General features: G+C 36.5%; 7 protein-coding genes and 1 long non-coding RNA gene across 12 annotated transcripts in view; 3 read left to right on the top strand and 5 right to left on the bottom strand.

Moving 5' to 3' along the window:
- LOC139135710 (coiled-coil domain-containing protein 82-like) overlaps positions 1-19,143 on the top strand; it is a 23,478-nt gene extending 4,335 nt beyond the window's left edge. Inside the window, exons 3-15 of the mRNA XM_070703347.1 lie at positions 588-752; positions 2,582-2,680; positions 2,983-3,154; positions 4,560-4,712; positions 5,028-5,151; positions 5,674-5,778; positions 7,319-7,413; positions 8,285-8,359; positions 9,556-9,666; positions 11,186-11,281; positions 12,089-12,166; positions 16,782-17,264; positions 18,229-19,143. Of these exons, the coding sequence (XP_070559448.1) occupies positions 588-752; positions 2,582-2,680; positions 2,983-3,154; positions 4,560-4,712; positions 5,028-5,151; positions 5,674-5,778; positions 7,319-7,413; positions 8,285-8,359; positions 9,556-9,666; positions 11,186-11,281; positions 12,089-12,166; positions 16,782-16,889 (1,381 nt within the window). The 3' untranslated portion in view covers positions 16,890-17,264; positions 18,229-19,143. The remainder of the gene's footprint in view (positions 1-587; positions 753-2,581; positions 2,681-2,982; positions 3,155-4,559; positions 4,713-5,027; positions 5,152-5,673; positions 5,779-7,318; positions 7,414-8,284; positions 8,360-9,555; positions 9,667-11,185; positions 11,282-12,088; positions 12,167-16,781; positions 17,265-18,228) is intronic.
- Positions 19,144-48,637: 29,494 nt separating this feature from the next.
- On the top strand, positions 48,638-50,527 carry LOC139137838 (uncharacterized). The gene is made up of 3 exons (XR_011553471.1): positions 48,638-48,690; positions 49,476-49,627; positions 50,078-50,527. It is a non-coding gene; the product is annotated as an uncharacterized lncRNA (long non-coding RNA).
- Positions 50,528-55,927: 5,400 nt separating this feature from the next.
- On the top strand, positions 55,928-72,534 carry LOC139135650 (CD151 antigen-like). Of its 4 annotated transcripts, none has more exons than XM_070703175.1 (8): positions 55,928-56,133; positions 58,211-58,292; positions 61,575-61,766; positions 63,210-63,284; positions 67,645-67,743; positions 69,502-69,675; positions 70,082-70,165; positions 70,576-72,534. In XM_070703175.1, exons 2-8 carry the CDS (start codon positions 58,233-58,235, stop codon positions 70,639-70,641), a joined length of 750 nt encoding a protein of 249 aa, XP_070559276.1. In that variant the 5' UTR covers positions 55,928-56,133; positions 58,211-58,232; the 3' UTR covers positions 70,642-72,534. The 4 variants fall into 4 exon arrangements, with proteins under 4 accessions (XP_070559276.1, XP_070559266.1, XP_070559293.1 ...); XM_070703165.1 differs by lacking the exon at positions 67,645-67,743 and adding an exon at positions 67,470-67,568 and having other exon boundaries at positions 55,967-56,133; XM_070703192.1 differs by lacking the exon at positions 55,928-56,133 and adding an exon at positions 56,886-57,014.
- A 7,028-nt stretch (positions 72,535-79,562) lies between these two features.
- LOC139135643 (protein arginine N-methyltransferase 1-like) lies at positions 79,563-101,540 on the bottom strand. The gene is made up of 10 exons (XM_070703150.1): positions 101,387-101,540; positions 95,037-95,204; positions 94,409-94,564; positions 93,661-93,724; positions 92,676-92,818; positions 91,334-91,421; positions 89,490-89,605; positions 85,522-85,672; positions 84,622-84,743; positions 79,563-81,456 (listed from the first exon to the last, which is right to left on the bottom strand). The coding sequence occupies exons 1-10, from the start codon at positions 101,423-101,425 to the stop codon at positions 81,373-81,375; spliced, it is 1,131 nt and encodes a 376-aa protein (XP_070559251.1). The 5' UTR covers positions 101,426-101,540; the 3' UTR covers positions 79,563-81,372.
- Positions 101,541-103,358: 1,818 nt separating this feature from the next.
- Positions 103,359-182,176, bottom strand: LOC139135633 (CD151 antigen-like). 2 transcript variants are annotated; one of them, XM_070703139.1, is made up of 9 exons: positions 182,079-182,111; positions 139,196-139,358; positions 121,764-121,901; positions 114,321-114,512; positions 112,969-113,043; positions 112,059-112,163; positions 110,653-110,853; positions 109,356-109,439; positions 103,359-108,149 (listed from the first exon to the last, which is right to left on the bottom strand). In XM_070703139.1, exons 3-9 carry the CDS (start codon positions 121,857-121,859, stop codon positions 108,105-108,107), a joined length of 798 nt encoding a protein of 265 aa, XP_070559240.1. In that variant the 5' UTR covers positions 121,860-121,901; positions 139,196-139,358; positions 182,079-182,111; the 3' UTR covers positions 103,359-108,104. The 2 variants fall into 2 exon arrangements, with proteins under 2 accessions (XP_070559240.1, XP_070559231.1); XM_070703130.1 differs by lacking the exon at positions 139,196-139,358 and having other exon boundaries at positions 182,079-182,176.
- A 1,779-nt stretch (positions 182,177-183,955) lies between these two features.
- On the bottom strand, positions 183,956-205,896 carry LOC139135625 (CD151 antigen-like). Its single transcript, XM_070703118.1, has 7 exons — positions 205,450-205,896; positions 194,070-194,162; positions 191,667-191,858; positions 190,298-190,471; positions 188,397-188,594; positions 187,357-187,440; positions 183,956-185,896 (listed from the first exon to the last, which is right to left on the bottom strand). Exons 2-7 carry the CDS (start codon positions 194,133-194,135, stop codon positions 185,840-185,842), a joined length of 771 nt encoding a protein of 256 aa, XP_070559219.1. The 5' UTR covers positions 194,136-194,162; positions 205,450-205,896; the 3' UTR covers positions 183,956-185,839.
- Positions 205,897-208,491: 2,595 nt separating this feature from the next.
- On the bottom strand, positions 208,492-223,377 carry LOC139135617 (tetraspanin-18B-like). Its single transcript, XM_070703106.1, has 7 exons — positions 223,131-223,377; positions 214,352-214,439; positions 213,240-213,431; positions 211,586-211,759; positions 210,830-210,994; positions 210,243-210,326; positions 208,492-209,529 (listed from the first exon to the last, which is right to left on the bottom strand). The coding sequence occupies exons 2-7, from the start codon at positions 214,409-214,411 to the stop codon at positions 209,317-209,319; spliced, it is 888 nt and encodes a 295-aa protein (XP_070559207.1). The 5' UTR covers positions 214,412-214,439; positions 223,131-223,377; the 3' UTR covers positions 208,492-209,316.
- A 6,755-nt stretch (positions 223,378-230,132) lies between these two features.
- LOC139135702 (serine/threonine-protein kinase PAK mbt-like) lies at positions 230,133-251,238 on the bottom strand. The gene is made up of 13 exons (XM_070703335.1): positions 250,752-251,238; positions 247,120-248,349; positions 246,659-247,008; positions 244,563-244,681; positions 242,675-242,840; positions 241,964-242,155; positions 240,529-240,643; positions 240,268-240,350; positions 239,406-239,617; positions 238,915-238,992; positions 237,693-237,759; positions 232,888-237,287; positions 230,133-230,914 (listed from the first exon to the last, which is right to left on the bottom strand). The coding sequence occupies exons 2-12, from the start codon at positions 247,772-247,774 to the stop codon at positions 237,144-237,146; spliced, it is 2,181 nt and encodes a 726-aa protein (XP_070559436.1). The 5' UTR covers positions 247,775-248,349; positions 250,752-251,238; the 3' UTR covers positions 230,133-230,914; positions 232,888-237,143.
- Positions 251,239-288,358: the final 37,120 nt, after the last annotated feature.

Here is a 288,358-nt window from a genome sequence, read left to right as displayed (position 1 = left end):
AAAATCTAACGACTCGTTCCACCATCTAGCTGTTCGGACAAAAGACCTGGGCAAGGACAGATGCCAAGTAACCACATACAAAATATAATTATCCCAATAGCGTTCGACAGAACGCCATGGCAAGACTGTGCTAAATTCTTTACAAACACGATAGAAATATAAGCAACAAAGAATCACAGTTGAACTAGTACTATTTCGGAAAAGGACTGAAGCATGTAGGAACTGGCATGATCGCGATGGAAAGAAATGAGAGATAACACTGAAGTCTAGATATGTCAAAACTTTCAGAAATGTAATTTTCTCTCTTTGATAAAAATTTACAGCAGCTTTGTCATAGCAATCTTCTTAAAATATTTCGTGCTGAAAGATGTTTCTCGAATTCTCTAGCCAGCGTGCGAAGTAGTATACAGCTTGCAGACGATCGGTTTATTTATGAACTACTATAGTTGTTTACAAACAAAAGAAGTCTGAGTTACGAGTGCTCCAGGCGTTTAGTTCGTGAAAGTTCAGTGTTCAGCTTTTGAGACTTTTTAGAGAACAATATTGCCAGTGTTTGAGATTACGTTGTATATTTTGTCATATTTTAGAAAGAGAGATGGATCCTGGAGTTCTCTTTTTGAACACGTTAATCTACCAACTACAAGACTGAGAAGTGCAATCGACAGCGGTGGGGATGATGTTGTTAGTGTAAAAAGGCCAAGAAAACGACCATCAATCCTAACGTATAGTGAAGATGAAGATGAAAGCGGAAGGTAAGTTGTCGAGGAAGGAATGGTTTCAAGTGTACCTGAGAGAAATAAACGGTCTGATGATATAAGCCGACACAGACAATTAGATATTGACATGACACTTGAGAAAAAAAGGATATTTTCCTGACATTAGTTATACTCAGAGATCATTGTTTTCTGAAAGTCATTTAAAGCCATCATCGAACGCCGCATTCTTATATTTAAACTACTGTGTTATGCAGTTTATCGTTTTTTTATGCAACATTTTCCTAAAATCGGATTTCCTATGGAAAACATGAAAATTTCAAATTTTTACATCCAAAAGTTGTCAAGTTGACAATAGGTCCGGTTCACTTTCAGTCCAATGATGACTATGCGGCCCGCGACGTCATCGACGAGTTACCATTGAATCCTATGGAGCGCGCGACGTTCGATATACGAGGCATGTAATAAAGAATAGAATGTAGCCATAGCTTAGCTGCAAGGGTCTAAGGGACTGGTCAGTTTCTTCGGCCTGGGGAGCCGGTGGATTATTTTTTGCCGACGTCAAAAAGTGGCTGACCCGCCCTATTCCAACTTTCGAAAACAGGCTGCCCCCCCCTATTCCAGCTTTCGAAAACAGGGTGACCCCCCGCGCGACTGAGTTTTTCGGTTTTCGCTCCGGATATAGACGGAATATATTCACACCATTACATGTTGGTCAAGGTTATGTAACGAGCTATGATTGTTTGAGGTTTGAGGTAGATTTGTTTTAATTGCTTGTTTTTTAACCACGAGGGCTATCGTTAGAAAACTCCCCGAAGATTTATGCCTGGATGTTCACTGCAATGTGTAAATACTGTCAGCATTATCATCATTTTATGTGCTTGGTTGATGCTATGACGTGATTGTTTGTGGACAAACATACCGTATATATGGAGTCACCGCTGTTTGTGCTCGTCTTACATTTTATCGAGAAGTTGCTCTTGCTCTATTTGGAGGAAGGCAGGATGTGACTGCTGGTGCACTCGCTATCGTAGACAGTCATTTCATAGGTTGGTTTTGGCACTAAACCCTAATGAATTTTATTTTGTCCCTATTATATGAAATGTTTGTCAGAACGGAGAATTTTTTCCTAGCGGGGAATTTTTTAACAGTACGGAGAATGATCGTTTTCATCCACTATGTAAAACAAATGAAGATCAAATATGACAGCCCTTACTATCTGCGGAGTGCACTATTATAAGAGACATGTATGCTATATGCGTATAGTATGCGTGCGTGCATCAATGTCTGGATAATGTATGTATGTATGTATGTATGTATGTATGTATGTATGTATGTATGTATGTATGTATGTATGTATGTATGTATGTATGTATGTATGTATGTATGTATGTATGTATGTATGTATGTATGTATGTATGTATGTATGTATGTATGTATGTATGTATGTATGTATGTATGTATGTATGTATGTATGTATGTATGTATGTATGTATGTATGCATGCATGCATGCATGCATGCATGCATGCATGCATGTATGTAGCTAGGTAGCTAGGTTTTGGGATGTGTAGGTATGTGTGCACATATGTACGTGTGCGTCTGTGTATGTGTACAGACTTTATGTGCAAGGAAACACAATTTCACGATAAAATTGGTTTTATCATGTTTTAACAGTCATCTGTTTTTTTCATAAAAACTCAAAAACTTCGAATTACGATAATTAGAAAGTAAGAGGAGCTGATGACAGTTGTGCGTTCGGTTTTTAATGAAAGGAGATACTTAAATTCTTGACATTTTATGTTGATATCTCCCTCCTGCTGTAATAACTCGCTTTTTGTTTCTACTGACACATATTGCTGCCGTGCAGTAATATCGACAGCGATGGAACTGATGAACTTAGTTTGAAAAAGTCAAGACGACAACTGCCACCCCTGAAGTATAGTGAAGATGAAGATGACAGTGCAAGGTAAATTTAACTGGAGAATGGAAACATTGGGTTTTGGATTGCCTGAGATAAATGAACGGATGGGTTAAACACAGAGACACACAGCAATCAGAGGCTAGAGAAAGAAGGATATTTTCCTGATTTTCACCACAAGTTTACAATACTGAGAAATCGCGGTTAAACGTGATTCTAAAAGGCAGTTCTCCCATTTCGTTTCTTTGATTTGATGTTCTTAGCCTACGATATTTCAGTAGGATAAACTCCATTTTCTTGTTCCGGAATTTAAAGTGACATCCCCCTTCCCCATTTTCATGTTTACACAGTGACACTGAAAATTCTGAAGATGCAAAAAGTAAATCAGACAATTGGTCCGAATGCGACACTGATTATTGGAGTAGTGATGGCGACACGACAGATGACGATAAAGAAACACAAATTCGAAAATCAAAGAGCGGGAAGAGGGGAAGACAAAAAACTGGAAATAAGAAAGGAGAGGTAAGGTTACATACATACATACATACATACATACATACATACATACATACATACATACATACATACATACATACATACATACATACATACATACATACATACATACATACCTAACGTACTATAGTCTATCGTTGACAATCAATCTATCCACCTCCTAATCGTCATATTCCCTAAATCGAATCGTAGTTTTGGGATACAAAGGGATGTCATAGCCCTGCATACAGTCGTTTGACATGACTCTGCTCATGGCAGCAGCCATGAGAAGAAACATTTCCACCATTAGTTCCACTAACAACAGTGAGGTAGAAAAGTTCAAATGTTGGCGATGGAGGGATGTTTGCGGTGCATCATTGTTATCTTGGTATGGGACATCTTCCAACATAGTCCATTTAGTGAAGCGAACGTTATAAAGTGTATTAGGAACGGCTCTGCGTTAATTTCTAAATTGTGGCCAATAATTCAGTGCTGTCACAGCACCGAATTAAAGTGATAACCTCGCACTTTCGAATGATTGTGACGATGTCATTAAAAAATTGCACATTCTCAGGTATTAGATCTGGCACGAAAATTAGATGAGATAACCTTAAGTGCTCTGATTGGAAAATTATCATTGTATTGCATATTTTATGAATGGATTGTCACCTTTCCGATGTGAACAGTACACTGTAAATGTTATACGGGAGCACTGACTTCTCGGCCATTCTTAGTAAATGAAAACAAAGGTATACTGATATACTTTCTAACATTTACTTTAAATGCACTGCGTTAAAAAGAGAGTAAAAATGCAGTATAAAATTCTTACCGTCCCCAAACCTTGACTACTTCACTGCCATATTGATAGCGTCAACTGTCGTCCAGTTTTCTTCAAATGTCTTGATATTCCTAAATCGACGCTTCTTTTCCCAACGGCTACCTTGGTCCACGATCAAAACTATTGCCTCTGAATATCAAACCCGCAGTGTTTCAGATACCCTTGATATCGACAAAATTAAAACGTAACAAGAAAAAACTATGAAAACTGGGATTTCATACATCTTTTGTAGCGCACGAATGTATTTAAAATGTTTGTGCAAACTTCAGACTATCATGATGATGATTATCATGATGATGATTATGTTAATGAAGATGATGACAATGACAATGATGATGATGATGATGATGGTGGTAGTCGTGGCAGTTGTGATGATGGCGACGACAAAGATGATGATTAACACGATTTGAACTAATTTGGGATAATTGGATGGTGAAGTAATGTATTTTAAATCCGCAAATGTGATCTCATCTGCTTTTCTTTTTCCGTTAGACACTTGTTTTCATGAGTAATTTGTAATATTGCAACATTCTGGTATAGTGTGAGCAATTACCAGAAATCAGAAGTTCCTATGTAATTCTATATTACTTGCAGCCTACAGTTCTGGTGGAGAAGAGCATGATATCACATGGGAAACAAACAGCGCATATCTGGGTTCCATATGGCAAGAAAATCCGCAAATATATACGTGAGCAGCATGAAAATCCTGACGGTGATCAACGACTAATTTACAAACAGACAGATAAGGTATGGTAATCTATGGTCTATTAATGTATTTATGCTCTGAAAGAAAAAAAAATGAATCAGCACTCATGACTCTTCTGTCTGTCTGTCTGTCTCTATCCCCAATTAATGCTCTTGAAAGAAAGAGAAATAAGCACTCGTAACTCTCTCTCTCTCTCTCTCTCTCTCTCTCTCTCTCTCTCTCTCTCTCTCTCTCTCTCTCTCTCATGAGTATAACCTTTATTTATTAATGAGTTCCCCGTCAATTTCAACCTTTCGACATTCCGTTTTTCTCAGTAAATAATGTTTCACTCTCATTTCCATGTTTTTTTTATATAGACTAAACGATATAGCCGAAAAAATGAAGCACATTACCAAGCTATCCCCTACAGGGAACCATGTGATAACCATATAAATCACCCACCAGAGGTCATCGAAGTAACATCATGGAATGTATTCGGTGGTATGCATTAAATTAGAGACTGGTCACCTCGAAAGAGACAGCAGTCTTCAACGGATAAATAGGATTCTTGACTGACATGAATGACACTCAACATAATTATCTGATATTCAAACGAAGTTTAGAAATGCTTAAAAAGGCTTTATCCAAAACTAAAACATATCGACCAGTTTAAAAGTATTTTCTATTGTTTTACGGTTAATTTAGTAGTGTCATAAATTTATTGCTTGCAAATTTGCTCACAGCAACAACCAGAAGCTGGGCCCTGGCGTACGATGAAGCAATCACAAGAGTCATGGGATTGCTATGGCGGCGACCATACCATTGAGAATATTATTCCTTTCTACTTGAAATCTACTTACTTATCTACGCACGGGTATCTGTGATCCGATTGCAATCGCCTTTGGCAGCCCGAGCTATTATTAACGGTATTAACAGACAGCTAGCATATTTCAGTCGCCGAGCAAGGAACGAAAATTATCACCTTGTTATATATCGAAATAACAAATCCTTTTTACAACACAGAACACCAAATCGGTTTTGAGGATTTTAAAACATGTCTGGAAATTCTGATTAAAACTTTGTTCGATGAAGACTTCCTCGCAAACGTACGCAACAATAAAAACGAAAGTAAGTAATGATAACGTTAAGCACATTTCAATATCATATAGGCAAATTTAGGAGTATTTTGATTGAAGATTTACAAATATAAGTGAGTGGCACACTAGCAAATACTGACACTCAGTTGTCGAAAATATGAACAAATAATTACAACATGAGTTATTAAAAGTATTAAACGACCTTGGACGAGTCTTTAGAGCTCAACGAATTGTATATGAGGATGGGTGGAACTCCCTCGAAAGCAAGACCAATGATATTATCGTGGCCCTGATTATAAATCTTGTTCGAAATACAATAGAGTGTAAAAAGTAGACGTGGTACAAGATATTAGTTTGAATGTGATTGCCATTACCTGTACACACACACACGCACACACACCTTATATTATATATATATATATATATATATATATATATATATATATATATATATATATATATATATATATATATATAAACAAATTACTTCAAGCACAATGTAATGGAATCTATTACTTAAGGTTCATGCATCCTGCAATTTTTATCTGAGGATTGCCGGATGTATGAAATTTAAGTAATAGATTTCGTTATGTATATATATATATATATATATATATATATATATATTATATATATATATATATACTGTATGTTATTATGTCTGTATGTATGTTGGTGTGTATATATGTGTAAGGTGTATATATGTGATATGATCTATAATTTATATCTATATATATATATATATATATATATATGTATGTATGTATGTATGTATGTATGTGTGTGTGTGTATGTGTATGTGTATATATGTGTATGTATATATATGTATATATATATATATATATATATATATATATATATATATATATATATATATATATATATATTCTGCAATTTCCAAGATGATTGCCACATTTTGTTTTACAAGATTGAATGTTCTGTTTCTACTGAGAACATTCTCCCCATCAAAAAAGACGCAACCATCTACTGAAAAAACATAACTAATTCATACAAGGATTCTCAGTCAAGTTTTGTTTCGGAAAGAGTACTTAAACACAATTTTATATTAGGTGAACTGATTGTTTGGCGAGTATACCTTTGTAACATACACTTCGTGTGTCTTACAGAACTGAAAGTGCATGGTTGCGTTTATCGTGTTGCATAAGGGAGCCCATATAGATTTGTTTTGAGTGTCACGTTATTATTCTTTTAACTAAACTTTCTCTCTTTTCAAGACCTATTACGGATTAGTGAATTTAGATTTTTCGTTTTCGAATTGAGTGTCTTTTCTGTCTGATGTATCACATTATCATAATCGTTTTGAAGTTGCTAACTCATATCACGTCTTTCACTATCAGAGATGTTTACATCGCAGAAAGTATTTTGATTTGTTTTACATATTCTTTCAGCAACTTTTCCTATTGGGTTCCAGTTTTACTTCACTAATCACCATCAATGCACATGTATCTTCGTTCAGATGTTAAATGCACGCCTTCAAGTTTTGTAGAGGCTAGAGAATTACATTAATTAATACATTTCATAAGTGTCATTTTCTCTCTTACATCGGTTAGATGAGAAATTCATGGAAGCATTAAACAAAATGATTTCGCTGTTGGACATGGTCAAGGAGAAAGTTCGCAGTAATGCTTGGAAACCTGATTGCACGGTAAGTTTAAAATATCCAATGTAATCACATAATTCTATGTTTGTGATTTTGAGAGAACGAATGGGCTGTGGAGTGTGAGCCTTTCCATCTCAGTCCATTGGCGTGTATGTAGGATTATAGGATTTAATTATAGGATTTATTTGCAGTCATCATATGTGTACTGTATCACCCTTGTCGTCAATGATTTATTTTCCTTCGAAAAGTAAAATCCACGATCATTCACATCATAGTCTGTACGAAACACATCTGTACTGATGAACGATTACTTCTAACGGCTGTGAAATCATAGAGTATTAATAATTTGACGATGTATTTTGCAAAATTACCAACTGACATCGTGATTTAGAGTGTCTTCATTTGTTTTCCAACGACATGGGAAAAACACGACAACACAATGAATTGTGTTTTCTGCCAGGCTATAGTACCGTTTTATAACACGCGGCAGTTCATTCGTCAACTAATACGCGCAGGTTCGGCGGTAGGTCCGCAAATGACTAATGAGTATTCGCCAAACAAAAATACATTTCGCTCGCGCCATAATACAAGGGTATGCGAACAAATGGATCTCACACTGGTGTTCTCACACTCATAGGGTACTAAGGACGTGAGATAAGAGTTTCTCTGCCTTTAACGAGTCAAATTAAAGGATGGACAAGCAAGCAAAAGATGAATCTGGTTGAAGTATATCATAACGCCACAATAATTGCTTTTAACCATATTATTTTGTTAAGGAAGTGAATGAAATTTGCCTCTTCGGTCAGTATAATGTTTTTCCAATATTTTTATACTCATTGTCCGACGGGCAAACAACCAATAGTGTACATTTAAATGCCTTGCTATCACCCAGTAATTGCATTGAAATTTCATTTAGGCCATCATGGAAACATATCCCGTGAAGACATGCGTCGGTACAGTCAACACAAAGTTGTGTCAGAAGGTTTGTGAGGTAAGATGTTCTAGGTAATGTTACCCACATTTTAACGTTTTCTTATATTTCCCACTTTGATTGATGAGAAGATCAACCCCTTTTCCATGTGGGAGATAGAAGTTTCGTTATTTTGTCAACATATATGTTTTTCAATGCCGTATACAATATTAAATGTACCATTCATCAGCAGTCACCATTTCCATACACTGTGAAGGAACTCCAATCTCTCAGCAACACGACAAACGTTTCCGTTTGTCGTTGGATTTTAATCGTCCCTTCGCATTTCGATAATCTTTCCTAAAGGTACAGGATCGTTTCGCTGACTATCGTTCAGACATAGCTACAAGTCACTCCATAAATCTGTCGTCTCATTCCCATTATTTTCTTGGTTGTGACTTTGTATTAATTTTATGTATCCGATTGTACTTCGCATATGTATCAATATATTCTCGCTCGTTCATTTGCTATGAGTGTTTGTGTAATCAAAAAATAATATATATGAGGTTGCCGTATCGTTTGGTCATTTTAATTTTTTCATTGAATTTCTGTGTTCAACGTCACATCGAAAAACAATCTACTGGGTGTCTCTATCATCAGGACATGAGGCGAAAGCCACGATTTCTCTCTTGAAAATAACCACCAAGTCTTTACATTTCAAATTGCGTTTAATCCGTCATTGACAGACCTGGAAGAAATGTGCAGTTCAGTTAAAAGTAAACAGCTCCGTGGGATTTATGAGATAGGATTATTTACGATATTAATTGATACATCGAACAGCAGCACTGTGATTGCCAATGCAGCTTTGAATGTATGTTCGAATTGTATACATAAGTTGATGAAACCACCTACGTATTGAAGAACAAAATACCTTTTGACGTTTATGACCAAAACACAGGAACGAGCATATCATTCGCTGATTATTGCACTTCATATATTTCTGTCACCATGCAAGTAGAGGAGAGTGTTGTTCAAATTATCATGATTTTATATCCCTCTGTCACGAAGTCAATGTCTATCTGTTACATTTTTATCTGTTCATTACTATGAAGAATTTTACAACTTGCAAATTTATAATCAATACGTACGTCAGTAAATAGTGCAGTCAATTTATTCAAAAGTAATGAGCCTTCGAAAGTGTATTAAACGTTAAGAAAGTCAGATGAAGCATATTCATATGGATCATTCATACGGATCATTTCGATATGTAATTGCAGATATGTAAGAGAAAGAAATCTATTGCCAAGGACATCATAGAATTTAAGGGTCCAAATTACGACAGTTTGACACTGAGAGAACTCAGCTCAGGAGAGGAAGAAAACAGAACGGTAAACAATATCATGGTTGAGTGGAAATTAAAAAGATATATTTACAATCATCTTCACCTCGAATTTCAAAGGGAGTCACTTCGCTTGTATTTCCAATACTTTCTTTAAAGTGGCACTCCCACTTGGTAACATTTAAAAAAAACCCAACATTTTTTTTAATACCAACGGTCGATATTTGACGTGGCAACTGCGCACGGATCGCGAGATATCGATAAAAACATGTCCTCAAAAAAGTAAAAGTTTGAATTCCGGTGGCCCACCTAAATTCAGCTTCCGAACATCGAACGTTCGGCACTGGGGCCATTGTCAACTAAGCTATGGAGTACGAGTCTACGCTGACGTTGCTGTCTGTACGCCACAGTACCCCTCGCGTCGGTGATCGGTCATGTCCCGTGGGAGAAAGCCGAGTCTCACTGACTCGGCAAAAAACCGAAAAACAAAGTTTGCTGATTCCACCAGAATTCGCATAGGTGACCAGCACAGTTACATTTGGTTGATACATAGCGGCCGTCGCGTGGTATGCAGACGCATACCACGTGGCAGCCGCTATGTATCGAACCACGCGTAACTGTGTGGCAGACGACAAAATGTAGTCATCACAGGCGGCTAATACTTTACACGTAAAACTGATATCTATGTGGTATTGGTTAAAAATCTAATACAGCTTATTGAGAATAATGAAAACGACAAAAACTAAGGTGAAGTTTTAAAAAACATAACTGAGGTAAGACATAATGATGTAAGCTTAAGCTTAGGCCTTTATAAAGTCTTCACAGTGAGAGTTTTTGGACTCCCTAGAATATCGTCCATCAGCACAACAACAAACCTTCGGGGATTTCGGGTCATAATCAGGAACTTCGGGATGTGAAAAATACGCCTCGAGAAATGACATGTTTCTATCGTATCTTGCGATCCGCGCGCAGTTGCCACGTCAAATATCGACCGTTGGCATTAAAAAAATGCGTTTTTAAAAATGTTACCAAGTGAGAGTGCCTCTTAAACTTGTACCAAACATGTAATAATGTTTTATTCGATTGTGAATAATCTAGACATGTTACTGCTGTTGCTTTAGTCAATGTATCGATGGCAAACGACCGGTTATGAGGGTTGTAACCGACCATGTGCCGTTAAGAAACAGTTTGCTGTCATTTCTTGTTGTCACGACTGTCAAGAATTTGTATTGATTGGTTATTCTTAGCAACTGCCAAAATACAGCGGCTGTAAATGCTCTGTCCCTGGCAATGTAGGTTGCAATAAGAAAAACTATGAAATATAGAAACCTCACTTTGACTCAGAGCAAATAGTATCGTTATTGTTTATGCTCAACGTACAGAGGTAGTGGCTTTCAAAAACTTTGTCGGAAAACGACATGAACCGACATTCACTTCACGCGTATGTTATTTTCGTCCAAATCACAGCCAATCAGACGTGTCTTTATAGCGTACAATACTTTTCATAGTCTTTGTAGAAGCTATTTGCTGTAGAAGAAAAACGATTCTTTCGACCTTTTTCCTTACAGAAATTTAAAATCGGCCGTGAATGTTTTGAGAGAACTGATATATATCATAACCTTCATCATTATCTGTATTATCTTCTCAAAGCCTGCGAGAAAAAGGTGAGAGGTTATTTCTTGTTTGCATGATTGTATTGATAATCTTTTACATTCAACATTCATTCATCTGTTTTGTGTCGAATACGACTTGAGCAACCTTCCCATGTTTGTCATGTAGCAAATAGATCAATTCTGCAGGGAGAGGTTACTTACACAATGTTTACATAACACAATCGCATGTTCGGCAAACTACTTAAGGATTTTTTTTCAGAGCCATCGGCAATTCACAAAACAATTGAAGGATTGTAGGTTTCTTGAACAGGAAGCATTAGCATAAAGACTTCTCACAAGTTAATTACAGATATGGAAAAGTATACTATATATTTCTTCAGACTTTCCTCAGTCGCTCGAGCCAGATCTCGAATCTTCCATGCTATGAAGTTTCCGCACGTTTCCATCATTGAAAATGATCAAAGCTTTGGATTTGTTTATCAAACTACTTGTGACAGTCTGCCAATCAATGGCACTTTGCAGCACTGGTATTCTGTCAGTCTATCTCAGGTAACACTGCTCGATCTTATTTATGTCTGTATCACCTCTGTGACTGTGTCAATATCCAGCAGGCACTCTCTCTCTCTCTCTCTCTCTCTCTCTCTCTCTCTCTCTCTCTCTCTCTCTCTCTCTCTTCTCTCTCTCTCTCTCTCTCTCTCTCTCTGATATTAAAGATTCACTGGCCAGTACATTTAAACAAAAATACTATATTGCCAATGATATTGTAAAGCCGACCACCTTTAGTTCGTGATATAAAATGTATTTCTTGAGTAGAGTATTGCACAAATGAACTTTATTAATTTGATTGTTCCTATTTAGGTGGAAGGACGTTTGGGAGATAATGCAGACGATGTAGTGTTCGAGATATTCACTTCGGAAGATCGTTGGGTGAAAGAGGTATGTATATTGCGGTGGCAATTTAAACGTTCTTAGCGGTAACCCGAGTTTTACAATCGTTGTGCTTCTTGCACACTTTTATGAAGTTCTGTGTTGACGATAGAAGTTCTTGTGGTTTATATTTACCGGATTCGTCATGATTTGCTGAGAAAGGGTTATTTTCATCATGGTCTCCATAATACCACAAGTTGGTTACCGAATTCTACCAGAAACTTACTCTTAATTGATACTTCTACTAAACGATGACTCAGAGTATCGTTTTTGAAATGCGAATTCAACATACTTGATATTTTAGAAATTTGATGCTATGATCATCCTCTAAACGTTTGTTTGCATGATGGCATGGCTTAAAATCCTGGATCGCCATACAAATCGTCCATATTGTCCATTAATTTTATATTATTAGGAAAAAGAATTTACAAGATTTGACAATATTTATTCAATAAACTACCCGTAACGATAAAACGTAATTCTTGACTTTCTTGCTAACGAGTAAACTTTTCACCTTTTTATTCATAAAATCATTTATCAGAAAGTAGAGACAAAAGTTTTCGTTTTCCGTGAAAATGTCCATAAATTTGTTATTTTCTAAGACATAATGGAAGAAAAAATGACATCGGACTATGTTTGTATTGAAAAATGCTTGGGATAATTATAATTACCTTCATATCAGAAGCATACTCTTCTCAGAACTCTAACAACAGCATCACGTACAAATTTTACCTCATTTCAATTAACTTCTTATTATTATTGTACTTGGGCCTCAGCCCAAGTACATTTGTTTTCATTCCGTGGGAAAAAAACTGGCTGAGACCAGGGAGGGCAAAATGTCTTGGCTTCATCTTTCTTGGCATAATAAATGGCGTAATGATGTTAACTGAATGGAAGTGCTGCTCTCAGCCAGTCTTGAATAAGTGAGATTGAATATTAATGCTTCTCTATCTGAGTTTTTGCCACAAAATCTTCTGAATATAATCAAAATGTGCATCGAAATGCAACAATTAATGCACCCTCCGTTTCCCAGGCGATAGCACGACCCTTGCTACACCCACTGGACGAGCCAAAGTGGGAGGGGTAATTTCAGTTTGGTCGAACAAGAGGGCTCGAGACCAGAATTTAACATTTAAACTTGAAACATGTTTAATCGCTGACAAGATGTGGACTAGTGTTAATCAAAGTAAAAGTGTGAAAAGGAAAGGTTTTATATCCCAGACACAATGAAAAACATTACGACTGGAAACTGTACCCCCAGTTGAGAATAGTAATGCCCACAGCGATGGAGAACACTTATCCTTGAGCTGAGAAAACCAGACCATCATTTCAAAATAAAGCTGCAGATTCGAGAAGCTCGTTCAAATTAGCTAGGTACACCCCATAAAGGGGTGGTTTCGAGTTTTGAGGGCAAATTTCGCCTCCTTCATATAGAAATCGTACGTTTGTTTTTCCAGGAGAACACACCATTTGACACAAAATTTGCATGTAAAGGGGTCGCCAGTAAGCACGTGTCAAATCTGGCATAAGAAACAATATGAAATGTTGGGTAAAGCCAGTCTAAAATAAACTGATTTGAACTTTTGTGTTTTGTAATTTATACCACTGCAGTAACATTACCTTTTTTTGACAACATCACACAATGTAATACGTTTTGAAACTGAATACTCCGACGTATTCTGTGTCTCCTTTGCTAAAAAATACGGTATGCCGATTACCATGTAAGGAGATGATGACGTCAAGACAGATTTGTAGTGCGTTTGGTCCTGGATGGTGCACGAAGTTTTGTCAAGGTAGCTTGTGTATTTATATCCTAAATGGGAGAGATTAGGGTCGATCTAAACGAAGGCCGAAGAATGTTATGATACTCTAAGCGAGCTGAACTCTAACGCGAATGGTTGGATAATTTGGAGGATGTCTAGAATGATCTCGTCTCATTAAGATTATTTGGCGGTCAGTATTGAATTTCAACTGCGTCACAAGTTTGCGAAATGAGTATTCCGTCGAACGGTCAACAAACGATATTTTAGAAATCTGGAGACATGGCACATCGCATTTTTATTTTAGTATTTTATATTTTACAAAAGATTTAAGAAGCAATGATTTCAAATGTCGAAAATTCTGAAAAAAATATAGGAAGATTTGATCGCGAACACATTTTCACTTGGGGTCAACTAGCCGTGCGTACGATGCTGTGTGTTCCGCTACAGCTAATCGCCCCGCTCACCACAGCCCTGCAAAGACCCGTACGTAGGGTCGGTGACTTCAAATCCATTTTGGGACTTGACGTAAAAAGCCAAATTACTGCCGAAATTCAGCGTTCTTTGGACCCAAGTCGTATCCCAGCCTACCTCAGCTACTCGATCGCTTCCAAAAATGACAGTCTTTTATTCACTTCTCGTAAATAACCGTCGATGTCGGCAACTCTCTCGCTAGCCCTGCGTACGATGCTGTGTGTTAGCTGTAACACATAGCATCGTACGCAGGGCTAGGGGTCAACATGGGGTCGCAGCCATGTTGCCTCAAAACTTATTTCTGTCTGCACTCAAAACTCAAAAATGTCGGATATGAGCCTGAAAAATCGATGTAATTTTGTCAAACTTCGGCGAAATTTCAGCCTATAGACAAAATTTCATCTAGGTAAGGTAAATTTACTGAAATTTGATCGACAAATAATCCTGAGCTTGAACGTGACAGCTTCCTTCTCCGGGAAGTCAAGTATTCAGCTGCCCATACACAGTTGCCCATATGGCCAGGTTGATGAGATTGTTTTCAAGCGACGGCGGCAGACCGTACGGGGCTCTGGATATGAACCTACCGCCGGTGTAGCTGTAATAACTTTTGTGTTGTTTTTAGTGCCAACGGACGAAGTCCTGGGGGAGTTATAGGTTTGGTCATGTCAGTCCGTCCGCCCGTCCGTTCACGCAGATATCTCAGACATGGCCCGGTCAATTTCTTTCAATCTTTGCACAAGAATAGTACCCAACCCTATACAGATGCACGTCGATTTGTTTCACAATGCGATCGAATTTGGCCGTGTTAGAGGACTTTTTAGTTTACACCTCCATAGACTCCCATGTATAAGGCAGTTCTCCATAGACTCCCATGTATAATGCCAAGAAAAATAAAAATTTAGTTTCTCATCGTATTCATATTGCCTAAAGGATGCAGTGACACAGTTTTTTGTCCCCACGGATAAAGTCCAGGGGGCTTATAGATTGGGTCATATCCGTCTGTGAGTCCATCAGTGAGTCCATCGGTTCAAGCAGATATCTCAGACATTTTGACAAAATATCATGTGACCTTGGTGACCTTTGACCTCAATATACATTATTGTCCATAACTCAGTAACCACAAGTGCTAAACCTTTCATATTTGGTATGATGGGACACCTTATGACGCCACATATTGTACATAATTATGCGCATATCTAATTTTGAGCGAGCCAATAGAGCTAGAGGTCTGATTTTTGGTATATAGGGATAAGTTAACAATATAATTTGTTTGACAAAACATCACGTGACCTCAATGACCTTTGACCTCAAATATACATATTTGTCCACAACTCAGTAACCACAAGTGCTACATCCTTCATATTTGGTATGATAGGACACATTATGACACCATATATTGTACCTCATTAATTATGCGCATATCTTATTTTGAGCGAGCCAATAGAGCTAGAGGTCTGATTTTTGGTATATAGGAATAACTTAGCAATACAATTATTATGACAAAATGTGACGTGACCTCAATGACCTTTGACCTCAAATATATATATTTGTCCACAACTCAGTAACCACAAGTGCTACATCCTTGATATTTGGTATGATAAGACACCTTATGACACCACATATTGTACCTCATTAATTATGCGCATATCTAATTTTGAGCGAGCCAATAGAGCTAGAGGTCTAATTTTTGGTATATAGGAATAACTTAGCAATACAATTATTTTGACAAAATGTCACGTGACCTCAATGACCTTTGACCTCAAATATATATATTTGTCCACAACTCAGTAACCACAAGTGCTACACCCTTCATATTTGGTATGATGGGACACCTTATGACACCACATATTGTACCTCATTAATTATGCTCATATCTAATTCTGAGCAAGCCAATAGAGCTGGATGTCCGATTTTTGGTATATAGGGATAACTATAGGGTAGAAATCTAAATATGCCCATCTAAATATTAGACATTTACCATCGAGAACAAAGAAATTGCTGTAATTTAAATATTTAAGGAGTTTAAGCAATTTCCACTATAAATAAAGACCCCTGCCTCAAACTCAACAAAAGTTGCTAGACATATTTTGCCGTTGTCATACCATTGCTTCGTTTAATAACCAGTTAATCCTTAATTGACAGGAGGAAATTCAAGACCATATTTGAATAGTAGTATATATTGTCCTCAAAATTACTCTATCGCGGCCCAAGTACTCATTGCCTTCAGCAATACTGTCTTGTTATCATTATTATTATTATTTATAAAACAATGAGGTTTTTAGTGATGGTTTCTCCAGATGAAGTCATGACAATGATCAATTTAATTTCAAAGAATTGTGACTAATATCAAAATATGTTGGCTACGTACATCAATTTGTTTGTTTCTGTAGGAGCACCACGACTTCAATAAATTTCTAAAGCGATCGGCTGAGCGCTTTGACCGGTACGAGCGAAGAAGAAGAAAGAAGTATAAAGTTGGACAGTGTTACACCGTGTAAACTTTCACTGGATTACAACTGGATTTTTATTTAATAATATATTTAAAAATGCATTTCTTGATTTATTTATTTCTTATTCTGTACCAATCTCACACTTTGTTATATCTGGCTTATTAAGCATCTGCAAATCGAATTGTCTGAGAAGACTATTTGCAGATTTAGTGGATAAAGTAGACAATGGGTATGCAAGTACTCATCGCTAGTTCTCGGAGCAGTAGATGCTTACTTTGACAATTTACCTGTTGTACGGTTCTGTTTTGAAAGTAGTGTCTGCATAGTCAGCTTCTAGTTTATTAACCATCAGACCCTGTAATGGTGTTCTACTCTATTATGTCTTGCCACTTGTAACGTCTTCAAAAACGTTGCAGAGTGTCAGTATTAGGGCCTATAGGGTTATTCACAAAATACGGCCCTATGTGGACTAGGGCTCAGTGAGTGACGTATTGGACGAGCCGAAGTCACTCACTGAGCCCGAGTCCATACAGGGCCGTATTTTGTGTATAACCCTATTATTATACACCTCCCTCCATTAATCGTCCGTATAAACTAATTCTATGGTAAATTTTGAGGGATGCAGCACGCGCGATATGAGTGGAACGTGCGCGATTGTTGCGTTGGCACGAAGCCAATTAATTTTCAGTGCAGTACAAGCAAACTTCGCTGAATGTTTTCAATTTAATTAGTTTTTTAAAATAAAAATCAATTGCATTTAGACTCAGTTTTGTGTTTAGCGTGTTTTAAACCTTATACTACGAATACATTTTGGTGGAAGTTGTTATTATGTCTATAACTCACCGTAAAATAGTTTGTTTACATCCGATAATCGCTAGATCAAAGGTCAAACAGGCGCGTCGCGCGTCTCCCGTATTCGGGACTCCGCGTACTATACAAAATACGGAAAGTTTTTATACACCTCCCTCCATTAATCGTCCGTATAAAACTAATTCTATGGTAAATTTTGAGGGATGCAGCACGCGCGATATGAGTGGAACGTGCGCGATTGTTGCGTTGGCACGAAGCCAATTAATTTTCAGTGCAGTACAAGACTAAAAGCAAACTTCGCTGAATGTTTTCAATTCAATTAGTTTTTAAAAATAAAAATCAATTGCATTTAGACTCAGTTTTGTGTTTAGCGTGTTTTAAAACTTTTACTACGAATAAATTTTGGTGGAAGTTGTTATTATGTCTGTAACTCACCGTAAAATAGTTTGTTTAATCCGATAATCGCTAGGTCAAGGTCAAACAGGTGCGGCGCGCGTCTCCCGTATTCGGGACTCCGCGTACTATACAAATACGGAAAGTTATTGGACGGTCAAACTCCCATAGGTTACGGCAGTAGGTGTATAATAAATAGTATTATTTTTATTTTTCGGAGAGAACGTGTTTTAGGTGAGATGTTTGATATCTTAAAGTAGTTCGCGCCTCGAAATGAAAGACAAAGTTTTTGCTCAAACCTTTCTCAAGCAAAGTTTCAACCGTTTATTTTTTAAATCAAGAATAAAGTTGAGAGGGTCAGCGTACACATTTTGCCACTAGAGAAGCATATTGCCCAATATTTACCGATATTTGATGCCTTTGTAATATATAGGGGAAAACAACATTCCAAATTTTCATAAAATTAAGCCAGAAAAAACTTTGTTTACTAAATGACCTTAAAAAATGAGATTCCCTCAAGTGGTAGGACAAAAGAATATTTTAAAAGTTTGAGCGTCTGAATATCCGTCCCAGAGGCTCATTCTACTGAAAGTGTGTGTGCTTTACTGATGTTACGTTGAGTCACATGCTTTAGGAATGTTAATCGAATGTATGCTAATTACTGTACGTAGGGATGGAAAACTTCTCTAAGTATAATATATCTTTAATCCTTTTTGCAGAGATGTGATCTAAATATGTTTATCTTATCTTGGACTTTTGTCTGGTACCGTATACTTTTATGTTCACCTATTCTAGTCGTGTTTATCGTTTGTCAATAAAATTATGTTTAAGTGCAAAGGGACTATTAATTGATTTAGGCAAGATAGCAGAGGACTTAATTTATTTTCCCTCTGAATCGCATCTAGATTTATCACTTAATGTTCTGATTTCTGATTTTAATGTTCAATTACTTTAAGAAATGCGAATGTAATCACAATGCAATATTATTTCTGGTGTTATTCATCGGATTGGTTCGTTCAATCTTTTTACCGTTTGAAGTTTGCAGTTAATACCGATGACATTAATAAATGAGACTAAAAATGTCTTCAACAAATTGTGACATCCTGGGTATTGGTCTTTCTTCGAAACAAGACCCCTCCAGTCAGTCTGGCAGGGGTCACAGTTTATACTGAAAGCGACGCGAAACAGATGAGTGTGCTAGATACTAGTGTGTAAGATAGGTAGATGGGTGGCTGGGTAGTTGCGTGGGTTGGTTTAAGGGTAGGTAGGTAGGTAGGTAGGTAGGTAGGTAGGTAGGTAGGTAGATAGGTAGGTAGGTAGGTAGGTAGGTAGGTAGGTAGGTAGGTAGGTAGGTAGATGGGTTGATGGGTGGGTGGATGGGAGGGTGGGTTGGAGGATGGGTGGGTGGGTAGTTAGGTAGGTAGGAAGGTGGGTGGTGGGGTTAGGGAGGTAAGAAGGTGGGTGGGTGGATGGCAGGTAGGTAGGTAGGTGGTTGGTAGGTGGGTAGTTCGAAAGTTAGGTAAGTAGACAGGTGGGTACCGCAGGGAGGATAGGGTAGAGTGTGTAAATGGGTGGTGAGCTTAGATGTTAGAATTGCAGGGAGGCAGGCAGGCGGGAAGGAGGGAGGTATAAGTGGTGTATCAATGCAGAAGAGGCTCTCCATAGACTTGGTTGCAGCTGCTTGTACTTCAAGATGCTCTGTGGTGGAACCAAATAAGCCTCACAAGTATTGTTTCTTAATGGCATATCGTGTGCATTACATGATTAGAAATTTTCACTGGTCGACTAGGATCACGCGGCAAACAAGTAATAGGTTATCGCTATACGGGACGTTTCATGCCTGTGACCAAGTGTAATAATAATTAAACAAATATTGACACACCTTTTAAATCATAATTGAACTCCTTATATTGCATTCATTTAGTCTTCTGCACAGATGCCATATCTTACTCGCCACAGTAATCATGATAAGAACAAAGTATCTTCACCATTGTTCTGTACATAATATTTAATATTTTGACTATGGGGCCATCTTGATCAATTTTGACGATCTTGAGAGGAGTGGTAGTCGATTTGTAGAACCACGAGTCAGAATCATGTACTTTTTGTACAAAATAATTCATTCACATTATGATGCTCCAGATATTCTAAATCAAATCTGCTTTTATGCCCCCAGTAGAAATTTACGCAGGAAACCCCTTTTTAAACCAGACTTGTGTTCTGTTAATTGCAGAAAATTCTCGACAGTGCCCAGATGCATGTCTGTTTTTTAATGATATCTCTTTTAAATGTAATATAGATATTTTTTTCTACGCTGTGTAGTTTTAAAACTATTTTATCCAGTCATTTTAACAGTTCTCCTTTTTGATTCGTGTATGTTTTTTTCAATTTAATGTATCGTGCTACTTTTATGGTTGTCTTGTACATTTGTCTTGTGATTGTGTGACTTTTTTGTTTCGCAGATCTGTTAGTGGGTTTGCCCGTTGATCTGTGTATCAAATAAAATAAAATAAAATAAAATAAAATAAAATAAATCATTCTGGCAAACGCTGTGAACGAATACGCCCGTCCTCGTGCTCATATATTTGTCTTTTGCTTGTCGAATTTCCAGGGAAAATTTGTCTCTCCTATATAAAATTTCCTTAAACAATTGGTATTTTCTTTTATGTTGTGGGTTAAAATGCTCTAACCAGAGAGTCAACGGGCATAAGTCCTTTGGCTAGAAGGGGTCTACGTGCACCCTCCACAGGATAACAAACCTGTGTTTTGCAGAAACCTTAGGATCCCTAGAATACGAAATGGAATTTTAGCAGAAAAAATATAGGGATGCAATAGCTGTTACGATCATGTTTTGAAGGGCACTGCAAAATCACGATTTTGCGACCCACATGCATTTTCGTCAAATCTGTCTTCTTGTAATTCATCTGCTGAGCTTGTTTTTTAATATAACCTCACTTGTTAGGTAGCATTAGAAAGGCAATTTATCCCTTTTTAAGATGAAATATTGTACTATGCAATATCCTATTCAGTTTTCATGAAATATGACTGAAACTTATCCCGTACCCTAAAGTTAACATCGCAAATTACAGTTAATCTCAAATTCTACCATATTTTTGCGTTTAATTGTTTGTTGGGTTGACAAAGTTTCTTTGACACTTCATCTATGAAAAGCTCAAATTTCCTATCTCCTGTTGGATGCTGATTTCTGGTAATAAAATAGCGACATCAATTATTTGTACCTTTAGTATTGGAAATGCATATATTTTCATGAATTCTTTATTTGTCAAAATAACATGCACGAGCTTTTAGTATTAAACCACCGAAATTAACTTTTAAAACACGGTTGTGTTTCTATATGCGCAGGACTACTGAACACCAATATCTCACTATAGTTTCCATCATCTGCCATTTACATTTGCCTCTGGATGACGCCTTTGACTCAGCAAACGCTCCATTGTTTGAAGTTCGTCTCACCAGTAAGCTAATGTTGGGTATACCGCTAGAGCGAGTATCACGCTTGCCACGTTTTGCACGTATTCGTGTCGCCATTACCGTTGTTTATATGTATGCATGTCATAGCATATATTAATGCGACAGCAAAACAAAGATGACAATGGAATTTGAAACAAGTCAGGGTAAAACTGCCAGTGATTAATTAGTTTCGTAAGCTATTAGAGACAGTATTTTTAATATTTATCAAAACATTGCGTTGACACCATGATAACGAAGAGGGTATGGTTTGAGAGGAAAAACGATAGCGACTGGGATCCGGGACTGGGAGGCACTCGTTCTCGACTTATTACCATGAATGTTGGTTTACCGTTAACATTAAGCTTAAAACCCCAGTGCTGCTAACTTTTGATGGTTTTTTCATTATTTTTTGTTTTATAAATCAATTGCAACTTCTTATTCTACTCAAAAAGAATGTTGAAACACCCACTATTTAGCTTGTCAACTTAGAGTCTATATGCGTAAAATGCATGGTTATTGTTCGCATTTGAATTCTAGTCCAGACCAGAAGTCAGTTTTCAACAATAACAATGCAGTTTACAACCATATAATACGGGCTGAGTTGACAAGCTGGATACTGTGCATATCAACATTCTTTGGGGTGAAGTACAAGGAATTATGGTTCACATTCAAAATAAAAATGGTGAAATTATCATCAAAAGTTAGCAACACTGGGGCTTTAATGGAGCTGCATGCTGCCAACACAGTTTTTTTCAAAGGAATATTTCTCATTTAAGATGACAGGGAAACCCCCTAACACTATATATTTTCTGAAAGCAGAGAATATAACGTTTAGTATGGTAGCAATAGTTTACTTGAAGGATGAAAGGGCTTTATGTTTGGGGTAAAAATCCTCGATTTTGGTATTAATGATAAAAATTAATTTAAGTCAAAAACTTGACACTTTTTCTGAAATGTAATATTTCCCTTAAAAGAAGAGTAAGCTTATATGTAGAAAAAATGACTATTTTATTTTGCATTATCTATCCTCATTCTAATATGGCAAGGGTTAAAAGACTGACACCCAAAAAACAGATTAAAACATGATTAGCAAAATCGAAATGCCTCTTATTCAAAATTAATAACTTTATTGCCAAACAAAAAGTCGGTTTATTATTATGTATTTAACAAACATAATGTAAAATTTTCAGAAAATTTGACCCTGCCAAAGTGGAGTTAAATTCTTTGGAAATCTGGAATTTGGAAGAAAAAGAAGCCAGGAAATCAGATGATTTGCATACATTTGTATAAATTAACTTCTTAATCACGCAATTTACGACTGCTTGACAAGCTAAAAGGTGAACCAAACCAATATTTTAATCTTGGGTTTAGAAATTAATTACAATTGAATGAATATTTGCAAAGGAGTGATTTTTGAGCAAAATAAACTATTGGGTTCAGCGCCCCCTTAAGGTGAGGTGTGAGATAAGTTCTTAGTAAGTTCCTTCTAAGTTCCTTGTATACCTTACACCCTATTAAGATTTTTGTGACGTGTCACAGCCACTTTGGACCATTCCATACCCACCACCACAATTTGAAACACGCGAAAGTCACCAATCGTACAGTCAGCAGAATTCAATCATATACTATTACTTGGCCGTCATTATACTAGGTAAGTATATTCGAAAGTGGAAGCAACTGGTATTGAAATACCTTCGAAGGTACAAGTCACTCTCTTTTGGCATTACTTTGTCGCATTCGATATATTTAAGAAGTGACTATATGTTGATTGGTTGATTGCAAAATTGTAAAGAAATTGAAATGATTAACAAAACATGAATTAAGCTACCTTTACACAAAATACAGACAGTGGCAAGCCAATGATATCATTATAGATATATATATAATATCTAACTGTTTACGCTTATTAGCTAATAGTCATTATATCAAATCACAAACTGGGTGTAATACACAATCTTAGATAGTATTTGGCCATAAATGCATAGTCAATTTATCAGTTCGTTAATCCGCATGTAATACCGGTATGTATCAATACAGTCTGTATGTATTTTCATAACTTTTTCATTTTCTTTGCAAATGCTGCCAACAAAGGACACATGTCGCGGGTACATATAATTGCTTATTTTCAAGCAGTACTTAAAATAATGAATTTTCCAAACCAGATACCGCCAAAAATACCAGGAAAAGGTCATGCAGTGTCCATAAAATAATCCATTATAAAGTGACCAGTTTTTATTTTCTTCTTCGCTATTATCATTTGAATTACATATAATTGATCCTGCCCTTTCCAGATTTTGACTTGTATTAACAAACGTACAAGCTAATACACCTCACAGACATTATTTCGCCTGCACATTTTTAAGGTGTCTCCTGCATTGTTGGGAAACGTGGTTGTTAATTTGAAGCAGACGATTATATTCATCATGAAGCACGCCCTGATATTAAATGTTGTTATGGCGACCCTTGTCTGGATTTTTACCGTACCAGCTGGTTGTTACGAAAGTACACAGTCTCGGGACGGGATTTCCGTAAAGGAAGGTCGGTTTAATTACTTTATGCGTGACTCAGCAAATAGCCGCGTTTGATGTTTTCGATTCATCTAAAATATTAATAGCAACGCACACAGTAGTTGTTGAATAACGGTGATGATTTGCACAGCTGGTAACGTGTCAGATGAAACTGTATTGTATTACGTTTCATATCACTTATAATATTTGCAGATGTAGAATGTTGTAAGGAGATGGGAAACGTACAAAACTTCCAATAATCTTATGACTTGCAAAATAAAATGCAAATCATAAATTCATTGAGAGATTAACTAACGGAGACACGACTCTAAAACACAAGTAGATATTTTTAACCATACCTTCTATAAATGAAATGAACACGTTTAAAATTTAAAGCGGTAACTATTTAACAGTATGTTCGTCGTTGGAGAGAGACAGAGATTTATGGATAATACGCATCCAGAGGGTAAATAGTAAATGTGTTGAAAAGATATATCCTTCGCCCTAGAGCGAAAGATGATTTGGCCAATATTTCATTTTATTTTCAACAGTCAAACAATCTGCCGATAATGAGTGTCTTAAAACAGGCGTACAATCGGATCCAAACATCGAGGGACATGGAGTTGCAGAAAATGGTGGACATAACAGTAGAGATGTGTATCCGTCCGCCAATTTGGATGACGAACAGAATATTGATGTTACGGCGTTTAAACTACTTGCAATTGCTTTAATCTTGATAATTGTTACTATTATTTGCCACTTTTGCTGTGCATGGAAGCGTAGACATACGTGAGTCAAGAGACATGTCATTGGAATTTTAACACACACATATATATGTGTGTATGTATATATATATATATATATATATATATATATATATATATATATATATATATATATATATATATATATATATATATATATATATATATTAAGACTAATAACTTCAAGTACGAAGTAAAAATATTTTATACTGGAGGTCATTTGTGTGATTATTGAATTACCATTTATAATGCTCTGCTTTGAGTATCGAGCTCTGTAATTTGACAAGAGGACATCTGTATACAGCGATATTATTTATGGGATGACTTAATACTGGCTTGATTTACATTTCTAGGTTTCAGGTGGGTAACTTCAAAACTGTTAATCGCAACAGAGGGACTCTGATAATTTGGGCTAACTGTTGGGATGGGAATGGGCTGTTAGATGATATTGACGAAAGATTTTCCCATTTGCCCCTACCTGTAATATGCCCGCCTGCCTGCCTGCCTACCTACCTACCTACTTACACGCACGCATACACGCATACATGCATACATACATACATACATACATACATACATACATACATACATACATACATACATACATACATACATACATACATACATACATACATACATACATACATACATACATACATACATACATACATACATACATACATACATACATACATACATACATACATACATACATACATACATACATACATACATACATACATACATACAAAAGCATAGATGTGCGCTTATATCATCTGATACTTTTTTAAGGTGCAATTACGTTACTCCGTGATTAGAAGTAACCCCAATTACCCCAAGATGTAATTCATACCATTAGTGTAGAATATTTAATGAATCTAAGTTAATACTTTCATGTGTATTTTGCAAATATGTTCCTCATTTTATTAAAAACGTCCCACTATCGAGTATTTATGGTCAAACACCTTGCCCAAATTGACCTACAAATGTCCTCAGCCTGTTGACGCGTATAGCGTGGTTCCCCTGTAAATTTTATTGTGTGTGTTGGTGTCGTTAAGTGGTAATACAACATATTTGAAGGACCCCACCACATAACAGTGGAATTTCAAAGAGCGTCGGCACAATCCTTCTGAATAATAGCTGTTAGTTCCTCTTGGTGGGATACGGTTCTTAAGGTTTACACAAACATCAGTCTACAGCAAGGAAGAGGGGAGTATACTGTATATTCGGGAGCTTCATTATCAAGAGAAGACAGTTTATTACAGTATATGCTGTAATAGGGGCTTTTGTCCCTCGTACTCCTGCTATTAGCACAGTTGACTTTTGACTACAGGTGAGATGAATTGCCCACTAGAATTGTGCTACACACACTGACTTTTCAACACCATCAACAACTAAATACTATAGCTGAAACCTATCACTGTGTGTAAACATCACAATCGCGAGCTTGTTGACTGCAATGTTGTGACAAGATTCGATTTCCACTTGGTAGTTGACACTAATGACAAGAGCAAACAGGGGCAAAGACCGTTAGATTACGAACCTCACGAAATACGCCTACAAGGGGACAAAGTCTCTCCAGCTCTCTGCGTGAGCGAAATGTGTGGTTTTTGGGTATTTTTAGAGAAACATTCATATTTTTCGCATTTTGTAATATACAGTAATTGTGGTCGACAAGCTTATCTTCGTCAGTGCATAGAGACAGAAATGTGAGGTAATATGTGTTTTGCATTACCAACCAGAAAAATGTGCTAATGAGCAGAATGTGTGTTTTACCAAACTGTTGTCACATTTTACATTGAGTATATCAAGACGTGATCTGTTTTATGAATTCGTGATTTCTAGGTTTATATCAGTTTTCCTGTCATGAAAAACAGTGCTAACAAGTACGATTTTGATTCTTTCAACAAGCTTTTAGAGCGCCAGAAAATACTACGACGTCAACTTGAGGTTATAGAATTTTATATCACAAAGCGCAAAGTCCTTTATGTAAAAATGAATTATGTCAGTTAGTGAACCCTTGTAACGTTTAGGATAGTGGCAGTTCCGGAATCAATTTTTGCTTCGGAATTTGAGAAAGAGGTAAATGCAAACGACCGAAGTAAATACGAGGACTTCAGATGCTAAGAATGTGATTATTTCCAGGTAAATCCTACCAAGTGTTAGGAAACGAGATGGACAGATGATAGAAGTTTATGTCAGCATTTAAAGATATTTTTCACTGGTATGTACAACACTGCAGACACTCATAAGGCCAGAGTAAGTAAATTTATATTTTTACGTCCACCCAAAGCTCCAAAACACAGACTTGTAAGAGATTAAATCACGCCATTTCTGACCCTTTTCTCATGCAGCCTGCTCATGTAGACTATATACTTCCAGATGATACAATGTTACTTCAATGCCTTTTTCAATGGTTTTAATACGGTTGCTGTGAAAAAGTATTTGTTGCTATTTAAAAGTCATGGCTTTGGTATGCGATAGAATATCGCCAACGATTGAAAATGCTACCAAAAAATCCTTAATAGTTTTTTTTCTGAAAACCTCTGGAAAGCTACGTGCTCGTTAAGGCAAAACAAATATTTTACTTACTCTGGCCAAAACGAACAATCAGTCTCACATAGGGTAGTTATCTTGGTAGGCACGTAGCCAAGCGTCATTAAATTAGGTGTTTGAACGTTTAGATGCAGAGATAAATTCTATTTCTTTCAAAAATGAGGTTCCTAGTTAATTTAAAGCAAATGAGAAGATGCATTTAAAATATTATTTGTTTACAAATAATGATACAAATACATTTATCCCGCGAAGATATATCATTTGCATTACTCTTTGGTTTTGAAATAGATACAAAATCATCAAAGTTATAGACATTGAAACGTTGAACTATTATTCATTATCTTTCTCATTACTTCGCATCCTTATCACCGGTAATTAATCACATGGTGGCCATTTATGGGTCAAGTGTATTTTTAAAATGTCATTATGTTGTAGCAGAGTCATACTTGACTGCCCTCGCCAAAACTATGTTGACTAAACCGGATGAACACACGAACTGCCAGGAATAAGTTTGATCCTCTCTCTACAAAAACACCTATGTCATCCTGTGTTCGTTTGATGTATGAAAATTATGGATACGTATTTCATATATTATAGGCTCCTAAAGGAATTGTGGAAAAACCTGGGATTTCCACAAGAAACAATATCGCCTAGATTGGATGAGGATGATAATGTGTATCAGAATGAAAGTCTCCATATTCCATGTACTGATGACTGGTTTCCTCTGGATTCTTGCCATGTCGACTGATTGTCGTGGCAGCACATCCAAGATCGGTGGTAGGTTGCACTCTTGTGGGACAAAAGAGTTTAATGTTTTTGAACCGTTTAGAATATCTACAGTCAGCGACATGGACCAATGAATGTTTGGATGAACATGATTGTATTCATCTGTGACGCATCATTGCACTATTGTAACTCAAATTGATTTAGATTTTACAGGAGACTGCTTTTAAAGTTAACCGCCCGAAGGGCAATAAAGGACATTTAAAGACATTTTATCAGGTTATAACACACTTTTGATAAACCGTAATATTTCCTTTTGGCTTATACAGAGAAACGACAAATCGAAAAGAAATATCAACAACCAGATGTACAACCAGGTGGAAACATGCGAGGTCATGAAGAGGAGGGCAATTGTAGACTTAACAGCAAAAAGTGTATCCATTCGCCTGTGTGAATGAAGATCAGATTATTGACATCACGGCGTTTAAAGTCCTTGCAGTTGTTATGATGGTGACAATGGCTTCCTTCCTTTACCACTCTTGCAATGCATGGAGGAATAGATAGAGGAACTGCCCCTTCCCAGCATGCACATTTTATACTCTAGTCAAGAGAACTGTTTTGAAATAATTTCTGCGTTCAACGATTAACTAATTTATATCGCTATTTTTGAAATGCTTTGCTCGTACACCATATATTTTATTTTTGTGACTTCAAATTGTTCTTGTTTGTCAATGCTATTTTATCAAGAAAATTCACTGTGTGGAGATTTAGGTCACAAAGGCTGAATTAAATGCATTAAAATAGGTCTCACAGGTATCTTTTTTACGAATTGTACGATTTCATCTTGGCGTTGAAAGGAAACAGAATGTATAAAACCAAGATGTATACTGAATGTGCTCACGTGGTTTACAACAGGTTCATTACATAGTAGTACGCTTAACAGAACAATCACATATCTGTCTTATCAACTTTTCATCAACTTTCGTACAGTACTTTATGAGTGAAATCATTAATTACAAAACTTCATTTAACATGCAAATGAGCGTTTATTGTAGTTAGTGATTTAAACTACGAGAGTACTATGCGAACGTTGATAAAACCTGCTACATACAATAATCTGACAGATATCTGATTGTTCTGTGAAGCTATACTACTATTTAATTTACCTGTTGTTAATCACGTGAGCACATTCAGTCCACATCTGGTTAAATATGTTTCAAAGTAACTATAAATTCTCCTCTAACAGCTTTCACTATTGATATTGCATGTTATGGCTATTATTGATTTACCACGCCTTGTCCTGTTATAAAGTTGCATATTATTGTTTGTTGGGTGGATTAAAGATTCCATGACACTTCAACTATGACAGGCATAAACTTCTTACAGTCTTCTGTTTTTATCAGCTGTTGGTGCTAAATCTCAGAAATAAAATCATAACATTAATACTTTTCCTCTAAGGTATTGGATACCGTTAAGCCTAGCTGCAGTGTATCACGCACGTCTTGCACGTATTCGTGTCACCATCAGGCGTGTCTGTTAAGCTAGATCACAAAACATACTAAAAGGATAACAAGAAAAAGACAGCTGCGGAAATTGAACGGAAACTGAAAGAAGTATGGGCAAACAGCCAATTCCGAATTAGTTTCGCTAGCTTGCAACATTAATATTCGAAACATTACTTTGACACCAGCAGAACGGAAAGGGTCTACATAAACACTCAGAGGAACTCGTTCATGATTTGAGTGTCATAAATGTTAGTTTTGGAGAATTTATCTAGCTGTAACCTTGACGATTCGGACTCTTCATACTCGGCTTAAGGTGAGATAATTTGACTGCATACCTTACTTTTTAATTAAGGTTGTTTTCCCCAGACCATAGTAGTGACTTAACCTTATTTCAGTTCCATCACGATCTGAAACATGCGATTTTATTAGTAGGAAACCAGTGATTAAAGATACTTATAAATTCCCTTTGATCGCGTGACCGATTAAAACAGGGCAAGGTATTTGGTTTGTTTTCTTTTCACTTGCCAAGTTTCAAGGAAAATATGACTGATGTGAAAAGTTCCCTTTTCAACTGTATGAAAAAGATAATAAACCTATCTCAGTTATACGGATACGAATGCCCTTAACACAATCTCTTCCATGCTGTGTATTATCGTATTACATTAAAATATTTTACGAATCACTTTTTTGCCATACAGTATCACTCACCCCAGGAAAATATATTTTGTGTGTAATTTCCAGGACCCACGTGGCGTTATGAAGAATTTAGGAAATCGTATGTGTGGCTATTGCTGGACATATGTGGACTTACACAAGTACTTCAATGAGTCCACAAAGGTACTTGAGTAAGCCATGCACCAGTTCGCATAATGTTGCCACAATGAACGAATATAAAAATTAATTTGACCATCTTGTCAGAAAACAATAACTACATGAGAGTTGAAGAACATTTTGCTGTCTGTTTGTTTTTAGAATATATCATTTCATTATTCATAAACATTTTAAGATCTGCGGTGAAATTTTGGCTTTGCTCTGACGCAGACGAAAATATTCATCATGAAACTCGCTGAGGTGTTAAATGTTGTGACCGTGATGGCTACCGTTATCTGGATTTTTATCGTACCAGCTGTTTGTTGTGAAATGACACAAACCCAGGACAGGATTTCAGAAAGGGATGGTAGGTTGCACCCTTAGTTCTTAATAAATCAACAGTTAAATTCGAAAATGTTCACTGCCATAGAAGTGGGGTGGGGATTTTGAATGGACATGATTGTATGCAGAGCTGATAACACGAAAACAATTAAATTAAACTTGCCACCTCTAATATTTCGAGGTGATCCGCGCGAACGAACATGAAAGACTTAAACTTTCGGTCAAACGTTTTTCAATAATTAAAATCGAAGTTCATCATGTAAAGTTTGGTCCTAGAGCAACTAATTACTAATATGTACCGATATTTGAAATTATAGGTACCATTGGTGTGTTTTTCAGTGCGGCACATAAAATTCTTTAAGTTGGTTAAGGCTTTATTTACTCCATAAGCTATATACAGTGGTAGGCCAATAGAATATCGGAATGAATGAATGAATGCTTTATTTCACCAGATGCTTCACAGTATGTACAATAATGAAAATTATCAGAAAACTGTGTATTACTGAAATTGTACAAAGTCAAAAAAAGAAAAGAACATTGCAATATTGTAAAATCTGGTGGGGGCCATGAAAATAGTCTAAAAGGACTAGTCGAGTTCATGGCCCGTGAGTATACTAATAACTATTCGGTACAAGCTTAAGTGTGATGGAGGATAGAAACAAACACAGATTTAATGTAAATTCAGTAAGTGATGTTTCAATGCAGACTTGAAAACTTGTCTACTTGACAATTGTTTGAGATAGTCAGGCAGCGAATTCCAGTGTTTCACAGCTGCATACCTAATGTTATGTTGTGAAATTGTCAAATTTGAGCCTGGAATACGAAAATTTTCAACTTGTGTTAATCGTGTTGGATACGAGTGCTTTGGAATCTCAAAATAGTGTTCAACTGTATGAGGAAGATTGTTATGTTTCAAATCATAAACAAACATACAAGTACAATAATTACTCAGTTTGTAGATATCTAAAATATTCAGTTTGTAAACAGAGGTTCGGAATGAGCAATGAAATGAGAAAAGGTAATTGAGCGAACAATCCGTTTCTGAAGGCGAAAAATTGGCTCTAAATAGCTGGAAAAAGTGTTTCCCCAGATTTCCAAACAGTACATTATATGAGGTAAGATAAAAAAGCATTATATAGTTAAGTAAATATTGTTGGTACTGTTTCCCAGATGGAGTTGATGTGGCGTCTTGCCTCTAAGGTGTTTCCGAGCATAGTAGAGTTGATTTCTTGTAGATCTTCTGAATATCGGAAGGTTTGAGAGTTCGAATATCTGTCCCTGAAGCACATTCTACCTTAAGGTGAAGTTGCACCTATAGTAACAAACAGTTTTCATCCAAAGGAATATTTATCCTCATTCTAATATGGCAGGGGTTGAAACGAAGACACTGAAAAAGTGATTAAAATCATGATAAGCAAAAATTTAAATGCCTCTTATTCAACAATATGTAAGAATAATCGTTTGCTTAGATTGTATTTAAAGAATACAGAATGAACATTTCACAAACTTTGACCCGGCTAGAATAGAATTCAGTTGTTTTGAAATCTTTAAATAGGGAGAAAAGAGAAGCCAGGAAATCGGATGATTTGCATAAAGTTGCATAAATTTTGACTTCTTTTCCTCCCAAATTACGACTGCTTGACAAGTTCAAAGGTGAACCCAGCCAAAATTTGAATCTTGGGTTGACAAATAACTTAAAATTTGATAGAATGATATTAATCTTTGCAAAAAAGTAATTTTGAGCAAGATACGCTGTGTAAAGTGTAGCGCCAATTTAATTCACTTTGAAATGGTTCATGATGAGAGTGCTATCAAGACTTCAAATCCACCGACAACCCCTGCATAATCTCATGAATGGATAAATAATTGTAAAGTCCTTGAAAGCGCACATATGGTGATGGAATTCTCAAACACTAGTATACACTTCATATCATTCTTTGTAAATGAAACGAATATTTCTAATGTTAGACACTGTATAGACAGCATGTTCCTCGTTCAAGGGAGGGGTGGTGATAATGAACATTATGAGGTAAAACAGAACATACTTCGTAATAATCTATCCTTTGGCCTTGTGAAGAAAGATAATTTCGTCCATATTCCTATTTGTTTGTTCGTTTGTTTGTTTATTTACAGTCAAACCAAACTCTGAAAATAAATATCTAAAACGAGGTGTACAGTCGGATGAAGACGTCGAGGGACATAGAGTTGTAGACTACGGTGGACATAACAGAAAAGATGTGTATCCGTTCGCCAATTTGGACAGAGAACAGATTATTGATGTTACGGCGTTTAAACTACTTGGAGTTGTAATGACTTTAGCATCAGCTGTTTTTCTGTGCCACTATTGTAATGCATTGAGAAATAGATAGACGTCAGATCACCTATCAAACATGACTTGCTTCTTGTTACCTTTACTTCCCTAATTTGATACCGTTACTTCCCTAATTTGCTGGCGCAAGCCTAAATTGCTGCTCACAAATGTCATGTATGTTAAAATAGATCGAAATCTTCTGTTCGGCGAAATATATCATCATGACAGTATTTACATGAATCAGTCTTCCTAAACTACTATAAAACTTTAGTCTATTACTATACAACTAGACATACATAGATAAATACATACAAATACACATATAACATAGATAGATAGATAGATAGCTGCATACATACATACATACTACGTACGTACGTACGTACGTACGTACGTACGTACGTACGTACGTACGTACGTACGTACGTACGTACGTACGTACGTACGTACGTACGTACATACATACATACATACATACATACATACATACATACATACATACATACATACATACATACATACATACATACATACATACATACATACATACATACATACATACATACATACATACATACATACATACATACATACATACATACATACATACATACATACATACATACATACATACATACATACATACATACATACATACATACATACATACCTACATACCATACATACATACATACATACATACATACATACATACATACATACATACATACATACATACATACATACATACATACATACATACATACATACATACATACATACATACATACATACATACATACATACATACATACATACATACATACATACATACATACATACATACATACATACATACATACATACATACATACATACATACATACATACATACATACATACATACATACATACATACATACATACATACATACATACATACATACATACATACATACATACATACATACATACATACATACATACATACATACATACATACATACATACATACATACATACATACATACATACATACATACATACATACATACGTACGTTCTACCTGAACAATTCATTCGGTTTTAAAACACTTGTAACGCCCCATATATTTCCTGTTGGTTTATAACAGCAGGACAAAAGAAATATCAACAGCCAGATGTAGAAACCAAAAGGAAAAATGGAAGGTCATGAAGAGAAGGATAATTATAGACTTAACAGCAGAAAAGTGTATCCGTTCGTCTGTGTGAATGAAGACCAGCTCATTGACATCACGGCGTTTAAATCCTTACAGTTGTTATGATTGTGACAATGGCTTCCTTCCTTTACCACTCTTGCAAAGCATGGAGGAACAGATAAAGGAAGTGTCCCTTCCCAGCATGCATATTACATGTTTTATACTCTAGTCGAGAGCGCTGTTTTAGATATTTTAGATGTTAACCGATTAACTTATTTCTATCGTTATTCTTAAAATGTTTTGCTGGTCCGCCATATTTATAATTTCTTTGTGACTTCAAATCATATATATGCTGTGTTCTCTTTTGTCAACACTTGTTTTTCATAAAATTCACTCTGTGTGAAAATTTCGGTCAGGAAATAGGATTAGGGCCGACGATAGCCACATGAAATGTTGTCTTCGTCATAGATATTTTTTGTTATACAGTTTTGTCTCGGCTTGGACAGGAAACAGAATGTATAGAAAAAATGCAGGGGATCGCCCGTATACCATCTTCAATAACTTATTTTTATTTTATTTTATTAAACCTTGTTTAACGAGGGTAGCCTGGTAAGCTTCAGTAAAGATGCTTATCTTCCCCAGGGCCCTCAGATGAACATACAAACTGATACAAAGCAGAACAACATGAAACATGACTAACAAAGCTAGAACAATACAATGCACACACGGCTTTTCGGAGTATTCATATTACGTGCAGAATAAAGGCAACTATACATGACTACTTGGCCGTATGCTGTAATTTTCCACAGTTGGAAAGGCGTACGCTCAAAGACCATTATGCAAAATTGAACTGCATGTCTCAAGTTATCATGTTGTTGTATATTTCATAATTTGTTTTTCAATTGATCAGTTTTGAATAAATAAACTTAAACTTTAATCGATTTTAATTGAATTCAATTGTATTTGGGTCGGTATATGAGATTCATTTGCAGACACTCCTCCGCACTCTCTTATTTCCATTTCGCCACAACATTGTCAAAATTTTCAAATCCACTCCTTAGTTCCCCTAATCTCTTTTTGTAGAGGAACTTCTTATTCTCCAAATACAGCGATATTTTTTAATTTGAAAAGCGAAACGTTCATTGAAATTTTAGATCGGGGGATATTTTCCCAGCTTAACATGCTTTTCAAAGTAACTTTAAAATTCCCCCTGACAGTTATCACGACTAATATTGCATGTTGTTGTGCTGTTGTAAAGTTGCACATTGTTTGTTTGGTTGATTAAAGTTTCTATGACACTTCAATCATGACAAGCAAGAATCTCTTATCAGCTGTTGGTTGCTGATTGTTAGAAATAAAATCACAACATTAATTATTTTCCTCTAAGGTATCGGATACAGATATTTCCAAGAACAATTGGATGGTGAAGTAATATTGATTTAATCTACAAATGTAAGCTCATTTTGTTTTTCTTTTTATATTACATACTTGAATTTGCGATATTGCAACATTCAGCTATATGGCACCTAGCACTTTTGAGAAATTTGCAAAGTATGAAAATCCAATTATCCCAAAATTAGTTCCAATCGTGTTAATGAATTATTGCATTGTTAAAAGTACACATGCATGACATTTTAGTATTCAGTCACAGAAATGATACACTGGTCATACACGTTTGTGTGTTCATACAACTGCGCAGGACTGATGAACACACATATCTCACTATTAATACTCATTGTCCGCCGATCCAATCTACCCCTGAACGACGCTTTTTACTCGGCAAACACTCCACTGCTTAAAATTTGTCTTGCCGTTAAGTTATGCGTTGCAGTGTATCAAGCACGTTTTGCGCGTATTTGCGTCACCATCACGCTTGCCCATAAATAAGCTAGATCATGGCAAATATTAAAAGGATGACAAATAACACGACAGCAGAATTTGAAAGAGGCCAGGATAACCAGCTAGTTACGAATTAGTTTCGCAAGCTTGCAGAAACAGAGGTACAGATATTGATCGAAAAATAACGTTGTTACTGACAGAACGAACTTTTATATAAACACTCTGAGAAACTCATTCACGATTTGAGTGTCATAATGTTTGTTTTGGTTAAAAAATCTGGCGATCCGGACTGTCAACACTCAGTTTAAGGTGAGATAAGCTGCCTGTTTACTTTACTTTCAATCAAAGTTTTCTTAATCCTTTAGACCATAGTGGCGACTTTACCGTATGTCAACTCCCCTACGATCTGAAACATACAGTTGTTATCAGTAGAAAATAACGGTTTGTAACAGCCTTTCCAACTACCTATAAATTACTCCATGATCACTTGACCAATTCAAACAGGGCACGATAATTTTTCAATGGCCACGTTTCATGCATCCAAAACATTTTTCTTACCGCCGAGTGTCACTCACCCCAGGAAAACATATTGTAGTCGTGTTAATTCTCATGCAGCTTAAGTGCAAATGAAAAAATATGTGTGTGTACTGACACCGCCGACCCTAAACTTTTTTTTTCAAAAGCATTCGACTAAATTTCAAAACTTTTAGTATTTTGTGGATCAACAAAAGGAAAAGTGAAAGTAAAATCGGAGGCAAGTTACCGGAATTACACATATTATTTTATGTATATTAGTCTTATGAAGAACTTATGCGGACATATCAGTGACGTGTGTGGGAATTATGTGGGCCTTACACAAGTACTTGAATGTGTCTACATAAGTACTTCAGTAGAAGTAAACTTGATCTTCATGCCACATTAACGATAACTACACTAAAAAGACGAAAACAATTTGTTTTCCGTTTTCAGTACGAAATTATTATTTCGTTATTCGTAGACATTTTAAGACCAAAGCTGCAATGTGATGAAACGTGGGCTTTAATTTAACGCGGGCGATGATATTCATCATGGAGGACGCCCTCATGTTAACTATTGTGATGGATACTTTTGTTTGGTATTTCAACGTACCAGCTGATTGTCATGAAAGCATACAGTCCCCGGACAGGAATTCCGCAAAAGATATTGGTAGGTTGCACTCTTTCTTGTTAATCAATCAACAGGGTTTGGTGTTTTCGAACAATCAATCCGAAATGTTCACACCCATAGAAGTGAGCGGGAGGTTTTGAATCGACATGATTGTATGCAGAACTGATAACATGAAGAAAATTATAATAAAACCCTGCACCCTGTAATAACTTAGATCAGTTGAAATCGTTCCCGATTGAAAGTCAAATCCAGAGTTTGAAATCACATGCATACAACGCTCAAGTAATCTCGTTAATGGACAAATAACTATAAAGTACTTGAGAAGGAAACATATGGTGATAGAAATCTCAAACACCAGTATACACTTAAAATCTGTCTTTGTAAATGAAACGAATACTTCAAATTATTTGTTAAAAACTTTAACGTTTTGACAACATGTTTATTATTAAATAGAGGGTTGGTAAAGGGATCACCTGCTGAAATAATATTTACAACAGGTGTACAATCGGATGAAGACGTCGAGGATGTGGAGTTGTAAGACAAGGTTGGACGTAACAGAAGAGATGTGTATCCCTTTGCCAATTTGGACAGAGAACAGATTATTGATGTTACGGCGTTTAAACTACTTACAGTTGCTATGACGTTCACAACTGTTGCTTTTCTGTACCACTCTTGCAATGTGTAGAGAGATAGATTAGACGTGAGATCACCCATCGAACATGACTTGCTAATTTATACCTTGTTTCTCTTATTAGGTGGTATTTCTCTTATTTAGGTGGTATTTTGCAAGTATATTTTATCAATACATACGCTCATTCGATTGAAAACATCCCATTTTCGAGAATTGATTATCAATCACCTTGCCCAAATTGACCTACAAATGTTCTCAGCATGTTGACGCGTATGGCTTGGTATCACAGGTATTTTTATTGCCTAAGCTTATGGTGACTGGCATTGCTAAGTGGTAATACAACATATCTGAAGGATCCCTCCATATAACAGTTGATTTCAAAACAGGTCGGCGAAACCAATCTGAATTATAGCTGTTAGTTCTTCTGGGTGGTGTAGTATTCTTGACGTTTAACAAACATCGGTCTACAGCAAGGAAGTGGGGAGTATATTGTATATACGGGAGCTTCATTATCAAGAGAAGACAGTGTAGTACAGTATATGCTGTAATAGGGGCTTGCGTCCCTCGTACTCCTGCTGTTGGCACAGTTGACTTTTGACTACAGGTGAGATGAATTGCCCACTAGAATTTTGCTGCACACTGACTTTTCTCCTGAAGAGAGCAAACGGGACAAAGACCGTTAGATAGTGTACGCTATGAAATCCACCTTCAAAGGGACGGAGTCTCTCCAGCTCTCTGCGTTAGAAAAATGTGTCAGTTTTGGGGTATTTGAGAAAAGATTCATATTTTTCGCATTTTGGAAAATACGGATATTATGGTTAACTAAACCCACCTTCCTCGGTGCATGGAGACAGACATGTAAGGTGATATGAATTTTATTACCAACCAGAAAAATATGCTAATGAGCAGAATGTGTGTTTACCAAACTGTTGTCACGCTTCCACATTGATTACATCAAGTAGTGATAATTATGTTTTATGAATTTATGAGTCTAGGATTCATAATAGTTTTCCTTACAGGAAAATAGTCCCAACAAGTACAATGTGGACTCTCTCAAGAAGGTTTTAGACCTAAAAAAATACTACGAGGTCAACTTGAGGATATTGAATTCTGTAACAGTAAGCACAAAGTCCATTTTGTAAGCATAGAATATGTCAGCAAATGAACCATGTAACGTTCAAAATAGTGGCAGTTTCGGAATCTATTTTCCGCTTCTGAATTTTAGAAAGAGGTTTATGCAAACGACCGAAGTAAATACGACGACTTCTGATACCGAGAATATATTCATTTCCAGATAAATTCTACCAAATGTGAGCGAACGTCATAGACAGACGATAGAAGTGTAAGTCAGCATTTAAAGATATTTGGCACTGGTATGTACAACACTGCAAACTCTCATAAAGCCAGAGTAAGTAAATTCTTTGTTTCACGTCCACTCAAAGCGTCAAAAGACTAGTAAGCGATTCAAATCTCTAAAGAATGAACGCAACGTCAATATGCCATTCTATGACAGTTTTCCTATGCAGCCTGCTCATATCTGTAACTATATGCTTCTAGAGGATAAAAATGTTAATCCATTGCGTAGTACAATGGGATTAATACGATTGCTGTGAGAAAGTATTTGTTTCAATGTAAACGTCATGGCTTTCTGATGCGATAGAACATCGCCAACGATTGAAAATGCTACACAAAGTTAGTATTTTTTTCTGAAAAACTCAGAAAAGCCACGTGGCCATGAACGCAAATCAAAGAATTTACTTATTCTGGCCTTAATGAACAATCACGCACGCATAGGGCGTCTTGTAGTTATCTCAATATGCAATTGGCCAAGTGTCTTTAAATTAGGCATTTGAAAGTTTGGATGGAGAGATAAACGAAATCATTTTCAGCTGATAGCCAACAACTCAGTAATGAATATTCTGTTGAGACACTCCTCCGATATTGTTAATTTGATATCTCCAATTCTTGACTTCCTACATGATCTTCCATCCGTTGAAAGTTTATTGGCAAGACGCCACCTGTTTGATGAAACAATTTTTTAACATCAAATCATATTCACTGCATGCCTTATGGAACAACTTTTATACCTTCAATTTTAAAATCATGTTCATGTTTCTAACACCAAAACAATGAATTTTGCAACAATGCACACATACAACCTCATCAAGCAGTGGTTGTCCACTAAGGTACGGCTTAGACAACTGCCAAGGGAGATTTATCACAGGGAACATGAAGTTTCTCTGCCTCGTATCATTTTTAATACTTTCCATCAAATTTGTTTACAAGTAATGATGCGAAAACATTTTATGACACAAATACATTTACCCGGTTACGATATATCATTTGCATTGCTCTTTGCTTTGTAAATAGAAGTATATATATTATATATATATATATATATATATATATATATATATATATATATATATATATATATATATATATATATATATATATATATATATATATACATATATATACATACATACATACATACATACATACATACATACATACATACACACACACAATATATATATATATATATATATATATATATATATATATATATATATATACATATATACATAAATACATATATATATATATATATATATATATATTATATATATATATATATATATATATATATATATATATATATATATATATATATATATATCCTCTGCTTTAAAGGGCATGAAGCTGTTACTTTTTGATGATTTTTTCTGTCATCATTTTTGTTTTGTATGTCCATTTCAAGTTCTTTTACTACTCCCTAAAGCATGTTGAAACTTCCACTGTTCAGCTTATCAACTCAGCGTCAATATGTGTAAAATACACTATTATTGTGTATTTCAATTTCCGACGCGGAATCCACTTGTCAACAATAACAATGCAGTCTGCACATGTGTATGCTGAGTTAACAAGCTGAATAATGTACATGTGTATCTCAACGTGCTGTGGAGAGTAGAACAAGAAATTGTTGTTGGCGTTTGAAACAAAAATTGTGAAAATAATCATCAAAAGTTAAAGACATTGAAACGGTAAATTATCATTCATCATCCTTCTTCATCACTTCTCATCCTTATCACTGGTAACGCACCATGTTGGCATGTTTTAGCATTATCTAAAAATTCACCACTACTTGGACTTGTGACCGCCAAAACTACAGTAAGGACATGCAGTCATTTACGGGTCAAGTAGAATCGTAAAATATCAATGTGTTGTAGCAGAGCCATACATGACTGCCCTCGCCAAAACCATGTTGACTAAAAGGGGTGAACAACCGAACTGCCAGGAATAAGTTCGACCCTCTCTCTACAAAAACATCTATGTCATCCCGTGTTCGTTTGATGTATAAAAATTACAGATATGTATTTTATCTATTATAGGCTCCTAAAGGAATCGTGGAAAAGCCTGGGCTTTCTACAAAAAAATTATATCGCCTAGATTAGATGCGGATGATAATGTGTATCAGAAAACAAGTTTCCTTGTTCAATGTTGTGATGACCGCATTACTCTGGATTCTTGCCATACCAGATGATTGTCGTGCAAGAATTGCTGCCATAAATGGTAGGTCGTACTCTAGTGTAACAGAAAAGCTTGATGTTTTAGATCCGTTAAAAAAATATTCAGTTAGAGATGTGACGTGGAGCAAAGAATGTTTGAATAAACATGATTGAATATGATTGAAAGTTCACCTTGCAAAGGACAGTTAAGGAAAACATTCAAAACAATTAATTCGGTTTGAAACACCTGTAGTATCAAATAATGTTTCCTTTTGGTTTATAATTGTCAGAGAAACAACAAAATGAAAAGGAGTATCTGCAACCAGGTGTACAAAAAGATGGATACGTAGATGGTGATAGAGAAGAGGAAAACTGTAGACTTAACAGCAAAAAAGTGTATCCATTCGCCTGTGTGAATGAAGACCAGCTCATTGACATCACGGCGTTTAAATTCCTTGCAGTTGTTATGATGGTGACAATGGCTTCCTTCCTTTACCACTCTTGCAATGCATGGAGGAATAGATAAAGAAAGTGTCCCTTCCCAGCATGCACATTCCACGTTTTATATCTAGTCATGAAAGCTGTTTTGAAATATTTTTGCGTTCGACGACTAACTTATTTATATTGTTATTCTTAAAAATCTTTGCTCGTACACCGTGTTTATATTCTCTTTTGACTTCAAATCATATAAGCTGTCTTCTTTTTTCTATACTATTTTTTCAATGAAATTCACTCTTTGTGGAAATTTCGGTCAGAAAAGCTGAATTAAAGTCTCTAATTTCTATCTATCTATCTAACAAATTTATAAAGCGCCAAATATCCAAAGGTAAATACCAATGCTCAGTGGCGCTAAGAGTTCATAAAAAGGCTCTCTGAAACATGTAACTTTTAAAGCGTCTTTTGAAAATGTTAATGTTAGCGCAGGTTTTAATGTCAATGGGTAGAGAATTCCAAAGAACTGGAGCTGCTGAAGAAAAGAGCGGCGACCATAAGAAGTCATCTTCCATCTAGGTGTGTGCAGAAGAAATTGATCAGATGAACGGAGAATGCGTGATGAAGAATGAGGCGTGATTAAATTCCTGATGTATAGTGGGGAGAGTCCATTTAGGGCTTTATAGGTTAGGAGCAAAAGCTTGAAGACAATGCGATAGGATACCGGAAGCCAGTGAAGTTGCCTAAGGACAGGGGTAATATGTTCAAATTTCCTGGTCAGTGTAACAATTCTGGCTGCTGTGTTTTGGGCATGTTGTAAGCGTTGAAGCTGAGCGTCAGGCAAACCATATAGTAAGGAATTGCAGTAATCCAGCTTTGCAGATATAATGGCCTGGACGAGGGTAGCACAGGAATCTTTAGACAAGTATTTCCTTATGCGTCCAATTTTGCGGAGGTGGAAGTGGATAGCACGGCAGGTGGCACTTAGAGTCGACGATAACCACATGAAATGACGGACTTGGCCTCATAGATATCTTTTTATGTATTGTACAATTTTATTTTGCCGTGGAAAGGAAACGGGTGAATAGACAAAAATACAGGGGTTGGCCCAAATACCTTCCTCGATAGCACAACTTTTCGGAGTATTCATATTACTCCATTTATCTTTATGACATGCAAAAGAAAGGAAGGCGATAATACATGAACACTTGTCCATATATGCTGTAATGCCCATACTTAGGCGTACGTTCAAAGACCATCATGCAAAGTTATGCTGCAAGGTCCAAGTTAGCACTTTGGTGTATATTTTATAATTATTTTTATGGCCTAGTTTTTTTATGAATAAAGTGAAATTGAATTTAACAGAATTGAGTTGGGTCGGTATATGACAGACAGTCTACAACACTCCTCCATACTCCCTAATTTCCATTTCGCCACAACTTTGTCAAAATTTTCAAATCCACTCCTGTTAGTCCCCCTAATCTCTCTTTGTAGAGAAGATTCATAATTAATAATGACATTCAAATCATTGAATGGCCTTGCACCCTCTTATTTGAGTGACGTTTTTCATCGAATTTCATCAAACACCCGTAATGCCAGTCATGGAAATTTGTGTGTTCCAAAATTTAAGACTACCACAGGTCAAAAGTCTTTCTCTTTTCGTGCTGCAAGTACTTGGAATACAATTCCCCCTGCGATTAGAAATATCTCAACTTTAGCCACTTTCAAAGTAAAGTTGCGAGATTATCTTATGACGAAGTTTACAAATGAGGGTTCAGATTTAGATTAATTTATTTCTTTTTGTTGCAATGAAGATGTCACTCATCCTTATTTTGAACACTTGCTGTATGTATATTGTATGTACATGTACATTGTATTTGCTATTTATACGCATGTACTTTTTTTTCGAGCTCTCAGAGGACTCTGATGTAAATTACAATTTGATTTGTAACTCAGATTACCCTCTTTAAATGAAATCTAATAGTAATAATGATAATATTAATAATAATAAATTTTTGTCTTCGAATTCTGCAAAAGATTTTGTAGATTGGAAAAGCAACAGGTTCATTGAAATTTTAGATTAAGGATAATATTCCCCTGTTAAATAATATGAGGTTATCCCACGGTATCAGCGCTTGGTTGGGACGTATTGCCACGAGTGAGGGTGCGAGCCGCATCACACGAGTCGAAGACGAGTGTGATGCGGCGCGCACCCTCACGAGTGGCAATACGTCCCAACCTAGCGCTGATATCGTGGGATAACCGATTTATCATATGCCCATGACCGTATATTTATGTAAAAGGTAATTAAAAATAAAGAAATTTTATTAGTTTTTGGCAGTCTTTCGAAGGGACTATGTTTTTATATTCTGCCGCTGGTCTGAGCGCATTGATACATAATTGTTTACAACAGCTGATCAAGTCGTCGATCGCATCGTGTCGAGTGTATACAGTCTAAACAGGATTATTTCAGCGCAATTTACCGCAGTTCAGAAAAGGAATGAAGCCAATTTACTTATTCTGGTCACCGTCCCGGTGTTCTGGTGGATAATATTACACGGACAATATTGTAAGTTTGAATTCACTTTAATAACTCTTGCTGAAACATGGCTGACGTGAACAGGAACGACGAAGTAGCGCGAAATACAACAGATTGTAAACATCAACTTTTAATTTTCTACAACAACCTGTCCTGTAACTCTCTTTAAATCTGAAATAAAGGAACGTTGAATTCTATGTACTAGTAATATGTTTCGTTTTCTATTGGTAAATTTTGATGGAAGTGAAAAAGATGGATTTGATCGTTAAATGCAAGATGAACATCAAAACGTCAAAATCGGAAATAAACAACAATTGATGACGTGTAACGTGCCGTATCAGACTGATGTTTTACGTTCCACGTCACGCCGCGTCAGAGGAGACGCTGATACGGTCATGGGTATATGATAATGTTTCATATTAAATGTAAAATCTCCTTTGAGAGCTGTCATCACTAATATTGCATGTAATATATATAATTGATTTACCACTGGTTGTGCTGGAGTAAAGTTGCATATTATTGTTTAGTTTGGTTCATTAAAGTTTCTATGACACTTCAACTATGACAGGCAAGAATTGTTTGAGGTTTGTCTCGCCGTTAAGTTATGCGATGCAGTGCATCACGCACGTTGTGCACGTATTTGTGACGCCATCACACTTGCCCAAAAGTAAGCTAGATCATAGCACGTATTAAAAGGATGACAAAATAACACGACAGCGGAATTTGAAAGAGGTCAGGATAAACAGCCAGTTACGAATTAGTTTCGCAAGCTTGCAGAGACAGAGGTGCTGATATTGATCGAAAACATAACATTGATACTAGCAGAACGCACTCTGTATAAGCACTCCGAGAAACTCGTTCACGATGTGAGTGTCATAATGTTGGTTTTGGTGAAAAACTTGGCGATTCGGACTGTTAACACTCAGTTTAAGGTAAGATAAGCTGCCTGCTTACTTTACTTTTCAATTAAGGTTTTATTAATCCTTTAAACCATAGTGGCGACTTTACCGTATATCAACTCCACTACGATCTGAAACATGCAATTGTTATCAGTAGAAAATACCGATTTCTAACAACCTTTCCAAGTACCTATAAATTACTCCATGATCACTTGACCAATTCAAACAGGGCACGATATATTTTTAATCGCCAAGTTTCAACCACTAAACCAAACCATCAACAAATGTTTTGTGTACACTTTTTTCTTACCGCCTAGTGTCACTCACCCAAGGGAAACATTTTTGTCGTGTAATTTCCAGGACCCATGCAGCTATAGGGCAAATAAAACAATATGTGTGTCTACCGGTAACCGGACTGACCCAAACTCGCCAACCCTGAACAGTTTTTCAAAAACATTCGACCAAATTCTCAAACTTTTAGTGTATTTTATGGGTCTAAGCCGACAAAAAGAGAAGTTAAAATAAAATCCTGAGTCCTACTACCTATCTACCTTACGCAAATTTTCGGAGGTAAGTTACCGGAAACACATACTATTTTTTCATATTAGCCTTGGGGTAGTATGCACCTCGAAAGTGAAAGACTTAAACTTTTGCTCAAACTTTCCTCAATGAAGCTTTGGACCATTCTCTTACCAAATGAAAAATAAAAATCAGGGGTCGCTGCGCAAAATTTGGTAATAGAGAGACATATTACCTTAGATTTCCTGATACTTGAATTACAAAATGGCCGCCATCCCTGTGTTAACTCTATGGAATAAAATAAAATTTTCGATTTTCGAAAAACTAAGACGGTGAAAAGTTTTCTGACACCAATAGCTTTAGAATGAACCCCCCATAAGTGGTAGATCAGAAAAAAAATTGGAAAAATTTGAGAGTCCGAATATCTGTCCCCGAGGCGCGTTCTACCTTAAGAAGAACTATGCGGACGTATCAGTGATTTGTGTGGGACTTATGTGGACGTACACAAATACTTGAATGAGTAGTATTTGAGTAAGTCATGCATCGGTTTGCATAATGTTGGCTGCAAAGAACGAATGTACAAGCTAACTTGACCCTCATGTCAAAAAAACGATAACTTCATTAAAAGAGGAACATTCGCTTAATGCCCGTTTTTATAAATTATCATTTTATTATCATTATCATTATTTGTAATCAGTTTTAGACCTAAGCTGCAATGTGATAAAACGTGGGCTTCAGTAAACGCCGGCGATGATATTCATCATGGAGGACGCCCTCATGTTAACTGTTGTGATGGCTACCTTTGTCCTGTATTTTAACGTACCAGCTGATTGTCATGAAAGCATACAGTCCCCGGACAGGAATTCCGCACAGGATGGTAGGTTGCACTTTTCCTGTGAATCAATGGTTTGATGCTTTCGAACAATCGATCTGAAATGTTCGCAGCCATAGAAGTGGGCGGGGAGGGTTTGAATGGACATGGTTGTATGCATAGCTGATAACAAGAAAACATTGAAATAAAACTCTGCACCCTATAATAACATAAATCAATTGCCCTCGTTACTGGTGGAGAGTGCAATCCAGAGTTTGAAATCACATACGATGCTCACATAATTTCGCGAATGGACAAATAACTGTAAGCTCCTTGAGACGTAAACACACGGTGATGGAAGTCTACATAACATCGATCAGTATACACTTAAAATCATTCTCTATAAATGAAACGAACACCTCAAATAATTTATATAAAACTGTAACAGTTTGACAGAATGTTCTTCAGCATGTTCTTGTTAAACGGAGGGGTTGGGGTTGGTGAAAGGGGACATCATAAGAAGGAACAGAAATTACATCGGAAAAGGTGTATCATTCGGCCTTAAGAAAAAATATTATCGTCCGTATTCCTATTTATTTTTAACAGTCCAACAACCTGCTGAAGATAAATATCTAAACCCAAGCGGGGAACAATCGGATGAAAACATCGAGGGATATGGAGTTGTAGACCATGGCGAACGTCACAGAAGAAATGTGTATCCCTTCGCCAATTTGGATGACGAACAGATTATTGATTTTACAGCGTTTAAACTACTTGCAGTTGCAATGACGTTGACAACTGTTGCTTTTCTGTACCACTCTTGCAATGCGTGGAGTGATGGATAGACGTGAAATCATCAATCAAAAATGACTTGTTAATATACCATGATTTTCCGTAATTTACTTGTGCAAGTTTCTGTCCACACATATGATGTATACCAAAACATTTGATAAATTTATTATGTGCGGCAAAATACTTGATCCTTATTGTATTTACTGTATTTACATGCATCTGTATTCCGTAATAACTATCTAGTCATACATAGATAGATAGATAAATACATACATACATACATACATACATACATACATACATACATACATACATACATACATACATACATACATACATACATACATACATACATACATACATACATACATACATACATACATACATACATACATACATACATACATACATACATACATACATACATACATACATACATACATACATACATACATACATACATACATACATACATACATTTGATTTGAATATATATGTGGTTGAAATGACTGGATCTCTGTTTCATTGAACAAATATCACTGTTAAATGAATGGCAGTGATATGCTATCCTGCTTTTCAAGTTTAATTTCATAACACTCAATAGAAATTGAATGGGACAATTTCGAGGGGAAGACGCCTCTATTGAATACGATTCAAACAGTGTAAAATCTCCTCCTGTATCGGTTACCGGAAACATTTCTGCATGTCACGTATAATGGCAATATAATTTATCCCACTTTCTGAAGTGTTTTGTTCTTTATCAAATAATTTTGTTTTGTATTATAGGTTGAGTTGAATAAGTTTGATTGCTGATTTTTGTACGAAATTCCAGTTTATTTTTCCCGTACATTTAGAGAATTGATATATGTCAACGTGACATATGATAATAATTCAGTCATCGAGGGGAGCTTGTAACTTACGTTTGTATTTCTACACACATGTTTACCTAAGCAAATGCTTCATATTTTGAGTTCCATCTTTAACACTCGCTGCGCTCTGCAGTGTCTCAAGCTAGCTATAGTTAAGTATATATTTATGTCGCTCACACGCGCGAGTCTATGTGTAAGCTAGATCATTACACATTTGAAAAGTATGGCAAACTAAACACATCAGTGGCATTTCAACACAGGGAAGGACTATTGATAAAAAAACAACCTTAGACTCGTAACCCTTATACACATACAATATTTCACTAATTGATCAAAACATTACTATATGCCAGTACGATACAGTGGAGAGGGTGCTTTACGGGACAAGAGAGAATAAGAGTCATTCGTTCACGAGTTGTGTGCCGTAAATGCTGGTTTCTAGGATTCGTCTAGTAATCCTGACGTTTCGGAAGACTAACATTCGGATGTAGGTGAGATAAGTTCCCACTACACGTTGATGTTTTTTTTTTTTACTTCACGCCATAGCTGCTTCATCAACTAACGTCAACTCCACTATCGGAAAAGTGCGACAGCTATAAATAGTCGGTGGCATGTCATCATGTATTCGTTTGTTTATGTATTTGCTGAGTATTGACCAAAAGACAACATTAGCGACTGATTTTAACAGTGCAAAGTAAAGAATAAGACGCTCTTTTTGGACATTGCTGCATCAATTTTGATTTACATGTACAGTTTTGATTTACATGTATTTGAAAAGTTACTTATATGGTGGTCAGCTTAAATATTCTCTATGACAGGCGTATACAAAGCATGCCTTCGGATGCACTTACATAGATCACAGACAAAGATATTTAAACAATTTTGCGGTATCTACCAGGAATATAAGCTAATGACCTCATTCTATATGTTAATGAGCTAAGTATACATTCAAACTCCAAATTTCGCACACAGTACAGTGATGTTATATTTGACCCCTAATATATTGTTATACAAGGTTCAGAACAAATCCTTGAAAAATTGAACAGTTTGTGTTTTCAATTTTTAGTGTCGTTATTTGAGTTACACTAGACTGTCCCTCAAATGTCGGCTAAAATGAATGAATTGATTACTGTATAGCAGAAAGTTTTCAAAAAATTCATCCAATTTTCACTTAAAACAACACCTACGTTGAAACTGGAAAAGCAAGTATGTTTGTTTCCTTGAAAGTTTGTTTGTTTGTTGTTGGAAACAATCATTTCATAATTTTTGCTGTCAGGAACTAGGTTGCGTTGTGGACTTGACTTAACTTGGAGCAGAGGACGATGTTCGCCATAAAACACGCCCTGCTGCTAATCCATGTGGTGCTTACTTTTTTCTTGATTCTTACAATACCAGCCGAAAAATACTGCGGGGTTTCTGCGATTGGCGGTAAGTTACACTATTCTCCTTGTTCTGCCTTGAAAGAGAGATGATTTCGAACAATTCCAATTCAAAGTGGACGGAAGGACACATGAATAGATGTGATGATGACAACTTTTAACCATTGCATTAATATCGGATATATGTCAACCCAGTGATTGCAAACAAACAACTTCTATTGGCTCTCAGGCCTGAGTAATTACAAAATAACCGTAAACTCCTTGAAAAGTTAGCAAAAAAGGTGATATAAATATCAAACACCAGTAAATTGTAAATATTACGCTATTGAATTTGAAGCTAATGTCATATATTTCGGACTGTAATATTTTGACAGCCTGCTTTTTATTTAAAGAGACAGCTTGGATGGAGGGGAAGGAGAATTGAAAGGGTGAATAAATTAGAAACGTACGTCTATTGACGATGAGTTAAATGGCATTTCTCCCAATTCCGCTCCAATAGGTGGTCTGCACGATGAAAATGAACATCTACAGCCAGGTGTACCATGGACTGAAAACAGAGAGCAGCATGGAGATGGAGACAACGTGGGACAGAATAACAGAAAAGTGTATCCATTCGCCAATGTGGATAAAGAACAGATTATTGATTTTACTGCGTTTAAACTCCTTGCAATTGTTACGATACTGGTAATAATTGCCGTTCCCCTCCGCTCTGCTTGGGAGAAATGCAATGTACGAAAGATCGCCCATAAAACACGTCTTGCGAGAAATAGTTCTGATTTACCTGTTTGATCGACACTTACTGACGTTAACGCCCACGGATACGATTTACTTAAAGTAGATGATATCTGTATACGGCATAATACATGAACCTGAACATACCCCCCACTCGTACGTGTACCTAGACACACTCACACATACATACATACATACATACATACATACATACACACACACACACACACACACACCACACACACACACACACACACACATACATACATACATACATACATACATACATACATACATACATACATACATACATACATACATACATACATACATACATACATACATACATCGAATTGAGAGTGCTGATCAACGGTCCCTTTTTAATATCATTGACAGCATCATCGGGAGTAAGAACGCCACAACAGGAATTTTTCCGGACTCTGAACTTTCCAATTTACCAGATGCTTTTGCTAACTTTTTTCGTTCCAAAATTGAAAAACTACGTTCACATTTACCGGTTGTTACTTCATTTGATTGCCAAAGTGTAAATCATTCATTCTCACTTTTCTCTCCAGTTACAATTGAGTCGGTGTCAAAGCTCATTAACACCATGCCACCAAAGTCTTCTATGATGGATCCAATTCCTACCACATTCTTAAAGCAGTGTTGTGACCAGGTGGCACCTTCCTTTTGTCAAATTGTAAACAAGTCTTTACTCTCTGGTGAATTTCCACGTTCCAGTAAAAATGCTATTGTTCGTCCGTTACTCAAAAAGGCAAATCTGGACCCAAATATTCTCAGTAATTATCGCCCAGTGTCAAATTTAACCTTTCTGTCAAAACTAATTGAGCGCGTCGTTTCCAATCAATTGAACGCATACCTACAAAACAACAATTTGTTCGCTAAGTGTCAGTCTGCCTATAGGGCGGGTTACAGCACTGAAACTGCCCTCATTAGAGTGCAGAATGACATACTACGCTCTTTAGATAAACGTAAAGATGTAATTTTGATTTTACTCGACCTTTCTTCTGCTTTCGATACGATTGACCATGCCATTCTGTTACACAGGCTGCGTCATCGGTTTGGCATAACAGGTGTTGTTTTTGACTGGTTCAATTCTTACATTACGGGGCGTACACAGTCTGTTTGCGTCAAGTCAATCCTGTCGGAAGAACAGTCGTTGTTTTGTGGTGTTCCTCAGGGTTCTGTCCTTGGACCAATTCTCTTTAGTCTCTATGAGGCACCCCTGGAGGACACCATTAACAAATATGGTTTGGATTCCATGATGTATGCTGACGACACCCAATCCTATATTACGTGCGATGGTAACCAGGTTCCCATTGCCACGATCGAGTCATGTTTAGACGAGATTCGGGGATGGATGAGGGTCAATATGCTTGCACTCAATGACGGTAAGACAGAGGTTGTACATTTTTCCTCGAAATTTGGGATTGAGGGAACTGTCCCTCGTTGTAATTTTCGGATTGGTGATGTCAGTGTATATCCATCTGAATCAGTTCGCAATCTGGATGTTACAATGGACTCTGCCTGCACCATGTCAGACCATGTTACAAATGTTTGTAGATCAGCATCACATGCTATTTGGAGGTTAGGAAAGATTCGTGATCTTCTTGACCAACGTACCACGGAGAAACTTGTTCATGCCTTCATTACATCACGTTTAGATTATTGCAACAGTCTTCTTTTTGGTCTTCCGAACTTTGAAATACGTAAACTCCAGGCTATTCAAAATTCAGCCGCTCGGCTTGTTAGCAGAAAGAAGAAAAGGGACCACATAACACCAGTACTGCAAAATTTACATTGGCTTCCAGTCCAGAAACGAATTGATTTTAAAATTCTTTGTTTCACTTATAAAATTCTTACAGGCCAAGCCCCTGACTATCTAGCAGAAATGCTTACAGTACGTCATACTGGTCGTACACTTAGGTCCCAGTCTAGTGGTGCGATCATTTTGCATCAGCCTGTTTGCAACAAGGCTTTTTATGGCAATAGAGCCTTTTCTGTATGTGCTCCCCATTTGTGGAATGCTTTACCATTTGTGATAAGTCTTGCTAATTCTTATAACAATTTTAGAAGTCAGTCAAAAACTTATCTTTTTAGCTCATTTTATTCCTAGACATTTTTTAAAATTTTATCTCCTTGCATTTTATTGGTGTTTTCTCGTAATTTTTATTTATAATTTACCTCTCTTTTAGTGTTGTGTAAAGCGCATTGAGATTTTTAAATGTAATGCGCTCTATAAGAAATAAATATCATTATTATTATTACATACATACATACATACATACATACATACATACATACATACATACATACATACATACATACATACGAAGCTATCGACCGAAATGTTACACATTTTATGCTTGTTTGAACTTTTGTTTTACAGAAATTTAATAAATTAGCACATATTCTCTGTGTGGCTATAAATCTTTCATTTGTTGCATTGTCATCGTTTTTCGATTCGGCAATGATTGTTTCTTTTCGCTTTCATTCTATGTGGACATTCAGGGCACAATATAGCAATCCAACTTATGACTGTCAATGAATAAGATAATAGGTACGACTGTTGTGAGCCTGCGTAGCGCCGAAAAAGCACGGCGTGATAGAAAAACATTTGGTATCCGTCGGGCGTCCGGCATCAGTTCGTATGTATGTATGTATGTATGTATGTATGTATGTATGTATGTATGTATGTATGTATGTATGTATGTATGTATGTATGTATGTATGTATGTATGTATGTATGTATGTATGTATGTATGTATGTATGTATGTATGTATGTATGTATGTATGTATGTGCATAGGAAAAAGAAATGTGCTGACGTTTGAGGAACATCTGCGAGTCCCTACGCTGTAACAGAGTGTGCAATAACAACTACATGCGTCGCTTTCTCTTTCTGTTATTGACACGCAGTTTATGCGTACGCTTCGTTGTTGACTAGTTTTGTCGAAATGTACGCAGTCATTCCAAGACAACAATCCCATTGATACTTTAACAGAGTTCAGTGTCAGGTACATGACAATTGTAAATCAAAGCAATCGTTACATGCTCCATAAGCTTTAATTTTTAATGCCTTGCTAATGACATTGTTCTGTTTGTGTACTATACATTTTCGTTTCCTGCTTCTAAAAACATACCGATATAACCAGCTTATATTTGTGCCTGTGTGTATTGTCCTATGTTAGCATTGACCCGTCAATTTCTGTCTGTGAACCGAGACAAGAATTCATTCGTAAACAGTTGCATTACACATTGTACCCAACAAGGCATCCTGAACGAATTTTAGGGAGAAAACTTGCTTTTCAGAGCAAAAATATTGGAAATCTTTTTGAAAATCTTATCAACAAGTACAGCTATAGTCCAAGCGTCCAGCAAGTATTCGCATTTGTTCTTGTAGTAATAATTTGTTTGGAAGTAAAATTTTTTATGCTTCAATGGCAAAAATATTAGATGACAGGCAGACAGAATATCCCTGGTGAGTTTATGTAGGGATGCCGTTTTTTGCTCACGTGTTGACACACGTGAGCATATGTCGCAGCGATGTCTGTCTGTCTGTCCGTCCGTCTGTCTGTCTGTCTGTCTGTCTGTGTGTCTGTCTGCCTGTGTGTCTGTCTGTCTGTGTGCTCAATATCTCAAAACCGGCTCATCAGATCAGAATCAAATCTGGTACATAGATTCAGTTTGCAAATGGCAAGAACTGATTAGTTTTTGGTTGATGTAGCTTGCTTACTTTTTGCTCATTTGCATAATTAATGAGTTTAGAAAAACCGGATGTACACTGAGAACGACAGCACACAATTTGATGAAATTTGCTGCAAATGTTGATCACATCAAGATATATCAGCTGTGAAAGATAAAGGGGTGACGTGAAAGATAATTACTAATTTGCATATTTAATGAAATTTCCTAATTAGGGGTATATATCTGAATTTACTCGATCAAACTTGATGAAACTTGGTATGCATATTGAAGATACTATGATTTAACATTATTGAAAGTCATTAAGCATTTTTACTTCATTCAAATCCTAATTTGCATATTTAATGACCTTTTGAAATTAAGGATATATATTTGAATTTACATGACCAAAATTGATGAAACTTGCTTTGTACTTTAAAGATACTATGATAGAACATTATTAAATGTCATTAAGCAGTTTTACTTCAGCCAATTCCTAATTTGCATATTTTATGAACTTTCATAATTAGGGATATTTATCTGAATTGACGAGACCAAAGTTGACGAAACTGGCTATGTACATTAAAGATACTATGATAGAACATTATTGAAAGTCATTAAGCAGTTTTACTTCATCCAGCTTCTTATTTGCATATTTAATGAATTTTTGAAATTAGGGATATATATTTGAATTTACATGACCAAAATTGATGAACCTTGTTATGTACATTAAAGATACCATTATGTAGGCTAATATTATTGAAAGGCATGAAGCATTTTTGCTTCAGCCAATTCCTAATTTGTATATTTAATGAACTTTCCTAATTAGGGATATATACTTGGATTTATTTGATCAAAGTTGGCATAACATGCTATGTACATTGATGATTATACCAGGTTATACCAATAATGGAAGTCATTTTGCACTTAAATTTTCATGTCAGCTAATTTATAGTTTGCATATCTAATGAGCTTTCAAAGTTTGGAATATTTAGTTTGAAGGACTTGACAAGAGGCGATTACACTTGCTATATAAAGAGGTGATACAGTGACAGCAGTCAAAGAAATTAATTATTTCTATTTCAGCTAATTGCGTATTTGAATACTTAATGACCTATAGAGTCAATCTGTGGTGAATATTGTTCATTATGTTGATCATAATACTTTCAGTGAAGTTGCAAATATGTGGCAAAGGTTCAAATTTACACAGAACTGCAATATATAATGAAACACGTGAGCATTTACAGTTCATATCTGGTTGTAAACCTGGGCTTACGTCCCTGACGTACGCCCAACTGAGCTGAAGCACTCCCTTGTCAATGACGTCATATCCATGTGACCCATGGCTTAATACACAATGCGACACTGTTCACGGCTCCAAAAGTTAATGTACAACTTTGCATTACCAGTTAACTTCAGCCGTCATAATTCATTATTCGCCAACATGCGATTACCTCCATTTTTTTTCATCAATATCCACAACACCCTTCTCCGGCAAAATAAAACCGCATCATTAGTCTTTTGCTCATCGCTACCATAAGTGACAAACGTAGTATTTTGCAATTTCCAATTTCGTGAATATGGCACACGAAAATCTTGTCACAGCGTGGGTGTTTATAAAATGTATCGCCGCGGACTGTAGGCACATAGTGATGTCACAGTCCAGCATTTTGGCTCTTACTTTACGCGTTGTACCTCCCTCACCAGAATCCATTTTACAGTGAAGTGCTGTATTTGTTGAAGTTATTCCAAATTTCATGTGAATACAAATCGTACAAATAATATTTTCTGTCTATACAATTTTGAAAATAAATGTTTTCTTTGTCGCTTTCGTCTTATAAACCTGGTTTAGAAACGTTTGTTCATGTTTTGTATCGAACACTTAAAAGGCGTCATGGCTGGCAAGTAAGACCAACGGGTGGGAGTGAGTTCAAAGGTTGGACGAAATCATCATACTGGCATATTTCTATCGCTATAGTGACGGGCGGGGTCAGCGCTAGATTTTAAGTCCACCATTTTAACGGTCTCCTCGAATCTTAAGAAGTTTGTGAGAGAAATAGTCCACTTTTGGATTAGTAATAGGACTATTGGATAAAGACCGTCGTATTAATCCTAAGTGGTAAGTACTAGCCTCATTGGGTCTGTATATATGCACCATTGTAACAGAAAACTGTGACAAAACACCATGTAGTTTCCTGTCCGTTATACCATAGCAGTTAGAAATTGTGATAATTTCGATCTTATCATTTGATAAGATCTTTCTTACAACATCACATCTAAACTAGAGTTCAATACAGCTAAATTTCAATTTGCAACCTTAAGCATGATATTTCGAGTTGTGCTCTTAGGGAATCATGTTACACTGAGAACAACAATTTGAAAAGTACGAAAATTCCAGCAGCTAACTTTTATAATCCAAGATGGCCGACTTTTACAGGTGCGTGTACAGAAAACAAAAGAACATCTGTCTGTGCATCCGCGATCAAATCACCAAAATGCCTTGGTGTTTTAAAACTGTTACAAACTCAGTGTTTTACACAAGAATTGTGTGAACAGTTGAATCCAGTGACGTCATCGAATAAAATCGGTGCAAAATGCGACATGATGATCGCCTCCATTATAGTTTGGTGGCACTTAATAAATAACCAACTATTGAATTATGGAATTTTGGAGGCAAGCTCCTCAGTGTATAGAGGGCCATTATAATTCTTTTCAATTTCACAAAGCTCTATCCAACTATACAGTCATAGCGTGATAATTATGATAAAATTGGTCCTTATTTTGTGAATTACTCTGTGGTGGTCGCAGGATGTACCGCTCTGTAACGAGCACGGCATTGTTTACTTTGCTAAGTTAATAATTACCGCCGATATAATACGGCAGTTGAGCGGGAAGCCATATGTAATTTATTGTCGTCGTGTTTTGAAAGGCTGGTAAAAATTTGGACGAATTTCTCGCCCACTTATCTCAGCCGGGGATAAAATTTTGCAGACTTCATAGGTATGTTGCTGTCGTTTGTTACATTTTCATGTTAAATTGGGGATGAATTAGGCTTTTCCAACTTCACATGCGCGTAGCATGGTACGCGATGCCTGTATGAACGACGGATGCATCGTTATGATCTTGGGGCTTTGAGCTTGGCCTTTCAAAATAGTTTTTCCTATTTTTGCAATCGCATAATTTACAACTAACGTACGATGCAATTATACTTAATTTTGCAAGTTTGAGGCTTACATTTTTTTAAATCAAACATCATGGCGGCGACGAAAGCGTGGACCTTATCATTTCCCCGTTTTGTTCGTTTTATTGTGGTTGTAACGTGGTGTGCTTGATTTTCACACACTTGGTGGCTTTCAGTGGAAACCAGTTTTCAAACCTTCAACATATGACTAGAATTATGTCGCCTAGTGCTTTCCTGTTTTCACGTAATATCACCGATAGCCAGACCATGATTGTGTCAATTACGTCATGCGTCATTTGTACTAAGACAGCGATGTGTACGTATACGGCACTCCCTGGGAAATACTAAGATGGCGGTATCAAAAACCTTCAACATGAATTTGTGACCTTTGTTAAATGGCGGGTATACAGCGATTTTTATGATAAATTATGCAAGCAAAACACTATTTTGAGATAACGGTAAACTTGTACACATACAAACTAATTACAGGCAGGTAAATTTCGCACAAGTGCGCTAAAAGTTTTTGATTTTAGGCCTAAACACGTGCTCGCGTACGGCACGCGATACATCATCAATGACCTTAGACGGTACAGAAAATTTCTATAAATACATTGCAGCACCAGTACTCAAATTCGTACATCACGTTTTCTAGTGATATTTTGTATGGCAACAGCTAAAATGTTTACGGGATATAATGATTGGGTTTGCAGTTTGGACTTGTCTCGCCGTATGTAGGTTGCATGCGCATTGCATCTGCGCTAGCAAACCGAGAACCACACTAGGGAATGATGCATTGCAAATGGCACAGACGACGATTTCTCGATAGAAGAAAAAAAACACTGAAAATATTTTCTTTTGAGCTCTTTGTCACTTTTTGACGCATTCTATGTTATTTTCAAGATTGTGTTTGTTTATCATCAGGCTTACGAAACGAACATGAACTCTAAACAAATACAGTCACTCCACCGTGAGGTATATGTGAATCACACATTGTTCTTGTTTTTTCTTGCCAAAGGTCGTGAACAACAGAAGTCACCATGGGTCTTGGAATGGGACTGATTCGTTTGCTGTTTTTCATTTTCACATTCATCGTCTGGGTAAGTATGACGTCATATCAAGCTTTAAGAAATAAATGTTCTGTAAAGGTAGACGCGTCGGTTGAGCTACCAGAAAGTTGATAAAAGTGGAATCAGCTGGCCATTGCTGTAGCTTCTTATAGAAGTGGATGATAAGACACCCCCCTCCCCGGTCGTGAGTTATTGGACTTAAAACATTTGCAGGGCACTGCTTCCACGAGATCAAAGTATAGGACTAATTTCCATCGATCTTGATATTCGTTCATTCGTATCAATCTACAGCGTGTTGACAGATTCTCAGGTTGACAAAACGGAATGCAGAGTGTAATTTGAGCGTAAGAAAGGAGTTTATTATTACACTACGTGTATATTTATCGTACCGACCACCTGTTGATCGAATGCGAAACATGATGAGAAAGTTATGTTAGTTCTGATTTGTTTGAAATGACTCTGCGAGGATTAAAAACATTAATTATCTTTGGAATTATTTAAGCAGTCACCCAATGTGTGCATTAATTCGTCAAGTTTGATAACCTTTGTGTTGCGATGGCGACCACCTGTTGATTCAAGAAGCGCGGACGCTTTTCATTCATGCAGGCTGACTTCAATTTCAAGGCGGATTGGATAAGTGCCATGTTCATGATAACAAAATATCGACCCTAGGCCGTCAATTCATACTCCTGCGTATACTTGACATTGTAAAATTACAATGAGTCTTTTGTAATTTCTGATTCCTGGAGTTCAAGGTTGACGAGAATGAAATCATGCAAAGACAACCGAGGAAGTCACGGTATTTCTGTTTGGAAGTACGTCAAAAACTCAAGTCATCGTCCGTCCTACATCGTCAAGACGACAATTTCACGAAGGCTACAATATTATCCTGTTGCAGTGCTATGAATTCTCCAAATATTTTTGAATGGGCCTGCGAATAACTGTCAAAATAATAATTAAAGGTCATATATACGCACGCGCGTTTTTCGTAAACTGCCATATTCTATGTTCATCTCGGGACAATATAAGCGGACAATACTGTGCTAAAATTGTTATCTTAAATACTATATTTCATGCAGGCATACAGCGAATATAAACAAAAATTCACAATTCCTGTAAAAATGAACACAAATCTTTGTAACTCATACTGTAGCATGATTTAGCATTGCACGATAATTTTGGTCAATAAAGTGAGCAAAAACGTAAATACCATTCCCACTTCAAAGTCAGAATATTGCCGCCTACAGAATATTTCCTCAATTAGGTCACACTCTGTTTAAAATGGTGTAATAACGCTGTGATGCTTTCCTCCTTTGATAATTTTGAAGTTTCAAGGAGTTATCGATCATTAACAAACCAATAAACTTTTAATGTACGCAGCATAAGATGAATAAAATAATATACGCAGTATGAGAGGTAATTTTTTGACCTGACAGTAAAATCCTGCACCCCTAAATTTTATCTACAAGTCTAGTCTGATCTTAGGAATCAACCACGCTATATTTTTGTGCTCCAGGCAGTTGAATTGTCCTTCTCAGTGATACTATTCATCTATTAAATCTTTTTTTTAAAATTTCGTTTCCTTCCATTCTGAAGGGAAAATGGGCGAAAACATAAATTGAGTATGAATCATGAACGGCATTATGATAAGTCGACCCACGCTATTTACCAAGATGGCGGACAACAGAGAAATGCAATGAAGACCCCGGATGACCCCCGTTAGGTTATGGGACTGTATTTATAATACGCCTTGTTCAGATAAGAATTTGAGTCTGAAGGTGTTGTTTCAGTTAATTCTCATTTTCTAAAGAACTGAGTAGCTGGCATTTCTAGCAACCTCTGTCAAAAGCTGAAGTGTCTTAAAGCAAATTGATTCACCGAGAGGTCTTGTGAAAGGAATAGATTTTTTATGCGTGTGTTAAAATATAATAATTATCCGATGGCGTTGCTCAAAGAGAATTCTAGATAATATCTTGCACAGGTATGTAACCGAACAACGTTATTCTGAATAGGGTTGTAAACAAAAATACTGATAAAAGCACAATCACCCATTTGTTTCCTGTCAAGGTCAAGTGCACACACGTTTATTTTGCGGCTTATCAGTTTAATATAGTGCTAACGAAAATTTGCAAAAAGTGCATGAGGTTGAGCGCGTCAGTTCTTTCAGAAAGCTGCAAAATTTTTTACGAATGTTATACACATTTAATTTTGATCTGACGTGACCTGTCTGACCGATGTTATGTGTGCAGGCTTGCTTTGGGTTAATATTTAATTCAACAATGAGATCAGATAAAGAGCAGGGCTATTGAGGGTAGTAACAGCACCCCGTTAGAACATGATAGACTGACCGCCAAGGAACAAAGTCTGGCGTTATCTCACATGCCGAGAATAACTAACGTGTGACGTCACCTCGGATATGTGTGTGAATTAGCATGGTACAAATACAGGCAGTATTTCTTATCAATATCTGTGAAATGTAAACAATCGCATTCCAAGGAAGTTATGATTTTCAGTCGTTTTTCATCGGCTCTGGATAAATGATTGCCTGAGATATTTGACTTAATACTTTCAAGGCGTGTGCAGCGTAACCGTTTATGGAAAAAATAGGAATTTAGTTTTCATCATGTTATGAAGCTAAACTATGACGTTCAGAATTTTTACATTACCTGCCAATAATGCCAGATATTCAATATAATGTCTCTTACACGCAAACACTTCTATGGTTAACAGTTACGCGTTCATGTCAAACTTGAATTCGCCACGTAGTGAAGGCTAGTGTTATGGGCATGTCAAGCACTAGGTTGGTGTAGTCTGTTATAAAATGTTGCCCGTTGTTTATGTAGAATGCGCCTTGGGGACAGATATTCAGACTCTCAAACTTTTACAGTACACTTTGGTCTGCCACTTGTGTTTAGGGCTTACTTTGAAGCTTATGGAGTAAAATAATCAATTTTTTTTCGCGAAAATTGGAAACATTCCCGTGAAGTTTTCAACGGATTGGAGCGCATTTTGAATTTCAAATTCCGATAAATATTAATGGGCATTTTTTTCTAAATTACTGAATTTTGCACGGTGACCAGTGATTTTCATTCTTGATTTCGAAAAGGTAACATTTCAATGCTTCCTTACGGAAAGTTTTAGCAACGGTTTAAGTCTTTCATCTTCGAGGCGCACGCTACCTTAATCTGCCGTTGCCAAAACTTTGAGAAGAATATGGAAAAATAAGAATTTAAATTATCTGAAGGGGAACATGACATTCCTCTTGTACTTCTTCACACCTTTTATTTATGTCGTTTCTTCTTTTACTTTCAGATTTGTGGTCTTGCCATCCTCGGAGTGTGCATATGGCTGGCCATTGATCAGCATTATTTCCAGGACCTGCTAGGGTCGGAGATGTTCGAGGCGGTGTTGTATACGTTACTCATATGTGGTGCGGTAATATGTCTCGTGGGCTTCTTCGGCTGTTGTGGCGCCCTCAGAGAAAGCAAGTGCCTCCTGGGAACGGTAAGTCAGTTCAAAAAGTGATTACTGAACGGTTTGCAACTGTCCGTTCATTTTTTTTACTTCAAAATTACTGGCTATACGCAATGACAAGTAAACAAACAAACAAACAAACAAACAAACAAACAAACAGACACACAATAACCTGTCCTTTGTAATCCAACAAGATTTGACACTAAAACCAATTACTGGCTTTACGCAATGAAAAACAAATAAACAAACAAACAAACAAACAAACAAACAAAGAGGCATACAATAACCTGTCTTTTGTAATGCAACAAGATCTTGCACTAAGACTATAAGACTATGCAAGTGCCTTTTGATATATCCTTATACTGGGAGCCCGTGTTCGAAAGCCCGCCAGCTCCCAGCCCAAGCAATATACCATAGTCCATCCTCTCACCTCTGCATATCATTCATAACGTAACTGTCCCCGATAACGAATTCTTTTGAAACTTAAAATTTTTTCAGGACAAAAAAGAGGAACTTCGGAAATCGGGTCAGCATATATTTTTTATAAATCCACGATAGAAGCGAATTGGCAAACAAATAGATTTGAATTACATTATTAGTGCAATCATTCGCTACATGAAATCCCACGGTAACTGAAACCACAAAGAAATCCGCGTTTACCCAGCCACAGAGTAACACTCTCTGAGCAGATGCAAACATTTCGCGGTATGACTTTCCGGTATATCAATCGTGGCGCATAAGAATTCCTTTATTTTTGTAACGGGTCCGATTCATTTGTTCAATAGGCTGACGATGAATACCGTTAGTTTGATAGAAAATTAAACTGACGGGGATGCAATATTGACTGAATGTGATCGATTTGGTTTGAATTTTGTATTTCCTAAAAAATAACAAAATAAATAGTTCTTTTTATTAGTAATAGTCTTGATGTCACGTCGCATTGTTTTCTATCAATACTTACGTCGATAGCTTGCGTCCCTTGCACGGTCTTCTTGCAAACCAGGCTTTTCTGTTTACTTCGATTCGTTGTTCTGAGCACAATTCGACCGACCGGTTGTCGGAAAGAGACTCGGGTTTTACGACGATGCTGCAAGGTTTGGCTTGATGTGCCTCGGCTTTCGGGGCAGTATGTCTGCTAATACCAAAGCTGGTTTGACAGTGGACTCTATCCATGTTTTTTGAATCGAGCACACTTCGTTGTATCGATGCAAAGCTGCTCGTTTTAGGATTCGCTCTAAAGTATTGATTGAAATATTAAGTCGGACGTGGTGACACAAATACCGGATGAGCTCAAATAGTCTACAAAAAAAAATAGTGTGGAAGGAACAAAATGTATTTACGCGAAGCTAGTAGATGTAAAAAACAAAGTCATCATCTATTCCTTTGAGCACATTCATCTATTTATCCACAGTGGTCTCATTAAACGGTGTATACACCGACAATGACGTCATACATTATTTCCTTTGTTTTCAGTACTTCGTTACTATGCTGATCGTCCTTATCCTGCAGTGCGTCTTGGCGATCCTGGCCTGGATCTATCACGACTTGGTGAGTACAGTGATCGTCATCGCAAGGCAGGCCGTTACCATAGCAAAGCTTTGGCCATGTACGCTGACTTCTATCACCAATAGCTTTAGATTGCCGACTAACATTGCATGTTCGCCCCTTTGCGGAAGAATAGGTGTGCTTCGCTTTAATCCAGGACTGGTGTTTCAATGCTCGTGATTCACAGCTTTGATTGCTTTATTTTTGTGACCTTGGCTAACCTTTTGGAGACATGTTTATTCATCAACTAACAAGTGAAAGTATAAGTCATCCTAATCTTGCTTAGTCTAGTCTAATCTGCTTAATCCCGTCTTAAATACACCCAATAAATCAGGGTATACTTAAATTTTGAATGCATGAAAGCTCCATCTCTAACAACTAACACTTTTATCCATCTAACAACCCTAAACTATATCTAGTCTTATCTAATCCAACCTGAAAATCATAACAGTACCTAACTAAGATCTTGTCTAGCCTAACCCGTTCAATTCTGCATGAATGTCACTTCTCTCCATAACATCACCGTCTTTCTGCCGTCCACTGTTTATCGGGAAGAGAACGGCGCCCTCATACGAATTCAATCCTAACACTACCACCAATCACCAATCACGTCATAACATGCTTTAAATGTGACGTTCGTCGATTTCAAAGTGTTTTGAGTGTATCTCTCAACATTGTTACTCATACCAAGATAATCACATCATACATTTTTCCATATCTTTGAATGTCCACTGACGCTTGTCAGAACTCTTGGAGATACATCACGTTTTTGGCATGCTCAGCAATTACATATTTGTTACTGCACGTTGTCAAATTTACAAAAAATACAATTGCGTGATTTTTCCATCCGTATGTATTCATATTTTTCCACATATATTGGGAAGGGACATTGACATTCTTATTTTTCTCTACGACACTTTGTTACCATGACAACATTTTACGTAAGATAACTTGCACAAATACATATCGCAACGAAGCAACACACCGACATGATCTAACATCAATTACTCACAACACAAAAACACATGACATCACAAGATGGTCACATAAGGGACATGACATGTTACACACCGTGACAAGATATGACATACCCTATTAACACGACAATTCTATCACAATGTCCTAACGTGGCGTGACATTCCATTGTATAGACTGTAATGACATCGTATTTGCCTCTGTGCTTTATTTTCATATTCTTTAACCAAAATCCACATCCTCCATTCTTAAAACGACGTGAGCGAAATATGATATTGGAGTTGAAATCTGTCATAAGACATCAACATGCTTATTATGTCATCCCATACCACATATTTATATCGTTTATTTACATATGTACGTCAAATATGTATGTAAGAGCCGAATATGTAATTGTTTTATTATGACAATAAACATGTGCATAATCATAGTACAGTTCTCTTCATGAGCTTTCGAGTTGTGTATCACATTGTTATAATCACAGCGTTCAACACGAGCAATTCACAACACTGTCTACATTGCAGCACAGCACACGAACATCACAGAACTCACTGCATAACACAATCATAAATACCTCAAACTTACATCACATCAAATAATGTAAATCACACCACTAAACATTTCCACACTTCAGCACTGAACTTCATACTGAACTTCATACTGAATACGCACGTATCACTCAACATGCACGTCGAGGCACGTCATAACACAGCACAACACATTGTTAAGTATGTCTAATATCAAAGTATCCTCTCTGTGTACCGCAATTTTGATAGATCGTGAAATAGATTTGAATTGTAAATAATACTTTATTACATTAACCACTTATATCACTATGCATACATTATATGTGTTAACAGATTCAATACATGTACATATTCACTTCAATGTTTGGTTGTTGACTTTTCATAGTTTTCATAGTTTTCGTGTCTATCACAATACAGTTTTAGAAAGAAACATGCCGATCCTAGGATTTTCAAGAATTGTAAACATTTTAAAGAATTTCAGGTTATTTTCGGAAAATCTAACTTCACTGTACATTGTACCTAAAAGTTAAAATATTTACCAGAAACACTGATGTCATGTAATTTCAAACAGTCATGTATGTTTCACTTTACAACGGTTTTGTCTCACTAATAGGATATTATCCAACCCATAAAACAGCACAACAACTCTGTGAATGACAATGAAGTCTCTCTTGTAACTTGTCTGATAAGCATACATGCCACACTTGGCATCGGGATCGTCACTAAATCAGCAGGAAAGAAAAGATAATTTCCTCTTTCTATACTTAATTCAGGATTTTTTTATCGCAGTGACAAAATTTGTAAGTTTTATCCACTAAAAAATATCGTAAGGATTTTTTCTTCCCTATTTAACCAGTCGCATGACATTTGCGATAATTGATGACGTCATCACGGATGTGCTTTGTTGTCCATTACCTTCAAACAACCTACTTTGTTGTCGAACATTATTTTTTTATTGTTAAAAACCATTTACTTTTTAAAATCACAAAACATTTTTTGCCACACACGTTCCCTTTGCTGTTCACGTATTCCACGTACAACCATGTCAACGTAACAATTTTCCAAATTAATTACATGTACATGTCATCAAGTCAAAGGTCTGTTTAAGTCAATCCGTACTCATTGATGCCCACTATTCTGTAATTTCTTGTAATACATGTACCAAAACCAGCATCAGATTCATACCCTGACTCGTGATTCCATGTCGCATTATCTAAAATCAATTCGTCTATCATGACAACCTGAAGATAACTGAGATATAATATAATGCAAATCTAATATTGCCGCCAAATTTTAAAAAGAATGACTATAATTGTGTCTTATTGTGATGAGGCGGATTTCCATAATACAATTGACGTAATAAATGTAAATTATGATAATTTCCAAGGCTACAGTATGCAATATTACCAGTCCCACAATGCTATTCGACTTTATTGCTCAATGATAGCACTGAAAAAATATCTTTCAGTGAAATTTTTCGTCAAAGTCATAAAAGAATCGATGGATATTCGCAAAATCTTGAAGCATGGTTGGAAAAGAAAGTTTTGTTGGCCGTTGCAAAGAGTGAATTTCTCTGCGTTGTACGTAAACTTACCATAGCTATAGTCAATTCGATTATCAGATAAGCAGACTTAGTGATTTTTTTTGCGATAAGTGTGAAAATTGCTGCATAATCTTGCCATGAGAATTGGTTCATTTGTTCAAAACAGAAAGATTGGGGCTTGTTGAATGCAGAGATTGTGCTTCGAGTAATATGAAAAACCTTTCGGCCTTCACTTTGCTAATGTGGTTTTGAGAGCATAGAAGTTTGATCGGTTTCTGAAATTTTAGATAATTTGTTCAAATCTTCATGTTGTTATTATAGGATATTCTACTTGTGTTAGGAAACGCTTTACGCTGAGCATGGGTCTTCCACAAGAGTGCTTTACAAAAGGGACAAATAAAAATTACGATTAGCAATGTATCAGTCTATTTATGGGTTCAACAACAACCAGCACTTTAACGGAGGGAAACAACTCAATTGACGGGTAAAATTGAGAATGCAAGAGCAAAAAGACACGTACTGTTAATACTACTGCGACATACCTCGAAATTGAAAGACCCAACGTTTGTCAAACTATTCCTTGATGGAGCTTCAGACCACTTTCATTCAAAATCAAGTCTATAAAATCAGAGCTGCAACTTTTGGTGCCAGAGAAACAAAATAACCAAAAATTTACCGACACTTGAAGTTTCAAAATGGCTGCTGTCCCTATATAACTCTACGAGAAAAAAATCTATTTGATATTTTCACAAAACCAAGATAGTGAAACGTTCACTTTCTCCACAATCTTCAATATGAATCCACACAAGTAGACTGGCAATAGGAATTTTAGAGTCTGAAAAACTGTCCCCTAAGTGCAGTCTACCGAAGCTTGTAGAAAATTCCTGCTCAGTATCGTTTCCTATTGCTCTGTGATTTGACCCGAAATCATGTGGAGGCAAAGGCCAACTTGAAAAAGTCAAGATGCACGATGAATATCAGAAGACCTCAAGAATTTTGATGATGTTATTTGCGATGACCATTTATACGTATCATATGCGATAACCTCCAATGGAATGTGACTGAAGAGGGCAGCCTGCTTGTGTCGCGGTTCCCACGGATCTGATCAACTCAACATTTTATTTTGTTCCTCAATTCTTTTAGCTTGTTTGGTGGTTAGATGACTATCTCCAACGTTCCATTGACTATAACTATGGCTTCTATTACGCACACACACGGGGTTGGGATGAGTTACAACGCGACGTAAGTACCGCCTCTTCTATACCTCCTCTTCAAATGTTCGAAGATGTGAATTTGTTATTTGTTTTCTCCACTGTAGCTCATTTGGTGGCTTCATTTCTTCCTGCAACGATCGATCGATTATCGCTATGGTTACAGATACGCCCACACACGCGGATGGGATCAGTTGCAGCGTAACGTGAGTAACCATGGAGACCGGAAGAGAGAGCAGATTTAGCGTTACTCCACTAACCACCGATGTTTTGTGGTTAATTATCGCTTGCATGGCTATAGCATGGCGGCTTAACAACTAACACTAACACTGAGAGTTTGTTTCAGATTTCTACTATTTATTTCAGCTTATTAACCCCTTGCTTATAATTAGTATCTCAATTTGCTTGTGCAGTGCACTTTATTATATCTTCCTGCAGACTTTGTGCGCACAAGCGAACGTGATGGACGCATGCGCATTCAACGCTTGTTCTTCCCTACTGTTTCTTTCGAAATCAAATCAAAGCGTTTCCGCAGCTTATCAATAACAAATTGGCAGTTCAAAATGCATTTATTAGTAAAGAAATAGAAAAGCGACCTCAACAACGAAAATTAGACCAGCGTTCTCGTTGGTTTGCGCGCATGGGAGTTATTTCGAATCAGAGACGGTGTTGCCACTGAGCCGTGACCACCTGTTGATTGACGCATGACCTGACGCAATACCTAATGTGGAACTCTGGACGGAAATTGACGTCATCAAAGTCCCTAAAATATTCATTTAACAAAATACGAAAGTAGAGTCAGTTTTGCATATAGTCCATCGATAACATGTGATGTGTTATCTCATTGTTTCACAACTTTGTTTTCGCGCATGCGTAGGCGTACTTTCCAGCATGGATGTATTTTCCTCTAATACTTAAATCTGCAGCTTCGTTACTAACAACTGTAGAAAGCTGTCAAACATGAATGCAATGGAGATGTGCAAAAGTCATTGTCAAAGTTGTTGCTTATATTCAAATCAAGAAGCAAATATGACTCGACAAATAAACACAAATTATTTTCGGAAGCAAGTATCGGCATTTCCATTCCTATTTGGCAGCTTTGTACATTAGGTGTGGTTTTTGCCTCCGACTGGCAATATCTATGCAAAGATTCTCCTTTCAGACCGTCAGGGTGTTAAAGGACGCTCTATCTCTCTGCAGATTACTGTCAGACCCTCTCCACTGTTGATCCCTATGCTGCAATCTGCGTGTAGTGGTCTTGTAATTTTTCTGTCGCTTCTGTTTCTTGGAATATGTTGGCAGTAGTCATACTCAGAATTATCTTTTAAGTTTGAGAAAAGGACAGCATATGTAACATCAGATATTAATTTCAATATTCCATTTCTTGCATCAATCTAGACCTGATATCATGAATGTCTGTCATACAAAGTATATCGATGTATTGTAATTTAGCCCGAACTTACATTTGTTATATGTTACCGTATAACATCTATCATCATACGTGTTCAGTCCTCAGTGTGTTTGCTTGATGAAAATGTCGCTCGTCAACTCCCATATGGAGCAGAACAGTAAATAAACTTTCGTTGGCATACGATCTCTACATACGACAGAAAAATATATTACCAATTAAATGTACACAAATGTTCCAATCGATAAAAGTTCAGGAATATTTACATAAAAGAGACCAGCCGTAGAAAGTGCTCTGGGATCCAAAGTTCCCAAATGAAATTAAAATGCACTCTCATAGTTAGTAGTGACTGTAGAAACTACAGTCTTGTTTCATCAATCCCGTCTCCAAAACAAAATGACGTAATTTCTGTGTAATCTTGGTATTTATCTGACTCGTTTAGGCAAACATACTTATACAATATCCAATTTTAATGTTTTCGAGTCTAATATCTGTTGATAAGACATATACAATTCTTGGTTTCTAACTCCAACAAGCTGAATTTTATCCCTTTTAGTACCAATGTTGTGGATCCAAGACATACAAGGACTGGCAGACAAGTCGCTGGTATCTCTCTGACCAAACCCAACACCAAGCCGTACCCCGTGCCTGTTGCGAGAAGGAGTCTGATTTCCCAGCGTGCACCCGTGGAACTATCAAGGCGAATAATCCGGACATGTTATGGCAAGATGTAAGTTTTAGGGACGATCACAAAATTGTTCGAGGGCAGTGAACAGATATTGATAGAAATTCCTTTTTCACTCAGAAAACTATGATGTAAATAACATCGAAATGAGACATGTCATGCAAAAATCAGGGAGAAAGTATGCATTTAGGCAGAACTATTTAAAAGTTAGTACTTTTTACAGTCAGTGCTGAATTTAGTCTTGAAGTAAACCTGTCGGCAAATGGTAGAATTTTGGATGCTAGGGAACCTTATGGTTCATTCCATGTTAACACTTAACATGGATTTGGCTACTTTCAATACACAGACATGATATATAGTACCCATCATCTACTCATTTGCTAAATGCCTGCTTGTCTGATAGACATATTCTGATTTTTTCTCATCTTCATCATCACTTTGTTTCTCCCAGGGCTGCTTGACGTCTATGATACAATGGGTACAGTATAACTTGGAAGTGATCATCGGTCTTGCGTTGGCAGTGGCCATCGTTGAGGTGAGTGTGTGTAGACAATTAGCTGTAAAGAGATGGCACCAATGTAGCCCTCAAATTTACAAGAAATGTTGCACCTTCGGGACAAGAAAATCTGACTTAGAGTTAGAATGTGACCTTGTGACCCCGAAAATCCAACCGCAAACATCAAAATTACTGTTTGGATGCCATTCTTCGCCGGACAGAGGATTAAAAAGTCTACGTTGACCATGAAAGCAGACAGTGGAAGGGCAACTTCACCAGTTTCATTTATTATCTGAAGAGTCGTGTCATGCGATGTAAAATTTTGAAGTCCGACCGAGTGCAGCCTCAAAATTCCTTAAAATTTTGACATTGCCAGCATGTATGTTTTCTCTTGAAGTAGGATATTAGTTTTATCACCAAATTTGATACACTCCTATTCATTTCAACAGGTCTTCAGTCTCATCTTCGCCTGCTGTCTGTACCAGAGAATAGAAAAGGAGGCCAGCTACGTCTAGACAAGTGACAAACATGACAGACGCAAAGCATTTCAGCGGGATCACACAATAATAACACACTTCATGGTCGATGAACAATAAACAATATGTGAACTGTTGTTACATCAGTCAAGAAGATGTGTTCATCATTTTTTAATGCCCTGACATATTCAGCATATAATTGTTCATCGATCCGGAAAATAAAGGGTGACCCATGTGGGGACAATGCCAACGTATTACCTTTTGTACATTGTCAAATTCATTAAATTTATGAGTAAAATTTAATTTGGCCAATCTATGTCAACATGAATCAAGAATCATTCATGTTTGAAGGAGAATATCCTTTATTCACCTTTATTCATTAGTTTTAGTCTTGATGGATTTTATGATGCTTTACAAGCCGCAACCAGAGAGTTAGCCAGTAGTTAAATACTGAAGAGACATGTTACGCAAACATCTTTCATATAAACTGCCCTTTTTCTGGAAAAAATGACACCATATAAAAGCCAATCCCTCACATTTTAATTTTGTTTATGATACATCAAACTTACTTGAATACTTCTTGATATGGTGATCTTAATGACAAGATCAGATAGATCTCTCGTCTAGAAGTAGTACTTATGTATCATAATAATTTGTTTAAAAAATAACAAATGGGATACATTCCCAAAGTCATTAAATTTTGTAGTGATACTTTTTCTTTCCTTTAATGGCGCTTTGAACTTGACTGACAAAGGTGGCCACTGTATGTTTTAAAACCATTCCTAAAGTAGTGCTTCAATGGGTACTGTCTAAATGCTCCTGGTTTAGTTCATATCATTTTTTTTAATTCAAAGTATTGAATGCCATTCCCTGATATGCCTAGACCTTTCCTCTTAGTCTCTAGTTTGAGCTATGCAGCATACTCTATTAAAGTATTGGATGTAAAAACACGTTCATGATGTTACTCAATCGCATATATTTGTTCAAAGAGTCTTCTAAACTTTACTGTCCTTTTTCATTATCGACAAATGTGTAATTGATAAAATTACTATAAGTTTTTTCACTTCCAGGATCGGACTTTGATCATAGTTCTTGAATGTTACAACATTTTTGATGATTACATATAAGTGGAGTTATAATTTGGAGACTTCATTAATAAAACTAGATACTATGAGGATGTCTCATATTTGTACCATTTATCTATATTTTATTTGGCATGTATTTTATGATTGATATACAGCTCAGCATAGCACCTGTACATGAAAAGTGTGTTTCTTTAATTTGAGAAAGCAAGTGAATTGTACGGCTAAAGAGGAATATTTTGTTAGTCTGCATACTTAGTTTAGTTTTTCGAGGACAGTACTTCACTTTTCAAAAGCAATTGTTGTCCATATGTGTAATTGGCGTGGTTTGGGAGCGTTTTACCGTTCATTTTCAAGTTATTCTGTCGTTGTTTTTTTATTTGGGAATCTCTGATGATGAAAGACCATACAGGAACCGATAATTCACGGCCGAATTTCGGCACTTGACCGTTAATCTTACCTTCAACAAATTTTTCATACTCTGCATTAAAAAGAAAACGTCACAAACGGAGAGTGTAAAACTTGGCAGTATCTATGGACAGTCTCGGAAGGTCAATAGCTGTCATATTGACATACTTTTCAATTGCCTACAGCAGTTATTCTTAGTTTCATGCCTCCGTGCTGGACTAGTGAAATTGAAGATGAAACTAGTGTATACAGCTGTTGACTGTTTAGTGGGAATTGGAAAGTGGCATTTTCTTTTTTATTATTAGCGTTTTTAGTTATGTTGTTGCAATAATATTCCTTTAAATGATTTACAATGAAACAAGTCATGCAGATAATGTATGTAAGTTTTGATGTTTTGTATTCATATATTGAAATAATTAATAATAAAATATCTATAATTTTATTTCTCGTGTGTGGGTAATTTATTAAAAGGAACTACGGCTCTAACATCGGTAAAATACCTACACGTATGAAAACCAACTTATGTATGCTGAAATACTGAGTATTCACCTTGCAAACACAATCTATGTTGTAAAATATGAAATGTTGTTGTTGACAAATGAATTTTTGTCACTGACAAGAATTTAGTTGTCATGACAACAATAATATCAGATTCTAAACACATACAGGCCTTGTTGACAAGTTGAGCGCTACATGCATTTCAGCAAGATTTTGAGGGCACATAAAGATTATTTTACAAGCACAACACACATACTGGAAAACAGGCCCAATATCCAAAGTTAGGAGTTAATAAGGGATGTAATTAGAGTAGAATTAGTGAATTTATATCAAAGGATCTCCGACATGTCAGTTATTGCACTGCGTAAATTCTAGGCAAAGCAAAACATTCAGTGTTAATGCTAGGCATAAGGATGAACGATGTATGGTATCATTTGGCAACAATTCTGCTCTTTCCAAACACAAGTGATGCACCTGAGATAACTCTGCTAACATTTCCAACTCCAATTTCTGTACAAACTCCGCACAGTTACTCTGTGATAATAAGCTGAGAAATTGACCTGGATATTAATCCTGACAATGAGCTGAACTCCCACTTATGACATTTCAGAAATGGGCCATTCTGAGTTATTCTTTCACTATGGTTCAGCAAGTATCTGCACTGTTGCACTTCAGACAGTGTCTGCCCTAAATTCCACTCCGAGAAACAGTCCTTTTATGGAAGAAGCACTAACAAATCATTAAGAATTTTCAAAGTAAAAACAAGTCTGTCAATTTTGATCACATTTGGGCTGTGCAGATCTACGCCGTTTTGGTACTATAATGGCATTAAAACCTTGTTACACAGACATGTTCACTTTCAAAAAGTGATTTCACATCTTTCAAATCAAGGGAAATTGATATCCCGTAAGAGACCAGAACAATATCAATGTAATCGATGTTACAAAACTATAAGTGTCTCTACTATCTAGCAGAAAAGGACTTGTTTTAGAATCTCTACTGATTTTAGATTTTTCATTCACTTTTAAGGTAAACGACTACACTACAAATCATGGTCGGCCACATTTATGCCAAAACCAGTACAAGCGACCTAGCGGCCGATATAGCTCCGCTGTGTTTATGTAGAGAGTAACTATTTTTGACACATGTTGATGAAGAAGGTGGAAATCTTTGATAGCTCAATGCAATGGCCAGAAAAAAGTGGCTAAAATAAGCTGCAAAAATACACAATTTCATCATACTTTGAATATCACATCGGATCATCCCTAAGAACATGTCAACCAAAGCTATCCGATGAGTAGTTTTTTGAGAATGAAATTTTCTGACCAAAAATGGCAACATTGCCCCAAAAATACAAAATTACAGATTTCATCAGAAATTCAATATATATTACTTAGCTCATCTGTAGAAACCTGTATACCAAATTTCAAAGCTATCAGAACAGTACTTTTTGAGAAACAAACTTTTTGACCAAAAATGGCAAAAATTGCCCCAAAATTACAAAATTACTGATTTCATCATAATTTCAATAAATATCATTAAGGTGATCTGTAGGAACCTGTATACCGAATTGCAAAGCTATCAGATGAGTAGTTTTGGAAATACACATTTTTTGACCAAAAATGGAAAAAATTAACCCAAAATTACAAAATTGCAGATTTCATCATAATTTCAATAAATGTCATTAAGTTTATCTGTAGGAACCTGTATACCAAATTTCAAAGCTATCAGATGAGCAGTTTTGGAAATACACATTTTTTGACCAAAAATGGCAAAAATTGCCCCAAAAATACAAAATTACAGATTTCATCAGAAATTCAATAAATATTACTAAGTTCATCTATAGAAACCTGTATACCAAATTTCAAAACTATCAGACCAGTACTTTTTGAAAAAAAATTTTTTGACCAAAAATGGCAAAAATTGTCTTAAAAATGCAAATTTGCATATTTCTGCACAATTTGAACAAATCTGAAATAGATCATCCCTAGGGACATATGTACCAAATATCAAAGCTATCTGACTTGTAGTTTTGAAGAAGAAGATTTTTAAAGATTTTTTTACCAAAAATGACAAAAATTGCCTTAAAAATACAAATATGCAAATTTCACCACCATTTGAACAAATCTGATTTAAGTCACCCTAAGTAAACTGCATATTAAATTTAAAAGCAATCGGACAAGTGGTTTCAGAGAAGAAGATTTTTTTACCAAAAACAGCAGAAAATGCCCCAAAAATACAAATATGCAAATATCACCACAATTTGAACAAACTTAAGTGAGGTCACCCCAAGTGAACTGCATATAAAATTTCAAAGCAATTGGACCTGTGGTTTCAGAGGAGAAGGCAATTGTTGACGGACGACGACGGACGAACGACGACGGAAAATCAACCTATTTGATAAGCTCCACGTCGCTGACAGCGGAGCTAACAAACAGAGAATTATTTTTGGAAGGAAAAGTCAACGTAAAAGAATAACAGAGTACCTGTGGAGAACCATAACATTCTTAACTATTGACACTTTAACAGGTCTTCTTTAAAACATGAAACAAGCGACCTAGCGGCCGATATAGCTCCGCTGTGTTTATTGAGAGAATAACTATTTTTTACACATGTTGATGAAGAAGGTGGAAATCTTTGATAGCTCAATGCAGTGGCAAGAAAAAAGTGGCTAAAATAAGATGCAAAAATACACAATTGAAGATTTCATCATACTTTGAACATATCACATCAGATCATCCCTAAGAACATGTCAACCAAAGCTATCTGATGAGTATTTTGAGAATAAAATTTTCTGACCAAAAATGGCAACAATTGCCCCTAAAAATAAAAATTGCAGATTTCATCGTAATTTCAAAAGATCAAATTTAGTTCATCTTTAGAAACCTGTATACCAAATTTCAAAGGTGTTAGACCAGTACTTTTTGAGAAATACATTTTTTGACCAAAAATGGGAAAAATTGCCCCAAAAATTTAAAATTGCAGATTTCATCATAATTTCAACAAATATCATTAAGGTGATCTGTAGAAACCTGTATACCAAATTGCAAAGCTATCAGATGAGTAGTTTTAGAAATACACATTTTTTGACAAAAAATGGCAAAAATTGCCCCAAAAATACAAAATCGCAGATTTAATCATAATTTCAATAAATATCATGTAGTTTATCTGTAGGAACCTGTATACCAAATTTTAAAGCTATCAGATGAATAGTTTTGGAAATACACATTTTTTGACCAAAAATGGCAAAAATTGCCCCAAAAATACAAAATTTCAGATTTCATCAGAAATTCAATATTTATTACTCAGTTCATCTATAGAAACATGTATACCAAATTTCAAAACTATTAGACCAGTACTTTTTGAGAAATACATTTTTTGACCAAAAATGGCAAAAATTACCTTAAAAATGCAAATTTGCATATTTCTGCACAATTTGAACAAATCTGAAATAGATCATCCCTAGGGACATATGTACCAAATATCAAAGCTATCTGACTGGTAGTTTTGAAGAAGACGATTTTTAAAGATTTTTTTACCAAAAATGACAAAAATTGCCTTAAAAATACAAATATGCAAATTTCACCATGATTTGAAGAAATCTGACTGGAGTCACCCTAAGTATACTGCATATTAAATTTCAAAACAATCGGACAAGCGGTTTCAGAGAAGATGATTTTTTTACCAAAACACCAAAATTTGCCCCAAAAATACAAATATGCAAATTTCACCACGATTTGAACAAACTTAAGTAAGGTCACCCCAAGTGAACTGCATATAAAATTTCAAAGCAATTGGACTTTCGGTTTCAGAGGAGAAGGCAATTGTTGACGGACGACGACGGAAAATCAACCTATTTGATAAGCTCTGCGTCGCTGACAGCGGAGCTAAAAAGAGCAATTATATCATACCAGTATATTGATGGTGCACATCCTACAATGAATTGGTCAAGACTTGGAAATAACTGTGCTTCATTTGCAATATAGCATGGTTGGAACAGGCACGAGCTCTCACAGCTAGAGAAAAATTCCCTTTTGATGGTTCATGCCGGAATTTCAATGAAATATTATGATATAAGGCCAAACAAAAAAATATGTGCTGTTCCGATTACATGGTTTTAAAAAATAGGGTAGGTAGGTAGGGAAATTTTTTTTTTTTCATTTTTTTTTTATTTTTTCAATGTGCATTTTGTACGCGTTCAAACAAACTACCAGTGAACAATTTCCTCATGAAACGCACTCAAATTGAATACCAATATATTAAAATAAAATATTCATCAGTAGAATTGAAGTGTGTGGTTTATTAGACTGCCATGGAAATTGATATGGCTGAATAACAATTCTTTGACACGAAAGTGAACTGTTTATCTAAAGGTAAATCCTCAGCTTTTAGCAGTCACTCGCAAGAAAAACGCACATGCTTTACGTTGAAGTTGTTTGTAGCCTCGCCAACCTGTATATTTGTCTGTTGTACTTACAACCACGCCCCAGCAGCAAAACTGGCACATTCAACTTGAATAGAATACATTTTACATTCAGAAAAACCTGGATGGTGTTCCTCCAAAATTTCTTCGAATGTTCGGTTCTGTTTAACAGAAGACAAAAATCGACCTTTCTTCACCATGATCGCATTTGCACAAAAACAAAATTGAGTACACATTATGTCCATTGCGAGTCACCATTTTGTTTGCGACGAGGCCTGCTATAAGTAGGCATACCAGGCCCTTTTTTGTTCTCGGTTAAACTTACTTGAATTGTATGTTTTCTTGAAGATCTTGTCTCAGAATTCAAAAAACCGTTTGAATAATGGTTCTATCTTGTCTACTTCCAGGCTTACGATTTTTTTAGAATTAAAATATGCTCGATTTTTTGACAAAAGGTAAAAAAATTTCAACATATGGCTGAGAGTCATTTTGTGGGTATCCCTATGAAAAAATATAGTTGTATAATAACATTAATTCTCTAACTAATCTGCTTTAAAATACTTTTTGTGCAATATATTGTAAGAGTACGGTATAAGGAGCTTTTGTTTTCTTTACACAGAGACTTGAAAATGCCAAAAATTTTGTGAGACAGAGTTGAAAATTAATTGGAAGGCACCGTGTTACGTGTATACTACCAGTCAAAAAGCCATTTTTCGCCATTTTCAAACTAATGTAATTTTCAGAGTTTTTAAGCTAGCTCTGTCAAATTTTGGACTATTAAACTTGAGTAATAACAATCAGATCTGTAAAATTTCTTAAGTGTTACATTTGAGACATTCTGATATTCAAAAAACCAAAAATCATAGGAATATGAATAAAATAAGTCATTGTTCAACTGATCAACTCACAGTACAGAATAATCCCCCCGGAGCTGTCCTTTTTTACACAAGAATATTACTCCCCCCTAAAAAGCTGTCATCTTGTTGTAGTCAATTTTCCTTTAGCATTGAAATCTAGAGCCAGGGTTATGATTTTTTCCTTTCCTTTCCTTAGATTTTTCATTTCTCTCTCATTTGCCCGTCTTTCAACTTGTCTTGTTTATCAATTCCCGATTCCTGCACTACCCCTATCTGTCATTTTCCCCAGTTTACGTTTAAGGTTGTTTACATACATTTATTATAATAATAACCATGGCATGCTGACTTTATTCCCATACCGGTACATCATTGAAAGAGTATTCATTTCTGTTGTCAAATATCATTTTGTAAATTTTGTGTAACATCAACAGATGAAAAATGAACACAGTTTAATGTTCGCAAAACTACATGTACCAGGGTTAACGTTTGAAAACAGCTGATTGTAGCGTTGGCAGTTGGGGCTGTTCAACGAAGTACGTACGTACGGCAAAATTCACGGTAAATTCCGAACGCACAGATTTTGAAACTACTCAGAACTGACCTTAACACACAGTTTTTGGTGTACGGGTTTATATTGTAATGATAGAATGACTATAAAAAGTAAAATTGACCAAACTTTTGCTCGATTCACTATCAGTATCACAAAACACTTCCGGGTTTTCACTTGACCTGCATGGCCGCGCTGTGCATGGCGCGGTTCGGAAATGACAACAACAAGGTAAATGAAAGATTACATCAAAAAACGGCCGTGAAAATGCTTCAAACTTTCCACAAATTTAATATAACAGTTGCTGTTTGGTATACTAACTCCGATCACTGAAAATTGTCCCTGCATTTTAGCGAAAACCTACCCACAAAACGCCGTTTAGGCACTGAACAACATACTGTAACGAGCCATTCCATTCTAACATAGGAAGTAGTGGCCTGAGAAATGTGCGTGCCGCAGTACGGCACGCTGCAGCGCTGTATGGCGAAAAATAATGCTGGATTTTGAGCGCTAAAATGACACGATATTTTTTTCTTTATTTTCAAAAAAAATCCCATGGTAGAACGAGCAGTTGAATTGGAATTTTTTTTATCAATAATTTTATTGAATTAGACCCAACACTTTTTGAGATACAGCAGTTTGAAACCGGACACCGTTCGGTGTGCAACAACTGTCAGTGTCAATGTCATCATGTCGCAAGTTTTCATGAGCGTCTGGCATCACTTCTAGAAGAATGACGTATTAGTTCTCGCGTGATTCGCGCGATTTGTCATAGTTCTCGCGTGATTTCATGCGTTTCACGTTTTTTCATACCGTTATTTTTACTTCCGGGTTTACGAGGCTCTAAAAAGTCTAGGGTCGGGGGGTTAAAATTGGGTTGGGTCGGGTAATCGGAACAGCACATATTTTTTTGTTTGGCCTAATAGCAATAAACCATCTCGGCAACGGGTATACCACTTGATTTGGACCAGTTCACTCCATATATTCGCTCTTATATGCACTGGCTATCGCTTGTGCACATACTGGTAGGTCATGAACTTGTCAGAATCTTGAAGCATACTGCATTGCTGGGTGTGGTTTATGGCTCGAAATAAACTCTAAATATTACTGAATGAGGAGATGACACATCAGACTGCACTCACAAATTATGCATTTTTTCATACATAAATGTTATTTTATTACAGTACTATTACAAAATACAGCTTGAACTTCTGATCTAGAATGACAGTATCCATAGTAACAAGATTTGGAATTTCCCAAAGATTTCAGCGTGTCCTTCATTTCTTCATATTGTTACATTTAAAATCTGTATTCCTGAATTTTTGTTGAGTGGAGGGGAAAACTTGGGTTGGTATACACATACCTGGGCAGTTTAAGGGTAGAAAAAATATTACTAAAAGTGTTGTGAAAAATATTCAATGGTGTACACTATCAACATAGGAAGCATACTTGAGGTTAAGTTACGGTAAAAAAGTATTTGAAGAAAACCGTTTTTAAATACATTCAAGAAATACCGGTCATTGTGCTTACTGAGAACTATAAATATGACAATAACTCAATAGAAAGGACAGAAAATTTCAATTTTTATCTTGTTACATTATTAACGTAGAGGAAAATGCCCAAAGTCTGACCAGAAACATACACTTATAACATGACCTACTGAATGACAAAATTGTCCCTTCTGTTCAAACAAAGCTTGACAACCCCCATACTCCTGTCTGAATAGAACGTTCCCAGTATTTGGCATTGGCAGGTAGGTTATACCATGTAAAAAAAGGGGCGGTTGTTTTCAAGTTCATCAGCTGCCTGTCAACACTAACACAATGTACTAGGAATTGTTATTATATCTATTAAGGGGTACCATACAACTTTCATATATCTGAAGTGTTGCTGGCCTAAATTCTATATTGCAGTCAGACGATACTGCCATGGAAAGCTGGTTGGTCTTTCGCTGATAAAAGTAAGGAACATATGGGCATGAATAAGCCAGACAAAAATTAACTTCTTGTTCTGAATTTCATCACAGGCAAAATTTTATCACTACGGATTGTAGTTAGTTTGGAATGCTTTGTGAAACTTGCAAAAGAGGGCAAACAATACAGAATTTCAAAATGGTAGACGGTGCAAAGCTTACTTAAAAATGGTGGTCAACGGAGTGGCTTACTCTGCCTAGTCAAAGACATGAATTCTCTAATTGGAGGAAAGAGAAGCTAAACTACAAACGTCAGTAGTAGGGGTCAAAGTTCATCTACAACAGCTCCATGCTGAACACATTACGTGTACCTATCTCTGATGACTAGCCATATTTCATTCTCAATAGATATTTTAAGTTTCATGTTTTGCCACTGTTCTCCTAAATTGGTTATTTTCGTTTATAGTAATAAAATAAAACGAAATGTAGAGTAACTTTGTGTGACAAAACAGAGACTGAAAAAATGAAAATTTATTTTTTTTAAATTTGCTGCATGGAAGTACTGATAAAAATATCCTGATCTTGTCACTTATTGACCATATCTGTGATAGAAACATGACCATCTATGGAGATGAAAAACTGTTTAAAAGCTTTTAGCCATTGCAAGAAAACTGCAGAGTTTACCCTAATTTGTCCCCTTTCCCTGAAAAGACGTAAACATTCCTATTGGCCACGCTGAGATATATACTGAGTTTCAACCCTTTCACACCCATTTCAGAGTGCAGAAGTCCAGCATTGCCATAAAAAGCAACAGGGCTGTACTAAAGTGAAGTGCTGAAAGGGTTAACTGAGTGTCAAGATCTGTTTGAAGTTTTTTCAGTTGTTTTTTTTCAAAATTCAGATGAGCAGTGAGAATGTCTGTGTTTGTGCCTTCCTATTGGCTGGGTATCTGCTGTGAGGTTTCTGGGTGTCTGCCGAGGGGGGGTTTCTGCTATGTGTCAATGACCTATGCACGTTCCCCGGGGACTGCGTCTGGCAAACTTCTAGCGCATGTGGTAGTTGATGCTCTCCTTCATTTGGCCCAACTCTCCCTGGAAATCAAGCTCTATTGTAAAGTCAAGATCTCTCTGTGAATGAAAAAAAAAAAGAGAAAAGATTTGAGCCAGCACGAACATAACACACATCTTCATACAGCAGAACGGCCTCTCAAAAGGGAAATAGCAATATTTGCTTGATCATTACACACGAATGCAATGCACCATGGGATTGGTAGTAGGTAGGCATAATAGCTCTGCATCATGGGTAAATAAACAAAGGATGTAGTCTGAAAGACTTTTTTTTAGCAGATTTCATGTGCTTTTGCTTGTGAGCTAGCTTACGCTAGCTGCAAATCACACAGTGATTAAAAAGAGCAATATTAAGTTGACTACTTTTCCGCAAAACATTCCATTTTGTTAACTGATAAAATATTCTTAATTCTTATGATACAGTCAACCCCTCCCACGTTGCATTCACAAAACTTTGAAAATATATGAATAAATGTACACCAAGATGACTTTTAGAGCAATCCACTGATACAGCTTCTCCCTAATCTACATATTAATCATTGAGCGTTTATTTGCTGTCTCTTTAAGAACTCCAATAATTCTACACAAGTTATTAGTACGGGTACTTCCGAAACAAGGAAGGAAGGGTAGATGGGTGGGAAAGGTTGGGAGAGTACAAAGACTGCGGACATCAGCAACAAACACTACAAAGAACTCTGCAGTGCTTTGATGATGGCCATTACAATTACTTACAGCCACGCGGATGGAGCACAGTTTATACAGGTGAACAGCAGTGACAGTCTAGCACATGAGGTTGGAGCTCTTTGAATTGGTTTTACTTTTTTCATTACATTGTTTTTGATTCCAGTGCATGGAAGAAATTCCTATGTATAGCTTGGCAATGTTTAAGCTAGGTTGTCTACTAACTGCAGGATATTATATAGGTTAGCATGTGTGAACTAGGGAGTCCAGGAAATAACACTTTTACTCATTACAAACATGGACTATCACAACACGCATAGCTGCTTGTCAGGCATCCAATACCATACAGGCACATTACATTTGCATATTGCATTTTTTCTCAGTTTAATATCTGGTGCTACAGATGATTACGAGACATCATCACTATGGGTATACAAATTTAGGACTTGCACAATGAATTATAAATGGAAAGACAAAGAAACATACTTTAATGGCCTAGGGGGTCCAAATCTGCTGGACCCAAAAGCTAACATGCAAACTTGCATACAACGTTCCACAGTCTTTGGATATTTCATTCGCCACTGCTTTTCCTCACAAATTACTCACGGAATGGATGCAAATGCCTTCATCATCCACTTTTCAAGCCTTTGCTAAGGAGTCACATGCTTGCTAAGGACACCTCACATGAGAGTTAACGGGCAAGAAGCTAGGGGGTTACATGGTTGAATTTTACTGCTTAACTAGGGAGTGACATCATTTTACTGGTTTAACTAGGGAGTCGGGTTTTTTTCATTTGCTGAACTAGGGAGTCACATACCTTCCTACCACTGGACTCCCAAAGAGGGTGCCACTGAGGACGACAACAGAGGATGAAGAGATAGCAGAGAGAGCTTATGAAAGCAGAGATGTGAGGTGAACTTTGGACAGGGAAGGTGCAAGCGTTTAAGTTGAAAGGCTAGAAATGCAATTTTTTGATGATTTTTGTCATTATTTTTATTTTGCATGTCAATAGCAGGTTCTTACTTGACTCCAAACAGAATGTTGAATCACAAACTAGTGAGCTTGTCAACAAGGCATACATAAATGCACTGCAATATTGTTTACATTTGAATTCTAATCTAAGATAGAATTCACTAATAAATCATAACAATGCAGTTTACACATGTACAGGCTGAGTTGACTCGCTGAATACTGTGTATATCATTATGCCTTTGGGAAGTAACACAAGAAATCATGATTGACATTGAAAACAAAAATAGCAGAAAATCATTAAAAGTTAGCATTACTGGCCCTTTCAAGATAGAGATTTGTGCAAAATACCTATGGTTTGTTTCCGTTTGACCCTGTATATATAAACACACTGTCTAATCTAATGCATTTTAAAGTCGAACATCTGGTAGAATGTAATATTTGTGTGGAGAAGGACTCCAACTGCTATGCAAGGATGATATATTTGGTTGTAAACTCAATTCATTGTAACTTTCTAGACGTATATTCAAGTGCTTTTGTTGTGGTTTGTGAAATGCACTTTGTTGGCCTGTTCCAAAAATCCTGTGGAACTGTCTCCCATTCCAACTTTTTAATACCACCTGTATGCAATGTGAAGTTCAGCATCAGAGGAATGATTCGCAATCAGAATACATGATTTTGTGAGCGCAGACATACATGCAACCAGGGTGTATCATTATCCAATGGTGGAATGAATTACAATTTGGTACAGTATGAATGTTGGAGTCGTATGTAAGCACAGCTTGTTTTGGCTGTGTGTTTGATTTACTCTGACTAGCTTGCAAATGTAGACACTACACTTTACCGCAGACATTTTGGGAATATTTACTGGGAAGGAGTCTCATAATATCATACCAGTCAGAGAGACTAGAGTGCAAGACAAAACTGACACTATTTCACATGGGGGAAAAAGCAAATCATATGAAAAAACAAGGGGTGGCAAGACAAATAGCGAAAATGTGAGCACATTTTAAAGTTAGACTTGCACACAGGGGCAACAGGGTGTAACCTTTAGAACACCATGGTTTGGGCAAATTCCATTGCTTTTTATAGCAAAGTTGGACCATTACACTGGGATATAGGGTGCAGAAGGGTTAACCAGTGGTCCTACCATGGGATGGAAATGTAGAGTACATGTACAAAGACCAGACAGTGGTGAGAGGAACACTCGGGACTGAAATGTTTCCCAACAACAATGCTTGTTGAACTTTTTGACAAACCAAACGTGCATGGTTATTTTAGCCAATACAAGATGAACACATGATTTAAGTGACAATATAATTGAATGCAATTTATAACTCAAACTTCACTAATTGCAATAATTAATACTATTATGAAACCAACACAAATGATGACCAAAATTAGCAGTAACTAAAGCTTCAAATTACTGTCAACGATAGTTGAAAATGCTTTTTTATTTGTTTTCATTGTGATAAATAACCTACACATATTACCTTGTAAATTGCAAAAGTTCAGAGCTCCGTTTTGTAAATGGTTAGTTTTTGTTACAAAATAGGGTATTCAATGAACACTTACTGAATTTTTCACATTAGGTTTCATTGACATTACTCCGTAGATTTCTTCCCCACGCTTTACCGTTAAGTAATCATCAAAATAGAACACAGTCTGTTTCCAGTGAGTATACGGAGCTTCTGGAGCTGAAAATTGAAAACAGCAAAAGAACGTTTGTTTGTAGACACTCTACATACATACATACATGTAAGTACATACAGGCACAAAGGTTTGCAAAACGGTGAATCTGAACTTGGCAAGACTGAAGAACTGGGCCAAGTTTGTGAACAATTTACAAATTGTCATAATGCTAAAGGGGTCAAGTTGCTTCATTGAATTGAAGAGGCCCCTTAAGGAAACATGAATGTTTTGGGTGATGAAGATTGGGACCCATGTTTTTCCATGTCTGGAAACAAAGCAATTACCAATATTCTGCACAAACAAATATATAAGCCACAGTGTGTACTTAACCCTTTGAGCGCTGCAATTTTTCCCCATCAAAATTACAGTGTTACCAATTTTGTGAATTTTTCTGTCAGTTTTTTGACAATTTTGGACAAAATGATCATCACATTTTATTGGCTTCAGATTTTTATCAAAATTTTAGCAAAAATTAGAAAAAAATTGGCTGGTGTATATTTTGATATAGGCGACAAAAATTGACTTTGGTGCTCAAAGAGTTAAAGCAAAATTGACACCAACTTAAAACACCAACTCGAGAAAATCTTCCTCAATCCCAGGCAATTCAGATACGTACATTACATTAGATACATTGCATACACGCTGGCATATGGATGACTCAAACATATTTTTCATAAATTCCTACACTGACAAAAAGAGTTCAGAGCTTTGTCAAGTTACCGGGCAGATTGTCAACTCAACATGTTTCATCAGAATTCACAGATCCACTTCCCCGTGACTAACCTGTTGAAAATCCTGTTCTCTTATGACATTTGGTAAATTCAATGTTAAAAAACGCTACCAGGGCTTGGATGTAGTCGTTACGTCGACTTTGGAGATGGAACGGAGCGGAAAACGACAAATCTTCAACCGTCACTGTGTACATGTCAATTTCCTGCAAAAAGAAAACAATTAAAACTTAACTTGGTAAAATAACACACATACAGTACATATCTGAAAACTAGTGTACACATCCATTATATCATAGAGGATCCATGCGTTATACAAAGTTACTGTAATTTTTTTGAATACATGGCAGAGTTAGTTTCATTTAATAACAATCTCTGATGTACATCTGGAACTTACAACTGCATACTGTGAAATCAATAGTGTGAAACAGCGAAATTCCTAAAAAGTGCAAAATTTGACACATTTCAATGACTTTCTTTATATTTTTACATTGCCAAGTTCAAATTTCACCACCAGGTCAAGATCATTTAAAGGGCAGGGCCGGGTATAAATAGCTAGCTGTCCCCGTTGGAGTTAGTTCATGCAAAGCGTTGCTTGGGTGGCGTCACGCTTGATCGCTCCGTAAAAACCATGCCAAAATGGTCACAGGCGAAGAAATTTAGTCGTCCATGCACCTATACCTAACTATGAATGTCTAGTGATTGAATGTGTCGATAAAATTTTATGATTTGAGCATAAATAAGGCTGATTTTGATCGATGAAGGTATTTCTCTTTGTCTTCAACTAGCGTGGCAAGCGGCCGTAACAAAGGTCTGCAAGCTGTCACTCAAAAAAGGACGCGATACAGGTGTGAAGCGGTAAACGTTTGCGATGTCAACATGTTAGATACGCCACATCATTGTAATTAGATGGAGCGACCGCAGAGCAGACCCGCAAGCACAGGCGCTATGTAGCTTGGTAGTCTGCTAAATAGATCGATTTTCGACTCGATCTATCGATTCCGTAGTCGATATGTCCACGACTGCAACCTAAACACTCATTTAGGTTGCAGCGCGGGCATGTCGGCTACGGGATCGATAGACCGAGCCGAAAAGCGATCTATTTAGCAGACTACCCAGCTCGAGCGCCTGTGCCCGCTAGTATGTCACTCAAGCCATAGCGCGTTCTTGCGTAGACGCCGTACCACGACACGCCGCTATTTCCAATCGAACTGTCATGTAAAGTTCAGATTCAAGTTCTTTTAGATTTTGCTGTCGTACGGTGAAAAGTATTATTATTATCGTCTTGCCGTATTAAAAAATTTTTGAGGACCTAAACGACATCGTGTGTTGCTCCATTGCCATGGAATCCGATGTCAAGGAAAAGCGGTGACTTTTTTCAAGTTGAATATAATTTCCTCTCTGTTTGCATTAGTCAATTCATCGAAATACTTTTGTTCACAATTGAGTAAACTATAGACAGTGGACTGTCTCGATTCTCCCGTCTATGATTCGATATTCACTGACTCATTCTTTCTCTTCTTTGTCGATCGATGAAAGTAATTTCATCTTCAATACTCTGTCCTAATATGACAGATGTAATATCCAAACATATTGTCATTTATTTTTAACCAACGTACAAAACTTGGTCCGTTCGCCAATTGAAGCACATATCTGACGAGATGTTTTGCGAAACAGTGAATAAATATGTTGGATGAACAGCCGTACTCTATGCATTGGGGATATTCATGTTGCAGTCTCTCCGAAAAAAAACCCCGGGATGTTTAGGCGATAACAAAGGCGATGACTCTGTATATAGTTGAATAAAAAAAATTTCGGACATCATATTTTTATCTATTAAAAGCGTACACTTGTCGGTTTGATGTGCGACCGTTCACAGATCGCCCATATTCGCCTAAAACTAGTCAAAACAATTCTGCGACAATGATGGTGTCTCTTCGTGAACGTCCTTGAACCCGTACCCGCGACCATTGATTTTTTTAGGTGTTCCGTGGTTGATGATTGGTAGAATTCATGTATCAAAATTTGAAGACACACGTGATTGAATCCTGTGAATGTTAGGCAACGTGACTGACGGTGTAGGGACGGCAACAGTTCACGGACCATGGGAGTATCAGCAGTACGCAGTACATTGCATGCCCTCTAAGAATGAACAGCGTGTTTCCATAGCTACCATGCGAAATCCGGCTTTGACCAATGTTCCTGTCCTGTCGTAGGATAACTTTCGAGCTGCGTAGTTACTGTTGAGGTTCAGATATCCGAATCTTTCGTGTTCGAAAGGCTTATCGATTTACAGAAAATGCTAAACTTTTGTTATTAGTTTACATGTACATACCCAGCATACTTACCAGGTTTGAAAATTTCTGCGAGTCACTCTCACCAGCGGTCGCGAGGAAAATATGCGTCGATATCATTGATCCGCCATGTTTATTGTTGTTTGTACGTCTAGTTTGAAAGTCATAGACTTTCTCAATTGTGAAATTCATATTGCAATTCAATATTTTACGCACGAAGTCACCTGTGCATTTAAATACGTCCATTCGGGAGCAGAAACGTTTACAGACTTTCGATGGTGATAACTAGCTCCATGTCGTGACATGTCTCCAGTTCCGAAGTTTATCCGGTAAACTTCGTAAATCGAAATCGACATTAACATTGAGCGATGATCGTGAAGCGTTAAATAAATGTCGGCAAAATAAAACATCAAATGGCTAGGAGAGAGAGAGAGAGAGAGAGAGAGAGAGAGAGAGAGAGAGAGAGAGAGAGAGAGAGAGAGAGAAGTGGTTTATGCACTCGCGAACTGATCATGGTCTATAGGATGGATGGATGCTGTGTCGGTTTACACATTTGCGCTGCACAGATATCGAAAATGTACAGATACTTTCCCGAAATTTGACTTATTTTATAACAAGAGTAGAACAAAACCAAAAGTGTTGAAGATACTCTTCAGATGCTTGATTCGCAAGTTTGCTAAAGTCATATTATACTTACACTCAGAAAATAGTCGCTACAGTCTTCTCTTCAAAGAAATATGTTCTTCAACACCACGTTTCTTATGATCGGTGATGTTACATTTTATTATTTCTATTAGCCCTAATAATCTTTTATAGATTAATTCACCACGGTCTTAATTTCAGATTAATTCAACGATTTCAAACCGTAATTATTTTTTTTAGTGAGAGGGCTTTTAGTAATTCTGTAGACGAAACGATCGGTAATAGCAGAGTATCTTGTCAATGGCACGACGTCTACGCTATCGTTTAGCTGCAGCGATTGTACAGTTGCAGCTCGCGCCCGGGCCCCGGGTAGGCCTAATTCGGAACGTAATAAAGCCGTCAGTTGCAGCGGCGTCGTGCTGTACCTTTGTCATTACTGTTGAAGTACCCCTGTTATTGCTACAAGCATCGCGGGCCGCTTCATGAAACGTTTCTCAGTCTGCTCAGTGTACTGGTCTCGCCGTTATATTCAGTGACGTATAATCTGTTGTTTGCATGCCAACGCATTGGCCTGTTTACAACCTCCTGTGCACACTAATCGTGACCGTAATTTACAAAGACATAAACATTTGATCCCGCCTGTGAATGTCAAAGTTGAACGGGATTAACTTGATCCCGGGTATCAAGTCCCTGGCCTTTAAACTGAGTGAAGCAAAACATGCTCCATACGGTACATTTTAACAAAAAAAAATTGAACATTTGAAAGTCTTTGAAAACATGGATACTGCTTGCATGGTTTGTATGGACCAAAGCTGCTATAACATACCAAGCCAAGTGGGTGAAAATACATATGGTTTTGGCTCAATACTGCTTTTTACTGACTTGGCAGATGGGGAAGTGATACTGTCTTACAGGAAAAGGGTTAAGGGATTATAGCTGTAATGTTTGTTAAATATTTTTTATAATTTCATCCAACATAACAAGTCCTTTTTTTGAAATACCAACTACAGTATGAACAGAGTTGATAATGCTCCAGTCTCACGCAAATACGTGTGAAGTCACTTTTGAGTTGAAAAAGTATTCTTACCTTTATAAGACACGAGTTTGTGATGACTTGTTTCGGATCAACAACGTCAACCAGTGGCTCGGAAATTGCTACTTTACGTATACAGCTCATATCAAACCCGTAAACACCATCCCACCCTGTTGCATAGGAAAGGAAAAACAGATTTAGTGTAGTCAGAGGAGAAAAAGTTTCCGAAGAAACAATACAAGCTCAATATGTCGCCATTTTCCCCTGGATGCTGAAAGAATTGAATAATTAGAAAACTTTTCTTATTTGGAGTATGAGGTGTACAATACTTCAGGAAATTCCATAGACCTAGAGACAGTCTGTTTTATTTTTTCTGAAAATAAAACCTACAGTATGTAATATTTTATAAAGATATCAATTCACCTGAAATTTTTTATTTTATATGATGGATGTGTGTGCTTCTAACTTGCAAAAAATAAATCTGAACCATCAATGTATTTCCTTTCTCCGGTTTCTGTATCGCCATCAGGGAATCAAAATTTACTTTTGAAGCAAAACAAAAGAACTGAGGATTTGATTTCCTGGTTATAAAGAGGCCTTTGTCAAATGACAGCATGCCAGTACATATTGACGATATGTCAAAGTTTTTTCGGATTTTTGCCAAAATTTTGATGAAAAACTGTAGCCAATTCAATGTGATGTCCATTTGGTCCAAAATTATCGAAAAAATTACAGAAAAATTTATAACAATTGGTAAAATGTTGCACTAAAATTTTGGTGGGAAAAATTACAGCACTCAAAGGGTTAATAAATAATGCATTTCACATGCTGAAAGATACTATATAATGGGGGTATAACTTTTTCACTTTTTATGGAAACATAGTGATCAGTGGTCTGTTTCCGCTTCAACAAAATTGCAAAAAACAACATATGTTTATCTGCCTTGTATTGGACATGTTCAAGCACAGTACACAGCTTGTCATGCTGAAGTCAAGGCAGTGTTTGTTTGAATCTGCCCGGCAGTGTAACCACTCACACCCTGACACTCATTTTAGACTAACAGTGCAGTAATGTGCTCACCAGGCGTCCAAAGGATTCTACGAGTTTCAGTAGAAGCTATTTATACATTGACAGTTTGTATTGTGTAGGTCTGAGTGTGTTTAAAGCAAGTTACATAAACACAGACATACGGCAAAGATCAGTTCATGAAGTCTGCATTGAAAACAAGTCTATAATATCTAAATAAATCTAAATAATATCAGTAATTTCCTACACTTGTTCAGTCCATATTAACACTCAGATATTAAAATAAAGTTATTTATTTTATTGAAAGTTGAAACTGTATATGTACGTATTCTCTATTTGTCTTGAACAGTTCTTAATGTAACATGACCATGTTACCCGTAAATTAATTTTTGAACATTTCCGAAAAAAAATTGACAAATTCCATCAAACCCATGAAGAATTGAAATTAATGATTTTTCAGCTCAGAAACTAACCTATATTTCCAGATCAATAACATTTTTTAATCAATATTCCAATCATAAAACTATTAAATGTAGTAACTAAAAATATATTATCCATTCTTTCGATCGATGGATGAATTCAGAAACTATTCGAACGGAAGTATGTGCCATAGGCAAATGTACAAACTGTTGGTACAGGCAGCGGTCAATCTTACAAATTGTTCAATGTGAGGATGTAAAATGTACAGAGCACTACTTCAGTTGCTCTAAGAACAGTGACCTCAATACCAAACAGGTTACTAATTCAAAATTTACTTGTCTGTGGCGCTCTCCTCCAGTTAATGATTACACGTTTGTTTACAAGACTTTACTCAAGTTAATCATTGCCAGTTTTACACATATTGGTATTTGTTTCCTCCAGTGCATACTCACAGTTAATCTTCTCATCTTTGTACTGCCTATCTTCAATGCCACACACATATAAGGTAGCTCTGTCTGGGAAAACAAGGCCATCTGCTGCCTATGATCAGAATGTAACATGTCAAAACATTAGTTTTTCCATTTCATGACATCAATTTTAACTTTTTAGACCTAAAGTGTTACCGCAACACTGAAAACAGCGGTGAAATTGTAATGAGGAATGGTAAAATTAAACCGTGAATAGTTTTTGTGAGGTGCTGCTTTGCTCAAGATTCGGCAGTAGAGTTACAGGACCGCTGACAAAGTCAGAATATTTGAAATTTGCCGCAGATGAATCCATACTCAGTTCAACTTCACACCCAGCATTGTGAAATGTTGCAGTTTGCTTTATGAAACAACATGTAGATGTATGCCTTGGACGCTGCCGTCCCACAGCAGATGAATTTCCCTTTCAGGTACTAACAATTCTAGTGGCAAGATGATTGACAGTTATGAAGATCAATTGATAGTGTTATTGATCACACCCCCAGGGCGCAAGCTTTCAAAAGCACAATAGAATAAACTTCAATCGAAAGTTGACTCAAACATCGCCATCAGCAGAGGATTTTTCCCTCTGTAATTATTTCCTCATAAGTCTCTCGTCAATGAAAGACTTGTGGAAGCAACTTTACAGAGTAAACACTCCAGGAACACACACTGCCTTGAAATCATTTCACCTCCATATCCCATGTTGATATTGGTCTTCCTACGTTACATGTAAGTAGCTGTAATCCATTTATTGAACATAATATCCATCAATGCATTGATTTCAAACAATTTAGACTTTAATTCTTGTATTGTCCAACCAGCAAGTGTTTCTTGAAGTGTAAACTCCCTTCCAAACATAGAGAATAAGCCTAAAGGGTATCGGAGTAAAACATGTTCTCCTGACAGAAAGGCCTACCCCATTTTTGTACAACTCTAATTTGCATAATTCATTATGGCCCCTCCATCAGATCCCCCCCCTCCCCTTTCAAGCAGAGGTGGGCATTCCCCTGTTATCCTGTTATGAGGGAAACCCGGAAAAACACTGAGAGCCTAAACTTTTACTTGGTAACAGTAAGCATGCAAGTATGTGTTTCCAATGATGGCGGATGGGACGCTCTCTGGTCAACAACCCTAAAGCATGATTCTAAAACCTTGAAATAGAAATGCACTGCTCATTTACAAAATTTCTGGAACGTTGGTGTTATATTCGACTTACAACGATAAAGCTTGATCAACTATTGGGTATTACACTTATTAGCAAGTACAGTAATCAGCTAATATCTAACATCATTTTCAAGAAAAAGATGGAGATTTTTTCCTGACTTACCAGCCATTTATCCCTGGCAAAGATGACTGTGTTTAACATAGATTCATAAAATAAACAGTAGCCCATCCACTCGCTGACGATGATGTCAACTTTCTCCACTGGCAGTTCAACTTCCTCCACCTTGCCCTTCACAATTGTTATCACTGCAGAGACACAACAGGTGGAACAAAATTAACATGCAAATTATGGAAGAACCGTTCAACCATTAATGGCACAAGTACTGTACTACTGTTAACAAGGGAAGTTACATACTTTTAACCCTAAACCTGACAAGTAGGTTGAAAATTGCATTGATTTTTAGTGTGGAAACAAAAGCTGGCATTCATGGGTCATTATCCTGCCAAGTGAGTGAAATTTAGTAATATCAGGCATGTTACATGTAAGTTATAAACATTAAATCCTTTGAGTGCTGTAATTTTTTCCCACCAAAATTTCAGTGCAACATTTTGCCAATTTTTATGAATTTTTCTATATTTTTTTATAATTTGGAGCAAATGGACAAAACATTTCATTGGCTACAGGTTTTTAGCAAAATTTTGTCAAAAATCTGAAAAAAATTGACTGGGGTATATTTTATCAAGGTTACAAAAGATTGACTTTTGTGCTCAAGGGTTGAGTAGATTTTCATGAGGCTCAAAACTGCCAAGCTGCACACATTGTGTAACATTCTTGTATGTGACACATGGTACATGTAAGTAGGGGGGAAAAAGATTTCGGCCAAATAATGTTTCTACTGACAAAGCAGGCAGGAAGGTGACAGGCTTGGCAGAGAAAGTTTAATGATATTTGAGCAAAAAGAAATTATGCAATGGTACTTCATCATTGTAATTGGGTAGATTTCCATGAATGCAATTACATTACAGGATAAGATCATTATATTGCTGGTGAAATGTCAATCGCTAAATCCTGCCAAGGTTGTCATGGTTTTCTGTAAATGCTTAAAATTAACCAAAAAATTAACTAGACATTTGCATATTGAACTCACCATCTGATAAATTATTATCTTTAACAATCTGGTCTGCCAACTCTACGATACTAGAACATTCAATCTGAAAAAGAAAGTTGAAAACGAAAGTCTTGTGATCAAGTCAAGCCACATAGATTCTGAACAAAATATTATGGAGGTGAACCTAACTGTTTAAGAGCCGGGAGTCACACTGTAAATTGATCAAAGCAATTTTAGAAATTAGAGAGATTAACAGGGCTAATTACCGGTACAAGTCATTGTAACATGGAAGTGATATCTGCTGCAGATATCAAATATCAAGAGAGCCGACCAATCGACATTTCCGTTTGCAATCCCACATTGCACTGCTGTAAAATGTGAATTGCTAGCTGTTATTGTAATAAAAGTTCAAGACATATTTCATTCTGCAGCCCTTTTACAAACACATTTTGGTGAAATCCTATTGTGAAACAGACTTGTTGGATCTGTTTTCATTGATACATGGGGTGTGATGGTTGAAGTACGTGTTTAAATTTCTCGTCAAGGCATGACGCACGAAAATTTTTACATCATCAAGGGAGTTTAATTCCTGTGATATCAACAGAGTAACCAGAGATTAATTTATACTTACTTTTATGGGGATGATTTTCCTATATCATACAATAAAATGCTGCACGATAGTTATTCAAGTATCCGTAATCCACTGAATGTAATCATAGCCATGAAAATTGCCAAATACATGTACCTATATTTTACATATTCTTCTACGAACAATCATTTGACTCACCCCGAACACTTTCTTGGCGCCGGCCTTGGCAGCAAACATGGCCATTATCCCAGTGCCACATCCAACATCTAACACTACTTTGTCCTTGAACAGATGCCGATTGTGGTACATGGCATTGCGATAGGTCAGGGTACGTACTTCATCTTTCAACATTTCCTGGGTTTGGGGGGAAACAATAGGAAAGGAGAGACACTTTTAGAATGGTACAGAAATATTGGTTTCATGGAATAAAATATTCACGAAAGGAGTTGATGCTGGTCATTTTGACCTAATCATTTTCAAAACAGGGGAGCAGATAACAGGAAATTTGATAAATGATACTGTTTATTTCAAACAGATTTAAAAAGAAATTAATTAATTTTTTTTAATCATTCATATATCAGGCTCAAAATCAGATATCATGATGTAACCATACGTTGAAAGATGTTTTGAAAATATTAACAATTTACGATTTGAGCAACCTTGCTTCTTCAATGGAGTAGTTTAGGGCATTATCAAATATGAATTAATATATGAACTATCAATACAAGATTTTATCAGTCAAAATTTGTTAAAATAACAATTTTACATATCTAAAAAGTACTCTCTCTTCTCAGAGAACTACATACGCATGTGACGGAGATCTCACCTCATGGATGCCAAAGTGGGCATACGAATCAAAGTAGTAGTCCCTGGACGTCATATCTTCAGGTTTGATCGTCGTGTGCGGTTCACCGTCCCCGGACTGGTTGCAATCTTTCTTGATCTCACTCTCTCCGTTCATTTTCGCTGTCTTGATCTCTGTGCTTGGAGAAACCTGTAGGGGAATGCAGAAGGCCGAGTGTCAGTGTGAATTCAAATAGATCAATATGAATAAATATGCATCTTGGCAAATCCATACTTGAATATTATCATTGAACTTGAGGGGGCTCAATATGTCCCTTTGAGTCACATGCAATGTTTTCATGGTTGCCACATCAGATTATACCCTTCAACTGACAGACTTTGGAATGACCCTATTGTATATAATGATGTGGTTGGACTAGCCCACATGGAAGGCGGGGGACTGTAGTGTACATACATGCGTACATCTATATATATGTATACAATACCTGTGCACAACCATAATCCATTCATTAACCCTTTGAGAGCTGTACTTTTTCCCGCAAAAATTTCAGTGCAACATTTTACAAATTTTTCTGTAATTTCTTTGATAATTTTTACATTTCACATTTCATTAGCTACACTTTTTTAGCAAAATTTTATCAAAAATCTAAAAAAAATAGACCAGGGTATATTTTATAAAGGCGACAAAAATTGACTTTGGCGCTCAAAGAGTTAATAAAAGTCAATAATTATGCTCTATCTTGTCCTAGGTAGGAGAAAAATAAAAATTATGCAAATTTTTGGGATGAAAATGGGCAAAAGTGAATTTCATACACTCTTGGCATTCTTGTTACGCCTACTTCCAAATCGTGAATACACGCGCACATCACATTCCTCACAGCTTGTATCTATCTTACAGTGAGAAGGGAAACGAGAATTATGCACCGAGATAGTCAGGTTACCTGTAATTATCACTCCTCATTTGAAAACATTTACACAGCTTCTTTCTATACCACCAGGGAGAAAAATTTGATTCATAGCTTCCACTAATGCTAATGCTAATCCTTGCTGTGTTAAAAAGCTATCTATTCATTTGCAGTGATTTGAGGCACTTTAACTCCAGCTAAGTCGTATGTGTGTTCTTTATTTGCAACCAATGTGATAATTGAAATTAAAAAAAATTCACAATATTTCTCATCCACTGCTGTGGCCGACAACTGATTTCCTTTTGTTTCCAACAAAATAATGATTTCTATTGCAGGCAATTGTCAAATTTTACCTCTGGGATTGAGCAATTACATGTAATTTCACAACAGAATTATTATGGCTCAATATTCCACTGCACTGAATGGAGAGAAGAGATTATTTAATTACTGTACATTCTACACAATTCCTCAACAAATATTTTCATTGCTTTATCCTGTCAAGAATTGTCATCTCTGCTGGCGTCTTCATTTTGAAAGGTCAACTGTGTATTGTGCCTTTGTGCGATGGGACAATTTTCCGGTCAGAAATAATTCTTACTGAACTGACTATTTTGTGTTCAATACAAAGCATTGCAGGGCAACGACACTGAATAGATTAACAGCAATAGACAAAAAATTTGCTAAAATTCATGACTCGGTAAAAAAGCAGAAAAATACTAAAATAGCTGTGATTGAAAAGTCGAAAATATAATTTACAGCCAATCTGGCATGCACGCCGTACATTACAATACTTTGGGATCTAATCACCTGGAGCTATTCATACATTCCGGTACATGTGCAGTGAAAGACTAATGAAATAAATCTATAATTTCACATATACATTTCTCAAAAGTGACAGTCGTGTGTACACTTAATCAACTTGATAAAATCATTAGTAAAGATATGGTTGATTCCGCTCACAAATTATGCTGTAAAAATCAACAAACCACACACAGGAAAACTTTACTGCTAATAATCTTGGTTTATTGTTTCATCTGATTACCCAATAGGCATTCAACAGAAAAGATAACTGTACAAGGGGTTTATATCCATTGATAACAGCTGTAAAACCTGTTCATGTAATCTGTATCTGACACTGATAATATTTTGACACTGCAAAATGGCTTCAAATCCAACTATTCATCACTGCACAGACAACCCTGTCTTTTACAACAAAAAGGGACATCGAGGGTGGTAAAAGGTAATTTATTTATAGACGATATCGATAATGACCAATGTATGACAATGACTATTCTGTTGAATCAAAGAGGAGATAATGAAGGTGAAAACCAAGGAAAACCATGGCAACACATAGTTGGCTAAACCACTGGAAAATGTGAAGCTTTCTCTGTAAATGCTACATTTGTCCCCGCTCATCGATGTGGGTTTTCAGTATACAGTGCATGTACCAAAACATTCATACATGTATGAGGAGGAATCAGAAAGGATTTGCATAAACAGTCACATAAATACATCCCTAAACATTAGACTAACAGGGCATCTGTCATCAGTGCAGCATGTGTGAGATGAGGTGCTCATGAGACCATCTGTACATACATGTATATGCTATGCACAGCGAGTGGTGACTGGCAATATTGCTTTTTACCACAGTTAACACAGTATGGTCTAGATATGTATTTTGTTATATATTTGCAATGTAATACGCTATTGCACTGTTCTGTCTAGCCAACAAAAGATGGCCTCACGTTTGGGAATACAGACTGAGTGAGACGCAGAGATGGTTCACACGGATGTGAAGAGTCTCGTCTCCGTTTTCAGACTCGAAGTCTCTCTACCATCGGCAGGAACTCGAATATTGTCAGACACTGCATCAGCAGTATGCAGGGCAACATGAACTTTGTCGAGGCAGGATGCTCTACATGGCAATTCTGAAGAATGCCACTCTGCACTTTTTTTAGCAGTCTCTCAATAGCCAAACACAAGGATATTTTAACAACAGAGGAATATGCAAATACACATTGTTATGCTAACGTACTACGCACTCACACAATAGTAGTCATGAAAGATCACCAGCCTATCCTCAGTTTCATAGCCTACTGTCAACTTTTTAGTTACCTGCTAAAACTTTTCACCCGCTGGTTTGTTGGTAGCGTAGAAGCAAGAAACTACTGGTCAAGTCTTGAAAATTACTAGTACCCTTCAGGGTTGACGTACTGGTGAACTTGCTCAAAACTGATATGATTACTTCGATATATTTAACCCTTTCACTAGGGTGGTTTGAACCAATCCTATTGTGTTCTATGGTAAAGTTGGACCTCTAGATGGGGAAATAGGGGGTGAAAGGGTTACAGGAATCAAGATGACCATGACTGGAGAATCCCGGTAAAACTCAGGGATACAATGTACCACAGGAACAAAACACTGAACATCAATATCATTCTGTATTCATTTTTCCACTTTTTGACTTCCCTCTCTGAAGATCCAATGGAGGTAACTCCATGGAAGATCCAATGGTCTATTCATCAGCAGTATTTTACAATACAACATGTAATTTCTAAGTTACACTGTCATTTCCATGACAATGACACAGTGACAGTGTCAGGGATGATGTCATGTAATAACTACTTCTTAAGTTGGCCTCTCTTCAAATTATTTATGAGAAAAGTTTCACATGGTTTGAATTTTTTTCCGCTAAAAATTTCATACAATTCAAGCTCTAAATTACATGTTTGACATTTCTGAACACAAAGCAATTATCATTCCACACCAAATTTTACAGAGCGTATGGCATTACCAGTCTGCAAGGAATACTTTGTGGTTCACTGCAAACCTAGAAACCATGGTAGCTGTATCCCTAACGACAGCAGCGGAAGAATTTGGCATTGGGAATTCCACTGATAACTTGTCAAGGACACAGACAGCAAAATCTTGGTGACTGCATTCTTTCAAGGTGAATCACAGAATATAGCCTTTTCATTGCAGTACGTTGTTTCAATCTGTCGTACAGCAGACTACAGTACATCATTTTCTTTTTCAAATGCACACTTTACTGTTAACAAGCTCAGTTAACATCTACATGCCTTGAAGTGGTTGGTATCAATTTTGAACAGGCATATACATATAGACGGAGAGACTGGGATCAAATCTTTAAAATACTGGGGTGAAGACTGATATTGACCTTTCAACTTTGACCTGATCATGCTCAAAATGCATGCAACCATGGAAAATCTACACATTTTTTACTGCACGCGACTCTTGGCCCTGTTTTACTGATACTTAATTTTTGAATATGGTAGAAATCCAATGAATCTTAGAAGCAGAGTTTTCCTGAGTTTCATATCAGATTCTCATTGCCGACGGTACATGTAGTATTGTAAAAGCACTTATACTTGAAGACTGCACGCAATATAACTGCATGTCTTTCCAAAACTATTTGCACGTATTCGCAAACCACTGCCAGAATAACACCGGGTACACTTTGATCCACTGTGACTTAATTGAAAACAACGGAGTTGCATCAATGGTGTTTTCAGGCAGCAGTAGTATGTGGTTTGAAACGGATGCTGTGGCTAAACCAATTTCAGAATTGTCTATGATCTTTCCTCGCTCCATTGCTGTGTAATCTGGTCATTTCCAGGGAAATGTGTGTGAGAATCCTTGCTAGTATACAACGATCAAACCAGTAGTGCAGCACAAATGCATAATTTGGACACAAGAAACAGCGCAGTGGTAAAAGACCCCATGGCATTGACGCATTAGGAGATCTGACTGAGAGTAGAACAATGGAACAGCTATTAGGCTTATGAATCAGTGCAATGACAGTACTGTGACTCATGAGTCAGTCAAGAATAGTCGCATCTTCAAAGAATGGTGTCATTTAAAGACCCCAAGGTCTTTGTCTTGATTTGGCAAGTTGTGAAAGAGCTGTCAGACTTTGTGGGAAGAAAACAAGGGAAACCATACAAAAATTAATGACGTGCAGAAAATTATACTGCATTTCTGTTATCCACTTGTATGACTTTTAGCTATCTAAAAATGGCAAAAAAAATACGGTTGAAGTACTATGCGTCTCAAAAGTGAAAGCTTATACTTTTGCTGAGAGTTTTTAAATCGCACTCTTATACCAAATCAAGAATAAAAATCTCGGGTCACTGTGCAAAGTTTGCTAGTAGAGAAGAAATACCAATATTTGGAATTCAAACTGTAAGCCAAATGTTTTTACCCTATGGGTAAAATAAAATTTTTGATTTAAAAAATAACTGCTGAAATTTTTTTTAAGCAAAGAGCTTTAAAATGAGCTTCCTACATGGGTAAGATCAGAAATGAATAGCAAAATATGAGTCCAAATATCTGTTATCACGGTGCATTCTACGTACAGTAAAACATTGTCTGATTGATTTTTCTTTCACTTAATTTCACAAAGGTCTATTTTTTGGTAGAAATACTTTTACAAGATATCTGCAGTCCCTTGAATATACGTGATATGATTGTCTGTGACTTAGACAAAACTGATCTGTGAGTCGGTACGGGAAAGAATCGGCTGGGTAAAAGCCTGCTGACATCCAAGCAATAAGTGTGTACTGTATAGAAATGTCCTGATATTGATGTTCACAAGATCTTTCAAAATAGGATTTGGCAAGACTGAAGATTAGTGGATACAAATAAATGTTGTTTGAATTGCTAGTAACCTATGGAGTTCACTCATACCATCACTTTTATTTAGCGCCCCCTGAAAAACCATTTTAGCTTGCAAACTAAGGTGTCTCCACTGATCTTCAGTTGTCCCTAGCCTAGGATTTTCTGCCACTTGCGTCAATAGCCGTAAAAGAGTATAATTACATCTAAGACAGAGATTGCAATTGAGAAAGCGGCAAATGGTGGGAGTGCAGTGGAAGGTAAATTAGAATTACAGTAGTGAATTTCTTCGCCTGAAATAGTCGAAAATGATGAGATATCTCATGATATTGTGGTTGTGTATTACGTGATCGTTCAAGAAGCAACATTTTACATTTCTGACAGATCTCGGCATCAGCTGGCCCGCGAAACCAGCCGGTCGCACACACGTGTTAGCAAAATCATTTAGAGTTGAAATTTAGAATTCGTCCAGTCGCCACCTTATTGCCTTTCACATGTGTTAAAGAGAAAATTACATGGAGATTCTAACAATTCGATCGCATTTTTTCATAGAGTCGTTTCATGGGGCGGCTGGCAATTCGCACTAGTTTATATGTGCATGCCCGCTGTACGTTTCCGAACAAAGACCACGCTTTGTGAATGTGATGGGAAGTGAACTCGATGACGCCGATGTCATTGACACCAGTTTCAATGGTTTGAGGATCTACTGACAACCGATCAAACCCTATCCCTCCCAAAAAAAGAACAGTTGGTGTTCAAAATCCTATCCAGTGCCCGTTTTACGGGGTTGGTGGATCAAAACCGTTGAAAATGTCAAATCGGGGTTACTTACTTCCATGTTTTCCGCCATCTTGATTAGAGTCGACCACATGTGTGGATATGACGTCACAAAAACGACAGCATTTAAAGGTCTGCCGCTATCAGCGCTTGTCAAAAATCAGTTAGATCCGCTCGCTGTTACAGCCATTCCTTCAAGTTCAGTATGTAGTCAGACGTCAGAAGCATGACAAAAATCGATAAAATGAAATACTTGAGTACGGTACGTATGTGCTGTTAGACTCCAGTGGCTTGAAGCTTTGACTTGAGCAACTTCCGTATTAAGCTTAAATAAATTTGTGGACAGTAGAATAAAGGACGTACCTTTTATCCATGGCTGTAAAATGTTTTTGATGACATTGTCATGCATCATTTTTTTCTATCGATAATTATACTGATTCAAATCTAAAAATGTTTTGTTTCAATTTAAAAAATTGTTATACCGTACCAGAGAAGAATAAGGAGTGTGATTTAAAGTAATAAAATATGAAAAATAAGTAAATATTGATAATTATTGATGTGATCATGAGAGAGTCTTGAGCAAGCAGAAACTAGGAAAGTGATTTTAGCACACAATATTGAAATAATATATGTAATCTGAGCTGTTTCAGTCTGACAAAAAAGTGAACAATTCGCCCAGGTACCTTTTCTTCTAGCATTGGGTTCATAGCTAATACCAACGCACAGCAAAGGGAGTGGCTGGGCAACTGATCTGAGGAAATTTTCCTACAAAGAGGTCTAAAGATGTAAACTTTTGTTTTCCTCATATTTTTTAGGGTTGATGAAGTTTTCAATCATTGGCTTTTTGTAAGTTCAGTCACCTTGGTCCAACACCGGTGACAAGTGTATGAGGAATGATTAACCCTCCCACCATAATAGTTTAGCCCAAATCCATTGTTATCTATGGTGATTGTGGACCTGTTGACTTGCAATTGGGGTGGGAGACATATGTTAAAGCTCAGTCTTCAATGAAATTACCCATGGAAAACTGAGTCTACAACTTTTTTATTTTTCAGGAATGCTTGATGGCCTTTAAAAGATAATAATTCATTTGACTGAACAACTTAACTTAGAGGTCTATAAAACAGGAAAAGTGGGTAAAGTGAGTAAGAATTAGTAAGAAAGGACGGAGGAAGGCAATGGAACAAAACTATGTAAACAAACAAGGCCTCCCTTTATTGCCAATAAATATGTTTTGTTCTAGGAGTATAATCATGTCAACCACACATACTGTAAAACAAATCGGTTGACTTTGTTCTTGTGTGGCACTCAAAAATCTACCCCATTTTAGACCTTGGTTTACAGTGGAATTGATAACCCCATTTTAGACCAAGTTGCTGAAATACCCACCCCATTGGGCGACACGTATACGTACAGGCAAGTAATGGAAGTGACCCCCCCCCCCCCCCTGGGAGACATACAAGCATTCCAGTGACACAAACTAGCCTGTACTTTGGCTTCAAATTCTCAAAACTCAACTTGTGGATTTTATTTCATTGGCATGGAGAAAGGAACATGTGATATGGAGAAAGACAGAGAGATATGTTCTGGAGGGACTCACTGCGGCTGGAGATATAAGCTGGCTGTTCAGATTGATCAGACGATTCGGACAGCGCCCTCAACGTTCAATATCGCGTTCAAGAAACTTTTTGTTCATGGTACTTTGTCAATTATGCTGTGTTGGAGCAAAAAGCAGGACAACATGCCATTCTTCAAGATGAGTATTACAATTATGACCGATTTCAATGGAGGCTGGAAAATTAATGAAACAACACCGGATTATATGACAATTTTAATTCCTGCCGCATTCAGCCATTTACATATGAAGTCCGCTACTTTAAAATATCATGCAAATTTCAAGGGGTAGATGATTACTATGAATTTCTAGGCAGGTTATGGCAGTCACTTTACCATAAAAATTATCATGGGAAGCTGCAAAAAAAGAAACTACAGTCAAAACTATTTATCATAAACATAATGTCACACAATTTTGTGAGATAAAAGGCAAATTTTATTGAAACCCAATATGAAAGATATTTTAACAAGACATGAAAGCAGACAGAGACCAAATCATTTGAATTCTAACCCTGAATAATAACCAACACCAAATTTACTGAAATATCATAATTTGCAATTCTACATCAAAGTTAATTTGTCAACTCAGAGATCTGCAGACTAAGCGAATCAGTGAATTTTTATTACCTATTTCATAATGGTAGAATTCCGCACAGTAATGCATCATGATAAATGTAACTAGTATATTGTTCATACCTAAACGTACAGCAGTGTTGCCCAAATCACTTGTATAAAAAAACACAGGACTATTGTATAGTCTACACAATTCTTACATCACAAACTGGTAACAATGTGTACTTACAGCATTGTGGCACACATGAAGCATTAAAGAAATGGCAAGAAAAATGAACTTAAACCCTTCAGCCCTCTTATTGTAGTTTAATCCTACTGTTTTCTATAATACAGTGTGACTTACACACTGGAAAACAGGGAGAGTGCATGTTCAATTGTGAAATATAAAGCCATGTGTAGACGTAATATCATCAAAAAAAAACTTCTCAAACATAGAACAGCCACAAAGAAACCTTCAACATTATTTGATATTACATGTAGTTGAGTATCACTAGCTCTTTCAAAACCAAGTTTAGCTTCAATCTTGACCACTTCCTGTGACAAATTTGATGTAGAGAAATAGTGTGTGGATGCAAACATTGTATTACAAGTGTGGCTGTTACATAGGTTATCTCCGAAATCGGTTCACAATAAGTGGGGAAAAAGTCAGATAATTCAGCATCTAAATTCTGCTTGGTGTAAATTTTCCACTTTCTCATGAGAAGTCAGCATGTCTGAACTTTCTTTTTGCTATGATGCCTTGCACCCTATTAGCACAATGGATTGATCCATAAAGATGATAATTAGCAGCATTTTCGATGATGTGGACAATTGGTCAATTTTTCAGCGGACAGAAAAAAGAAATTTGTCCATTACAATGGCAAATGACACGTTTATGTTATTGTACAAAACTGGAACTCCAGATGAATGTGGCGGATGTAATCGGAATACCATAGTTGCCACAGCAACTGACTTGCCAGTTGTCAGGCAGCCATGTCTGTTGCCATGCCAACAACCTTACACAATTTAAGTAGACCACTGAGAGTGAAAGTTTATTGTCGGGTTCTTGTGAATGTGCACACAGTGTGCAAATAGTTCGAACCTTCCACCAGAAATTAAAAGGGAAATACAAACAGAAAATTATAGAATTCGTGGAAGTCTCTTTACCATGCACTGACCATGTCTGATGATATGTCAACACAGAATGGCAATCAATAATGAAACCTGTTTGCAGAGCAAACATAAAACCAAGAGAAAGATAATATATATCCAATGACATTTTCATAATTCTATAAAGTGAGAAGCCACTTTTGTCTCTTATCCTAACATATTGGTTTTACTCAATCTAATATCTCATACCACCTGAACAGTTCCGAGATACATAATTAAAACTCGTGTTGAATTCTCGAGTAGAGTTACAAGTTCATTTTGACTTTTGATGTAAGTGAATGGCACTGTGTCTTTGATGCAACGATTTTGACATGGATTACAGTTCCCTGTAAACACATCCACCATCACCTTTGATAACGACTGATGGGTTAGGGCAAAACCACCGTGTGAAAGGTTTCAAAACACCAACTGGTTCAGTCCCTTGAGAAGCTAAATAAATTGGATGTTTGCACATTTTTTGAGGTGTAGTGCAACAGTTGTCTTTCACTGTTCCTTGGAATTCCAGTAGGCCAACTTTAACAGTTAAGGAAATTAAAGCCAAATTTTTTCCTAAGGTTCTGTGATCATTATCACTTGTGCTAGTTTTTTTGAACACCAAATATAAAATAATAAAAATGTGCCTGAAAATAAAAGTATATTACATGCCTCAAAATAAAAGTGTATCTACATCTTATAAAGTAAATATAGAGAGATAATACATTATAGGTAAATATAGCAAGATAATATGGCTGCTTTTAAAATAACTTTAACAGTTACAGTTGTTTTAATAATTTTACCCACTGAATTAAACAGTTTTGTTGTCATCTTGATCCATCAAATTTCATAATCATTTCACATTTTTTCCACATCACAAATGAAGACCTTTTTTGCATGAGGTCAAAAGAGTTCATGTGTATATTTGCATGCATAATAAATAATATAATTTCAGAAAAAAAGTAAGAGTTTAATGAAAAAAGAAAGGGTTACTTTTGCAATATTAACTTTTTCTAACTTGTGTCTTGTAAATATTTGCAGAAAATGTGTTCAGAAGCAATATTTCTGTTTTCTTCAGCCTCAATTTTTTCTGTATACAGTACATTGTGATAAATATGTATCCTGCAAAGTGTGTAAATTCCTCATGCAAATTTGAATATGGTTGTCATGGCCTTTTGTTTATTTGTTTGGAATATGTTTTCTCCAAAATGGCAAGCAGCAGCTGTGATGTAGCTTTTGCGATCACTTTAATTTGTGAACAAGATACTGGAGACTAGAAATGGCACTTTCCAGTAGCTCAGAGTTATGGCAAGGCAAATTGGCAATCAGTAATGGAATGAGTTGTCAGGAATGAGTTCGGAAAAATAACTTCAAGTTGTCGATTAAGCATGGAAATAAATGCTGCCACCGTGTGACGAAATGAGGAAGAACATGACAACGGGCTCACGAGTGATTTCTGCAACTTTTCACATAATCTATGGTTCTAAGAGGATATATTCATACTGCGCACATCAAAACTACAAATATAGTGCAACAGCTTTTAAGTGCCACAAATATTGGAACATTCAGGCTGTGACGAAAAGATAGCATTTGGTGGGCATATCTGATAACTATACTGGTAGGTTTTTAAATTGTGGATGACTAATATAAATGAACAAAAAATACAATTTGATACAGCGACATAAATTATGATGCAAAAAATATAAATAAGGAGTTGTGAATTTCTATCGCGGCAACTTTCTAGAGATAATTTTTACATAACCATCGATCACTATTGCATATTGCTCTACATTTAATCACGTATGGCTGGGATTGTCAACTGAAAGGCTATAGGATTGCACGTCTTCCATTTGTCTGTATCCCAAATCATTTCGACCAGTTGCAATACCGCCCTCAAGTTGTCAATCTCTAAAGCAGACATTGAAGACAGCGCGCATGACAAATTTATATCTTAATTGAAAAAACCTCACTGCTTTTAAACAAATTATCATATCTAAAAGTACTTTCCGGAGAAAAAAGTGACTAAAGCATCGACTGATTAATCTACAGAAATAAATTGTAACACCAATTCCATGAAAAGTTGGTCGAGATTTTGTACATCTACAAAAATGTATTATTTCAAAACATACAGGGACTAAAAATGATATATTCTTTGAAATCTTGTACAGCAGAACTCCTTCGAGTGTGAATCAAATTGGAATAAAGTGCACAAACCTTTCAAGCTGGACTCTCTAGTGCTTAGCCAGAATTTGGGTACAGCCTAAAAAGTTAAAGCTATAATGCCTCCATGTGTTTGAATGGCAGGTTTGAGTGTATAGGGCTTACACTTTCATTTCTAATCCCTGGGAACATAGGCATGTACACTTGTACAGTCCACCAACAAGTTACTTCATTCATAGTGGTATTTGCAGAAACTCTTAATTCTATTAAAGGGTCAGTAATGCTAACTTTTGATGATTTTTTTCACCATTTTTGTTTTTAATGTCGACCATAATTTTTTGTTCTACTCCCTAAAGCATGTTGATACAAATCAGTATTCAGCTTGTCAACTCAGCCTGTACATGTGTAGAATGCGTTCTTGTTATTGTTGGCAAGAGAATTCTGGTTTGGACTAGTATTCAAATGTAAACAATAACAATGCATTTCACACATATAGACGCTATGTTGATAAGCTAAATTATTGGGTGTTTTAACATTCTTTTGGGAATAGAATGAGAATTTTCACCTGATATACAAAATATAAATGATGAAAAAATCATCAAAGGTTAAGCATTACTTGCCCTTTAATAACACTGAACCGATAAATTCCCAGTTGACTGCACAGCTATGAATATATTGATTAATTCATGGGGTTTACAAATGAACTTGTTTGTCTTCTTACAACTTGGTCTTATCACAAATCATTCTGAACAACTGGAGACACTGTAGCTTTAATTAATGAATTTGAAAAGTATTACTGCTGTAGACTGCTGCTCTTATACCGTACACTTACTAAGAATTACGTTGTGTATATCATGCCACTGCAAATTAAAAATGATACTTCTTTGTTTGAAATCTCATCCCAATAGCATATGCCCCCTCCCATTTGAAAGAATCCAACATTGGATGAGCCTCACACCAACCTTGGATCATTCCATTAAACAGGAAAGGGGGTATTGGCTAGAATTAACATCTCAATTTAACTTCTGGATATAAATTTTATTTAAAAAGAAAATCTAAAGCTGGTCTTATTTGTATCTTGTTTTGATTTCACAATAATAGCAAACCAACAAAAAATGACTTATTGTTGTAATTATAAGAGGAAATAAAGAACTTTGAAAACTGCTGTTTGTTGAATTGTGACTATAATATTAAACTATTGAAATTTAGCACTTCTGTTACTTCTGTTGATTCTTGTAACTTTCTCGCATTTCAAGTGCTCATGTAATATGCCAGATGTTTGCACTCTTTCTGTGTTTTATGTTTTACAACTGCCTGAAGAGACAGATCGCAAACAGCATTCCAAAGATCTGCAAGAAAGAACAGAAACCGAATGTTACAGAGTTGCGTGTACATACCGGTACATGGGGCTGTTGTATGAGACTTTGATTTCATGAAAATGAACCAGAGTTAATGCCAGGAAAGTGCATGGAGACACTTCCACCCCCATTTCCCAGATATGGGATCATCCATCCTAATGTTAACAATAGGGCTGTACCACAGTACAGTAGTGAAAGGGGGTGATCAAGGTGTCAATATCAGTAGAATAGTCAGGTGGGTATTGCTCAAGTAACCACTACTTTCGTACGGCCATGCATGCATACAAATGTCTATGGACATGATTTGTATCAACCCTTTTAACACAAATCATTTGTACGTTCCCATTGTTTAATTGTGACAGGATGAGCAGACCTTTGTAAAGAGAAATGGGGGTAAAAAGTTTAAAACAGTTGGCTTGATATATCATACCGCCCATCTGAATATTTCTGTCACAGCTACCCAGGACTTTCCTTCGTATTCTCACTTTGCGCTGCTCTGGTTCACTTCTGAGACAACCCTCACAAAGGTACATCCCGAAGGGATTATCCTATCAGGCTACCGTGAGTGAGAGTATACCAGTGTTAAACTCAAAACTACCAACTTATCCTGCATTCATCCAAGATAAGCCCAATGGATTTAAAGGATTTTGTTAATTCCCACAGCATTCCAATCAGATCGCATAGATATTTTTGTAAGGGAATATGATTCCGTTTGTCTTTTATGAAAGCCTTTGAACAAAATTGCCTTAATCTATTGTTGAATCAGCTGACTTAATTTGTTACACAACTTGAGCCCCTTTCTCTCTAAAGTTTGTTCTTCTTCTGCTTCTGTTTAATAAAAGACCTTTCCTTAATTTTTGATGTGATTATCCATTATTATTTTATTTTTCTGTTTCTACGAATACAGCATCTCAATATATTCCCAAAATTTCATTTGACAACGTCCACCTTGTCAATGCAGCCTGTATGTATACATTTAGATATGTACCCCAGATGAATGAATTTCAGTCGGGATGAAAATACATATGCCGGTAATGACACTGCGTAAACGGTACAGATTACAGAATTGCTATGGCTGGTACCTTAAGCAGAAAGTAAGAAATTATACTAGTTTTCAGGAACAAAAACTGATGACAAGTTATCCACAGTGACAGATATGTTGTGACTATAATTGACTGCCGATGTTCTGAGTCTTACCTGTACAAACGCAATACCAACTCCAACTCCTCCAATAACCACTGCATTGTCAACCACAGTTTTGTATACCTTGTCAAAGCAACCCTGTATAGGTCAAAAAAAAAGAAAAGATAGATCACCATCTTGTGCTGCCAACAGTTGGTATCTGACTCTGAAATTATGCAACATTTCCATAAAAAATGTTGTTTTCAGGTAGCATCCTTGGAATGTGATGCTTCCTTGAATATCTCTAATTTAGAGGGCATACATATGCGCTGCAGATATTGTACTGTTTTGATTGATGTTGTTCGTAGGGAATCAAAAAGACGCCGAAGCAAAGTGTGCACCTATAGAGCTCTACACTCAGTCAGCCACACAGTGTTGGCTCACATTTGTATAGAAGTGCATCTGTATTCTGTAGACCCTTGCTTAAATCCTAAGAATGCAAGTGAAATATGTTTGATCTTTGAAACTCACAGTGGAAAAGTCAATCAACAAGTAAACTTATCCTGCGGAACCATTAGAGGTTGTAGCAGTTTTGCAGGATCTACAAATATTGACCATTATATCCTTACAAAAAAGACTATAGAATTCTATAGAGTTTGACAGCTATAGATATTCTATAGATATTCCATGGACATCTATAGAAGTTCGTAGAGTTTGGCACCATTTTCTATAGAATCTATAGAACAATCAAGGTTCCATATAATTCTATACAGAAGTCCATAGGATATTTTTCATAAGTGATATTAAGACAAAACATTTAACCTAATTTGCCTGCTGAGTTCATGTGTGACTATCATAAGATCAACCTGGTAAAAACCCTGTCCCATCTATGGAATTGAATTAAAATTGAACTTTTGAATGTCGATGCACATCACAAAGTATGCTGTGAACATGATTTTGACTGATTGAACTTGTTACGACATACATGGCAAGTACGTCAAGGTTAGAGTTGAACAGTGTTTTTGACAGAAAGATATAAGTAACAGACCAGAGAGGAAAAAAGTTAAAAATCAAAAAAATACAATAAAAATTCACTTCAAGTCAAAATTGGAGTGATTGTTCTTTAAGTTTTTTTTTCGTTTTCTGATAATGAAATGTACTGGTAAGGGCTTTAAACATCTGATGTGTGGTTTGTTCAATGGATCATTGATGTAATGTTTTGTGGGGGGCTTGATAGAAATTATCACCTGGTGACAGGGTTATAGTTGATGTTGATTGTTAGCTAGAGATGGTAGAGGTAAGAAATACAGGGCATGGAAAATTTGCAGATAGAGAAAAATGATAAAAAACAAATGAAATAAAATCTTTGTACCTCAGTATTGACGTACGCTGGATTTGTTGGCAATGGCAAAAGACGTTGGCAGGCGTCAAGATTTTGCACTTCTCCATCCACTCTCTTGCAGCATGATGGTGGTACAAGATGTGTTAAGTCAGCCGAATTTTTATGCCATTCACTGAACGCCCACAGGCCATACGCATCGGTAGAGTCGCCCTCTACACCACAACATTCAAACTGTGAAGATTAAAGGTTCGCAGAAATCTAAGTGTTAGTTTTTTGCTTAACCTCAGAGTGTTACCAATGACACTATAAAATTTAAATTGGTGAAATCAAGTTGTCAGATATTGAAAAATATATAGCTCATTACCCAAAACATGCACAACCAACCCAATACACATGCACTGGCTATATGTCTCCCCCCCTTTATATCTGACCTAAAGGTGACCTATGACGTAATGCTTAGATTAACATCTAAGCAGGGGGCCAAACGGCATTCAGTCACCTGATCTATGGTAGCCAATCACGGACTGGATGAAAATGCATAAAAGTGCACCACCAATTTCATAGTGCAAAACTGTAGCCATTCTACGGTATTACTGAGTAAGCACAGCAGACACACCCCTTTAACCCTTTCACCACCATGGTTTGTCCAAATCCATTGTTTTCTATGGTAAAGTTGGACCTGTACACAGGGAACAGGGGGTGAAAGGGTTAAGCTAGGGTTAAGCATGTTAACAAGTAACTTTCATAGCAGGACAGATTTTGCAAGGCAGTGCCAATGACGAATTGCTGGTAGCCAGGGCAAAACTTTAGAATACTGGGCTTGTAATTTACTAATGAGCATGTACTAGGATTGGAGTTACTCCATGCAAGCAGATCAAAAATGTGTCTTATATAAGACTACGTTCTTATTTTCTGTAAAGGAACTGAAATAAAATGCTTGAAATTTGAAGAATACAGAGCCATGACAGAAAATTCCATGACTCTTGTTTATTCTCTATGTATTGTAAACTGGCTTGCAAACTTCAAACAAGAAAAAGTTGAATCTGAATTGATTCTCAGAAGGAACGTTGCACCTAGTTTTTCTCTAGGGTTTGGTAGAAATCACTAATGTCCTAGTGGTAAAGCACAGACAACTGCACAGACAAAGACGGGGACAATTATGAGCTACGTAACCTTTGCCTTTTCAATGTTATACCTTTATGAATATATTAATATCATTATATGAATTGCTAAAAAAGTGAAAAAATATTCATCACTCATGTTGTGAAAAATGAAAATATACTCATCTCCACCCATGCTCATGTTATTTCACAAAAGCATTTTAAAATACAAACTTGGCCTGCCATTTTTTGCAGAGGCCCTCAAGAATAGGTCTCATAACTTGTCCCGTGACTAACATGTGACAATGCAAGATAGCAAATCATGCAGAGACTTACATCTTCTTGAACAGCATCCCACTGTTTGGTGACATCGTCTTCATTTGGCAAGCCGTACTTGTTTTTGCACGTATCTCTCATTGTTTTCTTGGCTGCGTCCTTTCCCTGCACATTGCAACAGATATCGTAATAATGATACTGTCAATTTTTTTGATCAGGAAAAAGTTCCCCCAAGTGCTTTGATTTATAAGACAGTGATAATATTACATACAAAATAAGCGAAAAACTTCCTTTTCGTAGAGAAGGTGATAAAGTATCAAGATTGACTATGATACAGCTTGATAATATTGGAAAATAGTGGCAGACAATTGACCTATAACTAAACATCTGGATGTAGTAAATAATGACAAACAGCAGAAAAAAATGGATTATGTTTTCGGTAGAGGTGTTATATTTTAGTAACATTAAACCAGCGATATTACAGATTCAAAACCACTATGATCCATTAGACTGAGTGTGTCAGGGATAATGCTATCGCTATATTGCCATGTCCTGGATGCAAGCATTTTGGTTAGGACGCAATTTTCTTTTGATGTATGCATCCATGGGACCCCTACCGTGCACAGTGCCTCAGGAGGCAACAGCAAGACGGGCTCTCTTAATTCTCAGCTGCTACAGCTGAGTTTACTAATAAACGTTGCTTCCCTGTCCCTTTTACAAATGTACTTTGACCCATCACTTAATATATGTAAAATTACACTTGCGAACAATAAATTTTAAGTCATTCATAAAACCAAAGATTGTACGATTGCCGAAAAAAGGAAACTGATGAAGTTATAGGAGTGCAGCGGGTAACACTTTCAACCCTTTGGTCAATAAGCCGCTTGTGAGTGATACCCACGTCTGTTTGTCCTTTGAAGTTTTCTCATTTAAGTTGAGGTTTAAAAGAATAATTGCAAAATCTGCTTACTTCATTCCTGTACGCATACGCTAAGATTCCTCCAACAAGTTCAGCAATGAAGATGAGAAGTAAGGCTATGAAATACTGGAAAAAAGAGAAAATTATAGTAATCATCACATTATGTTATGCATTGGCGAGAGGCTAATTGAATTATGGTAGTTCATTAACCCTTTGAGTGCTGTATCTTTTCCCACCAAAATTTCAGTGAAACATTTTACCAATTTTTATGAATTTTTCTGAAATTTTGCTGATAATTTTGGACCAAATGAACACAACATTTCATTGGCCACAGTTTTTTATCAAAATGTTGGCAAAAATCTGACAAAAATTGACTAAGGTATATTTCATAAGGATGACAAAAATTGACTTTGGCGCTCAAAGGTTAAAGCCCCACTAGCTGTAACTTTTGAAATTTGTTGACCTCAAACTATCATGAATTCCTATTCTCTCCTGGTTTTCTCTGAATTCTACCCTCTGAAGGGACATTGGGATTTTACTACATTATGAAACCATTCATTTGTGAAACATTTGACCAGTAAATTCAAATTTTAATGGTCATTTGATTTCCTGCCATTTTCAAAAATTGGTAATATTACAAAGGAAACAGAACATACAATGTAACGGTTGAAAACATTTTGCATTACATTGAACTACTCTGTGCAGTTTATGTCAAAAGTTCAATGCAGATAGCTGTAACTTTTTATGATTTTTTTCCCTTTTTTCATATGTTAATTGCATGTTCTTGTTCTATGGTACTCCAAACAGCTACTATCCTGCTTGTCAAGACAGCATCTAGACGTGTAAACTTTACTGTATTGTTAACAATTCTGTACCAGAATTCACTTGTCAACATTAACAACGCAGTTTACATGTTCACAGGCTGATTTCGATAAGGTGAATACTGTTTATCACAACATGCTTCGGAAACAAGAAAATGTTGTTGACGTTTAAAAAAATAGAAAAATAAATAATTGTAAATTATCAGAGCACAATTCTCGCTTGCCCCTTAAGGTAATATGCGCCTTGAAAGTGAAAGACAAACTTTTGCTCAAACTTTCTTTAAGGAATCTTTCAACCATTCTTTTTCAAAATCAATAAAAAAAATCGGGGGTCACCATGCAAATTTTGTGATCAGAGAAACAAATAACCCAAGATTTACCGATATTTTAAATTCAAAATGGCCGCCATCCCTGGGGAAAAATAAAATTTTTCAAATTTGAAAAACTAAGCCGAAGAAAAGTTATTTTACACCAAGAGCTTTAAAATGAACCCCAACAAGTGATATATCAGAAAATAATTGTGAAAGTTTGAGAATCCGAATAACTCTTCCCGAGGCGCGTTCTACGTTAATTTATACACACCGTCATAAGCAGACATTTGTTTTCTTTCCAAGCACCACAGCAACCAATGAACGCCATGATAATGGCGATGGCTCCAGCCACCATCAGTACATAGGATGACTGCACCAGCAGTTGACTTCCAAATATTGCTGCAACACTGTTAGCGCTGACAAGTATCCACACACCCACGCCAAGAACTGCAGCTCCGGCAAGCTGTAACCATGGAAACAAATTAGATCAATGTTACTGTCATGGCGACTATTATCAAACAAAGCACTTTCTGTCAGTCTGTGTTCCAAGTCAATGGACATTATACAGTTTGACTGTATTTAGTTAACCCTTTGAAAGCTGTAATTTTTCCCTCCAAAATTTTAGTGCAACATTATACCAATTTTTATGACTTTTCCTGTACCTATATTGATAATTTTGGACCAAATGGATGTCACATTTCATTGGATACTGTTTTTTATCAAAATTTTGGCAAGAAGGGGATAAAAATTGACTGGGGTAAATTTTATAAAGGTGACAAAAATTGACTTTAGAGCTTAAAGGATTAAAGAAAGGATTGAGTCACTGATTTACCGGTTGTTCAGAATCATGCCCTTTATTCTAAAGAATTCTGTGCCACATAAAGAATAGATCTAGCAGATAAGACATGACTTAAAATGGCTTTCAGTGTGTTTAATTATATTTCCAAGAATGCTATATCTGTATTCCTGTCTTAAATCAAATCTGAAAGGAAGGACACATTTACAGGACAGTCGACTGCCTAGAATCATGATTGCAAGACACCGTCGTCCGCGGTACATGACAAGTGTAACTACAGTACGTGGTTGCATCGTAATGATAATACAGTTTGCCGAACTGAATTTTTTCACGACTGCTGATTGCAGATTTCACCTACTGGTACATTGAGTAAATTATTCTGTGCATTTTACATATTATGGTAAGTGACATTTAGAATTAGAATATAAGTGAAAAAGAATTAGATGAGAAACAAGAGGCAATGGAATTTTTATTTCATGTATGGGGCAGGTCAATACTTCATATTTCCATTTGACTTGACGTGTGACATCCTGCCAAATGAAGTCAGCATGAGTTCATTCCTGCTTTATGTTTGGTTTATAATGCTTTAACCCTTTCACCACCATGGTTTGGTCCAAACCCATTGTTATCAATGGTTAGTGTGGACCTGTATACAGGGAATCGGGGGTGAAAAGGTTAATTCACAGTAAGCAATTCATGAACTTTTGAAATCTTACATTTACTTGTCACAGAAATGAAACTGTAATTGACACAATAAAATAGTAGGCTGGCTATGTTACATTTTCTGCAGCAAACTTGAAGAAAATTGGACTGTGCGCATCCTCTTCAGTTTTTGTCTTATATACCCCTACAGCTTGAGAACCAAGTATTCCAGAATTTTGCATTCTCTTTAGAGTATCAGTATCACAGTACAATAAATTATCCACAACTCTCTTTGATTTGTATCATTTTGTAGGTTACTTTTCTGATAAGTTTTCCAGTTCTGCAAGCAATAATGTGATGCATCAGAAATTGTTACATAATATCGAGTAAAAGTCCATTTAGATACTGCAGTGAAAGTTTCCAAATAACCATTATAAAAGAACCATAAAAGTCACAATATGTATGTACTACAATTTGCCATACTTTTAGGCAGCAAGTTATGACAAACTTAAGGGTCAATCTCTGAAAAGACTTGGCATGCAAATTTCTTTTTTCATTTTCATTGGAAAAAATCAATATCATTTTATTTCTTTAAACAGGTGCAACTAGTCTCCCTACTTTCCATCACATTATTCTGTATGGATAAAGACACAATCAGTGGAAAATTTTACAAAAATGTTATTTTCTCTGTTAATCATGCATAATTTTCCAAACCTTTTACAATGAAAGTTGAGATTGATATTAAGTTTCCAGAATTTTCACAACTAGTCTATGAATTTGTCTACACATGGACAACATGGTACACTTCACTGAGGAATCTCCGAGGATACAAATCATAATGAATTGTGGGAAATCAACAGTACTGTGGTAGTGGTCAGTTTGCTAATTCTTATACATTTTCCAGTTGGAACTCCCTTTTAATTTTGCTTTGTTGAACTACTATTGCAAAATATGGTTTAGCTGCGAGAAAACAAGTGACGTACGTACGTACCACATGCATGCAGACATACATACACATACATACATGTACATACATACAGATATCCATACACGTAAATTTGTACATATGTCATCATACATACATGCATGTATACGTACGTATGTATACATTTTGCAAATCTTTATTGGACTTTATGATCGAGATCCCAAATGGGATACAATTTCAATAAAGGCTTACTTTATTTTATTTTACCGGTACATATGGCATACATACCAATACATAGATACATACATATCATACATATGCAATACATACACTATGAACGTCCCATATACGGTACATACAGATAGATAGCCAGAGTCTAACACAAATATCTCTACCTGCCAGAATCACAGAATTTCCACATGATAAAAGTAATGCACATTCAGTCAACCAGGCTGACTGAAGGAACAGGCATTTACAGGAAGGCAAAGTAACCACCAGTTACATATATCGAGTTTTATAAGATGATAGGTTGACAACTTTATGTCTTAATTTTGCTTTCTAGCTAAGATGTATCACATGTTCCCATCAAGGTGCATTGTGCATTAATGTTTCCATGGTGATCCGGGGGGGGGGAGGAGCCACTATCAAGAGTCTGTGATTATTCACATGACACTCACAGTGCAAGGTAACTGTCTGTGTTAATTTAGTTTTCAAAGCACTAAAATTGTGAAAAAACAATTCAGACATCTATATGCTTCATGACATATCAACACAAAAACAGTTTTAGAGGCCGATCACTATGCTACCAGCGTGGATGCACGCATACACTGGTATTGATGATACATGAATATTTTATGAATTTACAACGTACAATATAATATATCATGCTATTCTGCATTTTGCACTTTCAGTAATTGACACAATGATAGCACAGCAGACTAAGGAAGAAGGTCACTGAATAGTCATGACACAAGATCAAATGTTGAGCAAAACAGTGACGGTTTGAAAACTGTCAACGGGTCTCCCGGCTACCTAGCCTTGTATTCCAGAAAGTGATACCTGCTGTAAACTTATGACCATAAACATTATACTCCAGAGAGACACCAGATAATGGAATGCACATTTTCCTCAGATTAATCAGTATATATTTCATATACTATTATCATCATGGGCTTTCATTGTGTCATTCAAAACAGGGTAATATAATATATGCTATTGCTGTAGAAATGTTATGCCACTGACAACAATTTATTGGACTGACTAATCAAATACGTTTCTTTCTATGTATCAGAATTTGGATACGATGAAACAGAATTTTGTTAACTAATTTCCCCTATCAGACTCTGACACATTCCCATGCATTTCTTCAGTATGGGTATACTTTAACCTGTTCACCCCCGATTCCCTGTAAACAGGTCCACGCTCACCATTGATAACATTTGGTTTGGGCCAAACCATGGTGGTGAAAGGGTTAAAGTAATAGTTGCAATGTCCTCACCTTAAAAAATGGATCAATAACAGTGGTAGAAACTTACATGCATTTATAGCTTGAAAGCTGGGGCATGTTTATCCGTCAAAAGTGCTTTGGAAAAATTTGATCCAATTGGCATTATTGAAGAATTATCTATAATATTAATGTGCAGAATTATGGCCATTAAAGGAGTGATATATGGCAATATCATACACATCACTTTGAATAAACTTTTATGCAGCTGATCAAACGCTCACTTTACGCAGATCATAGATCTGGATGATACCATACCTGTACTATGGCCCTGATGATATGGTATCATGTGGCAAACATTGTTGACCTCTAAAGCCAATTTGCAGACAAGAGGATAAAAAGCAAGATTATTGAGAAGTCAACTTTTGAGAAGCTTGACCAAATAGTAAAGGCCAATATTATTGACCACTGAAGCAAATTGTCATGATTCGCCAAAGAGTCAGAACTAAACACTTATTAATGAGTGGCCAAGCCCCTGCTATAGCTCCATATACTGATACTTAAGACAATCAAAGTGTGGGCCGCTTTGTCAGATAAGGGAATCCTATAAGCAAAGGAAATATTTGCATATGTAAATATGCTGTAGATAATTTTTTGTGGTAAAGAGTCCAACCGTTGATCATTTCTATACATCGGTGCCGTCTGTGACTGCTGGCAGCGTACATCATTGGTGGCGCACTTTGCCTGAGTACTGACATTCAACCATTAAGCTCAACTGTCCTGACAAAAGTTTATAGTTTCCCTAAAGCTGCAAAAATTGCTTTAAAAATATACATGTAAGGAAATTCTATCATAATTTCAACAAATCTGAATCGGGTCACTCCTAGGAATCTGTATATAAAAGCAAATGGACTAAGGGATACTGAGAAGATTTTTTAAATTTTTTGACCAAAAAAAGAAAAAATATGCCCAAAAATACAATACTGCAGATCACATGACAACAAAAACTGATAAAGTTCATCTCTAGGGGCCATATTATCAAATTTCAAAGCAATAAAACAAGCAGTTTCAGGGAAGAAGATTTTTTGACCAAAAAACAGGAAATATGATCCAAAGTACAAATAACTTAAGCAAATTTACCACAATTTGAATAAACCTAACTTAGCTCATCCTTTGGAACCTGCAAATAAAAGTTCAAAGCATTTGGACGGTATTAGTTTGAGATTTTTTTGACCAAAAATGGAAAAAAAAACTGCCTTAAAAATACAAATAATATATGATGCAAATTTTAACCAAAATTTGAAAAAACACATCTAAGGTTACCCTTAGGAATCTGTAATCTGTACATCCAATTTTATAGGAATTAGGAAAGCAGTTTCCGAGAAGATTAGTTTTGACCAAAAGCGGGTAAAATTTCCTCCAAAGTATAAATATGCAAACATCACCACAATGTGAACAAATCTAACTAAAGTCACTTAAAGAAACCTCCATAACAAATTTCAAAGCAATCAGAAAAGTAGTTTTAGAGAAGTCAATTGTTGACAGATTGACGGACAGATATGCATGACTGCCTATTAGTGTTACTGACAAGCTGCATGTTGCTGACAACAAGTAAAAAGACGATATTATCAACTTCTGAAGCCTTATTATAACTGACCAAAGGATAAAAGGCAGCACTATAGGCCTCAGTTTTGATATTCCGTATTTTGTTGAATAAGAGGTTTGAAAGGGAAATTCTTTTTGAACTCTGAAGATAATAATTGTGATTGGCCCAATAGTATTTAAAGGGCAATATACTGACCTCAATTGACGACACAATATCTTCAAAAGCAATGGACATTATGTAGAACACCACAAATACCATATTTTCAACCAGAAAGGTCAGAGAGAAACAAGGCATCGGTGACAGATTCTAAGAGAATTTGATGTTAAAATTTTCTGACATGTCAACCACTTGTGAAATTCACTTTTCAGTGGCCAACAGCCTCAATTTCCTAGAAGTACAGACATTGCAATTTCCAAATATTTGCTGGGTTTGTCATCTTCATTAAAAAAAAACTTGTATTTGAACAAGTTTTTCTTCCTTTGTTGTGCTGATAAGAGGATATTTAAAATTTCCTCCATGCAAAACGTGAGCAAATATTTAATTTTACCACTGAAGAAGGGAGTTTTTTTCATTCAATGTCAGAAACCATGTTTTCATGTGTACCAGTACAGTATTTCTATACAGGCCAGGCAAATTTAGCCAAATTCATTATGCTTAAAAAAATTTTATTCTGTTGTTCAATTCATTGATAACAACTTTTTTATAAATTTTTCATTTGTTACTCCTGTCAATTATTCCATTAACTGTCCAATACTTGCCATTCAAGGGGCAATTATATCTTTTTTAATGAGAGTGATCAAATTGAATTTTTATAGTGTTTTGACAGTCCACACAGCACAAGATAAATTACAGTCCATATACAGTAACTATACACTGTGGAGAAATTAAATTATTGTGTGAGAAATATTTTCTGGGATCCAAATATTCACAATTTTGTATTTTTCAACTTTTATAAAATACACCAGTTGATTTGGAGTGAGCTAAATTTTATTTCTTGATAATTAAAAATGACTTTGCTTAAAAAGCTATTATATTTGCATTATAAATTCACTCGTTTTAATATGAAATATTCATAATTACGAAGGGCAGCCATGCAAATATACTTTATATGTTAATGAGGTCAAGGGTCACGGACACACTTGTGACTTCCCCCCAGGTTTTCATGTTATATCAATACACTATTCAGATATTTGTGTGTATAGATAAGTTTATCATATATTTGTGCCAGCATTGACGATACTGAAATAACCCTTTTAAGTTTCAGCTCTCTCTGCTACTGCTAGTATTATGCTGCCTTAGATGAAATTTTCATGAACTATAAATAAAAGTGCTGGTATACCTTGTGATCAAATTGATTAAAAATAATTTGGTACACTTTCTATCAAAAATGATTACATACAGAATATTATCATATCAATTTTTTTGTCTAGCCAGTATTTCTCTTTAATTTTTCATAAATATGTGGTTACATACTTACATGTAAAATACACCAAAGTGCACAATTTGTTTTGCTCTCAATATACATCTTAGCGTACCTGTATTCATTGGCAGCTAAACACACAAACAGTCATTCAGCAAATTTTGTATGAAAACGTGTGTAATAAAAACCAATACACATTGTCACAAACAAATACATGCCGTATATACGGTATATTCACACACACTCTCCCAATGTATGTAATATATACACACTAATAATTGCTTTAGCAGAATCAATAATTAAATGAATAGAATGTACGAATATAAATAAAACAGACTCGAATGCCAGGTAATTCCTTAGTTCACCAGACAATGACAACTGTCACACATTCAATGTTGACACCGATGACCGCTGACAAACGAGCATCACAATTTCTCATTATCAATCTGCAAACTCAACTATTCACCAGCCGACTAACACAATTTCTCTTTCACTCTGACGAACCGCTCTGACAAAAGCAACATAGAAAGGCACTTTATTAGCTTTTCAAACATTTGAATCAGATATGGCGCGGCACTGGGGAGAAGCCAGGAAACTGGCACTGAATAAATTTCTGTTTTGATTCCATTGAGTTTCCAAGACATCCATCCATACATGCGCCTGGATGTAAGGTCTTTGCCGTTATTACCCCTGTGTCAGTCGAAAATAAATTTATCATTGTCGATGATTTTGACGGGCGAGGTGAAGATCAGGTCAATCTACGTTAAGTGAAAGTATAGCAAACGCAAATAGTGTACTCTTTCCTCTTAGAATGTACACAAACCCTGGAAAACACACAGAAAAAGATCCTAAGCGTAACTATAGAAGCATATTCAACTTACCAGGAATATTATGTTGAAGAAACAGAGAAGAAATTTGAGGCACTTTGCCCCGCATCCTAGTTTCCTCTTGACTTTGACCTGCGTCTTGCCACCCATATTGTCCTGCCGTCGATTGGGAGATCTTCTGCCACTCTGATTCTGAAAATGGAGGGGATTGGAGCGGTTCAGAAAGATCATTGTGTTGGGACCTCCATGAATGGTTACCCAGATACAGGCCTGTAGTCTCCAGCACTGCACTAGGCAGTCCACTCTGACTGATATATGCTCAAGGGCAGTCTACACGGGGAGACCCCAAGCTAATCAATTAGCCTCACCTTTACAGTGTACGCACTATATCCCCTTAGGGCAGTCAAGATGCAATATTATATTTATCGTTGCCTTTTAAATATGAAAATGACAGTCACTTAAAAATGTCTCTTAAAGTTTAATGGGTACACATGCTTGTGAGTCGAACACACTGGAAACACTCAGAGATTAAAAATTCAACTGGAATGAATTCTGAAGTTTTTTAATTCTAGTTATACAGCATTCAGTCAGCCAACTTAAAATATATATATATATATATATATATATATATATATATATATATATATATTATATATATATATATATATATATATATAGGGTATATGATTGTAGATAACTGACTGACTGCTATAATGTGCAACTGGAGATATAAAAACTGCATAATTATATTACACAACACTGTGTTTATATTACACAACACTGTGTCTGGCACATGGTTACATTGCCCTGTTACAGACTATCGTGATGTTATCACAAAATTCTTGCTACAGTTTTCAAGTTAAATGTTTTGCAGTTCAGCAGTTATTAAAGTCTGTAAAAAAACCAAGTGATTAATTTCTGATGCTGAAAAATGGGACTAGCCAGTCCAGTAATGGTAAAGGCTGCAGTTTATAAATTTCTACTTGAAGTCCAAACCTTTTTCATAGACTCATTTTTTTTTTTATGTTATAGGAAACCTTTTTTGTGCGTGCACTGTTACTGTAGTTAGTCAATGCAGAATGTGAACAGGCATAAAATGGTTTAGAAAAAGTGAAGTTGTGTATTTCTGCTACTATCTTCAAGTAAACTACCGGTAGATTTTTACTGAGATAAGTAAGTAGATGTCCAAGGTCGAGGACCTCTCTTCTTTTGGTGGAGGTACCACTGAAGTTGCCTAATGATGAAACTTAATTAATCTGTACTGTGTATCATTTAGATACAGGACCAGCAAACTAGAGCATATATGGAACACTGGGCTGTCATTGAACTAAACCATTCAACAATGTTTAGATTTATTGACGTGTTCAAGATAGAACTGTTCTTACATTTAAAGAGGTCAGTCTAGGTCAGACTTGTAACTTTATCAATGTGACAAAGCTGAAACATTCTAGGCCCTACAGAGGGCGCTGTACACATATCTCTTAACAACAGCTTTGAGTGTCACGAGAACATGATGCCCTCTCCTCCGTATTGAGATAGTGTCAATAAAGCCATTTCATTTTCTGTCAAAGGACTTACTATAAATCTTCCTTGTGGATCTGTGATAAAAATACTTATCTTATACCCCTGCATATCATAATTATCTGATGTGTAAAAGATGACATATTGCCAATTAATTTTAATTGCCCCTTAGTGGGCCAGGCAAATTCATGATTCCTTGGTGTTATCAACTGTTCCACTAACACAATGACAAACTATCTCTAACCACTCCATATATCAAATATTGAATGCATGTGCTTTGGTGAGTATAGCTTTCGATAGAATTCTCAGCCCTGGCAGTCAACAATTTCACGGATACCCTGGTGGGTAATAGACTGCCAGGAATGCTAGTTACTTAGCTTTTCTAGAGTGTACCTGTAAATTTGCATTCACACCATCATTTACACAACAAGTCTGCCAAAGTATATTGCTTCATTTTCGTGATCACCTCACCATCAACATGGGTCTGCTGAAATTTATTCCTTCAATTTACTCTGTTTTGATGATTTGACAATAGATTTGGAGCAAGTCTACACTTATAGAGGGAGGATTGACTGATTTAGACACCATATATCTAGCTAGTAAGTTAGAAACAAGATATCTGGCTAGTGAGTTATAGACATCACAGTGTTTTTGCTAAGGTTCTGAAGCATTGGTAAATGATTTTGGAACCCCGTAACATTTCTGCTGTCCCTGAATCTGATTGCATTGATATACCAAGGGGAACCCAAGTAAAATGACTGGGTACAGGCCTTCAAAAACACTGCACCATATCTGGCTAGTAAGTTGGAAAGCAGATATCTGGCTATGTGAGTTAGACACCAGATATCTGGCTAGTGAGTTAGACACCAAGAGTCTGGCTATTAAAATAAGTTAGACACCATATATCTGATAGTATGATGCACACAAGATATCTGGCTATCATGGTATGTTAGATACCTGATATCTCCCCAAATCAGTTAAACACCAGATATTTGGCTTATAAGTGAGACACCAGATATCTGGCTAGTTAGATGGACATCTGGCCAGTAATTTAGATCTGGTTGTTAAGTTGGACAACAAGTATCTGGCTGGTAAGGTAGACACCGGGTATCTCGCTTGTACCAGTGTATCACTAAAACATCGTTTAATCCTTCAAAATGAACAAGAATTACTATTGGTAATTGAGAAAATAAACTGCAGGATATATAAGATTAGAGGAAACATCCAGAACAGCCTTTTCTTATTCTTGAACTTTAAAATATCAGCAAATTGACATGTTGACATCTTTATCATGAGGTCATTTGCTGCCCCTGTAACTATATACTGGCTAAACAAATTGATGAGGTGAAAACTGACGGTACTAGGACTCTGAATAACTAGCATGGTAGCAGTAACATTGTATACTTAATAAACCAAATATACTTTTATTATTTTGGTGTTTATGCACAGTTCATAAAAAGTATAGAGTATAAGTTGTTACTACCAATCTGAAGAAATTAAACTACTGCCCCCATTGGCCAAAACTAGGAATCTTTTGTACCTATTGTGTAGTTTGGTCAGTAGAGGGCGCTGTTTATCCGACAAAATCTTAAACAGCAGCTGTTGTCGGCTACAATTGTCTCTCTGCATATTACCTTGCTCTGTTTTCACAAAATATGACCTTGCGTACATCACTTCATGCAATGTTCACAGACCACTGATGGCTAAACCACATGTATTTGAAATTGTCCGACATTATTACACTTAGTCTGGCTTTCTGATGTTCATCTTTCTCATGAAGAAACAACAGGAAAAATCAAAATATTGATGAAACTAATCCATTATTGCTCATGAATGGCTTTATGAAATACTACTGTGAATGCTGTTCCAATTTTCAGTGAATCCTTTCAGAGACTATACAAATAATATCATGAAAACATCATTTTTCCTTGTAAAAATATTGACATGGTATTTCTTTCATATCCACCACAGTAAAATGTACAGCATTGCACATCCATAAATGCTAATCGGCACCATGTGTTCCTATTTTGTATTGTCAATGCACTCATCTAATCACAGCCGTGGCAGATATCATATGCCCTGTCATTATTTTGGGTCACACACCGTACCAAGATTTCAAAGTTTGATTCATTTTATTAGAGGTCAGAATTCAAGTCAGAATTTTTCTCCACTATTTTTAGGTGATTTTTTTTCCAGCGTGAATATAGTAGAGAATATATATGGTATAACTGTTTTCAAAATGGTGAAATATGCCAAATAAAGCATGACTTATGTTTATTACTGTTCTGTGATAATTTTTCTTTCTTGTCAGTGCAAGTTTAAATATGATCAAGGTACTGAACTTTGCCACAAAAATAAATTCCACAGAAATTTTCAATAGTTTTCTGAGAATTGTGTAAAAACTGTCATTTGTTGAGTTTGGGATTTTAAATATGTACAGAAACGGTTGATGAATTTATGCTTGAAAGAGTAAATTATGATCTTTATAGTAAGAAGTTTAATATCAAACAGTTAGTAGTCACATAACTAAACGAAACTGAGTTTATTTCTCCCTATTTTCTTTCAGTAGTCATCATCACTGTAAATCTTTTGATTTTAATGATACGAATATGAATAATTTATGCTAATGACTAAAATAATTGCTATGGCAATGGCCAATCAGATCAGAACATCACACAGTGCTTAAAGCTTAATTGACACATTACAGAATTTCAAGTTAGTTATTTAAGTCTCCTGAGGATGAATATTGGAAATGTCAAAGGAATTTTTTTAGCACTAGAGCAAATCTCACTTGTGCATCAAGACTGTCTGCCAACAAATCCTTTTGCGAATGCTAGAGGTTCAACGGTGTACCATTAATGAAGTGTCTTGTGCTGTAAATTTCAATGTACATGCCCCACTGTTAAATTTCCTGTACATCAGAATGTCAGAAAATACTTGACCCTTGCACTGCCACACAGAGCACTTGGAAAGGCAGGCTCTGCATGCGATCTGTCCTCACTCATTGAAAAGATGCAGTAATGAGAACACTGTGTACAAACTCAAACTGAGATGAGGAAACAGACATAGCCATTGCTGTGACAGAATACGCTTTAAATTACATGTGAGGATGATAGACAAGTTACAGGCACTCTGTAGCTTGCTTGAATGGATTTTGTATGGTGAGACCAACAGAATAATTTACAGACATTTGAATGCAACCAAAATAAGAGGAAATAAGAAATGGCAGTTTATACAGGGTTGAACAAATTAAACTATGTAAAATCCATCAAGTATAGAACTGTCGGGGTAAGAATGCATCGCTTTGGGTGACTAATTGGGGTTTTGTGAGATAAAAGGGGATAGGCTCACAGAAGTGTGGAAAAACTAACGATTTCAAAGCTTGCATGGTTACTATTAAGATCTCATTTGAGAGCTATTTGACAGAGTTGGTTGAAAGCTTTGGCCCCCTACTTTGTTGATTCTATATACTACTTGTAATGTAGATATGGAATGGGGCATTCTCACACATATTGAAATGTGTTTCTAACAGTTCATAGGTTACTGAGCTTTCTCCTGACTGTAAATGAACTTTTTGACGAACATGGTTTGATCCAAACCCCCGACTATCAATGGCGATTTGGACCTGTTTACAAAGGCATTAGGGGTAAACAGGTTAAATGCCATGGGTATAAAGTTGACTGTAATATTATAACCAATGTTTGTTCAAAATGACAACCATAATGCCAATCACTCTACATATGTTAACTAATTGTTGTAAACTTGTTTTACTGGTAGAATGTTCATCAACAACATATATTTGAACTCAAAATTTCAACTTTTCTAGCACACTGCTTGAGTAGATTCCTTTTCAGTTTTGTGGCCTTATAATTTCAGTTTTCACCATCCTGTTTCAGTGAAAATTGAAAATTTAAATTGTACCCATAACATTCAACCATGCGTATATAAAGCAATTGTTTTGAATTTCAAATATCAGTAAGTTTGAGGGAATTTATTTTTTTTATTTTTTTCAGTATCAATATTTGCTATATGACCCAAAATTTTTACTAGTTATGGTACAACTTTCCTGGAAAAAGTTTGAGCAAAAATTAAAAACTTTGAGTTTTGAGGTGCGTCCTACCTGAGTTGCCAAGTCTAAGTTGAATTCAAAACAACTGTAACAGTTATCGCTAAATTGTTGAGTTTCCTAATTTGTCTTTCATTGTAGATCTCAAGGTATTTGAATGTCAATGGATTATTTGATGAGATCAATTTGCAACTTCATCTATTATTAAAAATGATAACCAGTGCACATGAAGAACAATAGTTCTAACCTCCAATATGAAATAATTGGGTTTTCTTAGGGGACCTTGCTAGCTTTGTGAAGTAGCATGACCCCCTAGGATGTGGGTGATTTTGATACTCTTTAATGTTGGCCAAATTATTCTTCATGATGAAACAACGGGGGTTTTTTAGGGTGCTCTCCTATGGCTCTGTAAAGCTTGGGCCTAGTATCCTACAGTCTTGCCAAAAAGGCACCTAAGAGAATGCAAATATGGGCTACAGTGGAATAAATCACCTTGCCTAATACACAATGTAACCGTCAAAAGTTGTCAATTGCGGGTTTAAGAGTTGTTTAAGAACAAATAACATAACCTTTCATGAAGGTTATATTTGTTCTTTTGAGTTTCCAGTGTGTATATTCTAGCAACAGAGGTATTCAAAGATTGGTGTTTCAAGTCTTAATGTTAGGCGTATACTTCTGAGTCTGTTTATTAGTTTGTGTTTTCATGGATTAATCAGATGATCCCACAAAAAACAGAAATCTAAGTTTATGAGAGTGATAATCCATTTAGTGTCCTTCCATGGATGGAGGATAACATTATTAAAATCACTGAAGTACCCAACTTCAGTTTTTAAATGGCTTCATTTAATTGTAAAACCAATAATATCATGTTTCTCATAAATATTTTTGCCAATATACTTTAAAATGCCATGTACGTGCTATGAAGTAATTTTGGCTTTGGCATTACAGCAGAGGTGTACAATGACTTAAAATGTTTTCACTTTTTTAAAACCCTTACAGTCGCCAACCTACTTGATTGAAATTTTACATTGAATCATAATTCTACTGCCATATGAAATCGTGCTGAAGTCAGTTTGAATGGAACGGCTGATTGGTTAATAAAAAATACTGTATGCTGAAATGTGCGCAGAAAACCCACTTTGTGCTGTTGTTTCACCGCTGAATGCTGAGACAAACTGGAGATTTTATTTTCTGGTGAGGATGGCATGTCAAATAAAATGAAAAGCGACAGCGGTGGCTAAGCTGGCTGCTGCTCTTAGTGGAGTAAATCACACGTACTGGGCTGACAGCTCTTTAAGGAGTGTAAATTTCTTTGTAGACCTGCAGTACATTTGCAAGTTGAATTCGTGAAGGCATATGTCGATGGATTTGTACTTTCTATTTTTATTTCAAATATGCATGAAAAATCTAAATCTGCAAATACCTTAGAGAGCCACTGCAGAATTTATATTAACTGAACTTTATGTGTGTATCTCCTCAAAGGCAATAGATCTGAACATATCGTATATTGTCAAAAAGCAATGATAAAAACATGCTTTTTCAGTAATACATAGATTCCCACTTGTCAGGAATTGAAATTAAGTTAAAAATTTGCTTTCCAGGAAGAGTTGAAAAAATGCCTTACTGAAAACTACTGAAGTGTCTTTCACGATACAATATTTTTTCTGACTATTACATTGTCTTGTGCATATTCAATGCAAGAAGCTTACATCTGAAAATTTCTGTTGTAATCAGTTGCGTGAGAATAAATGTCAACATAAGATATGCACTTTTGAAATATTCAACAGATTTTACTTAAATAATGCCGGGTCGTTTTAGGAAACAAAAGTGATTACAACAGATATATCAGTTATTGTGCAACCTTTATGCATATGATTACAACTTCATTTTTCCTGACTTCATGTTGGTACATGCGCTATATTATGCAGTAGTGGGATTATGAAATGCATGCATGGACCACAGAATCAGACACGATGATATTCATCACAGCCAAAAGGTCAATACTCTGAGTATAAAGACATAGATTGTTTTAATAGCACTCAGCTGAAAAACTTGATGTATTACTATTCCATCATAAAACATTCTTTTATCGACCTTCTCCATAACATTATGTTCATGCATTGTGTACCCGTACAATAGGCAAAGTTACTGTTGACATTATTCCTGTCTGAACTAAAATTCAGAGGTCAACAATACCGTATTTGACTTTGCACAAACATGTTGAAAAGTTGAATACCAGAAGTGTCATAGTGACTTTTGAGACTATATAAAACAGTTTTTCAGACAGAACAAGAATACTTTTTTTAAGGTAGACAACACCTCTAGGGACAGATGGTTAGACTTTCAAAGTTTATTCACTCTTTTCTGATTTTTTTCTGATTTCTTTTTCCTTGTGGAGGCTCATTTTAAAGCTCTTGCACTCTGACAGAAAGAAAAACTTTCACTGTCTTGGTTTTTTGAAAATCCAAAATTTAATTTTTCCCCATAGAGTTAACACAGGAATGGTGGCCATTTTGTTTTTAAAATATCGCAAAATGTTGGGTAATTTTGTTTCGCTAGTTCCAAATTTTGCACAGTGGCCCCGGATATTTATTGTTGATTTGGTAAGAGAGTGGTTGAAAGTTTCCTTCAGGAAAGTTTGAGCAAAAGTTTAAGTCTTTCACTTTCGAGGCACATACCGCCTTACAAATGAGAATTGAAGAATAATGTCTTGTCAGGTTTTGCTCTTCCCTTACATCTATATATAAACATGTCCGATGCACAGTTTGCACACTTAAATACTTAATAAATATACATGTTTTGTACAAACCAGCTTGCCTTATTGGTATCTGCCAAAGTGTGAAGTTATTTAAAACACAACGCATGTCAAAGGTCAATGGGCATGACATCTACACTGAATATTTTACACATAGGAATTCACCTTGTCATAGAAATTAAACGTGCAACACTACTTTGCACTTTATGGAAAGTTGTGTATTTTACTGTATTCCGGAATAGCTAAGGAAGAACCGTAAATTCAGTGGGCACCAAAGTTACGAGTTTTAGGATTAGTCTTTTTACCAGAACCCTGGCAACATTTCATTTCCTCAGGAAACTGCACGGCTTCCGTATCAGACTCCAGTTGTGGTTTTATCCCCGGATACATCCAGGAGCGACAGCACAAGGACTGTTGCAAAAAACCAGACGGCATTTGCCAACCTACAGTACATTTAGTTTTGAAAACGTCTGTCACTATAACTTCAAGCTGCTAATACCATACTGTATGTGTGGGAAGCACATATAGACTGTATACCAGAACTTCAGACACCCTTACATTACTTGTATCATCTGTAAGGCCATTTAAAGAAAATTCTCTGTTTGGCGTCCTTGGATATTTGAAAAACTTACCAGTCAGCCAGGGAAAACAACAAACACAGACAAAAAACACAAGTGTATCAACATAAGCTCAATTTTTAACTGGTTTCCCTTGGAAAAATAACATTTTCATTTGTAATAGTGTTAACATTGTGTGTTTTCTTAATTTTCTATGAAAACCTACAAACACGCGGACGGCAAACAAAGAATTTTATTTACTGTGCATAATGAAGTAATTAACTCTTGACATCTCATTTCTGTGGGCATCCCACGAAAGTATGTGCAATGCTTAACCCTGTCACCACGCATGGTTTGGCCCAAACCCATATTGATATTAATGGTGAGAGTGAACCTGTTCATAGAAAATGGGGGAGGGGAGGGGGTAGTGATGAAAATTAGGTTAAAAATTATGAGTTTTCAATTTTATTAAAAAATGAGTCACATACCGGTACAACCAAATTGCTGGATAATAAGTCACATGAAATCATAGGTCATCATAACATTAGCCAATGGAATCAATTACCTTCATGCCTTGCTATGGCTTCTTTTTGAAAATAATTTAATGAGCACTTAATTTCAACAGAGTTTTGGAATAAGTAGCGACACAAATGAGCTTTCCAGGCAATTTGGAAGTAAAACAGCGGGGGTAAAGTTGTTAGAATTTCTCTTGAAGCAACTAATGTGAATTCCTACAAGGCTTTATTTAATGTGTCGTTTTACGCAAAATGTGTGCATAATTTTTAGTAATGTCTTAAAAGTTACATCCAAAATTCATTGTAAATGGCCGTGTACCATGCACTGGTTCAAGATACACAAAGCGATGACATACTGTATATCTTAGTTAAACTTTTAATCACAGGGGGTGTTGGGCCCTTAATAGATGACAGTTTTGATTATCTGATGATGTATGCTTTGACAGCGATACACTTGGATATACTAGTCTGTAACTGTTATATTTCAAGAAATGCAAGATTGCAAAGTATTACTTGTTATTATCAGTTATGAATTGTCCATGTTTTGAATGAATAAAGTTCTATTGAATGAATGAATGAATTGAATTGAATTGAATTGAATTAGATTGAATGAATTGAATTGAATGAATTGAATTGAATTAATTGAATTGAATGAATGAATTGACTTGAATGAATGAATTGAATGAATTGAATTGAATGAATTGAATTGAATTGAATTGAATTGAATTGAATTGAATTGAATTGAATGAATGAATGAATTGAATATAAGTGAATTGAATTGAATGAATTGAATTGAATGAATTGAAGTGAATGAATTGAATTGAATTGAATTGAATTGAATTGGATTGAATGAATTGAATTGAATGAATTGAATTGCATGAATTGAATTGAATTGAATGAATTGAATTGAATGAATTGAATTGAATTGAATTGAATGAATTGAATTGAATTGAATTGAATGAACTGAATTGAATTGAATTGAATTTATTTCTTTGGTAACTTTTGAGTTCTTATATTTTGGATTACTATAATTTCAATCATGAAATTGGGCAACATAATTTCAAATCTGATCAGTTTACAAACCTGGAGTTCAAAATACCCTGAGAATATTTTGTGTGGAACCTGTGGGTACTGTCATGAAAGTAGAATGTTCATGAATTTTATTTGGTTCAAATAAAAGACACAGTGAAATTAGAAAAAAAAACATTCAAACCATGCAAATTTTGCATCAAGCAATTTCAAGTCCCCTAAGATCGCAAAGGTTATATTTATGCATACTACTTTGGCTATATAAAGACTGCAGAATCTCTTTGATTTGACATGTTCGTCACAATCTATTAAGGTATTACATGCCTCAAAAGTGAAAGACTTAAAACTTTTGCTCAAACTTTCCTGAACGAAACTTTCAACCATTCTCTTACCTAATCAACAATAAAAATTGGGGTCATTGTGCAAAGTTTGGAACTAGCAAAACAAATTACCAAAATTTTGCAATATTTAAAATTCAAAATGGCTGCCATTCTATATAGGGAAAATTAAATTTTGGATTTTTGAATAACTAAGACAAGGAAAGTTTTTCTTTCTCAAAGAGCTTTAAAATGAGCCCAAACAAGTGTTAGAAAAGAATTAATGAAATTTGCGAGTCTGACAATCAATCCCTGAGGCACGTTCTACCTTAACATCAAAATCTCACCACTGACATGATATGACAGTTTATGTATACAAGAATTGAAAACCTTCATTTTGATAGTTCTTCTAAACTTGAAAATATGTTTCCATAGTAAAAGATATAGCAATTTGATACATGTAAAGTTTAACAATTATTATCAATCAAAATTCCAAACACTTGACAATCTAAGACATTGTTAGCTACTATCCGTTTGTGAGGATGTCCAGCCACTAAAATATCCTGAAAACCACAGTACCGGTACTTACAGATTTGATATTTGTTATGTAGATGCAAAATATGATTATGAGAAACGATGATTTATATTTTTTTGATATTGTTGAAAATATGAAAATTAGCGTAAAAAATGTGTTTTTGTTAAAAAATCTTCTTCTTCATAATCACTGGTTAGACAGCTGTGATATTTGGTATACAGGTCCCTGGGGATAACCAAACTAAGATTTGTTCAAACTGTGATGAAATGTGCAAATCTGTATTTTTAAGGATTTTTTTTGCTTTTTGTGGTCAAACATTTCTTTCATCACAACCACTTGTCTGACAGCTTTGATATTTGGTATACAGGTTCATAGGGATGATCAAAATATGATATATTCAAATTATGATGAAATCTACAATTTTGTATTTTTGGGCATATATTGAAATTTGATGAAATCTTCAATTTTTGTATATCTGGGTCAATTTTTGCCATCTTTGTTTCTCAAATGTTAATCATCTGATACTCATCTGATAGCCTTGATATTTGGTATGCAGGTTCCTAGGGTTTATCTTAATGTAATATATTAAGATTATGATGAAATCTTCAATTTTATATTTTTGCAGCTAATTTTGCCATTTTTGGTCAGGCCATCCTGAAATGAACTATCAAGGATATCCACCTTCATCATCAAAACATGTGTTACAAAAAGTTATTCTCCACATACACAGTGGAGTGTTGACTGTTAGGTCACTTGTTTTTTCAAAACCGCTGGTCAGACAGCTTTGATATTTGGTATACACGTCCCTAGGATGACCTTAGTGAGATAATTTCATACAGTTAGGGAATTCTTTATTTTGTATCCATGTTTATAGCTTCAGGGACATTGGTGGCCCTATGTTTTACCACAGGGGACCCAATAAGTTCTGAGTTTTCCACACTGTTTTCTCTATCATTTTCTCTTCTTTCTTCATGCTCTGAATGATCGGAATAAATAAAATAAATGGTTTATATAACCTAACCTAGCCTCTGTGACTCTTTATTTATTTTACACTCCATTACAAGGGCGTATACCTCTCATACACACATGCTGTAATTAATTAGTCAACACAACTAATTATGCTAATCCGTGGACTTATCAGGGATTTTACGGGTTGGTCAACATCGCGAAAGATAGGAATGGTTACTAAAACGGGAAGGTAAGAAGCTCTCCTGAAATGTGTCCAGAAATTACCAAATTGCGGCCAGTCATGACCATTTATCCACAATCTACTGCAGCCAATGTATTTTGATGGCCGAGGAGAGTCAGCTACTCTAATTTCAAACGTTTAAATGGTCGCGAACAGTGCAAACCCTGCCAGTGCCTTGCCCGCAGTTCATGGCATGAGGACGTCCGTAAAGCAGGAAGTCGGAAGTTGAAACCTTTGACCTTTACGTTGTTTATATGTGGGCAAACTTGTAAACATATTTCCCGGGGACAAGCCTGATTTTGACTAGGGTCAAAGTTCATGTACGTGGTTAAGCGTGGTTCTCTCAATCGGGTGGTGTTGCTAAGGTTTTGTCTGCCCACCGTCCGTGGGTGGAGGGACGGTGGTCTGCCTTAATAATTTTGCTGTATTTTTTCTCACAAACATTGGAAATTCGTTTGAGTTTTAAGAAACATTAATTTTATATGAGGAATATTCTAGCTCGTATCCTCGAATTAAATCAGCCGATTTTCTTTGATACAGTTTTTTATATGGTTTGGAGAACTCTTTGGGGCGGCGTCAGATAACAAGTGGAATGAGACAACAACATTTCGTCCATGTAAGGAAATCATATAGCAAGTACTTCTTACGCTGGTGCAAACTCTACGAAATATTATGGTATCAATGATGTTATCCATGATAGTTTACAAGGTTTCTTGTCTAAATTCGCTGAAATAATCAAGAATATCTAAAAAATACTACACGTAATTATGACCACATTTTGTATGTGTAGAGGTGTTGTTTGCCGTTCCGAACGTATGTTCTACACGTACGCGACGTATGGTTATCACTGATCAGCTGATGATGGAACGTAATTACGTGTAACTAAACTTCTCCATAACTATATGTTACCGGCAGACATGGAGATAATAGCAAGTGAATAGAAATGACGGTGACTGGTTTAAAAAATTCACAGTGCCGGTAAAAATTCTCACAGGCTTCTTAACTTAGTGGCCGACATCATCGGTGATGTCAGTTTGTGTGTCGATGTTGCGAGGTCACCGCTGACGTGACTTTAGTGACGGGCTGCACTGAGCCTCGTCAATCGCTTGTACGCCAGAAAAAGAACGGTCTGCGAGTAGTCATGTCGGAAAAAGCTGGAAACGGCGATAGTTTGGTGATTTTTGAGCGGATTTCTGGTAGTGGTAGGCCCCTAATAACCATGTTGTCGATGAGTGTTGGCAATTTGGGTGGAAAATTTTCAAAATATCGACAAACAAAGTTGCGACAAGCGTGCTGTCGGGCAGAACATGGATGTTCCCATGGCTGTGGTGGTGACGTTAAAGTCAAAACCAGCCGTAAAAGGCAGAAATCCCGTCCGAAAACACCACAGCTATGGACCCAAAGCTAGCCTAACAGTACAAACGAAGTTTCATAGCCCGTGCGCCGCTTCAGGAATTTTGTGCACTAACAGTATAAGGCGCGATTGAAAATCGATGAATTCCTTAGACTAGTAGCGACCATGGAGCTAGAAACTAGCTCCATGTAGCGACCAACTCTCTTTTATTAGGCGAAAAAAGTAACCGGCGAGATTAACTCTTTGACGCCGTAGAGTCATTCTAGTCATGAGCTTGGTTGCTACCGTATACCAGAAAACAACCGACTTTGACGTCAAAGGCCTGTTGCTGGTACGTACTTTGAGACAGAAAATAACGATATGTTACCGGTAGACATGGAGTTAATAGCGAGTGCAGAGAAATGAAGGTGACTGGTTTAAAAAAATCACAGTGCTGGCCAAAATTCTCCAGTGTGTGTTCCTGTTAATGTGTCACCATTGTGCCTTGAATCACGACGCGGTTTGTAAATTATACTTGGTATATACACTCCCAGAAAACGACGACGTGAAACATACATCTATATAATTTTGTTGAAAAACTCATGAAATGGCCACTCGGGCAATCTTTTTCTGCTTGGTCGGTCGATACTTTCTGGGTGGCATTTGTTACATGGAGAAGGACCATAATTAGATATGTTAGAATTTGGTGCTTGGCAACGAAAAGCATGCGCGTTTCCAGCGTTCCTTTCGATTTAACTTCCCGTTTATTTTTGAATAATGAGCAGTGTTTGTTTGCGCATATCATGAATATATAAGCGTCCACTAGGTTTACAGACGTCCTCGGGACATGTTTCCCAAGATCTTCATACCTTCTCCTTTTTCATTAACATCACTATCTTTCCGATGTTGACCAACCTCTGATAAGTCAACGGATTAGCATAATTAGTTGTGTTGACTAATTAATTACAGCATGTGTGTATGAGAGATATACGCCCTTGTAATGGAGTGTAAAATACATAAAGAGTCACAGAGGCTAGGTTAGGTTATACAAACCATTTATTTTATTTATTCCGATCATTCAGAGCATGAAGAAAGAAGAGAAAATGATAGAGAAAACAGTGTGAAAAACTCAGAACTTATTGGGTCACCTGTGGTTTTACTTTCCTTGCAAGATCACTTTGTAGGCTGTTCTTTCAAAGAACTGACAGGTTGAAAGACCCTCAAATGTAGAAAGGTCAGGAGGCCACTTTGCCTTGGGATTGATGAATTCTAATATGGCATCTGCATTGATTAGTTTCACCTTACCTGCCCTCCACCTCAAAATATTCTACATTCTTTGTGCCAATTTTGGAAATTCTAGAAATTTTTGTGTATCAATCACTACAATACAGTAAATATGTAATGTGTAAAATCTTTTGTTGTCATGGAGAACTTTCTATCTAGAGTCAGGAACACATAAATTCAACTTTGACAGTATACTGATGTGCCATTTGTGGATTTTTTTTCCCACTTTATTTTTGATAAAAAAGAGATTGTCATCAATTTCATGCTAAAACAAAGACATGACATTAAAAAAAATTGGACCACTTTGGATCTTTATGGTGTGATAATCTGTTAAAAACACTTGATTATGCTAAAGCTAGCTTTTGTGTGGTTTGAAAAACCTGAATTGAGTATGAATTCAGCTGTCGATTGGAAATAACTTGATAAATAATAGCAAATAAAACAACTCTTTATTAGCAGTTTTGCTTGGCCCATTTCGTATATGAGTAAGGCAACTTGAAATGGTTCCAAGATGGCACAATAGCCATAATTTTTAAAAATATTTTTATTATTTTTTTTTGGAAATAAGTAAATATTTCCCCTTATTCTTCTTCTTTTGAAAGTATGTTGTAATTAAAGACTTAGCCTTTACAACAGATATTGCATTGAGTTCAATACGCAATGCTGTTCATGAAAATTGAATTATGATGAAGACAGTTCAGTTTTCAGTCTTCTGTTATATTGTTGGATATTTCTGTCACACAAGCTTGTTTTGACTTATAACACTACATGTACACCAAAGGATGCATATTTCAAGATCATTTCGAGAATAGAACTTTAGATGAGACTGTGTTTCATGCATGGAAAAATGTTGAAAAATACCGGTACCCCAGGCCGGGACATCAAAGGGTAAAGCCAATTGAGCTAAGCTTTTAATTAAAGTTTGCCAAAAGATGAAAAAGCTGAATCAGCTGACTGCTAAACGCACATGTACAGTGTTCTTAAAAAATGAATTCAAAGGCACAACAGGAAACATTTTTTTTCTGAGAGCCACTAAATCTTTAGAAATGCGTGTAATTGCCATTCTAAATGCCAGAATCATTATTTATATCACTTGACCTTTCAAATGCTCTCTGATCTACTGATCTTGGAATCTTCATGGATTTCCTCACGTCAGCACAATTATTGATTAACAGATTGGTGATGCAGATATTGCTTGTTGGACCTATATGTAAAGTATATTACATCAGTGCTGGGTTGACTGTGATGGTGAGAGGCAAATTGCTAAATATCTAAACTGTGATACTAGTTAATGTTTTCAATTTTCATTTAACTATCTGATTTAACCCTTTGAGAGCCAAAGTCAACTTTTGTCGCCTTTAATGAAAATAAGATAGCCAGCAACTTTTTCCAGACCTGAACAATTTTTTCCAGATTTTACCCGAAATTCTGGTCAAAAATTGTTGCCATTGAAAGGTTACGTCCATTTGATCCAAAATTATCAAGAAATAACAGAAAAATTCATAAAAATGTTACACTGAAATTTTGGTGGGAAAATTACAGCACTCAAAGGGTTTTTAATCAGATGTAGAGATACCTCTTCTATATTTCTCTCTGTTGCCTCCGTAGAGCCGATCAGGATTCTGATCAGATTTGTCTGAGTCGCATGAGTTTGACCTGGTGAAGTCTGTACTTACACTTTAACCCAGAGATCACTGAGGAATATTACGAGAATTCAATTCATACGGAATACCAGTCTGCAAGCTGCTGATTGATGCCTGTACATGTATGTCAGAGGGTGATTTATCTGATGTGCCATTTGTTCCAAGGTTCAGATAAACGCATACTAAGTACAATATGTCAGCAATCCTTACAGGTACTGGATGAATTACACTGAAATTATGTGACAGATTCTCTGGGCATTTTTCTATCATTACTTCCGGTATGTCCCACCCTCAGAATAGCAACAGTACGATCCAGCTGGTGCATATCACTCATAAATTGCAATGTGAGTACAGGGGATATTTTTGAACTGTACGGGTGGTTGGTGATCGGCCTATTGTGCACTCCTACTTGACTCTGCATGCATTGTAATGTATGCATCCATTGCTCTAGGCTGATGTAATTTGATTTAGAAGTCTGCCCCGTTGCAAATTTGATCATGCAGTCTAATGGCATCATACAAATTTACAAAATGCACCATGAACACAACATGTGTTGAAAATGGTTTAGAAAGTTGTGTATCAGTACTTCGAGCCAATTTACCATGTGTAGGAGAAATTTGCATATTAAATTTTGTACTTCCTGTATCTCATGAGCAATTCATCAAAACCATCAACTGTAAGTGGGAATTGACCGCTTCACTGCAAAGCATGATACTCTGATACTTTTCTGTAATTGAATTACCTTTTTAATTTTTTTCCTTTGTTCTTGAGAGCTCTGTCTGCATTAATTGTGTTTCAGCATTAATTAGCTAACAACATTTTTCCAGCTGGTAACATTGACGTTACATGTAACTAATCCTTACTGATTCAGCAACCTACAGCTCCAGGTTTTATCAATGCATATCCTGTAAATAAAAATGTGTTAAGGTGATATGTGCCTCATTTGGAACAGATACTCAGACTTTCAAATTTTTACAATACTTTCTTGCTCTTAGACTATCACTTCAGAATAAATCAAGTTTTCACGGTCTTGTTTTTGTGATAATTTAAAAAATTAGGTTCGGCCATTTTGGATTTCAAATATTGGCTTTTTAAGGCAATTTGTTTATCTAGAGACAAACCTGCATGGGTAACCCCCTGATTTTTATTAATTATTTTGAAAGACAACGGTAAAAAACCTCCTCTAGGATATTTTGAGCAAACTTTTAAGTCTTTCAATTTTGAGGCACACACTACCTTAATTTGTTTAAGTAGTAAAGTGTAAGCTATAGATTGCAGGATGCAGTAGTCACAGGAACAGACCTTCAGTCTGACTGAGAATTTCTTATTCTATACTACCGTACATGGAGAGAGGCTTCACCCTCTCTGCTGGCAAGTTTGGTCTCACCTTAAGTTTATAATTTAGTTGATTCTATATACATACAGAAAAACGGTTACCATCAGGACTTTCACCCAGACCTACATTACTCATACTGTTGCTTATGATACATGCAGTACAAGACAGCGGACTAAACCACTGAAGTATAATAGAGATGAACAGTTGCATAATTATTTGTAACGCACTAAGAATATCATTCTGTATTGAAATAAGTGACATCACAATATGCTTCAAAAGGGTGGGATGCACACACAGGCTAATCTGACAAGTCAAAATGGACACTTGTGTTGAACCTAAGGTCATCAGTAAAATATTTCTCCTGGCAATGTCTATTTTGAAGTGCCACAAACTTCAAGACTAATCAAAATTTCTGCTGAATATTTATAGAATGACACTACATGATGGGATGGATAAGTTTAGCGTTAATGGATTTTCACAGATTCTACTGGTAGAGATGTACAAACCCATTACATTTTTCAGCTTTTGTAGCATTTGAAGTAGTCAAATTGCTATTTTTGAAGAAAACTCATTTTCTGTAAGCCTTGCATCTATGCTTGTATACCGGTATGCTCAATTTGTGATAAAATATCTCATCTCTAATGCAAAAGACTTAAAATTATGATCATTATTGCTGAAAGCTAGTAATCCTCCAAACTATTACACTCTGTTGGAGTAATGGAAGTTTACGCTGCTGATAAAATATCAATCAGGAAACTTTTACAGCAAATCTTGATAGCAAAAGGGCAAACCTGATGCATGACATTGTGGACTACTATGCAAGATTGGTCTGAATACAGTTTTATCGCTTAATAAAACAGACGGTACATGTAATTGCAAAGTTAGATGAGTTTTTTCACTATACATTTTTAATGTAAGCTACAGTCTCTTGTTCCACTCCCAACACCATGTTGAGATACACTGTACTCAGATTGTCAACTCAGCCTGTGCATGTTTAGATCGCATTGCTATTGTTGACAAGTGAATTTTAGTCCAGACCAAATGTAAACAATAACAAGTGCCTATTACACATGTAGACGCTGTAGTGACGGACTGAGTGGGTGTTTCAACACGCTTTGTACGAACTTGCAATTTACATAAAAACAAATATAGTACAAAATATCATCAAACGTTACAGCTATTGTCCTTTCAACATTCCTAATGAAATATTGATTGTAATAAAAAATAATGCCCATGGTGGATTATCTGACTTGAACACGTTACTACCTAGCAATAAAAATACCTGATTTAAAATTAATTGGAAACTCCAAAATAAAAAAATAAATAAATAAATATGTAAATAAAAAAAAATCTAAATTAAAAAGGATATGGAAGTACAATCACCTTTGTAATGTCACTCAATATGTAGAATGTACGAAACATCCATTTTGACCAAAAAAATTGTTTAAAATACAAACTGAAACTGTAGAGGCATGTCTGCCTCATCAAAATGTCGGCTGATCCAAGGATGAACTCTTCTGTACTTTGGATCAATTCAAATGCAAATACTGGCACACCACAAAGGCATCATTCTATGAGTTAACATCTCTTTCACGGCATTACTGCATAGGATTGTGTTAACATCATTTGTAAAAGACATCATTACTTGACTAGTCAAGGCACATCTGAAGTAATGTATGCCAGGTAATTCAGATGCTTTCATTTATCACAAGCACTAGTTAACAAAAACTGTTAAGTTTCTTTTGTCACTAAGAGAAGAACCTCATGCAGAATTTGAACAGCTCTAGCATCACAGTATGACGTGGACAGACACTCCACACATATAGAAGAATGTTTTATTTTCCAGCTCATTATGGCAGACATTGCTATGTTTAGAAGCCAACAGCTTTCATGGCAGTCAATGGCACATGACTTATATTTTCTTCTCAAATGTGAACTCAACATATATACTGGTACAGCACGGTTGTTAACAATCCCTACATGACATTTTTCTATACTCTGATACATTTCTGGCTATTTTACATTGCGGAGTTATATTGTACCACGTAGTAATTTTTGAAATATATTTTATACTCATTCTCACGAAAAAAAAATTGTAAATTCTCTTCTGTCAAGATTTCCTTTTACGATACAAGTAACAAACTTCCATCAATCATGTGCTATCTGAGACAAGATTAAGTCTGACATATACAAGGCAATCTGGCTCTCTCTCATGATTTTACAACTGTTCTTGTGTGGAATAAGGCAAAATTTCCAACTTAACAACAAAAAAGACTAATCCTGCCTCATGAAAAGATGTGAAATGAGAGGAAATGGGAGTAAAATGTTCACAGTGGCAATATTTTTCAGCTATTTTTCATAGTAAAAATTGTGTTTTTGTTTGACAGTAACATAACCCAATGCAGACAGTGTATGAAGAAGGATGTTGCACAGGTGTGACAAACATCGTGTCTGACATTGTTAACGTTATTTCTAATTTAAATATCATGAAAAATTTTACCGTCTGTCACCTGAACTAATTACACTTTCGCATTATCGTGGAAAAAATGGGACCTCTACACAGAGTAACACTTACCCAGTGATACGCTCTGGATAATCAATCAATTGCGCTCTAACATGCCAGTACAGCAGAGTGACAGCACACACACAGGCTGCTCTTAAAAAGTGAAAATTTATAAATAAAACTTAATGTGCTTGCCAATATTTGCCTTGTAGCATGATTAACAGTTGGGGATCTCTTATCATGATCAAAACATATCCTGTCAAGGGTATTGTGATTCAGGTGTGGCCTTTTATTGCAATAAAAACACAGGACAAGGCAGTATAAAGGAAGCTCAGCATCCTGCCCAGTAAACTGGCAATTGATATTGCATAGAATTTATTTTAAGAATAATGTGCACCTACAGGTATAGGATATAAGTAATAGATTATGGTGTTAGGGTATTAAATTTTCAGCTTCTTCAAATTTCATTGCTTTATGTGCATACATAGAGTTTAAACATTTATGAAGCCTTCGAAAATTTTTGCTCACTTTGTCATACATTAACATTTCAAGCAGATGTTAACTAAGCCCCATAACAGGGGTGAAAATATTATTTCAACCTTTGCTTCCATTTTTAAAAGTTCAATCAACCTGAACATCAAAACATTCATAATGTCAAATCAACAAGAAGTCACGTTTTAGTGAAATTAAAAAACTGTAGACACTATTCTTTTATTTATTCCATTGTTCTCCGTCTGATTACTAGGCAATCATCATTTAGCATATGTTTTTGGATATAAAGTCTCCATTAAAAGCAACACAAGCAAACATTTTGAATATCAGAAACAAATCTTTGGCATGTTAACTCCATTTTAACTCCTAATATATATAGATATAGAAAAGGACCATTTGCCAAGTTAGTGCATCAGACTTTTAATAAAGACAACTAATGAGCTGATTTTTGAAAACTTATATACGAGATAACCCTCACAGAGAACATATGATACCTGCGCCAGATAGGGATATGACACACAAATTTGAATATAATTTTCTTAAATTAACTGTTGAATAATTGATACATGGCTCGAAAGTTTTTACACCTGCTTTAAAAAAGACTATTAAATGAAAGCTTGTAATGCAACAGCAGCACGAAAATCATAATCTTTAATACGGCAAATTAAACTAAATTAATGTAAAAAGTGATTGGCATTATTATAATTATTAATATTATTCACACAGTGGCACTTCAACTTTCTAGGGTATATCTTCAGAGCTTTATTAGACTATGAATAATTACATCATTTATAGTCAATACAAATTACCATACATATCAAAATGTTGCAAAATTTATGTCAGAGAAAAGATTGGTTTGCACAAATTTGTTCAGCACAGCAAGACATACCGGTATATGACACTTTCCAAAGTTTTAATGAATGGTATGTCTGTACGGTACACTTTGGGTGAAACACAAACACAAAATTAGTCTATCAGTCATTCATAATCTGTCTGAACTAAGATACATCTGCTCATTTGAAGATGAACTCTACGCTGGTACAATTTTAATTTTCCCTGTATCCCCCAGGGTACTGATAAGCACAGACCATCAGAAATCAAAATGGGTCCTTATCTCAGACAGGATTAAATTAAGGATTTACAGACAGTTGTAAGACTAATAACACACTTGAGATAAAGTATTAAAAAGTTAATCCATTCAGACATCATTTAACACTGTAAATCAATTCTGATCCTCTCATCAATTCTGCCCCACACCAAATGAATCAACTTCTCAAACAGCTTAATTGGATGTGGTGAAGTTGAACACTAGCCTGTCAGAACATTTCATATCATGCAAAGTTCGAAATTAAATGTTGGCTTTTCCACTTGACTACATCAATCACATCTGTTCTACATCTTTTTGAACAACTGACTAAATCACATTTTAACAAATTTCTCTCGGTAGGGATAGCATCTGATTCATTTTTGCAGTCATCTCAACATGGTGTCACCTAAAACATAGTGAGATTAACTTAACTTTATCACTCTTGCATATCTGATATATTGCAGTTTTTCTGATCAATATCATGTCTGTGCATCTGTCTGTCTACATGTCTGCCAGACTGACGTATGCTCTCTCTCTCTGTCAGTCTGTCTACCTCTGTTTGTCTGTCTGTACCAGGTATCTCTCTCTCTCTCTCTCTCTCTCTCTCTCTCTCTCTCTCTCTCTCTCTCATACACACTGATAACTTCAGTGAAAAACTGCATCAAGATGTCACTCAAATGGTCTATTTCCATATGAAAACAAATCTATAAACCAAGTGATTGACTACCAAGATTCTTCAAAATTAATGTCAATCATTTTCCAAGACTCAATTTAACTGTTTTTCTTTAACTTGATCATGTTCATTTTTCCTTCAGGGTAAAAATCCCACAGTACATGCCATTAATTTGTAATTGATGTAATAAATGTAATGGAATTAATTTAATTTATAGTGAGTGGTGTGGATAGTGTTTCTCCACTGCCATGCTTGTTTCAATATTATCCACTGTGACTTGTGCATTTGCACTTTTTTAACCAATTGTGTTAACAGCTAGTTCAGGTTTTCTTTGAGGGGCATCATTTGCATAGCGGATTAAAGTTGGAAATAGGTACCGGTATTTTGTATGAGGAAAAAATTACCAAAGAAAAGAGGTGTGGTCATAAGTAATGAACTTTTACCTCTGATGTTAACCATGCTAATTTATGGATACCGGTAGTATTTTTGTATTATGGGTAAAAACATCACTCCAGAGTAATGGTGACAGACATAGACTACTTGTTAACTCAGGGTATTCCTCCCTGTTTTAGAAGTTGATATGAGCAATGCTAACAGAAGAAGTCTGATTTGTAAATAATTCATGATTTTTCCCTGCCTATTTCCAATCTTGACTTAATTCTACATTAAGGATCAATACAGCTGTGTATACCTTCACTAGCCCAATTAAAGTTTATTAAATACCTCTACTAAGTATGTAAAAATGTATTGAATTCATTTTTTCATTTTGAATGTGTACAGTACATGTATATGTGTAAACATTGACTTTATTCCCTGACATGCCAGCAATATTTGAGTAAAATTATTAGGGAATAGGGAAGAACCATTGTATCAAAGGAGGGGTATCAAAATGAAGACAAAATTCATTTTATATTTCAAAATTTTGGCATATTTTGCCAGCACAACAGGCAAACTTTTCTTTCTATCAAATGCACAGTCAAATCATGATTTTCCAGTTAGGGAATTATTTTGTTCCATACCGGTAAATATTTATTCTCATTTTGAGCCATTCCCCCCCAATGTCAAATGGTTAATCCCTTCTAGCCTGGTGTATCTGAAATAAAGATAATACATATATGGTTTCCACAACATTACCCTTTGAAATGGGTTGTATTGGTATTTGGAGACTGTCATGATGCATGGTTTATACATCACTCTGTCAATGCTGTAAATTTTGGTTCAACTGTAATCCATAAAATATTTGAAAGTCAGTCTACATAGTGCACTCCCTGCAGCTACAATATGACTCCATCCTGACTCCTGTAAATTATTCTGTGGTCAACCACAATTGGCTTTTAATGGGAAAGGTAGACATAGGAGAATGCACTCAGAATTGGTATTTTGTGCCTTAATTAATGCTTGGTAATAGTAAATTTAAGGTTGCTATGGCACTATCATGTGAAGGGAAATGACAATTTTTGCCATGCTGCTGTGTTCTTGTCTTCTTTTTTGAATATAGAGTCAGATGAAATCAACTAATACCAGGGTAGTATTCCTGATTGAACCAAAGTCTGAGTCACTTTTCACAACAAAAAGACTATAGTCTATGAATTCAAATACTGGTTTATACAATTAATCTGGTGATTTCAAACGTGCAGTTTTTATAATAGAATGATTAATTTTTCCAGGAACCAAATCATAATCTGAAACAGCACATCGGTTTTTCCTTATTTGCCTTTTGCAAGAGATTGAAAACATAAACATTTTTATTTTCTTCATTATTTAAAAACAATGCTGAACATTAAAAACTTTATGGGTGATGACAATCATGCTAATTTTGAAATATAAAAATGTCTTGTACTTTCTATTTCAGTAAAAATGTAATTTAAAGTAATATTTTGCAATGAAAGGTTTGGATTAGAAAATGTCCTTGATACTTGAAATCGTTAAGATTCCAATATTCATTAATGTTTGAGAAATTCAAGTACTTGAAACTGGGAAATTTTGACAAGCTAAATACTACAAAAAGAGATTATTTATTTCAAGATGCCCACAATATGCTATAGTTAGAATAGCAGTTATTGTAACACTAAAGCTGAGGTATATTATGAGGTTCCTTAACATCTCACAGAACATACCCAATACATCCAAATCAACTCCGAATTCAAGTCCTACTTCTGTGACAGCTTTATATCAGCATTGCACAACAATATAGGTGGATTAATATATCTCCATTGAGACCCAGTTTTCTCCAATAGCAGTAAATCTACACAATTGGGAACTGTGAAAGTCTCAAACATCCACACACAGTACAATGACTGCATATATCTGCTCACAAGCCCTCGGGCTTAACCTGATTATAATCTATCATAATCTATATGTGATTTTATTTCCCGTGATTGATACCTCACGTTATTTCCAATTTAGTTTTTTGCATCCCCTTTTGACCTCACGTCAAAAATAGCTCGCATACATATTTTTTATAATTTATTTGCCACTTTCACCACACACGCCTTGTTGGCTTCAATACAAAGTCAGGCTGATATAATTGCAGCATAATTAACCTTGTGTGTATGGTTTTTCCCTTGGTGGGCCCTTTAAATGTACAGAAATCATGCCCATATTTATTCATAAATCCAAGTCTTACGTGTACTCTTGCATGTTACAAGTCAAATTGTAACAACTGGAACATTGACAAGAACTGCCAAATGCAATGCAAAATCATACAGTCAAAACTGGAATGATAAACCGTGACACTTAAGGTAGTATGTGCCTCGAAAGTGAAAGGCTTAACCTTTTGCTCAAATGTTCTTCGAGGAATCTTTCAAACATTCAATATAAAAATCAACAATACATGAAAATCAAGGGTCATCGTGTAAATTTGGTACTCGAAAAACAAATTACCAAAGATTTACCGATATTTGAAATTCAAAATGGCCACCGTCCCTGTGTATCTCTATGAGAAAAATACATTTCCAATTTTCCCGAAACTAATTTGGTGAAAACTTTATTAAGCCGCAAGCTTCAAAATGAACCGCCACAAGTCGTAGGCCAAAAGAATATTATAAACATTTAAGGGTCTGAATATCTATCCCTGCGGCGCATTCTACCTTACTGACGTCAGATGTTTTAAAAATAGTAAGCATAGCTTACTCCATCATTTAGTTGGAATGATTTTTTCTCCCTAGAAATATTTGACTGCATGAACCTATCTCTTATTATTTGACAATAGGACAATGCTAATGTTGGCCAACTCTTATTAATTACCTGTTGGAATGACATCTACAATGGAAAGGTCTTCTATCAAAGAACACTGTACTTGAATCTAAATACCTTGGCAAAATTATTTTGCATGCTATTTCAAAACTCAGGAAGTTCATTTTAAAAAGATTTTATTTTGAAGCCTGGTGCACCCTTAATCTACCAGTACAGCACCTCCACCCGTGCTGAATAGTTTGTACACATGCTATTTTCTAGAAAGACAGCAACAGTTCATGTCCATTCATGGGAGAATTATGCTACCTCATGTAGAGACACCAGTAAACACTTTCATGAGGCTTTTCTCTATCACCAATTTACAAGTGCCTGGTAAAATCACATTCCTATATACCTCAGATATATTGCGTCAAAAATATTACCTCCTTGGGTCACAATAATTAATATACGTTTGCAATCATTTCTCTATTAATCTGTATTTCCTGTGTAACAACAACAAACAAACAAACATAAACATAAACTATATTTATTATACAGCTACCATCGAGAACAATAGAATTTTGCGTGCACTAAAAATGCCGTACGGAACGCCCGTTGAACGGTTTCAAGTGACCCATTGGACGAGTGCCAGAACATATCTCACGCGCACTCTGTACGTACGTACATGTGTAGTGCACACACTCCAAAACTTGCAGAAGCGCGTCCGAGATAGTGTTCCACACTAGCGCGATAAAATCGGAAGAAAAATTGTCGACAATGCAGGAAAATGGTCACGACTCTGACAATGTGATGCCCCAGTCACTAATGTAAGATGTATAATAATAAGGTTATCACGAAAATACCGCAATGGATGCACTCGGACATTGGTGCCGCGCATCGCCCTCCGCTTCGCGTCGGGCGATACGCTGCGTCAATGTCATCGTGCATCCTTTGCGGTATTTTCGTAATAACCTCATAGTATCTGCTACCTGTGTTATTCTATTAATGTACTTATTTATCCACTAAGTTGCTTCATTAATATATTCAAGTTATTTATTTATTGACAGTTCACCTTATCCTGGGATCACTTTTATGAGAATACCTATCATTGACAACAAATCTGTTATATCATGGTATTATATCGTTATTTTTCAAATAGAAGTTTAGTTTTTGAGATGTACGTCATTAAAACGAATCACCAGTAATGATATCGACTGACACAGCATTTACAAATCTGAAGGATCTAACAAAAAAAATGAAAGATGAGCTATGGAATTGAATCCTGACTTCCGATATTCTGTATCACCTTTACAAAAGAAATGATGCGTGCCTATGATACCGTGTACATACACACATATTGTACTGAATATAATTGAACGCAGATGTATTAGTGTAACACTCATTCAATTCAGATCTGGTGACGCTAACATGCAGAAAGGCGTTCTGAAACAAGAGAGGGGCTGATGAAATTACTTCACCTGAAGTGAAGCTGTCAAATCTTATTCACATCTCATCAAAGCCTACATAGCTCATGGGATTGTGAAGGATTAGCGTGCAATTTATTGAGAGCTACAAGAAGGTGATATGGCAAATTTGTACATTGCTGACACACTGCTGGGGTACAAACTAAAACAACAATCAGTATCTGTAACAAGGAATGTCCTTACATTAGGGATTTTAGGTCACGTGACATTTGTGTTGAACGTACGCGTTCGATGCAGGTCTAGTCCGAACTTTCGTGTTAATTCTTAAATAGACCAAATAATCAGAGAAAATGAAACTGTTTTGTTGAAGATTATTATTTTAACTTCATTTTGGGAAATTTTCACTTTTGTACTACGATAAATGGCAAAACAGCACGACTACAAACTCACGCGTACCGGCGATTTTGGCGTCCATTATGAGCGTTGTGCCGTGACCTCAAATGTCCCGCGAAGGAGATCGAACATATAGCTCTTTGATAGGCTCTCCGCATGACTTATTCTGATCGCATCACTATTTTTTAGGGTTGGTACGAAAGTAGAGATCATGGGCTTCATTTTGAGGGGAGAACGTTAAAATCGGCCGAGAAAAACTCAATCTGTGATCAAACTTTGTGTTTCGTTTGTGTTTTTTTGAAAGAAAATCTTGATTTCCTTAAACGTTCGGCCCCAAAATTAATTTTATGATAAATATTAATTGTAATTCTGCAATAATTACGAGTCTGACGATGCGAAAAATGATGCTTAAGGCCCTTTTTAGCGAGTATGGTTTCACCCGAACTGTACATCCGGGCACTCCCAGGAATAACATACAAGTAATCAGCGCTTCGCCGCATGTTCTGTGTCAGGAGGTCTAAGCTGAGTTCCGACGTTCATGATTTTGCAGCTTGATTTGTCTGATTTCTTATCTAACGCAAGGATCTAGAGAAATATACTTACCCTTTCAAACGTTATCTTGTTCGAAGTAGTTTGACTTCCGGGTGATATTTTTCGATAGACACTGAGAAGTTGTCAAGCCAGCATGCACTGCAGTGTACAACTGTAGGCATACGCACGTGCACCACACTTTGCCGATACTATACTGAAATTTTAGTTTCGATCTTTAGTTCCCGAGAAGGGACTATTTTGGTTTTCTCTGAAGAACAAAGCCATAGATCATTAATTTGTTCTTTCTTCATTGATGGTGTCCCTGACTTTGGAAAAGTTGTATTTATACTGGTTTGTATTTCGGACCGCTGACTTCGACATGTTCGAGGGTCTATGTTATTTCGGGGGCAGCTTAACTTTACATCCAGTTAAATGCAGTTGTTCATTCTATAAATGCGTGTTGCTGTTTTACGGCATTGACAAAGGGTTGAGAACGAAGTTTTTTTGACTTTTTGGAAAAGTTCTTGTAATTGTTTTAACTTAAAATCTACATTAATCAGACATATTTCATAATCATTTAATAACAGTTGTAATCACACAAAAAAATTTTAAAAAAATTTCGAAGTTCAAATTAAAAAAAATCTAAAGAATTTTTTTTAAATTCAAATCAAGTTCTAAAATGTCACAGGTATCATTTGATTGTTTACAGGTATTGTTGTTTATTTGTTTACCTTGTAAATATAAATCTAAATAACTGTTTTCATATATGCAAAGTAAATATGATGGAATATGATTATCATATTTCTGTTGATGTTCACAATACATAATGCATACAGCGATCAATGTCACAGGTATCATTTGATTTTTTACAGGTATTGATTATTTGTTTACCTTTTGAACAGCATTCTAAATAACCTTTTTCATTTATAAAATTAAAAACCATTGAACATTTCGTCAGCAATATCCACAAAAAATTTCATCAATTTTCAATAAGAAATACTTGAGTTATTGCAAAAAGCACAAGAAATTGCAGTTCTAGTTTTCTCAAACAATGTTCAAAATGGGGTCACCTGGTGGTTATGATAACTACAGGTGTCTACCATGGCATAATTTCTAAATGGGAAGAAGTTTTTTATCAAATTCAACAGGACATATCTCTGCATGTACTGAACCGATTTTCATCAAACAAAATGCAATCAATTGGTCTTGAAGAGAGCTTTCTTTTGATATATAATTTATTATCATTGTAGCTGTCTATCAATTTCATGTAAAATCCCTACTTACATGACAATGTTAACCCTTTGAGCGCTGTAATTTTTTCCCCACCAAAATTTTAGTGCAACATTTTAACCGACTTTTATGAATTTTTCTGTAATTTTTTGATAATTTTGGACCGAATGGACATCACATTTTATTGGCTACAGTTTGTTATCACAATTTTAACAAAAATCTGAAAAACATAGGGCCAAAGTCCCTGAAGCTACTATAGACATGGATACAAAATTAAGTATTTCCTGACTGTATGAAATTATCTCACTAAGGTCATCCTAGGGACATGTAAACCAAATATTAAAGCTGTCTGACCAGCGGTTTTGAAAAAACAAACGACTCAACAGTTGACAGAGCTCTGCGGTGTTATGTAGAGAATAACCTTTTGTGACACATGTATTGATGAAGAAGGTGGATATCTTTGATTAACATTGTAAGTGAGTTCTGTTGAATAAGTTGAGACTGTACATACTCAGAGAAAGCACACTGAAGAGACAAATGTTTGAAACTTAAGAAGTTCAAGGTCATCAAAAGCATTATAAGGAATCATGTAACACTTTCATTGCACTGTTTACACAGATTGCATAATTGCTATAAATAGCACAAGAATCTTACAGCCCAGCTTTACCATAAAAACCCTATCACTTTGACCACTCTTTTAATTGACCACTCTATTTTTTTCCTCAAAAAGTAATTTTATTTTATCCTTACCAAGTCAACCATAAATGGAAATTAGAACTTTCTCTATCTCTATCTCTATTGACTATTTTGAGCAATTTCTTTCAGATAACATACAGGGCACAATAAATGACGGTTCAGAATATGTCAAAGTTGGGATTCAGGAAATTTGCCTTTACATGTTTTAATCCTCCACGATGGTAAGCATTTCACTATGAACTGTCAAAAAAAGTTGAACTTTCTGATAAATCTACACTAAAATTATTTTGGCTTTGATGATTTCCTAATTAATTCAATTACTTAAAATCATATTAATTATTTTTTTCTGGGTGAATTGATAGGGTTTATACAGTACAAGAATTACATACAATGTAAGTCAAATTTTGACCAAAAATGACAAAAAATTCCTTAAAAATACACATTTGCATATTTAATCACAATTTGAACAAATCTAAGTTGGGTTACCCCTTGGGACCTGTATACCAAATAACAAAGCTGTCTGACCAGCGGTTATGAAGAAGAAGATTTTTTACCAAAAACACCTTTTTTGGCATTAATTTGCCTATTTTCAACAATATCAAAAAATTAAAAAAAAAAATTTCTCAAAATCATATTTTTCATCTACACAACAAATATCAAATCAGTAAGTACTGCGGTTCTCAAGATATTTGCGTGGACGGACGCCTCACAAACGGACATACATACATACATACATACATACATACATACAGACTGACGCCGGACGCCGGACGGATACCCATCCCAATAGCTTCTATAGACTATAGTCTATAGTAGCTAAAAATTAAGTGGAGTGTATTTTCTTAAGGTGAGAAAAATGGACTTTGGCGCTCAAAGGGTTAACTAAGACACTTTTTGCATATCATATTCATTCCAGTTACTACCACAATAATTTTAACAGCTACAGAGATTGTTAAGTTCCTGCAGACTGGTATATGACTGCAATATTTTACCATCATGAAAGGACTTTGCTAGGATTTTTTTTTAAGTTCAAGGTACATGACTGCACCAGTTCACGAAGCTGATACTACAGGTCACAGATGTGACTTCACAAAATTCATTATTTTGACAGTTTCTTCACCGATGAAATTAAATTTGAATATTATGACTCTCCCATTTATAACGTCTGCTGCAAGCAATTTCTCCATTGAAGTTTATTAGTCACTTTCCAAGGGCTTAGAAAGATAAATTATTTTCTCCACCATGCAGTCTTAAAATATTTGTCAAAGATTGTAATTCAAAAGACACAGTGTGATGCCAATTAATCAGAAAATATATCATTGTCTGTGAGCCTACAGAACCAAACAAATTACTTTTGTGAGACCAAGCTGTTTTTTGGCAAATGTAAATAGCAAAACGTAGGTTTGTCGTTCTATAAAAATGCAATCAGAATTTGCACCCCAACAATAAGATGGAAATGTGGATGACACTTTATGATGTTCTGAAGCACAAATAATCTAAGAAACCAAGCATTACTGGTTTAAATTGATAAACCTTAGGATATCTTACGCTGCCATTTTCTCACTCAATGTAGCAGCTGTTAATTCTTGATGACAGATTTTGGAATCAATGCAGTTGGTACTTTTGATCCTAAATGTTTGTTTATGACTTTATAAAATAGACTAAATGCAGCTCTTGACTGCTGTCAGCTTGACATTTGGACAAATTTTATGAGTTTTGCAGCTTTCCAATGATTGCAGTGTTGCCAGAGCATTTGAAATCCTACATCATTTTCCTACATCTTTTGCTATACGGTACAGCTGTGGTAGTACCAGGTGTTGTTTTTGTCCTGCCCACTTGACACATCTGAATTTTGAACGTCTCACCTGAGACTAAATTCAGATAATTTAAGATTTCCATTTTTCCCATGCAACAATTAATATTCCAGGCCCATCCCAGAAGTATATTGATAAAATTGACTTGTCAACACAGACTGTGACATGCACAATTCATTTAGGATAAGGTGACCCTATGTTTGGAGCCAATTCAGTTGTAAGTAATACTGATGTATGTCACACTCATGTCATATGCGCTGTGTTAACAAGCTTACCACTGAGAGTCTAAGGCAGTTTCCGCCTCAAAAGTTGCTTTCCTTAATGAAACTTTCAAACTTTCACCACACCAAGAATAAAATTAGGGGGGGGGGTCATCTCACAAAATTTAGTACAAGAGAAGCAAGTTCCGATGTCTGAAAGTCAAAATGGCTGCCGTCACTGTGTTAACTCTATGATAAAAAATCACATTTTCAAAAGACAGTAAAAAACATTATTACACAAGCGTTAAAATGAGCCCCTATACATGATAGATGAGAAGAGAATTGTAAAAGTTTGAGAGTCCAAATAGGTGCATTCTACCTTTAATGAAATTTAGAGGAATTAAGATTCAGAAACTGCGGTTGTGCTATATAAACAAAAAATAATTATGAGAGAGAAAACTGTCAAAAGTTAGTAATTAGAGATGTCCAAAATTATTTCAACACAAATAAGAAACTGAGAGATAATTTACATTTCACACTAAAACGATTCAATTTTCAGATTTATTGGCACAATAAATCATAACCAAGTACCAGTATGTAGTTTTCATTAAAGGTCATTTTTAACTTCTATTTGTTTTACCTATGTACCATATAGTAAGGGGATCTATTGGGATAAGCCAGCATGTGCATGTATATATGTACTTATGTCCGTCAACTGCCAAAAACTTGAGAAACCATACTCAGCTCAGTATGTGCTGCGAAGATGACACTCTCTTATTTAGTAAACGTAAAAAAAGTGCACATGGGTTTAGAAAATGTGAAAATGATCAAAAAAGACCATTACTGATCCATTTAGTTCATTTGGTATACATTGTATTCCTTTGGCTGCCCTTCAACAAGGTTCTTCATATAGGCATAAAAATTTGCAAATATTTGGATTGTTTGGAATTTTCTTCATTGTTCTTGATGAAAAATGTCAAAAAACTTCTTTAAAACCTTCTCCCTTATAACATTGAAATGTGATTTTGGATTAAAATTTGTGAATCTACATTTTTTAGGGGCCGACTTTTCTCACTTTTGATGACAACATCTTTGCTGCAAGTGCTCATCCTGTTCAATTTGCTCTCTGGCTGTCCAGAGATGATCTCACTCAGATTTGTTCAAAGAAGGCTGAAATTTGTACATGTGTCAATTTTAGAGCCAATCCCTGAAATGTTATCAAAACCTTTCCTCAAAAAGTGCTCTTCAGATTGCTCTACAACGCTGATTTCTCCAAATAATGAAAAATTCTCTGTCGATAAAATTTTTTTGAGAAAATTTTTTCATATTTGATCATGCAACAATTTTTAGAAATCTGAGTTGCTAAGCTTTAAAATCTGTTTGGTAGAAGCCTCGGGACGACTTACTCCAGATTTAAATAAATGATCGTGAAATTTGCTTTAGGCCAGGAAGAAAAAATAAATTGTTCATCGGAATCGCCGCTTCTACTTTAGCATATTTGGAATTTTTTTTGATCACGGCAAATTCTTACTTCCGCATTACAAATATTTTTAGTACTGCCGCTGGGCACGGGATTTTGAATGAGACTTCATACGTGTTCGGACTTAGTTGACCGCCAACACGTTGTTGTGACGTCTGAATTTGGCGAATCACGACGCAAAGTGGGTCGATGTGGCCAGAAATTTGCTCGTTTTGTAAAGGTTGGTACATGTCACATCATGAGTATTAATTTGATTGCCAACATTCGACGTGATGGCCAACAGTTAGTTCCAGAGACGCTACTCAGTGTTTGTCCTGATATTACGTTCGGCGATTTGTTCAACAAGATCGTGACAGCAGATGGACGGGGCATCCGATTGAATTAAAATTGCATCGAAAGTATAAAAATTTACGGCAATGACAAAACACATGGTTGCGTCGATGTTAAAGTACGATCTGAATGATGACTATATAACTTCACTCCAATCACAGTACAGTGTTTAAAATGTGTATATATAGACAGTGGTAAAGAGGCCAAAACATGGGGCCAAAGTAAAATGAAAAAACTCAGATGCTAGGTCCCACCAGGACAATATTAAAGGACAATACTGAATTGTTGAATTTCAGTGATTTGCTGTACATTTCAGCTTTATTCTGAGAGAATGTTGAAATGCTCAGAATATGTTGTGCAAACACTAACTGTGAATGTAATGGCCTATGTTATTGTTTGGAAATATAGTATTGAATTCATTTACAAGTATCAGTGTTTCTTGTCTGAGATATTTCTGGTAAAAAGGGAAACAATTATCTTGCCTTGTCTGCATCTGTGCAAAAATGCCAGAGAACCGCGTTTACCTTCGGCCTAAAAAAAAATAAAAAAAAAATTTTCGCTCGCCGCTCCTGGGACTTGGTCCAAAAAATCAGATGAACAAGATTTTTTTTTTCTCTGGCCTTATGTATATTTTTTAGGTAGATTATCTCATATTCAGACAAAACACTGTCTCCTCTGAAAACATTTGTCTAAAAGCTTTCAATTGGGGTGTGTCAAGCTTGCATTATTTCTCCTTAAATGGGAGCAAAGTCATCGGTGCTATTTTTTATCATTTACAAATAGGGTTTTGTACTTTATTCTACCTGTAATGCAGTAATCATATCTAGAGTTTAGTATCGCAAATCTGAACTGCATGCATATGGTAGTCCTGCACATGTTCCTCCTCTACTTTACACATATTGCATAAAATTAGAGTAGATACATAAACACACCACATGATTTGAAATCAATGATTTCATTTTTCTCTTATTCCACATTTTCACCTTTCTTTGTATCATTAACATTCAAAGTGAGCTAGCTCATTTGCATAACATTCAACTCTTGTCAGTATAATTCTAGTATTTTTACAGCTCATGGATTTTGATGTCAACATCAAAAAAAGCCTTCTTAGTTATTGACTGTAAAGATTGCACGGAACACGATACATATGAATGGTCACACTTAAGATTAGGTTTAAGCTATAAAATTAAACTGATGCTATAAATTACTGTATTCCTTACCTTAATTCTGCCTCAAACTATAAATACAGAGACAGTCATTTTATTTCTAAAGCACAATATTAAAGCTACTAAAATCCACTACATACAACATTAAAATTAAGAGGCTATAGATAAGAGCAATTACTGATTTAAAATTTTTTTTGACACGCCTTTCTTAAGAGTCTACATACTCCACCATTGGGAGACTAAATTAAATTTTTCCTTTTCTTGTGACATTTCATTGCTGATTTCTATCGCTTTACATCAAATTTTATTCGTAAATGCACTTGTAGGTTTGCTTAGAAAATGATCTGACAGTCTCTTCCATGATTATACGGAATAACATCCCCACATAAATGATGATACTGGCTCAGGCCTAGCGATTACCATCCCTAATCAGACACCAAGAGTAGACAATTTCATAAGATGCTAACGTCAGGGGATCATTACACATCTGGTAATCGGCTTGGAGTGGTCCTACTAAGTAGAGAGCTCTATTGTATGATGTACTCAGCTAGAATGTACAGAGTGCCAACGCTGTCATGCATGTATCCATAGAATACTGGTGTTTTATCTGATGAGATTATATTGAGATGCCACTGTCTGCTTTTCAAATATATGGACAACAATTTTGTCAGAGAGAGCAGAAAACAAGCAGACAGCCATATGTAGCTTTATAACATTAACAATGTTGTTTGTGCTTTACAGGTTAATTGGCGCAGATATTTCAACAGCTAAAAAAGTGGAGTGCAAACACATACTAAAACGAAGCAGATAGTCATAGTATATGGTTTCTAACAAAAATAATCAGACATACGGCAGCACACATGTCCATGTGTCACTTAGCATTGAACTGTGCACCATAAAATTCTCTTTTCCGATTCATTTTACATATATTACAAATGTATTTTCATTAAAAATTCAACATAATTACATGGTGTATTTTCAATAAGAAAGTAATATATCACAAATATTGTAATACTGTTATGCCATTTGATTTCTTTGTGCAGGACTATAAGACTCTGCAATATATGTAATTTGCCTAAATCTTTTACTACATTTTCAGTAAACTATTTAGATACCTATTAGCACATATTTAGTAAGATAACCTGAATTGAATGCAATAATTTTCACTCCAATTATACTATAGATACCATATTAAACCTATTACTGTATTCATTTTACACCCTGTTGAAAATGGAATGGGTGTGCCGGAATTCAAGTGGTTGACAGGTTTAAAAGTTATTCCGGATTTTGAAAATAAATTCTACCAGACTATATATTATCATAAACCTTCATTAACCTGTTCCCCTCATTTCCTTGTAGACGGAACCGTAATCACCATAGATAAAAATTGGATTCGGCCAAATGTTGGTCACAAATTAGGGCTACACGCACTTATAAGTAATGCAGAAAAAGCTGCTATCTACCGGTAGATTCATTCAGCATCCGCAAGTTTTTTACTTGGCAATGGATCATAGTTGTTTCAAACCTTGAGCTCACATCATTATAAAATTGGAAACTCCAAAACATACCTCTGGCACTTTTAATAGAAGTTGTCATTTGATTAAAGTCCTGCCCAGTGGTTTCTCTATTCTGATTGGTTTCTATTTGGACACCGCAACTGCACAAGGATTAAATGCGTGAATGAAGAAAATCCATGATTCCTTACAGGCTAGTTGTTATCATAAATCCAGAGAAGGATATGATGGTCTTGTTGAAATTTTTGTTTCAGATCAGAAATGCATGTACACTTTATGTACCTTCAAAAGTATGGCACAAGAAGGATAGGGTAGTCCTATTAAAATTTTCATTTCATTTAAAATCACAAATAGATACACTTTTTTACCTTCAAAAGTATGACACATGATGAACACCCCAAAGTTTGTATTTAATTGATTTTTAACTGTCAGTAAATCATGGCCACCATTCTGTCATTCACCTAGTGAACTGACAAATAAACTAAGTATATATACCGGTATTAGTCAGCAGAAAAGTAACGATATATTTTGAATTTCAAGAAGCAAATAGTTTACAAAATATATCAGATACCTCAATTTCCAGTATCTACCAAATCCTCTAATTCTGTATGTTTTGCTCATGATATTTCACAAAATCAAATGCTGTTATATAGTTATATCACAAACCATCAACCGGTATGTTGGTGTAGTACTTCAATGCTACAGCATTTTTCGGTCATGTGTGAACAATCTAGGGTACAAAAAATCTTTAAATGTTGTATTCTATATGTTAGGATTGTGTTTCACTTCAGTTATGAATGAGGACTGAAGTTGTAAAAATTCATTGCCTTGAGCATCTGTATGCATTTAAACAACCTCTGTGTCTAACAATCTTTCTAACTGACTCAGAAACTGCCCCGAGAAAAAAGTCTACTTGAACAGATGCAAATAGAATCAATGTGTAAGTTTGACATCAAGAAGGTAATTATAGTAACAGGCATCGCTACGAAAGGTTCAATTTCAAAATTTGTGGTGAAAATCAAAGATCATACATTCATGATTTGACCCATGACCTGCAGTTTCTTAATTCACCATGGCTAACTTTTCACATCGGCAATTTTCTAAATTAAAGGGTCAGCGGGGTCTGTCTTCCTGCTGTGGGGCTATAAATTCATCCAGTACAAGAAAAATCATTTTGAGCACTAAAAATACAAACTTGGCTGCATAAGAAGCGCAGCACGATTTTCAGCAGATTTAGCCGCCTCGGAAGGCACCAATGATATAGTAGCCATTTGTCAACACCTGCCCTATTCCCGATTTAAATTGAATTCTGCCTTCAGTCGTTCATTAAATACTCACAACCGCTCTCTACTCCTTTTGCCGCCGCTTTTAACGAGAATAAAGCCACTGCCCAAATTATATAAATTTTCCCAGCTTTTTCTTTTTCAACGGAGAAAGCTAAGGCACAGTATTGCATTTCCCTCATTTCCTCTTGCCAACTCACCGATTGTGCTGTCAATATCTACTCAGCTAAATGAATCGGCAGGACTTACATGTAGGGGCGATGACTTCATAGCTGTGTGAATTGATCAGCGCATGTTACTATTACGATTCCTGCATTGTAAACTTGTATGAAATTACTTTTAATTGCTTTCTGGAGGTATATTGATTCAATTCCCACTATTTGGCTTGCAATTCTGTGTGTATTATCAGCAAATTCAAGCTCAGAACAAAAATTTGTTTCAGCCAAATGAAATGTAATATTCATACATTATATTTTGATACTGCCACTGTTTTAGTACATAGTACTTTAATCAGGCTTTCAGAACATATGAACAATTCCCAAAAATGATTTGCCGAAACAAATATTTTGAAAACTGCATTTTTTGTCTCATTTAAACAGCAGACAGATGAACAGTTCAGAAGTCTACTGAAGTGGATCCCTTGAATGCACCAAAGCATGCACAAACAGATGGAACATTTTATGGTTCTTTGCGTGAAATTGGTGAAGTTTCCAAAATTTATCACTTATTGCATGTAAAGTGAAAAATGTTTCACGCATCGAGTAGGACACTCACATTTCAGTGGAACAGACATATGAGCTTGGAGGAAACGCTGTTTTTATACGATTTTGCTTTCACCCGAGTTGCTATTCCGATATCTTTGAATTCACTTCTGGGTTTGAAGTAAAAGAACATGTAGCCCTGGGTTAGACATCCTGCTCGGTGATTGAACCAATGACCAACTAACCAATCACAATGAAGCTATCATTATTTTGACAGAATAGAGCCATATCAGTGTACCTTTAAAAACTTTCAACCCATTTTTCCATTAAGAAAGTCCACACCAGTCTGTAAAGTCACAGAAAAAACTGACATTTAGTGTTCTGGGCAGGATATATACTATTATGTTGGAGACTTAGCGTAGTCATAGTTTCCTGTACTTTCAAGCTTTAAAAGCAAATCTGTTCTACACAAATGATATCTTCAGAGATTTCCAAATTTATCACGACCGTAACTTTGTGAAATCCCATCTGATAACAGACTTCATGGCGTTACAATCTGTTGCATTAAACTGACTTCATTGTGATGGTGCACAATGAGTTGTTATTTTCACATACTACACAGACAATGTGTCTGGCGATACTCAGCTCTTTGGCAAAGAGCCTGTTTACATTTCAGCAGAAAGTCACGCATCGATGCCACGCACTTGTATCATAGACACTGTCTATGCTTGTATTAAAGCTACTGTACCTGTCTGCTCTACAGTGGATGTAAATAGTTATGACTTCAGCTCGTGCTAAAGCTGGTATTGCCTTAGGGTGTATACAGAAGAATAATAGTTTTATAGCATATGTGTTCAATGTACAGATACACTAGCTCACATCATCTCTTCTATGGAGCAAGCCAAAATCTTGAATTTTTGTGAACTGCAGAACAGTGGGGTGTGACCAATTAAATTGGACAGGTCTAGACAATGTTTAATTTTGTTCATGGATAAGTTAGTATCCTTGCAGCCACCATGTACTATATCCATTTTTTCCAGAACAGAGTAATTTTTGAGATCTATTCTGCAACAGTGTAATGAATACAGAGTACAGAATGCTAACATAACAATTGGAATGATGTTTAATAAAAGTGTACCTGTACAGTTGTATTTGCCTTTGGATTTGTTAAATTTTAAACTGGCTTAGATGATTTTATTGAATTTGGTCTTCAACGTCTTCATTCTACATTGTAATATAATTTGTATGCTGAGGTCTGAGGACAGCTGATGTTGAATGGAAAAATGCATAATTTAGGAAAGATAGTACACAATGAGCAACATAATCGGACTGCTGCCAGTAATCCATTTATCAACAAACTTTCATCTTATTGCTTTCAATGGGGTAGCTTCATTTGACTTCCCACACAGAAATGGAAGGCTTGTGTGGTTGAGTCTTGATCAAGCAACTCCAAGGATGTGGCAATGAAGAAAGTGCTGGGTCACAGGACACCAATGGATAATGTTACATTAATTTGATACCGGTATATCTATTGCAGATAATATTTCATGCCAGATTGTAACTTTATAACTTTGTACATCAATATATGACTTTCCTACTTATAACTCAGACAGAGCAACAATCTACAACTAAATTTTCTACAATATGCTGTGACTCATACACCTCAGAATGGTCCACTAAATATATAAACACTGCAAAAAAAGTCATGGGGTGTGTGTCATAAATTTCAGTGAAGTGACTAAATCATATAACACATGAGGGTTAGTATTGCTCTCAAGCTATGATTTCTGGTAAGATACCAAATAAGGTATGACACGAATTGGTGACAGTTAAAGCGACGACCAACTTACCCAAATCACTGCAGGACACTCGATTAATGTTTCTTTAACCAATTTCAGTCAAATGAACAGTATATTATGTCAACCTGCCCTCATTGATGGAAAAAACTTGAAAGAACAAGACTGAAGAGGTAAACTGAATTTGAAATACATTTACGTAATTGTGGAATGTGGAACAGTAAGAGGTGTGGTTTTGTTTTCCCTTGTAGCCAACGCCCACTTGTAAAGGTTAATGGCTTGGGAGGATCAGTTCTGCATGACCAGTATGTTTTACATTATTTTTAGCAATAGCATATTGTACCAAGCTATTTCACTGTGATATTTAACAGAGCTATTTCTGGTTTTTAAACATACCGGTACATGATACATATACAAAAAAATACTCTAACATGCCACACCTTGCAGCCAATTTTCAGATTTTTTTCTTTCCCTTGGATTGATCAATCTGGCAATCAATCAATCAATCAATCAATCAATCTCTCTATTGATCTAAATGTGCATTTCTTTTCTTTATTTTTTAATTTCACAGATGTTTTAAGTTGACAAATATTGGAACAGTATCTTTGCTCTGCAAAACATATACAGGAACTATTTCTGGTTTTAAAATACACATATTACACAAAAAACAACATGGTACTCTGCAGCCAAATTTTAGATTTCTTTCTTTCCCTTGAACTGATCGATCTAGCAATCAATCTCTTCATTATTAAACCTGTGCATTACTTTTCTTTATTTCACAATTTCACATAGATTTAAAAGTGATCAATACTGGAACAGTATCTTGGTTCTGCAAAACATTGCAGGAGCTTCCGGAATTTCTGGTTTTCAAATGTACATGATACATATACACAAAATATTCTAAAATGCTCTACACTGCATCAAAACACAGATTTCCTGTTCACTGGATTGATAAATGTAGCAATCAATCGATCAATCAATCTATTGATCTACCTGTGTATTACTTTTATTTATTTTCAAGTTGAACCAAAACTTTAATATTTTTGTTGTGCAAAAAAAATGCAGAATGAGTTAATTTTACTTTTATTTAAGTATCGTTAAAAGCAATTGAAACTCATTCTACGTTTTTTTTTTCATATTGTGAATGTCCTACACTTGGTGAAACTCAATTTGTTATTTACAAGGAAAGGACTATAGGGTGTCTGTCAGTCATTATTTACTGATCCACTACTTATTTAACAAACACAACAATATTAGTGATTCCTGTATCCCACTGCATGATTGTATTTACTTGAAGAATTGGTACTACTTAGGTAAGAATCAACAGAAAAGTCAATATCATACATTTTACCATATAGTGTAAATTCATATAAAAGTTGCTAAGTACTGCAAACACAGACTTGCGGTCATGCCAATATAATAGTATTGTTGCATGAGTCACAGGTTGTCAAAGGTGTGGCGCAAACTTTATACAACGAATGATGCATGCATTGTGTGCCAGAAATTTGTTCTTTAGAAATATCAAGTGACTGTGGAAGAGTTGTTTACAAGCTCTATGTGTTTATGAATGCCACTACACTTACGGACAAAGACATCACTGTCGAGTCATTGCTTGAATCAATCCTGGGAAATTTTAGGACAGTTTGAATATAGCCTATCTCTTTCAGCAACTGGTTGTTCCAGCCTGGACCATTTAGGTTCTATTTGTACACCTACTTCTGTAAACATACCGTATACGGCAATAAGGACAAAAAAGTTATTTCTTCATAATTTCAACTTTTTTGTGGTGTTAGTTTGCTTGTACAAATCTATGGGTATGTGTATGATTTGAATGTACTGCCTTCAAGATCCTGATTGGACTTGAAGTTGTGACCTACAGTACCAATCAGCTCACATTAAGCAAATGAAGTCTACGCCCAAAACCACTTAACCACATATTCCCATATTCGAAACTAATGTTTTTGAATAACTCAGAGAGCTCAAGTTATCACCCTGTTTGGTGGGACTTCTCTACACAATCATTGAAACCTTAAGCAACTTCAGTTCAGTAACACTAACAGGGGCCTAGGTGTCACGTTAGTTTCATAGAATACTTGAACATAGAATACAACTCCAACACAACTCTATGGAATTAATAACATGTTACATGTACTTGTCCTAATTGGGAGGTTGAATCTTCACTTAAAATTTATGGTCTTCATCTAAATTGCTCCGTAGGGACTGATATTTGGACTCTTTCATTTTTCCAATATCTTCATTCATTTCATATCTTTGTGTGTGGGCTCATTTTGAAGCTCCAGGAGTAAAATAATTGCTCAATTACATTGCTATGGGTACTGTTTTCAATCATACACATACTTAACTTCGTATTTTCTTTTTTCAGATATTAATTTATAGAATAACCTCTTTTAAATTGTTTATCGTAGAATGTGTCTCAGGTAGAGACATTCAGACTCTCCAGTTTTTGAAATTTATACTATCTTATTTTTATGAAAATCAAGAAATTATTTTTCCCCCATACAGTTAACAGCTTGATGGCAGCCATTTGAATTTCAAATGTCAGTAAACAACACGTAACTTTTTTCTCTGGGCAGAAAAATTTGCATGATAACTCCTTGTTGTTACAAGACTTGTTGAAAGTTTCATTGAGGAAAGTTTAAGACTTTCACTTCAGAGACGTATACATGAAATGGTCCAGTGATTTAATACTCCTATCTCAACTTAGCACAAAAAATCCTAGAAAAATCAAACTCCTTAACTTTTAATGGAGACGGAGACCATTACTCTACCGTGTAGTTACTTTGCATCACAATTGTTAACCACTGTGATTTTTACTTTCATTTTCCTGCCTTTCTTTTACCATTGTACCTATATGTCACAGCAAATCAAATTGTGTTCTGGGGGTTTATTTGATTTACTGTTCAATCATGGTGAGTCTTTTTGACGCTCAATGTGAGCTAAAGAGGTTAACTTACAGTAATTCTTAGATGTATGTGGTATGTGATTGACTGTGAACTTTACACTATTGGTTTGATGGTGTGCTGTATTTTGATTGTGAAAGGTTAATGGTGGGGATAATTTTAAGTGTATTTTTGTGACTCTGAACTTTTCAGTATTGATTAAGCTGTCTACTTTGTCTGCCATACAGGTTAATGGCATTTATCCGGCAATGGAGCAGTTGTTAAATGGGTTGACTTGACAAAGTCCTTAGGAACAGTGAAGCTTATACCACAGGTTCATGTTGTTACTATACCAATTACATTGTATCAATGGTTATATAAGGACATTGGTGGACTTGCTGTTGTTGTTAATTTACATTAGTGTTTAAAATCACAGCAAGACACTAGAAAAGGTATATTAAATGATATAAAAATGATGTACCATACTAGGGAGTCTCATTCGAAGCATTATGATCATAACTGTCAATATTTGGAGAGGAAAGTGCTAATTGCAGAAAAACAGGGATGATCGGTTTAAATATGAAAACCACTTTTGCAACTATTTTCAATCAGCCCTGCATATACTTCTACTTTCTATTCATGTTCACGGTTTTTTTTCTCATTTTCATTTAATGACACGCTTGCTTGGTAAATTAATTCTTGAAATGACATAAAGTACACTTTAGATGAATATGTGGTACATGTTCAAATCACGGAGGTGCAAAAATCCCGTAAATGGTTATCAAAAAATCTTTCCAATCTTTCACAAAAGTGTTATCTATAACCACATGGCTACAGAGAACTATCATTTTCCAATTTACCCAAATATACCATGGAAATGGCCGGAACATCATATTTACATGTAGGTTTGAATATTTAATGACATTCCTCTCTAAATTGCTATGCACATCGAGGCTTCATGAAGCCCTCTGTCAGTATATGTCCACTGGAATTATGGGTAATCTAAATATGTGCAATTAATATGAGACATCTATATTGAAGTTGTTCTAGCTTAATTCTTGCATGTGTCAGCTGACAATTAATTTTACAGAATTTACTGCATTTTCCAGGCATTTCATTCTCTATAGTGTTGTTGTTTGCCAAACATTGTTCTTTTACTTTAGCAAAATCTCATAACTTCACACACAATTATGACTACAGAAATTAGAAAACTACCATTCTACCATCATTATAATCATAATATTAACTCAGTAATTGTATCATGCAAATACTGAATCAGATCCTATATGCATCTACATTATTTACATCTGTCAATTTTCTCAGAAAGCTCTCTTACCAATCAGAGGCTGCAAGTTCAACTCTTTGTCACAGAGACCATCATTAACAGCCTCTATAACATAAACGCTGACGAAAAGCTACTGTCTGCTGAGAATATACGATAATTCTGTAACACAGCCATCAGATAGTCTGTTACAATGCATAAATGCTATCGCAATTACCAGAACTGCTCACCACTTCCAATTCAAATCTGATTAAAAACGTCACATTCCACTTACAAAATGTACATGTACGGTATGTTCAGATAGTCAGCTTAGATCTACTGTGGAATGGTGATTACCACTTAAAACAATTATTTCTCTTTTTTTTTCATTTTATTTGAGGCAATGTTTGCATTTTTCTCCAAAACAAAATGCTATTATCAATGTGAACTCATTCAGCCTGTCCATCATTCTCTACCTCCTATATGATATCGATCACAAAATACACAAATGACATTTTTCTAGGAATTTCAGTCATGCAATTTACTCATATAACCTTTCACAGCAATTACTAATCACCTTCGTAAGCAAATGCTTGCTTGCCATTTACTGATATTTTAAGTGAGATTATCATGCACATTTTGAAATGAGTTTTAGAAATGTCCAAAAGGAAAATATTTTAAGCATTCTTATATATAACAAAAGGGCCAAAGATTTACACAAAAGGTTAATGTTGGCTCACTCCTTTCTAAAAGAAACAAAATTGAGATTGCAAAGTTGCTTAATCAGATACTGTCTGTACGTTCACACCATTCCCATCCATCTTTTGTAGTTTTATTGAAGTTACTCAAAATGCAATTCTATAGTTTGACAAATAAGTTCTCTTTGGACATTAAAGTTGTCAATTCTGCATTATCTTTTGAGTAACTTTCATCATTCATTATCTGCATGCTGCATTATCTTTTGAGTAACTTTCTTCATTCATTATCTTGAAATATGCTGAAAACTTCAGAAATATGGCAAATATAAGATCTCAGCCACTGCATATAAAATTACCTGCAGGTATGTAATACAGATTAGAAATGATAAAGAAGTCAGAGTCAAAATGCAAAATACAGAGCTGATAAGCTGTTGAACCACACCACAAACCACAGGACACACGTTTGCAATATTCAAAACTCACATTATTTGACTTCAACTGAAGATTGATTTTTAAAATTTAAAAGGTAATTTTATTTTTTCTTGACATGCACAGAAGTCATGCAGTTTATATAAAACACCAACTTTCGAACTGTCCCTTTCCTAGTTAGCAGAATAATGAAATCCAGCTCTCCACTGAAACAATTTTTTACAATATTCCACACAGCACAAATTTTAACATTCCTCACTGACGATAGGTAATCATCAGCCTAGTAACACAGAAAACACCGAGTACTCAGAGTCATAGAAACTGTGCTCCTTCAAAATGGATTTGTTTGTTTGTTTCATCTCACCTCCAATACCAGTATATATTCATTGTAGATTGCTTTTACCACTACAATTTTCCAAGAACTGGTGACACAGTTCCAGGGGAACATGTCAATGGTGTCATACGATCGGTTCCTGATCAAGTCATAAAAACATCCATGATTGTATATTTGAAGTACATTTACATATCAAATTTCAATCAATGAGTACTTAGTCTATGAAGCTGACATTTAAACATGGTCAGATTGTAATTCTATTCCATGCATGTGTTGATAAAATCCAACTTAATTAGTAAACACTTCGTGAATGTATTCTTTTCAGGGGACAATTACGTTATATTCCAAATTTTGTTGTGTGAAGGAAAATATGATAAGTTCAAATAATATTAATGCTTGGAGTGGAACGCGCATCAGGAAATGAAATTCAGACTGAATTTTTTTAAGGCAGTATGTGCCTCGAAAGTGAAAGACTTACACTTTTGCTCTAACTTTCCTGAATGAAACTTTCAACCATCCTTGTAACTAATCAAGAATAAAAATTGGGGTCACCATGCAAAGTTTGGAACTAGCGAAACATATTGCCCAACATTTTGCGATATTTGAAATTCAAAATGGTCGTCATCCCTGTGTTTACTCTATGGAGGAAAAATTAAATTTCTGATCTTCGAAAAACTAAGACTGTGAAAGTTTTTCTTTCTCCAAAAGCTTTAAAATGAACCCCCACAAGTGGTGGATCAGAAAAGAATTGTAGAAATTTGAGAGTCTGAATATCTGTCCCCTAGGTGCGTTCCTATCTTAAATACTTAGCTGGTAATATGATGCTAAATGTTCACTTATTTTGAAGACTGCCCTGTGGAGTTATAATGAAAAGTTTACTGTTTTGTGTTTGTGAAAATTGAAAATTTCAATTATCTGCACAAAAGAACAACTCAATTTGTTCCAGCTTGAATAGACTGAAAGTCAAATTTTTGATTGAAATTTTTTCACCTTTAGTATAAAACCAGTGACTTTGTAAACCTGTATCGTGATGATGAAGTACACAATGTATGCATGAGATTATTAAACTTAGAATGCTAGGTTGACTACTTTAACATTTCCTATACTGCTATACTCCTATACTCAGCATACTAAAGACTTCATCTCTTTGCCCCACATGTTGAAGAAAAGTGTGTATAATATGATAAACATCAAGACAATGCCCATTTTACCTCCAGGAATTCCTTGCTATTTGTAGGGCCCCTCATCCACTGACGTCATAACACTGCCCTTTCCCATGGAAAAGACTACCAAAGATTTGACATCACTTCAGCAAATAGAATTTAGCCATAAATATGAACTTCTAATGGGCGTTATAATCACCACTTGAAGCGCAACATCACATCCCGACCTGCAGCCAAACAAGTTTCTGAAATCCGGTGATTAATCAGGCAACAGTGAAGTGCAAGTTACTGGCTTAACGTTCCATTAACGTTTCACAAATCATAAATTCAAACATATTACACGCTGTGATTGATTGCAAATACCTTAACAAAGGATTCAGAATCTGTGATGTTTTCTGTGGTGCGTGACCACTGATTTACAATGCCATGGGTACTGGTTTCAGTCATACACATATTTTGCAATTTATTTTTTTGGCGCAAAGTATTAGAATAACTGGTTTACATTGCTTTAACCCTTTGAGTGCTGTAATTTTTTCCGCCAAATTTTAGTGCAACATTTTAAAAATTTTTATGAATTTTTCTGTAATTTTTTTATTATTTTGGACCAAACAGAAATCACATGGCTACAGGTTTTCATCAAAATTTTGGCAAAAATCTGAAAAATTTGATGGGGGTACATTTGATAAAGGCGCCAAAGTTGACTTTGGCGCTCAAAAGGTTCAAGTAGAATGTGCCTTAGGAACAGATACTCAGACTCTCCAACTTTTTACAATACTCCTCTGTTTTGCTGCCTGTTTGGACTTATTTTCAAACGTGTGGATTAAATGAAGTTTTGGCATCCTTTTCTTTGTGAAAGTTGAAAATTAAATTCTCAATTGAGTTAAGTATGGAGCAGGGTGACAATTTTGATTTTCAAATAATGGCAAATTTTGGGGTAATTTTTGTTTCTAAATCACAAAGTTTGCATGGTGACCCCTGGTGACCGTTCATTTTCCATTCATGGTCTAATATAAAAATAGAACAATGTCACAGTTTCCTTCAAAATATGAGCACAAATTCAGAACTTTCAGTTTCGACGCACATAATACCTTAGTAACAATGTGTAGGTTATGGCTTCTTCTTATTTGTATGGATTCTACATAAAATAGCCTCTGGACATGAGGAATTAGTTTAATCAAGCGAAATTTTATATCAGCTCCACTATAAAATTCATATAGAGCTTATCTGATCAGTGGTACAACTGTTTCTATTAATTTCTGATTTGAATAAGTGGTTTGTAGTCATAGTATTGACTGATTTCCAAATATGGTATTACTTCTATTTTTACTTTCAAAGAGATAATAGCTGTCACTATAGAGAAATTTATTTTCATTTATGCTCTTGAAAATGAGTACATTTGCATCATCTTTTCTCTAAAGTAAGCTTACAAAATATTAGCCCTGAAAGAAAATATATATAGTGTTTACCATATAAGGTTTTCATTGACAAATGAATTCCGGTTGGGTCTAAAATTCAGTAGTAAATAATAAGATTTGACATTATATATGTACACACTGTGTTGACAACATGAACTTGTGAGTTGAACAAAAAAGTGTATGACACAAATTCGAAAAATTAATACTGTAAAAAAAATGATGGTGTTTCAAATGTCTTTTTACCAATTATTTTACTGCAGCCTACGAAGAAAACAGATCAGCAATGCAGCATCTATTTCCGCATGTGATCTAAGCTTTTAAGTGTTCAACCTGAGATAACCTTAGATAAAATTTGCACACCATGCGGCTTTTTGTTTAAAATTTCAAGAGAGGAGGTAAAATTTCAGTCACTAAGACAGAAACCTTTTCTGTTTGCAGGTCACCTGAAGTTTTCCCTATGTAATCAAATTGTTAAAATTTGTGAGTCAATTACCAGGCCCAATACTTTAACCCTTCACCCCCAGTTCCCTGTATACAGGTCCATCTTTACCATAGAAAACAATGGATTTGGGACAAACCATGGTGGTGAAAGGGTTAAAAATACCAAAACATGAAACATTGTACCATGTGCACTTTAAATATACAAACAGGAATGACAAATTGTTTCATCACTTGTTCCCCAGCATGAGTGATTTTTAAAATTGCAGTTTGCTTTTAATCCATTCTTCAATTCATTTTTTCCACAAATGCATTTATACTAATGTATTACATGTCAAGGGCTCATTTCTCTTTCCTTGACTAGGGAAGAGACTTGCCAATATGACTTAGTAAGTTTCATTGTTATGTAGTTATTTCTTACTTTAACTTTGCACAAAAAACTGAGAATCAACAGATACCGTATCTACATATGTGTATGGACACATATGTCCACAGAGAAATATGAATATATAAGTACAATTGACTCAGAAATCATGCTTGTATTAAGATATTTAAAGATTTTAATGATATTATTTTAAAGGTGACCATTTCATAAAAGGGAGGGTGTCATCGGAACTCTGCTCCAAGGTTGCTAGGGACCCCTAAGACCGATGTAAACACTTTATCTAGGGTACCTTGGCCATTGATGAAAGTAAAAACATGTTTGTTAACAATGAATATCGTAGAATTTTAAAATATTGCAGCTATGTTGACGTGATGCATCTTCATATCATGTATGAAATACATTGTCTGTAAAAAAGAAATTCGCACACGTACAGTTCCAACGACACCCTCCCCTTAAGTCTAACATTATGTAAATATGGATGAAACACATCCTTGATTGATTAATTGATTGATTGATTGACTGATTAATTGTCTTATTAATTGACCTAATATTTCTTGATTGATCATTTGTTTTTTGTACAATTTTTTCATTGTCTATAGTTACGGAGCATGACTATGATATACGTTTGATTGAAACAGAATCCCATATCGTCTGAAATCATTCCAGTCAAAGTGGCTGGCACTGAGTGCACTGATGTACTCAAAAAGGTACTGTGCACAGCGATTAACCTGGTGACTGAGGTATGCTGTTTATCATACCAGTGTGGTGTCAGGGTCATTCATAGGCTACAGATATTTATTCTGTGCCAGATTTATAGATTGGCCATGGATCTACACAATGAAATACATTCTTGTTTGTGCTGATTACAAGATGCATATCTGTGTTTGGTTATAGGCACACACAAGGTGAAGATAAGCAGCCATGTTTGTGTCTAGGCTGTAATCTGTGTGCTGGATCACTTTGATTAAAGTGTCTATCAACTTGAGTAGGTGGCCTTACATGACCTTATCTGTACTGATTAAACTAACAGAACCATCAGCAAGTACAGGGAACGCAATCAACTCCCTTCGATCAATGTCAAGTTGAAATTGAAGGGCTGAAAGAAAGTCTGTCCTTCAACAAAACCTACATGTATAGGCGGGGGATGGCATGGCTATGAATAAACATACATGTAGTAAAATGCTGCATTGTATTTTGGTCAGCTTGTCAACCATTTTGTTGTAAGACTTAAGAGTATTCTTAACTTTGCCTGTCTTTACCACAAAACCCATTCAAAAACTGAAGTTCATTAAAAGTTTGACAGCCAATCTGACTAGCTAAGTAAATGGATTGTTGTCTAGACGTTTTTGAAGGAAATTGTAAAATTGACACAACTTTACCAAGTTTGACAACGGTCAACTGAACTAAGATGTAGAAAGTCAAATGTTCAAAGGCACTTTGAAAGTACAAATGGCAGTCAGAGAAATTTTGAGATTACAGACCGTACATTGGGAGTATTGCATCCACTCATGGGTACCTGGACTACGCACACACCTTGAACAGCAATAAAGTGAACCTTTGTTGACAAACATCACACAAAGAGTTTTGTCAGAACTGCCGTTACCATGGTTACACCATGAAAAAGATTTTTTTTAGTATCTGTGCATATGTTACACTGGCAGTTATCTCTGCTCAAGTGTGCAGCAAATCCTTGAATTTTGCGTTATCAGTATGCAACACAGTATCATTTGCTGCATGCAAACACCCATAAAATAAATCTCTATTCTGTAAAATTTGATGATTTTTTTTCACTATTTTTGTTTTTTAAAGCCAACTGCAGATTCTTGTTCCACTCCCGAAAGCATGTTCTAATACACAGTATTCAGCTTGTCAATTCAGCCTGTACATGTGTTACTACGACTGTGTTGCTATAGTTGAAGAGTGAATTCTGGTCCGGACTAGAATTCAAATTTACACAATAACAGTGCATTTTACACATACACATAGAGTGTTGACGAAATAGAGAGTGTTTCATCGTGCTTTGGGGAGTAGTGCAAGAACTTGTAATTGATATTCAAACAAAAACGATGAAAAAACACTCCAAAAGTTTCACCTCCAGGCCTATTAAAAGTCACATCTTAGCATTGTTATTATAGGGAAGCAAATATCTTTTCAGTTATCTTCCACAAACGAGAAAAATATTCAAGGCGTTAATTAAAGTTCTGGAGACAGCTGAATTTAGGCAATTACATCTGGAGTAAGCTAATATACTACACACTGGTTACAGTGACACACCGCAGGTAGTGGTGGGATGTAACATAGTATTTAATCAATACACGAATTATATTTAAAAATTCAATATTTCTAACTGTACATATACTTCCAGTTGTTTGAGAAAGCTTTTTTATGGTAGAGTAGCATCGATTCCTTGGTAACTGACTCCCTGGTAACCATGGTGATAACAAACTAAGCATGGTAAAGTGGCTGAATGAGGAAACGCTGTACACTAATGCGTCAATATCATCCGCTTGCTACAATGAATGGCTTTTAAGAACTTACAAGGATCACAGAAAAATTCAATGTTATGTATGATTTTGAGAGATTAGTACCCAACCCATTGACACGTCCTACTGATTTATTTGTCCATGCGACACAAGCTATCTGTGCAGAGACCAAAAGTCATTAAACAACCTTAAAGACTAATTACTGGCTTTGTAGATCATTATGGACTAAGTAGTTTCTGCCGCTGCAAAATTATCGTTAAAAATTTAAAATATGTTAAAAGTTTAGGTGATGACAAATCTTTTATGAAATTGCCACTCTTCAAATGTTTGGCGCTGTACATTAAGATATTAACTAAATGAGTCACCTGATATTTAGCAAAATATATTGGCTCTTAACAAAATATGAATTCATAATCACATTTTAAAAATAGCTTGTCTATTGCTCATTTTTTTTTATTCATATATGATACAGATCTTGCCTCAGAAAAACTCGGCCTTCAAAGCAAATATTTTTTTCCACTGATTCAATGCGGGCAATTCAAATCTTTGTTCTGAATCTTAGCAGAATCGCCTCAGTGTGGTATAATCTACCTTGCCAATGATGAGCTACTTCCAAATAAGGCAAACCAGGGTTACCGGTATTACACTGCTACTGTGCAAACATTTGCTTTTCAAGGTTATTAGTAATTTAACAGCAAAATATTCTAAATTATTTATCATACTGTGTACTAGCTAGTAAGAACGTTCATTGGGTCTCTTACTCTGATTGTTGTAATATGTACGCATATCTTTATTTGCAATAAATGCAAGAAATTGTCTATCATTTATCATTCATGAACCCTGGAGGGATCACAATTCCACCAAAATTGTTGATTCCAGTCTATTTTTTATTGGTCCGGGTAATTTCAGGTGTCAGCTATCAAATTTGCCAACATGTATGTCTGCTTATGTTAAATAATATACAGTATGAACTGAATGCCACACATAAATGTGATCAGATACAAGTCTTATATAACATCGGTTTCGACAATTCGTAAGCAGTTTATATCTGGTTTTCCAATAAGTTCCGCTGACAGAATTTTGTTTCTGATCTTTACGATGTTTATAATATAAACATTAGCTGCATTGCATTTCAATTGACCGTAAAACCCTACATCATGACTGGTGATAAAGCTGTACCAGTCAAATTACAGAACATGGGAGTCCAGAACACTGACAGTGTGCTGGCCAATTGGTTTGCGTGCTCTAATACGGTAAATACCATTGTTGACGATTCCATTGTTTGATATATGCTAGTGAATACAATCATTGCCGTGAATTTCCATGATATTGTCACTTGTTGCAGGGCCAAACTGCTTGCATTGTGAAATACCTGTTATACTCAATTTAAAAAAAAAACATCCCAACTTACAGCAATTTATCAATTCTTTACAACTCTCAAGTTCAAACCACTAAATAATTTGGAGAAATATAAAATGTATACACTACCATCTGTTGTGTTTCAGTACTTTCATCATTCAGAGCATTATGATTTGAATTCAGCCAATGCTAATCCACAGAATGAAAACAGGCCATTGTAGCGCCCCATGAATATAAAGTATGGGCATTTGGTAAAAACTTGAACAACAGAATACCCTTATAGGGAGAAATGATTAAAAAGGAGCAGTCTTCAATCCCTGGTTCTCACTTTAGTTCGCATTCTTATTACAGTAAGTATTAACATGGTGTTAGCCCCTTGTCTTCCATCGCATTTTTATCAAGTTGATCAATTTAAGATAAAGCTGACAAAATGACCTGCCCCTTTAAATGTGAACATTTGTTTATATGTACACTTTACTGCAAGTCTGTCACAAATATCTGGCAATATGTAAAGCCTGTGCCTGAACGGCTGTGCCTGTAACTAACTGAACAGGGGAGATCTACCTCAGGTTGCACGTATTCAATAGATTGACAATAAAAGTTACTGCAGTGTACTTTTGCTATGGTGTGAATTTTATTACCTATTTTATCGGCTGAGAAAATAAATGTGTTTGTCTTTGCAGATTTAATCTCTTAATTCACACCAATTTGATCAAAGATTCAAGGCTTTGAGTTGGCTTTGACCTTGGTGCCCTGAGCAAATAATTACACAGGGTCACAAAATGAGAAAGACGCTACCAAATTCTACTGGTGGAATTAATCAGCACATTTACAGCAGACATATCACACTGCTTTACCTTACAGCTCTCAAGCAACTTCAAGCTTTTATTTGAGGATCAAACAAATAACTGCCTTTATATTACGTTCATTTTTATTGTTTTATTTTCTTTTCATTTTCTTCATTATCATCATTGTTTGCAACATACAACAGGAGATAGGCTGGTGGTTTACATGCTGTACATATACGTACAAGGAAATTACAATAGGTCAGATTATTATTCTATGTGTGTTGCAGACAAACTGAGTTTTTGTTGTATACATAATATGTAAATCATAATTACAGAAAATCATAATTATAAGGAATTATAGATACTCTTTTTCTAGGATCTAGGATAAAATATACTGTATCCAGATTTACAACCTGTAAACACGAACTTTTTGCCAGGTGAATTTAAGATCAAAGGTCAACCAAACACCCCATCAAAACAACACCTTTGTTCTGCTCTCACTATTACAGTATTATCACGGATCTCCTGGGTGAATATTCAATTATGTTTCTGTTACAACTGTCGCTTACCCATCAGAAAACTTCTGCTGCAAGTGTTGATAATGCCAAAAGTCGTAGGCTTTCCCTCCCTTGAGACTGACAACATTAGCAATACCGTTGATCGCGATTTCGGGTTTGTTACTAAATATAGCTGCATGCGCGCGACTTTCGGACAAACATGCTGAAATTTGGACAAATTTTGTCGTTATATGCGCGGCTGCTGTTGCAGCTTTTAGTCTCAGTCATCAAATCATATGAATAGGTGTGACACTAAATAACCATTCTAACACTCGCAGGTTTTATTTTCGTCGTTTATGCGGAAAATGCTGACAAATGTTTATTTATGCATATTAATGAAGAGAACAGTGACGTCATTTGCGATCAGCGCTATTGGAAATGACGCGTCATATTGATGATCTCTCTCTTTACCTTATTTCCTCCAGGACAGTTTTTTAACAGGTAAGTTAGCCCTTTGAGTGCTGTAAATTTTCCCGCCAAAATTTTAGTGTAAAATTTTACCAACTTCTATGAATTTCTTTGTGATTATTTTGACAATTTTGGACTAGATGGAAATCACTTTTCATTGGCTACAGTTTTTGATCAAAATTTTGGAAAAAATCTGAAAAAAATTTGTGTGGGTCACATTTTATATGGAAGATAAAAGTGGACTTTGGCAGGCACATGGTTAAAAATGGAGTATACAATTTGGGTGAAAATAATCATGACATTCAAGGAACAAACTAAGCTGACAGGTTTGCCAAGTTTTCTCTGCATGGTATATTAATTATTATTATCATACCAGTCATATTGATGGCCCAAATACAGCAATCTGATTGGTTGAGACGCGAAAAGAACCGTGATATATTGGCAATATACCAGGGCTGGCATATGCACGAGCTCTCAGTTTGAGCAAAAATCCTTGACGTTCAACGCCAGAATTTCAATACACTGTGACTGTTATGATATAATAGCAATAAATCACACCCAGCGACGGTATACCATTCAATTTTGACCACTGAGTTCACTTCATATATGCAATCGCTATCGCTCGTGCATAAGTGTCATGAACTGGTCAAAATCTCGCGGTATACCGTCCCTGAGCGATAACACTTTTGGTATAGTTTCCACGGAAGAAAATGAAAGTGAAAGGGGATGAGCCCTTGAAAAGTTAAGAAAACTGCAGTCATTATTCTAATTTTATTGATGATGTGGGATATTAGAGACTTGTTTTAAGACTGACTGACTTTGTCAAGCAAAGTCACCGCCACTTCTATATGGACATACCATTTGATTCTGGTCACTGGTTTAAACTCACCAGCGGCTAACCTCTCTTAGACGACCGATTGGGTCCAAAGATGGAAAATTTCCTTAATGTGCAGAATGTCTGATTGAAAAGTCCTACTCGGCCAATTATGAGAATAACAAAATTATCAGTAATGCATTGCGAATAGAATTAACAAGGGAAAGAATACTATCTATTGAGGTTCTTAACCTTACAGCATGGAAGGAGATGGCGTGAACAGATTATGAAACACATGATTGTGATCGATGATGCTGTCATTGTTTCCGTGGTTATGTGCACACACCGATTACTGATTCACATTTGAGAACCCACACATTCTGAGATACAATTTGTCAAAGGTCTGAGGATGTGCTAATTTCAAAATATGTCTGCTGCTTTCACTTTCATGCTGCTCCATTACTCGACTTTAAAAGTTACCGAGCTACAGTTAATTTGAATAGGAATCTCCATGACAACTTGGTGGCTGTCCATTATCGAGTATATACACATGTAGTATATAGCTACAGTAGAATACAAATTGTTTTCCGTATTGCATAACAGACAAACAGGCAATTTTAAATGCCTTATGATTTTGTGTTTGAGATATGTTCTCATTTGTGAGTAGACATTTTGACAAATGTGATTTTCTTTTTCCAAATCTGCTGCTGTGACTAATGGATTTGCAGTGACAGAAATAACAATATGAGGCACGTATTGAAAATGTCAACAAAACAGCTTTTATATCTTTCCAAAACTACTCACCAAATATCATTAAACATTCATAAATGCTTCACATTTATTTCCCAATCAACCATTTCTAGTACTAAACAACTGTTTAACCAAATATGACCAAACAAAATAAATGTTACACATTTATTTCTGAATCAACAATTTCTGGTACTTTTGATTTTACTTTACAATTGATTATTTTGTTTCGGGATCTCTCATTTTGTCCCTTTCCCCCATGATCTTTTTAATAAAAACATTAATTTCGATATTGTAAAACTCCTAATTTTAAAGATGCAACTAGTCATACGTATCTTTTTTGCAGAATCCACTTGATTTCAGAGTCCAATTTATTTTTTCACAAGGGATATAGGACAGTAGACAAATGTAGCTACAAAATGGCAGCATAGTCAATGTACTGTGTTCTTTTCATACCTCAACAATGAGCATAGAAAGGGCTTTGTGTGGTTGTTTTCACAACTTAAGTATTGATTCAATATTTTTCTCGCCCATTAAGGGTGATATACCCTCTGTGGATTCCTCCCCTTTCCTTGGCCACCAATCGAGGAAAATATACTACCTTTCTGGAAAATGTATCGGTTGTAGCATAGCGTATTTATTGCACCATCATACTGCCCCTTGCCTTAGATGATTAAGATTTGTGAATGCAAACGGAAAACTATGAGAGATACCTACACCACAGTTTTGATGGGTTACAATTCTTTCATTTTTGGAATTAGTTTTAACCAGGCTGCCATTTTTCTTGGATACTTAGACCGACCTTTAGTTTAGTCTTTTTTGTTTAAAAAATTGAATTCCAAAAACTGTTTTTCACATATCAAATGAAGGACAATTATACTGGCGGCACTCTGATATATCGGTCACAAGCAAACTTAATCATATCATTCAGACACTCTGCTCAACATGTCATACATACAGTAACTTTTGGGAAAATGAAAATATTTTTGCAATAAATGGGAAAATATTTTGCAAAGAAAGCTGTATTCATACTTTCAAACTGCCTCTTGGTGGCTGTATCAAATTTGATGTATTCTACCATATTGAAAGTGGGTGGTTCACGAGACCTATATTCACGCACAGACACCATAAGGTACTAGGATATTGTGTTTCATGATACAATGGATGTTCTGATCCTAACATGGTGGTTATAAAATGAGAATGACACGACATCACTGACTTCAGTTAGCAGACCATCAATGTGACATTTTCTGTGGTGCCAAGAGTTGCTTGACATTCTGTGACACTGCAAATTTTTTTTTCAGTCGGTGTACTTCAACCATATTAACATAAATAGTGGCATTATTGGCTCAGCAGATATGTCCAAAGAGGGCTGCAGTGAGTGTAAAATGGCAAGAAATATGATATCTGATATTTGGAAAATTGTTCAAGTCAATGATAGAAGTTTGAAAAGTGCAAAGTACAAGCTGTCATTAAGAATAATACATCATCTGATTGGTAACCTTGGATTATTTGGAGTGCGTTTCAGAGCTAGGTCAGACTATCATGTACACATGCAGCCCAGATTGGAATTCACAATTGCTGAAGTTTCTACGCTATGTTTGACAACATGGGACTGACATTCCCCCCAGTCAGTGTCAGCAATTAGCCGAAGCTTATTCAAATTCTGTAGTTGTACTGAAATTTTGATATTTTCATAATTTTTGGTGCTTGAAAACAATTTTCTTTTTTTCTTCTCCCTAACGTTTTATGTTGCAATACAGCACACACGACCCATTTGTACAATATTTGTTTGTTTTTGGCCGCACAAGTTCTATTCTAGAATAAAATCTCATTTTGAGCAATGAAATATTGGACACTGGTGTAGTACACTGTGACAGCACAAACCAAGTTGACAATTAAGTTGAGTGTTGGTCATTTCAGAAGGACAATAGAACCTATTTCTTTTTACAAATAAAATAAAAATAATGGAAAATGCATCTGACGGCCATAGCGTTTCAAAGAAATGAAAATTGTGGTTTGGCCATTGGGGATAAATCAACTTTATATGTTGCCAGGAACCAGTAAAGTACGGTACTGCTATTTAAAATAGTCTTCTTGTAAAAGAATACAAAGGCAAAATATCTTGCAAATACTTGGAAATTTCAAGACCTTACAATAGCAGAATGTGAACTTTGTGATAGCGTAGTGATTATGTTTGATTGTATAATTATGAATTTTCAGCGGTTACAGAAACAGAAAAATAGAGATAGAGATTCTCGGGCCAAAAAAATAATGGCTACAGTGTATTATGGAAGTGACACAGAGTATCTCCATTCATGATGAAGAGTCATACATGAAACACAATACAGACCTAGATTGGCAGCCAAGTTGACATTGCGTCTGGTATTTACATTGCATTTCAAATTTAGAGTTTATTGACTTGATATTTTGCACTGATTTATGAATTTGACATGGTGGGGGATGGGGGGACATGAACTGATCTGCAGACAACATGTGACATGAAATATTGCACACAGGAATGCATTAACTGTGAATCACATTCTGTGACTGCAACTATTTCAAGGTCCCTGGGATTTGGTTTTGTTTTCACTTTTCTTGTGAAGTTTTTGAATTTTCAAAACGTTATTTCTGTAATCATTCTGGCAATATCTTCTTTCACATTCAATTTACATTTTTTTGAAAAGAGGGTAGGTGGAGGGGATGGTGTGAATTGCTATCATACTGTTGGAATACATTCTTACAAGAAAATAAACATGAATATTGTGATAGTTGCAGTTTACCTGTAATACATGAAATTTTAGCAAGGATAAAACCCTGGTCATACATCTAGAGAGAGTGTTGTTCTGTTTGAGAATTGTTGACATTCGACCTGTACTGATCACGATGCCTGAGTGCAGCTGCCAGCGTACTATTGTATCGCCCTATTCAAACTGTGATCTTTGTTGAATTGTGATTTTAACCGCCCACCACAAACAACGGGGTTTTCCCTATGACATCTTTTCACTGAAATATCACAACATTCAGTGTAAGACTTCGCGAATTTCGTCACCATGTCGGATTTTTTTTATCATTTCTGCTGTTTTCTTATAAAGCTTACCATTAACACAGCGAACAGACGACAGCGCTGTGTACACAACAGTACGTGCAACGTTGTATTGTTGGGATAAGCACCTTTTGTATTTCACTCACACTGGACACGCACGAAGGTCCCCCCACCCACTGTCAGGGTCAATACAGTGCGATAGGGACAGCATATTTTTACTCATACATACCAACTTAAGTGAGATTGCTACTCCTTGTAAACATTAGTGCGATAGCAAATAATTGTTGGGGCTTCTGTGCAGTTGCCGTGTCCCAAAACCCACCACAAGGAGCGAAATTATAATATTAAATTGACTCGAAAATACAATTACGCGATTTCAGCCTATCAAAGCCAACTTTCCATTTCGAGCGCTCGGTACGATCGCTTAAAATTATATATACTGCAAAACATACGCAAAATTGCGATTTTTCAGTAATTCTGGAAAGAAACTGCAAACTAAAGTTTCTAAAACTTTGAGATATAATTCTTACATGTACTGTTTAGAGGAAAACGGGAGTGAAATACGTCGGATACATACCTTACTTTGCTTTCGTGAGCCAGCAAGGGCGTCAACATCAAAGAACAACATTAGGTCGGCAGCGCTTATAGAGGGCGGTATTGCTCTCGCCATTTTTCTTCAAGCCGAAGAGGGCGTCTCAGCTACTATATCCCTCCTTCCACTCTTTTCCCCTTTAGTTACGTACGTAGAGTCATGCGAAATCGGGGTCACGTCCGATAACATCATGCAATCATTGTGCATTTAAATAGTCGCTTGCAGAAATCGTTTCGCCCGTACTCGTACATTTTTAGACTTCGTTGGGACTTTATAATGCGTCGCTCCCCATCAACCATGGATGGCCATGGTGAACATATAAGCTTAAACTCAAAGATCGAGATCACGGGAGAACATGTTTTAAATTTACGTAAGTAAACTATTATCCTCATATATCTCTAACTTTTTTCAATCACATCACATTAAAAACACTTAGATGTGATCTTTTCCTTCCTTTCTGTAAACCGACCTTTGATACGGTGGCATTCAACCAAGAACCAATCCGCTGTCAATGCATAAAATGTTGTCACGGGCGATGGAGAAACAGTGCCATGGCTCGTGCTAAACACGGAAGCTGAACTTTCGGATTGTTTAAAGTAAATTTTCTATCAGTTAACACTACTGTTTTTTCCTCTTTCATTGTCAGTTGATGTTATTATTCATTGTCGTCCGCAGTCCTTGCATTGTGTGCCACCGAAAGCTGAGAGAAAATCAAGTGCGCAGAGTCAAAAGAAAAACTTTTGTTTTTTTCAGGACAGGAAAAGCAAAAAAATATTTAAAAAAATATGATAATGAGAGTGCTTCTCAAATGTAAAGTCTGACCCATCTTTAAGATGCCAAGACCACAGGCCAAGATATTGATTGTATGGTTGTGTGGAGGGACCGTGGTATAACGTTTATCTGCCCAAGAGTACTAGCTAGTTTTGCTGTACAGTGTTTTTACATGTTTTCACAATCTTTGAAAATACATAATGACGTTCATACCACACATAATGTTATTTTTGTATATGATGATGGTCAGTTATGCACCATCGAATTGCCATCACCACACACTCAGAGAACTAGCATTACTGCACACTATAGACATACTGTTTTATTGTCCAGGAACTAATAAACTTGGAAACTAAATCTGCACATTTTAAAATTATATCAACAGTGTCAGTTGTCACAGACACAAATACCTGAAAGAATTTAGTCTTATTATAAGAGTCATTTCCCTGTAAGCGTACCCGGAAAGTTCATTTGAGCGTCACATATTGCAAACTTTATACGAAAAGGGAAGTATTAGTTTTGTGGCCTGCCACGGTCCTCTGCTAATGAATTGTTGGGATTGAAGTCTGAGATCAAATCATGTGTATCTCACTGCCAGTCTCTCATCTGTTAGGTTTGTGTTACAGGTTAAAGTGGTGACCTGAATGCATGCAGCTATACACCATTAGTTGCACAATTAGTCATTCTTTTGAAAAAAAAAGACATAGAACCAAGTCACTAGAGCAGATTGCTGACATTTGCTTATTTTTTTTATTATACTGGTATTTCATAGGACTTCGTTCTTTGTAACTTACATGATCATTAGGAGCAGAGTGCAAGTACCCAAGATGAAATGACTTGGCTTTGTCAAGACATGGCAACACAAATGAAAGTAAGACTTTCTGTGATATCCCCGCCTGCCCGCCCCTCCCCCTCCCCCAATGTGTTAGGTAGATCCTACTCTCTTATAGAATGTTTTCCCCCTGAAAAGAAACGTTCTTGTATATCCCAACTGGACTGATTACCACTGATAAAATTTCACAAAAGCACTGGTGTTCTGATAAGAAAGGTGTATGTCAATAGAGTACAAGAGAAAAAGACAAACACAGACGTCATAAAATGTTCCGTATTTATTGAGTAAAATTAGGAAATATCAGAACTCTGACATGTTGATGCAAAACCTCACTAATAAGACAGCAATCTGGTTTGAGAGCTTGTCACAATATTATTCTAAATCACATGCAAAATATACACACATAGGTTGTATCAAACATGCAGAGTTCAAATCATAGAGTGAGCCCTCTATGGCAAGTTTCATTGTAGGAATCTACCACAGATGCAGATCACTGGTTATCAGTATTTTATGCAATACTAAATGTTCTGGGTAAGAGAATCAAGACGTGCCATGGCAAGTCTGTCAGTATGATTAAATTTGTCACAACACAGTCAGGAATCTAACATCTTTTTAAAGGCACTTATAACCAAAAATGTACAGAAAACAGACAAGGCACTATGCAAAAATATTCTCCTTGGTTCTTCGTATTTAACTTCTTTATAGGAAATTTTATGACTTCAATTTTGCATACGACGGTTTCTGAAAAAATTGAAATTTTCCCTGTGATGCAGGTGACGCCATTACAGACCTGATCAAATGAGTCAATCAGAATTCAGAAAATCTAATTTATTTGTATACATGACAATTCAGGTCTAGATACTGTCTTTTCTAAGTCATTGACTAGTATGTGAAGATACAAATCTAATATCCAAAATGTCTCACTGGAAATACAAATTACTTGATGCATAGCTTATTTACATTCACACACTGGCGCATAAAGGAAACCCCTGAGATGTAGATAGTCATCATGACGATCTAAACACACAACTAAACAGCATCCGTTTTTTTCTCCATTTTCATCCTGCCATCCCAAAACACAAATATTTGACAGTCTTGGGCTGTGGTTATGTCATGCATATTGCCTTTTCCCAGAGTACAATTCACTTTTGTGTCTTTCAAATCTGTGATTCAATTATGAAGCTCTTTCTGTACTATGAGGAAGCAATGCAGTTATGCATTTGCATTAAGGTTGACAATGTACTCTTTGGAGGTAAAACATACAAGACAAGATATGAGAGTAACAAATCGTTCCAAAAACTAAAACATTACCACCATGAAAAATATAAGAAATTAATTAACTTAGTGGTTATAACTATACACAATCCATTTGGTGGGCTCCCTTTCAAATACAAAAATATACCTACATTTGCAGATAAGTTCCCTTCATTGCAGAGTCGTTCTGCGATAAACAGAACTGTCACAAAATAAACACATCTACAATCTTGTAGACATTGCTTTGATCTAAAGGGGAACCATTTGGTAGGCTCCCTTTAAAAAAGTGTCCACAACATCTCAAAGATGTTTAATTTATGATAGTTCTGTTCCTTTCAGAATATTCTGCGACTTGCAGAGGTAGCTTTTTTTAGTGTCCACCCATGGAAAGTGATCTGTTCATATGGTGATTCACAGCATAAACATCTTTACATTAACAATTCAGATGGGAAACTGGAAGCAAATAAATACACCACTATATTCAATAACTAGCTAAATGAGTCTGTCTACACAACTCTTGATAAGATATAAAATAAATCACGGAAGCTATCCTATTCTCAAAAATCAATCAGTATCTAAAAATAAATGAAAACTACAACATCATTGTCCATCAATAAAACACTTGCATTCTTGGTCAGGTGAGGGTCATGTGATGATTGACCTACTTACAGTGGTTAATTGCAAAACACAAGTTATTGAAAAAAAAACATTTTATTTTCACTTCACCTTGATTTCTGTTTCTCTGGATTCTGAACATCACATGTTGTACTTAAAAACATAAAATTCTCATGGTCTCATATTAGGTTTGTGCTTTTCTCAGAAATACAGGCTTTTTTATGACAGTCACAACAGTTGGTAAAATACCGTGGTGTGATTCTTTTGGAAATTTCTAATCACCACTTCTGATGTTTCTACAGAGGCAAATGGCGAGGATCATTCCAAACAGCTGTAGGAATAATTAACAAAAAGTAGAAATGATTAGTATCTTTGTTTCACATAAATGTAAAAACAAGGAAACAAATTAAGATAGAACACGCCTCGAAAGTGAAAGACTTGAACTTTTTCCCAAACATTCCTAGAGGAATCTTTCAACTTTTCTCTTTCAAAATCAAGAATAAAAATCATGGGTCACCATGCAAATTGTGGGACTGCAGAAACAAATTGCCCAAGATTTACCAATATTTGAAAAATGAAATGGCTGTCATCCCTGTGTTAACTCTATGGAGAAAAATAAAATGTTTGATTTTCGATAAAGACAATTAAAATTTCTCTTTAATCACAAGTTTTAAAATGAACCAAACAAGTGAGAGATCAGAAAAGAATTGTAAGAGTTTGAGAGTCCAAACATCTGTCCCGGAGGCGCATTCTACCTTAAATGTATCCGTATACTAATTACACAAGGTGAATCAGTGAAAATATACAACAGTCCTCACCCTAATATTATGGACATAATTAATATGAAAGTTCTTCATACCTAGGAAAGTTTTTCAACAGTGAAATAACCATAATCCTTCACCCCACTTCCCAAGCACCGGTCCATTGTCACCACAGAAAAACAATAGGTATTGGGCCAAACCATAGAGGTAAAAGGTTTATACAACCTGTTCTCTACAGAGATGCTATTGATTGTAAATTTGAGTTCATACTTTAACCATTTCACCCCCAGTTCCCTGTTTACAGGTCCAACTTTACCATAGAAAACAATGGATTTGGGACAAACCATGGTGGTGAAAGGGTTAACTGTCAATTGGAGTACATCCTTTTACCAAATAGAGTTAAGTCCTCTCAAATCTACTGGAAATTTAAAGTCTCTCTCATCAATTGAATTTTCACCTTTCCATCAGTTTTGGCTGTGGATGCTGAGTGTCTGTAGTGGTTTGGCATCTAGCACTTGAAGTGCCACTAATTAGATTCCCTCAATGCCCATTGTACTAATGAGTGGTGGATAATGATGTAGATCCAAGTCATTATCATTATGATTTAGAATGTGGAATGTACTTTGTACAAGGTACTGTTATGGCCTCATTTTAATGGTTCGAGCTTAAATACTGCTGAAGTCAAAAGTATCCCCTTTCACCCCACCCCCATTTAATACATGTAGGTCAACACCCCCTCTTGAAATGAATGGGATGTACCAAATCCATTGTTTTTAATGGTTAATTTGGACCTGTTTAAAAAGGAATTAAGGGTGAATATAGGTTAATATTGCCTTCTACTATGTGGGTTTCTCATTATCTATTATATTTCTGACAGCTAGTGGGCTTCACGTCACACCTCATTTCATTTTGCTGAGATATTCTTACATGATACTGCTTAATATGCCTTTTTGTGCAAAATTTGAGATCGGCCGGTGTACAAGGCACACATGATGAGAGTCAGTGTCCGGTAATTAGTAAAACCACTCACCTGAAGGCATGCTATGCCAATTCCAACACCACCCAAGATGTAAATACGCTGGTCCACCCATTCCTTGAATTCTTGAACACAGCCCTGCAAGTGTATATAAAGTAGCAATTTCATCAACCGATCAATTGAGGGTTTTGCAAAGACCAAATGAATGAACTACCAGTACACAGACCAGTCTACTGGTATATCTGACAATAGCGCTGATTGCAAATGACATCACTGTTCTCTCTCATTAATATGCATAAATAAATATTTGTCCGCATTTTCCGCATAAATGACGAAGATGAAACCTGCGAGTGTTAGAATTGCTATTTAGTGTCACACTTATTTGTATGAATTGATGACTGAGACTACAAGCTGCAACAACAGCCGTGCATACAACGACAAAGTTTGTCCGAATTTCAGCATATTTGTCCGAAAGTCGCGCGCGTGCAGCTATGTTTAGTAACAAACCCGAAATCGCGATCAACACTATTTGTGGGCATGTGTCAAGAACATGGCACCCTGTACTTCTTTTAGCAATGCTCGTCTTTGTGTGTCTCTACAGTGAACGACTTGGAACAATACCCACCCGCAACACAGTCTCGCAAGATCCAAGCATGGTCCCTCTATCACGGTGATAAAGGCAAGCATGGTCCCCCTATCACGGTGATAAAGGGACCGTGATGCAAGCAATCAGAACTCTTCACATATTGGAATACAGACAATGTAAAGTTAATTCACTGGCTTTCTAAGAAATGAGATTATGCATCACATGTTGTCCCGTTCACTATTGCAACTGCAGCGCAATCCAAAAATATTGCAAGTAAAATGAAATTTTCACAATTTTTCAAATTGATTGGCATGAAAAAGTGATATTTTGCCATAAATATTTTGTAATCCATCACAAAAAGTAGCTGTAATCACCTGAGGCCTGTCATGAATTGTGTGAATGCGCAGTCTTCAAAAATTTTCCTTTGATCAAATAAATTTTCTGCTTCTCGCAAAAGTATTTATCTGAAATCTTATGCTCTTCACGTGTGTACTTTGATTCAACTTACATTTGTGTTCATGTATTCTGTTGCCCACATTGGGTCGGTGGGGTCGTAGCATTTTGCTCTGTCCGTGGGCTGGCCAATTGTTATATCTGCAATTTTACAGCAGCTTTCTGGGTAGTTTTCAGAAGGATTGGCTCTGTCACTCTCTATCCACCTCGAGGTCAGATAATCTGAATAGCCATAAGTTCCACAACACTCAAACTGCAAAGTAAAAACAAATATTGCTTTGTTGGAAGATATGCCATAGAGGGCGCCTGTGCAAATACCACACAGGCCGTGTCTGTCCTATATTCAACTCAGTGTACAAAATCATTACGCCATTACTCAAAATTTGTGCTTGGCGTTTTTTCATCATCAGAACTGATCAGGATTTGACATGGGAAAAATTTGACCACAAACTAATGTTCCTGTTTCGTTTGCACATAAAAGTTCTACTGTACTTATCTAAATGATTTAAACTATAGCTGTATGTACCAGCTCATAGACTGAGTCAACCATCAACTCAAGAACGTGTCATATGATACCTCCTGAGCCAATGACCAATTGAGCTTATCTTGTCTATTGTAAGCTGTCAAGAAAATGTGGATCAATTTCATAATTATCATAATGAAGAGTATTCCTAAAAGCATATTGGTATGTTATCAGGGTCAAGCTAATAATCATCTTCCCTCATCAGTAATATGATCAGGCCACACAAAAAAAATAATTTGTTTCTGGTCATCGCGCGCATCATTTCAAAGTGTGCGCGTCAACTCTTTTTTTTCCTGTTTTCCTTTGCCCCTATAGAAAAAAGGGGAAAATGTATCAAATTCCACCAAAAATATAAAAAATATTGGGAAAAAAAATTGCGTCGCCACATCATTTTTGCCACATATCAATGACCAGAAACAATCTTTTTTTTTTGGCCTAAGAAAGTGCACCTCTCAGACATGACACAGTCGTCTACAGTGTGTCAAGTCAAGAAGTTGCATGTAAACAGTAATCTTCTAATTATTGTAGTATTCTGTTGAGGCTCGATCCTGATAACCAGTGGAAATTATATTTTTTATTGATTCATGTTTCATGATCATAACATTTAAATTTTCATTAATACTGTCTCAGATGGAAAGTGCCTAATAACCTTGTGCAAACCAATAATTTAAATGTAAGATCTAAGATTCCCTAATCAGTAAACGATACTCATAAAACAATATCATGGAAGCATAAGAATAATATAATCTCACACCCCCAAGGACCTGGGCAGATTTCTCACATGAGTTGGGGATAAAATATGCCCAACGAGTGTGAGAAATCTGTCCTTGGTATTCTTTTTCTCACATGACCACAAAATGCGTTAAATTCACATTGGACACGTACAATATTATCAAAAATCGTGACAACTCTGTCATCTGTCACTGTACTCTGACCCGCTTACTTTGTACTATCGGCCCGTGTGTTACTCGTCGTACCATATATAATATTTTGAACGTCGAACGAAAGGCTATTTATAATCCTATGAGAACTTGTGTATTATATACTGCAGAGTGTGGGACGGTTTTTGAGAGTGGGGGATCGAGTTTTTCCCACACCGTCGATCCCACACTCCCAGTGGCCAGGAATGTGAGAATAGTAGTTGTCACGCAAAAGAGTAATGTGCTTCAAGTTGTCCACAGAACAATGAGTTGTCATGCAAAACTACAGTTGACTAAATTTGACAAAATTTAAGGTGAAATGCATGAATGCTTTTCCCAGCTGAATCCTTTGATTAGTCAACAACCACAAGTTTTCTGAAATAACTGTGCATCATCGAATTTGACCTGATCACCCCTGCCTCCATTATAAAGAGGTCCACTGTCACTGTTGATAACAAATGGCTTGGGCCAAACCATTTTGGTGAAAGGGTTAAATTATTCAAAGCAACTTACTACGAGCTGGCCTTCATCCCATGCGTCTGTAACAAGTTTTTTCTCACCATATTCCAACTGAAGCGTTTCATTCATTGTTTTCTCCACATACCTCTCGATGTCGCTGCCGTATATTGAAGCCAGGATACCGGCTGCCAACTCAATCAGGAAGATGAGCAGGAGCATGGTGAAGTACTGTGAAAGATCAAATGTCAATCAAGCCATTATAAAATTGTTATACAGAACATATATATTTCAAGTCTTATCATGATCCGGAAAAGATAAACATACTTTTCTGTTATGTATCTGTGATGGCATTTTTGCCTCATTGCAGCAGTAAAATGTGTTTTATTGTGTTCTTTCTATCTTTTTTTCTTTAGTTTAATAGCATGAAAAGAAACAATTTTTCATAAAATACTTCATAAAATTCTACTGCATTGAAAAAACTACATGCATCTCAACTAAATTGACAAAAATTATTCGTCATAAAATATTCAATTATTGTAGAACCATCAATTAAGAACAATAAGTTGACTTTTACTGGACATATCCTTTGTCAGGTTTGTCTCTGAAACATTGATTACCTGGAAAATTTTCAATGGAAACAAGGGACTGTCACTATGCCAACAGCAATATTGCTAGAACCAGGGGTTGACGACTGGTGCTTTAAGGCCTTAAAATTCTTGCCAGATAATATCACTTCCCCATCTGCCAAGTCAGTTAAAAGTAGCATTGAGCCTAAACAATGCATATAAAGTTCCACCCACTGGGCTTTGCGTGTGATAGCAGCCTTAGTCCCCAAAAATCATGTTTAATAATTTTAAGAGGCCTTCAAACGTTCAAGTCTTTTTAGTCTTTTTAAATGCGACACATGGGACATATTATGCATGACTACTTTTAATCGACTTGACCTGATGGTGACATATAAAGTCTGCAGGATAAGGGTATAAATCGTATTATATCATACCAGTATATTGATGATGAAAATACAGCGATCTGATTCGTCGAGACGTGAAAAGAGCCATAGTATATTGGCGATATGCCACGGCTGGCATACGCACAAGCTCTCAGCTTGAGCAAAACTCTGTTTATGATGTTCAATGCCAGAATTTTATTATACTGTTATGATATAATAGCTATAAATCACACCCAGCGACGGTATACCACTCTATTGTGACCAGTTCACTTCATAATGCACTCGCTATTGCTCATGAAATGGTCAAAATCTTGTGGTATACCATCGCTGGGTGTGCTTTATTGCTTAAATATTCAAGTAAACATGATGTTTGTTTCATTCGACTTTGAAATTGTACTAAGCTCTAAGCATAACATGATTGGGAAATTATCAGAGATGCCATGCTTAACTTTACATCGATTATTGGTTACTTACAAATCCAAGCATGCATTTGCTTTCTTTCAAGGCACCACAGCACCCACAGAAGCCGACGATGAGAACAAACCCACCCACACCAATCATGATGTATGCTGCATTGATAAGCAGTGGATTATCCAACACCTGTATGAAGGACTCGCTGTCAATAACAATCCAAATACCAACTCCGGCTAACGCACATCCAGAAAGCTGCAAAAAGATCAGTAAAAGGTTAGTGTTGGTCTTGCAAAAATACTGTTCCTGTTTCATTGCCTCATCCCACTTTCCTTTACATACCGATAGGTCCACCCACCCTGTTGAAAACAATTAGGCTTTACAGAAATCTGATGGTTGGCAGAATTAACCCTTTGAGTGCTGTAATTTTTCTCACCAAAAGTTTAGTGCAACATTTTACCAATTTTTGTAAATTTTTTGGCAATTGTTTTCACAATTTTTGACCAAATGGACAGTGCATTTCATTGGCTACAGTTTTTTAACAAAATTTTGGAAAAAATCTGGAAAAAATTGACTGGGGTTTATTTTCTGAAGGCGGCCAAAATTGACTTTGGCGCTCAATGGGTTTATTGTCATCCCAGTCTGTGTATCACTCCATTACATTTTTGGTAAGGCAGTCTAATTTTCCTGAAAAAAGTACTGGCAGGCTGACTGTCTACTAGCACTATCTGCTTTCATTGACCTGATACTATTGCATAATGTTATTGTGATTCATATCAATGTTTTGTCTCAATTTATATGTTGATATAATTATTATATTGATCAACATATTACATCACCTACAATCCTGTATGGTAATTGACAGCATTTTCAACAATTGCATAGTATCAGATGTTGTAACTCTTGGCAATTTTTTTTTATTGCAAAACATTAAAATGACTGCATCTTATCTTCTTATATCATTTTCCTGAACATATCATAGTAAAGTTTGTTTTGTTCTGTTTGTGTTGTGGCTAATATTTTTATACATACTACAGAAAAAGAATACAACGCCGAAAGTGCAGTTTCCAGACAAGAAGTCATTTGTCAACTACAACATTGTACTGAACACATGTACTATGTACAGTATACACATGAATATTGTTTGTACAAATTTAATCATCATAGTTTTTCACCCTAGTTGTAGTTATTTCAGAATCTATGGTTTGTCTATGGAGCCTGGTAGAAAGAAGATTAACATGCACATGTAGTATTTACATACTTGAGGGGGAAGATTATCGTTTTATGAAATAAAAATATGTGAACATGTTGTCCAAATAAGTTAAAGCTTAAATTATGATGTTTCTCAGAAGCTTCAACCGCTTTACCATGTTGAATTGTCACAGTGGTTCTCTTGATTCCCATGGAAAATTCAAGTACAAAGCAACTGCCAAAAATATGTATGATTTGATTTTCAATAGATCCTTAAAACATCCATATATATGTACAGACAGTTGATAGGCACAATTTGTTTTCCTTATCAATTCAAATGAAACTTGTGGAAGATAGTTTGATCCCAGTTTAACAAATTTGAGCAAGCAAATTCAGAACTTGTAGAAAACAGCTTGATCAAAGTTTATCACATTTGAACATGCAAGTCTCATCTCATTGCAAATATCAGAAATTGTGGAAGATAGGTTTATCCAAGTTTATCAAAATTTGAACATTGCTGAAATTCAGTGTGGCAATTGAGAAATGTGATCCCTTCCTGTGAGAAAGGGGAAGAAATGTGATTTCGACTGTACAAATGAAGTTTTGAAATGCAGCCAAGAAGCAAACATTCCGAGGCTATGAGGTAGGCACAATCAGTCGTGTATAAACATGCTCATGCAGTACAGAAACATGTCATTGAAGTAATTAGCTCCATTTGAACTGATACCAATTTTCCCATATGAATAATGAATGCATTTTTGCCGGCGGCATTTTGAGGCCAGTAGTTTCATTTTGAAAAGTGCAAGCCAAAGATAATTGTCTCATCACAAATTTTTGTGTGTCATCAAAAGAATGACCTTTGTCTCAGGGTGTACCAAATATGCATTTAGCAATCGATATTGGACGTACCATTCTATTTGTTTCGGTGGCGACATTTGAAACCAACTCAGATTGTTTGTTTACATATATTCTTACATGAATACCAGTGTGTGTGTGGATATATATATATATAATATATATATATATATATATGTGTGTGTGTGTGTGTGTGTGTGTATATATATATATATATATATATATATATATATATATATATATATATATATGAGAGAGAGAGAGAGTGTGACAGAGCTTAGTTAAGAGATGATATGATACAAATGGGATCATAAATTGCTTCCAGTACTTATGATTACTGATAGAAGTAATACTGATAATATCTTTGAGAGAAAAGCAGTTCCATGCATGCGAAATTGAAATACTTTGTATTGTACTTACCCAAAAGATAAAATTGAAAACGAATAAAAGTGCTTTTATGCACTTTAAACCACAGCTTTCCACCATTTTGGTTTATTAATGGTTGTGTTAACACTGAAAGTAATAAAAGAACAATGAAATGGTAAATTCTTTCATTTCATGAGTATCTTTTTTATAATTTCATCAAAGAAGAAAGAAGATAATTGAAAAGAAAATACATTATTTCCATTAAAAATAGTCTTGGTCTCTTAAGTAGGTTAGCTCTATCGACAGGCAACAATTTTCAGTGTAAATTGGATGTATTTTAATAGTATAGGCCCGTCTTTATCAGACTTGCAAAAAAGGACTGCAGTTATGATCTGAAAAAACAAATACATTCATCCAATAACACCAGCATGTACAAGCAAATCTTTTAGTCATTTTTTATCAACTTTTATCACAGTTTCAAATATAATGCAATATTCTTTGGTTTGTGATGTTCGCACAAGTTTTTTTTGTGGATTTCAACAGATACTGAAATGTCTACTTTCAACCCAGCGTGTCACCATGGTTACTGCAAACAGTAAAATGGGATGATCATCAAGACACATGATGCTCTTTCACTCTGCTTTCACTCAACTGCTGTTGCTAATCTATAAATGTATTCATTTTGTGTTAGATTATTGATTTATCGTTTGTTTCACCTCCTATGGGTAAATATACCATGGCCATGCATTATGTGTTGTATGTGTATATCCGTAATTGACGATGGTGGGATGTCATGAACAAATCAATTGTGTAATAATTCCTTCAATGACACTGCATGCACTGCAGTAGAGTACATTGACAATGAATTTGATCAATTATGGACAACCAATGTTATGTATGTACTGTTTCCCTTCAATATAAAATATTTTTCTTTCAGAAACGTATATTTGTAAGAAACATAATGAATTAATATCTTTTCATCTGCAGGGATGTCATGATAAGTGTAAATAAAATGTAATAAATTGTGTAGCCTTCTGTCTGAGACATGCGTATAGTATGATGTAACATCTATAACAGCTGAAAAAGTAGTGGTTTTAGACCTAGAAAAATATAGTAGTCTTGGTGGTCATTCTAGAATATTGTCATGGCTGTTAATGATGTATATCTCATTCTTTATATGTTGTTGACAAATTCATGTGCCAAGTTTTCCAAGATGTCCTGTGGTTATATTGATTCATGTTATCACATAGAATGAGTTTGACAAGTGCCTTTGGACAGGAAGGCATATTTTCCAATAAAACAGTTTACTACTTTTTGTGGAATAAAATGCTTAACTCAAAGTGTGCATGTACACTTTAGAAATGTTGAAAATTCTATGAAATATTAGATAACTTTGATATTTCAAAACCAAACATTATGCAGACTGCTGATCATTGGGGAATTTGGAATAAATTGAAATTGTTGGAGAACTCGTAGTTCAATATTTAGCATACATCCTAAATTATTTTTGGGTCTTGCAAATAGCAGTCAGTATAGTGAATAAATAGGTGCCAATTAAAACAACAAATCAAATATAAATATGTTTAAATATGATGCCTCAATCTTTTTGTTAAATAACTGAGCTTCTACAATACACGTGTTTATTTTGTCATAAAGAAATCTTATATACAGTATTTTCAATGTTTTTCAGGTGAATTGTTATTCCAGTCACACAGGCTAATGGTATAGCATGTCTACTACAAGAATGGCTGCTTTGTGTCCTGCCAGAATACTTGGTGTTGTTAATTACATTGCCTGAGACAACTGCCTTAGAGGTTTTCTGTTCTTCAGTCTCACCTGCGATTCTCCTGGAAATCGACCTTTGTATGAACCCTGTTAACCTCCAACAGTTTACTATCACAATTGTAACAACAGGGACAGGTATGCATTTATCATTATCACAATGTTTTCCAAAACCAACTGCTTTCACTTTGTTGTTTTCACAGGTGCAGGAACCCGCAGAAACTTTGAAGTCAGGTGGTGATAAGGCAGACAACATAATTCTCTAAAAGTGGGCATGTGCTAGGTCAGTCAAACTTCAACAAACAGTGTAATTAAACCATCTATAATGCATATCATATCACCATTGAGCTATATGCCCTGTGGCTACTGGAGGAGAGAGCTTGTAATTATAGTATGGACACCAGTATAGCATTATGATTTTTCTGTGTTCCTTGGCACTTTAACCCTATTATTATTCTGCCACGCTCAGATACTGCTGAATAAGTAAAAAACCAGCTGCTGAGCCAAAACCTATACATATTTTCACCTACCGGAATGTGACATGGTATGTATAGGGGATTTTAATACTTTTCCTGCCAAGTCCATATTTCACCACCACGTCAAGATGGTTAAAATTAATGAAATACAACGTATTCCATATGATGTATTTTAACATAATATTGTACATTTGAAGGCTGTTGAAAACATAATACTGTAAAGTTGATTTTTTTGGATAAAAGATGCTATAACATACCAAGCCAAGTGTGTGAAAATACGTCATGTTTTGGCTCAATACCGCTTTTTACTGACTTGGCTGATGGGGAAGTGATACAGTTATTACTGTCTGGCAGGAAAAGGGTTAATAGTCTACAAAATCATCTTTATGGGCCTGCAAATGTTATAACATGCCGTACAAAAAAACATGCCATGCATCACTAGTTTCAACCAACGACCTGATGGTGAAATTTGAACTTAGAAGATATAACTAAGCCCACAGAAATATATAGTAAATAAAACATAATTTGCGTACGTTTGTAATAAACAGAATTATTTTTAGATAATAAGGCCCTGAACAGGGAGTATACCATACATTTTTTATGTTGAGTATTAATGTTTTTTATTCAATCTTAGGCCAAAAAAAAGAATGTTTCTGGTCAGCGCGCGCGTCACTTGAACAACAGCGTGTCACCCTGTTTTTTTCTGTTTGTGGCCGGCGGCCATGGCTGACACCAAACCAAAATGGCTGAAGAGAAAGAGAAAATTCTTTGGGGGGCATGATCAGTGACTGCATGAACAGTATATATGTGACTGTATTGATAAAACTATAAAACTGACCCTCCTCCCTCCCTTGAGGGAAAAAAAATAAAATAAAATAAAATGCGCGTCGCCGCACCATTTTTTAAAGAAAGACCTGACCAGAAACATTTCTTTTTTATTTTTTGCCTTATTGCACATTGTGTTCCTGGTTTTCGAAACTCATAGTTGTAGCCCTTCAAAGGCTGGACAAGATCAGCCCCCATTTGAGTACACCAGACCATGGACTATTTTTGTACATTCATGACCAGACACACAGTAGTCGGATCTGGTGTTACATAAGACAAACAGAGGAAATCAGAGAAAAACTATGAGACAAAAACCACACCCTTACCTCAGTCACATGCTAATTGAGTAAATTAACACAGCCATTATGATTCTAATCTCAATTCATAGGCAAACAGCCATTACATATAGATTTGCTTTGTCTGAGTAGGAGTGGTAACTCACTTTGAAGTATACAAGTAAAACTGGTGTCAGAGTAGGTAACTTTTCAAAAAAACATTAGGACTTAATCCACAGGACAAGTGGCAAATGGAATCCACGTATCTGATTCTTGTACTACTAAATATGTAAAAACATTGCCATAATTGATAATTAAGGACTTACAAAGTTTCATACAGATACAGTGAATAATATGTAGCCATGCAATTGTTTCATCTCTCCAACCGGGGTCATTCACTAAATGTAATACAGGCCAAAGCTGTACCTGCAGTCTATCTCTGCCAACATCATGAGAAAAGATCAATAATCATTACCGGTATGTCCTCACGGCAATAAAATGAATCATAAATATGAGGAAATTTTAACAACATATAGCTGTCACTTTGTCTGTAAACAATAACACGAAGTCAAAGTGTATGGATAGACATTGACAGATGTACCATCTAAAAACATGTAACTTTGTTCGTTGTGAACCAAAATCTATTTTTAGTGTTCCTCACAAACAGTCGTTTGAATGTTGTTAGTGATATTAGTCATATGCCAAACTTTTATTTTTAATTTTCGTGTAGGCGGCATAAGTGGTAAATGCAAATGTGAACTGCACTTTGTATAATTTGATGCTGTATACATAGAGTATTAGACTATAAGATCTTCAAGTTCATCAAGCATTCAAGCCAGCAAGTGTAGTTGTAATAATAAACATAAAAACAAATTTAAGCACCTGTGTACCAGACAATGTTCTAAAAGGAAAAATAAAAATGTCATTTGCATATTCTCAAAATTTTTATTTTGAAAAAATATTATGAAGCAAAAACACTCTTTCAAACGCATTAGTTTTATTAGCATTACAAGCTCGTATAGATTTCCTCATTTGTAAGAAGAGGCCAAGGATCAATTTTACCCTAAATTATGATGGTCACAAAAGTTTGTTAACCTTATGATCAAGCAGTATCACATTCAGGGGACAGAGTACTTCAATTGTACAGACAGTGTATAAATATTTACTCAGTGACTGGATGCCGTATGTTGTGGGTTAGAACCCGATTGAAGACATCATATTACTCTTGACTGTTTAGTGTCAAAGTCAAGATTGTGGTCAGGACCGTGACCAGGTAGGTTTGAATGATTTTCCTGAAGGGTACAAAGACCCAGTCGTAGTTTGTGGAGACAGAAACCATTCTCTAATTTTGCTATCAATGCAACAACTAATTTTGCTATTGATCCATCATCTTATTTTGCTATTAGTCCATCAGCTGTTTTGCTATGCTGAATCAGTCCTTACTGCCAATAAGTTCAAGACATCAATCTCAACTTTGACTCAGGAATGTGATTAGTAAGATAGGTCTGCAGGCACATGTGAACTTGGATGCCTGATTTATCTTTGGCAGAAATTGATGTATTGTATATGCACAATATATTTCGCGTTAAGTGAATATACTGTCAAAGTGCAAGAGCCGGAGTTCGCAGGTTAGCCTCCAGGCTTGATGTTACTATTGATGGCACAATGTGGTCCAGGAACACGTGGTCCTCAGGCAATACGCACATTTATGTTATTGTTCAAACTATTGTACAGTTGAGTGATTGCCTTCAAACATACTGTAAGAGGTGAAATAATATTGAATACAAATTTCAAACAATTGAGAATTAATCCTTTTTTCTCACAATAGCCGGGTTAAAGTCTACAATATTATACCAGACTTGGAGAGATGTTACTCAAATAGCTACCATGTTATATTTTCAATCAATTTTCAACTTGCAGATCAAATGTTCCTTCACAATTTCAACTCAATCAGGCCTATGTAAAGTGCCAGTCAATAGTCTACCAATTATTGGTGTTTGTTTCTGAAATACCAACATCAATGCTTTAAATTTCTTAGATTTTGGCAGTCTTGTGCTAAAGAGTTATTTCAGAATCTCCAACCAAATCAAAAAGCATGTCATTTTCCTAAAATTACATTGTCGACAAGGTAGGTGAAGTGTTTTTCTAAATATGAGGTTATTCAACATCTGGGAGAGAGTCCGTAATGTAGAAGTTTATGTGACAAGCTTTACGCTACTTGAAATTTATTTACACTGCAATTCAAATACTTGAAAAAGTACAGACGTTAACCAAGTGGAACATCTCAGAAATGAACTCCATTGACAGTGACAAGACAATTAGAGAAAAAACATCCATGACAGTCATTGTGGTATGATATCTGTGTGCATCCATCTGTGAAATGGTAAATTGACCAGACATTCACCGCTAATGCAAAACTGGAATGCGGAATGAAACATTCACGTTGCTGAATCATTGACATGTGATATACATGATTAGCTACAGCCGAACAATTAATTGACATGCGATATATCATGATTACCATTCAATGGCGTGAATTCCAATATGAGATGACAATTTGCAAACTATAAGCCATTAATTAGAAGATGAGAAAAAAAAACGCATGGCACCTCATTGAAAATGCCTTTTAACCCTTTCACCACCATGGTTTGTCCCAAATCCATTGTTTTCTATGGTAAAGTTGGAACTGTATACAGGGAAGTGGGGGTGAAAGGGTTAATTTCTGCATTTTTAACTCATAGGAAATGCTGTTTGTGATATTTCAATGTTTTGCCACAATTTTTGGTTACCGACAACATGCCCTGTTGTCACACACATTCACACAGGTAAGTATACTGTCAAGTAAAACTTTTGGAAAGCAGTACATTGAAACTTTCAAACGCGTAGCAAGCATGCCTTGTATCAAATTTTACATGTCTGAATCATATAATACCGGTTCAAAAGAAATCAAATTGAAATAAGAACTGTTATTTTTTGTATCCAAAGTCTGCCTGAGAGCCAAGCAAGTTCTGACAAGTTTATATGAACAATACTTAATCTGCGTTTTAGCTCACAGTGATGTTATTAACATGTTATTAAATTGCTGGCCAGAATTATTGTCTTCATTTATAGATGTCATTTTTCCTTTGACTGTGTTATGTCATGGTCATGGAAATCTTAAATTGTTTGAATATTCCCCTGGTCATGCTTCACTGGTGAAAAATCTATCACTGAAGACAGCCACCCTTCGATGTTAAACTAAGGTAGAATGTGCCTCGGGGACAAATATTCAGACTCTCTCAGTTTTACATTTGAAACTTAGGGACTGAATTAAAGTTTACCGCTTAATTTTTGTGAAAATTAATCAGGAATTGTATTTTCCCACACAGAGATGACACAGGGGTGGTGACATTTTGAATTTCAAATATCGGTTAATATTTGGTAATTTGTCCCACTCGTACAAAAATTTGCACGTTGATTCCCAATTTTCATTCTTGATATTGACAGAGAATGGTTGAATGTTTGCTTGAGAAAAGTTTTAGCAAAAGTTTGTCTTTCAATTTTCAAGGCCTGTCTCAATCATCAAAGTGTGAATACAAAATAACTGTGAAACACTAATTAACACTGTTCCTTTTGAAAACTCGCACTGTGAATATTGGAGTGACTTCATCCAGTGTAAAGAACGCATTCGAATCAGACAATTTTCAAATCTTAAACACTGATACTCTTCTTACCTATGGAACAAACATTTTCGTCCCTGCGGAGATTGGTCTGCAGATTAATTTATGCAAAGCTGTCACTAGATCATGTGACAAGGTTCCCTAGTGATAGAAATGCTTCACTCAAGTATGCAAATACAATAAATTCTTGTACCCATTCAGAGATTCCGTCAATGAGATTTACCTTATATCATGCATTGACACTCGGGATAATTTTTTTTTGTCTCACCAGAAGATATGAAAGAGTATGTCCAGCGAGTCTCAAGCCTTTGGTAGCATTGCTTTCATGATATCTCAATCATCAACAGGACAAAGCCCATCTTTTCAAATTTTTAAGTTCCTTTGTTCTGCTCACTGAAACATTTGCAGTCTTCAAAGCTCAACTCCCAGTCTTGCATAAACTCATAACGTGTAAATATTCTGCTGACATTTTCTGGTATGTACCATAAATTATGTCACTGAAGCATAAACTGCAATATCTTAAGGGGAAGTAGAGACCTGGCGACTGACAATCTTGTATGTTTCAGTGAGCAGAAATCGAAACAGAAATGATTTTGAAAAGATAGCCACGTTGTCCCTTTAACCATAGAAAGTAGAAGCAGTCTTCCACTGTCTCAGCTTTAAATAGCACAGCTTTCTGAAGCTGTTATTTGGCAAGTAAAGAGCCTCAGGGTACATGTATGTGGCTGTGTATGTACTATTCGTATTTATTTCATAACCCTGTAATTGCACAACGGTGTACAAAATACCGGTAAATATCCTTGAGTGCTGCAGGTAAGAATACATTCATGCTTTTGGAAGCTTTGATAGCAGTTCATAAAACAAGAAACCTCAACAGACCCCACCACGCCATAATCCTATATGACTGTAAAATACCTTCCAAAATACCGGTATGCTAGTCCTCTTGAATTTGTTAATCTCTAATTATCAAAGATTTACAGTCGATAATAGTCCCAAAGATACAGTGGGACCAATATTTAATAAATTACTAATAAAATTCCTGACCAAAGGTTCTTATCATTTTCGTAAAAACCATTTCGTGGACAAGATACCGTATAATCTTGCAAACTATTCAGCACCATTGTTAATTACTGCAGCTTCGAAAATGTAATGTGTGAGAACTGCCCATTCAATTACAAAGCTGAAACCACCAATAAGTAGGTCATACCAAATATTTAACAATTAAGGTGACAACCTGCATATATATAGCATACCTGCATGTAAGAACTTTTGTTAAAATTGAATACAGTATAGTGGAGTAATGTATGACAATTATTCAACAGCCTGGAATGATTTTCGCTACATTGTAGCAAACGTTGCAGCAGTTTAGTGGCTATTAACACATTAATACTTGTAGTAGGGTGGCCAAGCCATTTTTTTCTCTTGTTTATACACACAGTTTAAATGGATTTTTTAGCAAGAATGGGGTAAAAGAAGAAAAATAAAAAAAAATTATGCAAATAGCTGTATCCAATCAAAAGTTATGAAGTTTTAAAGCAAAAAAAATGCCATTTTTTCGCGGACAATTTTCGGCAAATTTTAAAATTATTTCAACGAATGCCGATTCCTTCAAGTTTTGCAACCCATAATTTTTTATTTACTTCACATGGAATCATTAAACTATGTGTCTTGTGCACAGATTTACCAAATATTACGGAAAAATCAAGATTTGACTGATGCACAGTCTTGGATTTTGAAACTGTGAGTGTTGAAAATTGAAAATATTTTGTCTGACTTAGTCAAAATTGCGGCGGCACCGTACCATCGAAAAATGGATGAATTTTATGTTTTTATGAATTTTGAATTCACATAACTTGAAAACTAGAGCTCACAATACAATGAAATTTTGTCACAATGTTATTTAATAACACTCAATTCTAACAAATCAATTTAAACTGCCAATTGTCTTTTAATGCAGTTCATTTTCAGCCATGAAATTGTAAGAAATAGCTGTCCCTAACTTCAGCCTCAGGCAGGCTGTCAATGGTGTGTCAGTGTGACTGCCTTCCGCCGCCATCTTGAGTTACACTGTACTGAGGTCTATGAATGAACATGATTTTGTTTTTATGATTCGTACTTGTGCTCGTGGACAGATTTTCGTCATATTTCACAGAAATGTTGGAATGATGTTTAAAAAGAGCATGCTACAAGTTTTATGGCAAAAATATGTATCTAAATAGGAAAAATCTACACCGAATTCACCGTACTCACTTTACCTCGTGTTTGCTGGCTAAAATTCCCAGAATATAACAAAACTCACCACCACATGTAAATGGGATGGTCTGCCACTTCCTGGCCAAGTTTCACAGTTCTATGACAGCGTGCACAGGGCCCGAAAGCAGTTCCGTTGCGAAATAGGTATTGACTGGATTCAGAAGTGCGTGCCATGAGCGGCGACCGCTCGAGCGCTGTGGCCGGTCAGTGCAAAGTGGCATTTTTGGAGAGGAAAAACACTATTTTTCTATCGTTTTTTCTTCAGTTTTTAATGAAACCTGCCTCATACATCGATTTAATTGGAAATATCTATTTTTTCAGTAACTGAGCTACTTATTTTCAGAAAAAATGGCGTTTAAAATTTCACGAAAATCGAATTTCACTTTCAGTGTGCGTGAGTTGTGTATAATGTCGCAACATTTTAGCTTAACTTTGGCCACACTAATACTTGTACTGGGTTCATAGTGTTACCCAAACAGCTACATTTTACTACACTGTTGCAAATACATAGTTGTTGTAAACTATTATAATGACACCTACCATACCGACAACCTGTTGCTCTCGCTCTTCTCTGAATCATGATCTTTTAGAGCTAGAATACAGATGCTTTAAACATGAAAACGCTCCCAATTATTATCTAAAAGTACCTGTTATAGGGAAACGACCGTTTATTTACAGCACAGCGACTGCACTGCTGTTTGTGCGCACTTTCACATAAACATTAGTCCAGCCATGGACATAAAATAGACAATTTTTTACAGTTAGCCACAGTCCGGGGCAGTGAGCCAGTTAGGAATATCTAGCAATGACGATATGGCACACTAAACTGACAGTAAAATTGGCGGCTTCCTTTGTGATTGCCCGGCAAAGGATCATATTCTGTTGTAATGTCGGCTACTGGAAAAGAGTCTGTTTGAAACGTCTGTTCCCGTATGACAATAAAGTTGGGTGACCCCGTGAGCGTGGCTTAAAAATAGAATACGGAATTTAACTGCAGAATTTTGTTGTCCAGGTATTTTTTTTTCGCTTTGCTGTGGAAATAATAGTGTAAGCGTCAGAAATATCTCTACCGTGAAAGAGCTGTCGTGGTTATTATATTTAGTATTAATTGTCACATCGAAAAAAATCTTTAAAATTCCGAGTGGGAGCCCATGTTTGTAGAATTGGGGTTTGCGTGCCTCCTCCACGGAGAGACTAAAGTGAAACGGTCGGCTTTGTCCGTAAGGAATTTAAATACAAGCTTGGTGAACATGCAGTATGTGGGAGCACTTGATCCGTGTTGAATTGGACTGTCATTTGTGTGCACGTAAGAATGTTTGTACTTATTTTATTTGCATATGCCATTGTCAAAGTATGATCCACCTACACCCTCGAGGGTGTACGTCTCATACACCAAATCCAATTGAATCAAAACTTAAATCGACAACCGACAGCAACAAATGTAAGACAGCCTTGCTTGGCGCTGCTTTATCCTCTTATTTAATTCAGGTACCAAGATCTTTATAAATTAAAGTTCCTACCATATTTATTTTTGCGTTGCTCGTAACCTTTACCGATCGATGGTATTAATAGTGGACGGCGGATATTAAATTATATTATGCACACCCCTGATTTTCTCATGCAACCGTTATTTTTTTATCCGTTTGTTTGAATCAACGTTGACGCAATGTGGTGAGTGCACTTGACAACTAGACGGCATTTTACGGCGTGTCGGTCCGTTCACAGTGAAAGGGAAAGTTCGTTACGTCATATCGCAATGAATCCCTTTTCAGACATGCGTTCCACGCCCTTGAAATTTTCAACGGTTCCACTTCGGATATGCGTGAAGCCAGAGCGGCCATATGTGACGGACTTTATCGACACCAGCCGTAGTCGGCTGTAAGCCGCAGAGCGATGCCAACCCGTTGCACGTTTTGTTCTGTTTTTGTTTGAGTGGCTGGCGACGCGATTGTAAATAATAATGATTTGGTAGTGGGGACGTATGTGAGCACCGTCAGCGAGCTCTTAGGAACACCATGATCCATCCCCGGGATCCATCGTAAAATCTATCAGTTCACAAGTACTGCACATCCCGTTCAAAAATATTTCCAGTACACAAATTCATGTCGGCGAGTTTGGTTAACGCAAAAATGTAAATTATGAAATAATGCAGATTGTTACCTACCTTCTATCAAAATACAAGCTACTGTAAATCCGAGACAGCAAGTATGTTGGCCGAGTGGTGTTGCAATTGGGTGTGGTGTTTCCCTTGTCAATACCTTGGTTGGCGCGTATTCAAATTTCCCTAACAGCTTTTATTATGTAAATATGGTATTACAAACAGGAAATTTACATGACAGGGTAAGTGAATTTCACAGCCAAGCCACTTTTGTTATTCATGAAAAGATTTGGTCGGATCGTAAGACTGAAATACCATTATCGCCCGTTGACCGCAAACTGGTGTCGATGAATCTTCCCTCTTAAAATGTAACTACGGTAAAGGTCGGACATAACATTTTAATAACGTTGTGGTATATAGCCAGTGGTATCTACCCATCGACAACACGTACAATGTTCTATATATAGGAATATCGAGCGCGCTTTGGGTGGATTAGCGGTAATGGAGTGAAAGTGTTTTACGTGTTGAACTTTGGTGGCGCAGTCAAACGCGCGGCCGATGACATTACATGTTGACTGTAAGAAAGCCTCGGGATAGAATTCGAAAACTCGAGAGAACAGACAAGTATCTTTACGCCATATACTTTCGCGAGGGTCTCTGAGGCTAAGTGAATCGATAACAAAACAATCAAAATGTTCAATACCATTTACCAAAGTACGTCTGAATGAAATCCTGCACCGGTGTTTTTTTCAGAGGAAGTCAGGTGAGGCCAAAACCAAGATGGCCAATGTGGATTGAGAACATTCTTTCAAAAGGAGAATAACTCTTTGGTTGCGGTCATTCTAAATCAAAAGCGGTCGTCAAACACACGGTCAATGATTTCAGCCTTTTGCAGGTGGACGTATCAGAGGAAATATTGTAAAACACCAATTCCTGTCATGAGAAATTGCGTGTGATTAATGTTTTCCCGTAAAAACACCAGCAAAAACGCAGTACTTCAAGGGGTCAATAGAAGCCCAAGTCCAATAATTTCAAATTTTATAGTCATTTCAGCCCATCTAATCTTTGACTTTTGTTGAAATGTACTTCAATGCATTGTTTGTGATGTCAATATGATATCGCATAAGGACCGTTGAAATCTTTATGTTCCAATGGAATACTTAAGGAATGCAGGACTGGTGTTCCGGCCTTTAAGTACAGGCATTAAACCATCATTGCGGCGCCGCAGAGCTCTTCTCTATTACGTATTCCTTGTGACATAAGGCACAACACACTGTTCAGAGTTGGATAAATGTAAGGGGCACAAGGTAGCGATCGATTGGGGGAGGGGGGCAACGGCAAGAGGAAGTCGCCTCTATCCCGATGATTAAACTACACAAGACTCAAAGACATGCGCAGGATGTCCTCATTCACGGTGTCTTCTATCTCAATGACACACCTCATGAAAAGGAGACAAAACACTGCCACAGGCAGATATAAAACAAAAAGATGCTAACACCTTATTATGCAGGAAACATCACTGGTAGCAGAGCAATGAAACACTAACTGTATCACTGACAGTACATGTTCACTACCCTCTTCGTTTTCCATACCATTTCGTCAGATGAATCTCCAGTTTTGTCAGTGACCAATCAATGAGGATGTGTTATTTTGGCTTTTGTACTAAGTCACCATTGAGTATTTATTTACTTATTTTTTTTATTTATTTATTTATTTATTTATTTATTTATTTATTTATTTGTTTGTTTGTTTGCTTATTTATTTATTTTCGATGAGTCAACAGGTTCACGGCACACTAACAGACACCAATACAAACATAAAAACAACTACTAAAAATATTAAAAGTTTTAAATAAAATTTGACATTTACATTTAAGAAAACTTCAGAAAATGCCTTGACACGTCTTAAAGCTGAGGTAAATATATCCAAAGAGCTGTTGTTACATTGTGTATAAATAACAGTCCTAGGAATAAGAACAGACTTTCTCATATTAAGTCTGTATCTTCGAACATGAAATGAAAACGACTTTGCAAGCTAAGTCTAACTATTTACATCCCTCGAGGGCTCACTGTTTTGCACAGTGCAGTGAGTACGGTTTGATGTCCGTCGCCGTGAAGAACATGCACGAGTGCGCACTCCATCGTCTTGTCCTCTGATAATGCTGGCTTATATCTGATGTGACTTCGGTGAAAGCGACTTAATATATCGCACGCTGACTGAGCAACATGTTTGAAGTTTTGTGTTTTGATAATTTTTGATATAAAGTACAGACTTCAATACTTTAGCTGAACAAACGTCATGTAGCAGAAATGAAATATGAACAAGATTTTAATGGGATTAGTTTAAAGTGTCTAGCCTAACACGCTGCATGATTGGCGGATGACGGGTACAATTTATGTATTGAGATATTGAATTATTAGCTAGTTCCATTGGTGTGAATGTAAAATGCCAGAAAAGATCCTTGTGATTTCTTGAAACTTTCAGAAAAGACTAGATGCGACAACGCTTTGAAAACAAACACGGGGGTACGTCCAAAATTAGAGTGTCGCCGTGCCAGACAGGCTCAAATGGCATACATGTACCAAACAACACGCGAAAAAACGCAAACCGTCGTTAATTTTTCTCGAACCATTTTGCCACTTACGTAGCCAGCAACCCACTTTACTTCATATAAATCAACGTCCATTTTTACTGGAACGATTGTGAACACAACGCTGTAGGGAATAACAATTTAGGGCTGAAATTTGTCGTGACGTAGTGAAGTATGGGAACTGCACAAAAGTGAAGAGTGTGCTGTAGTCCAACATGATGGTGTATTTCAAAAAGGGAAGGCGGGGACACTACATTTTACCCGGTGTTATATTTCCTTCTCCTCCCTGCAACGTTATATAAATTCGGAGAGATCAATTCTGGACTGTCTTGTATTTCATGTTTAAATGTTTAACCTGTGTCTTGTAATAGACCGTATTTCAATCAGACCCTCCAAGCTGTCAGGGTGAAACTTGAAGACCGAAGACCCAACTTGAACATGTTGAAGGCTCCTGTCACAGGAAAAGTAGACCTGGTGACAGGTCCCCTAAACACAAAAAGAAACAGAATCTGCCTGCGTCAATATTGCAAAAATTTGCTTTATTTATAACACTTCAAAACAAATTAGAATAGAAATATTTACAGGAATATCAGGTTGTACAAATATGTCAACCTTTGTACACGTCACACAGTGCAGCATGTGTTTTGTGGCGTTCAAAACTTTTCATATAGTATCACATGATCTAAAATACTATGAGAAAATTAAATATTCAACGTTGCCTCATGTGCAAACTTTACTCATAGAATACGTACATGTTTATCGTCACTACTCTAAATAAAATTAAAACATTGTAGGTTTACTGTAATCATTAGATTTCGACTAGTTCTGACCCAATTTTATTAAAATCTTCGAGTTCGTATCATGATAGAATTTTGGTAACATTGCATTTTCACCTTTAACGATGGCCAGAATTTCCCACATTGCTTTGGAAACATGAAGTCTGTGTACGTTTTAAGTTTTACAAGTGCGACCATATCACACGACACCCAAATAAACGGGAAGACGCGGATTCTGGCGGGAATTTACACTGCCAGTTAGTTGTAATCTTCTGCAGGGGCGCGTGACCTTAACAAGACAAACCCCATTTTCACGAAAAGAATGTCTTGTGCAAGATATATCTCATAACCGTTTGACAGTTATTTTTGACATCTTTCTGTTTATAACGTAGAGAATTAGTCCCTCAGGAAGTAAATTAATACTAGTCCAAGTTTAAATCTAACATTTGTAGCGTAGGATTTACAATTGTTTACACTGTGCAAGTAATGAATAATCACTGTTGCCCTGGCTAGTAAGAATACCAAACATATAAAAAGACGGCTTAGAATAATTTGCATATTTTTGATTCAATATTGTTCTTGCCACTGACTTGTCGTCTGTCTCTGGGTTTGTTCCATTTCAAGATCGTATCGATCCTGCGACTGCTGTTCGCTCATTGGTTCTTGTATCCGACTCTGTGATTGGTAGACGTCTTTCTCAGGCCGGCTCGGCGGTTCCGGGTAGACAACTATATCGTTGATGAGACAAAGCAGTGCTATGGCCACAATGATGCAACCCAACTGAAGAGACAATAATAGTGGTGGTTAATATTAGCTATAATAACACCTCATAATCTTCATTATATCATAAAAGTATTTTGATGGCACAAATACCAGTACAGTGATCTGATTAACAATAACCATGCTATTCGGCACGGTTTTGAGAAAATTTTCTTTTTTATCGTTTCACGTCAAAAATTTAATATATCGTTATGATATAATAGCAGTAACCTACCCAAGCACCGGGTATACCACTCGATTTTGACCAGTTCACTATATATATGCCATCGCCATCGTTAGTGCATATTATGTCGTACTGGTCAAATACTATTCTCACGTGGTTTATTGCTCAAATACAAAATAAATTCCATTGAAAAGTGAGCCGCGGTGGTTGAAATTAACGCAAACTGACGAACATTTGAATTTTATTTTGAGCTATCTTTCTTGATAAGTGCAATAAGGTGCAGGACCGGAATCAAGAAATTCACGAAATGGCATCTTTTGCCTTCACTTTACTGATTTTTCCTCGGCAGAGGCTGGTCACGCAATTTCAAATTTGTCTTCACTGGTAATCGTTGAATGTCAAAGGGTTGCACATTCTACTGTTTTCATTTATATATGCGATAATAAGCCAGCCTTCGCATTCACGGCGATCCCAATGACAAGCATAGACCTTTTCAGGGTCTATTCCACAAAGAATTTGCGTGCGAACTTGTACAGTTTGAAGAACTTACCTGTATCAATGCCACAACAATTGCTAGGGCGCCACCAACGTATATGTTGTCATTTATGAAGGCTTCAAACAGCGCCAAACAACCCTGTAATTTAGCAGAAAATTAAGCATTAAAATATGCATGATCCCAAGCATCGTTGAAAAACTTGCAGGCATATCTGTTGTTGGTGTTGTTTGTTTGTTGGTTGCTTTATTTGTTTGTTGCCTGCCTTTGGCGTGGTCATCCGTTTGAAGATCCGGACAAGGAGTGAAGCTTTTCAAAACTGGACTTCTGAACAATATCGTGAACTCTCTCGGAAATGCTGATCATTCAACAACCCCTTTCCTTTTGAAAGTAGTCACGCATCGAATAAAACCCCAAGATATTTAACTTGCAATTTTTCTTTCATGAAAACGGCACGTTGGTCTCTGTAACAAAATGTCGAAGTCGACGCAGTAATTTGAAATTGAAGTCTCTCTCTCTCTCTCTCTCTCTCTCTCTCTCACTCTCTCTCACACACACACACACACACACACACAAACAAACAAACAAACAAATAAATAAATAAACAAGGGTGCTCCATTTACTCAGCATATGCACGTGCTTACCTTTTCAAAATGGTAATCAGTGACCTCATTATGGCATTTCGTTCTATCAAGAAGACTACCATCGCTGTTTTCAACACAGCAGCTGTCAGGAAAGTATTCTGGTGTATCGTCAAAATAAGCGACATGCTGGAAATCTGTCGGTCCGTTAATACCACAGCAACGGCCCTTTGAAAAGAGAAAATGAGGCAACAAGTTGAACGGTCGATTTTTCGAAGATTTCGCAAGCTGGTGTCATAAAGACAGCAGAACAACATGGGGATGTAAACTTGTCCCAAGCCTATACGGATTTATCGACATGACGTATTCGTTTGGCATGGAATGAAATCGTGTAGACAGGCGATTTACGATTTCTGTATAACTTATATTGTCACTTCGTACGCAGAAGAGAACCAAATGTTTGTGCGTTGGACGTGCATGACTATTTAATTGTTGATTTGAAAATTTGATTGTTCGTTCATGCATTGCGCTCGAGTCTCAAGGGGTATCGTTAGGGTTTTAGTTACGAAAGCATATTCACCCGCTTAACACTCCCAATCCAGTTAACATTTTATTCGTACAAGCACAGGATCTAACTTTTTCACATTTTAACCTAGTACCCGACACTTATACTGGTGTGTCCCAATAAAGTACCATGTCTGTCTTATTGTCTATACTGTGTCCGTGCGTTCTCTTCTCAGTTTCGCTGACAGTGCTTGTCTATCACGTGATCATGTGGTCATATTATTGGGCACTGTCAGTGACCTATCTCTCACCCACCTTTCTATGCATGTCATCCCATGAAATCGTAATGGAATCGACGACTTCATAGTCCATCAAAGTCATATTGGCTTGCTTGGCCAGGTACTCATGGACGTCGGCAGTTCCGACGTAGAATACGAAACCGATGGCGATCCATTCCAGGATAAATACTACCGCTTGCAGAGCTACGAACTAAGAAACACAATTTCTTAATGAACGTCAAAACGATGCATATGAGAAGTACAATTCACTTCAAAGAATAGTGTCAGCATTTAACACCCTTGTTCACTGTATTTTTCTTTACCTTAAAGGTACACCGTCAGCGTAAATTTGCATATTCCATGTATGGTAAAGGGGTGGGGCTTAGCATACGACCCACAACACCTGTAGATGTTGGTCCTCCATATTTGATATGTCAAAGGAGAAGCCGACGACGCTGCTAAGTACGCCATGGCTGGTTGTGTGGGGGCACCCTTTTTAAAAAGCGGCCACCCGGGGAAAATCTGTGATTGGCTAATAAAAAACCAGGTGACTGAATACCTTTAATATGTAAACAGGCTTTCATGAATATACTCAACGTCATAATGCTGCCTCATATTCATACTTTTATCATTCACATGCAAAATGGCAGATCTTTATCAGCTTTATCTGTGAGCAGCTGACTAACTGTGCACAATTTTCAGAGGAAAACAAAAGACTGAAGACGTCAGGTAAACAGCAGTCAATACAAACAACCGCTAATGTGAGAACCAGGGATCGAGGACTGCCGTTTTAAGCGAGGTCCACAAAATGAGTCGACATGACAAAATGAGTAGCCCCCGCTTGCGGACAGAAAATATTAACAAAGCAGGAGACATAACAATTTCAGCGTAAGCGAAGTTGAAAGCATCAGTAGCTAGCTATGGATTCATCTTGATACAATTACCACTACAAAAGACGAGACAGCCCCCCCCCCCCCTCCCCCAGCCTTGGTTCTGATTTTGTTGAAGGTAGAATCCACCTTAGACAGATATTCGGAATCTCAAGTTCATACAATATTTTATTTGATTACAACTTGTAGGGGCTCATTTAAGCCCTTGAAGAAAGAAAATTTGACCATTTTAGTTTTTCGAAAATCGAAAATGTTACTTTTCCCTGATAGAGATCAGTTATGTAACAGGGATGGTAGCCATTTTGACTTGCATATCAGATGTTAGGTAACTTGTTTCTTTAGTTCCAAACTTTGCTGGGTGACCCCTGATTTTTATTCCTGATTTGGTACGAGAACGCTTGAAATTTTCATCGAGGAAAAGTGTAAGTCTTTCAGTTTCAAGGCGCATACTACCTTAACCCTTTGAGCGCCAAAGTCAACTTTTGTCGCTTTTATAAAATGTACCCCAGTCAAAATTTTTCAGATTTTTGTCAAAATTTTGATGAAAAACAGTAGCCAATGAAATGTGATGTCCATTTGGTCCAAAATTATCAAAGAAATTACAGAAAAGTTCATAAAAAAATTGGTAAATTGTCGCACTAAAATTTTCGTGGGAAAAATTAAAGCACTCAAAGGGTTAAATGCACGGATTCATGAAGTTGTGTTGTACCGGTACATCGTCGTGTCTCTGCCCCGTTTTGATTTTTGTTAAATATTAGTGAATGAAAGTTTCGCATAACTTGTTTTATTATGGTAACTCACCACTCCAAGGGCGATTGTGCTGAGTTGCACGGCGGCAAAGAGCGAAAGCAGTGCCAGGAGAGTCAGAGCAATACCGATGACAATGATTATGTATACGGACGAACGGATTAAATGGTTGTCCAGGACACGATTGAATGCTGGGAACTCCACCAGAAGCCATATTCCAACAGCGATAAGGATAATTCCAAAAATCTGTGAATTAAAGAAAGTTTAAATGTATACGTCAATAGCAGTGATCAGAACATCGACTGATTTACGCACAAAAAATTAAAACCTCTTCTTTTCATTTCATTTGTTTGCTTTCTCTCGAATGCATATTCAGCTTAATAAATATCAACATACCCACATCTTACATACGATATGCGTAATGTTGATATTTCTTATCTTCAATATGCATTCGAGAGAATGTAAACAAATGAAATTGGTAACTCAGTTTGTCAACATTGACTGTGTATGCATGTATGTGTGTTCTGCATTGTTCGCGTTAAGAAGCAATTTAGGCCCTACTCGGAGTTTAATTTAAATTTTCATCAATAATATTTTTGCACGGACTGACAAGCTATCCGGACAAACAAAATACTTGGTACTTCAAAATGTTGTAGGAAGTAGACCAAGAGGCTGCAGTTAATAGGAAGAACAAAGTTTTGAAAAAAATGTCAACAATTACTATACCTTTTGGATAATACAAGATCTATCCAGTTTTCTTTGATTTATATACCCGTACTAAAATCAAGCTATAAACCCCAGTGAAGGTATACATTGTCAGCAAGATTTTAACCAGTTCAATATGTACTATTTAGCTATCGCTCGTACATGGATGGAATGAACTGGTAAAAACCCGTTGGCATTGTGGTTTATTGCTCTTATATCATACCAGTATATTGAAATTCTTGCATGAAACGTCAAAATGGGAATTTTTCTCTAGCTAAGGGCTCCCGAGTTCCAACTTTGCTATATTGCCAATATTGCATGATTATTGTAATATCTGAGTCGACCAATCAAATCGCTATTTATTAGCGTTATCGATACATGGTATGGATTATAGTGCGACTCTTTAAAAGTAGTTCCGAAGAGGAGTGATGGATCGGAGATATGCAAGAAATATTACTCACGATGAGAATGACATTAAGGATAATCAGTGCATACTTTAGATATTCCGTGGCACCCGCCATCTCACGACTCGCTCAGTACCCCAGGAACCTAGGAAGAATGGTCGACAGTATAAATAGAAAATATCAAGGTGGGTGTCGAAATTCGTCAGATGGCGTTAAAAGACCACTGATTAGAATATGTACGGTGGCCCCTACACGCCACGGAATTCTACTACTTTTGAATATAAATTCTAATTTTTCTTGACAATATCTTTAATATTTGTAAGAGATTTTATTTCTCCACCGCAAGCTTTTAATTTTGTACGGGCAACTTTATCTTAACATTATCTTAACTTTAACTACTCGAAAGTATTTTTAGTTTTAACCATAAAGAAAATATGTTTCTCAAAAGTATTTTATTTTGTAAACAAACGTAATTTTTTTCAAGATAACAAACTCCCCTACACGTCATGGAAATTTATTACTTTTGAACATAAACTCATATTTCTTGACAATATATATATTTAATATTTGTAAGAAATTTTATTTCTCCACAGCAAACTTTTATTTCTGAACGGGGAAACTTTATTTTTGGGGTAAACTGTTTTTAAAAAACTTTTAACAAAACACTTTAACTTTTAAAAAATAACTTTAACTTTGAACAAAATATTTGTTTCTGAAAAACGTTTTTATTTCGAAAAGAAGTAAAAATTGTTCACAGCAAGAGTTGAAGATTTTTGCTAAGCGCGAACTGAGTTACTTAAATGACTAACCTTATGTTTTTAGAGCAGAAAACTTAAATTCTTAAAGAAAAGTTTTATTTCTCAGGAGTAAAATTAATTTCTTTATGGAAAAAAGATTTTCTCAGAGCAGCAAATTGAAATATAGTGATTAAAACTTTTTTCTCAATGGACAGAAATTATTTTCTGAAGACAACAAAACTAATTTTTTCAAGAAACATTTTCTACATATGAGTGTGGTTTAAGGTAGTGATGGGGTTCCTTTGTAAATTTTAGCGATTTGTGATTATTTCATATTCTGAACCCCTGAAATATGATCTTTTTATTAGAGAAAACTGTGAGGTAACATTGTACTGGAAAAGTCTTAAATTTTAGTGAAAACACGGCCTTCTAACCACTGCGCGAGTTATTATTTTCTTTTTGTTTTAACGGTCCGGATTACTGTCAGCGTTATCGTTATACCTTGAGGAGATTATGTAAATTTTTACGCACGATGTTGCGCATGCGCGCACGTCTTCATAAGAGACGCTATCCAACATGGCTGATGACTGCCGGCAGTATAAGCAGTGTAGAAAACGCAAACGGGGGCCGAAGAAGCAAAATGGAAAGCTGATGGACGCGATGTTGTGTGTTGGCCGCTACAGCTAACACACAGCATCGTACACAGGGCTAGCGAGAGAGTTGCCGACATCGACGGTTATTTACGAAAAGTGAATAAAAGACTGGCATTTTTGGAAGCGATCGAATAGCTGAGGTCGGCAGGGATACGACTTGGGCCCAAGAACGCTGAATTTCGACAGTAATTTGGCTTTTTACGTCAAGTCCCAAAATGGATTTGAAGTCACCGACCCTACGTACGGGTCTTTGCAGGGTTGTGGTGAGCGAGGCGATTAGCTGTAGCGGAACACATAGCATCGTACGCCGGGCTATAGATTACACTGCCGTCCAAAGAGAATCTATTTAATCTTCACTGGAAAATATGGTTCTATAACAGCAGCCCATATCTTGGACAGGTGCAGCCAACGAACAATGCAGTTTTAAAAAGGTCCTTACTATGATAAGATACATTGTGCATGACAAATAATGTGAACTGACTAAATTTAAGTCAAGAGGGTAATTAATTAGCTGTTCATAATTTGCCCTCCCACAGAAAATTTTTCGACTTACTCTCCCACTCTCAAACTTCATTTTTACCCACTCCCCACTTATTTTTGCCTGTTTCCCCTTCCCACTGTGAATTTTTGAAGCTCCCTCGCCCTGTGGCGAAAAAAAAATTGCCAATTTCCCCTGCCCTGGAAACAATTCCCCTCAAATATTTTTCGCCAAGCCCTGTCCCCAGGACAATCAACCGATATCCGCCCTGCCCTTCAAAAAAAACTAAAATTTGCTCCCCTACCACCTAAAAACATGTCCCCTGCCCTAGCAAAATTAAAATTTCCCCTGCCCTCAAAAATTGCTCCTGGAATAGCTTTTTCGATGAATAGCTCCGTTGGCTGCACCTGTCTTGGACTTAGTTTGTCCATGGATGTAGGAAGCATGGTTTGTCCAATTTGTCAATCCGACACTGTTATGTCGGTCTAGAGCACAGCAACGTACGCGAAACGTCGCTTCACGATCGTTGCCTGTCAATTTCTATCTGTGGTCAAGAGAGTGTCGCTGGGTGTCGCGATATGTCGCCGTTTCAATTTTACAATGAGTGAATCTGTCGAGTATCGCCTCAGTCGTTTATTTTAAGTCATGAAGAATCGCTTTTACGTGTAACTGAAGTTGATTTTGGTTTCATACTATACCCGAGGCCATAATAGTACATGTCACAGTGGAAAGCGAAATAGCGCACGAAAACCCGGTCATTTTTTATGGTGAGCAAAAGGACTGCAGCAGATCACATGTGAAACCACAAAAACAAGTGCGACTTTCCCGCATTACTTGAACTTCTCAACTACAGAATTTTTTAGAGCATCGAGAGTTGGTCGTCTCATCTCCGAAAGCAAGCAAGTGACGTCTTGTACTATAGGCACAAAAATCGGCACTAAAATGAACTGGGCAACCATTTCACACTTGGTACGTGCACAGGGGCTCAGAAGTGGCTATATAAGTCAATATTACAGCGTTTTTCTTTCTTTTTCAATGTTAAAAATAAACTAGCTGAAGAGCAACACTTGTGTAGCTGTCTTTTGTGTAGCTTGTATTGGCATGTATAGTGCGCCCTCAATAGGGAGTGTGATCATATGTAAATGCGACCTTTAGTTCCGTGACCTCTAGCCATGCCTACTTCCCTCTCCATATGGCCGGCCATGCGTACAGACGTCGCTGTGTTTACTGACGTCGGTGTGTTTACTGTACTAATAGTACAGTAAGCATGGCGAGGACAGGAAGTAGGCATGGCTAGAGGTCACGGAACTAAAGGTTGCATTTACATATGATAACACTCCCTATTGAGGGCGCACTATACATGCCAATACAAGCTACACAAAAGACAGCTACACAAGTGTTGCTCTTCAGCCAGTTTATTTTTAACATTGAAAAAGAAAGAAAAACGCTGTAATATTGACTTATATAGCCACTCTGAGCCCCTGTGGTACGTGCATAAATTACGGGCTGTGAGACGGAAGTCGAGCGCTAGCGAGAGAGCGAGCGCGCGTCGTCGGCAGAACGCAGACCTGTAAACCATTCCGGCTGTATGATTTTTTAAAACTTTTCTCGTCTTGTAACCAGACTCTAACCGTTACCAAACAGTGTACAGTTAATATAATTATAAGCTAGATACGTATTTGACAAACAGATTATGCCCTGAATTATCTCTCTAGTGTTTATCGTGTAAATATACCTACCGCTTACGCTGACCAGCCTCACGTTTCTAAGCACAATTTTCATCATTTTTAGGCGAACTAATGTTTAGGACTCGTCAGAAATTCTCTAACCTGATGCCCAATATTTAACCTAGACCCAGATCGAATAATTTTTTTGAAACGCACAAAAATCCGACTTTTTTCGGCGATTTTGTGTGAAAAATGGGACGTTTACACAAATCGTCGATTTTCTCAGTTCCGATTTTTGCTATGTATCCGCACCTTCAAATGAGTGTAAGTCGGCGACGCGTGGGCGGATTTCCCCGATTCTTCGCATGCTAACACTTCATGAATAGACCTGAAAAACCGTGTCTTAGATTTTTGATAAACCCCCCTGAAGTGACGATAACTTGACAAACGTGAACAAAAGCCGATAATTTATGCGAAAATCCGACAGTTCACACTTCGAAGGCTCACTGTGCAGAAACAAGCGAATTTCAAAAATCCAAAACACGGTTTTTCCCCCTGTATATCCAGCTGTCTAGTGCCGTTAACAGATCACTTAGGGGTGCTGCCAATCTTACTTATACTCTTTTAAGTGAAAAAATTCAAAATCACATGTTTTTGACTTAAACAAACATACCAATGCATGTTTTGACAACTAAACAAAATTTTTACCTTCTTCAAATATAGACCTATTAGAAAATGTACCACATGTTGGGTGTGAGACTCTGTTTTCTATGTGAAACTTTTGATTGAAAATATGTTGTCAACCAAACTGAGTCACTACCTTAAGAATTTGGTAAAACTGAACTGAGAAAGAACGAAAAAGGAAGGATGAAAAAGTCAAACTTACTTTTCTTCAGAGCGAAATTTATTCCTGAGAGGAGAAATATTTCATGTGAGGGCGCAATTACCTATAATGCATAGCAAACTCTTTCTAGCGAGAGTGAACATATTTTTGGGAAGAGTAAAACATTTTTCCGACGAGCAAAACTATTTTAACGGCGGCAGAAGTTAAGGTATCCCACCATGCAACACCCAAGTGTGATGACCCAGAGTCTCCGAGTTGGTAGCCGGTATCAGACAGTTCGTGTTCGTGTCGGCTACATGGACGATCTGCTCTCCGAGACAACCATGACTGACTTCATAACAGTCATAAGCGATACGGGCACGCCCGCCCGGCCCTACCCTGCCTGCGTACGATGCTGTGTGTTGGGGCTGTATAACGCCGGGAACTCACAACATCATACACAGGGCTACGGGCACACGGGTCAGTTGCCACTTGTCTGAGTCCCCGAAGAACGGTTTTATGTTTGAGTGATTCGTCCTGACGGCAGACGGTGTGCGACGGGACCGCATTGGGGTTCTTCATTAGCTCTGCATTGCATAGCCCTGCGTACACGGTACAGGTCTGTGTGTTCCCGGCGATACGCTGGGAACACACAGACCTGTACGCAGGGCTATGCATGGCAGGGCTGTGTGTTACCGGCGTTATACAGTCTCCCACACATAACACCGGTAACACACAGCCAATGTGTGTGATATTCATTTTTTCTAAGAGGAGAAGCCAGATTCGTAATTTATAGAAACTGAAAGTGAACCGAGCCCGCCAGATTTGACCACAGTCGCGGACTGGTTTTGACTTTCACGTGCTTTGCGGGGTCAAAAACGTGAAAGTCTACCAGCCCGTAAAAGGCATATCCCGTCCGAAAACACCACAGCTGTGGACCCACAACTACTGTATTGAACCAGCTCGACTGTGGTCAAATCTGGTGGGCCAGGTTCAGTTTCAGTCGAAGACTCTATCAATTACGAATCTGGCTTATAGAAAAGATGACTATCACACAACATAACATTAACAACACAGCAACTGATGAAGGAATAGCTCTGCATGGCAGGGCTGTGTGTTACCGGCGTTATGTGGTGGGATGCCGTATAACGCCGGTAACACACAGCCAATGCAGAGCTAATGAAGGAACCCGATGCGGTCCATCCCGTCGCACAACGTCTGCAGTCAGGACGAATCACTCAAACACAAAACCGTTCTTCGGGGACTCAGACAAGTGGCAACTGTTGAACTGACTCGTTTGCGTGCCCGTGCCCATAGCCTGCGTACGATGCTGTGTGTTCCCGGCGTTATACGGCCCCAACACACAGCATCGTACGCAGGCACGGTAGGGCCGGGCTAGCTGCAGTACAGTACGGCAAACCGTCCGACCCAAATACCCAGGAAAACCTCGAGGTACTGTACTGCAGCTAGGGCCGGGCTAGCGTGCCTGTATCGCCGATGAAGTCAGTCATGGTTGTCTCGGAGACTCTGGGTCATCAAACTTGGGTGTTGCATGGTGGGATACTTTAACTTCCGCCGCCGTTAAAATAAAGTTTTGCTCGTCGGAAAAATGTTTTACTCTTCCCCAAAATATGTTTACTCTCGCTAGGAAGAGTTTGCTATGCATTATAGGTAATTGCGCCCTCACATGAAATATTTCTCCTCTCAGAATAAATTTCGCTCCGAAGAAAAGTAAGTTTGACTTTTTCATCCTTCCTTTTTCGTTCTTTCTCAGTTCAGTTTTACCAAATTCTTAAACCACACTCATATGTAGAAAATATATCTTGAAAGAATTAGTTTTGTTGTCTTCAGAAAACATTTCTCGCCATTGAAAAAAAAGTTTATTCTCTGTATTTCAATTTGCTGCTCTGAGAAAATCTTTTTTCCATAAAGAAATTAATTTTACTCTTGGAAAAATAAAACTTTTCTTTAAGAATTAAGTTTTCTGCTCTAAAGACATAAGGTTATGTCATTTAAGTAACTCAGTTCGCGCTTAGCAAAAATCTTCAACTCTTGCTGTGAACAATTTTACTTCTTTTCGAATAAAAAACGCTTTTGAGAAACAAATATTTTGTTCAAAGTTAAAGTTATTTTTTAAAAGTTAAAGTTTTTTTTTTGTTAAAAGTTTTTAAAAACAGTTTACCCCAAAATAAAGTTTCCCCGTTCAGAAATAAAAGTTGCTGTGGAGAAATAAAATTTCTTACAAATATTAAATATATTGTCAAGAAATATGAGTTTATGTTCAAAAGTAATAAATTTCCATGACGTGTAGGGGAGTTTGTTATCTTGAAAAAATTTACTTTTGTTTTACAAAATAAAAAATACTTTTGAGAAACATATTTTGTTTATGTTTAAAACTAAAAATACTTCGAGAAGTTAAAGTTAAGATAATGTTAAGATAAAGTTGCCCGTACAAAATTAAAAGTTTGCGGTGGAGAAATAAAATCTCTTACAAATATTAAAGATATTGTCAAGAAAAATTAGAGTTTATATTCAAAAGTAATAGAGTTCCATGGCGTGTAGGGGCCACGGTAAATATGTTTCAAAGAATGTAAATAATAAGAGATCAAGGTAACAACGAATATAAAACTCTGTGCATCAATTCGTCCAAAAGCACCTGCTCTTTATATCCATGTGAGTAAGCTTGTATGTCAGTGTGTGTGTGTGTGTATGTGTGTGTGTGTGTGTGTATATGTGTGTATGTGTGTGTGTTTTTTGTTTGTTCTTATTGCTGCACAGGGAACCCAGGATAAACAAACAAACAAACAAACATAAACAAATAAATAAATAAAGACAACTAATCAAACAAACATAGATAATAAAAGCAAACAAAATTTAACAACAATCGTGCAAAAGGGACAAAACAAATAACAAACCAATTAAACAAAATAAATACATTAAGTAAATAACAAAAAATAAAGCCCAAACAATCACACAAACAAATTAATTAATAAATTAATTAAATAATTAATTAATCACTTAATTTATTGATTTATTAATAAATCTTGAATATGTTGCATGTGTTTTCGGCCAATTATTTCAATTATTATCCAATTTTTGTTTCTCATATTTATTTATTTGTTTGTTTGGGTTTTTGTTGGTTTATTTATTACTTCCGTTATTTATTATTGTCTGTTTGCTTTGTTTTTGTGTGTTTATTTGTTATTTGTCTCTTTTGTTTTGTTTATTCCTTTTTGGGAATTTGTTTTTGTTTGTTTATTTGCTTATCCTTGCTTTCCTGTGATTGCTGCTGTTCATTTCATCCCGCGGTAACTTAAACTCAATCGATGAACGACAGTCGATGTTGGGGCTGTCGTGTTGAGGCTGGCACAATTTTAGTTTGGCAGTATGCATGTTCTTTTTTACGGGACTATTGACACGCCGAATATCATTAATCTTTATTACCGTCTACCATTCACTGAACACCCGATCACTTGAACGTCCAGACTCAGTGGTCATTGGTGTGTTACAAAGCAAGAAGTACATTGTGGCGTGTCCTTACGCTTACTCAAGCAATCCGTACAGGCAGAATGGAGTATAATTCCTTATATTTTAACAGAAAAAGTTCCGAGACATTCAGGGTCCTGAAGCAGATCAGGTAGAAGTTACGTGTACACCTACTTTCTGAACGTTACATGCTTCAATCACCATGACTGGTTTTATGGTTCAGTCTGTTTTGGTGAGGACCAATAAAAACACACCTATCAACGTAGGATAGTGTGTCGTTTAACAAAAAAGCACAGGGGCAGCTTGTCACCCATATCCTAGATAGAAACTCCACACCGCGGAGCTGCTAGAACTATTATTAAACGTAAGTGAAAGCAAATCAAGCAGGTCAAATTACCACCTCAGACGAAAACAGCTCCCTTTTCAATCACCATCCACTCTGTTGAACTTTTACAAAGTTCAGGGATATTGAACGTTACACATTGAGTATACTACTTGATCGTAGCTTCATGTAAACATGATATCTCCATAAATGACGTTTAAGTTAAAAATACCCTGAATTTCTTTCACTTATTTCTTAACATGATTTAAGACATTTTTAACCCTTGGCATTCTGTGTAAATTTTGTCATTGATAAAATTACTCTGTACTTTAATAACCTCTGCGCTCAATGGCTTCTCCTTTACGATATTGTCCTTGGGTGTGTCACTTTCTATTGTCCCAACACGCGCCATGCCTCGGTGACCCCAGTTGTCAACGATCCAATTCCCTTACTTTCTTTCATTTCTGACTCTTCAACAGGTCTCATAGATCTCGATTTTCGCCTCAAAGCAAAGCTATAATTGTCTTGGATGTTGGTATCAATCTTATTATACCTGGGTGTCGATAAAGTCATGAGATAACAAAATGTTGTGCAGGTCAACATAATATTGCTATCATCCAACTCAAGCCATTGCATAGGGTTCGTCCAGGTAATATTTCGCCTCCCTTACCTTTATCTTACAGCGGTATGTTCACCAACTTTTTATCGGCAGATGGAAAATGAATTTGCCGAAGGTGTACCAGCATCCAGCACGAAAACCCAACTCTATAAACGGTGTCAAGTTTGGGTAAACTTCCATGCGACACACGCTTGGCTCAGTTTGAGTTGTCAGAGACTAAGGTGTCAATAAAAGTTGAGAGTGAATTGACCATTGTTACCAAGGGGCTCCACTCTCACATATATCTGAGAGCCAATGTAATTTGCATACGATGAAAGATGTTCGCTGTACGTGAAAAAGTCAGGGGTCGTCGATAGTGTTGTCTCGTATAACCATCCCCCAAATAATACAGTGGCACGGCCCCGTTCCCTTAACAATATTTCTTTTTCGCCTTGTTTGTTACATTTGTGTAGGTTTTTTATTTGATAAACTTCTATATCATTTTATTAAGTTTTACTGTATTATTCGTCCTTTGTTCAATTTGAAAATACGCGTTCGTATGTACGTATATGCATAATACAGACAGACACACAGACTGTCACACAAACACTATCACATTGACAGACTCGACCGACAGAGGGAAAGACAGTCAAACAGATATAAAGAGCAGACAGGCAGGCATACATATCGTTACGGTCGGTTGATGTTTGCTCTATTTACGATCCCTAACTGCTATTGAGAGAGATTCGCTTGTAAACGCCTGTCATGAGTCACCTTGCATGACCCCGTTGACCTTAGATTCTGTCGTCCAGTAAGGTGGTCAAAGTATGTCTGGCGACAACAGCTCCCGTAACAATTCCGCTGGCGTCATACAGTTAAGCAAATATTTTAATTTCGTTTTTGAAGTTTCTCTTTTGTAGGGAAAGGGGGAAAGTTCCGCTTGCAACGCACTTTCATGTGAAGCATATTGTTGCCTTTAGAGGTCACTGGAGGTCGACACACACCCTTACAGTATTTACAAACAAACCTTCGCATGGTGCTATGACGACGACCTAGGTCTATGACGTCACAAAAAGACGTGCGAGCGAGTATCACCTGTGTTCTGTATAAGTTGTTGGGTGGTCGTATGAGTCAGGGCCTATGATAGCATGCAAAGTGGAATCTGGCCAGAGATGGAACATCTTTTATCTGGTGTACTAAAAAGACTGATTTGTGGAACTTTGTGTTTTCATTCTATGAAGAAAGTGGGCTTATTTTTGTTCACGCCTTACATTCAATTTGTTAACCCAACAAATCGACACATTCTACCTTTGGGGTGATAATCTTAAGAAATAACCACAGGGAACAGCAGTCAGTCCCCTGCGGTGGGGGAGGGTGGGGTTCTTTGTGCAACGTAACGGTTTATCTTATTTTATCAATGAATTTTGACTGTGATATTTCAAAATTTAATAAAGACTTCAACTCCAAACCGTCTGACTGCTTTCTTTATTTCTACCAAGTCCTTACTTATCTCATTTGCAACCTGTGTACACACCACTTTAATTGCTCTGCAAATATTGCCAACTGGGTTATCAGCCGCCCGTATCACCGGATTAATTGATTAAGTCAACACCCACAGGTAGAAAAACAAGACATTTTTCTACGTAACGCAACGAGAACGGCATGACGCCTAGATCAAGGTTATCTCTAGCAAACTGTACTTAGCACAATACTAGTGTCCCTGTTCTATGCTCCAATAAGCATTGAAATTTAAACGTTGAAATTAGTAAATCGAATTTAATTATTATTTCTTTTGCTGCCGAGGTCTCCAACATGACGATCCACAAGTGGCCCACTGGCAGGTGGTGATGCTCAGATGACCGTAAACATACGATCTTTCTAATAACCGCCAGGTTAGAAATGAGAATGTGTCTAAACTTTTCATCGACCGCGCTTTAGTGCTAAGGTCTCCAGTCATCCGTCAAAGATCCGCTCCGCTTGCTTGATCACCTTTACAAAAAAGTCAATGGTTGCCAGGAAACGCGAAAAATAAAACAATGAATTGTAATTGTTATGGAGAATAAGTGTTTCGTCGGGATTCACCTATCCCACCTTTTGAATGTGAAATACACCTTATATATAAATCAGTAATACATAAAGTAAGATGAAAGAGGGCGCATGGCAAAAAGGCGAGCATTCAGCCAACAAATACTACATACGTTTTCAAATTGTTGTAAAATCAAAATAATTATCAGTCTATCGGTTATTTTTCTGTCATATTATGCGATATTTTCCTGAAATAACGGTGACTACGGAGAATTATTTATCGTTTCCTTGTCACATCCAAAGACTACCTGATGGTTTGAAAAAGAAATATTTCCTATGCAATATTCTCGCTCTGCAGATTCAAAGTCTTTACCTCTTCTATATGTGAACGTTAACGATCGATATTCTTTTATCGGAAATTTTGTCAACGAGCTTTTGGTTTCGAAGTTTTACAAAGTACGTTGGATGTTTTCTCTAGATCACATGGATATTATGTAGAACAAGCGACAAATATTCAATATTATCCGGCATTAAGCCAGTTTGGGAGAATAAGAGAAAGAAAATCACACTTTCCTCCTGTGGTACTGTTGGTTAGTTTGTTCGTGGCAGTGAAGAGACAGACATGCATGATGCTGGAAAGGTGTCCTGTTCTTCATGCCCCTTTCAAAGTGAAAATAGTGACGCGTTTGCAAAATAAAGTTATGGCGACCCATGCAATCTGTTAACAAGCCCTGGCGATTTGAGTGAAGCTCGCAAAGAATTGTAGATTTAGAGAAGTTCGTTACTCCGAATCTTTCTTCGATAAACACCAAATCTTACCCTCTGTGTGTAGTTGATGTGAAGTTTCTTACAAAAAAGAAAATCGATCCTGCTGCAGCAGCAGAATGGTATCCATAAAAGCCACATGTTGCCATTCATTTTCTTTTTCGTTTCTGGTTATTGCTGTTCTACCCCGAGGCTCTTACTCATGGTACCCAGTGAGAAAGGTGTTTGTATACCGCAAAAAGGAGACTCATCTCAAAGGGGGCTTACCGTTTCTTGGCTTAGCTATTCTTTAATACTACATTGCCGAACATGTTCAAAGCATTTGAAATTAATCGTCATGTTGTACTTGTACGTTTTGGAATACGTACGATATTGAAGACCGAACAGACTTGTCACGTGATCGTATAAAAAGCAGGCCAGAACCTTTTAAAAATTCGGTCATGTGCGGGCCCAATATTTCAGTGAGTTACGATATAATTATCATGACTTGCAAGTACATCTCAGATCATAAATTCGAATTCCACACGGTGAGGAAATATGTGTCTGTTTGATTTAGGAAAAACTGTATCGTAGAAACCGGCTCTGCCACTCTCTGGCCGCCACTTCTTATAGATAAATGTTAGATAGCTTGTTTCTCTAGTATTAAAGTATGCACGGTGCTCGGGTCCCTGATACGAGTTGGAGAGTGAGATTATCTAGTTTCAGCTGGCTTTAAAACGCTGCAAGTCGGCATCTTCTCTTTCAGAGAGAATGGTTGAAAGTTTCATGAAGGAAAGTTTGAGTTGGAGTTACAGTCTTCGATGTATCTTATTTATAGTATCTTATTTCAGGCGAACAAATAAAGTGATCATAATCGATCAAACCCAAGCGGCTACAAGTAGGTACGTGAGATTCTTCCAATGAATGGGATATCTTTAACCGAATATGTGCCCAGTGTTTGGACTCTACCTAAGTGATTTACTAACTGATGAGACTCGTCGTACCGTCAGAAATGTAAACATCCCTTAAAGGAAAAAAAAAGATCATGAAAAATATTGTATGTTGAGTAAAACAAATACCATTTTGCAGGCAAAATATATTTCTGTAAATAGAAAATTTACGGGCTTTTAAACTCAGGTTTTTGTGCTCCGAGTCTGATTATAGACTGGCTTTCTGGATAGCAGAATCGCAGGCCATGGCCACAGAGAAGGCATTATATCTGAATCGTACTGTTTTAAGTGAGTAAATTTTACCCGTTCTGTGCAAGTGTCGCTGATATATCTTTTCTTGGCTGGGAGAAAGACTCCATATAGTGACCAAGTACGACCAGACGCAATTTTAAAGATATGGCGGGATGGGCGGTGTTAATTTGGCTTATTAGTGCGTTTGTTTCTGCTATCCACATACTTCAACCATTTCTATCACAACCTAAAATTTATTGAAAAGGGAATAAATACTAAAGACGGACAAGTGGCTGGAGAAACAAACATGTACCTTTCAATTGTTTTTCCAATTTGTGGGTAAGATTTCAGACTTTATCACAGAAAACCTGGAGCAAGTTTTTACTCCACGGCCTGTTTTAGCTTTAAAAATATTGGTGAATTATTGTTTAAGTTCACCACGTCCATGTTATCTGCACCAAAATATTAGGCCTTATGTATATCTAGCTACTTATTTGATATTGCAGCTAACAACGGATACTCGCCCTACTACACTGACCTGATGAAAAGCATTCACACCCGAGAGGGCGCCCGTGCCCACGTCAGCAGTTTCCACTCTGGACTGTTCCAACTGAGAGAGGGAGACAATGAAAGTTTATCTACCGAGCAGTGAAGCTCAACTCGACTGTTGTCAGGAGTCGACGTACATGGGAATGTATCTTGTCAATGACGAACTGAGTGTATTCAAATAAGACTTTAATATGTTTGTACTATTTTGGAAGATAAATGTAATAATCCAGGCAAAAGAATTGGAATGAGTGAATTGAGAACTTATTTTAGACCAACAAAAGCTTCTTTTCTGCTGGAGTTTGAATGGAAGATGATGATATAGCTAATCCAAAACATCGTTTGGCAGCACAGGCGCTTGGCACATTGCTGGGATAATAATCGTATTTAATATGTAGAATGTCTATATTAAACCTGATTTATAATTCAATAAAAGAATCACCCTACGCGATATTAGTGTAGGCCTATAGGCCTACATGTTGACTGGCATTGTACCTAAGCTTATGGCTGCCTTGCTCGGGCCCGGCGAACGCACTGCATAATCATCAATGTGTAGAATGTCTACATGACTTCATTATTTATTAAAGAATAACAGTGCGTGATATTACTGTACATGTCAGCTAGCTTAACCGAGGGGCTGTAGAGCTCTGCATGGCTTGGGCCCGGCTTTGGTCCGTTGTCCACTGCTGCACAGACAGGAAGTCAAGGCGTGAAAGTAAATCACAGCTCCGATTTCATAAATCAGCGAAATCTACGAACTCTGAGCGTTTCCGGTGATAAAAACGGTCAATGGTCAGATGGTTGCATAAACAATCGATCGACTGGCTTCTTTTGCCTAAAATCATACCTTACCCTATGCTACTGGCGAGAAATCGTCCTGAAATCGGCTGGGCACACCAACCCAGCGCCGGCCATTTTGAATAAGCTGCATGCAATGTATGCGCCTGTGCATACAACCCTTGGCAGATGACGTCATTGCTCTTCTCTCATTGGACGCGTATATTGAATGCAGCTCATTCAAAATGGCCGGCGCTGGGTTGGTGTGCCCAGCCACTTCAGGACGATTTCTCGCCAGTAGCATAGGGTAAGGTATGATTTTAGGCAAAAGAGGCCAGTCGATCGATTGTTTATGCAACCATCTGACCGTTGACCAGTTTTTATCACCGGAAACGCTCAGAGTTTGTGCATTTCGCTGATTTATGAATTCGGACTGTGATTTACTTTCACGCCTTGACTTCCTGTCTGTGCAGCAGTGGACAACGGACCAAAGCCGGGCCCAAGCCATGCAGAGCTCTACAGCCCCTCGGTTAAGCTCGCTGACATGTACAGTAATATCACGCACCGTTATTCTTCAATAAATAATGAAGTCATGTAGACATTCTACACATTGATGATTATGCAGTGCGTTCGCCGGGCCCGAGCCAGGCAGCCATAATCTTAGGTACAATGCCAGTCAACGTGTAGGCCTATAGGCCTACACTAATATCGCGTAGGGTGATTCTTTTCTTGAATAATCAGGTTTAATAAAGACATTCTACATATTAAATACGATTATTATCCCAGCAATGTGCCAAGCGCCTGTGTTTGGCAGTTTACATTTGTGCGCGAGAATGACAAGAGAAAATCGACAAGCACTATTTCTGTAGAAAAGATTGCGGCATTGCTATGTGAAACAGTTGCTGATTTCCACTTCTTATCTCATATCGGGAAGATAGACTCCTTTTGACTGGAATCAGATTTTGTTTCTGTCTTGATATGTGCATGGTTACTTGTTTCTAACTGTTCACTGACACATCTGTCCACTAAAATATCGAAGGACTACCACTTTTTAACCATCGTCGTACACCACGCCCTCTTCGGCGAGTCTTATCACCCAACGCCGAAAAGGATTTTTGCGAAGGTCAGCGGAGCGGAAATTATTGCTCTGGCCTGCGAGAATGCTTTTTAACATGGCGTGCACAATTTTCAACTATTATTTTTAACGTAATTCAATTACACTATAATGCAGCATGTGCTCAGGTTTTAATGTATAGAGTATAATGAAAATCGTGTCAGATGGACTCTGAAGATTGAGAACATCTGGCACTGAGTGAACTATGCACTTTGACCCCTTGATGACCCATTTACCATTATAATATTGTTTTTCTGGTTCATCAACAAAATTTGGGGGAAGTTAAGGGCTAGTAGCTGTAAGGTTTGATGTTTTTTTTTTCACTATTATTGTTGCGCATGTCAAGTGCAAGTTCTTGTCTTACTCCCGCAAAGTGTGTTAAAGCACCCACTATTTAGTTTTTCCACGCAGTCTAAAGGTATAAAATGTATTGTTATTGTTTACATTCAAAGTCTAGTCCGGACCAGGATTCACTTGTCTACAACGAAAATGCAGTTTACATATGTACAGGCTGAGTTGACAAGCTGAATACTTTGCATCTCAACATGTGTTTGGGGGCAAAAAAGGAACTGTAGATGACATTAAAAAGAAAAATAAGGGAAAAAGCATCATAAGTTACAGCCCCTGGCCATTTAAAGAGCTAACCATGCAATACTGCTATGACATAAATGTGCATTACAAAATATGGAAAGAAAAAACAAAATATTTTTATTCTAATTTCATCAGCAAAATATACATGCATAAAAAGATTGTTGGAAATAATGATTGCATTAGATACATCATTGGAGTAATGTACTCTTCAGTTGAGAAGACAGTTGCTGGAATGAATGTACACAGAACGTGGTTTTATAGAACTGGAAGGACTTTATGCAGCATATGTCGATATTGAAGATTTAAAATCATCAAACTTTGACAAGATTATTGATGCACTTTTGATTCATACAGAATCATTGAAAGATACAAAGATTTGCATAATAGAGGAAAGTCGATCTGTCATTGGTTAAAATGCTGTGAAAAAATTGATCCATGCCTACACAGTCAGACTCATGAAGTATTCAAAGATTGTCAAGTAACTGCAGAAGTAATCATAACAATTTGTTCATCAGAATTATGTTTTGAAAATAAACCAGGCATATTGCCAATATAAAGTACCAACAATCAATTTGACACATCCTGAGGTTACACTGATCATGGGATTCTCCTCTGGGTTTAAAAGATTGATGTGTCAAACACACCGTATAAAACTCTGTCAGACGCAAACACTACAGGAATCATAAATCTTTGAAAATATGTCATACAAACAACTTTGTTGGGGACAAATTTAACATTACAGGTACAAGAAAAACTGTGAGTTAAAACAGCCATACTGGACAGAGAAATTCCTATAACAAAAATAACATTGAATCTCAGATAAAACGTCAATGAGCTTTTGATATTCTCACAAAGCAAGGTAAGTTAAAAATTACAAACTTAACCATTCAATAATTGATATTCCTGATAATGAAATTGTTAGGAAAAAAGTCATCGTTGATGACCCAGTCCCCGCTTGCTAATGGGTACTTTGATTACAGGTTCTGTGATAAAAATACTTTGATACAGATGGCACTCAATGGCCAAGAATGAGTTCCATGGTGATGGAAAACATAAAACCAATGTAGGCCACTATCCTAAAGGTCATTAAATGAGTCAACTGGGAATTAGTTGACAGGATGTTGCAAAACTTTTTTTCATTCTATCCTAACACTAATAGATAACCGGTACCATATTTCATAAAGTTTAATGTAGTATTTACAACACTATGAGATCAACATCTGTATCAAGTTTCATCAAATTTGACGTAGTATTTGTGGATATATCACTCTAATTAGGACAGTTCATTACATATGCAATTACAAATTAATTAAAATGACACTGATAAATGTCTTTTTCACTGTTAAAGCAATGTGAGCTTAACATCTGTACAAAGTTTCATGAAATTTGATGCAGTATTTCTGACATATCAACCTAATTATGAAACTTCAATAATTGACATGATACTGCTACATGACGTGAAACAACTGACGAGCATGTATGAAATAGGTCAATGTCCTTGTACCAACTTTGAATGATACTGGTGGAAATACCGGTATGTCTGAGTTATGGCTCAGTACATGAGAAAATCGTAACAAATTTGCCGCCACGCAGCGATATTTGATCTTACTGTTTAAAAAATCAACACGTATATGTATTACATAAGTCAATGTCCAGGTACAAACTTTGAATAAAATCAGTTGAGACTTGCTAGAGTTATGGCTCTCGACATGAAAAAAAACCATAACAAAATTGCTACCATGTGGCCATATCAGACCATATCGAGAAACAAATCAATGTACCGGTACTTATGTATACTATAAGTCAATGTCCTTGTACCAACTTTGAATAAATTTGCTTGATACATGTCTGAGTTATTGTTCAGGACATGGAAAGTCGTAAAAAAAATGGCCACAAGGCGGCCATATTGGATCGTATCACAAAACAATTCAATGTGCATAAGTATAACATAGGTCAATGTCCTTGTACCAACTTTGAATAAAATCAGTTGAGATATGCCTGAATTATGGCTTTGTACACGAAAAAATCATAACAAAATGGCCGCCTGGCGGCCATATTGGATCATATCACAAAACAAATCCACATGCATATATATGACATTGGTCAATGTCCTTGTACCAACTTTGAATAAAATCTTTTGAACATGTATGAGTTATGGCGCTGTACATGAAAAAATTGTAATAAAATGGCCGCCTGGCGGCCATATTGGATCGTATCACAAAACAAATCGACATGCATATATATGACATAGGTCAATGTCCTTGTACCAAGTTTGAATAAAATCGGTTGAGATATGCCTGAGTTATGGCACTGTACATGAAAAAATCGAAACAAAATGGCCGCCTGGCGGCCATATTGGATCGTATCACAAAACAAATCAATGTGCATATGTATGACATTGGTCATTGTCCTTGTACCAACTTCGAATAAAATCGGTTGAAACATGCCTGAGTTATGGCTCTGTACATGAAAAAATCGTAATAAAATGGCCGCCTGGTGGCCATATTGGATCATATCACAAAACAAATTGACATGCATATCTATGACATTGGTCAATGTCCTTGTACCAACTTTGAATAAAATCGGTTGAAACATGTCTGAGTTATGGCTCCGTACATGAAAAAATTGTAATAAAATGGCCGCCTGGCGGCCATATTGGATCGTATCGCAAAATAAATCGATGTGCATCTGTAGGTCATAGTGCTATGCCTTTGTGCCAAGTTTGAACAAAATTGGTTTGGCAGTGTCTGAGAAACTGTTGATGGACGGACGGACGGACGGACGGACGGGACGAACGGACACACGGATGGGACCCATCTATAAGTCCCCGCCGGACTTCGTCCGCGGGAACTAATTAAAGATCTTTTCTCCTTTTTAACTTTTTCATACAATGCATACTTGAGTCTACCGGTATACTGAAAGAGTCAGATTCCTTACAGAGGTACAACTGTAGACAAAGCACAATTACATACTAGTAATCTCTGATTTTCACAAACATACACACTTTATGATTTTCTCAATGGATACTTGGTACACACAGTTTAAGTAGAATTTACCCTCTGACATGAAAAGTAGGAATGATAAACCAAATTGGTTTCAGTGGTAATCTTTGTAGACATTTATTTTTACAATATTTCCCTGAATTGGGTTGAACCAAGCTGAAAATCAGGGCAGTATAGGGCTACATTGCACAGCAACACACAGGGATTGACAGGTTCAAACCCTGATGGCTACTGGAGCTTCAAGGCACTCAGCTGTCTGACATCATTTATATCTATTTGTTTAAAATTGTTGGTTTTTGAGAGTTAAGTAATATTGATTGGATTTCCATACACAATAGAAGTGTGTCCAATGTAAAATAGATTGTACTGAGAGGCCTGGTTACAAATAACTCACATGGAAATTTTAGTATTAAATTTTCTAGTACCTGAAAATACATGTGAAATAGCCACCAGCTATTCTGAAAATTGAAACCTTGATTCTGAACAATTCTGGGAAATTTAAATTTGAAACCTCGGCAGAAAGAGCAGGGGTTGCACTTGACATGCACTAGTCACACATCAATACAGTTTGGTTTTGTGACCGTTTCGAGAGAATACTTCATTGACACTTCACACAGAAAATCACCGAAACAGTAACATTTACCCATTATGACAGGTACCAGCAGTGAACTGAAAGATGCAAATCTACACATGGAAGAGGTATTTTCAAATCAATTGTTTGATTATGACTAACAAGCTTCTGTTTGCTTCATTGATTTACACACAACCGTGGCAGCGCCGTTGGTGTACATGATTAATAACACTTAATATAACCTGTTCATATGTCATATGTCACTATAAATGTTTTGCGATAAATGTACAGTAAAAATGACTGAAATGATAATTGATGAGAAGTTATTGACATATATGTAAAAGCACTTGAAAATACTGAATATTACTGGAATTCTAGACATTGCCTGCTTTTTTGTTAATATGGGAAGTTGGAATTACCTGATTGTTCACTGAAAGGGAATGAATCTTCATGAATGGAATGTTGTTGTCTTTGTTGACGCACATCAAGAAATGGATAATAGTTGCATAGGACATTAAAACACACAAGCTGTGCTGGCAAGTTAAACAGTAAGCTTTTCAACAAGATTTTAAGAGAAAGAACAAGAAACTCTATCTTTCAAGCTGAACTACGGGTAAACAATTGGAGAATACATTTATGTTACATTTAAGATTACAGGTGACAGAGCTATGCATACATATTAAATTTCTAAAATTACTTATGAATGGGGGACGTATGGCTCATGGGGCTAGCTTGTTACTAAACAGTACAGCATGTGGAGCTGTTTACTTGTGATGGAAATTTGAACTAAGTTCTGTCAGTTTTGCATCCGTCTTTTAACTGCAGCACACATTGTGGTAGGGGTCCCTGAACAAAACATGGTCTGAAGTATTTCTTGAAGTCTTGCATAAAAAGTTAAGATACATGGTTAGTTTTACATGTTAATGAGAAAACTACAACATGATATCAGGCATATTCAACTCCATGAATGGTTAGAGTATGATGGAACAATGCATTAGCCATAACTTGAAACTGATGATATGCAAGTTGTCGTCTTGAAGATCATTAACAAGAAATTTGAATGACAATTCATCTTCACAGCTTCTGAAGTTGATGCAACACACTTATGTATTTCAGCCATTCATGTCATTTTGGAAGTTTACTTATAAGTAGCTTGGCGAAATATCATTGTTAAAATTGAGTACAAATCTTTGATTTGTATCTTTGCATATCTAAAAACTATTAAGTTATAGCTAAAATCTCACATTGATAAAAAGATTTCAAATGTAAATCACTAAAGACTCATTAGAAAAAATAAAAATTTTCTATTGTTTCCGATACAATTTGAACACCTACTATGATGTATGGGCTGCTTAAGATAACATGCGTTGAATATGAACTGACAAAAGTCAAAAACACTTGTACATAATCTCTGAATACACCGAGAACAAATACAGTTCGGCAATAATTCAAACTTTGGAAAGGACAGAGACTAAAAATCTACTTCTCATAGTCGCATGAGCTTTTAGATTTATATATATCACTGTAAAATGAAACTAGCTAAAGTATTGCAACTTTCCAAGTTGAGGTATGTACATATAGTTGAAGTTTAAAATTTTGAAGAAAATGGAAGAATCATCTTCATTTCAAGGTTTCACCTTTTCACTGCTGTGAAGTGATATTATCCTGCCACTTTCAAGGTGATACTTGGGACCTTTTACATTCAAAATGGGGGTGGCCCAGTGACAGGAGAGCCCAGACGGTTAATTTAATTGTTATTTTTTGACATTAATCAATTTAACATAAGACAATTACACATAATATTAAATTTACATGGTTGAACACTTTCTGCACACGTTTTGGTTCACAACAATTGTGATCATGGTATGGATACAGTATGGTAGGGATTATAGGGCCAGTGCGGCAACCATTCTGTTTTCTTACATAAAAAATAATTGATCAAGAAACTAGCAATTCATTGTAAAATTCTGTTTTAAACGGAACTATGACTTTGGTTAGAATCTATCGAGGGGTCTATTGACCCAACCAAGAATCAATGTGGAAACTCATTTATTTTTTGAAGTTGTATTAGAATCAACTTGATGGCAAGACTGTCATGGCAAAATACCATTCCTTACATTGATAAAATTCCATCTTTTATCGAACCTATAAAAAACTGGTAATTTGATGTGAAGAACACCTGATTGATTAATGTGAACTTAGAATGAAGAATATAAAATCTCTGACCAGTACGGTGATACTTTCATGAAATGGCTTTGCTCCCACTGAATGACTTGCACCTAGTCTGATATGTATTAAAATTTTAACATCCAAATTTTTCAGATGTTTGGGATTGTCAAATTTTGTAGGAATTGTCCATGTTAAATGTTGGAAAAGTTTTGGAACTAATGCTAAAATAATTCTCCTATTGGTGTGGCCTGTTTGGCTATTCTCTTATTTTTTGTATGATTTAGTGTTTTTTTCATGTCACACTTAATTCACATCATGCATTATTCATTATTGATTACAGTAGCATCTTGCTGCTTCATTTTTTTAGGAACCATTCTACTCCTACGTTGATCAACTGATGCTAACGACTGGTTAGAGACAAGAGCTATTCTCATCTGACCAACACTACACCTTTTCCTAAAAACATAATTTGGTATTAGCCAGTATTTTGTGATACTTGTGTCAAACCTATGCCAAGCACCAGAACAAGTCTTGTAATTCACTGATGAAGATAGGGCATAGCTTGTTTTGGATTGAAAGATCCATCGATTGTGGGCGCTCTCTATGCAACCTGTGGGGGGGGGGGGGGGGAATAGAGAGTGCCTTTGAGCAATGGATCTTTCAGTTGAAGCTGTACAAGACCCACCAAGACATAGCTTCCTTGATAACTGGAATCAGAGAAATTTCATCAAAATACTCATACATTACTATAACACCTGACTGATTTGCCTTTACCACACATGTAAACATGACTTAACTTTACGACAAAGATATGAATTGCTTGACTTGGTCCCACAATACATTGGACAGAATCTGTCAGACAGACACAAATATTATAACACTGAAAACACCTCTCAAGTGTCACTGAGAACAACTCTACCATGGATGGAACAGTATAAAACAACAAAAATTCTTGCATAATTGCCATTATTTAACATATAATGGATCATAGATCTGTATGAGAGTCTTGTTGGGTAAAAATATTTCTACATATTAAAATCAACAAATGTGTCCCTTATATCAGAATCTTGGAATTTTACAATTGATGGACGCATAGATTTAAAATCTATGACATCTTTGGAATATGGAAGTTATTTAAAAGAATGGAATTATTTTTGATATATGTATACACATTTCAATTCTGTGATATCAATACATATTGGAATTACTTCACTTTTTAAATCACTGTACATCATTTACAAATACATCTATTATGATTGGACTATTTTGGCAGTGCTGATGAAATGCATGCTGGGATTTTATGATAAAACAGTCAAGTCCTGACTTAAGACAGCCTCACTATGCAGACATCACACTTGTACATCTTCAAAAGAATGGCTTAAGAGTATCATCACGGGTCCAGTCTCTTGCTCCTTCCTGAGTTTTCTGGCCTCCGAGAAGTACATCATAGATTTTTGGTAGTAGTTTCGGATGCTGTGACAATACTTGTGTGTCTTTGACCGCATTTACCTGTGAGTAGTATAAGGATGAGAGAGGGAATCGAAATAGTGAAACTAATGACTTGCACTTAGGATATTCCTGAACCTTTTGTCAAGATTTTAAAACAAATCAGTTTTTTCATCAGCATTGGTGTGAAAACATCATTTACATGTATAACAGACTTTCACCATGTTTCTGTGACTGTCAAAAAAATGATTATAGAAACACATTGTAGAGATGTCACCAATCATACAATGTCTATCTTTTCCTAAAATGCCTTCAGATGATATTACATTGTGCACTGTCACTACACCTCAATAACTATCGGCCCTGTCTTTCTTATGGAAACAGTCAGGTTTTCTCAGTGGTGTCATTCCGTAGCTTTTGTGAGAAGCAACTAGCTTGGCCCTCTATGACGGCATTATCTCGACTTACCCAGTCCTGGCAGTTGATCTCTTCTGCAGCTTTATTCAAGTTTTTCAGGGTATCATCGGATGGATCTCTGTTTTGTAAAGCAAGTTGAGATAAAATTCATCATAAAGTGACGATGCATACACCATTGTCAGTGCACTGACACATGCACAGACTATGAAGTTATTCTGTAAATACCGCAAAGTATGCAATGTAGAGTAGGTAATATATATTGGCCAATGTAAAGTGGGAGCCGCCGCCAGGTGATGATGCGTATTGGCTAATGTCATTGTATTTGGGTAAGAACCTTAATTAATATCATACATCAATTACAGACTAGAACATGCCTGTAACATCCCTGTTACACAGTATGGGTCACCATAGACAGTGGAGAAACTACTGTCTATGGTGTCACCAGACTTGTATCTTCACTGAGATATCAGAGATGTTTTATGGACGTGTGTCATGTCTGTCTGATCATTATTCTATACAATCATGCATTGCTGTGCCAGGCCACAGTTATACATGTAAGTCTGAAATATAAGTCTCAAAACAGAGGCGTTAAGTGGTGTATCTAATGATTACAGTGTCTGTAAACAGATAAATTTTGGAATAAATGCATGGTCTGTCATCTGGTGATAAAAGATAAGAAAACTTAATGCAAAGTCATGTTCATCGTACCTGAGACATGCATGCACATCACTGTATCCGGAGATGTAAAAACTAGTATTGACTGAAAAGAGCATAATATACTCCTAGCTGTGTACCAATAGTACTGTATACATCACTGAATAGACAACTCCGTACACAGACCTAATTCACAGCACTGCTATCATGCCTGTGTTGTCTTTGCTGACACAGACCTGGACAACAGACTTGTGACAGGGGCTGCACAGGACATGTTACAGGAGCCAGTTTTGTTTCACTGTTTAATACCGGAATTATTCAACGCCTGACATGTGACATAATGATATACCGTACATTAATGCAAAGTGCAAAAGAGATAGCTGTTTGAGTGTGCAAATACTTTGATAATGATTCATTATACCAATGGAAAATATTCATGTATCTAACAACATGCACTCCCAAGGTAAAGGAAAATTAAATTCTCGGTTACATTTTGCTCGTACATGCATGATTTAGTGTATACATATACGTAGAAAATGACTGTATCGTTTTAATGCTAATTGGGGAAGACCAATTATTCACTGCTGTAATTTTTTGTTTTCCAATACTTCTGACTTACTGTTGTTTTCTGGCTTCCATTGCAGCCACTTTCTGCAGGAAATCCAAGCATTTCTGCTCGTCCCACACAAACGGATGTCTGTAATTACAAAAAAATTTCTTAGTACACAAACCACTGTACATGGTGGTGTTGGATATTTGCTATTCTTTTACAGTTTCCATCATTTTGGTGTTGTATAATGTTTTCCAAAGTTGGAGCTGGTTGATATCTTTCAGCTTTAGCTAATCTTTCAGTAAACTGGACAGTAGTTTTGTCATTCTAATGTGGCTCTGCAGATTGTGTGTCGCATCATGGGCAGCAATCATTATGCAAAATGTCACTATCACATTCTGTGTACATCAATACATGTATCTCACAACCTCATTGTATTGGGGTAGAGGGGGAACATAGACATAGCACACACTTGGGTCTGTTTTAAGAGAGATTTGCTCAATCACACACTCTGCAGAAAATGCTGAAACTGTGCCATCATTATTTCATGTAATGCTTACTTGAGAACTTGATCGATTGACGGTCTTCCCCTGCGGTCATTGCCCACCATCCATTCTACTAAGCATTTGGTGGTCTCACATTCAAGCCGTGAAAGGTTGTACTCTCCATTGCACACGTTTTGCTGTGTCTTTAAACATTCACCCTGTGATGTGAGTTTGCCGAATGGGTGGTGACCACCAGTGACCATGTAGGACACCAACATACCGGCAACCTGCAAATGTTGAGGATGATCCTTTGATTAGCCCTTTTACCACTATGGTTTGGCCCAAACCCATTGTTATAAATGGGGATTGTGGACCTTTTCACTTGGAATGGGGTGGTGAACAGGTTAAAAGAAGTTGAGTACAGCATAAACCTGTAAACAGAGGCTTGAAGAGGGATTTTAACCGTGGATGTACCGTAGGATATATGGCCTTTGACCATCATATTTGGTCATAACTCATTTTTGTCAATACATATTACCCATATAGCCTAAACATGGGACCATGTCCCCAAGGGTAGGTGACCATTTGCCAGACGTACATGTAAGGAGCAATTTATGAAAACCTAAATTAGATCACTAACTTTTTTGATCTCATGGTTTAAATTTCGGGTTATTATTATTTAAAAGAATTGGTTTTTGAGCTTTGATTGACATTTTATTATTCTCCTAAAGTCATCTTGTTTTGACTAACAGGAAATTTGCAACACTCATTGCAACAAAGTATTTCAGCTTCAACAATTTTCAAAGAATATTAGCTCACAAAACTGTCGCTGGCTGGGATATTACAGCAAGCACAGGGACAACACTTATGCACGCAGAAAGATTTCCTTTTCAGATCATAAGCCCTTCTCCCAAAACAACAAAGAAACTTTCCTTACATGAATATCGCTCTGCACATTGCAATCAACAAGTCCATCTGCAGTGCTTTCAAATGCCTCTGGTGCTTGCCAGCATTCTGTTCCTATTGAAAAAAGCACAACACAACATGGTGTGTCAACATGCATGTTCATGTAACATTGTGATGTACAGGAAAGATAACATTCCACAAAATTTTGCACCAGTCCATATACGAGAATAATCATTTTACCATATCAAAGGTCACTAAAATCTACTGAAAGATTTCCTCCACCAAAATGTACCTGCATCTCCCTTTGTTTTCATGGTTGTCCTGGTTTTTGTTCTATCCACCTGACGACTTATTCCAAAGTCACTCAGCTTGGCCTTGCCATCAACACCAATCAGAATATTCTGGGGCTGTAATGGTGAACAAAATCATGAACTGAGGTGTATCTCACACTCAGTGTTAGAATTGTTGTTGTCTTCTAATTGGTAATACAGCTTAATAAAATTCATGTCCCAGAATACATGTAGTTAGAGGGCTTACCCCAATATCACCTGTTCCTGTGTAGTATCAGCATGAGTGCCATTTGTGCTGCATCAGACACAACACGAAGTCTAGTATCCGACACAGCACAAATGACATGAATGCTGATACGACACAAGGAACAGGTGATATTGGGTATTATATCATACCAGTATATTGATGGTGCAAATACAGTGATCTGATTGGTCAAGACATGAAAAAGAACCGTGGCATATTGGCGATATACCATATGGCTTGCATACGTGTGAGCTCTCAGCTTGAGTACAAATCCGTCTTTGACATTCCATGCCTGAATTTCAATATACTGTTATGATAATAGCAATAAATCACACCCAGTGACAGTATACCATTCGATTTTGACCAGTTGACCATAATAATTGCTGCCAAGACTGATGACGTTTATCGTGCATATCTCAGCGTTGACCGTAAAATATCACGCATGGGTATATGATAAAGTACATTAGCAACATGCATCATTGTTTTCATTGATATCATGAGTATTGAGTGGTGATATTACACGTACTACAGTATAATGTTTCTTGGTCATCTTATTTTCTACCCTGGGTTGATAGCTCTGCTGGTGGTCAGAATTGTCTCCGAGGCTGTCTTTCGCCCAGTTTAAGTGATGTATTCATTGCTACGCTTCTGTAAAGTTTGTGAGTGATGTATGAAAGTGAGCGTACAAGCGTGAGTGCTTCAGGAACTCTACAGTGTGTGGAGAGGTCGAAGTCAGAAATTGTAACAACTTTAGCTTGGTTATTGAACCAATCTTTATGACATTGGGGATTTGGCCGAGCCGTTTTGTCTGTGGCTTCTCCGCTAGGTGACTGGGTACCGTACGTTGTGAGTTCGAACCCCATTGAAACCACCGTATTATTCTCTTGTGCCAAAACCAAAATTACACATTTAAGACATATACTGTGTGTCAACTTTTACTACCTGTACGTAATTCAATTTATATTCAAACACTATCTTATGAAAGAAAGCTCCTATACTTCAGTGCTGTGATTTTCCATATTACGCAACTGTCTGGATACCCATTTCAGGAAGAAATGAGTAATTCTATACCTTTTTTCTGTTTTAATAAGTTAAAATGTAAACAACTTGTGTAATGTACCTTAAATACACGTACAATCTACCAGTATGGGGCGCTAATTCTGAAACAAATGACATCACATTTCTATTCTCACCTTCAGATCTCTGTGGACAATTCCTTCACGATGGAGACACAGCAGCCCATGCAACATGTCCATAACCAGCTGTTTGGCTTCCTTGTGCAGTGAGTTTTCCTCATTCAGTTTTGCGAGATGCTCACACACTCTTCCTTCACAGAGCTCCATTATAACGTAAATGTACTCTCCATTTTCATCAACCAGGGCATCCTGTTTAATGTAATGGTGATAATAATTTGTCATAGTTACTCAACTCCATGACCATGATTTGATCAACCTGTTTGATTCTGAATATACACTACCTGTCACCAAAGGCTTTCAGTTTTTTATCAACATATGAGGCTTCAGCTAGGCTAAACTAAACAACTTTTAGTTCCAGATTAAAAGATCAAAATAACTGCTTTCTGCTTTAAAGTGTAAGAAATTTCTTGAAATATTTTTGTAATTTAAAATGCGCACTGAAAATACAAGATTTTTATATTGCTATTCAAAGAGAACTTTCCATGACATACGGTACATTTGTACTGGTATGTTGAAGTTAAAACTGGCTCTAAATTCCATTGGTTTTGCAACCAAAGCATCAGAAGTTGTGCCTTTTTGAATTCCTAAGACAACATTATCATTGGCCTGGATTCAGAAAAATAAAACACCACATTTAAAGTAACATAAGCTTCATGACTTATACATGTAATGTGACAATGTTGACCTTTGCAATGGAACCATACTTACATAGTGCTTGACAATGTTGGGAGATGACTTGATGTTTTGATATTGATTCATTTTACGTTCTATGTTTCTAGGAGACATTTCCTCTTCATTGTAGTACATCCGTTTCACAGCAACTTCCAAATCCCTGCTGGAATCGAATCCGAGATAAACTCTTGTTCCATCTTGTCTAAATATTGGAATAAGACAAAGACAATTATGTACTGCAGGTTTATATTTAGGATACTGGCTTCTCTTGATTTTTTTCTGAAAACATAAATGTATGAAAGAGCAAATAAGTATTTTCAGTATAAAAGTTATTTACTTGGTACATGTACATATGTACCAGTAAGCTTCTGGATGTTGGGGTATAGTTATTTTTTTCATTATCTTGGAGTTTCCACTGAAAAAAAAATACCGCAATTATACGATGTCGCTCAAATTTGATCAGAATGGTATATACCAGTATGGGTTACCAATGATCAACAATAAATGTTGTTTCTATCTGTTCAGTGTAGGAAAATTCTATGTTGATATTATGACAATGATTTCAGCACAATACAACCAGAAAAACAACAAGAAATATTTAAACCAGAAAAACAGGAATGACAAAAGTAATTAAGGTCTGAAACTTTAGGTACTGGAGGTCAACTTTAGCAACATGCACAGCAAAAACAAGCCCCTCTTAGTTTGAGTATAGACGGTCTTCGCCCCCTCTACTGTCTATGGTTTCATCTGGTCTGTTAATATGTAACAGTTAATAAACAATGACAGGAAATGATTCAAGATCAGTGGAGTTGGCCTATTTCTTACTGGCCTGCACATTTGCAGGATTTCCCTTTTTCTTACCTCATTTGCACATTTTTGACACTGATGTGTTCATTTGAATAAATTCACATCTCAACCCTACATCTACCTGTACACCAAATACTGAGACGTAGCTTTGGCGGTATGGGAGCCTTTGTGTGTGACGGACATACATCCGCACACACCCACAAATATACAGACATGCAAATCAGATGCAAATGAACTGATTCAGCTTATTATACGATAACCTCACATTGGTACACCAAATGTGAGCTAACCAGAGGATTAATCATGCTCATCGGAGATCAAACATCAAGACCTCGCCAACTTGTACAATGAATTTTTCCTCGTGCCAGGGTATCTGCTGTCCAAAAAATTTCTGAGTCAAAATTTTGTCTGGTTGCATATCGTTGACAAATAATGCAACTGTTGAAGGGAAAATAAGAGTAATTTTTAATATGTTCATAATTTTGTTGTAAAAACAAGTATTTAAACAGTTTCATTTTCTTGTTGAAATACAAACTTATGGCATTCTAAAAATTGTCTAATATCAGATCTTAACAGATGAACTCTAGTCCAGACTAGAATTCAGAATACAAACATAACATAATTACAGATAATACTATACTGTAATATACACACTGAGTTAATGAGTTGGACACCTAAGTACTTCAATGTGATTTCGGTTACATTGTATGAAATATTTTTCTTTTTCAGGACAAAAGTACTGGAAACACAAGTACATGTAATTCAAAAGCTACATTAAATTAGGCTTCAAAAATAATGGTAAAGAAATTAAAACTGGCATTTGCTAAGGCTTCAGGGACCCATTAAATTTTCCTGGATACATATTTCATTGGCTACAGGTTTTTCTCAAAATTTGTCTCGCATGTTGATCCTCAATATTACGGTAACAATAAAAATAAACAGTGCACTTTATTCAGTACACAATGTTGTATTATCTACGGAAACAAGACAACATTATTTGCTCCCAATATTCAGTATAATGTTCTTGTTTTCCTACAGAAAGCTCTATACTCTAAATTTTGAAAGTCAATGTTGTAGACAACGTTTACAATGTATAACAAAAGTTTCACTCACTCACCCGTCTGCAATACGATACTTCTTGTTGTTTCCAATTTTGTAGGTTTTAAGTTGCAGTAAGTTGCTCTCTTCCTTCAGCTGTGCCATCTGCGTTGCCCATACATGACTCTTTGATGGTGCCTGGTGAACACAGTTGTATAGAAAATAAAACATAGCGTCAATGCAGAATGACACTTGGCTCACATTTGATTCCATGTGGCAGACCAGAATGAGTATACTGAATTAAGTTTTCTCCTGGTAACATGAATACCAAATTTCAAAGTAATCAAACAAGCAATTTCAGAGAAAGTGGGGAAAATTGCCCCAAAAATACAAATATGAAAATTTCACCACAATTTGACGACACTAAACTAAAGTCTAAGATTGCCTCTTGGTACAAAAAATGCAAAAAAATTACCCAAAAAGAAATATAAAAATTTCACAACAATTTTGACAAATTTGACGGACGACAACCCTAGGATCGAGAGTATCAAGTTTCAAAGCAATCCAAAGAGATCTTGGGAGAAAATCATTTTTTTACCGAAAATGGGCAAAATTGCCCCCAAAATAGGAATATGAAAAATTCACCTAAATTGAATAATCTGACAGAGGCTTACTATAGGATCATGCACACTAACTTTCAAGGCAATGGGACAAGAGCTTTCAGAAAGAAGATTTTAGGACAAACTGTCCCAAAAATACAAGTACCGTATCAAAATTTCACCACCATGTGAACAAATCTAACTAAAGTGACCTTAACCCTTTGAGTGCTGTAATTTTTCCTGCCAACATTTTCCCAATTTTATGAATTTTTCTGAATTTTTTTTGACACAATTTTGGACCAAATGGACATCATATTTCATTGGCTACAGGTTTTTCTCAAAATTTTGGCAAAAATCTCAGAAAAACTGATTGGGGTTTATATGTAAAGGGATAAAAATAGACTTCGGTGCTCAGAGAGTAAAACACCCTCATTTATCTGCATATTTACCGGTACAAAGTTCAAACCAAATATGACCTGTGGTTACAGAGTTTGTGCAATTTGCAGGATTTTCCCTTGTTTTACTTCATTTGCATATTTTTGACACTGACATATTCATTTGAACAAATTCACGTTTCCATCCCTGGGTGCACTTGTACACCAGATACTAAGATTGTACATGTAGGTGCTGCAGGTTTGGAGTTTTTGATGTGGATGGACATACATCCGCACGTACTAAAATACATATACATACCGTACATGTACATATGGTTACATACATACTGATGCTACCGACCTACCATATCAGCTAGATCCTTGGTATACATATACCAATGTGAGTAAAAAAACTCTATCAGTAATAGCAATAATACGGTTGAATGTGCCTCAGGACAGATATTCCGACTCTCATATTATTACACCTCTATTCTTGTCAACCACTTGTGGGGCTCATTTACAAGCTCTTGGAATAAGAAACAATTTTCCATCTTAGTTTTTGAAAATCGAAATTGTTTCTGACATGTAGGTAATACAGGAGTGGTGGCCACTTTGAAATGGAAATATTGGTAGATGTTATTTGTTTCTCTAGTAACAAACTTTGCACAATGGGCCCTAGATTTTTATCCATTATTTTGTATGACAATGGTTGGGGCTTGTATTTAGGAAAGCTTGAGCAAAAGTTGAAGTCTTTCACTTTCAAGTGTATACTACATGTACATGTACCTTAAGAACGATGTACATGTAAAAATAATCTATATGTGCACTATTGCAACTGAAAAAGTCAAGGTCTTTGCAGAACTCTTCAAAATTTTTCTGAAAATATTTTAGAGAATGAAAAATTTACCTTCCACGAGTATATTTCACAATTCCCTTCACTGTCAACTCCATAATAACAAGACATTTTTGTAGCTTAGAATCAACATCATCTTATGAAAGCATCGTCTCTAAAATGAAATCAAACTACAGTTTCATCTCATTTCACTACCTTCCCTCTTTTCATTTTCCTTAAATTGATGGTTTGTAATGTAGCGAACTTGACATACAAAAGTGTGATAGAGAAATGTGCTTCAGGAGAAAGACAGAGAAAGATTCATGAAACTTTATTGAGATACAAGCAAATTTATGAGTAGGATTCTCACCTGGTTTACACCTCTCTCCGGTGTATCACCTCCTCCATTGTCAGATGGCGGTTGTCCTGCACTCTGCCCATTGTTGTCGGCATCCTGCTGTACTCTGCTGCCATTTGCTGGAAGTTTTGGTGGTGGAGAGTCGCCCTCGCTGGCTCGCCGCTTGCTTCTCTGTTGTGTCTGTGGCAGGGAGGAAGAAGACGATATCCCTCCACCACTCTCTGTAGGTCTGTCATGATGAGTGAAGTCTGCGTTGCTCTGTGATGTAGCTGCCCTAGTTGTAGCAGGTGTTGTTGGCTGGTTTCCTCCAGAATTTGAGTCTGCTGTAGTTGAATCAGGTTCATCATTCTCATGCAATTCCTCTGTTGGAGAAAAATATGCAGAGTAATTAAAAAATAGTCTTATCGAGACAAAACTGTAAACGTTCTACCCCAAAGACAGACTTTGCAGTAAAACATGATGACATTAATTACCTGAAGCACCAATGCTTTGCCTGATGAACTCCTCTTGGGAGTCTTCAAGCTTCTTGATAAGATCCTCTTTCAGGGCTGCAGCTGTCGTGAAGGCACCTTCTCGTCTTTGTAATTTCTGTATGATTTCGTCAGCCCACTTTTTACTGTCTTCCTTAACTGATCCGGAATGCACTCCTACATCAACACAGCTGAGGAACTTGTAATCATTCTCTGGGAATAAATTATCGAGAAAATCTGCAATACCAGAACAGGAAGGCACGAGGACTGGAAATCCTGCCTGAAGAGCAAAATATGCCGGAAAGTTGAAAGGATCCTTCTTCTCCGGTGCCACCAGGAGGATACTTTGCTTCATCCAAGTTTCCATGTCCTGCACTGAAAATGAACTTGCTAGGTTTATCTCCAGTTTTCTTGAATTCCCAGTCTTCTGCAGGTATTCCTTGAATTTTTTTCCGATTTCATTCTTCACTCCATATAAATTCCATACTGGAATGCGCTTCTCATGGAATGAATCGTACTGGTCGGCCACTTTTCCCATTGCCTTGGCGATGACTTCATATCTCTGAAAATCACCTTCTGTCTTGACATTGCAGATTGTGAGGATCTGTTGCTTGCCTTCTGGTGGAGGTTTCAACTTCATTCTTGTGAACAGCTCCATGAGACCAGGATAGTAGCGGAAATGTAGTTTGTCAGATAGTACGTTGTACTTCAGCTTGAAGTGCTCATGAACACGGTCACCGATGGAGAAGATTACGTCAGCTTGTCTTGCATACTGTACAGCGTTCGTTTCAAAGTTGGGTTCTCCAACTTCTTCTGGAATTTCTTGATTAAAAAGAATCAACTTTGCTTTCGGCGCAATACTCTCTCTGATTCTGATGCAAGCCTCAGTGAGGGCTTTATCTTCTCCCAGAACAAGGTATACCGACCACTACATCTACCTTACCCTTCAATGACTTGGCCAGCTGTGGAAACACACTGTTATACAGGGTTGACAGCCAATCTATGGTTGGTTCACCATTTGTCAGTGTAGCTACAATTCTTTGGGAGGATGTATGACACTGACACTGACAACACCCTCTTCATGGTTGGTGAATTCCTTGTCAGACACTTCTAACGACGTGGAATATGCCTCTGCTCCTTTCCTGGCCAAAGTGAAAGCCAGTATCTTGTTAACAATTGCCAGTCTGTCAACGTCATTGTTCCATTTACTACTCACAAGCAGTACCACTTTGCCTGAAAAGACAAATATGATTGCATGTTAATAATACAGTGTACTGTTTTTAATAACACAGCATTATTAAATAGATCACGTAGGTGAGAAGTTTATTGAGATCTCTGATCATGAAGGCTCCTATTTCAGAGATACTAAATACAATCTATGTTAGGGTCGCAAAAACTTGGAAAAGAATTTTTTGTGCATTGTGACCTCTCTGTTCTAGATTTCCAAACTTTTTCCAGCAAATTTGGAACTCTTGATATTTCCTTGTGTCAGCAATAACTTTTAAATTATTTTGAATCAAAGAGTTCATTCGAGGGTCAATGGCCTGTCCCTATGCTCAAGAGGCTGACTGCAGACTAGATCCCTATTCCATGCTGTGGGTAATGTATACATGATATAGTTAACCATTTTCTGGCCACGTTGAAGTTTACCTCAACATGGCCATGAACACTTGAGCATTGTCATGACAGCTGTGATCTACATGTATATGTACATGTAGCTATGACTGCATAATACACAAGTGCATGGATTCACTTCAAAACGTCCCTATTGTTCTTTCTCAGTCTTAGCGTAAAATATCTTGCCAGAAAGGTTTATTCAGAGAAAACTGGGTATATCGGTATGAGTGTGATAAATATACAAGTGTAATCCTCCATGTATTTCTCATTCATGTTGCTGCGTTGCAGACTCGTGATTCCCAGTATAGCGGGAAATCACTCGTCCCCAACATAGCCAATGAGTGAGGAATACAAGAGGATTACTAAACACCTAGTACCTGGTCATGAGGGTTGTAATGCCCGTTTATTACCCCGAAGGGCCGTGCAGTACCAGAAACACATCGCTATTGACTGAGGCCATAGGCTGAGGAAATAGCGATGTGTTTCTGGCACTGCACGACCATGAGAGTGTAATAAACAGGCGCTATAGCCAGAATAAAGACTAGGTTATATGTGTTTTACAACACGCTACATGCTCATGATGCATTATGTTAGGATTTTTAATTTGTTTCGATATTATGTACAGCAACAATCCATTGTGACAAGTTTACTCTGGCGACTTCTCCACAGCAGTAACAGTAGTACAACTTTCTTCCGAAAGACATGCTAAGAATACCTAGCAACATCCTTGGTTGCATTTGAATCTCTTTTTGTCAATGAGTTGTTCAAGCTCCCATGTTGTTTGGATGGAAAATCTTGCTGTTTTAGAGAGGCTCGTTGCTCATCTCGGGCACTCATCATCCTCCATTGTTTCAAAGCTGCAGATGACACTACGGTCACGTACCTGACACTTTCAAAGTTGGTCAAAAACTTTCCCTAGGGAAATAGTCTTTCAAAATTATGTTAGTTTTGGCGTAACTTTGTCGATCCTATGGGGAATTGCAACACAGTATGAGCATGTGGTGCGTTATAAATATAATTATAACACGCCACATGCTCATTCCGTGTCGCGATTCACCAGAATACGTCACGTAATGAGAAAATAGATACATCTGGTCCCTACTGAATCGACAAAAGTGACGTCAGAGGGTATTTTTTGAAAAAATTATTTCCCAAGGGAAAAAGGTTTGACCAAATTTGGAAAAGTGCCCGGTCACGTGACCGTAGTGTCGTCTGCAGCTTTCAAACAATGGCGGGTGACTAGAACATGATGTGCACACGTGATGAGTATGAGCATTTCTCTAAACAGATCAATTTTCCATTCCAAAAGTCACACTTTTGTGGAGGGACCGTGCAAAAGTGTTAGGAACTTGAAACAGCTCATCGATAAAAAAGATTCAAGTGCAACCTAGGATGTTGCTAGGTATGCTTAGAATATTTTTTGGAAGAAAGTGGTACCATGTACTACTGTAACCGCTGTGGAAATATCACCAAGTAAACTTGTCACAATGGACTTTTGCAGTGTAAAATATCAAAATGCATTAAAAACTATAACAATTCAACATGAGCGTGTGGTGTGTTAGAAAACACCTATAACCTGGTCTTATTCGGGCTATAGCACCAGTTTATTACCCCTCGTGGCCGTGCGTTACCAGAAACACATCGCTATACCCCTCGGCCTACGGCCTCAGGGAATAGCGATGTGTTTCTTGTAACACACAGCTCCACGGGTAATAATCTATAGATATGGCCCTCATGACCAGGTAATAGGTGTTTACTATCCAATGGACACTTTACTGGACTTAATTTTCTTTGGATATTAAATTTGTTAAAACATTAAAATTTGCTTCCTGTTTAATCTTATCAGAAATATGGCATATTCCTTTAAAAAAGCATATTCAGAAAGCAAACTGCTTTCGGCAGATATAAAATTCAATAGAAAAGAAACACTTGCAAAGTGTGAATTAGATAAGTATACACATGGATAGTTAGCAAATCACACATACCTTTCAAAATATAGGCCTTAATTTTGTACTTACCACGAGATTGTATAGCGCTCATGTGAACCTCATGAGAGACAGACGCTGACTGATTCTGAGCACTCTTATGGACAGTGTTGAGCTGATTTTTGAGAGGAACAGCTGACATGCTGGTGCCTGGTTCTACTGCGGCAGAGGTTGCTGGTTGCTGGTCTGAATATTGCTGTCTTTGAGTGATATTCTCTTCTTCAACTCCGTGTGTTGTAGAAGACGCCACTGCTTCTACTTCTTTGATAATTTCATCAAACGAATATGAACTAATGAAACCTCTGTGGTAACGAAGATTGACAGCTTCCGCCAGTGTGTGAAGGTTGGCTTTCTTGAGTAGCCTTATGAGAATGTCCGACTTGTTCGGCGATATATGTCCTGTTTCTTGCAGTTTCTCAAAGAGAAAATACGCTCTGTTTTCTTTCTGGACCTTCTCTCTCTGACCTTTACTAAAGGAGGGATTTGTAAGTGTGCTGGTTGCATCGATCATAACCTTAAGGTCATCTGAAATGAAAAGACACGACAACTTTACCACAATGACATGAATTCTCATTGTAACTATAAATATAAGAATGACAAAATCCGGACTACAATACTAGCGTTACTAGACATGTATAATAAAAATACAAACATATAAAGGAGGTCTCGTGAACTGAAGTATGTCATGCACATTCCTAATTCGTTGATGTATAATTTACATCGAAAAATAAATGATATGTGTCCACCTTCAAATTGACCTGTAAGAGATAACCACAGATTTTGCAAGATTTTAGGCAATAAGTATTCTTAATTCATCTATATTAACAACTATCGGTTACTCTACATACTCCACCAATGCTGAGTGACATACTCTGCATGAATGAATACATTGAATGATGAACTCAGGTTTTAGTTATTTCATATGCTCTGAATTGATAGATTTTAGAGGAATGGTGAGGATCTGGTATGTAATTATGTTATTTTATTTCGTGTTTAAAAATTTGACAAATCAGATTGTTCAGGTTTTGTACAGCCTGCTTATTATTATTATCATTATTATTATATTTTTATTTCAGATTATAAAATCCATAGCAAAACAACAGTACATATTAATCATCGAAAGTATTACAATCAACAGAATGAACAATATTCACCACAGATTAATTCTTAAAGGTCATTACGTATGTAAATATTTAGTTAGCTGAAATAAAATACTAAATTTCTTTGACTGCTGTCATTGTATTACCACTTTATATAGCAAGTGTAATTGCCTTTGGTCAAGTCCTTCAAGTTATATATGCCAAACTGTGAAAGCTCATTAGATATGCAAATTATAAATTAGCTGACATGAAAATGCGAAATGACTTTCAATATTGTTATAACCTGGTACAATCATCGATGTACATAGCATGTTTTGTCAACTGTGATTGAGGAAATCTGGGTATATATCCCTAATTATGAAAGTTTATTAATGTGCAAATTAACACTTTCACTGCGTAATTAATTTTTATACATGCTTTCCTGTGCGTAGTTTTCTATGGATATATGGCCTATATAATATTGATTTACATGTATGAGCTGTATCTTTGTAATTATGAAGAGTATTCGGGACAATTTTTCAGTGAGTATTGCATTATGACAGAGCCTTATAAAAATGAACAAAAGGTCATGTGACACACCTAGAAGGTCACGTGATCATGGCGGCCATATTGGATTTTACAAAAAAAATCAAAAAATGTTGAATTTTGTTGTTATTTCAATATATAAATGTATTTTTTTCAGTGTAACACTTTCAAAATTACTACTTACGTTTTATCAACTCATTCAGTAGGGGGAACACATACTCTAAAACATAGTCCACACAAATGAGGTTAATATGCATATTTATTACAAGTTCATCTTCGAACAACAGGTATCATCTGACATTCAAAAGAGAGCTATATTATATATAAGCTTATATACTGGTAGCTAGTCCGATGTGTAATTGTCATTGATAGATTGAAGTCGTACAACATCCACAGGATACCCCATCAACGTTTGTGACATCGGTCATCGACCCTTTGTCGCACTTTTCTCTCAGCATGCTCAGCTGGCCTACCTTCCTGTCTTGCTTGCAATCTCTGTCTTTGCTCAACTGGTTCGGGAACATATTCAAGTTTGGTATCACAGTACACAGTAATTTGAAATTTGACTTCCGCTACGTATCTCCGTCGAGTTCAGTTTGACGATCACTGACAATTCCACTAACACTGTCTAGAAATGAACGAGTATGGCGGTATTTGTTTACAAATTTGGCGCGCATGCTCATTTAGGTTTGACCTCTACCTCGTACGCTAAGCTAGACTTGAGGAAATAGTCAACAAACATGATATAGATCAGACAAAGCCAACGTATATCGAACGCATATAAACGCGTACGTTCTTGCGCGTTTACGCGCCTCCCGCAGTCTGGCCGTTGGCGCAGAATGCGCCCTCCTGCGTTGAAAGTGTTAAGAATTGGCTGAAGTAAAAATGTTTAATAACTTTAAATAATGTTGTATCATAGTATCTTCAACAGTGTTCTCCCAGGCCATTTTAGCGTAGCGGTCCCGCTATGCTTTCGCCTCTCCCCGCTACGCTTTCATTCTCCCCGCTACGCTTTAAAATATTCCCGCCATCCTTTAGTTCACACGCTCTGCGTAGCTGCCAGCTGTTGCATGCATTGTACATAGCGCTCACTGCAACTTTCAACCTGGTGAAAGAGTGGAAGGTGTGAAGTATGGTATGCGTCCGATAAGTTGTCCGTAAGTGTTGAGAGGAACGTTAAAACAATAGAAGAATCGGCTGGGTTGTTCACAAGTTTTCATTCTACAACGACTATTACGACCAACAAAGACCTTAAGTCAGTATACATCGAGGACATGTATTCACATAGTTAGGCGGTGTAGCACTAGCGGGACCTTTGATCACATTCCCATGCTTTGATCAACGAAATGGACCGCAAAAGAAACAAAAGAAGCAGTTGACTATGAGGTTGATTATGATTTTGCAACGATGATCTTTTTTTTTGTCCGAGTACGATCACGATCGCATCGCGTTCACATTGCATAAATTCCAATATGGCGGCGGCCATGTTGGCCGACGTGTTTATAACGTGTTGACATTGATCCTGGCGTCGCGTGTGGTTCCACTCTGACACGTTCTCTGAAAGATTTTACACCTGATTTTCGAGTGATTCTAGTCGTACTTAGTTCATGTCTTGTGATCATCTTGGTGGTATTTTTAAAATCAAGAATCGAACGACGATGTTCAGTAGCAGTGGTACTGGGGTGGGGGGGGGCGGGGGCGCTGGTTGAAATTGATCCCCGTGATGAAACATTATTCGCGGTGTTTGTTGTTCAAAAATGATATAAAACTCAATTACATTTGAATTGTATAAAGCTTAAACTTGTGAATTTTCCTCTTGTTGGCAATTTTTGACAATTTTATTAGCAGTATATGTATTAATGATACTCAAATCAGACGAACCACTTCTTGCTTTCAATCTGAACTTGCTGTTACTGTTTGAATCTTCTATTTTAATTGCAATTCTACTATACTGTGATGATTTATTTAAGTGTAATAAAGAGTTTCCATGATGTTCAAATTGCATCTTGTGTGTTACCATTGCATTTTGTTGTGAGTGTATATGAATGCATGGGTGCATGTGCAAGCTTATATCCATATGCAAATATAAATTAATGATATGCAAATGATTATGCAAATTAGCCGCTACGCTTTTGCTTGATCCTGGGAGAACACTGTTCAATGTACATAGCAAGTTTTGTCAACTTTGATCAGGCAATCAGATGGAAGTCATTAAATATGCAAATAAGGAATTGGCAGAAATAAAAAATGCTTAATAAGTTTCAAGAATGTTGTTTCATAGCATCTTCAATATATGTAGCAAGATTCATCAACTTTGGTTAAGTTAATTCAGATTGTGTCCCTAATTAGTTCAGTACAAGTTCATTAAATATCCAAACTAAGTATTTGCTTTTAAAATGAAAATGCTTGATGACTTTCAACAATGCTGTATCATAGTATCTTCAATTTAAATATAAAATTCATCACCTTTGGTTGTGTTAACACATTATGACCCTTATAGGAACATTCATTAAATATGCAAATTAGCAACTATCTTTCATGTCTCCCCTTAATGCAAGCCGCACCCACCAAAACTTATCAGTTCTTGCCATTTGCAAACTGAAACTTTGTACCGGTACAGGATTTGATTCTGATCTGATAAGCCGTTTTTGAGATATCGGGCCCAAAGACAGACAGACAGACAGACAGAGAGACATCACTGCGACATTTGCTCATGTATATGAACACGAGCTAAAAATCAGCACATATGCGGAAAGATTGTAGCAAATTTTTGCTTTGCAGGATGTTCCCCCATTTTGTCTCTCCCTATAGAAATTAGAAATCTAGTCCTACAGAAATTTAGCATTATTTCACCTATCCAATATCTATTCGATAACTATCAAGTGATGAATTAACGAATAATGTGACAGAGTATACCGTATATTAGCAGTGTATATGATATATTTGTACAGTCAGAAGTGTAGCATATCATGACGCATGCTACATTGCTGGTCAAACATGTAGAATCTTATATTTTGAAAGTGCTTTCCTTACCATGTCCAATGTGGTTTGCCAACTCCATCAAAAAGTCAGCGAATGGATCAAATTGGGCCTCCATTTTAGTCCACAATCAAACACTTCAGTGAACGGCCAGTAGTCAAAGAGACAACTTATCCACTGGTAAGCTTATATAGCCAGACCTGGGATACATGAATTGAAGGGACAAATTAATTTGTAGGCATTAGTTTAATCATTTTTGCTGTATATGAGATTATATATCCTATTAAATGTATTACCCTGACATAAATAAATTAGAGGTCTTTCCTTTCCTGGCAGGTCTGGATAGACCAAAGATATGGGTTTTGCATTTAGTTGTACCAGAATTGACCAATATATGTACATTATTCAGAAGCACATTTAGGAAACTACTTTGTCAGCAAACATTTCCCTGCAGTGTTTTAGGCGGCTTTTGGAACTTACGAACTATGAATCAAGGAATGAGAGAAAACCATAGACAGTAGACAGGGTTAGCGGTAGATTTCAAGTTAGTAGCCACACTTACTCAGTGTGGCTAAATTTGGTCGTCATTTTATTAGCCACACGCAACTTTCGTTAGCCACACATACTAATGCTGTTAGAAACATGCTTCAGTCTTCAAGGTTTTGATGTGATACATTCATAAATGCATACACACACACACACACACACACACACACACACACACACACACATATATATAATTATTGGAGGCATCATGGGCCAGTGGCTAGAGCAGTGGACTCACGATCAAAGGATGGTGAGTTCGAGCCCCGGCATGGCTGTGGTGTTGTGTCCTTGGGCAAGCACTTTATTCCTCTTTGCTTCTCCCCACCCAGGAGTGATGGGTACCTGGTAGGACAGAGGTTGTTATGTGTGCGTTTAGCTCTGCTGCGCTTATTGGCTGCACATGTGAGCTGTTGTCTGCTCCCCAGGGAGTTGAGTGGTATCATATTAGGTCCAGTGACCAGGGGTAATAATAATTGTAAAGCGCCTTGATCACATCTACTTGTGGATCTGTGCGCTATATAAGAACCAAATATTATTTTTATTATTATTATATATATATATATATATAATATATATATATATATATATATATATATATATATATATATGTTGTGTGTGTGTGATACATGAGACTATACATTTCTTTTTTCACTGCAAAGGCTACACAGACAGTAGACATGATCTTTAAGTAAACTACACATATGTAAAAACACATTCAGAGACACACAAGACCTTATAAACATTTTCAAGAACAGTCAAATCATCATTATGTGATTTGGGAAAATTGTTTGAACTCAGACCAAAATAAAACTGAAAAAGAGTAAAATATTGATGAACATGTTACACCCTCATCTATATATACTCTTTTGTTGTTGATTTTGCAAAACCTGTATTGCACATTATGATCAAGATCCCCAATTGGGATAGGATTTCAATAAAGGCTTCTTCATTTTACTTTACATGCCTACCCTAGTTAAACCCCGATACAGAAAGGTGATGAGCGTATAATAGATCATTACAGTTAGTGACATTACTTTTCCGATCAGAAAAACTATTAAAAAGGTGTTACAACAATGAGACATTCAAGTTCCCGCGACAGCATCGTTAGGAAAATGGCACGTTTTGCCAGTACCTTCATGAATCTGTGTCCCTCCGTACCCCCGTTACCTAAATAGAATAGTCCCACTCCGCACATCCGCCATTGTTATTCTCACTCGTACTCAAGGCCACGATGCGACGTTGGTTTTCCTTCTCTAAATATGCAATTTCATTTGTTTGACGCTATTATCCTTTCATCAGTGAAGAGTTTTTACCGGTGACTATTACAACTTTCAATGCTATCTCGTTGTTTTCACAAGATGTAGACCGTTTGATATTGCAATGTCGACTTGCTTTTATGTGCAGTCAATGCACATGCCATACCAGTTACCTCAATGGTTTACGGTTCACGCTATGCTGTTGATCGACAGCATACACGACGTCTTTGTTTCAGTATCACGTTTACTTTTTTCAAGTTATGATTAATGTGGAAATTTCACTAAAATGTCGCTGATCCAGGGATTGTGTAATCAGTTTGATTTGATACTCCGATATGAAATACTGTGTCAATAAAGCTCGGAATCGTCGCTGAGTTTGGCTTGGCTATGGTTGTCTCTAGATCTTACCATGGAGTCTCTACTACCTCCATGATCTTACTTAGTATCAACGTGATCGGAATGCCAGTTCATGGAGATCGAGATCGCGAGAATATTATTGTAACTGTTTTCTGTATTTTGTCTTCCTTTACAATTTCAAGTAAGTGCTTTAAATAAAGAGTTTTTATGTTGTCTTTAGCATATCAGTGGAAAAGCATTAAGATTTGGACTGTTTAGTTTTATCAATTTCGACTACAGAAATCAGCTGTCGCACGCTTTTGAGATCGTGGCGATTGCAGATGGGTTTTTTGTTCGCCACAAACAAGTTTTAGTCGCATTTTGCGACTGTGGCGACCTCTACCGCGAACCCTGGTAGAGGGGGGACACAAACTCTGTCAGTAGACGGTGTTTAACATGACAATAGGCAAGGGTACCTGGTATTTGCTCTCCAATAAACACCCTGTATTTTTGCAAACAACTAAACTGGTTTTAAGTTGTGTACAAGAGGAGGGGCGACTTCTAGGATGACTGTAAAATGACAACAACACTAGCCTCAATTAGGTGTGAAACACTTTTGTCAAGTGTGATCACCTTTGCCTATGATTGTGTTTTCTGCATGGCCTCCCCTCATGTAGCCCACTAACAAAGTAAGATAACATCCACATTATAGCATACCAGCACCTGGGCTAAGATACTCCCCATATTGAAGGAAGTTTTCAAGGACACGTTTTAATATCAAACATATATATCAAAATCGTAAATTTTGTGCAGAGAGATTAGTAGAAGATGATTGATTCTGAGAGAGATGATTTGAACTTTAGTATCATAAATTTTCCTCACCTAGACAGCAACATTCCACTCTCACCAACCTATGGAGTATACAGATCACAGATTGCCACAGTCTGTAGCTCTTATGCTGATTTTGCAGAGAGACATAGCGATCTCCCTTGGATACTTATAAATTAATGTTATACACTAGACAAAGGCTTGTCTCTTCATTCAAACGCATTTGTGTGTTTTGGTGCATGGGTTTGTTGTGTCACTCTCTCTGCATCTTTTTTCTCACAATTTTTGACTGTATTATGTGACAATGTAGCGGTACTTTGTTCATAGACTGGCTGTGCTGTACTGTTTTTTCTATATCATAACTGTGTAATTTGGATAATGAGTGGGTATGATATCATAACTAGTAATTCAAATGGGCTCACCATGATGGTGGGGACAAGCCCATAACAGTGGATCAGAGTCACGGCAAAATAAATACATGTAACTTACATTTCAAACATAATGTAAGTTACAACCACAGGGGAGCCAGGAAGAACAAACAAACAAACAAAACATACAAACAAACAAACAATAAAACAACAAAAATAAATAAACAAAAATATACAACATACAAAGAGGCATACAAATACATAAATAACAAACAAACATACAGACAAACATAAACAATATCATGAATAAATAAACATACAACAGATAAACATCTATTCATATTTATATTCTATCTATCTATCTATATCTATCTATCTATCTATCTATCTATCTATCTGTCTATCTATCTATCTATCTATATTATTATTATTATTATTAGCTTTATTTCAGGATAAAAAAACATCATCCCATATCAGTTAAAAACAAGAAAAAAAACACTGGACAAAAAAGATTATAAAAGACCGGACAGAGATTACACACATCACAAAAAAGATAATGCTCAATGGAAAAAAGACTATAAAATATAAAGTAGATCTCTGTACAGTTTAAAAGCACGCGAGTAAAAATACGCATCTGAGTTAAGTACGAAATAAGACCATTGCGACTTGTTTTCAAGCGTTCAAAAAAGTTATACATGAACTTTCGCCTGAGCTCCCCAAAGGATGGAATGCTGTTAAGAACGAACATGTGACTTGCACTACAATCTCGTGAGTAACCCATAAGAATACGGAAGGAGTTGTTGTACGCAACTCTAAGATTGTTCAAACACTTTTTAGTGAAACAACTCCATAACTGGGAACAGTACATATTCACACAGTAAGTTCTGAACAAAGTTGCTTTGACATCAATAGAGCACTGTGAAAATTTCCGCAGTAGAGTGTTTGCTTGACCATAAAAACTCTTTGTCTGACGTCTGATAGCACTATCGTCACATAAGGAATCAGAGAAAATGTAGCCCAAATATAAATGTTCGTGAACGATACTTAGAGATCTCTCACCCAAACGAACAGGGGGTAGAAGATCGACTCTAATTGAACACTTACGCGGCATAAAATAAATACATTTCGATTTTTTAGGATGGTACACAATGTCATGGTCAACACCATAACTCTCGCAAATTGACACGAGTGAACGCAGACCTGCAATTGACGGACAAAGAAGTGCCAAATCGTCAGCATACATAAGGTGGTTGATTATTTTACCACCAATACTACAACCTTTAAAGCACGACTTTAAACGGACACTTAAATCGTCCATATACACGTTAAAAAGATATGGGGATAAAATGCCACCTTGACGAACACCATTGTAAACAGAAAAAAGTGAGGAGCAAGCCCCACCCCATTGAACTAAAAAGCGTTGCGTACGGTACCAAACCAGTAATATGCGAACAACATACTTGGGGAGACCCCGATCGATAAGTTTCCGAAAAAGTGTCCAATGATTGACTCGATCGAACGCAGACAAATATATATATGTGTGTGTATGTGTGTGTGTGTGTAAGAGACTGAAATAATTGACTGAACCGCTCATGCCACATATTCTACCATGGCGGTATCACTCTTCCCTATACTCACACGGGAAGAGTGATACCGCCGGTGGTAGAATAATGTGCATGAGCGGTTCAGTCAATTATTTCAGTCTCTTACACATACACACACCTACATACATATATATATATATAATATATATATATATATATATATATATATATATATATATATATATATATATATATATATATATATATATATATATATATATATATATATATTATATATATAATATAGATAGATAGATAGAGAGAGAGATATAGAGAGAGATAGAGATAGATAGAAATATAAAATGAATAGTTTATCTGTTTGTATGTTTATTTATTCATGATATTGTTTATGTTTGTCTGTATGTTTGTTCGTTATTTATGTATTTGTATGCTCTCTTGTATGTTTGTATATTTTTTGTTTATTTATTTTTGTTGTTTATTTGTTTGTTTGTTTGTTTGTTCTTCCTGGCTCCCCTGTGTTACACCGCCATAGTAGCGCCATGAAGTACAAGTAGCTATGCTATGCTAACACTGGAGGGCGCAATTCCTGACCTTCGAATCATAACAACAATTTGCCAGCAGTGTATCGGGTATCAGTTACGCAGTCGCTCTTTGAAAGAAGGCATCGTTCGACTCCACTTTTGGGGGACTGTGGAGTTTGGGTTTTAAAGTTTATGAACTGGGCAAATTTATCAGTGAACCGACTATTTTGGGTAGTTTTTTCCTTTTTGAAATCTTTGAATATTGCCAGCTCCTCAAGTGATAGGAGTTAAGAACGGAAATACCTCATATATGCGTATCATAGACTGTTTTCCACGGACAATGTGTGTTGGTTTCGGCCGCCATGGTCATCAGGTCAAAAATAGCAGTTTTCTGATGTAATTCAACGGACCTCCATGATAGTTAGAACAACAGAACATCTATTGCACTGGCCTCTAACAAGGATTTAATCCATATATGGGGAAAGTCAAGGTTGGAGGTGAAATATTTGCATATAACATTTCATATATTTGCATGTAGAAGTTAGCCACAAATAGGCATGGACTGTAGATGGTGAATTCAATGCAATGCAATGACTTTCACATTGAATTTGTTTTTTGTAAACCATAAAACATTTCAGAGGACAACATTAAGAACATTCAATGGTAGTTCAAAGTGGTATTTTTTTTTCATTTTTGCCCGTAATGCTGAGGTTGTCCAGCGTGTCAGTTTTTAGCCGGATGCCGGCCAAATTGACCGGTACTTTCGTATTTTGGCCGGCTACTTTTCAGCACTGTTTCGCTCTCTGGCCCGGAAATTCTGGTTTTGATAACAATAATTAGATATTTTTGGTGGTCTTGCAAGCCGCAGATATATTTCAGAAGTGCCGATGTGGCTATATGTAGTCTAGCAATTTACGCGGTGAACTTGTTGCTATCACTGTAGGTACCGCGATCAGCGAACGTGTTGTACTGTACACCGTGACTGGGAATCGCTCTCGAGGTCAACCTCGCTCGCCCGATCACAGCCCGAATTATTCCGACGTTCACATCGGGTATAGCCGAAAATTGGACTAACATACAATTACGTTATGCCCGCGAATAGCCGACCATTTCCGAATAAAGCCGACTTTTGTTTCGCTCAAACGCGGAAGAGAAAGTCGACGCTTGAGAGCTTTGGTTTTCTGCGTAACAGTAGGGCCTAGTCTGATGGGTTTGGTAGGTTTTTGATCAAATCTAAAGCGACCACAAGTTACTGAGTCTCATTTTTCATACTTTGGAAACGCCACGTCAATCTATCCATGGTCGATCACGATGCATGTCAACTCAAGTCGATCGACATCGCGTTTTGTGGAGGGGCCGTGGTTCGTGTGCATCGCGGAAGAGAAAGTCGACGCTTGAAAACTTTGATTTTCTGACTTTGTCTGTTGGTTTTGGGAGGTTTAGATCAAATCTTAATAAACAAAATATTACTTGGTCTCACTTTTCGTACTTTTGAAACGCTACGTCGATCACAGTGTCAAATTTCAGGTCGACCGATATCGCGTTGTGTGTACTGTGTTACAATTGACTACCGGTGCTTTGTACACACACGGTGTAGTACAGGCTGGCGTTCAGTGTCGTTAGTTTGGGGTTTTATCAAACATGAACACTGAAATTTAGCTTTCTTTTTCAATTATATTCAACATCATGCAAAAAAATCAATAATCAGCTCGCGGATTCGTTTTATTGTGAAATTAGTACAGTGAATTAAAATCACTGAAATTGTGTTCCTATAATTCATTGAATTGAATAAACTCTTTGATTTTACTGTATCTTCAATCAAGTTTATTTAAATCAGTAAAACACTTTGTACAGCCAGACTGGTCAGGATTCTAGCGGATCGTTATCTGGGTTGTGAAAACCCTAGGCCCCATTCTATGATGTATTTCAAAATGTTTGTTCAAGTCATGAGCTAAACATAATTCTACACAACAGTCTGGTGAAATTTTGCTATTATCCTTGTTAACTGAATGCAGTTGACAGGCCCGAGTGATATCAAATTAATTTTTCTGACTTTTTAAAACTTTATCCCTTGAAAACATGTTGTCAATTGGCAATGATAATGATTATTCTGTATTCTGAAATGGTCTTTAATACTGTACAAGAATGCATAAAATTACTCCAAAATGTCTTCAAAATTTAAACATTTCTTGCCCACAGGGACGGGGGACCCGTCCCTGAAACCCGTCCCCCTTTGTGTATGTTGAAATAGCCTTTTATACACTGTATAAGAATGCATGAAATTGCTCAGAAATGTCTTCAAATTTAAAAATAATCCTTAACACTCTCATGCTGAAATGGTCTTTCATACAGTACAATAATGCATGAAATTACTCCAAAATGTCTTCAAATTTTAAAAATTTCTTGCACACAGGGAGGGGACCCCTCCCTGTACACCCTCCCCCCTGTGTGTATGTTGGAATAGCCTTTTATACACTGTATAAGAATGCATGAAATTGCTCAGAACTGTCTCACCCCCCCCCCCCCCCCCCCCCCCCCCCCCCCCCCCCCCCCCCCCCCCCCCCCCCCCAGGGAACCTGGTTGCACACAGAAGCTAACCGCCTACTTTCTGAATTTTCCGCCTACTTCAAAAATTTTTGAGAACCCTGGTTGTCACTTTTCGGGTATTTTGGAAAATGTGAATGTTGCATAACCTCTACAAATGTGACCCATGTACATCCATGAAGACACTTTGGAAAGAAGTTTTAGTATTTCTGTGTTAGTCAGCCTACAAAATGCATATGTAATGAGCTCAAATAGCACAAAACTGATCTTCATAATACCGGTATATAGCCTAGCAATGGAGTTCAGTGAAAATTTGAATCCATTAATTACCAGTTTATGATCCCATAATCATGCTAAGCAAGGTGAATGAAGCAAAAAAAAAAAATGATTTTGAAAATCCGTCAAGTAGTTTTTGAGTTACAGTAGTCGCAAGGTCTGAAAAAACCAACATTTCCGGGAAAAAGGACGATAAAATTGTGCTAATAACACAAAAGTGACTTTTTTAGGTGTCAAAATTACCCCTCAAACCAAAATAACTAGATATAAAATATTAACAAACTCATAAACTACTTACTTATTAGTAAATTAGAAGAATTCAGCCAAAAATGAAGCTTTTTTGCATGTGAAATAGATATAGAAAGTTGGAAAATATTTTCTATGACTTAGATTTTTTCGGCGCTGCCCCACTGAATTTTTGAATTTTTTCCATATTTGGAGTACTGTAATTTGAAAAGTATGCAATGTAGCTTGGTAAAACTTGGTCATTTTTCTTTGCTTTATATGTTAAATCAAAAGTGATGACTAGTTAATGAAATGAGTGTCTACTTTTTTTTACAGAAGCACTTAAAATACAGAAAATGTCAATTTTGTCAAATTCACGACAAGTGAAGAAAATTTGAATTTTGGCAATATTCAGAGAACCATAATTCAAAAATTATTCATAGCATCTTGGCGAAATTTGGTGTTTTTATTGTATTTTTTATGTTTAAACAGTAGCAATAATTAATTCTTATTTTTTTTATTCATATTTTATTAGAGAGCACAAAAATCCAGAAAAATGTCAATTTTTCACAATTTCAGCTCATGGGGTGAATTTTGACTACATTCCGGAAGCCATAGTTCAAAAACTATACTTAGGATCTTGGAGAAATTTGTGTTTTTAATTGTATTTTTTATGTTTAAACAACAGAAATAGTTAGATACTGCTTTTTTCATTCATATTTATATTATAGGGCATAAAAATCAGAAAAAAGTCAATTTTTCACAATTTAGGCTCGTGGTGGGTTGAATTTCGGCTACATTCAGATCACTGTCATACATAAAGTTAAAATGGTATCCTTTGAATATTTGGCACTAAACCCCTACATTTACATGTATGTATATCTCTAACAGACAAGTCATTTACTCTAATTAATTAATGATGTGTTCCTGTTGTGAAATTGCTCAGAATAAATATTTTATTGACCGTACATAGCTGCATGCATATGCAAGTGTGCATGTATGCCCGTGGTACTCGCTTTTGCATGTCAAAGGCTCAAGCATGTTCAGGTTTTGCTAGTATTCCAGTTTTGTCACTGAAAATGTGTAGGCTTCATGAGTAAAATTATCTTTTTAAAGGCACAGATGAAGGTACATTGTATACAATTTTAGCAAGGACAAGACCTAAGCTGATCACTTATTAATGGCAGCAATGAAGATAAAATTTTGTGATCACTAAGTAATGGTAAATTCCTACAATCAACACTAGTACTGTATTTTAACTACAAAGTAGTGATAACTACACAATAATCATGACAATGAAAACTCCTACAATATCTTACCTGAAACTATAGTCAAGCTGCAAGTACAGGGGTTTTTGTATGGTTCAACATAAATTGCAACCTAACCATAGCTTTTCATTTTTTTTGAGTCATTAGAGTCAAAAGTACTGTTCAGGGAATGCTGTATACAAGTTTTCTACATCAGCAATGTTTGCTACTGACAAAGCACGCAGTAGAGAATCCCTTGGAGCCACATGGATTTGTTTTAAAATAAACTTCAAGTCAACAATTGCCACATCATCTTTGTTTGGCCATTTAAATAAATTTACAGCAGCACTACTTCTTGACAGAAACTTGACTCTGACACATGAAGCAGGAATACTCATAATTTCACAAATCTCTCTCATTACTTCACAGATCTCCTTCTGTTCTCGATTTTCATTTTCAAGTTCATTTATTTTCTCTTTCACCTGTTGCACTCTAGTATCATTCTCCTTTCTTTCAGAAGCTTTCATTTTTTTGGAGGTTTATTTTTTCTTTCAATATATGTTCTAATGTCTTGTTCAGTTCATACGTTTTCTTTTTTAATTCACTTATCCCTTCATTTTTCTCTTCCACTTGTCTATTCAGCTCTGATATTTTGTCATCTCGTCTCAGTCTTTTATTAAAGTTTCTCGGTGTTAAAGATGCATGCTTTTCTTTCAACATTGTAATATTACTGATCTTCTGTCTATACTTTATGTTTAAAGTATCGATTTCTTTAGCTTTCTCTTCTGCAGCTAATTTATCCTTTGACATTTCTTCCATTGCCTGAGTTAACTGACTTATTTCCCTGTAACTATCTGCTAAACTGCTTGTTATGTTCCCTAGTAACTTCTCCATATCCCTGTTATCATATTCCACTTCATCGATATTTCTGCTGGATGACCTCTCACTAGCTACATGTACCGGTATTCCTTCACACTGACTTTTCTCTCAGGTAGTTTGTATGGCTGACCAAGGAAGCTCTCTACATCACCTTCATTTTTCTTTTTTTCAATACATTGGTAATGAAGTCTCCACCACTGCTGTCTTACTGCATGGACATTTGTATTAAACTCATTTCCTCGTATGAAAGCTTCTAGCCAGCTCATAGCAAAATTCCAGGGCAAGTGCTGAGTTACTAGAAAAGTCCTCAACTCAAGTACATGCTTAACTTCCAAATTTGTGATTGTGTAATCTTTACCCTCAACAAAACTGCATGTTTTCAAAGTGTCAGCTGTGATATCTTTGTCTAAGAAAATAAAGGATAGCTGAGGCTGAGAGTAGGTGACTGGAATGCTACTTTGCATCACGTCAGCTTCATTTCCTTCCTTCCTAGCACTATCAATCTTCTTTCAAACTTTCTTTATCAAGTTACTAATTTTAGATGGCAAGCCATGATAGTATGCTCAAATAATCTGATGATTCCTGGCAATGACTGCTGAATATTTCTACCTGTGGCTTAAAGACTCTTATGAATATTAAGGAGTATCGTTTGTCAAAGGATCTGCTAAACCTAATTCTGCAAGAGTAGTCTCTCCTGACAATAAAAGGTCGATGTTGTCAACTATTTTATATGTAGTTTCCATTGTCTATATGAAGAAAAAATAGCATGTCAAACTAATTAATCAACTGTCTTTGACTTTACATCTTTTTATAATCCAATTATTTGAAAATATTTCTAATGAAATAAAAAAGAAAAACCTCAGAAAAACCCAAAGCTTTGGGAAAGAACACTTTTTACATACAGCTGTACTACATGTACTACAGTATACATAACATTACTTCCGGGTTTGGGGATCGTTGACAGTGAGTTTGAAAAAAGGGTTTCAAGGGAAAAAACACCCTTTTCAGAGATTATGGCTTCAAAAACTTTATTTATTGTAAAAAAAACCGGACATTTCAAGGTTTCTTACATTGTTCTGCGATTTCGCTAGCAACCATGACGATATGATCGAGACCCTAAATTTTCCGTATGCCATGATGTAAACAAAACGGGTAGTGTACCGGACCTTCTCTGTACGCGTCGCTAACATTTCTCATCGCACAATCAAAAATTAAACGTTTAATAATTTCACACTGATCAAAATTACGTATGATCGGCTCAAATTCTTATAATTATGCACTTTGGTGACGATTTTTTCAATACTAAAGCGAACGATCGCCAGGACATCGACGCACACTGACTGAACTAATTCACCAGTCGCCATGTTCGACCGACCTCTCGAGTGATACCGGTGCACTCGCCGATGTCATTTTTTGAAATTCAATTCGGAAGGGTAGCTCGTCAACTAAAATGAACAGGAATCGACTCAAATGATAATTAAAATGCTAATTTTTTCAAAATTGTTCGTTTAAAAAAAGTACATACCGGCTATGAATCTGAAATCGATCGGCAAAAACTTTGACCTCAATTTACCCATAGCTATAGCTGCCTCATCTATATGAAAGAGGTATCATCTTACAGCTTATCTTATTGGCTATCATCTAAGCATGGTTTAAAAGCTCTTAACGGATTGGCTACCCCTTCGCTTTTCCATTTTATATCAGGCACCCCGCAACAGACGGTGCCGTGCTATACAATCGTAGAGCGCTGTAAGCCATTGGGCGATTTTTCCACCGGGAGTGAGACTTCAAAACTGCACGTACGCCCTATTTTCAGCGCGAAATCAGTGGTAAATTTGCTTTCTTCAAATAATTATCGTAAATTGAAGGCACAATAATAACCAGAGTTGCTAAAAAACGACTTTGAAAATTGACATCTTTAACAGTGTGCGTAAATTCGTACGGCCGCCATATTGATTTCTGAACTCCCTACAAAAAAGTGAGTAGCATAGCTAGTACAAGTCTTGCTTTGCGAATTCTTTGACAGGACGGTGAAAAATGCATGCAGTTGCACTTTCGTTTTTGCAAGATTATAATCGACGAGCCATTGACATTTATATATTAAAGCGCCGAAAGGAAGCACGCCACTCAAGTGGCTGCTGTGAGCCATATTAGCTATGCCACACTGTCGATAGCTGCAGTACAGTAGCTCGAGATTTTGCCTGGGTATTTGGGTCGGAGGGCAAAACCAGACGTCCGACCCAAATACCCAGGCAAAACCTCGAGCTACTGTACTGCAGCTTCACTGTCGACAGACCGCCATTTTTCTCTGAACACTACAGTACAGTATGGTACCTCCATGAGTATAGTAAATTGTAATGTACACTACACACAGTTTCGACCATGGAGCTGAGATCCATGGTTCGACATACACAGCCTCTGCTGTTTTGATACCGGTACGTCACTTATCAGCAAGCATAGCGTCCTTATCAGCAAGCAGGGTCGCTAATACGGATGTAAAAAATGACCATGCTAATACGAATGGAAAAAAGTAATACACATACCTTTCAATATCAGTTTCGAATCATCGCCAACGTCGCTTTGACTGCACACAATGTGGCTTGGTCTGGAATAAAATGGTTTCCGGGAATTTCCACTGACGTAATTTCAGGGAAACCCCTCACCACACAGTCTCTCAGAGAGACTGTGCCCTCATCATGCCACGGGCAATGCTTTCAGAATACCTTAAACCAGTTTGTATCAGGAACAATTCTACATTTTCTTGGTATAAAAAAGGATCTTTCTGCTAATAGTACACGTGGCAGATAAAATACGTGATGTGTTTGGAAACAGCAGCAGCTACACCAAAGTCAAATATGACCGCCGTGTGACGTTCGTAGGTGACGATTGGGTGCCTTAGCGCATGCGTATATATCACTGTGGTTATTTCTTTTTATTCGTTTTCAAATTCATTTTCGGATTCGTTTTGGATTCACTGTGAACAAGGATGCATCCACAAACACGTCGGTGGCGGGGAGGTGAATAAAACAAAATTGTCTGATTTTTTAAAAATGCCTCCTCCGATAAACTCAAAATGCGTCCACGTGCCCTCTTCCAACTTGCTATAATTATGAAACCCTCTCCAAGGGACTGGATAGAATTGAAGGGGGGGGGGAAGCAGTGTTTTTGGGGTGGGTCACAATTTTTCTGTGCAATGCATTTTTAAGGGGCAAGAAATTTTACAAACGAGTTTGAAGGAGGGTCACTTTTTGCACTTCTATCAGGAGTCAAGGTGTGAGCGATATAGTGCTAGGTCTAAGAATATCAAATCATTATACATGGGAGTCTATTGGGCAAACTATTAATTACAATCATAATCATTATTTCTTATAGCGCATTACATATTTAAATCTCAATGAGCTTTACAAAACAAAGACGAAAGCAGCGGTAATAAAAATACTAAATGATAGAAGAACGAGAAAATCTCATCTATATTTTGCATCCGTCTTCTCAAACTCAAACCTTTTAAATCTACTGGTTATATTCTTTTATCAATGAGATCTTGCTTTTGAAAGTTTACGAACAAAAATGAATTTTTTTTGAAAATGCTGCTAAAACATAAGCAAGAGAAATGAATTAGTTGAGATAAAGGGAAATAAAAATAATTTTATTCCAACTTTATTGGCAAAAGATCCATGAATAAAAAGATTGTTGGAAATGATTACATTCACATATCACTCAATGATGGCAATGTAGTCATCAGTTGAGAAGACAGTTGGTGGAATGGATATACACAGAATGTGTTTATATACAACTGGAAGGGCTTCATGCAGCATATTGAAGATTTAAAATCATCAAACTTTGAAAACACTGTTGATAACATTTTGATTCACATAGAACTGTTGGAGCATAGAACGATTTGCACCATAGAAGAAAGTTGATCTGTCATATGCTGTGAAAAATTGATCCATGCCTACACAGTCAGACTCATGAAATATTCAGAGATCGTCAAGTAATTGCAGAAATTACTACAATAACATTTTTATCAGAATTCTGTTCTGAAAATATACCAGGCATATTGTCAATATAATGCATCAGCTATCAATATGACACATCCTGAGGTTACATGGATGATGGGATTCTCCTCTGGGTTTAAAAGATTGATGTGTCAAACACACCGTATAAATAACTCTAGACGTCAACACCACAGAAATCATAAATCTTCGAAGGTATGTATGTTGTACAAACAACATTGTTGAGGAAAAATTTAAAATTACAGGTACAAGAAAAACAAGTGTGAATATAAAATATAAAAACTCTGAATATAAAAACTCTGTACTGGATAGAGAAATGACTAATTACTAAAACAAAAATACTTATTATTGGGTAAACGAGACTTGTAGGACAGGGAATTTCAGATAATATGTCCATGAGCTTTGGAATTTCTCAACAGACAAGATAACATATTGTAACAAACCTTAACCATTATCAATTGATATTCACTAGAAATAAAATTGTGAGGAAAATGAACATTCTTTCTTTTTTCACTTTACGATGCTTCAGTATAGACTGAAAAATCCGTCGCTTGAGGGCGCTCTCTGAAAATCAGTGCAGCCGAGGGCCACATTGCATAGCAAACCACAGGGGTTAAGAGGTTCAAACCTTGATGGCTACTGGCGTTTCAAGTCACTCAGCTGTCACGCATTACTCTTATAAATTTGAATAGGAATATGGGTTTTTGAGAGTTAAGTAATATTGGTGAGCATTCCATACACAATAGAAGTGTGTCCAATGTAAAATAGATTAAGTGTACTGATAGGCCTGGTTACAAATAACTCACATGAAAATTTAGGCGGTACATGTGAAATAGAAAAATAAAACCTTGATACTGAGCAATTCTGGAAGATTTAAATCGAAAACCCTGAAAGAAAGTAGAGAGGGTGCAATTGACATGCACTCTGTCTTACTGTCTGGTTTTGTGAATGTTTTCAAAAAAGTACATCATCATTTTCAATTGACACACAGAAACTGCCAAAACAGCAACATTTCCCATGTATGACAGGAGTTAACAAAGAAATACAATTCCATATATGGCAGTGTCCTCAAGTCAATTGTTTGATGATGACTTACAAGGGGACAATCTTCTTATTGCTATATTGATTCACACATAAAAAAGTATTAAATTGATGGTGTACATTGATTATTAACACTTACTGTTACCTGTTCATATGTAGCTATATTACAAATGGTTTATGACAAATGTACAGTAAAAGTGAATGAAATGGCGAACCTCAATGATAATAAGTAGAGATTTATTGACTTAGATATAGAAACACTTGATAAAATGAAATATTACTGGAATTCTAAACATTACCAGTTTTTGTTAATATGGGAAATAGGAGTCACCTGATTGTTTACTGAAAGGGAATGTTCATGAATGGAATGTTTTGTCTTTGACGCACATCAAGAAATGGATAACAGTTGCAGAGGCCATTGCACACATACAAGCTGTGCTGGCAAGTTAAACAGTAGGCTTTGCAAGAAGATTTTGGGAGAAAGAGCAAGAAACTGTATCTTGCAAGCTGAACAGAGTACATTAAGATTACATTTAAAGTTACAGGTAATGAATCTAACGCATACATGTTTAATTTCTAAAATTACTTTGAATAGCACACATATTGGCCCATAGGGCTAGCTTTAATTAGATTTGTTACTGAACAATGCAGCATGTAAAGCTGTTTGCTGATTGAAATTTAATCTAAGTTTTGTCAGTTTTGCATCTGTGCTTTAACTGCAGCCAGTGTGGTAGGGGGTCCATGAACATACCATTGTCTGACATATTTCTTGAAATCTTGTAGAAAAAGTTAGGACACATGATTAGGGTTGCATATTCATGAGAAAAATACAACATGACATCAGGCATATTCAACTTCATTAATGGTTAAAGCACGATGGCAAACGCTGCATAGCTATCACTCACATGAAATTGATGATATTACGCAGTTATCCTGAAGATCATTAACAAGAAATTTGAATGACAATTCACCTTCACAGCTTCCAAAGTTGATGTTTTACACTACATTTATGTATTTCACCCATTCATGTGGTTCGGAAGAGTACTTATAAGTACCGTAAAATTCCTAATTGAAGCCGCGGCTTGTATTAGAAACATTTTTGAGGGACCCCTGGGATCGCGCACTGAAGTCCCGGTGCGGCTTCAATTACGTACATTTCCTGTGTTTCGATATTTTTCTCAATGCTCACCAAGCAGTGCAGGGGCAATCGCGATTGTTATGCAAATTAGTGCGTGAATAAATTACCCGCATAAAAAGCCCCTACCCTAGTGTAACTCCAATATAGAAACATTAGGAGAGTGTATTTGGTCGTTAAACTTGGTAAAATTCCTTTTAGATAATAAGGAAACTATTAAAAGATGTTAAAACAATGGGAAACTGGAGTTCCCTTGACAGCATCGTAAGGAAAATGACACGTACTAACCCTGCTGACCCCCGTCGACTAAATAGAATAGTCTCACTAAGGTCGGCCATGTTGACATGCATGGCATGCATGCATGATGTCTTTGTTTCAAGTTTAGGGGTTTTTTGGACGCTGAAATTTCACAAAAATGTCGCTTCTGTATTCAGAGATTGTACACTCAATTTCTTTGGACGTGCAAGTCGATTTGAAAGCGATAGAAGATCAAATGGTGTTGAAAAAAATCGTGCATAAAATTAGCATAAATTAAGCGTCCATAGCGTGGGTCCCCTTGATTTACAGCTGTCTTGTTTTGCCGAACCGGTGGCTCATACTCGGATAGTGCAATAAAGGCAAGTGAATGACCTTTGGTAACTTTACTGGCATGTTTTTGTGAACTATTTTGTGGTCAAATTTTATTTTCTCGATGTTTTGTGGTCAAATTTTATTTTCTCATGATCAAAAACGGAACGTGTACAAGTTTATATGCACCCACCATGGTCATTCAGCAGTACAGTATAGGCAGTTCATTATGTCAATATGATGCAGGTGGTGGTGTTGTACGTCAGGCATCGGTAAGGGTATGTGGTATTGAATGAAAACTACGTATTTGAAACATGGTATCTCAATCTCTCAACTATTTTAACTTGTACACAAACCCGTTGCTTCAAAATTGTTGCATCAGGTATTGACTATGGCGGTGTTTACCACACTGACAAAACTTAGGCCGTGTCAAACATACACATAAACGTGCCGATACACGGGGCATTGTTTGTACTTTTGTTACTATCAATGACAAAATGCATAATGGTAGTAGTGTTAAAAAGGAACTTTTTATTGGGTATTTTTCTGTAAGAAAGACACCTGTCAATCATTAGCACAAGTCAATGACACGACACAAGCCAGCTGGTGTGATTTTCAGCATGCATTGTTTCATGATGGGCTCAGAGAAGGGGTGCGGCTTCTATATGGTACAATTCAAAAACCCAAAATGGCAAACAATGAACCAAGACAATGTTTCAAAGTCAGGGTGCGGCTTCAATTAGAGGTGCGGCCTCAATTGGGAATTTTACGGTAGCTCTGAAAGACATTGTCAAAATTGAGTACAAATCTTTGATTTGTATCTTTGCATATCTAATAATATAAATAAAGTTAAAAGCTAAAATCTCATGTTGACAAAAAATTACATTTCAAATGAAAATAACTGAAGAAGCATTTCAAAAATATAAAAATTATCTTGTATATAATTGTCTCCTGTTCTCAATGCATTCAGAGATAATATGTATGAGTGTTTTGACTTGGCCAGTTAATATTCAAAGCATATTATCTTTACAGTGCATGCACCATAATAGCTGCTCCAATGGTCTCAGAAATGATAGAGTCATTTACGACACCATTGGAGCAAAATACTCATACTCAAAATGCTCATACACATTATCTATGAATGCATTGAGAAACAGAGACAAAGATAAAGATCGGCAAAAACTCAAATTTGGGAAATGACTACCGGTATTAGTACTACCTAACATAATTTACAGCGAGGACAGAGTTAAAGAATATGCTTTGCATAGTGACATGAGCTGCCAAACCATTTAGATTTATATACAGTGTTACTTTTCATGGTTGAACACTTTCTGGACACATGTTTTGGTTCACAACAATTGTTATCATGGTATGGATGGGACATTGTATGGTAGGGGGGGTATGGGGTAAGTGTAGCAGCCATTCTGTTGTTTACAAAAACCTAAATGACCAAGAAACTAGCCAATTCATTGTAAAATTTTAGTTTACTTTTGAGAATCAAGGGAACTAGGTTAGAACCATTCAAGAGGTCCACTGACCCGTCAAAGAATCAATGTGGAAACTCATTTGTCAGTTGAGGCGAAAAATATTGCATTAGTACTGAATTTATGATAAGAAGTTCACTGCAAAAATGCAATTCCTTACACGGATAAAATTCCATCTTTTATCAAGCCAATTAAAAACTGGTTATTTGATGTCAAAGGACACTCAATTGATTGGTGTGAACTTGGAGTGAAGAATACAAAATTTCTGACCAGCACCGGCGTACTTTCATTTAAACGTTTTTTTTCCCACTGAGTGACTAAGACATAGCCTTATATGCATTCAGATTTTTACATCCAAATTTTTGGACTCGTGTTTTGCAGAAATTGTCCATGTCAGGTGTTGAAAAATTTTGTCATAACTGATTAAAATAATTCACCTATTAGTTGGTTGGCTATTCACTTATTTTTTCTATGAATAAGTGTTTTGTTTAAGACACACTTAATTCACATCATGCATTATCGATAACAGTAGCATCTTGCTTCTTTGGTTTTTAGAAACCATTTTAGACTACTCATAAGTTGATCAACTGATAATAATCACTGGTTAGAACCAGCTATTCTCATCTGACCAACATTATATCTAGATTTTCCCAACAGCGTTCTTTGGCATTAGTTGGTATCTTATGATGCTCATGTCACACCTATGCTAAGCCCAGAACAAGTCTTGTTAGTAATTCAGTGATAAAGATAGGGCATAACTGTATTTCGAATGAAAGATCCGTCGCTTGAGGGCACTCTCTATGCATGCTTGACCTGGGTGGGGGGTGGGAGGGGGCCATAGTTGGCGCCCTTAAGTGAAGGATTTTTCAGGCTAAGCTGTATACTGCCACTACGGCACAGGTCATAACTTGAATCACAAATTTGATCAAAATACACATTACTGAGAACACCTGACTGATGTATCTCTAACTCTCTAACATACATGTAGATGTGACTTGACATTAGGACAATGATAAAATTGCTTGACTTGGTCTCACAAAAAATTGACATATATACTGGTCTGTCAGACAGACATATAAACAACACTGAAAACACTTCACCAGCATCACTGAGAACAATTCTACCACGGGTTAAAGAGTATCAAACAACAAAAATTCTTGCATAATGGCAATTATCTAAAAGTCATTGATCTTAGATCTGTGTAAAAGAGAGTCTGGTTGGTTAAAAGTTTTCTACATATCAAACACAATAGATCTGTTCTGTACATCAGATTCTTAAAATGTCACATGAGGTGGACGCATCGATTTCAAGTTTTTAACATCTTTGGAACATTGAAGTTATCTATAAGAATGGAATGCTTTCTGATATCTGTTCTTTTTTTAAGTACATATTTCAATTCCATGGTATGAATATATATTGGAATTCCTTCATATTTTAAATCACTGTAGATCACTTGTAAATACATCTACGATGATTGGACTATTTTGGCAGTGATAGTAAAATGCATGCTGGGATTGTACTATAAGACAGTCAAAACCTGACTAGACAGTTTCACTTTGCAGACATTATCTTCAAAAGAATTCCTTGAGAAATTCATCAAGGGTCCAGTCTCTATCTCCTGCCAGAGTTTTCTGGCCTTGAAGAAGTACATCATAGATTTTTGGCAGTAGTTTTGGATGCTGTGACAATACTTGTGTGTCTTTGACCGCATTTACCTGTGAGTAGGATAAGGATGAGAGAGGGGAAGGAAATAGAAATAGTGAATTCAAAACTAATGACTTGCACTTAGGATATTCCTGAACCTTTTGTCAAGATTTTAACCCTTTGAGAGCTGAAATTTTTCCCACCAAAATTTTAGTGCAACATTTTACCAATTTTTATGAATTTTTCTGTACTTGTTTTGATTTTTTTGGAGCACATGCACATCACATTTAATTAGCTACATTTTTTTTATAAATTTTGAGCCTGAAATTTTGGCAAAGCTCTGAAAAAATTAGACTGGGGTGTATTTTGAAAAGGCGACAAAAATTGACTTTGGCGCTCAAAGGATTAAAACAAATCAGTTTTTTATCTGAATTGGTCTGAAAGCATCACTTAGAACAGAATTTCTCCATGTTTCGTGATTGTATAAAAAATAGCGCCAATGGCACTTGATCACAACTGGCACATTGTAAAACTACTCTATCTCTGGGTGCACCTGTACATTAAATACTAATGGGTAGGTGCTGCGGCTGTGGAGTTTTTGCAGCACACACACCCGCACAATCATATCATATACATACAGACAAACTCAAAGACAGGCAATCTCAAACCTATAAGAAGAGTTTTCACAGGCGCATATACTCTTGGCCATATGGGAGTTTGAATGGGTTAGCTCTACATACTGACATAGAGGAGAGGTTGTTGATTGTGCCTGCACTTCAAATGTTAAAGAATAGCCACCTGGTATTTGTAGCTGACAGCTGGGGAAAAGTGACACGGGACAAGTATGGATTTTAACTGTAAACAAATTTTATTCAATATATAAACACTGAACAATCAAGCAGGCAATATATTGTAAATGGTTGTTGATGGTAGAAATGTAATGAGTAAATAAAATATACTGTAATGGTAGTAAGTGTAAAGTAAATATCGAAGCTAAATAAAATACTAACAAAAATGCAAATGTACTCTGATTGTAATGGAAAATGATTATAAAAATTGTAGAGTAATCCAAGGGTTAAGTAATCTAAGCGGCTAAAGTCATCACGCTAAGCAAACTTGCGGCAAATGTAAGGATATGCAAATGATGATAAAGTTACAAACTGTAGATACATTGAAAGGGGAAGTTCACCAAGGATGATTTTACATATGTTCAGGAAGTTTCATTTTAGGGCTTCATCAAGTCCATGTAATTTGAAGCATGGAAAAAGCTTCAAGCTTGGGAGCTTGCAACATATGATATGGAAAGGACCATCTTCTGGTGTGTATGGCATTGTCCAGTCACCCAGGCTCAAACCAGGCTGTGCGTATTTACATAACTATTGTTGATACTGAGTATCCTTGCATAAACGATGAATCCCGTATAATAAATTGTCCACTGTCAAATTTCTCACTTGTTAGTAGTAAACAGCAGCACAGAATCTGACAGTGGACAGTTCATCATAAGTGATTCATTGTTTGCAAAGGATACTCAGTCTCAACAATAGTTATGTAAATATCCACAGCCTGGTTGATCATAGGTGAGTGGACAATGCCATACCAATCGGAAGATGGCTCTTCCATATTATGTGATGGAAGCTCCAAGCCTGGAGCTTTTTGCCATGATTCAAATTACATGGAGTTGATGAAGCCCTAAAACCGAAGTTACTGTATTATTTATTGGTTTTGTAAAAACTTGTGTGAGTTATATATGGCAAAAATAGCTTTTGCGAGGTGACTGATCACAAAGGTATATATTTGACCCCTTTTGATGCCATAATGCCATGGATTTATGAAGACAGTGTGTGGTAGGTCATCGAACATGAGCAGGTCATTAACAAATTTATCATTCAGTTTTAAATCTGTAATGATGGAAATATATAGTTCATCTCCCGGGTGCAGAATTTTATCTAAATCTGCTCTTGTCATAAGGTGCCTCTGTAATGACATACAAAGGGAAATTAATGCATTGCATGTGCACTGTTTGCCTCTGGATCCAATACTAAATTGTGTACTTCCTTGATGTGTACTACCACGTACCAGAATTTAATATAGTTTAAAATGTTTGTTGCTGCTATCAACTACACTTTGCTGTTATTATTATTTAATACTGCTAACATATGTACTTCTATTGTCTCCATTTTTATCTGGACACAAATTACTTTGTTGGTTAACATGGTACAAGTTACTTTGTTCACCCTTGTTGGTTACATCAGTTACATGTTTGTTGGTACTATTACTTTGTTGGTTGTTACAGGTGTTACTTTCAAGTGTGCTTTCTTTGGTTACATTTAAGTTATGACATAGGTTACTTTGATTGACATGATACAGGTTACTATGTTTGCTTTTCTTGACTGTATTTTTATTTGTCATATTATGAGTAATATGTTGAGCCACAATGTTACTTGTATTTTTATTGGTTTCATTGCACAAGGTCCATTCATGGTCTTTTGATGTAGCAAACTTTGTAGCTTGCGCACTATCCTGTAGAGAGACAAGAAAAAAAGTATTCAGTTTATAATAATCAATAAGCTTTCAACAATGAAAGTTTACAATTATACTTGTAATCATTGAATAGACATTACATCTATAAATGTACAAAACAGTGAAAAATTATGGAAAAAACATCTAAAGAAATATATATCAGCAAAACATGACCATTAAAGTGCTTGACATTTACACTTATCAAATGAAAAGTTAAACCACAATGATGAAAATTCCTTTCAAATTCAAAAATTTTTCAAACACTTTATGATCTCAAGTGTAGCAACAGCTTTCTCGGCATTCAGGAGTTCCTAATTTTACGGATCACAATGTTTTGTATGTTGTTCATGATAGTTTTTACATAGTTTTTAGAAATATTTGTTTAGTTTTTATTACATTAATTATCTGTGTTTTTATGACATTAAAGGGATAGAAATATTTTCATTTCTGGTGGTAAACTTTTGCCACAAGAAATAATTAGGTGGCAATTCTAAAAATCTGGTAGCAATATGAATTATTACTGGTAGCAATATGAATATATTACCACAGATACAGAATACTTCTGCAGCATTCAGTCAGTGTTCACAGTATGACAACTTATCATACATATACACTACAAGCTCCTCAAATTATGTGCCACATTTATGCAGTCTTTAAGTCATGAAGTCAAATTTTGTTAGCCACACAATACAAATTTTCCTTGCAGAAGAAAGCATTCGGTAGCATAGTGGCAGTGTACCGGTAGATACAAGTATTGTGGTGTTGTGTCATAGTTGTGATCAAGCAGGCTCAATAACATCTTCAGCATAAGTATTTTTCTTGAGACAAAAAGGGTTAGGCCAAAATCCTTTAAAACAAGACACAATGATATTGTTCAATTCAAATGTTTTTAAGAGTAATAATAGTTTTAATGATAATGATAACATTGTAGCCCAGGAACATTTTCATTTGATATTTTGATATGATCAAGAAATGTCTGGTGATGTTCACTATTACATCATTAAAATGGAGGAATCTGCTGAAATATTAAAATCATTCAGAATCACATCATTTCTTGCAAAAGTTAAAGCAGTTTGAAATAGTCCAAATGGATAATTTTAATTGTTTTACTTTTGAATTGTTGCTTTGATGTTAAGTAACCATGCAAAAATTGCAGCTCTAAAAAAAGATTTGAAATGGATATGCTTACTGCAACTACTGTTGACAATTTCCCTTTGCCATAACTGTTAATAAAATTTAATTTAAACTGTCAGTCAAGCTAAATGCCATTTAGTTGGAAAGCACCAAGAATTATACCTATTACCATAAGATTGTACCTATTTGACCTCCCTAGGTGGTTCTTTTGAACCATAATTGTGTACTTAAGGGGTCACATAAGATGACCCAGATTTGACCTTTCAGAAAACCTCAAGTTTTTCTCCTTTTTCCTTGTATTATGACTCTGTTTGTGAAAGTTTCCTTTGAAATAATGGTTTTTACTATCAAACTGACTAATTGCAGGCCAAATTTTGATAAAAGCAAGGTAGGTAAAACTTGGACTAAAAGGACAACCGGTACGCGGGACTAGCAAGCCAAGCCACAGTCAGTGTATTCCATGGTCGTTACTAGTACGTCCATGATGTATTGTAGCACAGTATCGAACAGCAACAATGTTTGCTTCACGTACCAGGGAATTTGTAACTTTGTAGAAAGGAGAGTAAAGTGTTTCAATACATTGCAACTTTGTAGGAAGGAGGGTAATTGTTTCAACACCTTACAACATTTTATTATAGCTATAGTTTTCTGTTGGGGAGGCATCGTGACATGATTTCATGAGAAGAAAAAACATATAGTATGCAAAGACGTCAATATTTTGCCATTTGTAATTAAAGTGTATACGTTGTCTACACGTCACCCACGGTCCCTATCAAGCCGCAACTCAAAGTGATAAGTTTCTCTTGCATAGTATCAATATCATTTTGATGAGGCGGCCTGCAGAAGGAGACTTCAGCATGCAGCATTTCACTGAAAACAGCCCTTTGAGAGAATGGTTACACTCAACGCAACATTTACGCACGGTCCCTCTGTGATTTATGCAAATAAACTTAAAACTATTCACGACCACAACCTCACCTATCGCTCTCATCCTATCGTCGTATATATAACAACAATCATGCCCCACACTCTTCTCTATCGCACAATACACGAACAAAATGTCACCAAGCTTCTTTCCAATATAAATAATGATAATTTATACCATACCTTTGTCTTGACCTACGGTAGTGTCTTCTGTTCTTGATTTCGATATCAAAGCCAAGAGTCCTTTGTTCTCTCACTGAACGGGTTGATCACACCATACACGTTTTTGATCCACATGCACACACAAAAAGAAGTTCCGTAATAGCCCATTCCGGCCATTTTCAAACCACACTGTTGTCAGTGGGGTAAACAATATTCGCAACAATCACATTTCCAGGCTAATAGACTATGTTTTACGAAATCACACGTTCTTATCACAAAATAAAACTATCTTTGTCTTTAAATCAATGCGCCAGTAAACAGGTCCAGCAGCTAGTTATGTCATCAAGTCGGGTAATAAATGTTAAGGGTCTTAACAAAAGTGAGAAATCTAAAACATTAAATATGTTGTTTTTTATCAATTTTATCACCAAAAGTTCATGAAAATCTCTGATACTCTGAATCAGCCATCCTGCATATTTCTAACATTCATCAAACCCTCATTTCTGTTCCACAACTCATAAAACAGTCCACAATGCAGGATTGGTGTACATTCCAAACTACATATATGAAAGACCCCTAAAATCAATTAGTTAAAAAGGGGGGTTAGAAATTTCGCAAAACTATCTAACCGCCACTCCGTTTGGCTCCATTTTTCCGAATTGGAACCTTGAAACCAGTCTGAATATCTGTACCAAATATCAACGCAGTCTGTTCAGCGGTTTTTGACTTTTTGTCGTTTACGGAAATGGACGACATCTTTCACCGGTTGAAACTACAACTATATCACAACTTCCAGTTGTGATAAAAATGAAGTGTACCACTAAAGAAACACCACCTGTACCTCGGGGGGCGACTCGCAGCGATTTCGAAGCTGTTATCCAATTGGGTGGCTGAATCTTACCAATATAATGAAAACAATACAAATAGACTCCCTAAGTGGCTGTGAATAGTGACAATCGACCAATCAGATATAATCTTGCAAACACGCTGCGAGTCAGCCCTACCTCGGTATATAATGAATTATAATATTGATTGCACAAATACTGTGATCTGATTGGTCAAGGCATAGAAATAACAATACTACCGGTACATTCGCAATATAGCACAGTTGGAACAGGCATGAGCTCTCAGGTAAAGAAATATTTCCTCAGCAGCATGTGTACCAATCGATTTTGACTCATTCACTTCATGTACAGGTATATTGCTTGAGCATATACGTTATGAACTGGTCAAAATATCGTGGTATGCCATTGCTTAAGTGTGGGTGTGGTTTATTGCTGAAACAGAACATCAAAATCCTCTTAAGATAGAATGCAATTTCGAGATAGATTTTGGACTCTCAAATTTTTCAGTCCCTTTCTGATCTACTGCTTGTTGGCACTATAATTTTGAAGTTCTGCGAATAACAGATATTTCACATACTTTTGTTTTTGAAAATCAAAAAATTTATATTTCCTCGCATTGGCAGCCATTTTGAATTTCACAAATCAGTAAACGGGAGGTAATTTGTTTCTCTCCCACCAACTTTGCACAGTGATCCCTGATTTTTATTCTTCATTTGTCAAGATGATGGTTGAAAGTTTTGTTGAGGTAAGTTTAAGCAAAAGTTTGAGTCTTACAATATTGAGGGGCATGCTACCTTGACAACCATACCAACATGTATGAAATGTGACAGGATTATCTTGACTTACCCAGTCCTGGCAGTTGATCTCTTCTGCAGCTTTTTTCAAGTTTTTCAGGATATCATCGGATGGATCTCTGTTTTGTAAACAAGTTGAAATGAAAACTCGTCACCAGTTGACAATGTATACACCATTGTCAGTGCACTGATACATGCAAAGACTTAGCCCAGCATACGATGCTGTGTGTTCCGCTACAGTTCATCGCCCAGCTCACCACAGCCCTGCAAAGACCCGCACGTAGGGTCGGTGAATTCAAATCCATTTTGGGACTTGACGTAAAAAGCCAAATTACTGCCGAAATTCAGCGTTCTTGGGCCCAAGTCGTATCCCTGCCTACCTCAGCTACTCGATCGCTTCCAAAAATGCCAGTCTTTTATTCACTTCTCGTAAATAACCATCGATGTCGGCAACTCTCTCGCTAGCCCTGCGTACGATGCTGTGTGTGGCCGCTACAGCTAAACACACAGCATCGTACGCAGGGCTAGCGAGAGAGTTGCCGACATCGACGGTTATTTACGAGAAGTGAATAAAAGACTGGCATTTTTGGAAGTGATCGAGTAGGCCTAGATGAGGTAGGCTGGGATACGACTTGGGACCAAGAACGCTGAATTTCGGCAGTATAATTTCAAATTGGCTTTTTACGTCAAGTCCCAAAATGGATTTGAAGTCACCGACCCTACGTACGGGTCTTTGCAGGGCTGTGGTGAGCGGGGCGATTAGCTGTAGCGGAACACACAGCATTGTACGCAGGGCTACATGCACAGACTATGAAGTTATTCTGTAAATACCGCAGAGTATGCAATGTAGAGTAGGTAGTATATATTGGCCAATGTTAATTGGTAGGCTGGGTATTGATGCCTATTGGCTGATGTCAAAGTTCATACGTCATGGTACAGTGTATTTCTTACAGACTAGAACATGCCTGTCACACTGACATGCCCAGTTACAGAGTATTTGAACAATGGACTTGTATTTTCATTGAGATATCAGAGACTTTTATGGAACGTGAATGCCGGTGTCTGTCAGAACATAATTCTATACAATCATGCATTGCTGCGCCAGGCCACAGTTATACATGTAAGTCTAAAACATAAGTCTCAGTCATATACAGTACATTGTATCTGAAAGATGCATTGAGCTGAATCAAGTATAATGTAAAGCTAGTATTGACTGTAAAGAGCATAAAATGTCATCACTCTCACACCCCTAGCTGTGCACATAGAACAATATCACTCAACACATCACTGCACACATAACTTAGACTGTCGACAGTCCCTCGTGCCTTCTTTGACCGGATTCACTTTATTAAAGTGCGGTAGCAATCCAACGTAGGCGATCGAGCGCCGAAGGCACGAGGCCGAGTGCCGAAGGCACGAGGACTGTTATACCTTGTATGCGCCCTCACAGAACCGTATGAAAAAGGCGACGGTGACGTCACAACGAGTGACATGGAAAGGGGTGGGCTTAAACTGCAGCGCTATTCCTCGATTGTACGCGCTTCCCAGACAAGGATTGTTGACATAAAAAACAGCGCGGCTGTGGTAAAGGAAGGGCCCAGCTAGTGGGGATCATGGAATCAAAAAGTTGTTTTACTGACATAGAAACTTGTTGGGTTAGGTTTTCAGGCACAGTATCCCTGGATACATGTATATGACGGGCAAGAGCAATACACGAGCAACGCGACGATCACGACAAGATGTTACAAACAACGGTAGTCTCCCTGTGCTCACAGCACTTTACTTTATCCGTATAGCTTAGCACGGTAGACGGCCCGCGGCCCAACGACACTTAGACGGAATCCAGGGATGGCCAAAGCCCAATTATTTTGACTACAAATACAATGCTAAAAATTAGTTTTAAAAGTTTGAAAATTGATTCATTGTATTCAGTAAGTTCTAGTCTTTTACAATCACGGCAGAAACTGGAAACCTCAACACTTATACTCCACATGAATGTATGACCTGGAAGGATGACCTTCCACTATCCAAATATGGTATTATTACCCCACCCATTACTACGATGCGATACCTCATGAATATGTAATAGCAAGGGGGGATTGCGTGAGGCCTAACCGTTGCTTGTACCAGCAAATACCGGAAGCTATGCCAATACGCGAGACCAAGCGGTACAAGCGACTGGCGAGAGTCTACACACAACTATGTACACAGACCTTATCTGCAGCACTGCTATAGCCCCTGTGCAGTCTTTATATACTGACAAAGCCCCAGACCACAGACTTGTGACAGAGACTGCATAGGGCATGTTTACAGGAACCAATTTTGTTTTGCTGTTTAATAGCAGTAGTATCCTTGACATGTGACAAAAGATAACTGTTTGAATGTGCAAATACTATGATAATGACTCACTTACAATGGAAAATATCATGTCTCAAACATGCATGATGTAGTGTTGAAAATCACTACAGTTTCACTGCTTATTGGGGAAACCAATTATTTACTGCTGTAATTTTTGTTTTTCAATACTTCCAACTTACGGTTGTTTTCTGGCTTCCATTGCAGCCACAGTCTGCAGGAAATCCAAGCGTTTCTGCTCCTCCCACACAAATGGATGTCTGTAATTAAAAAAAATATGTTAGCACACAAACCACTCTACATGGTGGTGTTAGCCATTTGCTATCCATCTTTAGTTTCCATCATTTTGGTTGAGTCAGGGTTTTACATCACTTTTAACTTTTGAGAGTCCCTGGGACTCCTGGTGTTAGAAAATGGGAGTCCTACATCAAATAATGGGGGTCCCAATTTATTTCACAAAAATGTTTTATAGTTTATCAATGCCATGGTCTTCACTGTGTTCAATTAGTATTAATTTGCATACACAGAGACAACAAGGTTCCATATTGTACATGGAGGGGTAACTATTGTGCAACACATGCACACAACTATAGGGCATATTCAACTGACTCTGTATAGTTTGAACCGCCTGTATAACTATAATGAAGAGTTGAAGACAAAAACACATTTCACTAACCTTTTTATCGATTAATTTTGGTGTTTGACCCAACTTACATTAGTTTAATTCACGTACGCGTGTGTAACTATCTGTGGCTTATCGAGTCACGGACTCGTACTACCATACATACTAGTCAATCCGTTCGCCAAGTTTGATCACATTTTTTGACAAGCACGCCACAAATCCGCCACAAAATGGAAAGAAACCACTAAGTATCGAGAAAAAAGTTTCATGTCCGGTTTATTTCAGTTAAAAAAATGCGTAACACGTAGGAAATGTCTCGCAATGTCAACAGTTCAGAACAACTACATTTCATTTACAAACCGGGTCGACTGTTATGGCCGTCTCGCTTCAGGACGGCCGGAGGTCAAATATCAACAGTTTAAAGGGGCTTTTTGGCAGTCAAACGCTTGAAAATTCACAAAATACACTTCATTTAACCGAATCCTTACAAATTTCTCAATCTTGCATGTTTTGGACTTCGAAAACCTTAACCTCGGGTTCCATGTCGAGAGTTAGGCATCACACAGTGCCGCCATCTTGGCCGCCGATACGTTCGAATTCACTATCGCGATCGATTTGGTCACCAAATCGCGTCATTTTTCCATGAAATATTCTCAAAAAAACTGTAAAATCTATCATTTCTATCACCCAGAGGGCAGTAGCTTGGCATAATATAGTTGTCTTCCGTGTCTACGGCATGGTAAAGCTTTCAAAACGTACGTACGTGTTTCGTTCAATGCACTGTGGCCGTATCCGCGTACGGGTGAAACTGCAGACCTGATTAAATATTCATGAAACCGCTGACCTCTTTTGAAGAAAGTTCGCATAAATTACTGGAATTTTCGATTGTTAGGCTGCATGATGTCATTATTTTAGTCCTTATATGGTACTAAACTGGGTTCAAAGGGTCAGGAATACCCTCCTTCTGGCTGAGTTGGCAATGCATAGCTAAGTTAGCATAAGCATAGAACGCAATCACTGTCGGTTTATATACCGACGTGGCCCGTGGCGCTGAGAGCGAGAATGCCGTGTCGGTTTATAAACCGACGCGGCACTTTAAGGGTTAAAGTACGGGGTCGGTAGGTTTACTGGGATGTGTTTTACGTGTTCAGCAGCTTCGCAAGGTGTACACCAGCAACAGATATTGCTGCGTCCAAGGGACGCGTGGTTTAGTTTTTGAGGGGTCCTGCGTCCGGTTTTATGCGTAAAGGACGCAGAAATGCGCGTCATGTAAAACCCTGTTGAGTTGTATTATTTCCAAAGTTGGATCTTCTTACAGAGTAATGAGGAGGGAAATTAAAGGTGGAAAATGAGGACCATCTACGGTACCTCTGTGTGACAGGATTAAGTTTTCTAGCCTTTTAGAATTTCAAAAAAATTTTTGCAGTGATTTTTCCAGGTCTGTCTCAAAAGGTTGATATCCCCTTCTGCTTGCTTTGTTTTGGTGGAGGGTTCTGATTGAAGGGGGATTATAAACTGAACGCTAATTTTGTCATTTTAATGTGGCTTAAATTGGCAGACTGTGTGTTGCATCGTAGGCAGCAATCATGATGGAGAATGCCACTATCACATTTTGTGTATATCAATATCTCAAAACCTCATTGTAGAGGAGGACATGGTGCACAGTTGGGTCTATTTTAAGGGGGATTTGCTCTATCACTCATTCTGGAATGCTTAAATGGAGCTATCATTATTTAATGTTAGGTATGCATGCTTACCTGAGAACTTGATCAATTGACGGTCTTTCCTTCTTGCGTTCTTTCCTAATCATCAATTCTATTAAGTGTTTGGCTATCTCACAATCAAGTCGTGACAGGTTGTACTCTCCATCGCACACATTATCCTGAGTCCGTGAACTTTCCCGTCGTGATGTGAGTTTGCCAAATGGGTGGTGACCCCCAGTAAGAATGTAGTACACCAACATACCAGCAACCTGTAAATGATGGATGGAGATGGCGTTTTTGATTACCGGTACATAACCCTTTCACCACCATGGTTTGGCCCAAACCATTGTTATCAATGTCAATTGTGGACCTGTTTTACTGAGGACTGGGATGAACAGGTTAAAGGGAAACCGTCGGCGGAACTAGGCCTGTGCGAGTTTCTTCTTTACAAACAATGTATTTTGTGCACGATATCTATGCACCTCATAGCTGCAACATTTACTGTAAATCATACGATGTAGATTATGACACATGTTTTAACTTTCATCAATCACCATCGTACCTTGGATACAGTGTTTACATTGGTTGTATGGGCCCATGCAACCTTTTGAGTGCAGTCCAGGTGACTGTATCCCTTTAAGAGGAATTAAGGGTGTCAGCTCAATTAATCATAAAATTGTAAACCAAAGATTTAGGATGGACTTTAACCCTTCTACGGTACCATCATGTTTGATCCTAACCCATTTTATCAATGGTGATTTTTGACCTGTTGGAATCGAAGTGAACAGGTTAAAGTTACTCAGATTGTCAGTTTAGGAAATGCAAAATGTGATTATTGTGCAAGCCCATATACCATATGTGTATCAGGTATACATTTAAACGTGACACTGTAATTGGCAAGGCACACACAATTTACAAAAAACATAATTTTTTTAATCTCACAGTTTTGAATTTTCAGATGCAATTGACATTTCATCACTGTCACCTTGTTTTGCCTAACAGGTACGATGTAATATGCATCACTGATACTATCACGTAACAAAATGTTTCAGCTGCGACAATTTTCAAAGAACTTTACTCAGCTCTCAAAACCGTCACCAACTGGAAAATTGTAGCCTAAAGGGACAAGTAACACATATGTATTCAGAGAGATTTCCTTTTAGAATCATAAACAATTCTCCCGAAACAACATAACAATAAAGGAAATTTCTTACATGAATATCACTCGCCATGTTACAATCAACAAGTTCATCTGCAGTGGATTCTAAAGCCTCTGGTGCTTGCCAGCATTCTGTGCCTGTTGAATTAAAAGCATTACACGACAAATGAGTGTTTGTGTCACATAGAAGTTGCTACAAAAGATTTCACACTATTTGCTCATCCCGATATATTTTCATAATCATTTTATCAAATTTAAAGTCACACAATCTGCTGGCAGATTCTCTTCTGATATCATACCTGCATCTGCCTTTGTCTTGAAGGTTTTCCTGGTTTTGTTCTAT

Source organism: Ptychodera flava, chromosome 1 (genome assembly GCF_041260155.1).
Source record: "Ptychodera flava strain L36383 chromosome 1, AS_Pfla_20210202, whole genome shotgun sequence".
Classification (NCBI taxonomy): Eukaryota; Metazoa; Hemichordata; class Enteropneusta; family Ptychoderidae; genus Ptychodera; species Ptychodera flava.
This window is presented reverse-complemented; position numbering and strand designations above follow the sequence as displayed.

Excerpts from the sequence above, each read along its gene's own strand:
- LOC139135650 (XM_070703175.1), top strand. The coding sequence starts at position 58,233 with ATGGGTCTTGGAATGGGACTGATTCGTTTGCTGTTTTTCATTTTCACA. Across the intron at positions 58,293-61,574 it reads TTTTCACATTCATCGTCTGG|ATTTGTGGTCTTGCCATCCT; the intron begins GTAAGTATGACG and ends TTTTACTTTCAG. Across the intron at positions 63,285-67,644 it reads CCTGGATCTATCACGACTTG|CTCATTTGGTGGCTTCATTT; the intron begins GTGAGTACAGTG and ends TCTCCACTGTAG.
- LOC139135643 (XM_070703150.1), bottom strand. The coding sequence starts at position 101,425 with ATGTGGTCGACTCTAATCAAGATGGCGGAAAACATGGAA. Across the intron at positions 94,565-95,036 it reads CCCACTTTGGCATCCATGAG|GAAATGTTGAAAGATGAAGT; the intron begins GTGAGATCTCCG and ends CCCCAAACCCAG. Across the intron at positions 81,457-84,621 it reads AACCTAATGTGAAAAATTCA|AGAGATCTTGACTTTACAAT; the intron begins GTAAGTGTTCAT and ends TTTCATTCACAG.
- LOC139135633 (XM_070703130.1), bottom strand. The coding sequence starts at position 182,171 with ATGGCGAGAGCAATACCGCCCTCTATAAGCGCTGCCGACCTAATGTTG. Across the intron at positions 113,044-114,320 it reads ACAAATGTCTGCTTATGACG|TATTTCATAGCCTTACTTCT; the intron begins GTGTGTATAAAT and ends TCTTTTTTCCAG. Across the intron at positions 112,164-112,968 it reads CGTATGCGTACAGGAATGAA|GGAAAGGACGCAGCCAAGAA; the intron begins GTAAGCAGATTT and ends TGCAATGTGCAG.
- LOC139135625 (XM_070703118.1), bottom strand. The coding sequence starts at position 194,135 with ATGGTGGAAAGCTGTGGTTTAAAGTGCATAAAAGCACTTTTATTCGTT. Across the intron at positions 191,859-194,069 it reads TTTTCAATTTTATCTTTTGG|CTTTCTGGATGTGCGTTAGC; the intron begins GTAAGTACAATA and ends ATCTTTTTGCAG. Across the intron at positions 185,897-187,356 it reads TTGGCATAGCATGCCTTCAG|CTGTTTGGAATGATCCTCGC; the intron begins GTGAGTGGTTTT and ends TTATTCCTACAG.
- LOC139135617 (XM_070703106.1), bottom strand. The coding sequence starts at position 214,411 with ATGGCGGGTGCCACGGAATATCTAAAGTATGCACTGATTATCCTTAAT. Across the intron at positions 210,327-210,829 it reads CTGATTACCATTTTGAAAAG|GGTTGTTTGGCGCTGTTTGA; the intron begins GTAAGCACGTGC and ends GCTAAATTACAG. Across the intron at positions 209,530-210,242 it reads TTGTTGTGGCATTGATACAG|TTGGGTTGCATCATTGTGGC; the intron begins GTAAGTTCTTCA and ends TTGTCTCTTCAG.
- LOC139135702 (XM_070703335.1), bottom strand. The coding sequence starts at position 247,774 with ATGGAGCTGTTCACAAGAATGAAGTTGAAACCTCCACCAGAAGGCAAG. Across the intron at positions 242,156-242,674 it reads CCAACATTGTCAAGCACTAT|GATGCCCTGGTTGATGAAAA; the intron begins GTAAGTATGGTT and ends TACATTAAACAG. Across the intron at positions 237,288-237,692 it reads AGATCAACTGCCAGGACTGG|GTAAATGCGGTCAAAGACAC; the intron begins GTAAGTCGAGAT and ends TACTACTCACAG.